The 288358-nt window shown below is 42.5% G+C and overlaps 1 protein-coding gene across 4 annotated transcripts; it reads left to right on the plus strand.

Annotated features, from left to right (window-relative positions):
• The first annotated feature begins 86962 nt into the window (after positions 1 to 86962).
• On the plus strand, positions 86963 to 206292 carry LOC132378882 (RNA-binding protein with multiple splicing 2). 4 transcript variants are annotated; one of them, XM_059946152.1, is made up of 9 exons: positions 86963 to 87084; positions 88352 to 88516; positions 125405 to 125482; positions 134290 to 134328; positions 161654 to 161716; positions 171782 to 171932; positions 177036 to 177184; positions 196750 to 196819; positions 205326 to 206290. In XM_059946152.1, the coding sequence occupies exons 2-8, from the start codon at positions 88469 to 88471 to the stop codon at positions 196810 to 196812; spliced, it is 591 nt and encodes a 196-aa protein (XP_059802135.1). In that variant the 5' UTR covers positions 86963 to 87084; positions 88352 to 88468; the 3' UTR covers positions 196813 to 196819; positions 205326 to 206290. The 4 variants fall into 4 exon arrangements, 3 of the variants coding, with proteins under 3 accessions (XP_059802135.1, XP_059802136.1, XP_059802134.1); XR_009507209.1 differs by lacking the exon at positions 86963 to 87084 and adding an exon at positions 177481 to 177544 and having other exon boundaries at positions 88015 to 88516; positions 205326 to 206292; XM_059946151.1 differs by lacking the exon at positions 86963 to 87084 and having other exon boundaries at positions 88019 to 88516.
• Positions 206293 to 288358: the final 82066 nt, after the last annotated feature.

Genomic DNA, 288358 nt, shown 5'->3' on the forward strand with positions numbered 1-288358 from the left:
CGTGGAAATATGGAGCACTTGTAACTAATACAATGCTATCTAAGAAATGTTTCAGCTCTGTATAAACAGCAGCCTTTTATGGCAATCAGGCTACACGAAGTTCAAACAAATTTCAAGAGCCTTTACTCTGCAGTGAAACAAATGTCATGGAGATAGACAGTGATAAATCTTCCAAGGATTTATTATGAACATGTTGCTTAGAAACCAGAGTCAAGAAAACCATGCCCCAAATAGAGCTGATAGACACTCGGTGGCCACTTTATTAGGTACAGGAGTGTACCTAAACCCAATAAAATGGCCACAGGGGTGGAGCCCAGAGTGATGTTCTGCTGTCCATTCTGTGCCCACAATCCACTTCAAGTATCAGGACAGATGGAACATGTTGGACCATAAGAACAAAAGATATAGGAGCAGAATTAGGCCATTTGGCCCATTGAGTCTGCTCCGCCATTCAATCATGGACTGATCCAGTTCTTCCAGTCGTCCACACTGGAAGTTGAAATGTTGGTAGATTCCTCCAGCGACATTTCAGAGCCCATTGACCTAATCTGGGGGAACTATTGCACTGTGGAGAAGCAGAGAAATTTCTGAAAGTCCACAGTCTCTCATCAGCTGCTCAGTCAAGATGAGTCAAGCTGCATCCTCAGCTTTCCGCTAATGGTGTAATTGGAATTAGTTTAGTACTGGAATAAATTGTCACATATAGGAAGATACAGTGAAAAGCTTTTGTTTGTGAACCATACAGACTGGTCATTCCCTGGAACGTAAGAGGATGAGGGGGACCTGCTGAGTTCCCCCACCATTTTGTGTGTATTGCTCAAGATTTCCAGCTTCTGTAGTATCTCTTGTGTCCCTGAAGTTGCCAAGTAAGACACGCTAATACCCTCAAACTCAGAGACAAAAGTGACCATTGACACACAAACAGCTCTTTCCACCCCAACTCTATTTGCCCTGTGCAGGGCTTTGCTCAGTCACTGATCAAAAGTGGTGTTAAGCTGAACGTCTCCTTTTAGCAATGTCAAACTACCTAAATAAAGAGTTTCTACCACATGACCCTTTATTCTGCATCTTCTTATCCGTCAGATAAGACACTTATAGGATATTTAGAGTGCTTGCCTCGGTATCTCAGCCTGACAGTGTGGGCAGGTGCTGTATCATGGGCTACCCAGTGGAAACCAGTACTGATTATCCTCTCCCGCAACAGAAACATTGCTTCCTGTTGGTTCCTGCTGAAAATAGCATTTTCCTGTTGGTGGCTCAATGAGAACTTGACAATGCTTAAAGGGATTGACAGCAAATTTAGAGACCTAAGTGTCCATGTGTGTAGCACACAAGAGGCTTCATGTTTAGTTCTGGATCAATGTCTCTGTTCAATCCCATGCTCTTACCTACGATGGACGTCATCTGACTTGCCCGTTCTAGTAAAAGAGGTTCTGGGAAACGTCTAATGTTTATATTTTCAATCATTATCTGGCCTTATTTGGTGCCATGTTGGTTATGCAAGAAGAAAGGCTTAACCCCACCCCCTTCAATCAACAACCTAGAAATGTCTGACTTAAATGCGCCCAATAACCTGGCCTCAGCAGCCCTCTGTTCAGCAAATTCTACAGATCTACCACCCTCTGGCTGAAGAAATTCCTCCTCATCTCAGTTCTAAAGGGACGTCCCTTTATTCTGAAGTTGTGCCCTTGGACCCTGCATTCTCCTACCGATGGAAACATCCTCTCCACACCTACTCTATCCAAGCCTTCCAGAGGGGGAAGAAATAGTTCCTAATCCCAGTAAAGATGTCTTTTATTTCCAAAGTATAATTTTTGCTCATTTGCTAACACATGCAGAATTAATTGGTGCTATGTCAGATGGAACACCATACAGTGTCACCGACTGAACATCCCTGTCACAGGCATTTAATCCAATCACAACCCCACCCCCACTTTCCTTTCTACACTCGCACATCCCCAGAGTGACTAAGATCGAAGAGCTGTCAGGGTAAAGTGGTTACAGTCAAAGTATAACGTTTAACAAAGTCAGCTGGGTTTATCGTTATACTGTATGCTAAGTACATGAATACAAGGGTACAATGAGAGCCCTACTTGCAGAAGCACCAAATACAGTCAAGAACGAGTTTCAATGGACTATTTCTAAATGTAGAGCAGCAAGCAGGGTCGGAATTGAAAGTAAACCAACAGTCCTGCCTACAGATCGCGAGCTTCTGGAACAGAGCAGGAGGACAAGAGGGCAGAGGTTTGTAAGCCAGCAGTCTGTCTATAGATCACAGACCCCTGGGACAGAGCAGGAGGACATGACTGACATGACATACAAGATACTGGAGGAACTCAGCATGTTAGTCAGCTTCTATGGAGGGTCTCAGCCCAAAACGTTGACTGTTTATTTCCTTCTATAGATGCCGCCTGATTTGCTGAGTTCCTCCAGCATTTTGTGTGTGTTGCTCGAGATTTTGAGCATCTGCAGAATCTCTTGTGTCTATAACATGACCAATAGGTTAATTTTTCTTATATTAGACACGATATCCCATACCATGATACATCTCATCACTTCAACAGATCTCCCGTCCGCAGCCTTCAGCCTGATAGTTCCCCAAAGTGCATACTACTTCTTTCTGTCTCCTATCCAGGACTCACAAACAAGATGGCCCATTGCTTTTGCCTGCTCTTGCCCCACTGAACTTATCTCCTCATACCTCAACCCATCTTGTCACCCACATCCATTCCTTTCTCACCTTCATCTAGGGCATCTTGCAAGCTTTGCAACATTTTAACAACTTTTAAATCCCTCTCTCACCATGCCTTATCTTCACAATGGATGTCCAGTATGTGAACATTTCCATCCCCCGTCAGAAAGGCCTTAGAACTCCCTGTTTGTTTCTACAACATAGACTCAACCAAACCCCACCACAGCTGCTCTCCTCCGCCTGAGAGAACTTCCCCTGAGAAACTTCTCTTTGGATTCTTTCCACTTTCTATAAATCAATAGTGTATCCATGGGCACTTTCAAGGGGCTCCAGTTAGCACCTGCATTGCCAATGCATCCACGGAGTAGAGTTTGTTCCAATCTTACCCCGACACTGCTCCCCAACTCTTTCTCTGCTACATTGATGACTGCTTTAATGCTGTCTCCCATACCCTTGTTGAGTTTGACAGTTTCAGTATCTACACTAACAACTTCACTTCGTCCTTCTCTGACACTCTCTCCCCTTGCTTAATCTCTCTGTTTCCATGTTGTGAGGCAAACCATCCGCTGGTGTTTACTACAAGTGCACTAACTTTCAAAGCCACCTACACTGCACCCACTCTCATCCTGTCACTTGGAAAGACCCCATACCTTCTTAGTTCTTTCCATCTCTGCCACATCTGTTCTCAAGATGAGGCCCTCCACTCCAGGACATCAGAGATGTTGTCCTTTTTTAGAAAGCAGTTGGGGAAAGAATAGTGAGGGCTAGTAACTAGTAAGTAGGGATGTGGATTGTGTTAATGTGGTAACAGGGAACCACAGACAAAGCCTAGAAGCAGAGACATGGAATGCAGCAGTGATGATGCCCAAGGTGCAGGAGTTTCATTAATTATGCTACTACCTGCTTCTATTGTTGTAACAGAAAATTGGATTTACTATTGAACCTGTAGACAATCATTTTACTCAGTAATCAGGACCTAGTCTGTTACTTAATTAAGTCTTCCTGTCGTGGCTATTCTGTTATCAAAATGTAATTTTACTAGAAATCTCATCAACTGAGAATGTAAAAGTTGGACCAAATTTTTATGTTCAGCTGAATCAGCTTTGACTGGTCTGCTGGTGTGCACCAGTTTTTAATAAATTGCCTATTCTTTCAAACACCAACTCCATGTGATTTTTCAGTTTGCTCCTACTCAGGCCCCCCCCCATTCTGTCATTAATCAAGCCCCCACCCACATCTCTTCCATTGCCCATACTTCTGCTCACACCCCACATCCCCAAGATAGAACAGAGGTAAGAATTCCCCGGAGCACACCCCTCACTCCGCCAGCCTACGCTGGTGACAACACCTCATTCTTCAAGCATTTTCACCAGCTCAGATGGGACCCCACTGCCACCCGCATCTTCCCCTCCTCACTCCTTTCTGCTTTCCACAGGGATCTCTCTCTCCATGATGCACTGGTTTGTTCATCTCTCCTCACCCATCCCTCCTGGCACTTTCCCCTGTAACCACATGGTGTGCAACACCTGTCCCTACACCTCTACTCTTACCACCATCCAGGGCTCTAAACAGCTCTTCCAGATGAGCCAGATGTTCACACTCCAAGCTCATCAGTAGCATTCTGGGCTCCTGATTTGACCCCCTTTACATCAGTGAGACCAGGAGCAAACTAGGTGAATGTTTGCATCCTGCCCACCATGGTCTTCTGGATCTCCCGGTTGTCAGCCATTTTAATTCCCCTCCATTTTCCCACACCAGCAAGCCTATCCTTGGCCTCCTCCACTGTCACTGTGAGGCTAAACGCAAACTAGAGAAACAGTACCTCAAGTTCTGCCTGTGTAGTCTACATTCTCAGCAAATTCTCCAGTTTTGGGTAACTCTGTCTGTCTTCTCCTGACCTACCCAGTTGCTCCCTTTAATCATCACCCATATACTGCTCCCAATGTGTCCCAAACCCATCGTTCCTATCTGCCCTCCCACCTCCCTCATTTGATCCCATGCTCCACCTGTGACACTTTTGTTGCCTCTACCTATCTCTTTCCCACCTCTGTCGCTATGTCCCCTCTTCCCTCCTCCATCTATCGCCAACCAGCTCTTGCAGGCTATCTGTGCTCTGCCTTTCAGTCCAGTTGAAGGGACTCAAAAATGTTGACCATCCATTTCCCTCTACAGGTGCTGCCTGGCCCATTGAATATCTCCAGCAGTTTGTGTTCTGTGCAAGAAAACGGGGCTATTTTAACTGGCCTTCAGTGAACCAGGCATCAGCTCTGAAATATTTTGCACCATTCTGACAGAGAGCAATGAAGGTTCCTCACTGTTATCTATTGCCTATCATATTGGAACATCAATAACAAGTTGGATGTATTTGAGATTCAGAGATTCAGTCCTCATAATAAGAATTCTGAGTGTCTGCTGTTCCTGTCCTCGGAAGCTTCCAGACAACTGTGTGAATGACGTTCACCCAATGCGGCAGGACAGTGTAGTGGCTAGTATAAACCTTTACGGCGCAAGCAATCCAGGTTCATTTCCCACTGCTGCCTGTAAGGAATTTGTACGTTCTCCCTTTGATGGTGTGACTTTCCTCTGGACAATCTGGTTTTCTCCCACATTTCAAAGACGTGTGGGTTAAGGTAGGGTTAGTAAGTTATGGGCATGCTATGTTGGTACCAAAAAAAATGACGACACTGACTGTGTCAGGGTTGTTGACACAAATAACATATTTTACTGTACATTTTGATGTTTTGGTGTACATGTGACAAATAACACTGATCTTTAACGTTGTTTGAATCAAATCCAGAATCAAAATCAGATTTATTATCTCAGGCATACTTTATGAATATGTTGTTTTTTGGCAGCTGTGTGTTGCAAGATGTAAAAAATGACTATAAGTTACAATAAAAATAAACAGTTGCAAAAGAGGAATAGGATTGCTCAGAAATCTGATGGCAGAAGGAAGAATAAACACAAGAAATCCTGCAGCTGCTGGAAATCCAAATCCGCACACACAGATTGCTGCAGGAACTCAGCAGGTCAGGCAGCATCTATGAAGAGGAATAGAGAGCTGATGTTTTGGGCCAAGACCCTTCGTCAGGGCTGGAAAGGAAAGGGGAAGCCAGAATGAGAAGGTGGGGGGAGGGAAATGTGTACAAGCTGGAAGGTTTTAGGTGAGGACAGGTGAGGGGGATGGCAGGAGGGTGGAGAGGGAGGGATGAAGTGAGAAGCTGTGAGTTGATAGGTGGAAAAGGGAAAGGGCTGAAAAAGAAGGAATCTGATAGGTGAGAAGAGTGGACCATGGGAAAACAGGAAGGAGGAGGGGCACCAGAGGGAGGTAATGGGCAACTGAGGAGAAGGGAAGTGGTAAGAGGGGAACTGGAATGGGGAGAAAAGGAAAGGGGATGGGATAGAAATTAACAGAAGTTGGAGAAATCGACACTCATGCCGTTAGGTTGGCAGAGGAGAGAGGCTGTTGTTAAAATGTTGAGTGTAAGTCTTCAGACTCCTGTACCAAATTTCTGATGGTAGATGTCTTGTCAATCCTGTTGTAAATATGTAAATCAATTTGTCTGCACTCAAAATATCAAGGTAAACGATGCAACTGTAATTATTGAAGTTGTTATTCATCATCTTTTATCTTTGTTCCTATGAGTACAGAAGCTCAATGTTTTCTGAGTTCAGACAGAGTCTTCTGAGATTGTCCATGGAGAATCTTGCACAAGCTCCCTTCTTGAGTGTCTGCTTGTGCTGAATAAAAACTTTATAGATCCCAGCTCCAGTCTCTATGTGGATCTTTCGCAGTCACAATATTGTCTCCCACTTGCTTTTAAATTGCATTTTTATGCAATAAAGATACCCCAAGGTAATTAGACCCAATTATATCTCTGTTGAAGTGTGGCCATTCCAGTAATGTGGGGTTGCAGCTCCCTACCCTTGCACAGCAAGATCCCACAATATGATAATGACCAGCGCAGACTCATTAGGCCATTTAAGGTTGGGGTATCTGGAAGAGAGCCCTAGGTTGGAGCTGGAGATGCCGCTCCACCTTTGCTTACAATGCAGGGCTGAGGTCTACTGAGCCCTACTTCCGCATGAGGAACCTATGACATCAACAGACAAGAGCAAGTGAAGGTAAGATGCTGAAGTGGTTTCCAGCTGTGCATTGTGCTCTCTTTGGCTATACTGATCAAATCTAGGCATCTCCTCGTGTTACCATCTTGGACGTATAGAGAACCAAGATTCCCCCAAGCACCACTGCATAATCTCAAAACTTGCTCAAGATTCTTGTACGGTAAGATGGACTCTTGCCCTCGCAATCTACATTGTTATGATCTTGTTTATCTGTACTGAACTTTCTCTGTAGCTGTTATTCTTTATTCTGCATTGTTACTGTTTTACCTTGTGTAATGACCTGGTCTGAATGAAGAGTAGGGAAGACTAGTTTTTCATCTTAGTTATCTGACAATAATAATAAATCAACCAAAACTGTCGTAACATCAGACTGGAATAATATGTGCATATGGTTTACACACACATGCACGCAGACTGACAACGTCAGACAAAACAACATGCATGCATGTGCAGCCATTTAGCAAGTCCAACACATGTTCAACACTTGTGAAAAGTTCTTAGGCACACATGTGTATATTTAGGGTGCCTAAGATTTTTGGACAGTGCTGTAATTTCAAGTATTGCACTGTACTTTCGCTGCAAAACAAAACAAATTTCATAAGATATGTGAATGATTCTGATATAAGTCTCTACTGAGAACTGAAAGTTGAAAGGGCCAGGGAGAGGGAAATTATGGTTCGGAAAAGGGAAAGGGAGAGGGGAGGGAGCAGGAAGCACCTGAGGACAATTCTGTAATTGTGATGTATGGATCTACGTTTTTTAGAGAAATTACCTCCCTGCGCCCCCCCCCCCCCCCAGAGCAATACATATTGACCTGCTGTCTGTGTGTCTGCTCTTGTCTACGCAGGCGCATTGTTTTTGTTCTCTGTCTTGCTGCAATGTGAATACACCAATTAAAGCCATCTCCCGCTTTTTTTTACTTATCCTTGTAAGCGGAACAAGTGCTACACCTGCCCTTACACTTCCTCCCTCACCACCATTCAGGGCCCCAGACAGTCCTTCCAGGTGAGGTGACACTTCACCTGTGAGTTGGCTGGTGTGGTATACTGCGTCTGGCGCTCCCAGTACGGCCTTCTATATATTGGTGAGACCCGACGCAGACTGGGAGACCGTTTCGCTGAACACCTACGCTCGGTCCGCCAGAGAAAGCATGTTCTCCCAGCGGCCACTCATTTTAATTCCACGTCCAATTCCCATTCTAATATGTCTATCCATGGCCTCCTCTACTGTCAAGATGAAGCCACATTCAGGTTGGAGGAACAACACCTTATATACCAGCTGGGTAACCTCCAACCTGATGGCATGAATATTGACTTCTCTAACTTCCGTTAATGGCCCTCCTCCCCTTCTTACCCCATCCCTGACATATTTAGTTTTTGCCCATTCTCCATCTCCCTCTGGTGCTTCCCCCCACCCCCCACTTTCTTTCTCCCAAGGCCTCCCGTCCCATGATCCTCTCCCTTCTCCAGCTCTGTATCACTTTCACCAATCACCTTTCCAGCTCTTAGCTTCATCCCACCCCCTCCGGTCTTCTCCTATCATTTCACATTTCCCCCTCCCCCCACTACTTTCAAATCTATTAGTATCTCTCCTTTCAGTTAGTCCTGATGAAGGGTCTCGGCCCGAAACGTCGACAGCGCTTCTCCCTATAGATGCTACCTGGCCTGCTGTGTTCCACCAGCATTTTGTGTGTCCCGCTTTTTTTAAGTGGATATGTAGTTGTGCAGAGACACAACAAATTGGTGACAAGTACAAACCTGAATGTCAGACTATATCACAAACTGCACTGACAGTTACTGGACAAAACAATGAGAGTTAAACAACATGAGAAAAATGAAGGACCCGTGGGTAATAGTGAAAGACGTGTTGAATTTTAAGTGAAATGAACATGCAGTCAGGAAAGCTAATGAACTTGATAGTGCTCATGAAGGCTGGGAGTCATATATCTAGAGGGTTGTTCTGTACTGTAACGCAAACAACGTGGAGGAGCAAATGAAATCCTTCACATTTCTTAGCTTAGTAGGTGCAAAGATGTACAGTCTCTTACATAGTAATATCTGCAAAGCCTGCAAGCAAGATGTTTGATGAAATTGTTATAATTTTACAAAATCGCTTGAGTCCTAAACCGCTGGCAATAGCTGAGAAATTTAGATTCTACAAAATGGACCAGTCAAAAGATGAAAGCATTTCTGAATACATTGCAGAAATGAACAAACTTTCACAGCACTGTGACTTTAGAGATGGACTTTTTGATGTATTAAAGGACAGGCTTGCATGTGGCATGCATAGACAAAGCACTCAAAAGAGGTTATTATCTAAAAGAGACCTAACCTTAAAACGGGCATTGACCATTGCAGTATCATTAGAGACAGTCGCAGAATTTTAGAGAAAGAGGTCAGAGTGGAAAATGCACAAAATGTCCCTGAATGGTGCAGAAAGCCAAAGAAGATGTTATCGATGTGGGAAATCCTCCCATGATGCAACTGACTGTTGGTTCAAAGAATGCCTGTAGAAAATGTCACAGACAAGGTCACATAGAGGCAGACAAAAAGCACAACTGAGTGAAAAGTCTCAAACACAAAACTAAGCAAATGCATAAAGTTAAACAGAATCAGACAATGTAGAGTCTGACAAGGTAAACTGTCATGCTTAGAACTACCATAGCATAACTGAGGCAGATCACAAAATCATCTGGATCACTATAGACGTGTCCTGTGTAAAACTGAGGATGGAACTGGACACAGGGTCAGCTTTGTCTATAATTTGAGAGGCTGACTACAACAGGCTGTTTTTTTAAGATACCATTACCTCAGTGAAGACCTCAGTGATGCTGAAGTCTGAGACCAGTGAAAGAGTATCTCCCAAAGGCAAACTGAACGTAAGTGTGATGTTTAGAGGCCAAACACAACAGTTAGAGCTTTACGTATTGAGAAGTGGAGGGCCAGCACTTTTCAGATGTCAATGGTTCAGAGAAATCCAACTAGACTCGTACTTAATCAAAGCTCTGTGTGATGTCAACAGTCAATGGCACCCAAATGGAAGCACCTACCAGCGACTGGCACAGCTGCTTAATGCTAATGAGAAGGGATGGGGATTGGCAAACTCAAAGGCATGAAGGATAGAATTGATCTGGATGAAGCAGCAACACCATGAAGTATCTCCAGTTTCTTACCCAGCACGTCCTAAAGTGGATGCTGAACAGCAAAGCTTGGAGGCACCTAGAATTCTCTCCAAGGTAGAGTAGAGCAATTGGGCCATGTCCATTGTCCTAGTATCAAGAAAGGGAAGGCCGGAGCCATTCGCATATGTGGGGATTTTCAAAGTGAGCATCAGCGCATTGCTGTGTACTGTGCCATATCCCCTGCCACAGATAGAAGACATTTCTGCATCTTTGGCAGGCAGGGAGAGGTTTTCAAAGATTGACTTGTCACAAGGCTATCTGCAAATAGAGATTGAGGAATCAAGCAGGAAGTTCCTCAGAACCAGCACTAACAAAAGACTGTTCCAGTATAATCATCTCATCCTTGCCAATGTATCCACTCCAGCAATGGACCAAGTGCTCCAAGATATCCCAGGACCATGTTGTGGATGTGTTATTGACAAGCATGGCTTACTTACGTCCTGAGAAGACTGAAGCAGTGCTACAGGCACCCAAACCAGAAAATGTGTCTCAAGTCAGGTCATACTTGGGCCTTGTACACTGCTACAGCAGTTTCTCCCAAGCATTGCTACAGTGCTGCCCCCTTTGAATGCAGAGTTACAGACAGGGGCAAGGTGAGAATGTGGCAATGGTAAGAAAGATGTGAACAAAGTGGTGTGATGTGTGTGAGAGTGGTATTTGACGTGTGTGTCAGATATGTTTGTGTTCATGTACTATGTGGTGTGCATTGTGTGTGTGTGTGTGCGTGTGCAAGAGAAAGAGTTTTACCTCGCCTTTACTCAGTTTCTGATTTTTATTTCTGATATCTAAAATGGAAGTATGGAAGTCCAAAATGCTACCTGCTTCCTCGACTGTGGAACAAAACAGAGAAGTTTTGTCATGTAGTCAGGCATCAGCTGGTAATGTTCATTGTCAGTGTGTTAACTTTCATTTCATTGACCTTACTACAGAGATGACAGTTCTGGGGATTTCTTGGGATTTGACACACATCTCCCAAGCACGCAACCCATCACCTTAAAGAACTCAGAAAGCAAGTAGATGGGAATGTAATCACCTCCAAACAGCTCACCAAGGTACAAACCAGCTTAGTTATTACTGTATAGATAGTCACAGGGTGAAAATCTCAGGACAGCCTCCCCACTGAACAATGGTCTTTCCCAAGTATGATCTAAAACAAGACGTGGGCTGTGTGGTCACACGAGCTAAATCAAACCGTATTCTTCCCATAATGTCATAACCTGGGTCAATCAATCGACAATGTCGTCACATTGTGCCCTTGAAAAAGTCCAATGGGGGCTCTACTTGAAAGGACTACACCTTTTCTAAACCTTCAGCTCAATATTGTGGGCACCACTCTATTACAGGTCAGGCTGTCAGATTTCTGAGTTCAGTCCTAGCGTCCTCTGTAAGGAGTTGGTATGTTCTCCCCATAGAATGCATGTGTTTCCTCTAACAGTCCAAAGATGCTCTGGGTATAGTTTAATTGGTCATTGTAAGTTGTCTCATGTTTATGGTATGGTTAAACTGGGGATTGCTGGCAGTGTGACTCGGAGGACTGGAAGGGCCTATTCCATGCTGTATCTCTAAATAAGTAAATACGGTGTTGCTGCACCAAGAATAAAATAATTTCCAAACCATTGCTTGGAGAGATAACATTTTCTGGCCCATTTTCAACCTCTTAGCAAGGCTTTCTGTGACTGCTACAACTCTGGATGTCAGACTCACAGTTTTATCAAGATTATCATCACTTGTGTAGGCTCAGCTATTGTTTGGTATTTCAGAGATTAGAGTCTTACAACTCTGAAACAAGGGAAGTGTTCTGTAATTAATTAAAATGCACCATTTGTAAAATAAAATCCTACATGTTCCCAACAGGGATACTCACACTCTGCAAAGAATGCACATAATTTCAAAGCTGATGCTGAGGGCAAATCCAGACTTCAGGCATGGTTTCAACAATAAATCCAATTATCATCCACCCTCATAATAGCTTCAAATAAGAAGTTGGGAGTGAACTTGTCTTTGGCAATAGCTCAGGATGGGTGAGTGAACTGTCATCACTTTTCTACACCATCCACAACTAATTTTATCTCTCAGTGCACCCAGTAGTGGGAGAAGCACAACTCAGACCAGTTATGAACCAGGCATAACTTAGGCAACTGCGTGTTGTTGGTCAGCCCAGTGGATAACCATGCATCCAAGGATTACCATCATGAATTGGATGCACAACGGGGTTGGCATATTCGGATACAGAGTCAGGCAGTATAGAAGCAGGCCCTTCAGCCCAAGATACCTATGACAATCATCAAGAAAGTCTCAGTAACTCATTCACATGTCCACATGCTTCAGAATCAGAACCAGAATCGGGTTTATTATAACTGACATACTGTATGTGGCAAAACTTGACATTTTGTGACATAAAAGAATTGCTATAACTTACAAAAAGAAAAAAATAAATAAACAGCCCAAAGGAGACTGTTCATGAACTGTTCATGAGCTGTGAGAATTCCTGCCTCCACCACCTTCTCGGGCACTGTGTTTGAGATTTTAACCAAGTTCTGGGTGAAAATATTTATCCTCTGATTCCCTAATCCATTCATACTTCTGTTAAGTCCTTGGAGCAAATCCTTTCTTCCACTAATTTTCCCAGAATCTATTTCTTCCAACATTCCCATCAATCCTAGCAACCACTGTCATATGGGATCAATTTACAGCGGCCAGTTAGCCACCAACCCACATTCCCTGGCAGGCTGGATGAAAGCAGAGCATCAGGGAAAACCATGGAGGAAGGTGCAAATTCCACACAGGTAACATCAGACGTCAGGATCGAATCTGGGTCACTGCAGCTGGAAGCCATGGCTCTGATAATTATGCCATCCTGAAGGGTCGCCTTGGAGTTCACTGGAAGACCAGAACAGAGGAGGAAATAAAGCAAAAACAACTCCAGTTACTTAGCACTTCCACAAAGCCCAACACCCTTTGGAGTTCAAAGTAAAGTTATTATCAAAGTACGTATATGTCACCATATACTACCTTAAGATACATTTTCTTGCAGAAATTTACAGGGAGAAGAAGAAGCTCAATAGAATTTTGCAAAAAGCTATAAACAGACAAATACTGATAAACAATCAATGTGTAAAAGAAGACAATCTGTACAAATAAAAATAATAACGAGGCCATGAGTCCTTGAAAGTGAGTCTATCAGTCGTAGAATCAGTTTCAGGTAGTGGTGAATGAAGTTATAAATTCTGGTTTGGCAGGCTAATAACTGTTCCGGAATCTACTGGTGTGAGACCTCCTGCATGATGGAGTGAGCATAGCCTAAATGGTAAGGGTCTTTGATGATAGACATTGCTTTCTTGGTGGAGCACTCCATTTAAATGTACTCAGTGGTGGTGGGGTGGGTCGTGGCTGAGGAGGGCTTTGCCTGTGATGGACTGGGCTATATCTACCACTTTCTTCACACTTCTTCATTTCTGGGCATTGGTGGTCCCATACCAGCGCGTGATACAGCTGGTTAGGACACTCTCCACCGTGCTGAATAGTGTGACACAACACCCAAACTACATTCCGCAGGATCCCACAAATAGCAATGAGTAAAGCACCTCTTTTAGTGGTATTGACAGATCGATAAACATTGGCCAAGGTGCTCCCCTCTTTGAAATAGTGGCAATGGGATCCACTTGGGGGAGCAGCTGCATCTGTTGTTTAATGCCTTCTCTGGAGGGTGCCACCTTTAACTGTAGAGCCCTCCCTTAGGACTGCATGGAAATGTCAACCAAAGCTATACACTCAGCCCTCTGAAGTTTACAGGAATTAGAGTTTGATGAGTGAAATGGGACTCGAGTAAAACATATAAGATTGTGAGAGGACCTGGTAGGGTACTTGCAAAGGGTACGTTCCTACTTCATTTCATTTATTTACTTATTTTATTTAGAGATGGAGTATGGTAACCAGTTCCACTTACACCTATGTAACCAATTAACCAACCATTGGTCTTTGGAAAGTAGGAGGAAATCGTAATACCTGGAGTAAACCCATACGGTTATGGGGAGAATATACAAACTCCTAACAGGCAGTGACAGAATTGAACCCAAGTTGCTGGCACCATAAAAGCATTATGCTAACTGTCGTCTCTCTGGTGGGACAATCTCAGGGTCATGGTTTATCTCACGGTTATAGGAAGATTGCATGAACTTTTTTGAATGAAACATTAGAGCTTTTTGTGAAAGGTCAGTGGAAGCAAAGTCTTTGAATAGTTTTCAAACAGTGGGAGATAGGTTCTTGATTAGCAAGGAGTGAAAGATTACCAAGTATAGACAATAATGTGGAGTTAGGGCAGTTACAGAATGGAATGTGTATATGTATAAAGATAACTTATTTGGGCAAAGTCTGGAATTCTGATGTACTGAGTAAAATTAGCAATTTGGATCTGCCATTAAACTGACCTTTCATCTAATTAGCAAAGCTCCATTGATTATTATAGCAAAAGGGCAATGTGCAATCTACCTAAAATTGATTTGGACAATCTCACACTGCACAGACACACACACATTGATTTCCACTGGGTCCCCTCTTCCTCCACTGTTCTCATCTGACCTTCCACCTCCTACAATTGAGTCCATGCTCAACAGACCTTTCCTATCAGATTTCATCATCTTCAGCTCTTTGTCCACCTGCATCTATCAGCTCCCAGCCTCAACCACTACTGCTAAACTTCCTTCTTGCATCTACCTATTATCCCTCATCACCTGGATCCACCTACTATTCAGTCAGTTAAATGGCCTCAGCTTGAGGCTTGAAATTGTCTATTTTCCTCCAATGAAGCAAACTGACCCACTGAGCTCCTCCAGTATCTGGTTTGTATCTCTGGATTCCAGTACCTGCAGTTTCTTGTGTGTCTGGGTAGATTGAAGAATTTGCTTTGAGTTCCTTTTCATCCTCAAGACATTGGTCACCACTGGCAAGTCTAACATGCAAAGCCCACCTTAAGTAATCTTTCAGAAAATGGTTAACAGCTGCCTGAACCCATCCCAGGCAAACTGGGGAAGATGCATGGTCTTCCAGGATGTTGATGGAGGAAAACCAATGAAGATGCGACTGAGAACTGATGAACCCCAATGGGTAGATAGTCATGGAGCCAGCCCAATGTAACATGGGCACTTTTCCAACCACCATCAAGAAGGCAACATCTATCATTAAAGGTCCACACCTTCTTGAGGCTATGATCAGGTGGGAGGTAAAGAAGCTTGAAGCCCATAGCAAACAAGTTCAAGTGAAGATACTTTCCTTCAATCATTCAGTTCTTAAACCCTCGATATAACAACACCATGACTGCTTTGCAGTAAAGTAGATATTTTTGTTCTGATTGTCTTCTTTCTTGTATAAATTGGGTGTAATTTATGTTCAATTCCTGTTTTACTTGTGAATGTTGTGTCTTTGATGCTGCTGCAAGTAAATTTTCATTGCGCCTGTCTGCATGCACTTGTGCTTATGACACTAAACGGCTTTGACTTTGACCAAGAGAAGGGAACTCAGGGTGTGATGCTTCCCTGCTCCTCACAGGTCTGGGAGTTGATATTGAAAGAAGTCTTGTCGATTTGCTGCTGTGTAGGTGATGCCCAGGCACACTGTGACCACACTGCCCCACTGATGGATGGAGCAAAGGTTTGCATTGGTAGGTGAAACCACATATGAGTGGGGGGGATCATTTATTCTGGTTGGTCAAGAGGCAGAACCTTAACTAGGGAACACCAGAGCCCAATACTCCCCCCCCCCCCACCCCTGGTGAAACTACCACTGGATAAAAAATATCTTCACCATAAAATAAAGACTTTATCGAGAGGAACAGAACCTCACACCCCATAAGCATAGAAATTCCACACTGGCACTGCGAAATAAATCCAATTTTTCTGCCTGCAGGTGCAGAGACCTCCCTGACATCCTATGCCAGATATCAATACTGAAGTTTGCAACTCACACACTGTCACTAAACAGCTGGAAAAGTACAGACGTCTTATTTGTAGTCAGCAGAATGTTGCCAGATATGGGTCAAAACTGGTGCTAAGCTGCCCGAACGTAACATTTTGTGTGTGATAACAGTGATGGATATCAAAATATGATAACAAAGAAAGCAAACAAAATTTCCTCTTTGCTTTGCAAGACTCTTGGTATGACGCAGGCTTTCAACCCGAAACATCAACATTTTCTTCTCTCCACACTCCCAGCTCAATCCACCGAGGTCCTGATTTTCTAAATTTCTCCTCTTTGCTTAGTGTGCACATGATTGTAATAACCTCCAAATGGTGTTTTCTCTGGACAAAGCTACATGATCACTTCTGGGAGAACAGAAGAGTACTCCTTCTCTTACCCCTCACCACCACCTTCTTATTCCAGCTTCTGCCTCCTCGTTTTCCAGTTCAGATGAACGTTCTTGGCCTGAAACATCAACTGTTTATTCCCCTTCATAGAGGCTGCCTGACTTGCTGAGTTCCTACAGTATTTTGTGTCTGTGTTACTTGGGATTTCTAGCATCAGCAGATTATCTTGTGCTATTGCATGACTATGCCCACTTTTTACACTAAAATTGATCTTTTTGGCCCAATTATGCTCTTCCTCGTAAAAATTGTTTTTAAGTTATTGTTAATTTATGTTTTCTTGTGAATGCTTCTCATTTGATGGTATGTATCTGTGATGCCATTTCAAGTACATTTCAATTACATTGTACCTGTGCGTACAGGTGTGCTGCATATGACAATAAACTCGACTTTGACTTTGGATTTCATGGTGGGAAGAACATTAGGGATTCACTGGGCTAAATAAGTGGATTTGCATAAATACAATGCACTTCTGTGCAATAACGATGGTTAATATCACGTTCACTGTTGCTAAATTAGATTCCTTAGAAACTGTACATAATGTACCCAATGAAATCAGGTTGAGTGAACTCAGCCTTTCATCCTTGGAGCGACAGAGGATGAGAGGTGTATAAGATGATGAAAGGCATTGATCATGTGGATAGTCAGAGGCTTTTTCCCAGGACTGAAATGGCCTCCACAAGAGGGCACAGATTTAAGGTGCTTGGAAGTAGGTACAGAGAGATATCAGGGGTAAATTTTGTACACAGAGAGTGGTGAGTGCGTGGAATGGGCTGCTGGCAACGGTGGTGGAGGAGGATATGATGGGGTCTTTTAAGAGACTTTTGGATAGGTACATGGAGCTTAGAAAAATAGAGAGCTATGGGTAACCCTAGTAATTTCTAAGGTAGGGACATGTTTGGCACAACTTTGTGGGCTGAAGGGTCTGTATTGTGCTGTAGGTTTTCTATGTTTCTATGTAAATCAGTGTGGAACGGTTCAATACCAAAAAGTACTAAAGTGGATAGAAACAGTTTTTGAAAAGTCAGCTTACTAACAAATAGTGAGCTTCTGCTCATTCTTGGAATTACTTTAAATGTGTAGTGAAATCTGTTTATGGATTGAAATAATGTAACCAGCTGAGGTAGTTGTTAAATGTGGTTGGAAAGGACGAACGAAGAGTGAGTTCTCAGAGTGAGAAAGCACCAATGAAAGGTTTCCAACACCTCTCCCAAAGTTATTCCACCTCCTACTTCCTCTCGAGCAGAAGGGAACTTAATACTAATGAATAGTCTTTGCTGTTTCCTTCTTTTCATATAGATTTAATCACCCAGGAATCACCCACACCTACTACCCTTCAAAATCCAATGTGGAGAGCTCCCCAGGTAGGCCCTGATCAGAATAAACCAAAGCAAGCAATTTTCACTCAGACATTCTGCTGCCTGTCATCAGCAAAGTTTTGGGAAGTCTCATTATTAATGATGTTATGAGACTAACTTTAATTTTCTAATCTCAAATGCCTAGTTTGGCTTTTGCTAGGACCGCAGCTCTGGAAATCATCACAAAAAGTTGACCAGGGAGCTGAACCCCAGAGGTGAGTTGAGACTGACACCTTTTCATCAAATCAGCATTTAATCCCCTCAATTAGAGAAAGAACAATATCTTCCCACTGTTCCCCCTCTCCACCTCCCTCCCTTTATTCCATTCTCCACCATCCTGTCTTACCAGATTCTCTCATCTTCAGTTCATTGTTGCCTCCACCATTCACCTCCCAACTTCTAACATCATTTCCTCTCTCCCTACTCTCTCATCTGTCAACTCCTCTCACCTGGATCCACCTGTCACCTGCCAGTTCTCACTCCACCGCTCCCATCACCTTTTTAAACTACTGCACTTTTATCGCACAAGATGCTGAAGGAACAGCAGGTCAGGCAGCTTCAATGGAAATGAATGGATAGCCGACGTTTCAGACCGAGACCGTTCTTCAGGACTGGGAACTCTTTTTTTCATTCAATCCAGATGAAGGAGCTCAACCTGAAACATTGAGTCGATTTCCCTCCACAGGTTCTACCTGACTCACTGAGTTCCTGCAGCATTTTATGTGTTGCTCTGGATTCCAGCACCTAAAGTATTCTTTCACCATTGAGGGAGAGTCACCATTTACCATTTGACAAAATGTGGAATCATGAGCCTCTTTTAGAGCCTGAATTCAATGTTTTCATATGTTGTACACATGTTAGAAGAGTTAGAGAGCACTTTGGCACAGAAACAGTCTCTTCAGCCAACCTATCCATGCCAAACTATTAATCTGCCTATGCTACTACCATCAACCTGCACCTGAACCATAGCTGTCCATACCCCTCCCATCCACGTACCAGTCCAAATTTCTCTTAAATGTTGAAATCAAACCCAAATCCGCCACTGGCAGCACGTTCTACACTCCCACCAGCCTCTGGGTGAAGGAGATCCCCCTCATGTTCCCCTTAAACATTTCACCCTTTACCTTTAACCCTTAATCTAGTCCCACCGAATCTCAAACCACAACCAATGCTGCCTGCATAAAAGTGATATCCTGGCTGTGGGGAAGTTGACCTCCAACAAACACAATCCTCTTCCCTTAAGTGTCTCCAATCTTACAGTGCCTGGCCCCTATAGTGCGATCATAAAGTATTGGAGTCGAATTAGGCCATTCTGCCCATTGAGTCTGCTCTACCATTCAATCAGAGCTGATTTTTTTCTTACACCATTCTTCCACATTACTGTAGCCTTTAACCCACTTACCAATCCAAAACCCATCTATCTCTTCTTCAAATAAAGCCAATGACTTGGCCTCCACAGACATCTGTGGCAATGAATTCCACAGATTCACCATCGTCTGGCTGAAGAAATTCCTCCCCATCTCCATTTTAAAAGAGTGTCCTTTTATTTGGAGGATGTGCTCTTGGATCTTAGACTCTCCTCCTAATGGAAACAATGGCTACCCTCTCCACAACCACTCTAGCGAGGGCTTCCAGAATCAATGGGATTACCCCTCATATGTTAGGCCTTTCATTCTTGAAATTATTCTTGTGCAGCTCCCCTGGACCCTCTCCAGGGCCAGTACATCTTTCCTTGGATAAGTGGCCCAAAATAGCTCATAATATTCCAAATGTAGACTGATCAACAGTTTCCAAGCCCTACAATACATCCTTGTTTTTATATTCTGGACATCATGAAAAGAATATTAACCTTACTCTCATTTTATCACCATTGTTTAAGAAAGGCTCTAAAAACAAGCCAGGAATTTATAGGTCGGTGAGCCTGACATCAGTAGTGGGTAACTTATTGGAAGGTATTCTAAGGGACCAGATATATAACTGTTTCGATAGGCAGGGGCTGATTAGGTATGGTCAACATGGCTTTGTGCATGGTAGATTTTGCCTAAAGAATTTTTTTGGAGTTTTTCAAAGAAATTACCAGGAAGGCTGATGAAGGCACGGCAGTGGATGTTGTCTACATGGACTTTAGCAAGGCCTTTGACAAGGTCCCGCATGGGAGGTTGGTCAAGAAGGGTCAGTCACTTGGCACTCAGATTGAAATAGTAAATTGGATTAGATATTGGCTTTGCGGGAGAACCCAGAGAGTGCTGACAAGGGGTGTTCCATAGGGATTAGTGCTGTTTCAGCTGTCCTTTGTCATCTGTATCAATGATTTGCGATAGTAATGTAGTAAACTGGATCAGCAAATTTGTGGATGACACCAAGATTGGGGGCATACTGGACAACAAGGATGACTATCAAAGCTTGCAGTGGAACCTAGACCAGCTGGAAAAATTGGCTGAAAGAAAAATGGTACATGGAAATTAATGCAGGCAACTGTCAAGTGTTACACCTGAGAGGGAAAACTAGGTTAGGGCTTAAACTGCGAACAGTCAGGCACCGAGGAGTGCGGAGTAACAGTGATCTAGGAATATTGACCTGTTATTCTTTGAAAGTGGCATCTCAGGTAGATAGACTCGTAAAGAAAGCTTTTGGTACCTTGGCCTTCATAAATCAAAGTATTGAGTACAGGAGTTGGGACATTTTACTGAAGTTGTATTAGATATTGGTGAGACCGAATATGGAGTAGTATGTGCAGTTCTATTCACTGACGTTACAGGAAAGATATCAATAAGTTTGAAAAGAGTGCAAAAAAAATTACAAGGATATTGCTAAGGCTTGAGGACTTGAGTTATAAGGAAAGGTTTAATAGGTTAGGACTGTTTCCTAGTGTGTAGGAGAATGAGGGGAGATTTGAAGAGGTATGTAAAATTTTGAGGGGTATAGATGTGTGTGTCAAAATCTCTGAGGATCTAACCTAGTTCCAACATATTGATGCAGCTATAAAGAAGGCAAGACAGTGACTATACTTCATTAGAAGTTTGAAGGGATTTGGTATGTCAACAAAAACACTCAAAAACTTCCATAGATGTACTATGAAGGGCACTCTGACAGGCTGCGTTATTATCTTATATGGAGAGACTACTACATAGGACCGAAAAAAGCTACAGAGGGTTATAAATTTAGTCAGCTCTGTCCTGGATACTTGCCTACAAAGCACTCAGAACATCTTCAAGGAATGGTGTCTCAGAAAGGCAGAGTCCATTATTAAGGACCCCCAGCACCCAAGGCATACCCTTTTCTCATTGTTACCATCAAATAGGAGGTACAGAAGCCTAAAGGCACACACTCAGCAATTCAGGAACAGCTCCTTTCCCTCAGCCATCCAATTTTAAATGGACATTGAACCCATGAATTCTACCTCACTTCTGTATATTATTTCTGTTTTTGCATAATTTTTAATCTATTCAATATACATATACCATAATTGATTGATTGATTGATTTTCTTCTATATTATGTATTGCATTGAACCACTGCTGCTAAGTTAATGCATATCATCATGCCAGTGATAATAGACCTGATTCTGATTCTGATATGGTAAATACTGATGCACCATCAATAACTCTTGGAGACGGGAGGCGAACGATAGGGTTTAATTAGCATCAAGAGACCACTACACAACATCCTGGAGACTGAGGGAGGAGCAGTGCCTCCAACTGCCTTTATACAGGGGTCCATGGGAGGAGCCACAGGAGCAGTCAGCAGGGGGCGTGTCCAGACAGGTATATGTAGTTCACCACAAATACAAGCAGCCTTTTCCACCGAGATGAGGGACTCTCCTGACAATTCTCTGTTTCTGACCAGTGCTTATAGTCGTAGTAATCTAGATGAGCTTCTGGTCACTGGCAATTGACGGTAGGATATTCAGCAAGAGCAATGCCATTGAATGTAAGAATACAGTATGCGGTTACATTTTTAGGAGATCACAAATACTTCGCACTTTTGTAGTAGGTATATTACTTGACACTTTCTGGCATGGGCTGCTTCACTTGGTGAGATTTGGTGAATGGAATTAAACATTGTACGATCATCGGTGAACATCCTGATGTCTGAACTTATAATGGAAGAAAAGCAGAGGAGGATGAATGGGTATAGGACACTGTGCTGAGGGATATGTGGAGCAATCTGTATTTTCGAGGAATCATAGAGGTTCATAGTAACCTGTCCTCCTTTATTCTTCTGAGATCTGGAGTAACTGCAATACTCATCTCAAACCACAATGAATGCTGCATCTAAAAATGTCTCCAAACCCTAAAACAGAGTAAGTGACTCAACATCCATGTCCTTTGCCAGGCCAATACCAGAGGCTGGTTACACTCCAAAAGTTCTATTGAAGAGACCACATAATTTGCACACCATGAAACCAGACTCCCAAAACCAGGTGGTCAAATCCAAGACCAGAATCTGAGTTCGGCGTGCGCTATGGAATTTATTGTTTTGTGGCAGCAGTACATTGCAAAGCATAATAATAGCAATTGTTAAATTACAGTAAGTATAAAACAAACAATTAAGTGAATAATGCAAAAAGAGAGGAAAACAAAGTGAGCTGCTGTTCATGGATTTGTTATCCATTCAGAAATCTAATGGTGGAGGTGAAGAAGTTGTTCCTGAAACATTGTGTGTGTCTGTTTGTGTGTTCTGCCTCTTGTACCTCCTCCTTAATTGTAGCAATGAGAAGATGTGTCCTGGATGACGGGGGTCCTTAATGATAGATGCTACCTTTTTGAGGTATCGCTTTTTGAAGGTATCATGGATGCTGAGGTTGCTATGGCCCATAATGGAGCTGGCTGAATTTACAACTTCCCACAGCTTTTTTATGATCCTGTGCAATAGCCCTTCCATGCCAGAGAGTGATGCATCCAGTTAGAATGCTCCCCACAGTACATCTGCAGAAATGTTTGTGTGTGATTGTATATTTTTCCTGAAATCATAACCATGTGTGCTGTTTGTGCTATGTGCTATGTGAAGTACTTTGTGTGCTGTTGATAATGCATTGTGCACCTTGGCCCCGTTGGAACACGGTTTCATTTGGCTATGTTCATGTATGCTTGATTAATAATTAAACTTAAACTTGAACTATTGGAATATAGCTGCTGTAGTGCCTTGTTTGTAATTGTTGTAATATGTTGGGCCCAGGATAGATCTTTAGAGATGCTGACACCCAGGAACCTAAAACTGCACACCCTTTCCACTGATAATCCCTCAAAAAGGTCTGCTGTATGTTCCCTCAACTTAACCTTCCTAAAGTCCATAATAAATTCCTTGATCTTACTGAGGTTGAATGAAATGTTGCTACACCACCCAGCAGCTGATCTATCGCATTCCTTTATGCCTCCTTGTCACCATCTGGAATTCTGCTAACATTGATTGTGTCATTAGCAAATTTATCAATGGTATTTGAGCTGTGCCTAGCCATACAGTCGTGGGTGTAGAGAGTAGCACAGTGGCTGAGCATGCATTCTTGACATGTGCCAGTGTTGATTGCCAGCGAGGAGGAGATGTTGTTTCTGATCCACACAGACTGAGGTTTCTTGGTGAGGAAGTCAAGGATCCAGTTACAGATAGAGGTACAGGGGCCCAGGTTTTGGAGCTTGTTGATTAGATCTGAGGACATGATTGTGTTGAACGCTGAGTTGAAATTGATAGCAGGAATTTGATTCTAACTATGAACAACTTCTCAATGCACTTCCTCACAGTGGATATGAGTACTACTGGGTAATACAAATACTATATTGTCACCAAACAATTGATACTAGAGCATACAATCATCACAGTGACCAGTAGGTTATGATTGATGTGTGCCCTAACCGATCGCTCGAAGCACTTCATAGCAATCGATGTTAGAGCCACAGGTCGGTAGTCATTCAGGCATGCCTAACTACAATAACCATGTAGTTATTCAGGGTAATATTTGCTGAGCCAGCTCACCCTACTTTTCTTGGACGCTGGTATGATTGTCACCCTTTTAAAGCAGGTGGGAACCGACAACTATGGCAGTGAGAGTCTGAAGATCTCCTTAAACAGCCACCAGTCGTGTGGCACAGGTTTTCAGTGCCCTACCAGATACAGCATCAGGACCTGACATCTTACAAGGGTTCACCTACTTGAAACAAATTCTATCATGTGATCACAGGGTCACATGATGCTGCAGGGATTCCCACTGGTGTAGTTTTATTGTCCCTTTCAAGGTGTACATAAAAGGTGTTGAGCTTATCTGGGAGTGAAGTGTCACAGCCGTTCATGATGTTAGATTTTGCTTTGTTGGAAGTAATGGCCCTGCAAACACTGCCAGAGAAGACATGCATCCATTTCTGTCTCTAACCTCATTTGAATCAGTCTTTTCGCTCTTAAAATAGACTTCAGAAGGTCATACCTGAGCTTTTGTATAGTTCTGGATCACCAGGCTTGGATGTCACAGAGACTACAAATCTCCCGGTTCATCCATGGCTTTTGGCTTGGGAATGACTGGTATGTTCTCGAAGGAACATACTCATCCATACAGGTCTTGATGAAAACTGTGACATATTCATTCAGATTCAAAGATGAATCCCTGAATATGGTTGTGTTCAGTGACTCAAAGCAGTCCTGTGAGCATTCCTCCTCTTCCCTTCATCATACCTTCTAGGTCTTCACCACTGGTTCTGCATCCTCTAGTCTCTGCCTATATGCCTGGAGTAGAAGCACAACCAGGTGATTGGACTTTGCAAAGTGTGGGTGTGGGAAGGCATGGTAAGCATTCTTGATGGTGGTATAACAGTGGTCAAATATACTGGCTTCTTTGGTTCCATGGGTGATTTGTTGGTGGTGGTTCAAAGACTTCTTCAAGCTTACCTGATTGAAATACCTTGCAATGATATGGAAGACATCAGGGTACGGTATTTCATGACTGCTGATCATGGAGCCTGTCTCCTCCAGTGCCTGCCTGATACTGGCCTGAGGTGGAATGTACACTTGCTACCAAGATGATGGTGTAAGACTCCCTTGGCAGATAAAAAGGACAACATTTGACTGCTAGATGTTTCAGGTTGGTTGAACAGGGTACAGAACTGCCACATCTGTGCTCCACGATGAGTTAATCATACACAGCAAACCCTGATGTCCCTTTGGTACAGCTTTTCAGTTTTATTTTCCAGAGACTGTACATTCAGCAGCAGGATAGTTAGGAGTGAGGGTCTAAGGCCTCAGCATTTCAATTATACCTGTGGGCCGGCACATCATCCCTGCTTCCATTTTCTTAAAGCGAAACTGCATTTGCAAACTGAGTCTGCTGTTCAAAGTTTGTTGATTTTGAGTATTGATAGATCTTTCAAGTGTCTTAAAATGATGCTGCTTACTGAAGAACCCATGGCAGTGACTGTGGACTTCAGCTGCATGCAAAGGCCTCAAGCCACGGCCTTGCCTGGTTCAGCAGTCCATGAGATGAGACACCGGAGGTTGTTTCAGTTTAAAGATGAGCACATTTAAGACAGAGCTGGAATTTCTTAGAGAACCTTAACTGCTTGGAATTCTCCATCCCAGAGAACCATGGAGGTAGGGCACCAACAATCATTCTATGGTCAAAGACACTTAGATCACGTTTCTTCCCCATTCTGATGTTTAGTCTGAACAACAGCTGAACATCTTGACCATGTCTGCAAAATCTTATTCATTGCATTGCTGCCATACGATTCACTCATTAGATATTTGTACTAACGAGCAGCTAATAAAGTGGCCACTGGGTGTATATTTATAAGTTCATTCCTGCAAAAGGCGGAACTAGCTGTTTTTTTAATCTCTCTCCACTTTTACTAAACATTCTTACTTGGTAGTCGTAGGTGCTTTTAATGCCATTCATTGCAATAATGATGAGGTACAGTTACCAATAGAATATATTTAAAGCAGAGGTCAATAAGTTCTTGATTAGTAAGGGCATCAAAGGTACAATGGGCATTTACAAAATGGAGAAGATAACAGCATCTGTTAATCATAAGCTGGAACAATTTGATTCAAACTGGGAAAATGGTTTAACTACATAATGTGTCATAGGCCTGATATTATTCTCACAAATCAATGAATATGTTGTAAAAAAAAGATCACTCTGTACTTGTACATAGTTCTTTCTTTTTGCTTGATTTTTCTTTCCACTCTTTTCTATAAATGTATACCTCAGATAAATACTCTGTGGAGATTTGTGATATATATGATTATATGGTATATATATACAATGTCTGAAATATATCTTATGGAAATGTTTGATGATGAACTTCAATAAAAAAAATAAATTACAAAAAAAAGGTTATGGAGAGAAGCAGCAGAACGTGGTTGAAAGGGATAATAAGTTAGTCATGATGGAATGGCGGAGCAGACGCAATTAGCAAAATTGGCCTAATTCTGCTCTTGTGTGATATGGTCTATATTGATTACGTTTAGTGTTTTTTCTGACTTGTCGATGAAATTTCCTTACAATCGTCTGTACAAAAGGAAGCTGTTCTTTACCTAGGATGACCTGAAAGGTGTAATGTTGAGATCAGAGCATTTCAGACAGATGTTCGGGTCCTGTGGTTGTTTACCGTGGTTTTGGATGCTGGCTCCCCATCCATGGCAGTGAGCTGTGTTTTTGAACCACTGCGGTATTTTTATTTACTTATTTTTGTTTGGAGATACACACGGTAACCGATCCTTCCGGCCCAATGAGTCCATTTGCACACGTGTGACTTATTAACCCTCTTATGTCTTTGGAAAGTGGGAGGAAACCAGAGGAAAGATACATCGTCACATGGAGAATGTACAGACAGTGGCAGATTTGAATCCCAGCCGCTGCCACTGTAATAGTGTCATGCTAAGTGCAGCACTAAGTAGTACTGAGTGACAGTACTCCCACAGTGCTATTGGTGAAAGAGGTGTGTAGTGTTTGTACTCACGTCGGGGAATAATGGAGAGAAATCTTGCAGGTTATGGTGCCAACATTGTCCGTCTTGGCAGCAAAGGTCAAGGCCAGAGTAGCCTGTTCAACTAACTGTAGTGTGGGTGGGCTCTCAGGTTCAAACGTGACTTGCATTCACTTCTGTTGGCTCTGAGTTTACTGATGAAGCAAATGTGGGAACTGCAGTCTAATTCACAGGTTGGGCTTGTTTGGTCTGAATGATAGTTGGGTGTGAAGTTGGCGAGGCGGTCTGCCTTTCCACCATTTACACTGGGCGCCAATGTACACTGTTGCAATCACTTCCATCCATAATTCTGCATCTCCATTTTGACACATGCTGGAGCTTCAAGTTCAAGTGTAATTGTCCATCAGTCATACATTGATACCCATGAATACAGCCAAATGAAATAACGTTTCTCTGGGGCCAAGGTACAGTACCAACAGTCACACACATCACAAGGCACATAGAGCACACATAAGATAGTAAGTGAACATACAGTCACAAAAATATATATATATATATATATATATATATATATCCCAACTAACACACACAAAATGCTGGTGGAACACAGCAGGCCAGGCAGCATCTATAGGAAGAAGCACAGTCAACGTTTGAAAATGTGAGGGGGAGGGGGGAATCCAAAATGATAGGAGAAGACCGGAGCAGGAGGGATGAAGCTAAGAGCTGGAAAGGTGATTGGCGAAAGTGATACAGAGCTGGAGAAGGGAAAGGATCATGGGACAGGAGGCCTAGGGAGGAAAAAAGGGGGAGGGGAGCACCAGAGGGAGATGAAGAACAGGCAAGGAGTGATTGTGAGAGGGAAAGAGAGAGAAAAAAGAGAGAAAAGAGAAAAAAGGGGGAAAATAATAAATAGATAGATAGATAGATAGATAGATAGATAGATAGATAGATAAGGGATGCGGTAAGAAGGGGAGGGGGCATTAACTCACCTACCACTCCACCAGCCTCCCGGTCCAACATATAATTCTCCGTAACTTCCGCCATCTTCAATGGGATCCCACCATCTTTCCCTCCCTCCTACTTTCTGCTTTCTACAGGGATCACTCGCTACATGACTCCCTTGTCCATTTGTCCCCCCCCCCCCCCCCCATCCCCTCCGAGCACTTATCCTTGTAAGCGGAACAAATGCTACACCTGCCCTTACACTTCCTCCCTCACTGCCATTCAGGGCCCCAGACAGTCCTTCCAGGTAAGGCGACACTTCACCTGTGAGTTGGCTGGTGTGGTATACTGCGTCCGGTGCTCCCAGTATGGCCTTTTATATATTGGTGAGACCCGACGCAGATTGGGAGACCATTTCGCTGAACACCTACCCTCTGTCCACCAGAGAAAGCTGGATCTCCCAGTGGCCACACATTTTAATTCCACGTTCCATTCCCATTCTGATATGTCTATCCATGGCCTCCTCTACTGTCAAGATGAAGCCACACTCAGGTTGGAGGAACAACACCTTATATTCTGTCTGGGTAGCCTCCAACTTGATGGCATGAACATTGATTTCTCTAACTTCCGTTAATGCCCCTCCTCCCCCCCCCTTTTTTCTCTTTTCTCTCTCATTCTTCTCTCCCTGTCCCTCTCACAATTACTCTTTGCCTGCTCTCCATCTCCGTCAGGTGCTCCCCTCCCCCTTTCTTTCTCCCTAGGCCTCCCATCCCATGATCCTCTCCCTTCGCCAGCTGTGTATCCCTTTTGTCAATCACCTTTCCAGCTCTTAGCTTCATCCCTCCCCCTCCCCCTCCCACTTTCAAATCTCTTATTATCTCTTCTTTCAGTTAGTCCTGACGAAAGGTCTCGGCCCGAAATGTCGACTGTACTTCTTCCTATAGATGCTGTGTTCCACCAGCACTTTGTGTGTGTTGCTTGAATTTCTAGCATCTGCAGATTTCCTCATATATATCCCAAGTTCCTGAATGACATGTCCTATAAATTGATGGTGCATGGGTGTTACTGGCAAGAACATGTCGTTCCCAGCTGTCCACAAATGAATGTATACAAGCACATACACATTCCAGCTTGCCATTCCACTGAATGAATACTGGATTATCTAAGAAATTCCATTTCTGTCTTAAATGTGCTTTTTTTAAACCAAAACTTTGCTTCCAGTGTTATTTGAGGAGAGGGTTTCAAACATTTGCAACACAAAGAGAAAGTCTTTCATACCATGTTGTTATAGAATTAAACAACCCTGAAAAGGCCTCATCATGTCTATACATACATCAAGTACCTTTCTGTAATAATCTCATTTGCCAGCACTTGATGTGCCTTAATGGTTCACGTGCACGTCTAGAGCAGAAGCCTCCATCAACCACTCATACAGCTGGCTCCAGATTACAACCACCTTCAATTCCCCCCAATGCTTCCTATTCCTTAATTCCCTGTGGTCTATTTTTGATGCCTCTGATATGGGGAGTTAATGTTACTGATATATGGTGGATTCCGGTTAATTGGTGCATCCACTTATTTGGGGCAACTCTTAAAGAACAAAAATTAATCGAGAACATTGCTGGGATTCCCTTTGCTTATTTGGGACTCTCTGCCACTTAATTGGGGCAGAATTCTGTTGCTAAAACTGCTCGCACTTGTGTGGTCATTAGGCATTACATCATGCTTAGAATGAGCAGTCTTTAAGTAACGTCAGTTGTGTATGTTTGTGTTCAAAAAGCAGTGATTTTTGTCACTGAAGGTTGGTGAGAAGTAAGGAAAAAATCATTCCAAGCTGTTTTTCTCATGCGGTTTCCAGCATTCAGACTTGAACATGCCAGAAATGGCTGGGAGTGAAAATGAAATTATTTCACTACTTTAACAAGTTAGGACCTATGAAGAATTAGAAAATCTTGAATGTTACAATACAAGTGAAGATTTGGAGGATGCAGTCATTGAAAGCATTGTGTTCATTATCTGTACTAGGTGTCTGCACTGATTTTGTTCATTGTGTACACTGAATGAATTCCTCTGTCGATAACTATTAAGTAGCTGCTTAACCAGACCAAAATGTAATGGTCGCAATGCATCCTGATTAACCAGAATCCACTGTATTTATTATTCCTACCCCTCATAATTTTGTACCCTATCTCTATCAGATTCACTTTCAACGTCCACAAATGAAGGTAAACCCTGCCGATCCACAATTTCCTCATAAGGGAGAAGTTCCATCTCAGGAAACATCCTTGCAAATCTCCTCTGCTCCCTCTCTAATTCATCCACATCCTTCCTACGGTGTGGCAATCAGAACTGCACACCATGCTCCAGGTGTGGCCTAACAAATACTTCCTAATGTGAGCCCGTAATCCCCGCTCTTACATTCTGTGTCCCAGGTACCAAAGGCAAGAATCCCACATTCCGTCTTTGTCACCTTATCCATCTGTGCTGATACTTTCATGGATCCTTAGACTTGTATTCCCAATGGCCTATTGTGTTCATTTCAGTCTGACAGGACGAGCTCTGACACGGCGCTCACTTATTTTTAAAGCAGTGACATTCTATTTTAGGAGACATTTTTCCTATATCTGCTCTGTCAAGATGCCCCTGGATCTTGTATTTTTCATTCCATGGAAGAAGGCAATATGGTGGGCTATGTTCCAGGTGCAGGTAGTCAGAAGACAGAGTTGGCATTGAATAGATGGGGAGATGTTGGCATTGAATAGATGTTTCTGTTCTGTAGTGTTCCATGATTCTATGACTGTGATTTTAAACTCCAACAGTCATCAGCCCATCCTGTTCAATCATTCCTCATTAGGGAACCCACCCTTTCCTGGGATCAGCCCAATGAAGCTTCTCTGAATTGTTTCAATGTATTGACCTCCTTCCTGAAATATTGCAATGCAAAGTGATCAAAGAGGTCACAGTGTTGCTGTACTGAGGTAGAGATTGTTGCTGTGCAGGTTGGTTCAAGAGCTGAACGGTTGAAGAGAAGTAGCTGTTCCTGAACCAGGTGGTGTGGGACTCCGGGCTTCTGGACCTACTGCCTAATGGAGATATAATGCATGGTCCAGATGTTGCAGATCTTTGATGATAGTGTTGCCTCCTGTAGCTGCTGCCAGTGGTGAGGAGGGATGTGCCAATGATGGGCTGGGCTGAGTCCACTACTGTCTGCGACTTCTTACGTTCTTGTGTATTCCAGACCATGGTGCAACCAGTCGTGATACTTTCCTGACAGGAATCATTCAATTTGTCCATTTGCTAATCTCTCCCAATGAGAGAACATCAGCAGAGCTGACAAAGGGTCTCAGCCCGAAACGTCGACTGCGCTTCTTCCTATAGATGCTGCCTGGTCTGCCGCATTCCACCAACATTTTGAGTGTGTTACTTGAATTTCCAGCGTCTGAAGATTTCCTCGTATCAGCAGAGCTATCTGTTTTGGAACTCTGGCATCAGCAATGCAACAGATGTGGCCAGCTCAACATTGCTGGCTCTGTGTAATGACACGGGAGGTGTCTTGCTTAGAACGTTGCTTCAGTCAGACTTCCAGTGAATTTGGAGGACTTTGTACTGACAATGTTTGCGATATTTTTCCATACTTTACCTTGCCCACTCAAGGTAGTCGAATTTTCAGAAGTACATAGGGCAAGTCACATAGAGGACATGTTCACATGACAGTAAACTTGACTTAACAATTGTGTATATGCACAGGTGTGTAACGACTGGGAAATGTTTCACTGTTAATGCAATAGTTTCTCTGTAGCGCAGTGTTCGGATTATGATGAGAGCTAACAGGGGCTTTGAAATGTGCACTGGCCAATGAGGGCAGGAGTTTTTCTTTCTTGTGTGCCCGAGAGGTTTCGTGGGCTTTTGTTCGGTGGAAGATGGAGAGAGAAGATGCCAGAGCGGGTAAGCCATAGACTGCAGGACGGAGTGGACTTGGAATGATGTCAAGAGTGGACATTGCACGGGGAAATCGATGGAGAATGAACAGACGGGAAAACTGTGAGCTCCAACATTGCTCATTAGATTGTTCCATGAGAATGGGCCCTTTTTCTGTTTCTTTACTAATCCTATACTCAAATTAAGAATTATAAAGCTCAATCATTTAATTGCATATTGTGTACTGTTTGTAATTTCATGGTACTGATTTGTAACAGGGGAACACATCATGCAGCATTCACCCAGACAAGATTTCTCAAGTTTGGCTGGGAATTTTGTGTGTGTTGCTTGAATTTCCAGCATCTGCAGATTTTCTCCTATCAGCAGAACTATCTGTTTTGGAACTTCGGTGTCTGCAATGCAAAAGACGTGGCCTGCTCAACATAGCTGGCTCTATGTAATGACATGGGAGATATCTTGCTATCATTCCCCTATATTAAGCTGCTAGCCAAACCTGAGGGTTACAATTGTGGGGGCTCGTTTGGGATTGATTTTGTTGGATGCTGTGTGATTACCCTGAGCATTGGACTAGTGGGGTAGATATTCGTACTCCTGATGAATTGTAATTCACCTGTTAAGTACTGTTAAAGTTGCAATTGTGGGCGGAGGTTTGATAAAATGGCTGACGCAGATCTCGCTCTAATGCAGACCAGCGCAGGTAAGTGGGGTGAAGATTTCAAAGATGCAGTTCTCTCATTTCTGAGGAGTGAGGGGAAGGAGTAATCGGATTTGGAATGTCTAATTAAACCCTGTCCCCCAGTGAAGAGTGAGGATTCTGAGTTTGTACCTGCTCTTACCTCTCTGGTGGATAAATGGGAAACTGCCCAGGTTCAAAGTCCCAGCTATGGTAGGCATTGCCTATTCCCTGGAATAACACCCACCCCTAAAGGGGAAGAGGACTATGAGACCTGGGCGGAGCAGACATCTCAATTGCTAGATGAGTGACAGTGCTCCGATGACGAAAAGACAGAGATTGGTTGAGAGTTTGAGTAGGCGGGCTGCTGATGTTGTGAAAGCCGCCAGGCTACGGTATCTCCTAGCAACCATGAGCAATTACATGTGAGCACTGGAAAAAGCTTTTGGTCCGACAGGAATCCCAATGGAGCTCATGGCAGGGTTTCAGAACATGTGTCAGGCGAAGGGGGAGAAGCTTTCTGCTTTTATTTTTTGGCTAGGGAGGCTGCTAAATTGCTTGCAACGCAGAGGGGTCATTCAGGCGGCTGAGGTGGATCAGTTAAGAATGGACCAGATAGCTGGGGGCACCCAGTCCCAGGAGCTGACTGCGTGGGGTCTCTGACAGTCTCGTAAGACGCACCCCCCTCCACCTTTTGTTGAGCTGATCAGAGAGACATGGGCGGAGGAGAATGCCTCGGCAGCGCACCAGGTCTCCATCAACAGGGTACATTTCTCGGTAGTGGTCCCCTATGTTGAAGTGACCACAGACAGCCTCCCCCAGGGAGCAGTAGAGGAGAATGTGGACGAGTTGAGAACTGAGATGTCTCAGCTGTATTCCCCCCCCCATATGATGGAGTTGATGGAAGGGGGGTGCAGATCCCCTAAGGTAGTGGTCGCCAACCCATCTATTGCGATTGACTGGTCTATCTTTGAGACTTTCCAAGTAGATCCCAAAAAAAAGAAAAATAAATACACAAGTACTGTTGAGAGATTGTTTCCGGGTTGCGGGGTTTTAGTTCCGTTCTTTCTGCCCAGTGCGCATGCGTGTAGCTCCCCCGCTACACACTACACAGTGTACTTCAGTGGTCCCCAACCACCGGGCCACGAGGAAACGATATGATTTGTTGATATGTCAGCTGCACCGCATTCCCTGTCACGCCCACTGTTGAACTTGAATACAAGCAAAATCATCAGTCATCTAAATGCAGTGACACCCCCGCACCAGGGATCACTGGTTGGCCTCGGGTAACCGACGAGAAGAGCCGTTGCTACTGGCCTGGAGCGCAGACAGATGGGCGCCATCATTAAACCTGTTTACCACACTGAATGTTCTTGGGGAAGCCGGTGCTAAAATATTCGCAGACAACCTAATTCGGGCTCAGGGTTTCATAAGTAGCAGAGCAGCTACCTCGCTGCGATCTACTGAAAGTCATCCCTCGAGCTAAACTTTTGTCAGCCGATAGATCCTAAAAGGGGGTGGGCACGCGTCCTGTCACACTCCTCACTCGGTCAGTCGCTTTCTCCGGACTGCAACCGCTGCAGACCGGGTACGTGGACCTCCAGCCCTTACCCCAACCCCTCACCCCACCCACGACCAGCGGCACCTGGCCAAGGTGTCTGGCAGTGGGTGGGAGGCTGTCTAATGAGGCAATGAAGCCCACAAAACTGCTTCAGCACCTGTCCAAGTACCTTGCACTTAAAGACAAACCTGTTGAGTTTTTTCAGTGGAGCAAGTGGGACAGAAGCAAGTGCTGAAAGCAAGGTAAACTAAATTACTTCCGGTCTTTTCTGCCTGGTGCGCATGCGTGTGACTAACCAATTTGGTAGGTCGATCTTGCCTTTCACTAAGGCCGAGGTAGGGGATCTTGGGTTTAAAAAACTTGGTGACCACTACACTAATAAGGGGACGACGGATAATGCGGAGGGCTGCTAGCAGCCACTGAAACACAAGAAGAACAATGAGCCCCCGGGTACCTCAGCAGGGAGAGTCATTGGGAAAACCTAGAGGAGACTCAGTGAGGGATCGACCTGGTGTCTCCGGGGGAACACATTCCCAGCTATGTACCAAGGAACCCCCGAAAGCAAAAGGCCCTATTCCTGAAGGCTTAGTGGGACCACGCTCCAGTGTGTCGCTACGGATAGAGGGTAATTATGCTAAGGCCATACTCGACACCGAGTTGTGTGGTCACATTGTTGTACCACTCATTTTACAACCGGGATCAGAAGCATTTACCCTTGACACCATTCGGGGCACTGTAGCTCTGTTCAATTCTGGTGGAGACTAACACCCCTCTTGTGAGAACGCTCATGGGGGCAGGCTGGCAGGCAGGAGCTTTCTGGGAACGTTGTCCACGCACCTGGTGCTTCGAGCTGCTTTTCAGGAAGTGGCAGCTGCTCAGCGAGATGACCCCAGCATCAGTAACATTTGGTCAGCGGTCAAGAAGGGAGATGTGGCTCAGGTGGAGAGGACAAAGCACACCGTAGTGCCCCATTACTGAGAGAATGGCCCAGTTGGAGTTGTGCAGCCAGATCCCACACCGGATCACGTCACCTCCGGACCGACCTTGGCATTCCCAGCTGGTTCTGCCGGAGAAGCATCAAAGGATGGTGTTGAAGTCACTTCCTGTTGACTCGGGACATTTGGGGGCTGAAAAAACCTACGGGTTGCTCAAAGACTGGTTTTACTGGCCTCGAATGAAGTTGGAGATTGAAAGGTACTGCAAGTTGTGCATTTGAAGCGTATAGCGGAAGACACTGCCTACGCGGCAGCTCCCTTGTCCCACCTGCAGAGTGCGGGGCCTCTGGACCTGGTGTGTATGGATTTCCTGTCAATAGAACCCGATGCCAGCAACACGGCGAATGTCCTAGTCATCACAGACCACCACACCAGATATGCCCAGGCTTTTCCTACTGAAGATCAGAGGGCGTCCACTGTTGCCAAAGTGTGATGGGAGAAGTATTTTATTTATTATGGCCTCCCCAGGCAGATACACTGTGATCGGGGATGGGACTTCAAGAGCAGGCTCATCAGTGAGTTACTGGGCATGCTTGGAGTCGAGAAGTCGAGGACCACGCCCTATCACCAGCAGGGTGATCCCCAGCCTGAGAGGTTTAATCAGACCTTGCTAGACATGCTCGGGACCCTGGAGAACAGCAAGAAGAGCAGGTGGAGTCAACATATTGGGTATCTGGTTCACTGTTAGAACTGTACATGAAATGAAGCTATTGGGTACTCGTCAAGTTATCTGATGTCTGGCCGTGAGGCGAGGTTGCCCATTGACCTTTGCTTTGGGACTGATGAGGGTGACTTACCACTGAAGACTTATCTGAAGCATGTGTCTGATATGAGAAGGGAGCTGAAAAGGGCTTATGAATTAGCTGGGGTTGCGGTCACCAAGCAGAATTGAGGAAATAAGAGGAGGTATGATCAGAAGCTGAAGTTCTCCCAACTCCAGCCGGGAGACCGAGTCCTCATAAGGAATTTGGGGCTACCTGCGAAGCATAAATTGGCTGACCGCTGGGTGGCTACGCCCTATATGGTGGAGAGTCAGATGCCAAACCTACCAGTTTTCCGGGTGAAACCAAAGGATGGGAATGGGCCTGTCAAGATTGTCCATTAGGACCACCTGCTGCCCCTGGACAAGAGGCGCAGGTAGAGCCGGAGCCTGGTCTGCAGCTTAAACCTAGTAAGAGGACTCTGCGGAAATGAGGGGTGACTACAGGGCCCACGGCAGGAGAAGTTAAGCTGGCCCCCACCCCTGAGAGGGATACTGACTTGGAGGATGAGGATCTGGATGTGTGGTATATGCTGCCTTTTGCTAATGCCCCATTAATTGAAGAAGAGACTCCCAGCCCTTCTCCCACTGAGTCAGATGAAGTGGGGGCTATCTGTGCAGAGCCTGGGTTGCAGCGGGACCCTGCAAGGGATGAAGTCGGGCTTGGACATGGGACACAGGGGTCTGAGTTGCTGATGGGCCTGAGTTAGGGCCAAGAGAGGCCTCACACGGTCAAGCCGAAGTATCCCCAGCAGTGTCAGAAAATAAAGAAGTAGATGAGGGGGTACAGAGGTCTCACAGAATCAGGAACCACCGGATAGGCTGGCCTATGTAGCACCAGGGGAACAGAGTGTGGCCCCTACCTTTTGGGGAGCCATGTCACTGCCTTTTACATCTGGGGTGGACTTTGTGTTTTGCAGGAAGGGTTGGCAAATGATCTCAAAGTCTTGAGGACATGGCTAAATTTGGTGGGTGGGGGGGGGGGGGGAGAGTGTAATGCCCTGGGAAATGTAATAATTTGGGTTATGATGAGAGGTAACGGGCACTTTGGAATGTACGCTGGCCAAGGATGGCAGGTGTTTTCTTTCTTGTGTGCCCAAGAGATGGTTTTGCAGGCTTTTACTCAGCAGAAGATGGAGAGAGAAGATACCAGAATGGGGCAGCCATAGACTGCAGGACAGAGTGGACTTGGAATGGGGTCAAGAGTTGCACGGGCAAATCGATGGAGAACGAACAGACGGGAAAACCGTGAGCTCCAACATTGCGCATTAGACTGTTCCATGAGAATGGGCACGCCTTTTGTTTTCTTTACTAACCCTGTAGTCAAATTAAGAATTGTAAAGCTCAATCAGTTAATTGTATATTGTGTATTCTGCTTGTTCTTTTGTGGTGCTGATTTATAGCAGGGAAACACATCACTCAGCATCCACCCACACAAGATTTCTCAAATTTGGCCGGGCTGGAGGCTGTCTCCCCTTAGATTAAGCTGCGAGCCAAACCTCAGGGTCACAGGTGTAAGTACAGTCTTCCTTGTAGCAGCGTTACAGTCACATACTGCAGAATTAGAGGACAACATCCAGAAGAAATACATAAATTAAATATAAATAAAACAAAGTTTACAAGACTTTTACAATAAAGAACCTAATTAGAAAAAAGAATATATTTACTGTGGTGCAAAGTGGTCAGAATAGTCGTGGTGATGCTATACTGAGGTAGAGGTTGGTTTGAGAACCAAATGGTTGAATGGAAGCAGTTGTTCTTGAACCTGGTTGTGTGGGACTTTAGGCTCCTGCACCTCCTGCCCAATGGTAGCTGCAAGAATAAAGTGTGGCTTAGATAGTGAGGATCTTTGATGACACTGCAGCATTGTTGAGACAGCATCATATGTAGATACGATGGTGGGGGTGGGTTTTGTAGTCTTGATCTTCAAATATCCTTCTCACTAATCAACCCAAAGGTTGTGCAGCTATCATCAAGGAACCACTACCCTCCCCCCCACCATCTGGGACATGTTCTCCTCTTGCTTTGCCATGGGGAAAGAGGTACAGGAGTTCAAGGTCCCACACCAGCAGGTTCAGGAACAGTTATGACCCTTCAACATCTGGCACCTACCAGCCTTCTCCTTCCCACCCTCGCCCCACCTTCTTTATAGGGCCCCTGCCCCCCTCCCTCTTCAGTCCTAACAGAGGGTCTCGTCCCGAAATGTTGACTGCTCACTTCAACGGATGCTGCCCGACCTGCTGAGTTCCTCCAGCTTGTTGTGCGTGATACTTCGACCCCAACATCTGCAGTGTACTTTGTGTTTACCCTTCAACCATCAGGCTACTGAACCAGTGTGGATAACTGCACTCACCTCAGCACTGAACTGTCTCACAACCTGTGGACTCACTTTCAACGACTCTACAATTCATGTTCTTGGTTTGTTTATTTACTTATTTTTGTATTTGCACAGTTTGGCTCATTTTGCTCAATGGTTGTTAGTCAGACTTTTTGTGCAGTTTTCCATCGATTCTGCCGTATGTCTTTGTTCTACTACGGATGCTTGCTAGGAAATTAATTTCAAGGTAGTTTATGGTGAATATACAGTCTAGTGCTAAAATCTTAGGCATATATCTAAGACCTTTGCACAGTACAGTATTTGTCAATGTGAAGCAGAGAGCAAGTTTGTAAATCTGGCGGGCGCAAACGATGTTGGGAATGGCAAGGGTGAAGCGCTGTGGGAGGGGTGTGGGACAGGTGGCAGAAAAGGAATGCCGGGGGTGGGGGGGTTGGCACGGGTGCAGATATGCCCACCCCCTAGACACGAGGCAAGGTTATTTGATTCCAAACAGATGATTTACTGATCATTACAGAATGTCTCTCTGGTGCTTCCTGCTCTGTCCCCTCTCTCTTCCCCTTTTCCCAGCCATGATTCCCCTCACCCTGTCCCTTTCCCACTTTCAGTCCACAATAATAGAGACCCATATCAGGGTCAGGTTTATCATCACTCACATATATCATGAACTTTGTTACTTTTTGTAGTAGCAGTACAGTGCAATACATAAAATTACTATGGTACTGTGCAAAATTCTTAGGCACACTAGCTAAATATATATATATATACAGTACTGTGCATACTTTGATAATGAATTTACTTGAACTTTGAACTTTGAAGAGAGCTAAAATAAAAGGTGACAGTTATAAACTCCAGAGATCGCCAGTTAGAAAGCCTGTATATGAAAGAACAGTGCATTTTGTAAAGGTGACAGCCACACCTCTAAAGGATGATTTTATATACAGTGTGTTCAAATTGTCTTTTACTATTGACTTGTGACTGCAGAAATGTTCCACTGACAGGAGGGTGAAAATTGGCGTGAAGTCATGGCTGTCTCTTGTGGGAAGCTGTCATTTAACACTTTTTCCAGTTTGTTCAGACAATGGCGAATCTGCGGGCAGATTCAATAACCTTCAGAGCAAAGCTAACCGACGGGTGATTAAACTTGGATAACAACCCTAAAACCGAACCCCTGTCCCAACCAACTGCCTCACCATAGATTTAAAAGATCTTGCAAAATTTGTTCTCAGTGAAGGCACTCAGTTATGCTGCTGAATTGTAACGAACATCATTCATCCACCATTGTATCAAAATTACTGAATGATCTGAGATTCTGTGTTGGCTTTCACATGTTGGCTAGCCCAGAGAGCTCTGTGGATGTTTTACACAATGTTTGCAGGAGCCGCTACAAGTTATTGATTACCTTCAAATGCCTCTCTCCTGCGACCTCCTGGGTATCTTGGAATGTTGGCTTTCTCAATCTTCAGTTATGTCCTTGACTTTTATCAGTGCAATAGAAGAGCCTCAAAGGGAACTATTTTCTCAGGATGAAGTTGACCGATTAACCGCCTGCCTCACGAGGCTCTGAGTAGCATAAATAAAATTTATATACACGAAACAGTATAAAATTCTTCCCATTCTTCGTGGAAATTCCTACAAAAAGTAGTGGATATAGGGTAAGGCCATCCCTTCCATTGAGCACATCAATACAGAACGCTGCTGCCATCAAGAAGGTGGTGCAGGAGCCTTAGGACCCACACCACCAGGTTCAGGGACAGAACCATCAACCATCAGGCTCTTAAACCAAAGGGGGTAACTTCACTTGCCCATCAGTGAACTGCTCCCACAACCTATGGATTCACTTTCAAGGACTCTTCATCTCACTTTCTCAATATTTATTGCTTATTTATTTGTTATTATTATTTTTCTCTCTTTTGTATTTGCGCAATTTGTTGTCTTTTGGTTGATTGTCCGCCCGTTGGGTACGGTCTTTCATTGACTCTATTATGGCTCTTGGATTTACTGAGGATGCCCACAAGTGTTGTATATGGTGACGTTCAGTATATGTAGTCTGAAAAATAAATTTACTTAGAATTTGATCTTTGAACATTCTTTGTGTCATTTGGCCGATGCATTCCGTAGTGTTTACACTTAGCTAACAGAGCATGATTACTACTCACGCATTCCATCATCCCCATTCAATGTTTGCATTCAAAGAGAGCTGGACTTTGCACATCCATACTCACATCATCCTACAAATGCTCACCGAAGAGAGCCCTAACAAAGCCGCATTACTGCTTGGGACAGATATTGTACTGTGGACAGGAAACCTCTACAATGCATAGTCAAAACTTCCCAACGTGTCACTGGCACCATCCTACCTGCTATCAAGAACATATATACAGAAAGGTACCTGAAGCAGGCCAGTAATATCTTAAAGCATCCTACACACCCTGTTCATGGACGGTTTGTCTCATTTTCATTTGGAAGGAGGCTACCTAGCATCCAGACTGGGACTACCAGACTGAAAACCAGTTATTTTCCCCAAGCAGTAAGGCTCATCAACACCTCCACCCACTAACTCCACAATTGCTTTATTATTTCCCATCAGTCACCTTATGTACAGCCTGGTGTCACTATATAATCTATGTGTATATATAGGCTATCTAATGTATTTATATTTATAGAGGCTTTTTTGGATTATAGTTCTTTATCTTTTTGGGTTTTTGTGCTATTGGATCTGGAGTAACAATTATTTTGTTGAGTTCAGGAAATGACATTAAACAATCTTGAATCTTGAAGGACTTCCCCACCCCACTCAGTCCTTTTAAGTGAGGGAGCTTGTGGTTCTTCCCCTTTGTGTTGGTTGCACCAAACTTTAGTGTGTACTCTCCCAACCCGAACGTGCCAGTTGGCAGCATTCCCTGATGGATATCTCTGTGTGGGAAGTGTCCATAGAACAGTCAACATTTCAGGCCGAGACCTTCAAAGGAAAAGTCAACCATTTATTCCTCTCCATAGATGCTGCCCGACCTGCTGAGTTCCTCCAACATTTTGTGTCTGTTACTCTGGATTTCCAGCTCCTTGTGTTTCTGTTAAAAATCACACATTCCCTTCCCCCATAAAGGAACATATTGAAAATCTTACGGGATTTTGTCAGATGATCTTGTTTGGTTGCAAGTTGAATAAGTCAAAGCTGGGTGCACATGGTGGTTGCTGTGGCAGTTCTAAGTGATGTTGCAAACTCCTATCAGTAGGATTCATAAGGAATTAGACAGGCTCAAGTTTAAAGGCAGGGGAGCAGAGTGATGGAAGCTCCCTCAATGGGGCATCACAATGTCTGGATTAAGAAGAGCAAAAAAATGAGATTTGAGACCAGAACTCTAGAAAGTACTTACAAAGATGTTGCCAAGACTCAAGAGACTGAGATGCAGTGAGAGGTAAAACAGATTAGGACCTTTTTGTTTGGAATGCAGGAGAATGAGAGGCAGCCGTATAGAGGTGTATAAGTAATGAATAGTATAGATAGGGTGATTGTACATTCTCATTTCCCCAGAGTTGATTTAAGGTGAGAGAGAAAAGGTTTAATTAGGACTTGAGGAGCATTTTCTTTAGAATCAAATTCAGAATCGGTTTAATATCTGTGGCATATGCTGTGAAATCTGTTAACTTTTGACAAAAGTACAATGCAATACATGATAATAGAGAGAAAATGAAAACTGTGAATTACAATGTGTTTTTTATATATATAAAATAGTTAAATTAAATAAGTAGTGCAAAAAAGATGGGAATAAAAAAATAGCGAGGCACTGTTCATGAGTTCAATGTCCATTCAGAAACCGGAAACTGTTCCTGAATCGCTGAGCATGAATCTTCAGGGCTCTGTATCCTTTTTCTAAATGTAGCAATGAGAAGAGGGTGCTGGAGGTCCTTGGTGATGGATGCCGCACTGAAAATGGTCAGTATATGGAACAAGCTGCCAGAGGAAGTGGCTGAGGGAGGTACAATAGCAACTTTTTGAACATGGTTGAACTGATATATGATGGGAAAGGCTTAAAGTGATATGGACCAAATGTGGGCAAATGGGATTAGCTTGGGAGGGCATCTTGTTCAGCAGGGACCAGTTGGGCTGAAGAGACTGATTTTATGCTGTATGATCTATGACTTTGTCATAACTTAGGTTCAGTTATGTTATAAAGAAGATATAACCTATGGGCACTTCAATTTGGAGCAGGAGTAGGCCACTCAGACATTTTTGATTGTCCCCCCATTTAAATAAGATCATGAGTGATACGATGGTCACCACATTCTCACACACCTGTGGTAATCTGACATCCCCTTGTTAATTCTAATTTTTATTTAAGAGATAAAACATGGCAACAGGCTTGTCCACCCCAATCTGCCCAATCACACCTGGGTGACCAATTAGCCTACTAACCCATATGTCTTTGGACTATAGGAAGAAACTGGAGCACTGGAGAAAACCCATGCAGTACAAACTCCTCACAGACAGTACTGAAAATTGAACCAGGTCACTTGTGGTGTAATAGCATTATACTAATCACTATGTTATTTATGCCAGAATAAAAACCTCATAACTCTCAGAGAGAGAGAGAGAGAGAGAGAGAGAGATAACAAAAAAACTCTCCTCATCTCCATCTTATAGGGGCAACCTATTTGCATGATATAATTTATCCCCAGTTGAGGAGCAATTGGACCCGGGCAGTAGATGCTAGTGAACAGATGCAACAAGTTGCAACAAAAGTGTTGGATGTGGCGTTTACAACATTTAAGAGATAAATACAGTACCGTGTAAAGGTCTTGGCACATATTTATAGCTAGGGAGCCTAAGATTTTTGTACAGTACTGTAGTAATTTTATGTATTTCATTGTACTGCTGCCGGAGAAACAACAAATTTCATGACTTATGTGAGTGATGATAAACTTGATTCTGATACAAGGACGAAGAATTGGAAGAGGGCAGGGAGAGGGGCAACATGGTTGGGTAAAGGGGTTGGAGTGGAAAGCACCAGAGAGGCTCTCTGCAATGATCTATAAACCAGTTGATTGGAATCAGATGATCTTGCCTGGTGTCTCATGTCTGGGTGTGTCTACACCCATGCCACCTGTCCCACACCCCTCCTGCGGTGCTCCACCTTCATTATTCCCAACATCCTTCGCTCCTGCCAGATTTACAAACTTGCTCTCTGCTCCACATTGACAAATACAGCACTGTGCAGAAGTCTTAGCTCTATATACATGTGGCTAAAACCTTTGCACAGTACTGTACATGGATGGGTGAAGCATGGAGGATCATGGTCCAGGGGCAGGTTGGTGGGACTGGGCAGAATAACAGTTCAGCATGGACTAGATGGGCCAAAGCGCCTGCTTCCATGCTGTAGTGCTCTATGACTATGAAAGAAAGTGCGTGACAGCTATTATTTTCACACAAGCAAATCGTCCTGCTACATAGCCACTAACAATGTCACGTGATTAAGACTGAATTCAGCAGAAAGTCCAAACTGATCCAACATTTGGGGAGGGCTAATCATCTCCAGATGAATGTCAGGATTAAATTTCTGAAATGGAATGCTTTTTTTCTCGGGCTTGTCTTCACCGTCCACACTCCAAAAGCAACACCAAGAAAAATAACTTACATAATTATGACACAGAAGAAGGCATTCAGCTCATTAAGTCTTCAACAGAGCAATCTCACTGGCGTCATTCCTCTTCTCAGAACATCAGAGTGTAGCTTAGGAATAGGCTCTCCAGTCCACCATCGCTGTCAAGCTCAATGCCACTGAGCTAAATCTATTCTGCCTGCATATTGACCCATATCCCTCTACTTCCAGCATATTCATGAGCCTATCTAACAGCCTCTTTAATGCTGCATTTGCATCTGTATCCACCGCCACCCCCGGTACGTTTTCCTGGCACTGACCGCTTGCTGCATAAAAAGCTTTCCACACACAGCTCGTTAAAAGCGTGAAAAAGCACTTCGGAATCCTCGTGCAGGATCCCTAAAGGTTAACTTGCAGGTTAAATCTATGGCAAGGATGGTAAATGCAATGTTAGCATTTATTTCAACAGGACTACAATATTAAAGCAAGGATATAATTTTGAGGCTTTATAAGGCAATGGTCGAACTGCGCGTGGAGTATTCTGAGCAGCTTTGAGCTCCTTATCTAAGAAAAGCTGAGCTGGCATTGGACAGAGTCCAGAGGAAGTTCAAAAGTATAATTCTGAGGATGAAAAGGTTAATACAAGAGGAGTGTTTGATGGCTCTGGGCCTGTGCTCATCGGAGTGTGGAAGAATAAGGGACGATCTCACTGAAACATCGAATAGTGAAAGGATAGAGTGGATGTGGAGAGGATGTTTCCTATAGTGGGGGAGTCTGGGCACAGCCTCAGGATAAGAGGATGTCTCTTTAGAACAGAGATAAGGAGGAATTTCTTTAGCCATAGCGCAATAAATCTGTGAAATTCATGGTTGTGGATGCCAAGACATTGGGAATATTTAATGCAGAGGTTGATAGGTTGATAAGTCAGGGTGTCAAAGGTTAAGGGGAGAAAGCAGGAGAATGGGGTTGTGGGGGAAGTGATCAGCTATGATGAAATGGTGGAACAGACTTGATGGGGTCAACTAACCAACTAACCTACAAGCGCCCCCCGAAACGCAGGAAGAAAATGGAGCTCCTGGGAAAACGCGATGTGGTCACGGGAAGGGTCCAGACTCTCCCGGGCAGCACCTGTGTCTCTGGAGTGGCAAGGCAGTAGCACCCACTGCTGAACTACTGAGTCAACCGGTTACCTTCACCTGAAATTATCTGATCCCACGGGTTAAAGTCAGCAATTTTCCACTCGGTGGTCACTATATTAGATACTGGGGTGTAACTAATAACATGACCAAAGGAGTGGAGCATGCACATCTCTCCGGTTCCACATCTCCTTCCTTTTATTCCATGACCACTATTAGATTCCTTCTTCTTCAGCCCTCTGTCCTTTCCACCTATCTTCTTCCAGTTTCTTATATCATCCTCCCCACCAACCTTCTCACTTGGTTTCACCTATCACCTGCCATCTTGTATTTGTCCCTTTCCTCCCACCTTATTATTTCAGTTTCTGCCCGTTTCCTTTCCTTTCCAGTTCTGATGAAGGGTCTCAGGTAGAAACGTTGACTGTTTACTCCCCTTTAAGGAAGCTGCCTCACTTGCTGAGTTCCTCCAGCGTTTTTGTGGCTGCACGCAACCGTTAGCTGCTGTGGACAGACATGCTGTTGAGATATTCCTGTGGAGGGAAATGGACATCAAAGTTTTCGATTAAGGCATTTCATCTGTATTGAGTTCCTCCAACGTCTCGCATTTGCTCCAGATTCCAACATCCACGGTTACTTGTGGCCCCTTCCTGTTTTAGATCCCAGTTAAAGCTGTTTTCTTGCCTGGGGGTGGAGAAGTCAAGCTCACCTCTAAACTGTTGATGAAACAGCTATCAGGCGGGTCCTGTTGCAAATGCTTCGCTCAACTTACTTCCATTCTCAAGCACCTACAGGACGTATTGAGCGAAGTGTGGCCGTAACATTGAGCCAAGAATCACAGTAGGGTTTCCTCAGATCCAGTGAGTGAAGCAGCCTGAATGTCATTGTGACCACAGTACTGGTCAGCCAAACTTCACTTACAGATTTCATTGCTAGATTAAATAGGAGATGAGATTTCTCAATTTCATCAACTTTCTTTCCACATCTTTAACCAGAATAAGAGCTCTCTGGACAACCAATACGATGACCTCAGTACATCACAGAATTGTGCAAAGTCTGCTAGACAAGGAGACTCAAACTGTTTATGAGAAGATTGAACAATAAAAGAGGCATATCTTTGTAAATACAATGGATTCCAGTTAATTGGGCTATCTGTTAATCAGTGCAGCCACTTATTTGGAACAACTCTTAAAGAACAAAAACTAAAGCGAGAAAATAGTGGGGGTTCCCTTCATTTATTTGGGACACTTTGCTACTTAATCAGGACAGGAGACTGATCCAATCAGTTTCTAATTAGCATTAGTCACATGCACTTGTGTGGCTGTTAGACACGACACCATGCTTAGAGTGAACAGTTTTTAAGAAGCGTCAGTTGTGTATGTTTGTGGTCAAAAAGCAGTGATTTTTGTCATTGATGGTGAGAAATCAGCAGTAAGACAATTCAGAGTTGGTTTGCTGGCTGTGGGTTCAAGCATTCAACAAGTTAGGAACTATTAAGAACTTGAATGGATCAGCAATTATCTTGAATATCAAAATGAAATTGAAGATTTGAATGATACAATCATTGAAAGCCATTCCATTACCAGCACTATCTATTTGCGCTGATTTTACTGTTAGTCAGTAAGTGAATTCCTCTGGCAATAACTATTAGGAACTAATATAGAATTTTATAGTACTGTAGTAGTATTGGCAGTGGTCTAATTTGTTCTGTACTTTATTTAAATTCATAAATTGTTACTCAGTTAATATGGTAGTTTGTCCATTTTTTAATACCTTTTAACTATTTCCATGAAACTTGACTAATTGAGGCAGCCACTTAATTGGGCCAAAAGGTAATAGTGCCATGTGTCCTAATTAACTGGGATCCACTGTATTTGCCTTGTAACATCTGGAAGTACAGTAGTACAGTATTGTACAAAAGTCTTGGGCACATATATATATATAGAGTTTATCATCACTCACATATATCTTGAGATTTGGTTTTTTTGTGGCAGTTGTACATAAAATTACTACAGCGCTGTGCGAAAGTTTTAGGCACCCTGACTATATCTATATATATATATGTGCCTATGACTTTTGCACAGAACTGTATATCTGTCTGCTGCATCCTATGTTCGAGGGACTGGTTGCAGGGTGTTTCTAGTGATTATGTGCAAATTATAATAAAATAAGTTTGTGAAGGAATAAAAAGCAAAAGCAGCAGTGACTAGATTGGCTTTCCTGGCTTTATTGGAAGGGTTATTGCAATATTTAATGTTAACATTTCACAACACCTGAAACTTAAGAACCAACCTGCACAATTATATGAAAATACATCCTCAAACTGATATGCCTGCCAAACTCTGAGAGTGGGCTAATACTTATCAATTCATTGTCTTGCTCCTAATTTATCTTTTGTTGTTATCCCTGTGTTAACTCAACAGTCACAACTAACGTCAGTGAGGCCCCATTGATCGCCACAAATATTCAGAAAGTCCTTTACATACAGCAATATAGGAAAATGATAAAGTAACACTATGCTAAAAGTAAGATTTAGTTTTATTGTTATTCCAAATGATAAAGTAACATTAAATTGATATGACAACATTCAACAATAAAGCAACATTTAAGAATCACAGTGATGTTGAACACTTAATGGTTCATATGCACTGGCTTTGACCAATCTATAATGATTCCCTGTTGTCACCAATCTCTCATTGACCCGTGGAAATGATTCAAAAAAATTCAATTTCATAGTCTGATGAATAACATCCATATTTACTCTCAGAATTATACATTATGCTTTAACCTGCAGCAGTGACATCACACTTGGAGCAATCTCACAAGTGTAACTTTAAGAAGCATCAAAGATAATGGGGAGAAGGCTGGGGAGTGAGGCTGAGGAGACTGAAAAAGAGGATCAGCCATGATTGAATAGCAGCACAGACTCAAAGGGCCAAATGGCCTAATTCTGCTCCGATGTCTTATGGACTAAGTGGTCCCAGTTTTTCTTTGTTGTGCGTAGTTAAGTAGCAATAAGGAAAGTCAAATACAGCTCCCAACTCCCAAAGCAACTCAAATACCAAGATTGCAAAATTGCTGAAGGTTCCCAGCTTTACTTTTTCTGAGAGAGATAAGACATGAGTGTTTTGTGACTCTGGAGATTGCCTTAGTCATAGAAGGTAAATCTCTGCCAATCGTCAAACATAAACTTAACCAAAAGTATATTAATTACTCCCAATGGCATTCTTTGAATAGGAAGCATGGCGCTAAGTGGATGTACTCAAGGCAATGAATATAGCTGAAGTCAAGAATAATCGATGGATCCTGATACTTGTGAAGGAACCCATGAACCTCGGTAACACTGAGACAAGGATCTCAATAACATCGAGCGAGTGATACCAATAACATTAAACAAATGATTCTAATGACATTACAATCAGCCGAGGATCACAGTGACGTTGCATCGAGCATCACAGTGACGTCAAGCCGAGGATCACGGTGATGTTGCGTCGAGCATCACAGGAATGTCAAGTTGAGGATCACAGTGACGTTGCGTCGAGCATCACAGCGACGTCAAGCTGAGGATCACGGTGACGTTGCGTCGAGCATCACAGCGACGTCAAGCTGAGGATCACGGTGACGTTGCGTCGAGCATCGCAGGACTGTCAAGTTGAGCAGCACAGCAACATTGAACCAAGGATAGCAGTGACGTTGAGCCAAGGGTTGCAGTGACATCAACCGAAGAATCGCAGTGATGTCAAGCAAAGGATTGCAAAAATATCAAGCCAATAACGTCTGCCAAGGTTCGTGGTGATTTTGAGCGAATAAGGGCAGTAATGGTGACCTGAGGATGGCAGAAACACTGAGTCAAGAAAGTTATTCCCACTGGTTCAAGAAACAGATGGCTGAGGGGTGGTAACTGTTTCTGAACCTGGTGGTGTGAGTCTTGAGGCTCCCATAGCTTCTTCCTGATGGCATCAGTGAGAAGAGAGCTTTGCCTCGGTGGTGGGGTCCCTGATGATGGATACTGCTTTCCTGCAACAACAAGAGCAAGTTACCTGAAATCGCAGAATTCTGCTTTCATGCTGTCAGGTTGTAGACTACCCTGGTGCAGTCCCTCTCGTTTGCATTTGCCGTCACCTAGGCAGAGGAGGAGGCCGATGACAGACAGGCCAGTGAGGGAATGGGAAAGGAGAATTTGAAAGGCTAGCAACTGAGAGCAAAGGTGATTCTGCTGCCTTGTTCCACCCTATCCTACTTGTGTTGCCCGCACATTGGGAATGATTCTATCATCCAGCCAGCACTCACACTATAGTTGAATTCCCAATGGAAAACTGGTCAAGGTGCTGAATGCTCTCTGGCTCTTGAAGTTCTGAGTGATTGTACGTTCTTATACTTAAATTGGTAATCTGGTTTATTATTGTATGCACTGAAGTACAGTGAAAAACTAGTCTTGCACATCAATTCCTTACAGAAGTGCATTGTGGTAGTACAAGGTAAAATAATAGCAGATAACAAAATAAAAAGTTACAGTTGCAGAGAAAGTGCACTGCAGGTAGACGATAAGTTGCAAGGCCATAACAAGGCAGATTGTGAGGTTAAGAGTCCATTTTATTGCACAGGGGATTGTTTTCAATAGCCTTATTACAGTGGGATAGAAGCTGTCCTTGAGCTTGGTGGTACAAACTACTGTATCAGGCTTTTGTATCTTCTGCCTGATGGAGGTGGAGAGAAGAAAGATTGTCGAGGGTGGGTGAGATCTTTGTTATGCCAAAGCAGCGAGAAGTGTAGGTGGAGTCTGTTGAGGGGTAGCTGGCTTTCATAATGAGCTGAGCTGCATCCAAGACTCTCCACAGTTTCTTGCAGCAAAGGGCAAAGCAGAGGGCATACCAAGCCCAGATACATCCAGATAGGATGCTTTGTATAGTGCATCAATTAAAATGGGCGAGAGCCAATGGGGACATGCCAAACTTCTTTAGCTTCCTGAAGAAGTACGTAGAAGCATTGGTGAGCTTTCTTGGCCACAACGTCCACATGACTGGACCAGGACAGTCAGCTGGTGATGCTCAAACCGACAAACCTGAAGCTCAGAACCCTCTTGTGCTTTGCTGACATTGGGGAAAAAGTTGTTGTCAGGATGCCGTGTCACCAAGCTCTCTACCTGTACTTTGACTCATTGTTCCTTGAGGTACCGCCCACTACAGTGGTATCAGCTTGTAGCTGAAGTCAAAGCAGAACCTTGCAATGCAGCCGTGAGTTTACTGGGATAGGGGGCTGAAGACACCGTCTTGCGCTCTGTTGGTCAGGAAGTCAAGAATACAGCTGCAAAAGGAGGTGTTGAGTCCCACCCAGCCCTAGGAATTCAGAACAGAACAAACTGGTGGTGAATCAAGAGCATTTACATGATGTAATCTAATACAAGCAAAACCTTAAAGAGGAGAAACAATTTAAAGGGGAATGTTACAAAATGTAACTTTGCAAGCAAATGCCACTTCCTGAAATAAGCATAATGTATCCACAAACAACAGAATGAAGAATGCCAGGATATTTTGTGTTGCATAGAACATGGAACATTACAGCGCTGTGTTTAGACCATGTTCTGGGCTCAGGATGCATAACAAAACATTAACTTCAGCATCTAAACACAGCCACCAATCTTCAGATCTGACTATAGACTGTACATTAAACTTAAAATGCAGCTCTAGACAAGAGCTCAAGAGCCGTGAATCGCAGTTAATTGGAAGACCAGACAATGCTGACTTAAAATTTATTTGAGTGTCTGTGGTCTGGTGTGGGTGCAAAGAAGGAAGTTTGAAGTTATATATAATTCAAAGGGAAGTATTGCAGATACATTGTAAATATAGAATTGGTCTTTAGCATATAAAATATCAGGCAAGGTCATGCAAGAGGTCTCAATGTGATGCTTGTTGTGTCTCATTTTGTTGAATAAAAATATTACTTCATATCTCTCAGCTACATGTCTCTGGTGACTTGGTTCTTGCCACAATACACAGTACAGGCCCTTTGGCCCACAATGTTGTGCCAACCTTTTTTTCTGTTTTATGATCAGTTTAATCCCCCAGTTCTCCATCATCCATGTCGCTATTTAAATTCTTAAATGCCCCAAATGTATCTAACTCTACCACTACATGAGGCAAGGTGTTTTACGCACCTACCACACTCTGTGGTTAAAAAAAAACTACCTCTAACATCCTCCCACACATTCCTCTAATCATCTTAAAATTATGTCCCCTTGTATTATTTTCCACCCTGGGAAAAGGTCTCTCACTATCTACTCTATTTATGCTTCTTATCATCTTATACATGTCTATCAAGTCACCATTCATCCTTCTTCACTCCAAAGAGAAAAGTCATAGTTCCCTCAATCTATCCTCATAAGTCATGTCCTATAATCCAGGCAGCATCCTAGTGAATCTCCTTTGCACCGTCTCAAAAGGTTGCACATCCTTTCTGTAAGGAGACAACTGGACACAATATTCCAAGTCTGGTCCAAACAGGGTCTTATAGAGCTGCAACATCACCTCGTAGCTTTTGAACTCAGTCCTGACTAGTGAAGACCAACACACCATACTCCTTCTTAAACACTCTACCAATATGCATGACAATTTTGAGGTATCTGTGAACAGTTATTTATTTATTTATTAGCATACCACACAGAAGTAGCCCCTCCAGCCCTTTGAGCCATGCTGCCAGCAACCCCCGAATTAACCCTAGCCTAATCATGGGACAATTAACAATGACCAATTAACCTGCCAACTAATATGTCTTTGACTTGTGGGAGGAAACCTGAGCACCTGGAGGAAACCCACACAGTCCCGGGGAGAACATATAAACTCTTTACAGGCAGCTGTGGGAATTGAACCCAGGTCGATGGAACTGTAAACCATTGTGCTAACCATTGCACTACCTTGACTCCTCCACATTGCTCAGAACCCTATCAATAACCCTTTATTCTTCCTTCAAATTTGATCTTCCAAAATTAATCATTTCACACTTTTCCGCATTGAACTCCATCTGTCACTTCTCAGCCCAGCTCTGCATTCTGTCAATGTCCCATTGCAATTTACATCCCTCTCAATCTATCCACAACTCCACCAACCTTTGAGTCATCTGCAAATTTACTAATCCACCCTTCCACTTCCTCATCCAAGTCATTGTTCTGCCACTGAAAAATCTTCATGAGCTGCCAAGAGGAACAACCTGCTTAAGAAATGCAAGAGATATCCACGTAATTTTTTCACAGTATAGATGATATCTCAAGACAGTGCTGCAATCCCTCAGTTCCACATTGTGGCAGCAGTCTGCAAGTCACTAGGGTAGCTCTAGAGCCTATGACGATCTAACTTGGAGGTTAGAATTCTGTTAAGTGAGCATGTCTGTAGATGTATGAGTTACTATTCCAAATGGTTTATGTCGATCACACACTTCTATTTCCAGCTCTTTGCACCTCTCCATCACACTTTCCAGGTGCTATAGTTTAATTACTATTAAAAACCAGATTGTACAGAAACGTTCCTTCAGAACAGAAAGTACTAAAGTTGGAATGTCTGCTGCTTTTTAATTGATTTCACCAGTTACTGACCCAACATTCTGAGAATGCACAGTAAAAAACAAGCTGCTCATCCCATAGTCGGTGCGGTGTTCATGAACAACACCAATCTCCTTTCATTCCAGGATTCCACAATTTGTAAGTTACAGGAGACACGAGAGAGATGGTAATTACCGGAATCTGGAGCAACACATTGGGACCCTTCACCTGGATTTAAAGAAAGAGAGAATCAATATAAAAAGATGGAGGCAAGGGGTGGAGCAGGAGCTGGCAGGTGATTGGTGGATCCAGGTAAGGGCAATTATAGGCAGATGAGGTGGTGGGAGGCTGGGGACAGTGGGAAGGATGTCAGAAGCCAGGAGGTATTAGACAGAAGTGATGAAAACTGATAAGAGAGGAAGATGGAGTGTGGAATAAATGAAGGAAGGTGGAGAGGGCAGATGGGTACAGCGGGAGAGGGCAATCAGTGTGACTGATGAGCAAATGGAGAGGTGGGGAGGAGAAGGAGGTAGGGTGATGGAGACCAGCTGGATCATGAGGACAGAGAAAAGGGAAAAGGGACAGACAGGAAGCACTTGCCTGAGGTTTAAGAGTTCTGTCATCAGGTTGGAGACTGCCCATGCATATGAGGTGTTGTTCCTTTGTTGTCCTAACCTCCCAGCTTTTGTCCCAGCTCTTCCCTTCAGCTTTTTATACTCCTTTTTATCCTTTAGTCTTGACACAAAACATTGATTATCCATTTTCCTCTGTAGGTGCTGCCTGTCCTATTGATTTCCTCCAGCTCCTTGTGTGTTGCTGTAAGTTACTGAACTGGTCGCCAGCGGATTGGCCTGTGGCGACCCATTTCCTGGCACATCCGAACCGACTCACACACCGCTAAAGGCCTACCAATACACAAACAGGAATTCAACAAACATCTAGTGACAGTAATGTAGATCATGAAATCAGGGAGGGGTTCCAGTCATCATCACCCAACCTGGTCTATAGGAGACTCCAGACCTATCAGTGTGGTCGACTCATGACTGCCAATGAAAATAGTTGGCAAATAAAAGCTGTTCTTGTCAATGACACCCACATCTTGTGAATTAAAAATGGAACAAGCTTAGATGGGCCTGTATCTGTGCTGTATGTCTCTATGACTCTGTCATAGTTAGAAGAGGAAATATTTTGCATCAGTGTCTCCTTCGATTTACCATTCTCTCATTGAGATGCCTTTGAAAGCATTTACAGTTTCCCAAAACCACTTGCTTTGGTAGCAAGTTTTACTTGCTAACAGAGTTCTCTAAGGAAATGTTTCCTCTTCTATGTTAGATTTATCAATGGCCCTCTACTATTCATGGCCCTCTATCCCACAACTAGAATCATTTCCTCCAGATCTACCACATCTAATCCATTCTTAATGTTAAAGACCACTATTAAATCACTACTATTTTTCTCAAGTTTCCTGAATAGCAAGCTAGTTCTGATGGTCCACAGATCTGAGTGAGTGCAGATGGGAGTGGAATTTGTGGATGTTATGCTGTTGTATCTCCTTCCCTAGTTATTACAACACAGAAGGTGACCATTTATTTTATCTCCTAGCAGAACAGTAATGCCATTCTCCCTCTCCTCATTACACTGTGGCTCTGTAATTACTGTCTCCCAAATGTTTATCAAACTCCCTTTTGATTCTTCTATCATGTGTCTACGTGACCATAGAATTTACAGCAATTACTTGAGGAAACAGGAACGCTTAGGGAAATCCCACATGGTCACAGGGAGTGGATCGTGAAGCAGCTGTAAGAAATATAACGTTCCAGCATCTGACAATGCTGCTTTGAAAATTCCAGATTTAGTGAATTCACTGCAGATTCAGCATCAGCATTTAATTGTGGTTATGGGTGAAATGTGCATGGAGCAGAAGAACCAGGTGTCTTGTGTATTAAATCGTCAACTAGAACAAGGAGAAAAATGGCTCAGCCTAAGCATTTGAATTAAAATTAGCACGTATTTCTTACAAAAGCTAATCTTTCACATAAAGGAAATTAAAGCTAAAAGTGAACTTCTGGACAACTTTTCTGGGATCCTTCAGTAGCACAGTTGTTAGTGAAATGTTCTAACAGCACCAGCAACCTGGGTTCAATTCCACCACTGTCTGTAAGGAGTATGTCCGATTTCCTAGTGACCAAACGGGTTTCCTCCAGGTGCTCCTCCCACATCCCAGCAGCGTCTCTACTTTCTGCGAAGACTGAGGAGAGTCTATCTCCCACCCCCCATCCTCATCACATTCTGCAGGGGTTGTATTGACAGCATCCTGAGCAGCTGCATCACTGCCTGGTTCGGAAATTGCACCATCTCAGATCGCAAGACCCTGCAGCAGATAGTGAGGTCAGCTGAGAAGATCATCGGGGTCTCTCTTCCCGCCATTATGGACATTTACACTACATGCTGCATCCACAAAGCAAACAGCATTATGAAGGATCCCATGCACCCCTCATACAAACTCTTCTCCCTCCTGCCGTCTGGGAAAAGACACCAAAGCATTCGGGCTCTCACGATCAGACTACGAAACAGTTTCTTCCCCCAAGCTATCAGACTCCTCAATACCCAGAGCCTGGACTGACACCTTGCTGCCCTATTGTCCTGTTTATTATTTATAGTAATGCCTGCACTGATTTGTGCACTTTATGCAGTCCTGGGTAGGTCTGTAGTCTAGTGTAGTTTTTTTCTGTGTTGTTTTTTATGTTGTTCAGTCTAGTTTTTGTACTGTGCCATGTAACACCATGGTCCTGAAAAACCGTTGTCTCATTTTTACTGTGTACTGTACCAGCAGTTATGGTCGAAATGATAATAAAAGTGACTTGACTTGACTTGACTTGATTTGACAGAGAGATACAGGTTAGTAGGTTAATTGGTTACATGGATGTAACTGAGCAGTGTGGGTTAATTGGGCTGGAAAGGCCTGTTACTGTGCTGTTTCCCTAAATAAAATAAAAATTAAATTAATAAAATTAAATCTATAACCACTTTACATACAATTTTGTGTCTTTTCAAATTATGTTCTTTCTTGTATAAATTGTGCATAATGTATGTTCAACATCTGGTTTTCTTGTGAATTTTGTGTAACTGATGCTCTGGTCTATCATGGTGCAGCAAGTAAGATTTTTATTGCACCTGTACATATAAAAAGTTGTCATGTCAGCGAGTGGACAGAGGGTATCGGAGTTAGAGTTCTACGTGGGCAGGAAGAACAAGTTTCAATGACCCACTGGGATTGTGAATCAGTGAGCTTGTAGTTCAAGTCTTAGTGTTTGGTGATCAGCATGTCCAGGGATCGCTGCCAAGGGTTGAATCAGAAGTCCTGAAGTCGTGGCTCGTTAGCTGAAGCTGATCCTGCGAATCTCTGTAAGCCCACTGAGATGTCAATTGCCAATGTCTGTAGTCCTGGGTCTGAATCTGCTGGAGGCCTGCCCTGGAAGTGTGCGTTCATGGGTGGGAGGGATGAATGGGATTGTTTTTGCTGCTGTTGTTTTGGTGCTTGTTGTGTTGTGTGTTGTTCTGCTAGGATTTATAGTCATGCTATATTGGTGCTATATATGGAGAGTGGGGGGGCCAATACTTGCAGGCTGCCCCCAGCACATGCTCAAGTTTGTTGTTTGTTAACATAAATGGTACATTTCACTGTAAACATGGTAGACATGACAAATAGACTTGAGCCATGAATCTTGTGCATATGACAATAAACTTTACTTAAAAACATTTGCAAAGATTATAAACATTAAAAGTCTGTTGTCCTCTAGCACTGTGATACTGAATTAATCCAGATCTATGTTGTAACTTACACTGGCCACTATGCTGATGATCATGGCAACACACTGACCGTTAATATCTGACCAGAAGCAGCCAGAGCCAGATTTGTTCCCACTACTTTCAAGAATCAATAGATTCTGGCATTGTACCAGATGACTGGACAATTGCAACTGTTACTCCGCTATTTAAGATAGGTGGGAGGCAGCAGAAAGGAAACTATAGACCTGTTAGCCTGACCTCAGTGGCTGGGAAGTTGTTGGAATTGATTGTTGAGGATGAGATTACGGAGTACCTGGAGGCACAGGACAAGATAGGCCTAAGCCAGCATGGCTTCCTGAAAAGAAAATCCTGCCTGACAAACCTACTGCAATTCTTTGAGGAAATTACGAGCAGAATAGACAAAGGAGATGCAGTAGGTGTGGTGTACTTGGATTTTCAGAAGGCCTTTGACAAAGTACCAAACATGAGGCTGCTTAGCAAGGTAAGAGCCCACAGAATTACAGGCAAGTTACCAGCATTGGTGGAGCATTGGCTGGCTTGCAGAAAACAGAGAGTGGGAATAAAGGGATCCTATTTTGGCTGGCTTCTGGTTACCAGGGGAGTTCCACAGGGGTTGGTATTGGGACCACTGCTTTTTACAATGTATGTCAATGATTTGGACTGGAGTATTAATGGATTTGTGGCTAAATTTGATGATGATACAAAGATAGGTGGAGGAGTGGGTAGTATTGAGGAAACAGAGAGCCTGCAGAGAGACTTAGATAGTTTAGGGGAATGGGCAAAGAAGTGGCAAATGAAATACAATGTTGGAAAGTGTATGGTCCTGCACTTTAATGGAAGAAATAAACAGGCAGACTATTATTTAGATGGGGAGAGAATTCAAAATGCAGAGATGCAAAGGAAATTGGGAGTCCTTGTGCAAGATACCCTAAAGGTTAACCTCCAGGTTGAGTTGGTGGTGAAGAAGGTGAATGCAATGTTGGCATTCATTTCTAGAGGTATAGAATATAAGACCAGGGATGTGATGCTGAGGCTCTATAAGACATTCCTGAGACCACATGGAGTATTGTGTACAGTTTCAGGCTCCTTATTTTAGAAAGGATATATTGACATTGGAGAAGATTCACAAGAATGATTCCAGGAATGAAAGGGTTTCCAAATGAGGAATGTCTGGCAGCTATTGGGCTGTATTCCCTGGAGTTCAGGAGAATGAGGGGGGATCTAATAGAAACATCCCAAATGGTAAGAGGCCTGAACAGATTAGATACGGCAAAGTTATTTCCCATGGTAAGGGAGTCTAGGACAAGAGGGCACAACTTCGGAATTGAAGGATATCCATTTAGAACAGAGAAGCTGAGAAATAACTTTAGTCAGATGGTGGTAAGTCTGTGGAATTTGTTGCCACGAGCATTGGGTGCATTTAAGGCAGCGATAGATATGTTCTTGATTAGCCAACGCATCAAAGGGTACGGGGAGAAGGCAGGAGAGTGGGGATGACTGGAACAATTGGACCAGCCCATGATTGAAAGGTGGAGCAGACTTGATGGGCCAAATGGCCTACTTCTGCTCCTATATCTTATGGTCTTACTGACAAATAGGATGCAAATGTTTCAACTAATTCCTGGTGTTGACAGCAGGACACAGTTCCTCTACCCCGTCCCCATCACAGCTATTTAAAGGGGCTACACATAACTGCAGGTTCTACGCTGACTGATTTCTCTCATTGCTATGACCATCATTATGCAAGTGATTGGTATTTTATTGAGCAAGAAACAAGAAGCTGAAGAAACCCAATGTGTCAGGCAGCACCTATAGAGCAAAATGGACAGCTAACATTTCAGGTCGAGACCCATTATCTGGACTTATAGTGGGAAGATAGCGAGCCTGGGGAAGAGAGTGGAGGAAGCGCTGGCAGGTGATAGGGTGGTATAACTTACAAAGGGTGGGTAATGAAGGAAGGGCTTTCAACAAGAAGACATCTCCATCCAAGGTGTTTAGGAATAAGTTACCCTTCCTGAGTATTACCAAGGAACAGTGCATAACTGTGCTTTAGTTATTGAAATATCGCACATTCTGCTCCTATAATCAAGGACAAATTGTCACCTAGCAGCATTCAGCATTATGTTCCTAACCTATGGAAGGAGGCCAGTATGCTGGAAACAGTTCAGAGTTTACTAGATTGATTCTAAAATGGGAGGTTTGGACAGCCAAGGTTTGCATTCACAGGAGTTCAGAAGACTGAGAGAGGACTTGACTAAAGAGTTTTGGCATAGTGAAGTGAAAAGGATGTTTCTTCATGTGGTATAGTCTCTAACTAGAGAACCTTTGTTTAGATGATGTTTATTTAAAACAGAAATTAGATTTGATTTTTTTCTGTTGCAAGGAGAGAAGTAATTCTAAGGAAATATGATTCACGCAGATTTAGAGAGATTATTGTTTAGTGAGGAGCAGAGGGTTAATGGGGTTAGGTGGAAATTCAAAGCTTTCAGTTTACAATCAAATCAACCATGATCATATTGAATATGCAGAAGGCTTTAAGTGTCAAGTGGCCTTCACGTGGCTCAAACAAAATGCAGAACAAACTCAGTAGACCAGGCAGGACCTATGGAAAAGCGTAAACAGTCGACATTTCGGGGTGAGACTCTGATGAAGGGTATTGACTGTTACTCTTTTCCATAGGTGCTGTCTGATCTGCTGAGTTCCTCCAGCGTTTTGCGTGTGTTACAAGTTTTGTGAAGTGTTTTCTCACTTGCGCGTCACCAATGAGAGAATCTGCCATAAACCAGCATAAGGGGTAAATCCTGAAAACAATAACTATTGCTTTATAAACACTTCTCAGTACTTATAAGAATGGTAACTTGGAGCAGTTTGATTAATGCAAATGGAAATTAACTTAACACAAAAAATATATAAATGTTAATGACAGTCATTAAAATCTTCAAGTATCCTGATTAAAAGTAATTGAAAATGGCCTTGAAAGATATACTTGTTCATTACATTGCAGTTTTGCCAAATTCTTATAAAATTGAAGGAAATACCCAAGCAATGTCCTCACTAAAAATAATATCAAATGAAGGGTCATCAGTTTAAGTGTTAACTCCCAGCTCAGACTGTTCAATCTGCTTTGTGCTTTCAGAATCTTCAGTTTCAGGTTTCCAGTATCTGCAGTATTTTGCTTTTGGGAATTTCATTCAGGAGATAGTGAGATAGGAGCACAAGCTGGAGTTTCACTGGGCAGGGCCTGCTTCTAACTCGTTTTTGTTTTAACTGACTGTAGAGGCTTACGACCACAAAACTTGCACTTTAGAAACCTTGAAAAAACGGTATTTACCAAAGGCTTTATGTTGTCTCACAATGAGTTATTGTGGTCTGAAATTCAGAGTATGAAAGTGCAATTCCAAAGCAATTTCTGAAAGCAATTATACACTTAAAAAGGAGTGTATTTTTAAGTGTTATGGGGAAAGGATTTGGAATAATGACAAGGGATATGGAAGGAACTTCCTTCCTTGTGCCATATTACCATTCTCTAACCACAGATATTTGGTACATTGCTCTTGCTGCAGAGTAATACACAAGATACCAGAGGAACTCAACAGGTCAGGCAGCATCCGTAAAGAGGAATAAACAGTTGACGTTTCAGGCTGAGACCCCTCATCAGGACTCACGGATCTCAAACCAAAATGACAACTGTTTATTCCTCTCCATACATGCTGCCAGACATGTGAGTTCGTCCAACGTTTTGTGTGTGTTATCCTGGATTTCCAGCATCTGCAGAATATCTTGTGTTTATGATCCTACTACAGAGTTCTTGACATTATCTCCTGACAGATAATCTGTTCTAGGGGCTGGTTGATGGAAATTTCAAAAGAAATTCCAGCAATAGCTATGTCAATTGCAGGGTTTCTGTACAATCATTCCAAAATGTGTAGAGGGTCCAAATAATACTTTGGATGCAACTCATTGGCTTTGAGAAATAAGATTGTACTATATCCAAACTTCACCCATGGTAGGACAATGCCCTGAAGCTACATAGAAAATTAGTACACCTTTGATGAAAAATGGTTGGAAATTATTCCAAGCAAGAACAAAACCATTTGGCAGTCTTAGATCCACAAATATAAAAGTAATATAACAAATTAATTGTGGTTTCAGACCTGAAACGTTTGTTGCTCCAAACACAAATACTGCAGTGTTTCTAACATATTCAGTTTTTACTTCAGATTTCAGTCTCTGCATTATTTTATTTTATATTTTCATTCAAGGTTTTAGTGGATTTATTAAAACATGTTTTAAATTCAATGTAATATTCAGTCCTTTAATTATCTTCAATTCCTTTGACTGAGTCTACACCAGCCCTCTGTAATCCATTTAATGCCATGCACCCACTTATTTGTGGCCCAGTAAAGCACTGCCTAGCTAATTATCTTGGAGAATTTCTCATTAACTATCTCATACCTTCTGATCATCCCCAATTGCTGCTTTTCCTCACATATCCCTTGTCCTTCATTTAAAGCCCATTCATTGAACCACAAATCCTGTAGGCTAATAGATGCAATTCAGAAGAAGGCATATCAGTGGCTATATTTCATTAGGATTTTTGTGACATATGTCACCACAGACTCTAGCAAATCTCTACAGGTGTACTGTGAAGAGAACACTAACTGGTTGCATCACCACTTGCTATGGATGGACCACTGCATAGGATTGGAAAGAGGTGCAGAGGGTTGCAAACTCAGCCAGCTCCATCATGGGCACTAAACTCCCCAGCACAGAGAACATCCACAAAAGGCAATGCCTTTACTCCCTCCTCTTCTACCAAGATTTCAACAGCAATCTTTTCCTCAGCATTGAAAATTAAGACAACCAAGAGCAAACATCTGAATAAGGATAAATGTAACTGCAAAACACTATCATATTCTCCATTCCACTAACTGAGCCAATGATTGCTTATGGTGATAATATATTGGTTCAGTAGGAATGCAGTGGAAAGACTTGAGCCCACTACTCTCGAGGGAGAGTGTTACAATTGTCAGAATCTGTTCAAATCAGAGGTAGGAGAGATCCAGTATGCGATGTGGAAGGAATGGCATTGGAGTCAAGTCTGCAAGACTGAAATTTTGGTGGGGGAATGAACATTTCTAGTGTCATTGATTGCAATAAGGTTCAAACTGATGAGTGTAAACCATTTGAACAATGATTATGTTTCATAGTGTCATCAGCAAAGCTCAACCAAATTCACATTTCTCTATTATCCTTGGTTCATGCAATTACTCTGTAACTACTCATTCTATTTTTGGTGGGGGGAAAGAAAAATTTCCATGTACATACAAAGTAAGACCATAGACCACAATCATAGGAGTAGAAGTAGGCTATATGGCACATCACATCTGTTTCATCAATCCATCATGGCTGATTTATTACCCCCCTCAACCACATTGTCTTGCCTTCTCCCCACAACCTCTGATACCCTTACTAATCAAGAACAGATCAACCTCTGCTTTAAATATACCCACTGACTTGGCCTCTGCAGCTGTCTGTGGCAATGAATTCCACAAATTCCTCCTCATCTCTGTTCTAAGGGACATCCCTCTATTTTGTGGTTATGCCCCTTGGTGTTAGACTTCCCTGCTTGGGATCATTCTCGTAAGAAATCCTCTGGATCCCCTCCAATGCTAGCACATCCCTTCTTAGGTAAGGGGCCCAAAGCTGCTCACCATATTCCAAGAGTGGTCTGACCAATGCCTTATGAAGCTTTAGCATTACATCCTTGCTTTTATAGTCTAGCCCTCTCAACATTAGTGATAACATTGCAATTGTCTTCCTTACTACTGACTCAACTTGCAAGTTAACCTTTAGGGAATCCTGCACTAGGGCTTGTAAATCCCTTTGCACCTTGAATTTTTGAATTTTCTCCCCACTTAGAAAATTGTTTACACCTTTATTCATTTATTCCATACACTTCTGCCAGTTCTTTGCCTATTCTTCTAACCCGCCCAAGAGCTTTTACATACTCCCTGCTTCCTCTAAACTATTTGCTCTTTGTATCATCCACAAACATGGCTGCAAAGCCATCAATTCTGTCATCCAGATCATTGACATATAATGTGAAAATAGGAGGTCTCAAAATCAGCCCCTGCAGAACACCATTCGTCATGGACAGCCAAACAGAAAAGACCCCTTTATTCAAACTTTTTGTCGCCTGCCAGTCAGCCAATTTTCTATCTTGTTAGTACCTTTCATGCAATGTCATTGGAGCTTATCTTATTTATCAGCCTCGTGTATGGCTCCTTGTCAAAGGCTTTCTGAAAATCCAAGTATACAATATCCACAGACTCTTCTTTGTCTATCATGTGCCTCCACGTACCCTGAAAACAGATTCTTAATAATGGACACCAACCTCTTTTCAACTACTGAAGTCAAGCTAACTGGCCTATAATTTCCTGTCTTTTGCCTCCCTCCCTTCTTAAAGAGTGGAGTGATATTTGCAATTTTCCTGCCCTCTGCTACCAATCTAGTAACTCTTGAAAGATCATTACTAATGCCTCTACAATCTCTTCAGCTACCTCTTTCAAAATCATAGTGTGCAGTCCATCGGAGCCAGGTAACTTATCTACCTCCAGAACTTTCAGCAGCCCCTTATTAATAGTGACTACACTCAATTCTGCCCCCTGACAGATCCTGGTCTGATTAGGGAGCTTAAGTAAGGAAATCCATTCCAATTTCTGGTATTCTGCTAGTGTCTTCCACAGTGAAGAGTTATTGAGTTGGTCTCCCATTTCTTTCTCCCCCATTACTACCATACGAACATCATTCTCCAGTAGCCCCATATGGTAAACTACATATACCTGTCTGGACACGCCCCTCTGCTGACTGCTCCTGTGGCTCCTCCCACAGACCCCTGTATAAAGGCGATTGGAGGCACTGCTGCTCCCTCAGTCTCCAGGATGTTGTGCGGTGGTCTCTTGATGCTAATAAAAGCCTATTGTTCACCTCCCATCTCTGAGAGTTATTGATGGTGCATCACCCCAAATCCACTCTTACCTTTCTTTTCCTTTGTACATATCTGAAAATCTTTTTGGCATCCTCTTTTATTTTATTACCTCATTTGCTTTCTTACTTAATTTTTTCTCTACTTATGGATTTTTAGTTGCCTTGTTGGTTTTAAAAAACTTAATCCTTCAGCTTCCACTACTTTTTGCAATATTATATGCACTTTCTTTTGCTTTTATGCTGTCTTTGACTCCCTTATCAGCTGTAGTCCATTTGTAATGCTTTTCTTCCCTTTGAGATGAATCTATCCTGTGTCTTCCAAATAGCTCCCAGAAGCTCCAGCTATTGCTGTTTTGCCATTGTCCCTGCTAGTGTCTCCTTCCAGTCAATTTTGACCAGCTCCTAACTCATGTCTCTGTAATTGCCATTACTCCACTGTAATACTGATACATCTGATTTTATCTTCTACCTTTCAAACTGCAAGGTGAATTCAATCATATAATGTAGAAGGATGAGGGGGGATCTCAGTGAAACCTTTCAGATGTTGAAAGGCCTAGACAGAGTAGAGGTGGAAAAGTTAGGAGAGACTAGGACAAGAGGGTACAGCCTCAGGATAGAGGGGCATCCATCCAAAACAGATGTGGAGAAATTTCTTTAGCCAGAGGGTGGTGAATCTGTGGAATTTGTTGCCACATGCAGCTGTAGAGGCTAAGTCATTGGGTGCATTTAAGGCAGAGAGTGATAGGTTCTTGATTGGACATGATTGTCATACTGGGGGCATTGAGACTGGACCCAAATGCAGGACACAGACACTGAAGTACTAGGAACAGGACAGGACAAAGCTAAAGGACAGGACAGGTCACAGACAAGGCTGGGGAAGCAGGACTGAGACAAAGGACTGGGAACAAGGAGCCTGGGGTGGACTCTGAGCTTGAGATTGGACATGGACCCAGTGCCTGGGCCTTGACTCAGGCTCAGAGTTCTTGGAGACTTGGGTAACTCAGAGACTTGGATTCCCAGAGGCTTGGAGCTCTTGGAGGAGCCTAGGGTGGGCTCCAAGCTCAAGCCTAGGCCTTGACTCAGGCTCAGACCCCCAAACTAGGCAAAGACATGACAAGGCCTGGGTTCTAGAAGTTGGAGGCTCAGAGTCCTGGGCAGGACGCAGGACACAACCCAACAGAGGCAAGGGACAGAACCAACCACAGGGTAATACCAACCACCCTGACTTACCCAACAGAAGCAAGGGACAGGAAGGGACTCAGTCTGGGGTGTCTCCAAGACTCAGGGTGGCCAGTAACCTCAGCAGGCTACAGAACAACCAAATCCATAACTCACTGAATGTACTAGCCTTCCACCAGTGAGTTGCTCCAAGAGGAAACTAACAAGACAACCCCTCAACTACATGCAATTGCACAGCCATTTATATTCCCAGCTAACAAGATGAGCATCAGGTGCAAATGCTCGAGACCAACCAAAACAAGGGACAGTCGGAAGACCCGGAGTCCGGATCCCAGGGACCGGAATGCAGAGTGCGGACCGGACCATGACAATGATATCAAAGGTTACAGGGAGAAGGCTGGGAAATGTGGTTGAGGAGGATAAAAAATAAAGGATCAGCCATAATTGAATGGTGGAGCAGACTCGATGTACTAAATGGCCTAATTTCTGCTCCTGTCTTATGGACTTATCACCGTCTCCTCAGGGTACCCTAACTTAAGCTCCCTAATCAAACCAGGTTCATCACACAAAACCCAGTCCAGAATTGCCTTTTCCCTAGAGGGCTCATCCACAAGCTGCTCTCAAAAGGCATCTTGTAAGCGTTCTACGAATTCCCTCTCTTAGGATTCAGCACCAACTTAATTTTCTCAATCTACCTGCATGTTGAAATTCTCCATGACCATTGTAACATTGCCTTTTCTGCATGCTTTTTCTATCTCCCATTGCAATTTCTATTCCTACATCCTGACTACTGTTTGGTCTGGATACAACTTCCATCAGGGTTTCTTTTCCTTGCAGTTTCTTAGCACCTCCCACAAGGATTGCACATTTCCCAATCCTGTCCCTTCTCTCTAAGGATTTGATTAAACTTTTTACCAGCAGAGCCACCCTACCCCACCTCTCTGCCCACCTGTCTGTCCTTCCAATACAATGTGTATCCTTGGATGTTAAGCTCCCAACTGTGATCTTTTTTCAGCCATGACTCAGTGAAGTCCACAATATCATCATCCCTACCAATTTCTAACTGTGCTACAAGATCATCTACTTTATTCTGCATGTAAATATAACACTTCCAGTCCTGTATTCATAGCTTTTTAAAACCTTTCCCCCACGTTGCCAGATGTTAAATTCGTATCCTTTTCTAAACTTCTTTTCTTTATTTTACTTTGGAGACTCTTGCAATTTCTCCTGTACTCTAATTCCCTTTTACTGTACCCTCATTTTTCCCGACTGTTGAACCCACTCCCCTACTAATTAGTTTAAAGCCCTATTCACAGCCCTAGTTATGTGATTTGCCAGGTCCTTGGTCCCAGCATGATTCAGGTGGAACAGCTCCCTCCTTCTCCAATGGTGCCAATGTCCAAATGAGTTCAAATCCACTTCTCCCACACCAATCTTTGAGTCATTCACTTAGCTCACTGTGCCTATTAACCCTTTGCAAATTTGCACATGACAATATTACCTTTTTGGTTCTGCATTTTAATGCAGCGTTAGTGGCTCAAATTCCTTCAGCAGCACCTCTTTACTTGTCCTTCCTACACTGTTGGTACCCACCTGCTGTGCAAGCTCAAGGGCTGAGGCTCCTCCAGCAGTACTGTGAGCTGCCCCTTGTTGCCCCTTTCACAGTCACACCCTGTTGTCTGAGGCCACAGACTGAATCTGAAGTGTTTAATCTAATGGGTCAAATGCCTCCTGAAACACAGTAACAAGATACCTTTCCCTTTCTGATGCACCGCATTGTTTAAAATATCATATTATTCCATGCAGTCCACACATTTCCTTATTTATCTGGTGCTATTTGTCCATGATGGTGCTGCAAGTAGACTTTTAGCTGCACCTGTGCATACACAAATTTGTGCAATAACAATTAACTCAGCGTTGACTTTTTGGCAAGATACAACGTTCATTATACAACAAGATCACTGGATTAAGTATTTACAGTGAATAACCTCCTAGCCATGTGTCTAAGTGATCAGTAGAAGCAATGAAATACATGTAATTCCTAATAATGCTCAACAAGAAATAACTTTTCCAGCTGCAACTCCCCTCTGCAGGGCTAATAAGTTCCTGTTTGTTTAGGCACACGGTCACCCATCCAACGGAGTTACAGACCCAGTCACCAGGAAGCAGGGACTTACTATACAATAACTATCTGAAAATATGCAACACCTCCCCGAGGGTGTTTTATAGGAATCTCACCAAACATGCCACACTATAAGATACTAGGGGAGGTAACCAGAAGGTTTCACAAAAAAAAGGAGAGTTTCACAGAAAAGGACTGTAGGGTGAAAAGATTTAAAAAGGGAATTCCAGAGGTCAGTCCTTTGGAGGTTGAAGGTAAAACTGCCCATACTGGATTGATGAAAACATAGGAGATGTATACTCATGGCCACTTTATTCCAAACCTCCTCTAAAGTGAACATTGAGTGAATACCTATGGTCTTCTGCAGCTGTAGCACATCCACTTAAACATTCAACACGTTGTGCATTCAGATATGCTCTTCTGTACGCTACTGCTGTAATTAATGTGAGGATATTTGAGCTACAGTCACCTTCCTGTCAGCTTGAACCAGTCTGGCCGTTGTCCTCTGACCGCTTTCATTTCAAGGTGTTTTTGCCCACCGAGCTGCCGCTCACTGGATTTCTTTTGCTTTTTGCACCATTCTCTGTAAACTATAGAGTCAGATGCATGGCAACTCTGGCAGGATCTGCAAGACATTACTTCCTACAAAGCAAAACCCAATATTATGAGTTGTAGTGATGCTTCACTTCCAGATGAACTTGACGCCTTCTTTGCATGATTTGAAAGGGAGAAGACAACTACGGCTGTAAATATTCCTGCTGCACCTACCTGATGACCCTGTGATCTCTGTCTCAGACACCGATGTTAGACTGTCTTTAAAGAGAGTGAACCCTCATAAGGCAGAAGGTCCAAATGGAGTACCTGGTAAGGATCTGAAAACCCGTGCCAACCAACTAGTGAGAGTATTCAAGGACATTTTCAACCTCACTGCTATGGGTGGAAGTTCCCACTTGCTTCAAAAAGGCAACAATTATACCAGTGCCTAAGAAGAATAATGTGGGCTGCCTTAATGAGAATCACTGGTAGCACTCATATCGACAGTGATGAAATGCTTTGGGAGGTTGGTTATGACTAGACCGAACTCCTGCCTCAGCAGGAACTGAACCCATTGCAAATAGGTCAATGGCAGATGCACTCTCAATGGCTCTCCACATGTCTTTAAACCACCTAGACAACACAAACACCAACGTCAGGATGCTGTTCATCGACTACAGCTCAGCATTTAATACTATCATTTCCACAATCCTGATTGAGAAGTTGCAGAACTTGGGCCTCTGTCCCTCTGCAACTAGATCCTTGATTCCTAACCAGAAGACCACAGTCTGTGCAGATTGGTGATAACATATCCTCCTCGCTGTTGATCAACACCGGTGCACCTCAGGGGTGTGTGCTTAGCCCACTGCTCTACTCTCTATATACACATGACTGTGTGGCTAGGCATTGCTCATATACTATCTATAAATTTGCTGATGATGCAACCATTGTTGGTAGAACCTCAGGTGGTGACGAGAGGGTGTACAGGAGTGAGATATGCCAACTAGTGGAGTGACGTCACAGCAACAACCTGGCACTCAACGTCAGTAAGACGAAAGAGCTGATTGTTGTGGACTTCAGGAAGGGTAAGACGAAGGAGCACATACCAATCCTCAGAGAGAGATCAGAAGTGGACAGAGTGAGCAGCTTCAAGTTCTTCGGTGTCAAGATCTCTGAGGATCTAACCTGGACCCAACATATTGATGTAGTTATAAAGAGGGCAAGACAGTGGCTATACTTCATTAGCAGTTTGAAGAGATTTGGCATGTCAACAAGTACTCAAAAACTTCTATAGTTGTCCCATGGAGAGCATTCTGACAGGCTGCATCACTGTCTGGTATGGAGGGGCTACTGCACAGGACCGAAAGAAGCTAGTAAATCTAGTCAACTCCATCTTGGCCATGAGCCTACAAAGTACCCAGGACTTCTTCAGGGAGTGGTGTCTCAGAAAAGCAGCATCCATTATTAAGGACCTCTAGCACCCAGGACATGCCCTTTTCTCACTGTTACCATCAGGTAGGAGGTACAGAAGCCTGAAGGCACACACTCAGCGATTCAGGAACAGCTTCTTCCCCTCTGCCATCTGATTCCTGAATGGAGCTTTGGAAACTACCTCACTTTTTCAAATATATACAGCATTCCTGTTTTTGCACATTTTTAAAGATCTATTCAATATATGCAATTGATGTACTTGTTTATTTATTATTATGTTTTATTTTATTTATCTTTCTCTCTGCTAGATTATGTATTGCATTGAACTGTTGCTGCTAAATTAACAAATTTCATTGCACATGCCAGTGATAATAAAGCTGATTCTGATTCTGTTGTGTGCAAAAATCCCCAGAGATCAATAGTTTCTAAGGCACTGAAACCACCCCATCCGGAACCAATAACCTTTCCATAGTCAAAGTCACTTAGATCACATTTCTTCACCATTCTGATGTTTGTTCTGACCACTGAACCTTTTGATCATGTCTACATGCTTTTATACATTGAATTGCTACCATTTGATTAACTGATTAGATATTTGCATTAACGAGCAAGTGTACAGGTCTTCCTAATAAAGTGGCCACTGAGTGCAGTGACAAGTCAAAGTAAATTTATTATCAGACAATGTATATTTCACAATATACTACCTTGAAGTTCATTTTCTTGCCGGCATTTACAGCAAAATAAAGAAATACAATAGAATTTGTTTTTTAAACTATACATAAACAATGACTAGCAAACAACCAATGAGCAAAATAAGAGAAAATGTGCAAATAAAAAGAATACTGAGAATATGAGTCCTAGAAAGTGAGTCGGGAGGGGGAGTTGGAATTGGCTCTGAGTTGAGAAAGTAAAGTTATCCACGCTGGTTCAGGAATGTGTTGCTTGCAGGCTAATAACTGTTCCTGAACCTAGTGGTCTGCAATCCTGTACCTCCTGCTCAACAGCAGCAGTGAAAGAAAGCATGGCTTTGATGATGGGTGAGGTCCTCGATAACAGATGCTGCTTTCTTGTAAATGTGCTAAATGGTGAGAGGCTTTGCCTGTGATGGGCTATGGTTGTATCCATCAGTTTCTGCAGCCTTTCCCCTTCCTAGGTATTGGCGTTTCCATACAAGCACACAGTAAGTAGTTAGGATATTCTCCATTGTGTATCTGTAGAAGCTTGTCAGTTTCAGGTGACATGCTGAATCTATACAAACTTCTTAGAAAGTAGAAATGCTGTCGTGCCTTCTTTATGATAGCATTCATGTGCTGGACACAGGACAGAATCTCTGATACGATAACGCCAAGGAATTTAAAGTTACTGACCCTCTCCACCTCTGTTCCTCTAACGGAGACTGGCTCATGGACCACCAACTTCTTCCTCCTGTAGTCAATAATCAGCTCTTTGATTTTGCTGACGTTGAGTGAGAGAGGCTGTTGTTATGGCACTGCTCAACCAGATTCTCAATCTCCCTCCTATATGTCAACCGTAACTGCAAACTTGTCTGGTTTCATTTCTCTTCTAAGACCACTTTTGGATGTTAATGTTACATCAGCACTTGTGAAACACTGGTTTGTCTGAGGTGCAGGACATGCAGGAGGTTAAAATCCTATCCTTTATGTGGGTAGGAATCTATGTGCGTTGCACTGGAGCAGCACAATTATCATGTGTTAAACTAACTGGTTATTTGCACTATCTGCTGACAATGAAAGTCCATGACAAGATCTTAGCATGAACCCACCTCTCAATGAAGGCAGATATCAGTGATAAAACACACAAGCACCTGGGGTGCATCATTACAGTCTTGGGGGGGGGGGAAATGTCATGTTTTGGGGTATCTTAGGATTTTAATATTCACCATATAAATGCCAGTCTAGAAACTTTATTGTTTAGCATAACATAAAGTATACTCAGTGACCACTTTATTAGGTAACTCGTACTTAAAAGCGGCCATTGAGTGTACGTTTGTGGACTTCAGATGTTGTGCCCATCCCCCTCAAGCTTCAACATGCTGCGCTTGCAGAGATATTCTTCACACACCACTGCCTAGTTACCTGAGTTACTGTTGCCTTCCTGTCAGATATTCTTCAACACACCACTGCCTAGTTACCTGAGTTACTGTTGCCTTCCTGTCAGATATTCTTCAACACACCACTGCCTAGTTACCTGAGTTACTGTTGCCTTCCTGTCAGATATTCTTCAACACACCACTGCCTAGTTACCTGAGTTACTGTAGCCTTCCTGTCAGATATTCTTCAACACACCACTGCCTAGTTACCTGAGTTACTGTTGCCTTCCTGTCAGATATTCTTCAACACACCACTGCCTAGTTACCTGAGTTACTGTTGCCTTCCTGTCAGATATTCTTCAACACACCACTGCCTAGTTACCTGAGTTACTGTAGCCTTCCTGTCAGATATTCTTCACACACCACTGCCTAGTTACCTGAGTTACTGTTGCCTTCCTGTCAGATATTCTTCACACACCACTACCTAGTTACCTGAGTTACTGTAGCCTTCCTGTCAGATATTCTTCAACACACCACTGCCTAGTTACCTGAGTTACTGTTGCCTTCCTGTCAGATATTCTTCAACACACCACTGCCTAGTTACCTGAGTTACTGTAGCCTTCCTGTCAGATATTCAACACACTACTGCCTAGTTACCTGAGTTACTGTTGCCTTCCTGTCAGATATTCTTCACACACCACTGCCTAGTTACCTGAGTTACTGTTGCCTTCCTGTCAGATATTCTTCACACACCACTGCCTAGTTACCTGAGTTACTGTTGCCTTCCTGTCAGATATTCTTCACACACCACTGCCTAGTTACCTGAGTTACTGTTGCCTTCCTGTCAGATATTCTTCACACACCACTGCCTGGTTACCTGAGTTACTGTTGCCTTCCTGTCAGATATTCTTCAACACACCACTGCCTAGTTACCTGAGTTACTGTTGCCTTCCTGTCAGATATTCTTCACACACCACTGCCTAGTTACCTGAGTTACTGTTGCCTTCCTGTCAGATATTCTTCACACACCACTGCCTAGTTACCTGAGTTACTGTTGCCTTCCTGTCAGATATTCTTCACACACCACTGCCTAGTTACCTGAGTTACTGTTGCCTTCCTGTCAGATATTCTTCACACACCACTGCCTAGTTACCTGAGTTACTGTTGCCTTCCTGTCAGATATTCTTCACACACCACTGCCTAGTTACCTGAGTTACTGTTGCCTTCCTGTCAGATATTCTTCACACACCACTGCCTAGTTACCTGAGTTACTGTTGCCTTCCTGTCAGATATTCTTCACACACCACTGCCTTCCTGTCAGATTGAACCAGTCAACTCCTCCTCCTCTGACCTCCCTCATTAACAAGGTGCTTTCACACACAGAACTGCTGCTCACCGGCTGTCTCTTTTGTTTTTCGCACCATTCTCGGTAAACTTTGGAGACTGTTGTGCGTGGAAATAAATAAAGCCCAACATATCACCGGCACCAGCCCAGCCACCATCGAGGGTATATGTGGAGAAAGGTGTTGGAGAAAGGCTAGCAATATCATGAAAAATTCCACCCACCCTCCTCATGGACTGTTTGTCCCACTCCCATCGGCAGAGGAGGCTACACAGCATCCACGCCAGGACTACCAGATTCAAAAACAATTACTTCCTCCAAAATACCAGGCTGACTGTTACCTCTACCCAACCCTCATACTCTCCACCACCCCTACTTTATCATTTCCTGTCAGAGTCACCGTAGGTACAGATACTCCTGTACCTAGCATCACTTGATGTAAAACAATCAGTCTATGTATATAGGCTAATCTTAAGTACTTATATTTATTGTGTTTTTAATAGTGTCTCTATACTTTTTTAATGCTGTATCGGATCTGTAGTAATAATCACTTTATTCTCCTTTATACTTGTGTACTGACAAATGACAACAATCAATTTTGAATTCACGCAGTTACATCGGTAGTCCAGAGATCCATATGAATTTGGATAGCAATCGATCAACAGATATTGAGGGAACTGAGGGATATGAGATTAGTGCAAAAATGGTGCTGTGGCAAAAATATCAGATGTGACCTTATTGAATGGCAGATCATGCACCGATAACCCTGTTTCTAGTTCTTGTGCTTTTATGCAAGTTGCGAGTGTCCCAGTGGGTGGTGGGGTGGAGATAGGTCTCTACCAAAGGAGGTGTCAGGCGCTCCTTCCCTCCTCTGTCCTCCAGGTCACCCTTGGACAAGGTGTAGCACCTGCTTTGCCCCCCAGTCAAGGTCATGAGAAGCCATGGGAGCAGATGGTGGATGGTTGTATGAGCAGCTGGTGCATATCACAAATCCTGGTTCTGCAGCAACTGACACCAGGCAGACAATCCTTGAAGAGTATTGACAATGGCTGGGGTCACTCTTCTTGTAAAGACACTGCCCAGAAGAAGGCAATGGCAATATTTTCTGTACAAGAATTTGTCAAGAACAATCATGATCTTTGATAGAGAAAAGAACAAGAGCAACAGCATAAAGGACATATTAAAGACAAATGGAAGACCGTGATCTCCCAGGTCACACGACATGACACATAATAACGATGATGAATGTCCCAGTTTATGCTGTCCAAACCTGCCGTTTGTCCTGGTTTTGCAGAAAAAAAAGAATCAGCCTTTGCCTCCACTCCAGTGTGTCAGTTTGTTTGGATATGGCCCAAGTGAGATGAGAGAGAGAGAGAGAGAGAGAGAGAGAGAGAGAGAGAGATGCTGAAGCAGGTCGATAGTTCACCCACAAGTAGTATTTTAAGGGAAAAGCAAACAATAAACATTAGACCAAACAAGGTTGCTAACAAAAACTCTCAAACGGAAAAGTAGATGCCGACGCTGCAGCTGAAGGAATATCCAAAAAGAAACAAATACTGCTAGTCCTCAATGACAGTCGACTTAACAGTCCACTATTCCCAGCTAAGGTCAAATGAAAGCAGGACGTGAAACGTTGCCGTGCTTTGCTCAAGTCTCAACTAGCGCTACAACAAAAAGAAGAGAGTTAAATACAGCCATAATGAAATAATAATCTGACTAGTGTATATTCATGAGCGCAATTGCTGAATCTGCTGTGTAGCTGAGTCCATGGTTGTGATATTGTGAATCCAAAGCCACAATCTATATCTCATAGAGTCATAGAATTATATAGGTTGGAACATCTATACCAATGATACATCTCTAACCTTGTCCCATTTGCTGTATTGGTTCATAACACCCTAAACTTTTCCTATCCATGCACCTGTATAAATGTATTTCAAACATTGCAATTGTACCCACATAAATCATTTCATTACACATCGCAGTTAGGTGGTACAAGGGAAAACAGCTGCAGAATGCAGAATAGAGTGCTACAAAAGGTGCAGTGCAGGAAGTGATATGGTATTTGGCCATAATGAGTTTGTTTGTGAGGTCAGTTGTCCATCTTATCGTATGAGAGGACCATTCAATAACCTTAAGTCCTACATGATCAACACTGCACCAGCAAATACACTTCAATGGAAGCACTTCATAGGCTCTGAAGCATGTTGGGACATTCTGAGCTCATGATGTAAATGCAAAGGGGTCAATCCTGTCAGGACTCTAGAGAGAAGGAGAATGTTGTCCAGAAGCCCAGAAGTGAAAAAGGAGCCACAGCTTGGAGGGGACACAAAGTAAAAGCCTAGTTATCCTGAGTAGTGCTAGTGGAGCTTATGCAAGATTAAGGAAAAAAGACTGCAACCTTCAGGGCCAAACAAAACCTTTGGTCTATAGAGTGGTTACCCTTCCTATATTACTCTATGGAGCTGAATCATGGACTACCTTCAGTAGATAACTGAAAGCTCTGGAACAATATCACCAAAGATCCTTGCAAAAGATTTTGAGGATCAGCTGGAAGGGCTGATGCATTATCACAAGCATATTGGAGAAGACCAACATGAACAGCATCTCTACCAAAATAAAGCAATGCCAACTCCGATGGATAGGTCAGGTCATCCATACGCCAAACTCATTTGTCTCCCCAAACAGATCCTTTACTCCCAGTTGAAGGAAGGTTAGCGAGCCCCTGGTGGGCAAAGAAAATGCTTCAAAAATAACATCAAAATCAGCTTGAAGATAGTCAACATTACATCTAAAACCTGGGAAGACATTGCAGTCAATGGACGTACCTGGAGGGGATCTGTTCAAGAGGGAAGAGACTGAACAAAAAGACCCAACCACTAACCACGCCCTCTACTTACTCTTACTCATATTGCACTGGAAATTGTGGATACCGGCCTTGGCCTTTACAGCCACCTGATGACCCACCAATAGACGAACCATTAGGGGAGCTTGGCTCAGGTGGTCGCATCACTCATTGTAGTACTACCCGGGGGGTTCTTCCTTTGTAATGTGACAATTCATCTAGCAACTAACACCAATGATGGGAAGTTAGCCCATACATCCACTCTGCCTTGTTGCACTTCCTCGAGTCACCACCTTGACCCCTCTGACAGTTTCAAGCCGCTCATTCGAATAAATGGAGAGGCAATGCTGGGATTAGGGTTCTGATTCAGGGTCTTGACCTGAAAAGCTGACCATCCTGTTTGCCTCTGCAGATGCTGCCTGACCCACTGAGTTCCTCCAGCATCGTGCCCTGTTGCTCACTGGAGTAAATCATAGGTATCAGAATCAGATTTTTTATCACTGACATATATCATGAAAGTTATTGTTAGTGTGGCAGCAATACAGTGCCAGACATAAAAAATTGCTGAATATTTGATTAACTCAGAAATCACAAGAGCTTGCCGAGGAAGAGGTGGATAATTGGGCTAATGAGAAAAAGTGAAATGTCCAATCATTAAACAAGTTAAATTTTTTTTAATTAGTTAAAAAAAGGAGCTGAAGGTTGAGCATTGCTGAGGGACACTGTATAGGGAGAGATAAAACTGAGTCACCTGTTGAAACCCACCAACCAGGACATGCTTCCTTCTCGCTGCTACAATCATGTAGAAGGTGCAAGAGCCTCAGGACTCACACCACTAGGTTCAGTAATGGTTATTACCCGCAGCCATTAGGCTCCTGAACCAGAGGGGACAACTTCACTCAACTTCACTTACCCCATTTCTGAACCGTTCCCATGACCTATGGACTCATTTTCGAGGACTCTTCATCTCAGGTTCTCAATATTTATTGCTTATTTGGTTTTCTCTTTTGTACTTGTTTCATTTGTCGGTTTGTTGTCTTTCTCTCTGCTCATAATGATCCATCTTACAATAATTATGTTCATTTTTATGTCTTGTTTGAGAAGTAACAAATAAATTTATTTGCTGAAAATATTTGTATATATACTTGGAGAGGAGGCCTCCATTGGTCTATTCCCGAGGCCTTCCCCATGAACGAGTCTTGTTTCAAGGCAGAGGAGGTGTGAGATCTGAGTTTTCCTTCTCCTAGATGAGCTGCCAACCATGGCTAATGAGCCCCATCTGCCCCAATATAATTTTATAATGTATATATTTAAAAAGTGTAACTCTAACACTACCATGTTAGGGTAACAGTTAACATACATACCTAGCAAGCTGAGTCTCAATGTGGACAAGACTAAAGAGGTGATTGTGGACTTCAGGAAGGTGCAGGTCGACCACTCTCCATTGCACATCAATGGCTCTGCTGTGGAGACAGTGAAGAGCACAAAGTTTATTGGTGTGCATATAATGGATGATCTTACCTGGACCCAACACTACTTCACTAGTCAAGGAGGCACAGCAGCGTCTACACTTTCTGACGAGATGGAGGCATGCAAGGCTCTCAGGCCCCACTCTAATAATTTTCTACAGGAACACCACTGACAGTGTCCTGGCTGGCTACGTCATTGTGTGGCACAGTGTGGCAAGGCATCAGACTGCTAGACCCTACAGTTAAAACTGCCAAGAGTATCATCAGGGTCTCCCTCCCCTCCTATCTGTGACATTTACCAGGAAGGTCCTAAAGCATTGTTGAGGTTCCCTACCACCCATTCCACAATCGCTTTAACCCACTATCATCAGGAAGGGGATACAGAAGCATCAGGACTAGGACTGCCAGACAGAGTAACAAGTTCCTCCCTCAGGCTGTGAGACTAATAAATACCCTGCCACCACCGACGTCTCATCACTATGACAGCAAGCTGTTTAATGCACTGTACTGTTTACTCTTTACCTGTGTTGCATGCATTTCCAATCATATTTTATTAAATTACTAATGGTAATATTTTGCTGTTTGGCCTGTGTGTGATATGTGTTTTGTGGGTGCACCGTGGTGCGGAGGAACCTTGTTTCATTTGATTGCATAAATGTACAGTCACAAGACAATAAACTTGAACTTGAACTGTGCATTCAAGCAAAATCAAAAATTGGTAAAATAATCAGTAGCTGCAGAGAGACAATGAGAGATATCATTTCACACTCATGACTTCTCAGTGGTTTTAGCAACAACTGAACATATGTTTCTGAGTGTTAGGAGAGAAATGATAGGTTAATGAAAAGAGTGTGGAAGCAAGGCATAAATGGATAATAAAAAAAATAAGTTATGAGCCCAGGAAAGATGTAAATTGTTCTTTAAAGAATCATCTTCCTAATATTATTGATCCTAATACGGAGGGTAAAAGTTTATCTTGTGATGTAATACTTATTTCAGACTGGAGATAGTGTCCTCAGCCCACATCAGAAATTTCTAGAATTAGTCAATTTCCTGGTGGTTTCATGAATGTGATGTTTGAAAATTTCCAGATTGTTATAACTCCTCAAAAAATTACACTGAGATATATAATCCACACTACTGCAACGAGAGAGCTGCTAATGTCTAGAGTGTTTTGATCATAGTCCAGGATTCATACTTCAAAGTGCTACAACACATTACTATTACGACACAAGCTTTTGATTTTAGTTGCAATGTTAAACTGAAGCCTATTTAGCGAACAGCAGAGGATTTTCCGAAGTGACTTAGCCAATACTAATCCGCCAACCGACATCAAAAAGGTTTTCTTTTCTTACATTTATTCACAATATGTAGGCGTCATTGGCAAGGACAGGAATCACAGCACGTCCTTGTTTGAATGGAATGGCTTACTGGACCACTTCAGAGAGTAGTTGAGGTGTAACCATGATATTGTAGTTTTGGGTTATAGAGAAAGAACAGTAGATTTCCTTTCCCAGGGGGCATCAGAATAGATGACAATCAAGTTAGGTCACTGTTGCCAGTAATAATATAAGTTTCTTTCCATTTTAGATTTGCTTAGTTATTTTTGCATTTCCATGGACTTCAACTTCAAATTATTAATTGAAGCCTGATCATAGCTTATTCAGTGATACAACACTTACTAGTATTAATGGAAACTGGCTATGTAAAAGGGGCTGCAATAATAGGTCAGGAAAGTCAAACTATGACTGTACAACATTCCAGCAAGGTCACACCTGGAACACCAAGAACAGTCTGATCCCTAATTTGAGGAAAGGTGTGTTATCAGCGGCAGCAATTCAGAGAAGGATCACTAGAGACAATCACCATGGGAAACATCATGTCCACACTGACTGTGGGCACCTGACCGTATGAATCCTATTTTCCAGTAGCTGCTCTTTAGTGTCCGATGCTTTGTCAGTTCAAGTACTCATCGGGCAATGTTGTGTCTCTGCTTCCACCACTCTCCTCCTCTGAATTGGGAAAATATGCCAGCAGTGAAACCTATCAGAACATCCAAGATGGCGGCATGTTCAGACGCGGCAACTAATTTGTCTCCAGGAGTAATAATATGTCCATGTTCTGTTTATCTTTGTTATGACTGGTAAACACTGCTGGCTATTAAATACACTGAGCACAGCAATTCCATCTTGCTAGTTTTACTTTCATAAATTACCATGTGTTATGCGTCCTTCTGTGCTTTACACCCTGGTGCAGAGAAACGTTGTCTCGTCTCTATATACATTATATGGCCATATACATTATATACATGTATATAGTAACATGACTATATCTCTCATTCTATATACCTCAATCATAGCCCTCTTCATCTCTTCTGCTTCAGACTCCCCAGTCTCTCCTCATAACTGAAATACAGAACCATACACCCTTCACAACATTCTGGTGAATCTTCTCTGCACCCTCCCCCAGTGCGATCACATCTTTCCTATACTGTGGTGACCAAAAATACAAGCAATACTCCAGCTAAGGTCTAAAAGTTTTTATTTATTTTTATTTAGAGAGCCAGCAAGGTAACAGGGCCTTCTGGCCCAACCAGCCTGCATTGCCTAATTACAGCCAACGGAGGAAACCACAGCAACTGGAGAAAACCCATGTAGTCATGGACAGAACATGCAAACTCCTGGATTGATGGTGCTGTAATAGCATTACAGTAATTGCTACACTACTGAGCCAGTCCCAAGTTTTAAGAAGTTGGGCCATAATCTCCCTGTTCTTCTACGTATTGCCATGATTTATGAAGATCAGTATCCCAAATGACTTTTTACCCATATTAGCTACCTGTCTTCCTACCTTCAAGGATACTTGGATTTGCAAAATGAAGTTCCTCTGTTCCTTGATACCTGCGAAGACCTTACCATTTATGATATATCTCCTATCCTCACTAGTTGTCATGTTCCTGACTGAGCAGCGACAAGCATTCATGTTTCGGCACTCCAGTTCCCAAAAGTATCATTAACTGCCACGGTCCCTTTAAAGTTCAGGCTGCCTTTAGTGCCTGCCACATTCCTTCATGGAAAGTCTGTTCTTTAAGTCCTCCTGCTGAGCATTCAGTGTTCAATCATAAGAGTTCCTTTCTTAGTACTGCCATTTGTAATTTTGCCTTTGGCGTTCATTTGTGTGGTCTTGTTTATTTTGAGTCTGTTCTAGAACTTACTCTGCACCAGGACTCACGGCCATCCATAGCCCTTTTGTTACACTTAGTATTTTCAAAGTTCATTGCCTCACATTTATCTGTATTACTGCCAGTTCTTGATCCACTTCACTAATGTACCCATATCACCATGTAGCTTAATAGTATCATTCCCACTTTCACCAACTCCACCAATGTTCTCGGACTATAATCCACACCAGAAGTACTCCACCAATCCTTGATTACCTTTTAGACTAACATCATCCCAGTTAAGATTCTGGACATTGATATCATCTAGGATGACCGTGGTTTTGGAGAGTTTGTAGATAATTTGAATCCATTGAGCCTGTACTCATTGAATAACCTATCTAATTGAAACATGTAAGATTCTTTGGGAATTTAACAGAATAAATACTAGGAGAATATTTCCTTTGGTGGGAGATTCTATGACTCAAGTTCATAATTTCAGAATAAGGGATCACTCACTTAAGACTGAGATGAGGAAGAGTTTCTTCAGTCAAAGAATTCAATCTTTTTCAGTACTTTGCCCAAGAATCTTGTGGAGGGCGATTCTTTGAATATAGTTAATTTTAAGGAAATGGAGTTGTTATGACCAAAATGCTTGAGGAAAATCTGATCAGTTGTGATCTTATTTAATAATAGCATAAGTCAGAGGGGCTGAATAGTCTACTTCTGTTTCTATTGATTGTGGTCTTATCTGGTGAATGGCTGACCAATGGTATAACTTCAAATGTACTTCAGTGATTAACATGCCTCATCATGTCATTATGTTGAATGGGTTTTACTGAAGTATAAGATTTTCCTTTCTGTAATAAAGTCTACCATTTACTCCTGCATTTCCTAACTCGTTGCATGAAATTTAAACTATTTTCAATTGGTTTATTGATGCTGGAATATAACTCTCGATTTCCAGCAAAATGCACCCAATGACTCTACAAGAATAAGACAATCAAAAGTTAAATTCAACAAAAAGGTAGAATCAGAATTGGGTTTGTTATCACTGATATACTATATGTCATGTAATTTTTTGTTTTGTGGTAGTAGTACATTGCAACACATAAAAATAATTACTATGTTCCAATAGGAAATAACTAAAAATAAATAAATAGTGAAAATAGAAAGCAAAAAAGTGAGGTAATGTTCATGAACAATTCCAAATTCTAATGGTGGAGGGGGAAAAGATATTCCTAAAATGTTGTTTGTGCACCCTCAGGGTCCTATATATCCTTCCTGACTGTAGTATGATGTTAAAAGGTACTTGCAAACACATGATAAAGTGGGCCAAAGTCAGCATGATTGCTTTAAGGGGAGATGTTGCCAGACAAATCTGTAGGATTCTTTGAGGAAGTAGCAGACAGGACGGACAAAGGGGAGTCAGTAGATGTTGATCACTTGGATTTTCAGAAGGCCTTTGACCAGGTGCCACACATGAAGCTGCAAAACAAGATTAGAGCCCATGGTAGTACGGGAAAGACACTAGCATGAAGAGATTGGCTTACTTGCAGGAGGCAAAGTGTGGGAATAAAGGGGGTCTTTTGTGGTTGACTACAAGTAACTAGTGGTGTTCTGCAGGTGATCACTTCTCTTTACATAATAGATCAATGATTTGGATGGGCCATTCATTGACATACTATATGATATATCAATATCTCAATTATTGGTGGCTTATTTGCCAAATTTATAAATGATACAAAGATAGGTAGAGGAACAGGTATTGTTGAGGAAGCAGGAAGTCAGCAGAGATTAGAAAAATGATCAAAGAAGTGGCAGATGGAATACCTTGTACAGTAATGTATGGTCCTGCACTTTGGTACAATGAATAAAGGTGTAGGCTATTATCTGTATGGGGAGCAAATTCAGAGTTGCAAAGGGACTTGGAAGTCTTTGTGTAGGATTCCCTAAAAGTTAACTTGCAGTTCTGAGTCAACTGTAAACAGACAGACAGACATACTTTATTGATCCCGAGGGAAATATGTCTGTCTGTCTGACTGTCTGTTTACAGTTGACTCAGACAAAGAAGGTAAAGGCAATGTTAGCATTCATTTCGGGAGGACTAGAAAATAAAAGCAAGGATGTAATGCTGAGGCTTTATAAGGCATTGTGTTTATGGTGAGCAGAGAGGATGTGCAGACATTGGAGAGGGTTCAAAGAAGGATAGTGAAAATGATTCTGGGATTGAAAGGCTTGTCATATGAGGACTGATTAATGGCTCTAGGCCTGTACTCACAGAAGAAAGAGGGTGACCTCATTGAAACCTATCGAATGTTGAAAGGCTTTGATAGACTGGATTTGGAGAGGTTGTTTCCTACAGTGGGGAAGTGTAAGATCAGAGGACACTGCCTCAGAATAGAGGGCATCCTTTTCAAACAGAGATGAGGAGGGATTTCTTTAGCCAGAGAGTGGTGAATCTGTGGAATTCATTGTCACAGGCAGCTGTGGAGGCCAAGTCATTAGGCTATTTCTAAGGCAGAGGTTGATACATTCTTGATTATTCAGGCATGGATTGATATAGAGCAAAGGCACGAGATTGGGGCCGAGAGGTAAAATGGATCAGCCTGAATGAAATGGAGTAGTAGACTCAATGAGCGAAATGACCTAACTCTGCTCCTATATCTTATGGTCTTATAGTCTTCCTCAGGTTAGGAAACCAGGCAACAAGACAGACATGGTAAACTCTGACAGGGCGCAGATGACAAATATATTTTGCTCGTTGCATATAATTATGATGAGTGTGTTTCATGGAAAACAAATCTCTCATAACACAAACTTGTTACACACCATGGGTCCATGCTACCTAACTTTATGACCCTTTCACTCTAGGAACCTCAGGGAAGTGGTCAGAGCAAGAAGGGTTTGGGAAGCCTTATCTAAGCAAGTGCATGTCTTGTTCATGGTGGCTAAGGGATCCATTAGAACCTGCAGATGGATAGATATCAAAGTTCAAGGTAAAGCTCAAAATAGGTTTATTATCAAGATATGTAAACATCACCATATGCCCAGTTTGCATACCTAAGCAGGGATATATATCCTTGGTGCAACATTTCCACCCCATCCTCCCCAATCAGGGGACATAGCTGTCTGGAGATTGACCACCAGGACTGGGTGAATCTTCATTATTAGATTGGAAGTCATTCAATGCAAATTCATTCATAGCATAAGTGCACTGAGAGATTTAAATGATTAATAATGGGCTTTGAAAATCCAATTCTGATTTTGTAATTACACACCAGCTTAGTGCACACCAACCATTTTGAGAAGATCACAAGCAATGATCTCAAAGGGAAAGTATAAAAAAATTCTACCCAGATTCAACCGAGATTCATTTCCTTGTGGGCATTCACAGTCGAACAAAGAAGTATGATTGAATCAATGAAAAACTATACACAAAGACTGACAAATAACTAATGTGCAAACAAGTCAAACTGTGCAAATACAAAACTCACAAATAATAATAAATAGTAAATAAGTGATACTGAGAACATGTGTTGTAGAGTCCCTGAAAGTGAGTCCATAGGTTTTGTTCTCGATTCAGTGTTGATGTGAGTGAAGTTATCCATGCCGGTTCAGTAGGCTTACAGTTGAAGGGTAATAACCGTTCTTGAATCCAGCGGTGTTGGAGCTAAGGCTCCTGTACCTCCTTCCTGATGGCAGCCGCGAGAAGAGTGCATGGCCTGGATGGTGGATATCGTTGATGATGGATACTGCTTTCGGGTGGCAGCACTCATTTCAAATGTGCCCAATGGTGGGAAGAGCTTCTCTTGTGATGGACAGCTGTCAGTCACAGGAATGGCTTCTACTCTTGAGATCATTTTCTGCGGAAGAACTGTGTTTACTTCAAGGCATAAATCATTTGAACCCTCGCCAGTGCTTCTGCACTCAGTAAGCTCATGACTTCTCTTCCATCTCAGAGACGTTACTCGCCCCATTTCCCTTAAGCATACCAGACTAGTTGAACACAAGAATCAACTTGAATGTAGGAAGCATTCAAGATCCACATTTGTTTAGTGACATTTCCAGAACACAAGTGTGAAGGAGAACAAATTAATTGTTACTCCGGATCCGAAGCAGCACAAAAAGAAGCAAAATAATGATTTTAAAAAACACAATAAATATAAATGCTGGTTGGATGTCAATAAAGCAATGCTGGGCACAGGAGTGTCTGTACATAAGGTGGTTGATAGGTAAAGGTAAAATAGGAGTGGGTTAGTGGCTGGAGGTGTTGATCAGTCTTACTGTCTGGGAAAAGTAACTGATTTTGAGTCTGGAGGTCCTAGCGTGGATGCTCTGTAGCCTCCTCCCTGACTGGAGTTGGACATCTTGAATGTAGTAATATCTCCCAAGTACCTTCATCACCTACAATCTGGACCAACCACATTGCAGATGTAAGATGTTTTGAAAGTGTAGAGTATTGTAGTCATAGAGCACTGCAGAACAGAAAAAGGCCCTTCAGCCCAGCTAGTCTGTGCTGACCAATTTAGAATTTTAAAAAACCTTGCTGGTGGGAAAAGAATGTGAAACTGACCCCGAGGTCAGAAATGAAAGAATTCAAAGCTTTAGGAATTTACAGATAAGGGTTCGGCAGTCGGAGCTGCAGCTTGCAATCCTACTGTACCTCGCCCGTCCCCCATGCCTCTAATGAACGGTATTTATCCCTTTTGCTTCTTATTTGGTTTCTGTCAGTGTGTTTGGAAGAACATAGTCGCTGGAGTTACAGTTTCCAGATTACAAATGGCGAACAATAGAAGTCAACTAGGGTTCCCGCGCATGCACTTCTCAGCGCAAACAGACCAAACAAAATAGATCAATAAAATTGAGATTTCTCTTCTCCGTCGGTCAAAGTGTCCTGGGCTATTCGGAGCCACCCTCTTATCTCTGAATGCAGTCGTTGTTCAATGAAAGGAAATAGTTTCGGTGACAAAATAATGGGACACGATGCAGGGCTTTTAACGAGGAGTTCATGTTCAGGATAGCTCTAGGATTCGAGATAACGGGCGGAGGCGGGGGCGGGGGCGGGAGCGGGGGCGGGGGTGGGGGGGGGGGTGTTGGGGCAGTTGATCAGACAGACACCAACCGAACTGGCGGCTTAAGCTACGACAAGAAGGGAACCTTGACTCCATTCAACAACATTAGTGTTTTATAGATGAGAAATTCAGGTTGACTTCGGCGAAGTTAATTGAGTTTAGCCCCTCGGTAGTTAATACTTCCAGCGCTGTGATCACACAATTGTTGTCAGTAAAATATTTTCCCCAGAAAGGAGGTACGGAGATGATGAAAGCCCTCCCCTCTTTGTCAATTAATTATTTATAGCTTCAAGCAGGATGGCAGTGGATTGTACCCTTGGAGAGAAAACCGGAATCATAATTCTTTGCCAACGCTATATTTGAATGATACTTTATTCGATAATTATTAAATATAACCAAAATTAATTAATTTCGTTCGGATGTTTTAGAAGTAAGATCGTAGGAGATATATCTTTTTCCGATCTTTGACTCAATAGACTTTATTTATAATATTGGTTGCAATGTTAAATTTGGAATTTTGGTTTATTTATTTACGAGGAGTAAATGCAGGATATTCAGACATTTAAAAGTGCAATGAAATGTAACTTAAAATTACTGGGAAGAAAATACTGAATTCCCTAACTCCGTTAACCTGAATTATAAACGCACCTTAGTGCCTCGATCTTTTGACTTCGTCCAAGAGATGCGGAAAAAAACTCATCTATTGTCCCTCTACAAATGGTCTGAATCCCCACATTGTCATGGACTTGTTAGAATTAAGAAGCTGTTTATAAAACGGCGTCACCACCCCCGCCCGAAACAAACTAAATGTAAACGTTACCATAGACGGCCGTGGAGGCCAGGTCATTGGGTATATTTAAAGGGAGACTGATAGGGTCTTGATTTGTCAGGGTGTCAAAAAATACGGAAGAAGGCAGAAGAATGGGTTTGAGACGGATAAGAATGCAGCCAGGATAGAAGAGCGGAACCGACTCGATGGGCTGAATGGCCTAATTCTTCTCCTATGCCTTTTTGACCTTTTGGAAACAAAATTAAACTCGTGGAACAAAAAAACACGTGTACAGTAATTAACAAGGGACAATGGTTATTGAGATTGCATTTATATATCTACGCATACATAAAATAAATCCTTTCACAGCAAGTTACAATTTGCTGAGTATCCATCGTGTTTATTTTCCTATATCCTGATCTGTACTTTCATTAAATCTTCATCTCCCGTTTCGATCTTGGAATTCGCGGGGACATTTTTGTTCGGCCTTAAAGAACAACATTTTAAAAATCATTTAAAGAGTCTGATTTCCGAATGGTTTGCAAAGGGGGTTTAAATTTAATGCAAAACTGAAGAAGCTGTTGGGAATCAGCGGGTCGGGCAGCACGCTAGCAAGTTTCGACAGATGTACCTTGGAGAGCATTCGTAATGGCATCTCCGTCTGACACGAAGGGGCCACTGCACGGAAAACAAGATGCAGAACGTTGTCATCTCAGCAAGCTCCATCGTGGGCCCCAGCGTCCCCCAGCACCGGGGACATCTTCAAAAGGCAATGCCTCGCAACTCTTCACAGTACAGGCGAGCTGGGTTCAATTCCCGCGCTGCCCGCAAGGAATTTGTCCTTTTTCCCTGTCACCGCCTGGGTTTCTTCCGGGTGCTCCGTTTGCTCCCACGGTCCAAAAACATGCCTGCTCGTAGGTTAATTGGGCATTGTAAATCGCCCAGTAATTATGCCAGGATTAAATCTGGGGGTTGTAGGGCGGTGAGGCCTGAAGGGCCTCTTCCACGTTGTATGCATGTAAATAAATAAATAAGGCGGTATCCGTCATTTCGGACCCTCGCCTCGTCACCACCATCAAGGAGGAGGTACGGGAGCCTCAATACGTACATTTGAGGGTTTAGCAACAGTTTTTCTCCTTCCGCCATCAGATTTCTGAACTGACAATGAATCCACGACATTACCTCACTACTTTTGGGTCCCTTTTCGTTATACTTTTTTTTGTATATATTAGTTATTGTAATTTATATTTTTTTAATATATTGCTGCTACAAAACAACAGATTTCACGACACAAGCCAGTGATATTAAACCTGATTCTGAGTGGACATCTTTCACCGGGACCGGAAAGAGAGGAGGTAGCCCCCCACTCTCACTTGGATCCGCCTATTATCTGCCAGCTCTTCTGCTCACCCCCCCACCCCCGCATGTTTTACAGTCCAGAAGAAGGGCCTCGACCCGAAACGTCCAGTCTGTTTCCCTCCATGGACGCTGCCTGACCTGTTGCGATCCTCCAGCACTTTTTTTTTGCATCACTCTAGATTTTCAGCGTCAGTAGCCTCGCCCGTGCCTTGAATTTAAAGGGCATGGGATAGCATCCCGAAGTTATCTAAAAATAGGTGACCCGGGAACCTTCCAGAATATTTTCCTTTTCAAGGCAAACTCCTAAGCAATTTAGGAGCGAATTCCACCTCCCATGCAAGCTAACATGTTTACCTTTGTGCATTTTACTTTTCGGTATAGCTGATGTCACCACACTGTTTACGCTACCTTGTATTTCATGTTTGTAAAAATATTTGCCATTTTTTTACCGGCTCTATCTTGCCCTCCCAAATTCCACACAAAAATGCCTAAATTTGTCTCGAGCCTCCATCTCCTGGGAGTAATCCAGGCAGGAAATAATGAGCTCTTGGAGTCGGAGGTTTAATTGCTCCTATATATGGAGTTCAAAACTGAATAAATGCTTAATCAATCACGCATTACTCCGCACACAGGCCTGAGAACCAAACTTTTTCAAAGCTTCTAATAATCCTCCTTCCGCGCACCCCCGCCAAGAAATGACACTCTAAAACAAAAATCTTAATATTTAACCGGCGGTTTTGACATTACGACGTCTTTTCTTTCTAAAATATACTGAAATGTCTCTGAAGGTCAGAAAGTGGCCGTTCCTTTGCTCGGGGTGTCCACCAATCAATAACCATTACTTGGAACTGCTTACCGTGCCTGTAAGTGACACGTTTTTTTTGTCTTCAAATATACGGATCTCCACACAGCGACAGTTTTTTTGCCCCTTGCCGGAATATTCCCGGTCCCGCACCCCATCCCTGCAGGACTCTTCATATGCGTGTTTCGGGGAAGATTTTTATTCGCTCTTAAGGTATATTTGTAGCTACAACATTGTTGTAAAGTTCCATTGATGTATAATAAACACACAGTAGCACCAGAGGTAAGAGGCTCGCATTAACTTTGTAAAACTCTCCTGCCCAGGCACGCGATTTAAAAAAAACCCTTTTCAACCGCTCTGTGTTTATATATTTACGGTAAATGGGGATTACTTAAAACTCCCAGCATGATCTCTGCACTCAACAATCTGGGGTAGTGTGGGTTCCTTACAACATTTTAATGTGTCTCCAAATACCCACTGTTGTTCCAGAGTGACATTACAGGGCTGTATTTCAAAATGAACAAATCCCAAAAATACACATTCCAAACCCTTTTGGAAAATCCCCCTTTACAAATACGGATCAGTTATGTGGGGATAATACTTGGTGAAGGCGAATCTCCGAGGTTCTCTTCACAATGCGAAAGGAAACACCGTGTCTTTGCTTCACCATTACTTTCCCAGCGGGTATAACGTGCGAGAAGGAGGGATGTTTACAAGGTGTAGAGACGAGCAATTCTCTTTGCCAGCAAACAACAAGTTAAACTCCACTCCGCCTGAAGTGATCACAATCGGTTTAATCGTTCCACCATTTAAACATCCCTCGCGCTCTTTAAACTTCCTTGCTCGATGTATATACAAGCGGCTCAATCACCAAACACATCAAAGTTAACTTTTAAAACAAGAGGGCCACGGCGCGGTCTGATTGGCGCCGGGTTTCCAATGGAGACCATGACGCAGGCGGGGTTGGATAGTCTCCCAGCTGAACTAGATTGTTACATTAAATTCCGGCCAGCTTCCTCGTTGATGATCAAATTGGAGAGGAGTTTCGCCGGGCTAGGAACTGACCGCCCGCCTGTCCTTTGACCAATTCTGCTCCTAATTGATAACAAGCACGTGAACAGCATTGATGGGAAGAAAGGGGTGGGATTAAAGGGACACTGTTTTACCTTATTCACCTTCACAGCGCACCTCCATGCACTTGGAACACCTTTAGGGTTTATTTTATTGTAGTCTATTGTGGTGTATGGTTTATCTGTTTAACCAAGCATAATCCAACCATTCTCTCTCCTCACGGCTCGCCGCTCTGCTGTCTATTACTTTGACACCAGATCTGACCTCGACCACCACAGACCCCAGTTGATATTCTTTGCTTTGGGGGAAATCATCGCTTATCGCTCCTGGAGACCACGACGGAGAACGGGCAACCTCCAGAGGAAAGTTTAAGCATGAGTACGAAAGGCGATGACCACAACAACAACAATAACGAGGAAGAGGTAAGGAGGGAGTGGGATGGGGAGAGGGGCGCGGACCCGTGTATGTGCGCGCACTTTGACTGTATCTCTCCGCTTTCACCCCCGATCTCTTGAAGAGTTCACGCAGTTTCTTTTCGTCTCTCCAGCCTGTTGGAATTCATAGTCGAGCTTGTAGGGGGAGGGGTTCTTACTTAAAACCAATGTAGTTGTAATGTACAAGTTTCGGTCTTGTAAATTCTGTGAAACATCCCTTACTCGTGTTGAGTGAAGTAACGGGGAGCTGTCTCTCAATTCGCACACCCCCACACGAATTAAAATGTAGCTTGTTGTAACATCGTTGTGTATGGGTGAAAGAAAGGCCCCTTAAAGGGGGGGGGGGGTAAAGTAGTTAGGCTGTATTAGAAACTAATTGATAACAGGGTAAGGCGGTGCGATGTTGGTAACTCAGGGTACGTGGGCGATATTGTCTACACTTCCCGCGATCTAAAATGCTTCAAGCTAGTTAGTCCAGCAGGCAGACGAGTTGTTTGTCCAATATTCGCTACTTTTGTTTTTTTTCATGAACGCCAGCAGCTCGTTGGAAATGCGGCGGGAGCTAATCTCCCGACTTGCACTGAGAATGCCTCTTTACTTCTCCGGAGGTGACGGCAGTATGTTTTTTTTTAAAAAAAAAACAAAACACATTATACTGCCGTCCAGATGTGAGGCTGAGGTTTTGGGCTTGAGTTCTGTTTCTGCCGCCGTTTGGAGTCCCTCTCCTTGTATAGGAAGTGATGCGCAATTTGATGGGCAAACGTGCCGAGCTGCGTAACCTGGGCCACGGGGTCTCGTTCCCCTTTCAGCTGGGATTGAATTTATTACTTCAATTCTGCTGGTAGGCTGAGTGCATACGTAACTATTTTATCGCTAGTTAAAATGTTTCTAAGCGCCAGGATCACGCTTTCCCGTCTGTAAGAACATCTCGCTGCCGAAGCAGCTGAACGGGTATTTGTTATGTTCCGCCTTGTCTCCCAGATAAACTAGAACCGCTAATTCCCTTCCTTGTGTGCACGTGGGGAGGGTCCGTTCCAATTTCGCATCTTTCTCTCTTCCCCCCCCCCCCCAAACTTTTGCACGAATCTTGTATCAAAAGACCACTCGGCCCATAAGACTCATTCAATCTCTGCTTGGTTTTACGTTGTTTTGCAGTTTAATTCAATTCTGCTCCTGGTTGTCCGCTTAAGCTGGTTAACTTATGCAGTTTCTCGGAAGTAGAAATATTCTCTTTATTTAGACACCATATTACCAACATTGTTAATGCCGTTATACGGCAAGCTATTCCATTGGCGATGCTCGTCGTTTCCACTTGAAATTGATAAGCCGGGGGTTGTGTTTGGATTCGGGCCCCTCCGGGTGGAGCGGGACATTGAAGAGAATGGTGGTAACGTTTTTACTTCGGCTGGTCATTTCCGTGGATACTGCCTGAGCTGCTGAATTCCTCCAGCGTTTTGTGTGTGTAACTTTTTAATAGCTTTCACTTCAATTCCGTGGGGGGCGGGGGGAGGGGTTGTAGGTTGACAGTGGATTGTCGTCCAGCCGGAGGATACCGTTTAATAGTAAAGACGACAAGCAAATGCTCAAATCTAGACTCTTTTATTGCAAAATAAAATGCCGGACCCGGAGTCCCCATTCTCGAACATATTCCACCTGAGGGGAGTTAATTGACGCACTTCGCCGCCGCGTGCATTCTTTTTGTGTTCATGACAAACTCTTTCCAATGTTCCTGACCTTGCTTGCTGACCGAGTCAAATCGGGAGTTGCAGGTTTTGAGAGCAGCGGAATCCAGTGCAATTCGTGAGAATACTCTACAATTGCTTGCAGACAAAACGTGCCTGTTTCCCAGGCAGGCAGTGAGGGCAAAAGCTGTTCGTTGTAACTTGTGCCTCTTAAAGATGTGATGTCAGCTCCTGCATCGAAACTGCAGCTGCGTTTAGGCTAATGTTGGGGCCAGAATAAAATGCCGATGGAATTGCACTCGCAAACTTGCCAGACGAGTTAATTCCTCCGGGTGCAGCTTTCGATGACAGTCTTCGCAGATGGATCAAAACATGCACAGAAAATGTTTCTGGCCCTAACCTTTTACTGTAAGTCTCAAAGTCTCAAACACTACGGTATCTCAGGAGCGTCACCCTTTTTGGCTCAAGTTATTCACCACCCACCCAAAACATCGTCTTATTGTACCGACGGGTGGCTTAATTCTACCTGTCAGGAGAAGGGGTCAGTCTGCGTTGGATAGGAGATGGGATCCTGTTTCCAACAACGCAGCGTCGCTCATCGGGTGGGATGTGCGCGCACTCGCGGAACAGCGTCGATGGGGAGCGCGCAGTTGCCGGCCTGAGGAATTTCAGGAATCTGGTTACGTTTTTAGGGGCGCTCGAGGTCTCGGAATCCCGTTTCCCTTGAATACAGGAAACAATCACGTGTCTTTTACAACACGTGTAACTCTTAAGCTGCCAGTTACAAGGAGACCACCCTCTTTCTTGAAGGAAAGGTTCGAATTTCCAACAAGTGGCCTACGGGGTAGATTCTGCTTCATTAACCCAATCTCTTCTGCCCTTTTCGAAAGGGCGGTTTTTCTCTGGGAAGTTCCAGCAGGAAACTTTGGGATTACATGAGTCATATCTATCTGAACCAGTGGGTACAATTCCGTGTGTGTGGTAAAGGAGGCCTTTCAACCCATCGAGCTCTAAGCAATCCCATTCCCCACTTCCTGCCCTGCAGCCCAGAATCTCTCAGGCCACTCGCAGCTGGTTCTTCACTCTCCAATCTATCTACACCAGGAATTTACAGTAGCCAATTAACAACATCTATTGTGGGATGTGGGAAGAAACCAGATCTGGGGAACAAGCACACACTGTACAGGCAACACAGTAGCCAAGGTTGTGATTGATGGGGGATATTGTAACTGAAGTGATAGTTTTGTACCATTAAGCACCCAGAAATCACAGTATGGATGAGTGTGCAGGACCAAGAGCCAACTAGACTAAGTTGTGTGTCAATCCTGTCTCCTTCCTCCTATTTCACTACCCATCCTTGTACATGTTATAGTCAACTGGCGCAAACAGGCCCTTCAGCCCACTATATTTCTGCTAGTATTTGTACTTGTCTGGCAGAGCATGCACAGAATGCTGGAGGAACTCTGCAAGTCGGGCAGCATCTGTGGAGAGGAAAGGCGTTGAGCCTTTTGTATCGCTCAAAACTTGCATAATCTGTTGTGATCACAAATTGTCCGAGCCACAAAGCTGAATTGGGTTCATGGGCTTCTCTGCTTTGATTCATGTATTTCTCCAGATCCTCAAGTGAGTAGTGCATTCCAGATTCCAAGCACCCTTTATGGTGGGAGAGATGTTCCTTGAGTTCCCTCTGAAAATTTTTTTTCCATAATGGAGAAAGATTTTTGCTGTCTGCCTCGTCTATCACTTAATTTTTATACGTCAGATCACTGCCTCCTGCTCCAAGGAAAAGGCCCAGCCAGTCTCATATTTTCTTAGATCTGAATTACTGTTAATAGCTGGATATCTGCTGAGCCCTGGTAGGTAGTTATGTCGCATCCGGAATTATTTCCAGGTAGCGGACAATTAATTTCCTTCCACGCCACTCTGACGTATTGAGAAATCGCATACAAGGCAAGTTACAGTGGTGGTTTGCCATTGCCTTCTGCCGGGTGAGTTTCTTAAGAGATCACCAGCTGAGCCTAATGTGTAGTTAAACTTGTGCTGACTACTGCACTCAAATCCTAAGATCTGGAGACCCATACAGCAGATGCTGGGATCTGCTGGTGGAACTTGGCTGGGTCCAACAGCAGCTGTGATGGTCAACATTTTCGGGTTGTGATGTCGGCTGTCCATTTCCCACCATGGGTGTAGCTTGCCAAACGAGAAAATCTGCAGGTGCTGAACTTCATAGCTACACACACAAAAAATGCTGGAAGAACTCAGAAGAATGCTGGAAGAACGTGCCAGGCAACATGTATGGAAATGAGTAAAGAGTTGACGTTTTGGGCTTGACCCTGAGTTTGGCTGCATTTTTTTGCTCCAATGCCAGTATCCAGCTGAAGACTTGTGCAATGCAACAAAATTATGCAACTCTAACTGCTGGAAACATGAATGAAAACTTTGATGTCTCAAAGCTCATTAAAGATTCCTGTAGGCTTAACCTTTCCAATGTTATTGGTCCCTTTGACAAGCACTACAAATACTACATGGGTGGTACAGTGTGAGCTTAAGTGTTCCACAAGGTTTCATTTGGTGCTCACTCAACCCTACCCCCCACTGTTCATATTGGATACCCTTAAATTCTCACCCAAACACAACCCATTAATTCTATATTTAAAGCTCCCTAGTCACAGAAATGTAAAGTGCCAGTAGTCTGGATGCCAATTCTCTTCCAGAAGTACAAACGTATCCATGTAATTTGTGGTGGTGGAAGTGTTGGCAAATGTGCAGCATGTGCATTTACACTCAGCCCAATTCTGGCCATTGTTGTAATTAAATATTTAAGCAGAGTTTGTAAATCCAGTTCTGGGTGCAATGTATTATAGATGTTTCCATACAACAGCTTCCCCTGTGTGGAGTAGTGTACTATTTGTTAATTGAACTTAAAAGCTTGAGTATTTCTTTTCAAAGTACGTATGTCATGTACTACATTGAGATTCATATTTTTGCTGGTGTTCACTGTAGAACAAAAATGATATAATGAAAACTGCAAAAGAAGAAAAAAACAGTGCAATTGCAAAATAATAAATAATACTGAGAACAAGTTGAAGTTCCTTAAAATGAGTGCATAGATTGTGGAATCAGATCAGAATTGAGTGAGTGCAGTTTACACTGGTTGAGGAGGCCGATGATTGCAGGGTAATAACCATTCCTGAACCTGGTGTGGGTCCTAAGGCTCCTGTACCTTTCTGTTGGCAGCAGTGAGGAGAGACCATGGCCTGGATGGTAGAGGTCCTTGATGGACACTGCTTTCTTGTACCAGCACACCTTGTGAATGTGCTGTATGATGGTGAGGGCTTTGCCTGTGTTGGACTGGGCTTACATATTCTAAAGAATTGAATAGTCGCGAGAATTAGTGATGACCAAAGTCGACAATCTTAAGACCAGCAGTTGCACTAACTGGCAGATCATGCATAGAGCCTGGCACTGTTTTGCCGAAGTTTTGCGTGTGCTTTGAGGAATCTATACATGGAGTTTAGCTGTTGAGTAGGAGCTGCTGGATTGCTGCATTTTCAAATGTGCTTGTGTATATCTACAGCATAACTGAGGTGATTTCAGTCACAACTAGACTTGTGGAGTAAAACAGGATGAAAACGCCCTTTGCCTTTGTGATCCGTGCTGATAAAGATCTCCATCTAAGCTGGTTCCATTTCACTCAACCTAGCCATGTATCCATCCAAGTACTCTTTTGAATGTTGTACCTGCCACAAGCACTTCCCCTAGGGGTTGTTCCACATGCACACCACCCTCTGAAGAAATTGCCTCTTGGGTCCCTTTCTCCTCTTACTTTAAACATATCCCCTTTATTTTTGGTCTCCTTTCCCTGAAGGGGTTGGAGGTGAATGGGTGGAGAGGACAGTGAATGCACACAATCTAAGACCTTCATGACTTTATTCATCTTTCATGTCACGTCCTCAGACTTTGCTCCAAGGAATAAATTCCTAGCTTGCCCAACCTCTCCCTTAACTCAAACCCTTGTTCTGGCAACATTCTTGTAAATCTTCACACACTTTCCAGCCTAATGATATCTTTCCTATAAACGTTAATCAGATCTGTGTGCAATACCACAAACGTGGTCTCACTAATACGTTGTACTCTGCAATATAAATGTCGTAGCTGAATGCCCTGACAGAAGGCCAGTGTGCCTTCATCGTGGTCTACTTGTGAGTGATAACCTGACAACACTGTCCAGTATAATTTTGTTTTACTATCATTGGACATTCCAATTGTGGAATTGAGCAATGTTGGTTATGGGTATTATTTTGGCCAAGCCTTAATGTTTCACAATAATGCAACTGAGTTCAACTTGTTGTGTAGTTTCAGGATTATCTTGTTTAAAACCTTATTTAAATATGATCTGGTGCCTAATAAATATTACAATATATCAATTAAAGGGGCAGTAACATTTTGAATTGAGGTAACAGTAGAATCTTTAGGAAGGAAGCAGTATGGTGTATTTTACGTTGTATGAAACTATTGGGAAGTGTCAATGCACTTGATACAAATGATCTGCTTGGAAGTGATTAGCAGGCTGATGGGGACCCCAAGTCAGTCCCTTGGTGCTTAAATCAGCAGCTAGGAGAATAGCTGGATGTAATAAACTTAAATCTGGTTTGTTTGCACAAAGGTTTAGTTTTAAGAAGGACCAATCCCAAGGGTTTTGCTCATGTGACAAGTCTGAAATTCTCTTTTCCTCTCTGATAGCTGCATTAATTTTGGATGCCAGCTGTTGTATTTAAGTGCCTATTGCACAAAATGATTTCCTTTGAAGTCTCAGTCTTTTAAAAACTATATCTGACAAGTTTTCTCCAAATGCTGTTTACCGAATGTTGACGCAGACCTCAGTGCCTTTTTAGAAGCATTCACTTGATATCCTTCATTTGAAGGATGCATGAAACTCCTAATGCATCTTCTGTTACACTTGAGCTCTGCACGGTCCTAATTGCTTATTTTGTTTGTAATTGGGCAATGTGAACAAAGCCATCTTTTATTGCACTGAGGAAGTCGGTGATGAGCTGCAGCATGGGGAGGGAGCTGGAATTTGTCTTGGTGTCAATGATGGAATGGATATATTTCAAAATTTGATCAAGTAGGAGTTGGAGGACAATAATAGTGATATTCTAAGTAACTGCTATGCCAACTCAGTGTAGTGTACATACTATAACCCCTTGGGTGCAGGAAATCACTTTCAGGATGGATGGTGTCTAGCTTGAGGTATTGTAGCTGCCCTGCAGGTAAACACTCCAGTCTTACAGAAGACAGAATGCTGTTAAGTGGTGAGGCTTCTGACTTGTACTCACAGATTGTGGCTGCTCCACTGATTCATGGAAGGTCATTGAATCAGATGAGGGTGGTTAGGCCTGTGTTTAGCAACTCCCCAAGAAATGAACAGCCTCTAACCATCTTCCTCCGGGGGAGACGAGTGAGTGTTCTTCTGAAGGAACTTGGCAGGTCAGTCAGCATCTGTGGAGTCACTATTTCAGGTCAAAACCCTTCATCTGGATGCCTATCTAGTCTGTCACTCTCAGCTAAACACTGCTGTCATGCCAAAGGAAGTTCTCAAATTGAGCTATTTGGTCTGCTTTGACCAAGCAGCTAAGGTGGAGGCTGAGTATTCGTAGTGAAACCAAAGTGGCAGTGGAGTTGGGTATTGAGTAACATGACAGCACTGTCAGTGACTCCACTTAGCTGATTTGAGAGCAGACTGTAGTAGTTGTTCAGTTTGGGATCTGTTCTGCATTTCTGAGTAAAACACAAAACTAAAAGATCAGCTTGGCCAGGGATGTGGGTAGTTTTGAAACGCAGGTCGTCGGCTATACCATGAAGATCTTGAACACAAGATTCTATCTAGATGTTGGAAGTCCTGAGAAATGTGCAGATGCTGGAGGAATTTGGCATGTCTGGCAACATGTATGGCGAAGAATAAGCAGTTGACATTTTGGGCTGAGTCCAAAGAAGATGTTGGTCACTTCTATAGTCCTTGTTCCACCCTCTGCTTTTAGCCACTTTTTTTAATGGAGCAAGACTAGCTTCTACGAGGTTATGTTGTGAAGAAGTAGAGTTAGTTGACCTACTTGGTGCTTCTAACTGAAGACAGTTGCAAATGTTTTAGCCTTGCACACTTGTATGGAGTCTCATTCCAATGTGAAGTTGTATTGTAGCATACCGGCTCCTGGTAAGCTCAAAACCCTCCTGTCTTCCAAACTTCAAGGCTTCTTGCTGCCTTGAATTTTGCACAGCCTATGTCCTTGTCTGTTCAGCTCTGAGTTTTGGACGTCATCCTCTTTTTTTTTAAAAGCCTAATTCATTCATTTATCAATTGAGCTTTTGGTTGCTTGGCTGAGTGTATTCAGTGACTCAATCTGTGAAGATGTTATAATTGTCTTGGAGAAAGTTCAAAGGAACCTTGGTCAATTTTCACCAGTCTTCAATTGATGGTTTTGCTAGTTCTGCGTAGAAGCTATTGGTTTCTGTTTTAATAGTTGTGTTTGGTCTTGTGCTCTTGCACAGTTGAAGGGAGCTGAGGGTTACATTGGAAAGATGAGTTGTTACTATAGAATAGATTTAATATATTGCCAAACATGAGAAAATATATGGATGCTGGAGATCCACGCAACACAAAATGCTGGAGAAACTCCGCAGACCAGGTGGCATCTATGGAAAAGAGTAAATAGTTGACAGTTCAGGCTGAGACCCTTCATCGGGGCTGCTTTATATTGATGTACGTTTCATCGGGCTGTTCTTTGCGGAGAATGATCTGTATTTTTGCTGAATGCTGGAGTGGATAACTGATGTTGGGCATCTAGTAGCGGAGGGACAGAACAATGCAAAACGATGAATGGCCATACTGGTGTGGAATTGCTTGAATGTCAGTGTCCCTGCTCTAAAGGCTTTCATTGCCCAGGTGCATAAGTCAAGACTAAATGTCTAGTGGAATGAAGCTTGCATTTTAGATCTAGAATTTAATGCCAGTACTACCAAAACTGGTAATGTTTTTGGATAGTTAAATCTTATCAAGCAAACCTCCTCTAATAAATGGCCTTGTATGGCTATATCCAGTGTGCATGCTCACTTGGCTATAATCAAGCTGCCCACTTACCAAGCAGGATAAGACTGCTACACATGATTCACAGGAGGTTTAAGCTAGGCTGCCAAACTGCTATTTTTGGATCAAAACTTCCATAAATTGACTTGCAAGTGTTAGCAGCTTTTTGAAATGCTGTGCCTGAGCCTTCCACACTTGTTTTCCCCCACTGGAGATCTTTTTAGAGTTATTTAATGCTTTCACGAATGATGGAGTGGCTTGGTTTCTGTGTGGTGTTAAAATGAGAAACATTTTTGTTTAACTTTCCCTGAAGGATCGAGTGTTGACATCATTAGGATGTGAGAAAAGCTGCAACTAGCTTTAACCACAACAGGAGGTAGATTCTCCAGGGTTTGATCACTCTCTGTAATGGTGGCCACAGAACGATGCTACCTTTGGCATGGTGGAGCCCATGGAATCCCATCCTTCAGGAAAGGGATTTTGCCATGTGTAACTCCTGACCTAATGTGATTGCCTTGTATCACAGCCCTCCGGTTCTGCTGAGCTGTTACTGGGGCAACATCCTATTGCTGAAGGAACCATGGTGTCCTGAGAACAGAAGTGACTTGATTTTAACATGACTTTTTGATATTTAGTATCTTTCTACATTTCATATAAATTTGCATCCAATTACTCTTCTAACACTACATGTCTGTTTTGTCAGGTCAAACTCAAGTTTATTGTCATTTCGACCATAAACTGTTGGTACAGTACACAGATAAAATGAAATGACCCTGGTGCTACATGAAACAACACAAAACTACACAAGACTGAGATGGCACAAGGCTACACTAGACTACATAAAACATAAAAATTGTACTAGATTACAGACCTGCACAGGACTACATAAAGTGCACTGAACAGTGCAGGCCAGTACAATAATTAATAAACAAGACAATAGGCACAGTAAAGGACAAATTGCAATGTCAGTCTAGACCAGGGGTGGGCAAACTTTTTGACTTGTGGGCCACAAAGGGTTCTAAAATTTGACATGGGGGCCGGACCAGGAGCAGATGGACGGAGTGTTTTGGTAATACACCTCATAAGAGAAAATAAAATATCATGGGATATGTAGAAAACGTGCTTTAATTTCAATTGAAAATGAACAAATGCATTACAACAAAATATCTGTCTTTGAAGTCCCATGGTATTTAGCTATTTATTGAAATGGCTTTTAAAACACTGAAAATTAAATGAATAAAATACAGCTTTTTTTAATAGTAACAGTTATTTTAAAGCACTGAAAATTCTGTTATCCTTCAAGATATTATCATCATCACTCTCCTCCTGACTGTCTTTATTTCAAAAACGGTAGGAGATGCAGGTCTACTTGTCCTGCTCCTTCTTACTCAATTGTCCCCTGTGCCAAAATTCAACAACGACCAGCACAAGAACAGAACAGTGACAGCGCGCCAGTATACGGAGCACGTTATTTGATCTGGAGCGCATTTTTTTTATTTTGAGAACATACGTGCACCTGTGCACTACTCATGTCCATCACTTAACAGAAATGACATGTAACATGTAAGGCTTATTGAAAAAAATATTTTCAAATGCATTTTTTACATAACACAATGAAGAAACTTATTTTTAATTTCAGTGGGAACAGTGTTGTTGGTCTCCCTTTTTAGCCTGCGCATCAAAGTCTGGATTTAGTTTTGTTGTGGCGATTCTTAGGATGGATCTGAAGTGATGGTCAGTTAACTTGGATCTGTGGCTGGCTTTGTTGATGTTCATGACGCTGAACGCCTGTTCACACAAATAGGTCGAGCCGAACAAAGAGTAAAGCGCAAATGTGGAGTAATACGCTGCACCTCAACAAAGGTCAATGTGTAGCGGTGTGCTACATGCAGCGCTAAAATTATGACAGAGTCGGTAACTGCAGTCGAAGGAAAAAAACTTTATTCAAAATCCCCAGCCTCACTTTTAAGCCTCCCTCAACCTGCCCCCCGTGGTGCAGAGGCTCCAAAGCTCTGTGCTCGCAAATCCCCGCAGGCTGTCTCCCTTAGCCGGAACGCTGGCTAATTGTGAGCCGGTTCGGACGTGCCAGCACATGGGTCGCCACAAATGTATATAGAGTGCGTCATCTATTGGGAAAACGCCAGAATTGCGGGGAAAAAATGTTAACAAGGTTTATTAATATAATTTCACCAAGTTCTGCGGGCCGGATTAAAAAGCTTAACGGGCCGCATATGGCCCGCGGGCCATAGTTTGCCCATGCCTGGTCTAGACTCTGATGGTTTGGGGGAAGAAGCTGTTGCACAGCCTGGTTGTGAGAGCCCAAATGCTTCAGTACCTTTTGCCAGATGGCAAGAGGGAGAAGAGTTTGGATGAGGGGTGCATGGGGGTCCTTCACAAAGCTGTTAGCTTTGCGGGTGCAGTGTGTGGTGTAAATGTCTAATAGCGGGTAGAGAGACCCCGATGATCTTCTCAGCTGACCTCACTATCCGCTGCAGGGTCTCGTGATCCGAGATGGTGCAATTCCCGAACCAGGCAGTGATGCAGCTGCTCAGGATGCTCTCGGTGCATCCTCTGTAGAATGTGGTTTGGCGGGGGGGGGGGGGGGGTGGGGTGAGAGATGGACTTTTCTCAGCCTTTGCAGAAAGTAGAGATGCTGCTGGGCTTTCTTGGCTGTGGAGCTGGTGTTGAGGGATCAGGTGAGATTCTCCACCAGGTGAACAGCAAGAAATTTGGTGCTCTTGATGATATCAGCAAAGGAGCCCTCAATGTTCAGTGGAGATTGATCGCTGTGTGCCCTCCTGAAGTCAACAATCATCCCTTTTATTGTTCACATTCAGAGACCAGGTTGTTGGCTCTGCACCAGTCTGTTAGCTGCTGCACCTCCTCGTTGTTCTTGCTGATGAGTTGCACCACAGTCGTGTCATCGGTGAACTTAATGTGATTCGAGCTGTGTTTTGCTGCATAGTTGTGAGTCAGCAGAGTGAACAGCAGTGGACTGAGCACACAGTCCTGAGGGGCCCCCGTGCTCAGTGTGATGGTGTTGGAAGTGCTGCTCCCGATCCGGACTGACTGAGATCTCCCAGTCAGGAAGTCTAGGATCCAGTTGCAGAGGGAGGTGTTCAGGCCCAGCAGTTTCAGCTTTCCAATCAGGTGCTGAGGAATGATTGTGTTGAATGCTGAGCTGAAGTCTATGCAGCATTTGAGCATGTATCTTTGTCCAGGTGGAGGGTGGTGGCAATGGCCTCGTCTGTTGAGTGGTTGGGGCGTTACGCGAACTGCAGGGGGTCCAGTGAGGGAGGCAGCAGGGTCTTTACGTGCCTCATGACAAGCCTCTCGAAACACTTCATGATGATGGGTGGTAGCTGTTGAGGCAGGACACTGAGGACTTCGGCACGGGGACAATGGTGGCAGCTTTGAAGCATGTTGGAATGAGAGTGTTGCTCAGAGATGGTGAAAATGTCACTGTACAGAGATCTTCTGTACAGTGGAAAAAATCTTGTGTATCATTGATACAGATCAAATCATTACAGTGCACTAAGCTAGAATAAGGTAAAGCAATCAAGCTACCAAAAAATTAGTGCAGGTAAATGATAAAGTGCAGGATCATAAATGAGAATCCATCTTGTACGAGGTCCATTTAAGAGTGTTACCGGGGGATAGGAGCTGTCCTTGAACCTGATGGTAAGTGATCCAATGGGAGAGGTGAGAAGAGGGGTCTGGGGTGGGCTGGATCTCTGATTATGCTTGCTTAACTGAGGCAGCCAAGTGCAGGGGTAAAAGTCCATGGAGGGGAGGCTGGTTGCTGTGTGCTGAGCTGCGTCCACACTCCGCAGTTGTGCAGAGCTTTTGCTGTGCTAAAACAGTATGTATCCAGTCAGAATGCTTTCTATGCTACATCAATTTTAAAAACCGGTAAATGTTGATGGGAGGCATGCTGCATTTCCATAGCCTTCGGAGGAAGAGGAGGCTTGTCTGTGACTTCAGTGTGGTTGGACCTATTGAGGGCAAAGCCTGAGTGTTTCCGAAGGGCACGTCTACCCAGATGCCAGTGCTGGTTGCAAGTGGGGGAAGCGGTCTTTTGTGGAATAAATTCCCAAGTGGGAAAAGTTTACGTTTGCTGATGTGTCAGTTTTTTTCCCCCCATCTTGACATCTGACTGGGATAAGAACTGTAACACAGGATAATATCTTTAAAATATTTTGCATTGTCTCAAAATGGGGCCCACTGTCCCCTGCTATCGAGTGTTTGTTGGTATTCATGTGCCTGCATACTTCACTCATGACAGGCCATTTGGCCCTTTGAGCCTATGATGATAGTTGGAATTTAAGTCTTTTCTGTAAACCATTCTCATCAACTCCCCACCAATTCTCCTAACTGCACGACTACTGTAAATTATCCCTAATTAGCAGCCGACCTTTGATATATGGGGAGATTGAACATGCCGGTGGAAGAGAATGTCTGTTCATAGAATGTGTGAACTCCACAATGCCGCTTGGAGTTGTCAACTACGGAGCCATGCACCCTGATTCGGAAAATGTGATTGTCATAATGGGTGTTTTATCAGGGCAGACGTGATGTGCTGAATCACTTGTTTCTTTATGATACGGCTCTCGCCTCTGCAGTAAAATAGCTCTACTCGATCTGTAAAGAGGACCAGTTGTTACTTTCCTCTGCTCAGCTAAAATTTGAACACTGGGTACAGGAATCTCCTGTCTCAGTAGCACTCAGAACGTGATGCTTCTACCGAGGTGAGTCTGTCAGGCGGTTTTCATGGCATTACTTTGCTGAATGCCAGTCGTATTATACTATAGATTATTTGGCGCATTATCTTGATGTTTGAGATGAGAGGTTTATGATGGGTGTTCCCAATCTTCATGCCATGGACCAATACCATTAAGCAAGTGGGTCTGTGGATGCCAGTTTGGGGACCCCTTTAAGAAGATGTTGCCTATTGCCGCTGGCTCAAATCGCCAATGTACCGAAAGGTCATTCACTGAATAGCCTAATTCTGTTCCTGACACATGATATTATTATTAAGGTTATCATTAATTAAAGGGAGAAGGTAAGAGAATGGGGTTGGGGGGGGTTGGGGATAATAGATCAGCAGACTCAGTGGGTCAAACGGCCTAATTCTGGCCTATTGAGTAAGCCCTGCTGTTCCTGATTTATCAACCTCCTCAATTCCATTCTCCTGGCTTTTCCTCGTAGCCTTTGACAACCTTACTAATAAGGCCTTGGGAGTAGAATTGGAGTGTCTTTGGGTCTTCCAGAGTCAAGTTTGTTGGGTTGATGTTCCTATACTGAAGGATGTCAGATGCCATCTTGGGATACAGGATGAATCCACTCTAGTCCTGTGGTGGCCCTCGAGGGAACTGGAGACAAATGGGGCAGGTGGTTTGAGGTGGTGCCTTCAATTCCAAGGACTTTATTTCAAGCAGTCACTGACCAGACGTCTCTGGGATTGACTGGGATGTTGTATCATAAGCACGCCCTTGAATCCTTGTCCAGTAACTCCCATGAAACAGATCAGTAAACAGTCCAGTAGTTATGTTACCTTTTTGAAATTGCTATACCTGCCATATTTTTAAACTCTTGAAGGTAATGGCCTCTGTTTTGCTGAGTTGCAATTGGACTTATTTCTCATACATACTGAACTGGGTGCCTTCAAGTCATTGAAGCAAATAGCATTTGGCTCAATAAGAGTCGAGGTATGCTGATGAGTCCAATCATGAGAGAAATACTTGCCTTTGGAGCGAATAATCTCTTTCCATCCTAAATCTTGGATCTCCTAACAATTGATAAGATCACAACTTGTCACTATTGTGTATTACTTAACAAATTTTAAAGTCTATTTGTTTCTAATTTAGATTCTGTGTATCCTGCTCTTGCTTAAATTCAGATGCCTTTTGATCCCGCAGAAATACTAGTTTCCGTCAGTGTAAAATACTCATTCTACTTTGGATGAGGAGGCAACTTTTCCTGAAATATGTAATCATTTCCCCTCTTCTTGGTCAGGTTTATCTTACTCCCTACAGCTTCAGTACTCTGCACATGTAAATTGTATAGATGACAAACACATCTGTCTATTCTAGCATATTGTCCTGTTTTTAATTTGTGTAATCATGACTAATTTTCCTTGAATTTTAGTAAGGCAATTGCTCAATTTGTCAGCTGAAGTTTTTTGGTTCCTGCTGTAGTAGGAGTTTATCTTGGCATACCATTGGGATCAAAGCACATGGCCTGTATTCTGAGGCCTTCCATTAGGGATAAGGAGCTACATCTCGAAGTGGAACTGACTAGATATGTACTTTAATCTAAATGCAGGTTTTTAGATTGCACAGGAACTGTGGAATGTTCATTTGCAAAGATCCAGCAGCCTATTTGGAGAATCTCAAGTGTCAGTCTAGACTGGCGATGGGTTGTAATGCAATTCAATAGCAACTCCTGCCTTGCTGAGATCGTATCAAATTGCCAGCTTTGTGGAATTAACTGCTGATGATGATCATGCCTTTTGATCCTGTGGAAATACTAGTTTGCATCAATGTAAATGCTGCTTCTGCTCTGGATGGGGATGCAACCCTCTGAAGTGTACTATATTTAAAAATGATGCATCGATTAATTGACCATGTGGGAATATCCTTCAAAGTACTATATCCAGCCAAGGTTTTCTACCACAATGAACTAGGTTTCAGAAAACCACTGCAGTTAACTTTTACAGAGGTGCTTGAGTTGATCACCTACAGAAAAGCAGCATTGATGTTCTGAAGGTGGATGTTTGAGATGGTTAAACTCGGTTGATACAATTAGAATTAATTTACCAAGCAGTAATTTGGGCTTCCCGGTGATTAGGTAATTTACTCCAGCTCTGCTACGATTTACTAACATTTGAAGAACCAACCAATATAGTTTAGAATTTGAAAAGCCAGTTAGTCCAGATCTGTAGATGAAGCTTTGAAGAAGTAAAATAAGTCATTAGATTGTGGAGAAAAATTCCTCCAGAAGTCAAATACATCGATTGATAGTGTCTAGATGGGGTGATAGTTTGAACTCTCAATACTAATGTTGGGAAGTAACAATCTTGAGTAGTAATCTACTCACTGCAGAGATTTGGATCTAAGAATCTGGGCTCATAGTTCAATCACTCAGTTAATCTAACTTGGAAAATCAATTGGTAGTGAATCGGTGATTAGATCATTCAGCTAAAAGATTGGATTCCACAGAAATATTTGGAATATTAAGTTCAAACTAAAGAATTAATCAGTTCTATGCTGTGATTTTTAAATAAATGGATTACCATTTTCCTTTCATTCTGTGGCCATCCTTTAGTCTGACCATGGAGGTAACTTCTAATCTAGATTGCTCTGAAGAAAGGTCTGATCATTTTCAGCATTTTCTGTTGTCTGTTTTCTAGAATCTGCATTTCCCCCCCCAGGTTTTCATCTACCAGACAAATTCCGTTTGTAGCTTTGACAATAAGCAAGTTAATCCCCAATTTATTTTCTAAGAGTATTAATATTCTCATTATGACCTTTACTGAAATTAGCACAAAATGGTTCTGAAGCCTCAACACTACAGGTACAGAAGCTGGTTGCTAGAGGAATGTACTAATTAATCATAACACTGGGCTGGTAGGTGCATGGCTAATGCAAATTATTTACAGACATTGCACTACAACAGTACAAGCATGAAATATCCACATGATATTTGATATGTAGCTCTATAGTACAGATTGAATTGTTTGTGTTGAGGATTAATTTGATCCTTCAGTGCTTTATTTGAATTACAGTTATAATGGAAGTTTTCTGCAGCAGAATGACAGGAAGTGGGTGGGCCTTAACCTCGGTTTGATTTTGTTGATGTGCTGTAGTAAAATTGTATGGCATTGGAAATGTGTAGTCTGCGAACTACATTTACAATCCCCAACTCTAGTCTTGTGCATTCCATGAATGCCTTTCTGGGAAAAATGCCTGTAAGTTAGTGGGAAAGGATGCTGGTCAGATTAATGTGTTTTTTGACAGATGCCTTAGTTTGGTAGTAAGGACAAAATGTAAAACCTGAAGCAAAGAGCTATGGATCACTAGATTGCAGGACGATTTCATTGGCAGAGTAAGTTTTGAGTGGTGGATTTTTTTTTTAAATGCTGTTTTGTGTTGGGCATTTCTACTGAGAAATAAGTGTACTAGAATTCGGGTTCATTTATTTATCACATGTACTTTGAAACATTGTAGATTGAAATCCGATGGCTGCAGAAAGAGCCAGCACAACCTGCAAGTGTTGCCACACATTCTGGTGTCATCGTGGCAATGTCTGGCAGCAGACCAGCCCCTTCCTTTCACCCACCTACCTACCCGTTTATACACCATGAACTCCAACCCCAGATCAGGCCTCTGGGTCTGGATTTGCAAATAATGGGCTTCCCCATTAGACTTGAGGCCCAGGGCTTCGGCCATTGGCAGACATCCCACCTCTTCCAGAAGTTCTGGGAGTCTCCCGCATATTGATAGCGGCTCCATGATGCCCGCAAATTGATATTTTTTTAGGAGAATCCTGAAAGGTCCACTTAGCACGAAGAGACCAATCAGTTTTCTTTGTGGGCAGGCTTTACAGTCGACCTCAAAGATAATGACAGTGTTGCTCGCTGCACTGTTTGCAACAGTGACTTTTCTATTGCCCATGGTGGGTTAAAATGTAAAAGACATGTTGAGGTGAGTTTCACAGGTGTCATTTGTTCATTAGCATAGCTAATGTTATTTAAACTAGCTGGCTGCTAAGGAGCTACTATATTGATGTCCTACATGATGAGGTTAAACTCACTGTAGACTTAAAGGTGTAATAGAATAAAAGAAACGACTCCATGATATAAGTACATATTAGTGTCACATTTTCTGCATGTACACAACTTGGTTTACAGATTAGACAAAATCACACAGTATTACAGACTCCCTTGGAGGTTGACCAGGGGCGGGGGTGCTGCCTCCCTGAAATGAGTTTTTGCTGGGTGGGATGTCTGCTTTGGGCTTTGACATCTGGATTTCTGACTGGACTTCAACCTTCAGTATTGACCCCAGAGTTGATCAATAATGGGGCCCTGATCCCCCAGCTCTCAAACTCTAAACTTACCAAGTTGCCTGCGTAAGGGGTCACTGGCTCTTGTGCCCCCTGCTCACACAGGCATCTGATCCTGTGACCCTCCAACCTGGGGGGGGGGGGGGGGGGCTGACTGACCTGGTGATCAGCAATAAATCCATCGGTAGGCCTTGCAGTACAACTTTCAAGTATGAAATAGATGGCATGTTGACCTTGTAATAGCAGCATAATCTTGTGCTTGTTCAGAGGGTGGCACAGTAGCATAGTGACTAGTGCAATGCTTTACCCTCGGGATATGGGCTGGGGGAATTGATTGGCGTTCTATTCCTGCTACTGTCTTTTGAGAGTTGGTACGTTCTGTCTTTGACCGCATGGATTTTGAGGTGCTCTGATTCCCTCCCACATTCCAAAGATGTATGAGTCGGGGGGAGTAAGCTTGTGGGCATGGGCATGTTACGTTGGTGCCAGAAACATGGTGACACTTGAGGGCTTCCCCCACCCACAACAATCCTCAGATGTGTCAGCTGTTGATACAAAATGATGCATTTAAGTTTTGCTGTACTTCTGACAAAGCAATCTCTTACGGCTCTGTGGTAGTTGTGATTAGAGGCTCGAGTTGCAGAGATGGGTTTGAATTGCCTCTCTATTACTGGACTGGTGTGAATGTAGTTTAATGAGACGAACATACATGCCTGATAGCTTGATGTTGAGCGTTTCTGATTAGAGCCAGCCTTCGGCCTCCTGAGCAAAGTATAAATTCCTAATTCAATAGGAGTTGTTTGTCTTTGTTCTGGGAAACACAGTTGCTACCTCTCTCTGATATGACCATTGTACTGCTTGCCTTGCTCCGACCCTGAGGTGGAAGTGTTGGTGCTTTTGTATCAGCTGACAGGATGTCACAGGTTTTCCCTGTTGGTTCATACTGGCTCTTGAGGAAGAAGTACCATTTCCCCTCTTCAATGCCCATGAATACTCATTTGATTTTGAATTGTAAAATAATAGAATCATACAGTATAGAAACCGGCCTTTTGGCCCACCTCATCCATGCTGCCCATTTCTCGGTTAATATCTCTTGCTAACATTGAGAAGGTTGCAGGAAATGGCCTCCAATCGAAGTACCTGTCCACATGCCTTTAAACATCAATGGTATCTGCCTCCCACTTCCTTTGCTAGCTCATTCCAGATGGCCACCACTCAAGATTTCCTCTGATCTCCTTTAAATTTCTCACCTTGCCTTAAACATGTGCACTCCAGTTCTGAGGTTCTACATCTCCCTGGCGAGGGAGAGAAAAGGCTCTTTGCCCTTAATTTTTCAAAACCTCGAAGGCAAATCCTGTGCTTCCAGTGAAAATCAATCTGACCCATCCATTCTCCCTGGACCTACAGTCGTCCAGGTAACGTGGGTGAATCTCTTGCTCCTTTTTGCAGTTTGGCAAACAGATCTGTACCCAGTAGTCAAAATGTGGTATGACCAATGCTTTGTACAACAGTGACATGATGTCCCAATTGTTTCATCCTATAAATGTAAGCATATCAAATGTCATTTCTGCTCTTTCCACCTGTAGCTACTATTGGGAGCCATTGATCATGTCCTAAAATCGCTAAAATGTAATTTCAAAAGTCCCTGAAAATATAATTTCAGAAGTCCTACCAATGCATGATGTCATAATGTGCTCTAACTTGTCTGAATTCCATCTGCCACCACTCGAGCTTTGCAACTGATCTAGTTGATCTTCACGGTCTGTGGCTCCAGTGTTTGTCATTAATCTGAGGGAGTAACTTATAGCTGCCAGTACACACACTGGGGAAACGAGTGTACCTGGAAGAATGGCATCTCCTGGAGAGAACATGCAAGACTGTGTACTGATGGCAGGAATGGACTGAGCTGAGATAGATACCTGTTCATGGTGCTCTGTCTTTTCAATGGAATGGCCCTGTAACAATGGAAGTGTAACAAGATGCTGAACAGACTCCCCAAGAGGGATGCAAAAGTCATTCATAACTTAGTTGTAAACTCTAACCATACCTTGAACTACATTGGATAAATGAGTGCAAAGTTTAAGCAGAGCAAATGGCATAATACTTTAATTAAACAGGCCTCATGGTTTAAATTTGCCTTTGATTAAATCTTAGACCTATCTTTAATCCAGCTTTTCTCTGAAGCAGAATTCCTCCAATACAAATACTCGGTGCTATGGCAAAGTTGCATAAACAACATTGAAGCCAGTATTGTCTAACTAGGCACAACTATGTCAGCATCTTTTTCTTGCAGGCTGAGCTCTTTCTGCTTTTTTTTGGTGGTTAATTGCTTGGGTAACTTTGTGTATTCAAGAGATTCTAGTTGCCTTTGATAAATAGTGTCAGTGCATTAAAACTATTCTAGCTTCTACCCCGTTCCTTTCCAGTGCTGATGGAGGGACTTAACCTGAAATGTCTCCATAGACACTCCACGACCTGCTGAATTTCTCTGGGGTGGGGGGGTGCCTTGTAGGTCAAATGTTGCCTGTTAAACTAAGCTGGTCGGTCACCCAGCACCCTAAACAAATATTCCTGCCTGCCACATTCCAGATTGCACGAGTCAATGCTGAGAGATGCATCAAAGCTCAGTGCAACCAGTGCAAGTGTTTCAGATCTTGCAGTCACTGAAGGAGGTACAGAAGCCTTTGGTCATGTCCCAGCCGGTTCAGGAGCAGAGAAGTTCTTGAACTGACATGGATAACCACTGCTCTGAACTGGGTCTACACACTCACTCTCGAGGACTCTACAGCTTGTGTTTTATTTGATGACAAGACTTGGGTGCAGAATTAGGCCATTCAGCCCACTGGGGTTCTTGTGTATTATCTCTACTGCTTTCTCCCTGTAACTCTTGATCCCCTGACTAACAACCTCTGCTTTGCATGTTCCCAGTGACTTGCTCTCCACAGCTGTCTGTGGCAATGAAGTCCAGAGATTCACTATCCTCTGGCTAAAGAAATTCCTCCTCATCTGTTCTAAATGGTTATCCCTCGCACAGTTTGACTTTTGCACATTAATTGTTAAACTTTGTATGGCTTTATCATAAACTCTCTTTTTCTGTAAATGACTAAGAAAATCAAGTTACATATTTACTTTGATAATTTAGTTTGAACTTTGAGCATGAAGCTTCCCAAGCGCACTATTCTGAACAGTACCTGTGATCATAGAGTAACATGGGATTCTAAAAACAGTATTGCTTCCTCCAGTCATCCTTGAGGTTTTTCCTTATTCTGGGATGACTGTAATAGGTCAGATTTCATGAAGGATGAAATGTGGTATGGAGAGGGTCGGTTTTAACGTAGTTCAATGGCAGACTTCTGTAGAGCAAATGTATTGTTTCTGACGAATGCTCCCTCTCTGCCGACAAGCTTGTTTCAAATGTGGGGGATTCCTCCTCTTTCCTGTGTACCTTTCCCCCACCATAACATAGTTTGCAGGTCCTTTCATTACTTGTGCAAACATTTCTCCCATTTCACCAAGTATACTTAGTTCCTTGTCTCTAGTATTCTCTCTTGGCAATAATACCAGTCATCTGATAATGCACACGCCATTCTCCGCACACAGTGTAACCAGCTGCTTTTGTTTGTGGGAGCGTAGAAAAATGACCCTGGTTTTACCTGTGCCAGAAGCTGTTTGGTTTTCAAATAACAGTAATCTTTCAGTTTGGACTCGTGGGGGTGGGGTAGAAAGAGCAAAGTCAAACTGAAACGAGGCTGGACAGGAGATTGCAGCAATAGGCAGAATACTGGCGAAGCATGAATCTGTGGAGAGAAAGAATGCCGTCAGGGGTCCACAGTACAATGAGCATAGATCGAATGGATAGCCAGAGACTTACTCTCTCTTTACCACCCCCCCACTCCCCCTGGACAGGAATAACTGATATGGAGGGGCCTGATTTTAAGGTTGTGGGAGGTAATGTCAGAGGCTGGTTCTTTACACAGTGGCTGCATGGAATGTCCTACCTAGAGTGGAAGTAGAGACAGGTACATGAGGGGATTTAAGAGACTCTTAAGTAGGCACATGGGTGATAGAAAAATAAAAGACAATGCAGGGGGGGGAAGGATTAGATTGATCTTGGGGCACTTTTTAAAAAGGTGGCACAACGTCATGGCCTGAAAGGCCTGTAGTGACATCTTCTAAACGGACAGTCAGAACTGTGGTTCATAACCTAATCAGAGTTTCAACACCACAATCCAACAGCTCCTTTTTCTTTCAACCCCCCACCCGTCCCCCAAGACACTTTAATCAGAGTTCCACCAGCTGATTGTTTGTTCTGAGGTGAGGTTGCCTGTTTCTAAGGTGGAACAGTCAATGTATCACGAAGGTATTTCAGAAATGTGCTTTAATTAAAAAGGATTGCTGTGACTTCTGATTTGATTTAAAGTTTTTACCAGAGCATGTTAACAGGATAGATTCTTGAGAGAAGTTTGGATGCCAAGAAGAATTGAATTTGAGGGCATGTGGTAGGAGTGTTATCTGGAATGTAAAAGTTCAACCTGCAGTTTCGGGAAAGAGGAATTAAGTTCAAATAAATTTGTTATCAAAATATATGGATATTGCCATGTGCAGCTGTGAGATTCAGTTCATTTTCTTGTGGGCAACACAGTAAACACAAACAATGGAATCAATGAAAGACCATACCTAACAGGGTGGACAAAAACAGTAATGAAAAATCAAACCTTAAGATAGTCCTTCAAAGTGAGTCTGTAGGTTGTAGAAACAACTCAGTAAATAAAATTAACCCCCGGTTGAAGAGGCTACTGATTAAGAAGGTAATAGCTGTTCTTGAACATGGAGTTGTGGGTCCTGAAGTTCTTGTACAACCTTCCTGATGACAGTGGCAAGAAGAGGGCATGGTCTGTATCCTTAATGATGGCTGCTGCTTTCCTGAAACAATGCTGTGTAAATGTGCTCAATGATGGGGAAGGTTTTGCCCATGATGGATTGGGCTGAAGCCACTACTTTTTGGAGGCATTTCTGATCGAGGGCATTGGTGTTTCTATACCAGGCCATGATGCAAACAGTCAGTATACTCCACCATAAATCTACAAAAGTTTCTCAAAGCTTGGATCTTTGGGAACTTGGAGGTGCTGCTATGCTTTCTTAATTGAACTTGCATGCTGGACCCAGGACAGATCCTCTGAAAATGAATAACTGAGGAATTTAAAGTTACTAACCCTCTCCATGTCTGATTTTCCCCTAATAAGGACTGGCTTATGGACTTAGTTTTTTTTTTCCCTCCTGATGACAATAATCATCTCCTTGGTCTTGCTGCCATTGAATGAGAGCTGTTGTTGCTCAGCAAGATTTTCAATCTCCCTCCTGTATGTTTGACTCTGTTAACAACAGTGGTGTCATCAGCAATCTTAAATCTGGCATTGTAGCTGTTCTTGGTCATAAGTGTAAAGCAAGTAGAGCAGGGAGATGAACACAGCCTTGTGGTGCACCTGTGCTGAAGGAGATTATGGAGGAGATGTTGCCAGTCTGAACTGACTTGTGTCTGCAAATAAGGAAATAAAGTACAGGTGTCCCTCTCTTTCCAAACATTCGCTTTACGACACTTTGCTTTTACAAAAGACCTACATTAGTACCTGTTTTTGCTAACCGAAAGAGGATTTTCGCTCTTACAAAAAAAGACACCTGCTTTAAACTTGTGTTTACCTCAAGACTACCATGACCAGGAAGCCTTGCACACGGGCAGTTGTGTGTGCATGCAAGTACGTGCCAATTTTTTCTCTCTACAAATCAGTTTTGGCTCAATCTTCCTGCTTCTGGTAAGTGAAACTACACTGTACATTATTTCTACTTTATATAGGCTGTGCATTTATCATATTCCTACTTTTACTATGTTATTTTAGATCTTATGTGCTATTTGGTAGGTTTTTTTGGGGTCTGGAAAGGCTTAAAAATTTTTTTCCCCATATAAATTAATGGTGATTGCTTCTTTGCTTTACACCATTTCGGCTTCCAAACAGTTACATAGGAACACATTACCTTCGGATAGCAGGGGAAACCTGTATCGAATTGCACACGATGTATTGAGGCTAGGGCTTGAAGCTTATTGGTTGGTTTTGTTGTGAGGATGATGTTGAATTCTGAGCTGTAGTCGGAGCATCCTGATCAGTGCTCTACAGTTGTCCCAGAGCCAATGAAATGCTGCCTGCTATTGACCTGTCGATGGCCAAGTTGGAGTGAATCCAAGTCGCTTCTTAGCTGGGAGTTGTGTTTCATCATTAACCTCTCAAAGCACTCCATGGTGGATACAAGTTGGGTGTTCGTACTCTGGGTTCCGTGGACCCCTTGGTTAATGATAAGGGTCCATGGCATTAGGGTTGCGAGCCCCGACATGTGCTATTGGATGATGGTAATTGAGGCAGGATACCACACTCTTGTCAGCACCAGTATAGTTAAAGCTGCTTGGGTATCAGACTGCTGAAGCATGAGGTTAAAGATATCGGTGAACACTCCAACCAGTTTATCAGCATAGCTCTTTAGTACTTGGTTAGATACCCCGTCTGGCCTGGACGCTTTGTGTGTTCATCGTCCTGAAGGATGCTCTCATGTCGGCCTCAGAGGCTGAAATTGCAGGGTCATTGGAGCTGTGGAAGCTTGTGAAGGTTCCTCCGTGTTTTGATGGTCAGAGTGAGCATTGAGCTTGTTCTGGAAGTAAATCCTTGTCACTTGTGTTGCTTGGTTTTGCTTAGGAGGAGGCGATGGCATTCAAACCTTGCACAGTTGTTGAGCATCCTTCAGAAATTGCCACTTCAAATGTGAGCTGGCTTTTGGAGAGATTGTACCTGGACCTCTTGTATTCAATGTGGTCGCCAGACCTGAATGCAGCTGATCTGGCCCTCAGCAAATTGCAGTTCACCCAGGGCTTCTGATGAGGGAAGGCTCTGAATAATTGTGGTAACATTCTCATTTATAGGTGTTTTCATAAAGTCTGACAACCACAGTATTCTTTCAGATCCACTGACTCTTCGAACGTGGTCCAGTCCACCAACTCAAAGCAATCCCATAGTAAATACTCTGCCTCCTGTGATGACCTCTGTTGCTCTGGCCTCTAGAGCTTTGGTCTTTATACTCCACCTGTATGCAGGTGGGAGGACGGCAGCCAAGTGATCCGATTTCCTGACCTAGGCATGGAATGGTAGGCATTTCCAATTGCAGTGGTTGAGTGATTTGGGTCCCTTGATAATTGGGCAGATATCTCTTCAAGTGTGCCCGAGTGAGGTCCCTAATGATTTGAAAGTCATTGGGGTAGGTTATTTGCTGATGGTGGCACTCAATGCTGTGAGTAACTACTTAACGTGGTGTACCGGTTCAGGGAATATCTAAATGTCGCACCTTCAGACCGCTGGAAGAAAGAAATGTTGGTGTGTAGCCAGGTACAACAATGTGCTCAACAGTAAAATTGTTACTTCTGAGTTTATTCATGAAGGAGACCAGTACACTGACTGGGATGATGTAACTTTGCACCTAACTCCTGTGGGTAAATTGAAAGAAATTCAATGGGTCAGGCACCATTTGTGGGGGGAAAAGGGCAGTTGTTATTTCTGGACCTTTCATCTCAGCCCAGAACATTGACTGACTGGCTGCCCATTTACTTCTGTAGATATTGCTGAACCCAGAGTTCCTTCAGGTTTTTGGTTCCAGAATCCAGCACCTCGTCTCTTGTCTGCTTGGGTTGATGGCTGGAATGCAAGTCTCTGGAAGCAGACTGCCTCATCTTGTTTCTGCTTGAAATCCTTTACCCAGATACAAACTTGAATTGGTTATACCCTTGTCTGTGAGGGACAGGAAAACCCTTCGCAAGGCTACAGTTAAAACCAAACTCTATACTTCTACCTTGAGTGGATGCCAGCAACATGCCGTTTTCCCCCCTCTGATGCTCCAGTGAGGTGAACTGTTGTATGGAAGGATGGATCTTGAAGTGTGAATTATGATGGATGTCCATCTTGATGTTGAGAATGTTGATGTAAACCAACTGCTGAAATGATTTGCAAAGTGGATTGGTTACAGTTTGGGTCACTGCTTGGGGGCAAAGTAACCAGTTGGAATGGAGAGGAAATGCAATCGACTGCACACTGATACGTATCTAGCTGGAGCTGCAATCCCATGAATTAGTGTGTTGGTAAATTGGCACCGAAAGCAGTCATTCTAATGTTACTCTGCTCTTTAGCCCATTTTAATCAACATCAACTATCAAATACCCATTTTCACTAATCCCCTTTTATTCCTGCCCATAATTCCAACACTCAGATTCTTCCATTCACCTATACAATAGAACAGGACTGCACTGGCAGGCCATTTAGACCAGGATGTCTCTGTCTTGGTGCCAATTTATACTAATTGCTGTCATCCTCCTGTGTATCATCCATAATCCTTTCAGTCTATCCAGAAGTCTCCAGCTCCACCAAACTGTCTGCTTCCACTGCTATTCCAGTAACCAAACCACTTCCCCCCCCCCCCCCCCCCCCCCCCACCACCAAACCGGCCTGCTTCCACTGCTACCCACTAACCTTTTCCAGGCACCTAATTCTGTGCGCTTATTTTTATTTAAAAATGTCCCTTGCCTGTTGACGCCTTCTCACAACCATTCAAGATCGTTCAATGTCATTTCCTGTGTGCAAGTGTAAGGAGAACTTGTTACCCTGGATCTGATGCAGCACAAAACAAATTTGAAAAGATGATGCAATAATGAAAAACATGTACTAGATATGTGGCCTATATACATTGATTTTTATGTCCATAAAGTGGCACTAGGCTGTAAGTTGACTGATGGGAAATGCAAAGTAGTGGTGGAGTTGGTGGGTGGAGATGTTGATCAGCCTTGCTGCTTGGGGAGAGTAATGGAGTTTGGTCCTGATGTAAATGCTGTGTGGGACCCATAATATTACCAGCCCTTTCCTGTCACCTTTCTGTGTACGTGGCCTTGATGGCAGGAAAGCTGGTGGCAGTGTCGGGCAGTTTCTACTACCTGTTGTGAAGCCTTCCTAACTGCCGCATTGCAGTTTCTTTACGCAGCAGCGATGCAACTTGGGCTATTCTCTAATGCGTATCTGTACTGTAGAATGATGTGAGTATGGATGTGCAAAGTCCAGTGCTTTCCAGCCGCCTCAGAAAGAAGAGGCAAAAGTGAAGCAGGCCATCTAGTATTTGGCATTCTAGCCTGGGGAAGAGATGAGGTTGACAGTCAACTGTGTCTCGTAATTTTAAAAACACTCTAGAGCCAATTAACCTATAATTAGTACATCATTAGTCTGTGAGGAAACCTACAGTCATGGGTTGAATGTCCAAACTCTACTCAGTGCCAGAGATGAAAAATGAACCTGGGTCACTGCAGAGGAGAAACAGGCTCTCGTTACCTGCACAGCTAATTGGATTCTGCTATGAAGCTCTGCCCTTGATGTTGTGCTGAGTCTGGCCGAGGACTCTGCCCTTGATGGCTACGGTGGTCACAGCGTGTTGGTGTGCTAAGGAGCTGTGTGCAGAGCCCACCTGTGGGTGGCCAGTCAACAGAGCAAACTCCATCCTTATCGGAGTGCTGGGATCTGGCGAAACTTGCACTGTGCCAACTGACATCCAGGATCCATCTGTCTTTCCTACTTCACTACACAGGCTTTCCCCTTGACGCCAGCAGGTGACTACCGACCGAAGTCTCTGCGTTAAGAAGAGCTGTGCCACTTGCCATAGCCATGACAAGTTTTACAGAAATTCACAGCTTCACAAAAATGGGCACCACACTCTCGCATTATCTTCATTTCCTAATTCTTTATCTTCATGATTTAGCAGCTTGAAAGCCTGAATATCCAAATTTTTAAAGAACTGCTTCTTCACCAGCACTACGAGACTTGAGCCAATCATTACTTTTATATCCCCTCCCCAGTGGTGCTGCCACATTCTTGGACTCTTCATTCTACACTTCTCAGTTATTGCACTATAGATTACACTGTCTTTGAATGCATTTGCACTTATTGCTGTGTTTATTGGCTTATTCACATTATTCAGCTTCATAAATCAGAGTATTGAGTACAGGAGCTGGGATGTTATATGCCAATTGTTTAAGGTGCTAGTGAGGCCAAATTTGGAGTATTGTTGGTCACCTACCTAAAGGAAAGATGTCAATAAGATTTAGTACAGAGAATATTGATGATAATGTTGGGTCTTGAGGAGCTGAGTTATAAGGAATGATTTGAATAGTTCAGGACCTATTCCCTAGAAGTATGATGGAGGTCTAAATTGAGGGGTATAGATTAAATGTAAGCAGGCTTTTTCCCACTGAGGTTGGCTGAGATGAGATCTAGAGATCATGGGTGAAGGGTGAAAGACAAAATTTAAAGGAACATGAGGGAAATTTCCCTCGGGTGGTGAGAGTATGGAACAAGTTGCAAGTGTAAGTGGTGGGTTCGGGGTCATTTTCAAAACTTAAGAGATATTTGGATAGATACGAGAGTATGGAAGGCTATGATTGGGGATGTGGAAGATTCTGTCTACTCTGTGGGGTTGGGGGGGGGGAGGAGGGGGGAAAGAGTTAGATTGATCATCGAGCCAGTCTGTTATTCTGACCTGCACCTGGACATAACCCTCTACCACTTCCAGCGATGTATTTCTCCAAACTTTAAAAAATATTGCTGCTTCTGCTACAGTGCGTTTTACACTCACCACCTGAGTGGAAAAAGTTTCCCTCCGGTTCCTCTTAAATATTTCACCTTTCACACTTAGCCCTTGAACTCAGTTAAAGTCTGCTTGCATTAACCCCATCTGTGCTCATGATTTTGTATACCTCTTTAAAATCCCCCCCACCCTTACAAAGAATGAAGTCCTAACTTGTTCAGCCATTCCTTAAATTCAGATCATCAAGTCCCAGTAATATCTTTGTAAAGCAACACACAAGATGCTGGAGGAACTACACAAGCTAGGCAGTGTCTATCACGTTCTGATGAAGGGCCTCATCCTGAAACGTTGACTCCTGATTCTTTTCTATAGCTGCTGCATGGCCGACTGAGTTGGTCCAGCATTTTGTGTGTTGCTTTTGATTTCCAGCATTTACAGATTTTCTTGTTTTTGGTCACCTATAGGAAAGAGGATTGAAACAGTACAAAAATTTGCGAGGATGTTAGAGTAGTTTAAAAGGACAGCGCAACATTGTGGGCTAAAGCTTGCCCTGTACTGAGCTCTATGTTGTAGAGGGGAGGCTTAGGATTCTACATTCAAGAGTATTACTCTAGGAAGGTGCTAAGCAAAGTGCCAGTGTATAAACAACGTTATTTGAAGTCAGCTAATGAATAATAAAATGATGCTTTGTAGACAATGAATACTGCGACTTGAAGACTGGCGGCATAGTATGTCATCTAGTCTCTTTACATTTGAACAGATGGAAAGACAATTGATCCCAATTCTAGGGCACTGCATGAGTGCTGCTTTTCATACAGAGCAGACTCCAGCTCAGTAATAGAAGTCCAGTTGAAATGAGTTCATAATATATATTTTAAAAAGTGCTTCAAGGACTACACGATATACGAGAGCAGTGTACGTGAAACTTAATCAAAATACTGTTGTATCACAGTAAGCAGGCACTAGGTAGGATCCCTATAGCTACTGGCTTAAAAGCAATGAGTATTTTTTTTTCAGCCCCTAGCATTAAGTGAATGCTGCCTGGCCTGTAACTGTACAACTGCAGGCACTCGTATCTGCTGTGAACTGCATTCACTGTGATGGTCTTAGTTTTTGCCTCTTTGTTATAAAGATTATAGATCTGGTATTGTAGCCTTAATGGAGCCCCGGGTGTTCCAGATGAATTCAAAGTTGAACAAGAGGAAATGTTGTTTCTCAATATTTTGTCTATAGTTGGGATGAATTTGTCCTTGAGTGAGCGGCTTCTCACTGTGCGGAGATTGTCTGATCTGGTCTGAGCTATTATAGCACTGTGAAAAATGACAACTTGAACAGGGAGCACTCCTCTAGGGAAATCCTCAGGTCCCTAAAGACTCTAGGTAAATGTGTTCAAGCTCTCAAAGTGTCGGGAGTCTGAACTGCTGAGTTCCACGGGGTTGGTCAGGAGTTGTGATGTCAAGTTGCATTTCTAAGACTTGTCAGGAACACTGAAGTTTTGATATTTGCAAGGGCTTTTTGAGCTGTCAAAGGCATCCCGATGGGTTTCCCTGGTTTACCATGCAGGACCCTTTGTCATCTTTGACCCCACTATGAGGCCACCATGATTTTGGTGATTTACACTCCTGATCAAGTTTCAGAAGTGTGTACTGTTCCCCACATGGCCTATCTAAGAGCTTCTTGCAAATTTTAAAAACTAAGGGGAGGGGTAGTTGTTAACACCGCACAATGCCCTGCGTAGGCTTGTCAAACTTTTTCTTGCAAACTGTGTATGCTGGCAGAAGAGCTTGCCCCACCATGTTTAACATTGTCAGCTGTGCATTGAGACTATAGTCTACCCAACAGCTTCAGAATTTCCCCTGCATCTGATCCAGCTTTGTGATTAATATGCAAATGTGCAGATCATAAGCCTCTTCTTCATTGAAGGCCTTTCAGTGAATGATGCTTAAATTTTTAGCTTGGTTACATGTCCCAGGATCCAGTGAAAATCTTGTTTTGCACATTGTCCACACAGGTCCAAATTATTACACAGTACATTGTTGTCTTGCCTTCTACAGCAATGCAGAATAAAGTGCCAAAGTTAGAGGTAGTGCAGATAAACAATGTCCCTTTAGAATATAGATGAGTAATTTCTTTCATCAGAAGGTGGTGAAACTGGAATTCAGATGGCTGAGACCAATTCATTGGGTATATTTAATGCAGAAGTTGGTAGGTTCTTAAGGGCAGGAGAATGGGTTGGGAGGGTTGATGAGTGTAATCCTGTGAATAGGCTAGAGTTAGATCAGTGGGTTTCTGGGTGGCACCATTCAGTAGGCCTGTTCTGTGCTGTGTCTCTAAATTAAAAATGCATCAACCATGTTAGGTTGGCAGAGCAGACAAAAGGTCTAATTCTGCTGCTATGCCTTGTGGTCTAAAGTGCAAGATTGTGATCGGACTCCATTCAAGAGTCTGATAACAACACGGTAGAAGTTGTCCTTGAACCTGGTGGTACATGCTTTCAGGCATGTGAGTGTGTCTGATGGGAAAGTATCGAAGAGGAAAATATTGAGAGTGTGTGAGGTCTTTGATTATATTGACTGCTTTACTGGGGGCTGCAGGAAGCCTCTCCTGAAGCAATATTTGCATATTGCAAATCCTAAAACTTCTAGTTGGAGGACAATTGAATCACAAACAAACTTTAAAGATGGGTAGTATTTTGTGAACTATTGATACTGCAATATGACTTCTGGTGTGAAACTCATTCTGTGGAAAATAAATCGCTTTCTCTGAAGCTTGGTGTTGCCATTTTTTTGGACAATGGGCTCTATCTTTCTGCATGTACAGTTGAACATTTGCCCATCTCTGCTCCCTGTTTTTTTTTATTCTCCTCTACCATTTATTTGCTTCTAGTATCATTGGCTGCAAAGAGTGGAAACATTTATTCTTCAGTTTGGTGTCTTGCCTCTTCCCAAGGAAAATACACTATTGCTGAATTGGCAGTCTTGCACTTTGGTGCTGATCATCTGCCTGATAAGATTCCCTGGAAGAATTACAATTGTTTGGCCTCCAGCCCTCTGGTTGTCTTTACACTTCAATCAATGATTCCACAGACGTTGAGTGAACCAGTGGTCACCAACTTGTCGATCGTGATCAACTGGTCGATCTGAGACTTTCCCAGTAGATCCTGGTGGGGTGGGGGGGGGAAGAAAATAAATACACGAATACTGTTGCGAGATCGTTTCCAGGTTGCAGGGTTTTAGTTCCACTCTTTCTACCCAGGGCACGTGCGTGTAGCTCCCCCGCACTACACAGTATAATTCAGTGGTCCCCGACCACCAGGCCGCGGGGAAACGATGTGAGTCAGCTGCACCTTTCCTCATTCCTGTCATGCCCACTTGTTGAACTTGAACATGCGCGAGGCCATCAGTCATCTAAACGCAGTGATACCCTCACGCCAGGGATCACCAGTTGGCTGGCGGGAAGTGCCATTGCTACTGGCCTGGAGTGCAGATGGGCGCCGCCTCTAAACTGGTTTAGCACACCGAATGTTCGTGGGGAACCCAGTGCTAAAATATTCACAGACCTCATTTAGACTCGGGGTTTTGTAATTAGAGCAGCTAACTCACTGCAATCTATGGGAAGTCGTCCCTTGAGCTAAACTTTTGTCGGCGGATAGATCCTACAAGGGGGTAGGTGCGCGCCCTGTCACACTCCTGAGCTGCACCAGGCCAAGGCATCTGACGGTGGGCAGGAGGCTGTCTAATGAGGCAATGAAGCCCTCAAAACTGCTTCGGTACCCTGAGTCCAAGCATCCCACGCTTAAAGACAAACCCGCTGAGTTTTGTGAGCAAGCAGGACAGAAGCTAAATGTTGAGAGCCACGAAAACTAAGTTGTGGAATAAACTGGACGTAAGGAACCTGCTTCGAGTATTGCTGTATTCCAGTCGTGATTAACAACTCTCCCCGTCGGCTGGTCCGCAAGAATATTGTCAATATTAAATCGGCCCGCGGTGCAAAAAAGGGTGGGTACCCATGGTGTTTATACATTATTTCTACTTCCGGGTTATGGGGTTATACTTCTGGTCTTTTCTGCCCCCAGTGTGCATGCGTGTAACTAAGCGATCCGGGGTTGATCTTGCCTTTCACTAAGGCCGAGGTAGGGGATCTTGGGCTTAAAAAGGTTGGTGACCACTAGAGTAAACAATAAAATGTTAAAAGACATGCGGTATTGTCTGTTAAATCTACTCCATTGCTTTTTCAGAGTTGGGCATTGAGTTGGTCATGACTGAATTGCAAATAATGATTGGGAATTTGAGTGGGATTTACTAAGTTTAAGTATCTATTGAATTCTTGTACACCAGGTTTGATGCCCCCTCCAAATTCTGTTTCCTAATAAGGCTGCCTTGTTCATACTGCCCTTTGCAAATGAGTGTTTACCCAATTCCCTTTTGCTCAACTAAAATGCAAAATGCTAGTAGTACTTAACAGGTAGGATTTTAAAATTGCAGCATCTGTAGTTTGATTCATTATTTTTTTTAACCCCCCCACCAACCGACCCTGCTCAACACTGCCTTGGTCCAAATGCTAACTATCTTTTAACACAGAAAACCTATAGCACAATGCAGGGCCTTTGGTCCACAAAGCTATGTTGAACATATCCTTACCTTAGAAATTACTTAGGGTTACCCATAGCCCTCTCTTTTTCTATGCTCCATGTACCTATCTAGGAATCTCTATCATATCCGCCTCCACCACCGTCACTGGCAGCCCATTCCATGCACTCACCACTTTTTATATATTAAAAAAAAATCTTTCCTCTGATATCTCCTGTACCTATTTCCAAGCAGCTTAAAACTGTGCCGCCTTGTGCTAGCCATTTCAGCCCTGGGGGGAAACCACTGACTATCCACACACTCAACGCCTCTCATCGTCTTATACACCTCTATCGGGTCACCTCTCGTCCTCCATTGCTCCAAGGGAAAAAGGCTGAGTACACTCTACCTATTCTCATAAGACGTGCTCCCCAATCCAGGCAACATCTTTGTAGACGTAAGGAAATCTGCAGTTGCTGGAAATTCAAGCAGCACACACGAAATGCTGGTGGAACGCAGCAGGCCAGGCAGCATCTATGGGAAGAAGTTCTAGTCTTGACGAAGGGTCTCTGTTTGAAACGTCGACTGTACTACTTCCCATAGTTGCTGCCTGACCTGCTGTGTTCCACCAGCAATTTTGTGTGTTTGAACGTGCTTATAGATCTCTACACCCTTTCTGTGGTTTCCACATGCTTCTTGTAGTGAGGCAACCAGAATTGAGCACAATTGACCAGGGTCCTGTATAGCTGAAACATTACCTCTCGGCTCCTAAACTCAATCCCACGATTGATGAAGGCCAATGCACCATACGCAGCGTTAACCGCGGTGTTTTTTTGGGTGTCTTGTACTAATTTTGTTCTACCTTGTTGCCTGTTTAACTAACGTTACACATTAGCACCTTGTGTGAATTGTATAGCACCTAATGCGTATTGTGAAAATGTTTCCATGTACCATTTGATATTACTCCAGTAGGGCCATAACAGTTTGAGCCTGGGCTCCAACAGCAACGTGATGCTGTATCCTTGAGGAATGTTGACTGGATCTGTTGGGTCAGGCAGAATCTGTTGAGGGAAATGGGCCAGTCTCGACACAGAATGTGAATGGTCCACTTCTCTGTGCAGAATCTTCTGGGCCCTGGTGCCTCAGCAGGTTTTGTTTCAAGCCTAGATTCAGTATCTGCAGTTGTCCCCAGCTGTGGCAATGGAAGATCAGAATCAGGCCAGGTGTATTATCACTGACGTGAGTCGTGGAATTTGTTCCATGGCAGCAGTACAGTGCAAGACATGAAATGTACTATAAATAAAATTAAATAGTGCAAAAATAGTACAGTAGTGTTTATGGGTTCATTGTCCATTCAGAGAAATGATCGTTTTGACTGTTGGTACGTTTGCTTCTCTAGTGGTGTCATAACCCTGCCGTGACCTGGCCTTCCGTCCCATTGCCCAATCTGAATCAGATTTGTGTAACTGATTCGTAACCTTCCTCCTTCGCTATCAGTCTCACTGCCCCATGTAAGAGTGGTAGAGTCCATTAGTTTTGTTCTGTCATTGTCTGAACTGTCAAACATTAATTGGCTGGCTTCAGAAGCAGGCTTTCACAGCATCTAAGGTAAACTGCCTGCTGACTAGATCCAAATCATTTGCTCTTGTGACTTCTGATGGAAGTCCTAGGCATGAGCAAGTGACTAATTAATTTGGTGGAATCCTTGTACTTTTGAGGCCTGGCTGTTTTTAATGTGTTTTCAAACATGCATCAAGCTGCTTTGGTATTTTGATGTCTGCTGGCAGATTGTACTGTTTCAGCATTGAAGTTGAAACCTCAATTACTTGTGTATTCATCCTTTGCCTGTATTTAAATGTAGTTGGATGGGAAAAGCTGCTCGGATACGACTGAGCTGTCAAAACAGTCTCAATGCCACTTCTGATTCTTTTTCTTATTCCAGTGACAGATGGGCAAGCAACTTCAAGTGCTTTGCAATGCGCACACTTCCAGTGTGCATCAATGAGCCTTTTCATTTGGATTGGACTGTTTAGTTATGACTGCCTTGTGTTGGTCTTTTCCCCCATTTGAGGGTGAAATAGTTATTGTGTAGAAACAAGTTTACTTATGTGCACTCTGGAAATGACTTTTTAAGCTTAGAAACCAGACTCTGCAAATGCTGGAAATCCACAGCAACACAAAATGCTGGAGGAACTTAGCAGGTCAGGCAGCATCTACAGAGAGCTACAAAGAGTCGATGTTTCATGCCAAGACCCTTCCTCAGATCTGAGAAGGAATGGGGGCAGGGAAGGAGCACAAGCTGGATGGAGCCTTGTGATGGGTGGCAGTGGGGGGTGAGTTGAAGCTGGGAGGTGATGGTGGTAAAGGACCGAAAGAGTGTGGACCATGGGAGAAAAGGAATGAGGAAGGGCACCAGAGGGAGATAAGGGAAAAGGGGTAAGAGGGGGGCAAGAATGGAAAGAGATAGAAGGGGAGAAATTATAAGAAGTTTAATAAATTGATGTTCACACTGTTGGGTTGGAGGCTAACCAGACGGAATGAGATGTTTAAGAATAGTTATTTAGCTATTTAAGAATATCTAGGGTAGTAATCCCTTGGAGATGGTATAAATGTGCTGGTGAAATTCCTCCTCAGTTTGCCTGAGGTGTGGATGGCTGAGGTTCTACCCAACTGCTTTTAAGGCTACCTGCCATTCTGTAACTGCACGAGCCATGTATTATTGTCGTATCTTTTGTGTCAATGACAGCAACACATTTTTTGTAAATGCCTCTTCAATTTAGGTTCTCGGTATTTGCGTTACTGTTTACTGCGTTTTGCCTTTTGCGCGTTGATTGTCAGCCTTTGCAGTTTTCCATCAATACTATTGTATTTCTGTTCTGGGAATGCCTGCAAGAAAATGAATCTCAAGGTTGTATATAGTGACGGGTATGTACTTTGAAATGCTAAGCAGGTAATACTTTTTAGCTGACAGGATCACGGCTTGGCTGGTTTTTGGGGAATTTTTGTAATGGCATTTCTGTCAGAGCAACCTGTCATGTGTGGTTACAGCTCGGGGGTTTAAATCTCCAGTCGCAGAAGTAGTCGTTGCTGTTCACTGTTTAGACATTTTTATTGTGAACCTTAAATCTCCCACTTTCCATAAATTTCATGTTACCAGTATGCTTAAGTATGTCCAAGCTGTTGCCTGTTCTAGCACAAACACCTCAGCAATAACTGTTTTGGTTCCTCAGTCTATGCTTTCCGACTGGAGGGATCTGTGCACCTGTACTTAAAATTCCTCTACTCATAACCTGTTGTCGTGTATTCTCTTGTTTATCCTCCTGCATTGCAACTTGAGCATGTTCAATCTGATAACTGTCAACAGCATAAACACGCCTTCTGTCTACCTAGACCCAGACTTGCTTTGATCTACAATATTATTCCAGTATTCTGCTGAGACTCAGTAATTGTATTTTGTAATCCTTTTTGAAACTGGAACTGTGATGCTAAAAGCATAGCTATAAAGCCAACACGCACACAAAGCTGGTGGAACCTGGTAGGTCTGATAGCATCTACAGAAAAGAGTAAGCAATCCGACATTTCGGACTGAGTCCCTTCATCAGGAGGGGGGGAAGAAAATGGGCATCTTCTTCCCCCACACTCCCTTCCCTCTCAGTCCTGATGAAATCTTTCTGCCTGAAAGATCAACTGTTTACTCTTTTTCTGTAGATGCTTCCTGACTGAGGTGTGTATGTGTGTCTCTCTCTGGATTTTCAGCATCTGCAGGTTTTCTCAAGCTTGCTCTAAAGGCCAACATTTTGACGATTTGTTCTTTCTTTGTTAGGTCCGCACACTTTTTGTCAGTGGTCTTCCTATGGATATTAAACCACGAGAGCTATACCTACTATTTCGGCCTTTCAAGGTAAGATGGAAGTGTAGATTTATGTATCAGTGCTGGTTCCTAGCCTGGGTTATCAGGATGTCCTCCCTTCCAAGGTCATTTAACCAAAGCAATCATTTAGCTCCTATAGTTTATAAATATCAAACTAACAACACCTGACAGTTATGCAATTTGATAAATATTTTTAGTATTCCAAAACTTAATGTTCCAACTGCTTTGCTGAATTTAGTCAAAGGTTGGTGTTGAGGAGCTTGCAATATTGTGCTGCACTAACTTTTACTTTGAAGCAAATTCTCAGCTCTCCAAAGAGCTGTGAATCCATTGCTTGAGCCCTGGTCAAAAGTCCTTGCAATCTTCCAGGGCCACACTGCCAATCTAACAACTACTGATCACCTTTCTATTCTTTCTCCACTCCCACCCCTCTTTCCTACTGCATGCTTGCACACTAGAGAATCTTAAAATGGTCAATAACCCTGCAGCATCTGTGTGCTTGGGATGCAGAAGCAAACCAGGAGACCCAGTGGAAGCCCACACAATCACAGGGAGCACTGCCACAACGCTAGCAACCCAGGTCCAACTAGCGTCTAGAATTGAGCAAGGAGTTCTCTCTAACCAAACGTCCTGTCTTTTATTCTATGGGTAATGCATAGTGATTGTATGTACTTTGAACTTTCAATAAGGTTGCCACTAAAGGTTCTACTTCCGTGGTCCCTTGGTCCCATTTAATATCGGAATGTATGCAGTATACAATCTGAAATTCTTACTATTTGCAGACATCCACAAAACAGAAGAACCCCTAAAATAAATCTATAATATTAGAACCCCAAAGCTCCCTCCCACTTGTTCCAGCAGAAATCATTAGCCCCTGTATCACAGACCATGCCAGCGATAAGCAGATACAGGAGCTTGAAGTTACAGTTTCTTCCCTTCTGTCATCAGTCCATGAACATTACCTCACTATTTTGCTCTTTGCACTAATTTTTATATTGTAATGCATAGTAATTTTAAAGTTTTATTTGTCACATGTACACTAAAGTGTCTTTGCATCATATCAGCAAGGATTGTGCTGGGAACTGCTACAAAACAAATTTCATGACATGTCGGTGATGATGAAACTAATTCTGATCTTTGCTGAATGACATAACTGATTTGTCATTAGTGGTGTAACTGCAATTGGTGCATAGTACCACAGTCAAGGTGCAAATTACTGTGTAGCTAGCACTACTGTAGAATATTTTTCTCTCAGGACAATCTAATGAGGGAATGGGTTTCTTCACTAGCAAAATTAGAACAGCCTGTATAAACACGTTTGGCTTTAGTTACAAGAGGAACAGAGGTGGTCTCCCTCACTACTTGTTTCTCCTTCCTCCATGGGGATGCTTGTCTTCTGAAGACTGTTAGTTTGCATGAAGAGGCCTTTGTACAAAGCTCGTCATTCCCTGGCTAATGTCTTGGACTTCATCATTTGACAGACTGGTATGCGAGTGTGTTTAATAAACTGAAAATTTAATTGGTAGATTAATCCAGCAGTGCTGACTGAGTCCTTCTGGTAGTCATAACAACAGCTGTCAATCTTGCCACAGCATTTTGGCTTGCTTTAGACCATTTTAATTGTGCAATCGAATAAACTTTAAGACTTAGCCTTGCAGAGTAGCTTTTAATTCCTGTTCCTTCCAATGCAAGGACTTAAGTTGTTTTTAAAATTGGTCATTATTGCAGTGACTGTGCTGCTTGATCAGTGCAAGCCCAGATGTGCTGAGTGGTGAGGAAGATTTTGCCAGTGAGCTGCACTGTCTGCCGCGTTTCATTGGGGGGGGGGGTGTGCATATGTGTATTGTAATGGGTCATACTTGGGTTAACATGCTGCTATCTTGAGGCTTGCACTTGAGTCAGTGACTTGTTTTAACCATGAGCTTTGCTTTGATCGAGAGCCGAAATTGTGCTTTCGATGTAAACCCAACCTGCAGAGCAAGAGGAAGCAGTTTTCAATAGCTTTTCAAACAAGTCTTTAATCCAAATGGTGAAACCAGTCATTTCAAAAGTTGCCTTGGAAATTCTGCCAAGTTCCAAATGTGAAAGTCTTATTATCAAAGTATGTATATGTCACTAGATGCTACCTTGATTCATTTTCTTGCAGGCATTCCTGACGGAACAAAGAAATACAATATAATTAAGCTCTACATGCGCAAAGACTGACAAACCAATGTGCACATACCAAAAATAATAAATATTCTTGAACATGTGTTGTAGAGTTGATTGAGTCCATAGATAGTGGAATCAGTTCAGAGTTGAGGTGAGTGAAGTTATCCATGCTGGTTCAGGAGCTTGATGGTCGATGGGTAATAACTTACTGCCATGTATACCTCCTTGCCTAATGTTAGCAGTGAGAAGAGAACTCGTGAATGTTGCTTTATTGCAACAGCGCTCTAATAGATGTGCTCAGTGGTGAGGAAGATTTTGCCAGTGAGCTGCACTGTGTCTACCACGTTTTGTTGGGATGTGTATTGTAATGCGAACGATGTGGAGGAGTAAAAGGAAGCCCCTGCAGTTCTTGGCTTAATGAGCCCAAGAATGTACAGGCTCTTATGCAATTTAGTCCCCCCTGCAAAGCCAGCAAGTCAGATATTTAAAATTGTTACAATTTCACAAAAATCATTTGAGTCCTAAACTGGCAATAGCTGAGAGATTCAGATTTTACACAAGGAACCAGTCAAAAGATGAAAGCATTTTTGAATACATAGCAGAACTGCACAAACATCCCCAGTACTGTGACTTTAGAGATGGACTTTTGGTTGCATTATGGGATAGGCCTGAATGTGGCATGCATTGTCAAAGCACTCAAAAGAGGCTGCAGTCTGAACGAGACCTAACCTTAGAACAGGCATTGACTATTGCAATATTGTTAGAGCCTGCAACAAAGGATGCAGCAGAACTACAGAAAAGGTGGACAGAATGTGAAATGCACAAAATGTCCCCGAATGGTGCAAATGCTGAAGATGTTATTGATGTGGCCAATCCTCCCATGATGCAAATGACTGGTTCAAGGAACAAGTTTTCAGTGTCACAGACAAGGTCACAGTGTGCAGTCAGACAAAAAGCACAACCAAAGAGGAAAAAGCATCCAGTGAAAAGTTTCTCTCACAGAACTAAGCAAATGCATATATAGAGTGACTGAATGGGAAACGGACAACAGTCTGAAGAAGGTGAGCTGTCGTACTAGAATTGCATAGTATTACTGAAGCAGATCACAAAATCATGTGGATCACCACGGATGTCTGGTGTAAAACTGAAAATGGAACTGGATAGAGGGTCAGCTTTGTCCGTAAATCCAGAGGCTGACTAGAACAGACTTTTCTAAGATGCCATTAGAGAAGACCTCCGTGATGCTGAAGACTTGGAGGTGAAAGTGTCTCCCAAAGGCCAAATGTGACTTATGGAAGCCAAACACAAGTTAGAGCTTTGTAAGTGGAGGGCCAGCACTTTAAGGACGTGAATGGTTGTGAAAAATCCAGCTAGACTGGCACTCAAAGAAAGCTGTGTGTGACATCTATGGGTAATGGCAGCCCAAATGTAGCACTGACCAGAGACTGATACAGCTGCTTAATGCTAATTAGAAGGTGTTTGAGGAGAATTAGTAAAATTCAAAGACATGAATCCCAGAATTGAATAGGATGAAAAAGCAACACCAAGATTCCATAAAGCGTGTCCAGTGTCTTATGTGTTATGTCTTAAAATGGATGCAGAACTGCAGAGATCTTCTCTCCAAGGCCGAGTAGAGTGATTGAGCCACATCCATTGTCCAATGATCAAGAATGGACAATCTGGAGCCATTTGCATATGTGAGGATTTCAAGGTGAGCATTATCCCAGTGCTATGTACCGTGCAGAATTCCCTTCCGTGGATAGAAGATATTTTTGTTTTGCATCTTTGGCAGGCAGGGAGAGGTTTTCAAAGATTGACTTGTCATAAGCCTATTTGCAAATGGAGATTGATGAGTCGAGCAGGAAGTTCCTCACAATCAACACTCACAAGGTACTGTTCCAGTATAATTGTCTTGTTTGGCGTCGAATCAGCTCCAGCAATTTGGCAAAGAGCAATGGGCTGAGTTCTCCAAGATATCCCAGGAGCACAATGTTACCTTGATTATATCATGACTGTCAGAAATGAAGGGCTCCTCCAGATCATGGTAAAGTGCTTACCAGGCTGAATGTGTATGGTCTATGCACAAAGATGAATGAAATCTCATTGTGGACATGTCATTGACAAGCACAGCTTACGCAAGTCAGGAAGATTGAAGCAGTGCTACAATCACTCAAACTGGAAGATGTGTCACAACTTGGGTCACACTTGGGCCTTGTAAACTACTGCCACCAGTTTCTCCCTAACGTTGCCCCAGAACTGCATGCATTAACTGCACTGTTACAGACAGGAGCAAAGTGGGAATGGTCAGAAGATTCGGGGGAGCCAAGTAACATTAGATGAACTGTTCACCCATTGTGACCCATCCCTGCACATCAGACTGGTGCGCGATGCGTCCCCTTATGCCATTGGAGGTTTTTATCAATTATTTGAGCACCCAATTATGTTTGCTTCAAGATTGGTGATGAGCGCAGAACGCAACTGCGCACAGATCATACAAGGAGTTCTTGGTCTAGTGTGCGGAATAAAGAAGTTCCACCACTACCTCTACAAACAAATGTTTACACTAGTGACAGATCTCCAGCCCCTTGTGTCCGTTTTCAATCCCTGGAAGGAAATTCCAGGGATGACTGCTACCCGGTTAGAGCACTGTTCTTTGGAGCCCACTCTTATGACAGAGTTCAAGGGTACCAAATAACACAGCAACAGTGATGGCTTGTTGCGTCTTCCACTATTGGCAACTGAAGAAGTGTCATCATTCTATGACCCAGCAGAAGTGTTCCACACCATATTGGCGGACCAGTTGCTGGTAACAAATTCCAAAATACAAAGGGGAGTGAGGAGTGGGCTGACATTGTCAAAAGGCTGTGATGTCACCATGCAAGGATATCCAGCTCATGGTAACCTTGTTTCCAGAGTTCTTGGTGAGATGACACCAAATGTCGGTGTGTGCCAAGACTGTGTGGATCTCGTTGTGGTTTCCTCTAAACTCCTGCACCAGTGTGTTAGAAAATCTGCATGAAGGATGCAATCAAAATGAAGTTCAACCTGGAGCTATGTGTGGTGGCTGGGAATAAATAAACTGGTTGAAAACTTGGCAAAATCTGTTCACAATGCAACCCCACAGGCACTGCGGTCCATTCGTGGACTCCCTATTGCTCATTCAGAGTGGCCAGAGGTTATACTAGTGAAGATGACCACCTCGGCAAAGTCCATCTGCACTCTGAGAATGATCTTCACTAGAAATGGGCTTGCCAGAATAAATTGAGTAGCAACAGACTCTGTACACATCAGAAGAATTCTGACTGTTCATGAAGAAAAGTGACGGCAGACATTTCTGGTCGGCTCCTCACAACCCGGCAACGAATGGGTTACCTGAAAGGTTTATCAAAACCTTCAAGTAGTCCACTAAACTGATGGACGAGGAGGACAGTCCTCTGCGGCACAAGGTGGACATCCGTTTTGTGTATCGGAACTCTGTTCATGGAAAGGATGGATGTATCAGACCAAAATGTCAACTGTTCATTTCTCTCCATAACTGATGCCTGATCAGCAGAGTGGATTTACAGCATGTGAAAAATCTCTTGTATCTGGGAGAGTGGTGCAAGGTTTTCAGTGGGAGAGAAGGTATTGTGTAGGGATATTAATGTTAGTCCCACCATTAACTAGTCATTAGTCAGGCGAAGTAGCTTAACGTCCAATAATTGGCTTTAGATAAAAGTCACCTGGGCTAATTTCAATCATGGACATTGTCCTGTGTTTCTCCCACTTGCATCTCAATCAGAATCATGTTTATTATCACTGACATGTCATGAAATTTGTTATTCTGCAGCTGCAGTACAGTGTAAGACATGGTGTAAATTGCAGTAAGAAATGTACAGTGGCTTTTGGTTAATCTGGCGAGCTGCTATTTTGGTACAACTCAAAAGTACAAACACTGATTCAGAAAACAGCTGGGATTTCCTTTTTTCTGATACCATGCCACTTCATTGAGAGAGCAGGCTGTTGCTGAGGTTTCAGCCGCATGCACTTGTGTGGCTGTGAGACACTACACTGTGCTTAGTGTGCAAAGTTTTTAAATAGCGTCGGGTGTGTGTGTTCAAAAGGCAATATTTTTTGTCACTGATAATTGGCAAGAAATGAGCAGTAAGATATTTCAGAACTGTTTTGCTCACTGAGATTTCAAGCATTCAGGCTTGAAGATGCCAGAAAGCGCCTGGAGCAAAAATGAAAATTTCACTAATTCAGCATGTTTGGAATTACAAAGAATTTAAGGGTATCACCTATAATCTTCAATCTTACAATAAAAATAACGATTTGGACAATATAATTGTTCAAAGAATTGTATGAAGGCAGTTCATTATCTGTCTGTTCTGATTTTGTTCATTTGTAGCCAGTCCAAAAAACATGGCAGTATCCACTGGATGAATTCCACCATCAGAATCTGTTTAATTTTACAGCATATCATGAAATTTGTTTTTGTGGCACTGGTACAATGTAATACATAACTGAATTACATGAACTGTGTATATATAATTGCAAAAAAAAGTGAGGTAGTGTTATGGGGTCAATGTCCAATCATTAAACTGCTGGCAGAGGGAATAAAGCTTTTCCTGAATCATTGTGTGTGCCTTCAGGCTCCTGTACCTCCTCCCTGATGGGAGCAATGAGAACAAGGGTTGTCCTGGGTGATGGGGGTCCTTAGTGATGGATGCTGCCTTCTTGAGGCATTGCTCCTTGATGTCCTGGATGCTATGAAGGCTCATGCTTATGCTGAAGCAGATGGAGTACATAACTTCAATCCTGTGTAGTAACCCTCTTCTCTTCCCACCCCACCCCTTGCTGTACCAGAAGGTGATGCAGCTAGTGAGAATTAGAAGCCTCTCTCCATGGTACATCTGTAGAAATTTGAGTGTCTTTGACTTTCCAGATCTCCTCAAACACCTAATGAAATGTAGCTGCTGCTGTCTTTGTAATTGCATCGTTTTGTTGTTGCCAAGATAGCTGCTCAGATGTTGACTCCCAGGAACTTGAAACTGCTCACTCTTTCCACTTTTGACAACTGTTAGAAACTAATCCAGTTTTACAGCACTATACAGCTACTAGTATTGATAGTGTTCTAATTTGTTCTGTAATTTATTTAAACACATTTGTTATTCAGTTAAACTGTTTTTATACATTAACTATTTCCATGAAACTTCAGCTGAGTTAGCTGCTTAATTAGGCCAAAATGTGTATGTCCTGATATACTCCAATTGACTGAAATCCACTATTTTAAAAACTATAGTGCAAAAAATAGTAGGTAATGATGGGAGAAAGGAAGAAACTGTTAATAAAACATTGAGTCTTTAAACTCCTGTACCATTTCCCAGCAATAATGAGTGTCCTAGGCAGTGGGGATTATTAATGGACACCAACTTTTTGAAGTATTGCCTTTTGAAGATGTCCTTTAGTCACAAACCTGAAACATTTTTTTTCTCTCAAACACATGGAGAGCCTGGAGAGCCTGGAGTAAAAAAAAATCTGTTGGAGGAATTGGGCAGGTCAAACCAGCATGTGTGTGTGACAAAGCAATCCTGATGATGGATCTCCGCCTGAAAACATCAACAGCTTGTTCTCCATAGATGCTGCCTGACTCGCTAAATTCCTCTAGCGTGTTGTCAAAGGGGGAAAAAATATTTTTTTTCCTCAGGTGCTGTCTGCTGCTGAGTTTTTTTTTCAGCATTCTGTTTTGAATTTCCAGCATTTTCCTTTTTCCCCACCAGGCTTTTAACTCTGCCATGGGACTTATGAGCACAACTTGATTGGTACCCTTTCCACAAGCATTCAATCCCTCCATTGAACAGTTGCAGCAGTGTGTACTTGTCTTCAAGATGCACTGCAACAACATACCAAAGTCCTAAGGCAGCACCTTCCAGACCCATGACCATCACCATCTAGAAGGACGAGAACAGCAGAAACTTGGGAACACCACTACTTGGAAATTCCCCTTCAAGTCACTCACCTTCCTGCCTTAGAAAGGTATCGCTGTTCCTTCATTGTCGCTGGGTCAAAATCATGGAATTCCCTCCCTAACAGCACTGTAGGTGTACCTACACCCCAGGGAGTGCAGCAGTTCAAGAAGGCAGCTCATCACCTTCTCAAAGGCAGCTGGAGGGGCAATAAATGCTGGCTTAGCTGGCGACACCCACATCCCAAAAATGAATTTAAAAAAAACCATTCTGCTAGTCTCTCAGAATGGTTTGTTGTCTCTCCCTAGCCCCTTTGCCCTACAACCCTTCAAGAATGTAGATTGGCCAGTTGTAAAAGCTGACTACAATGCTGCCTTTAGATTGTGGTGTTGGGATGTAATACTTAATCCCACTAAGCTTTTGCAATCAGACTGCTCTGAACAGGCCCCACAGATTTTTAAGGAGGCCTTGGCATTAGTTGTTCTGATTCTTTGATGCACTACTTTGTGCCCAAGTAGTTGACGTCAAGAATCCAAATAAACCAGTTGAGTAATTTGGCTGGACGATGTATAGCTATGTTATTTAAATTCAAAATATTAGATTGTAGGGTAGTTTAACCACAGTCACCTTGACCTGAGTGTTTCTCTGTCAAGTCACAAGTTTGGAAGTTCATTTCTAATCTTCACTATGTACTTTAAGCAGTAAGTTGTATTTTACTCCATTTAATTTTTCCATCAGGGGTATGAAGGGTCACTGATCAAACTCACTTCAAAACAGGTAAGCATTTTTCTTTCTACCGATATTGAATATTTTTTGATATTCTGAAAATGAGAATTTTCTGTGTTTTTATTTATATATAAAAAAAATCCTGATCTGTTGGCATCTAATCCTAGCTGCTCCTAAGCATTGGGATTATGGGGCTGATTTATTGTCATCTACATAACAAGTCTATTCTTGTTTTTTTGTTTGTGCCAATATTTTTCAGAATGTTTCTAGTTCTCTTCTCTTCCCCCCCCCCCCCACAGAGACAGCAAAGGAAGAGAGTTGACTGTCTTAAACTAATATTTTGAAGTATTGTTCATGTGTAGGTTTTTGAAATGAACTGTTCCTTATCTGGTTTTAAATCCCCAAACTGAATGGGGATAATATCCAATATTGCATCCCTGTGGGGTAAAATTTATGTTGAGAAATTATTTCTACAACTGGACTCAATATGTTAACTCAAGTATAATAACTTGTACTTAAGTAAGCTTTAACATTTTAGGGGTTTGAGTTTCAACAATTTTTCAGAATAATATTCCAAAATCATGTCAGTTCTTTGTGTGCAGTTTGTTAGGTTTTTTTCTCCCTTCAATCTGAAAACTGGTGCTGGATGAAACCCCTTGAACAATTCAGTAGTCCCATTCTTTATATACCATGATAATTTACAGCCCAATATTTTAACTGCATTCTTTGACCACCAGTTTGTAATGTAACTTTTTTGGCTGCTTGGCTTGTGGGTTTCGGGGTTTGGACAGGGGCCTGTAATGTTGTCCATGCGGTTACTGATTTTATCATGCATTTTCTCACTGTTACATTGGGAGGTTTCTTCAACACTACTTGGAGGCTTCAGGACAAGAGTTTTATGTGCACAACCTCCGCCTCACTGCTCATACCCATTTTTTCTCTCTCTCCTCCCCCCACCCCCAAGGCATTCCCAGCCCACATGCATCCTTGAACAATTCTGGCAACATCACCTGAATGCATGCCATCCGCAAAGAATTTGCCTTCCTTCCTTCAGCATTATTGTTCACTATTCAGTCCAGCTTCTGCAGATCTTTGGGGCAGGTTGTCATCCTCCCTTGTATCTGGTAGTTAGGACAAAACTGGTTGTAAAGATTGCATCTATGATGCATGCAAAGTCTAGCACCACATTTGGAACACTGGAACAGGACCTTTGGCCCACAATATTATGCCGAACTAATTAAATGTCAACTAAACTTAATTGCGTGGATAGCCAGAGTTGTTTCCCCAGGGCTGAAATGGCTAACATGAAGGAGCACAGTTTTAAGGTGCTTGGAAGTAAGTAAGAGGGTGATGTTGGGGTAAGTTTTTCTTTCCACACACTGGTGGGTGCGTGGCATACATTACTGGCGACGGGGTGGAGGTGGATACGATAGGGTCTTTAAGAGACTCATAGATACATGGAACTTAGAAAAATAGAAAATGCAGTAGGGAAATTCTATGCTGCTTCTAGAGTAGCTTACATGGTCAGCATAACATTGTGGGCTGAAGGGCCTGTCATGTGCTGTAGATTTCAATGTGAACTAATCCCTTCTGCCTACACAATACCCCTATCTTTCCATTTCCCTCACGTTCATGTGCCTGTCTTCAAGTCCTAATGTACCTGACTGTCACCACCCCAAGGAGCACATTCCAGGCACCCACCGCTCTGGTGGGGGTGGGGGGGGTGATAATCTTGCCTCTGGCAACCCCTTTTGAACTTGCTTCCTCATTTTAAATGTATGCCCTCTAGTATTAAACATCTGGGAAATGCTGAGCTGATTCTGAAACCTTCCAGTGAAAGATGTTGCCCTAGGTAGCTTTCACAACTAGTGTTAGGATGACTTGCAGTGCTTTCTTGATGCCATAGGTTAGAGCAATATCTAAGCCTTAATGTCAACAGAAAATGGTGTTCCTGATACAGGTGAGCTTTTAAAGGGCAGTTCCAAAGGCTAGTGATGAATTTAGGAGTCAAGTTTGAATCTGTATCAGGCAGAGCAATATTGGACTAGTTGTGGGAGATGGCTGCAGGTTCACAATGATTGTGGGCAAGTACATGTAAAGCTGGAATGGAGACACTGTAAAGCCCCATGAGACTCGTAGGAGATGAGCAGCATTCCCAAGAAAAACATTAGTGTTTTTATGAGAACACAATAGAACAAAGTCCATTGTAATACATAGTGGTCATACTATTGCTGCACTGATTTAGTAATTAGGATTGTGCAGGTTGGATGAAGGGAAGTAGCTGTTCTTGAACATGGTGTGGGACTTTCAGACTTGTGTACCTCCTTGCCCAATGTCACTTTCAAAGCTGGACGCTGGCCAAATTTAAAAAAAAACTACTTCCACGTGAATATTTTGCCATATCTAGCAAAACTTTTTTGATTTTGTCTTGGAGTTTCAAAATGACTAGGGTTTTTATTGCTTACTGTAGATAAGGATAGTAAATCAGCTTCAAGTTAAGTTGCACATTCCCTGGAGTCAAATCTAATTTGTTCCAAACAATGAACAGTAGGTGCCTAGAAATTCTTTCGGTTGTGATTCTTTCTGTACTACTAGGCAACATGCATGTGTTACTATATACTGTAGCCTGTGGTGCTCTGAAATTGATTTTGATTGAATGAGTCTTTCCAGTCACAATACATACTGACACCTGTGTAACACATCTAGTGTATTGTCTGGGATTCATTTTCAGACAAATGTGTCTGCTATTTTAATAGAATATTTTTGATCTCCATTTAAAGGTTATCAGAAGTTCATTTTGCAAAATGTCACATGCAGCTTTAAATGGAGAAGATCTAATTCTTGATAAATACAGTAAATATTTCACTTGCACATATATTCTTGCATCTAACTTGGCTGACACCTGCGTAAATACCAGCTAATGAACTGTAACCTTCAGGATTCTGCCATTCATTTACAGCCCTGGCAAATAGTACACCCATCTGGTTATTTAATTCTAAATCTGGAAATGATTTTTCAGGGGTTTATATTCTTTAAGTTGATTATGTGTCACTTGGTGCAGCAGTACTTGCTGAGCAAATCACTGGAAATTGGGCCCATGTGTTAATATACACTGACTTTATTGCTTTGCTACCAACTAAACCGGTCAAATGGTACATCTTGGGTATCAATCCAGTGTAGTTACTGAATTAAACATCCAACAACTTTCACAATCCCAACAGCTGTATCCTCCTAAATTTGCTGGTATTCAAATTTTTGAGAAGGCTCATAATTTGGCCAGACTTTACAGTTCTAGAGATTTACAACACAAACAGAGCCTTGGGTCATCTAGTCCATGCTGGACTATAGCCACCCTTGATCTCTTAACCCCGCTAAGCCTAAAGGAATTCCTGCTCTCTGTTCCAAAGGGACATCTTCAAATCTGAGGCTTTGCCCTTTGGTCCGAGACACCCCCACAATTGGAAACATCTCCACGTTTGCTTTGAGACCTTTTGAGTCCCATTTTAATCCAATGTCTTTTATCTTTCAAATACTTTGTCTCCAACATAAATATTTAATGATCTGGCCTCATCCATTCTTGAGATAGCAAATTCCAGAGATTTCACCATCCCCTGAGTGAATTTGAGACCTTAAAATGGCTGTCATAGTTTTTCTTTCCATGTTCCCTCATTCATCATTCTCCATTTGTGGAAATATCTCAACATCCATCTTGTGGATGTCTTGGGTTCTTGTGTTTGAATAAGGTTCCTCTGCTTTACCCACTGTTCTTCAAATCCATGATATTGGGCCATAGTTTTCCATTTTGTTGGAAGAACTGTTTAAATAGCTTTTGAAGTGTTGTCATCAATTAATAAGGGTCCATGGCATTAAAAACAGTTGGGAACCCCTGGCGATCTTGCATGGTGGAAGCACAAACTGCAGTCAGCTAAACCTGCCTCACTGTACCCTGCTTTCAGACTTCCCAAGCGCTTGACATTTAGCTTTAGGCCAAGGGTTCCCAACCTGGGGTATGTGGACTACTTGGTTAATGGCAGGGGTCCATGGTATAAAAATGGCTGGAAATCTCTGTTTAAGGCAGAATAAGATTGGATTATTCATTCCATTCGATCAGTGGACTGGATTAACACTTTACCACAAACAGAATACTGAAGGAACTTGGTGGGTCCCGCAGCCTCTGTAGAGGGGAATAAGCAGTCCATTTTCTGTCAGACCATTCATTATGTTGGATTGAGTGATATTGCGATCCAGAGTTTTAGAAGTCAAGATTGAGGCTTAAAACTTAGTTATAGCTATTTATTAGGTGGTAGAATTTTAAACTCTAATCCAGACTACTTCAGGTGCTGATGGAGAGTTTTAGTCTGAAACACCAACTGTTTATTTCCTTTCACAGTTGCTGCCTGTCCCACTGAATTCCTCTAGCATTTTATGTTTTAAGATTTACAGCATCTGCAGAATCTGTCACTTATGCAATACATAAAATGCTGGGCTTTTTAAAATCTGGATGCCAAATTTTTAAAAAAATATATATAATTGGCATATCCTATTAAGGCACTGGGTGAAACTTTGCTCATATCTCCAATCTGCTATCCATCCTGTGATATTTGAAGTGGGTTGCATAGAGCGCTTTCCAATAATCTAAGTAAAGTAACATCTTTATCAAGAGCACATGCCAAGTTTAGAACAAAGCACTTTATTCCTGCAATTGGAACTTGGTCCAGAGCTTGCTAATAATCCTGCCAGAGTTAGCAACACTTTGTATTTGATAAAGACTGGGGCATTCTCTCTACATGTGTATGCTTAATGCTCAGGATTGTGAACCCCTGCCTCTCCATTGCTGTGGCACATAAGGCCCTCCTGCCCTACTAGTGCCTCCATCAATAATTCCGTGTGGAGAGCCCACCTCAGAATGGATAGGCTTTGGAGGGGAGGGGTGCGGAGGTGTGGCTGCTCAGTTCTGAGATATGGAACTCAAGTGGGTGCGGGGTAATGACTGGGACTGCCAGTGGCTGCTCTATGATGTACTCCCTGAATACTATAGTGTCTCTCCAGCTCCTGATGGAAGTAGCTGTCTCCTCTGTCTCTCTCTTCCCCAGGACATGGATTTCTGTGGTAACACACTCAATGTGTGTGTCTAAGGAAGAAGTCATAAAACAGTGGCTGAGGCATATTAGAGAATGATGCTTGGTAAGCAGAGCCTTGCATTTAGGGTGCAGATATGAAACATGGTAACTTTCCAGTCTATTGTAAAGGAAAAAAAATGGGGAACTTACAGACCAAATGTGGGCTAGATCTAAGTAGAAGCGACTTTTCCAAAAATTTCATGGAACTGGGGTTTGAGACCAGCTTAATTTTGCAAAGGTGGACAGAGAAAAATGGGGGAAATGCACAAAAGTAATGTTGAATGAACAAACTGATCGGTAAAAGCATCCTGCAGATCTGTGTGGAGAATGTTGGTCAATTACAGTCAGAAATGGGAGTAGTGCACAGAAATGAGACCATTTGATTACATTGGGGAGTTTCTTCAAGGAAGGATCCAATATAGAGGAGACTCAGTCCAATTGGTGTTAATACTTTTCTGGGGTAAGAAACTGACTGGATTTAATCCTAAAAAGCTGCATTGTTCTGAGAAACTGGGACATTGGTTATTTTTGAAGGTTCTGGGATTATGGGGCAGTCTCTCTTTTGATCAGTCCACTCCACTGGAAATAAGATATAGACCAGTTGACCTATGAGTGATGGGGAAAATGCTGATATTGATTGCCAACTTGAGCAATCAAATGCTAAAGATATAATCTTGGATAAAGTCGAATAATTAAGTTATAGTTGGTTATTAGATGTGATGTAGTATTCTATTAACTGTAATAGAGCTGATATTGAAAACTCTATTAAAGTTCATTTAATAGAGCACTTAAGACCGATTTCAACTGCTCTATTTCCTCTAGTAGAGTATTTCAGTGTTGACTCTGTCTGATCCTGTTACCATGTATTTTGTGGCAAATCCTGCTGGACTGTTGCACTGGAAGCTTAAAGAACTGAGCCTGGGAGCATCAAAGTGTGTGCTGCATTTGGACTCTTTGAAGGTCTTATGAAATCAGTGTGTGAAATGAAGTGCATGGGATTGGGGCTAAGTAACCAACCTGGAAAATGGATCAAAAGGAAAGGCAGTAAGAATAGTTAAAGTAGCAGGCAATGACTAGTGGGGTATTTGTAGAGCAGTGTTAGGGCTTAACTGTTCAATGTATTGATGTTGCTTAAGTGAGGGGATTACATGTAATCCATCCATGGTTGTAAGTAACACAAAGCTTGATGAGAGTGAGAATGCAGAAAAGCTCTGGTGTAAAGCAGACGGTTTGGGAAGTGAGCAAATATGTGGCAAGTGCAGTAATAGAATGGATAAATGTGAGGCTGTGCATGTGTGCATAGCTACAGACCTTTCCTGTCTATTCCTTTTCCAATGGGACCTGGGTGTCCTTGTATACCGGTCAAAGTAGGGCTGGAGTTGTACCAGGTGGATGAGGATAGATGGCCTGGGAACCTTGGAGATCTCGGTTATGAGGGCTAGAGATGTCTACTGGTGAAATCATGTCTCACGTTGCGCCAGTTTTGTCTCATTTTTGAGGAGCAATGTTCTTTCTATGAAGGGAATGCAGAAAATGCTTATCAAAATTGGTTTGTTTTTTGGAATGGTAGGACTGAAGCTGGGCTGGCTTTGTATTTGAGAGTTGTGGAGAATCGAGGGAATTTCAAACCTACACCTCAAGTCTAGACAGGGTAGATGGGAGAAGGATGTTCCTGATATCTTGGGAATCCGGTGGTTCAGTACTACGTGGTTTACCCGTCATTCTTAGTAAGCCATGTAGAGCAGACATTATATCTGCTGTTGACCTGTAGACTTGCTTGCTACTTAAAGCAGTTGAAACAATCATTAAGCAGAATTCAAGTATATTTAAAGAAATTGAAGGGTATTGGAAGAAAGTGGGTACTGAAGTTGGATGATTAGCTGTGGCACTGGTAGGATGAGCTTGTCTACTTGAACGTTGAGTCAGAGGGGCATGTGGGTATATGGACGGGAGAAATGAGGCCTCCAGTTATATTCTGGGGCTATTGCTAAGTAATGTGACAGTGTAATACAATTCATGTGCTTTGAAAAATCAAGAATACTATTTTACAATACTAGCATGAAAACAATTGGGACTCTTGTAAAGTTCTTTGTCATATCCCCTGTAAATTCGTTGCATTTGCCCCAAAGCTATACTCTCTAGATTTGGACACCCGTCTATAGGGGAAGGTTCCCTAATATCATCCTTATCCATGATCTGTCCCGCTCCAGGAAGTAACAAAACCCAGCCATTGGGTACATTTCCTCTGCAACTTCATGTCCTTCCTATAATGTAACTCAAATTGTTCAGTCATCTTGCTGTGGCCTGACTGATTAAAAAATTTGTACCATAACCTTGCTCTCATTACCACATCCTAGCTAATGAAGGAAGGTATCCATATGCCTTCATCGTATTTGGCTTGCTCCCACTTCCAGTATCCTTGGCCTTGTGCACTAGGATCCTCGCTTGTACTTCCTCAGGCCCGACAGTTCATTCTGTACATTGCATCACTGCACTTAACAGTGTTAAATTCCTAATGTAATTACTGTGCCTATTTTGCTGATCAATTCTGACCATCTTCCTCACTGTCAACACCAATTTTGGTATCCTCTGTGAACCTACAATTTTCATTTCGTATCAATCAGCCTGCTTCCTATTCCCAAGTCAACTTTGGATCCAACTTCCCTTGTACTTAGGGGGACTAACCTTCTGGAGCTGATTCCTTGTAGAACCTTGTCAAAGACAAACTCTTGCCAAGTTCAAAGTTTGCCTCCTTCAGTATATGCATTAAATTTAAATTCTCCAAAATGTGTGGATAACACAAGAACCATTGTTATCATACACAATCTATCAGAAAATTATGCATACAGTACACCCTTTCTGGTATTGCATGCATTCATCTTCCTGCTGTTCACAGCTTTGATTTACTCAGTGCTTTTAGCTTGAAAGTTACCTTAAATTGTTCATCTGGTGAAGATCAAATGTATCGCTTGCTTTGATCAATACCAAATCGTTGTATACCAGAGCATTGCATGCCGCTTTTTTTTTGATGGGCAAACTATCAGATGGTTCAACACTCTTTCTGATTTCATCAAAGCTTCAGCATGGACCTTCCTAATGGACATCACGCATGGTCACCAACAGGGTAAATGTGCAAGAGGAGAAACTGTTTATTTCAATGATGTGTTGGTCAGCTTTGCCTAATCGTACAGACATATTCAACATTTGAAACAGTTAACTAAATTTGATATGGGTGGGGCTGATGTCAACTTCATTGTTCTCATTAATGAATACAAGCAGTTCAGATATACTTTTGACAAATCCCAACAGTGAAAAATTGTGCTATGGGTGGAATTGCCATTTGATTTGGAGTTTTGTTGAAGACCACTGATATTTTCAATCTGTCTTCCACTGAATTGGTCAAAAAGGCCATCTAGGCTAATGCATGACAGGTGCAAAAACCAAACTTTCTATAACCTTGGGGGTTTGTGAACCTAAATGATAGTGCTGGTTAATTTTTCTTTGATCTGATTGTAGTTCCAGCACCATTGTTTAATGGCTTCCAATAGGATCTAAAATTGGACTAAATGTTACCTTTCAGCTTGTAAGCTACTCCCATCTTTGTCTCAGTTGCACAGACCTCCACTCCAATGATAAATTGTTGTTAGACTGCAGTAATCTTTCTAGTAGAAGCCAATCTTGGTTTCAAACACAAACAAGCTTCACCTAAGCCCATATGATGTACTGCAAATGGTGCTGGTCCGGGAGATCTTGAGTATATTCATTCACTGTGAACTGCTAAAAGCCAACATCACATGAAATGGCAAACAAGGAAATTAAATGAGCAACCATTAACATTTTTAAAATTTGAGTTCTATCTGGGGTGGGATCCCTATTTGAGTAATTTGAATGCTAATTGTCACTCCATTGTGCTGTGAGTTTCGATTTCTGTGATGCAGCAAATTCAAGTTGGTTTCGGCCAAATGGACAAATTCAATGCAGACTGAGTCACATCTCTGTCCCTCCACAAGCCTTTGTAGGAGCTTTTGTTTCTACTTGGCATGAAAAGCAGAGTAGTGAAACCCAAGTCTGTCTTGGTATGTGATATGGTTTCCTTCAGATTTAAAACAACTGAGTTGATGGAGAATTTCCACCTCAGTCATTCATTGTGACCTGATGCTGGAAGTACAGTGACTTCAGTTTACCAGAACATGGTTTAAATTGTGCTTTTACTCTCAATTACTTGCCCTTTAGCTACATTGACAGCCATTTAGTAGGGGAATTCTGATTTGGTGGGCGTGTGTAGGGGAGTAGTGTTGCAACGGAAGATCCATTTCTCTCATACCATAGCAATTAGATTTTCAGAAATAACCATAAAATTTGATTAGTTTATTAGCCTTTATACTAGGCTGCAAAGGAATTTCTTCCTCATGAAACTAATTTCAACCCGTTGATTTGACTGGCAGTCATCAGTGTCGGGCATCTCCTAGCTGTCTTATCCTAGCATCACTCCAGTTGGTCTGGATAGTAAATACCCCTCTAGATCAGAGTTGAGAAGATGGTGCTTTTGTGGATGTGAACAATAACTAACAAACTTAGTGTGTTAAAGTCCAAATATTAAACCATCCAAGAGCATACATTTTGAGGAATGCTATTTCTGGTGTAAAATTTACAAGAAAAACTAATTGTACTTAGCCATCAGATTCCTAGTTTTGTGGCAGTCCAAGTTTCCATATTTAAACTACAGAAGAGGCCAAATGGGCCATTCAGTCTATGCCAACTGTATGATTCAGTTTGACCCACGGCCTGAACTTGCTGCAATTTTCTCTATCAACTTGGCTACTGTTGAATGTCTATCCAACGCTTTTAGTGCATGAAGTCCCAACTAGCAGAGATCATGGTGAGGCACTGGCAATTTTACCATTAGGGGAAACTAATTCCAAGCTGATAAAATTTGGTTCTGATGCATTCAGCTGCATCAGTCTGACAAGTCACAATTACTTCCCTGGGGAGGAGTAGCCATCCAGAAATCCACAGCTATTGTGGTAGGTGACCAACAGGGTGAGATTCGCTTCTATTAGCTAGATGTGAATCTAGGGTGGCATATCGCTGGTGCCATGATTGGGAATGGTTGTAGGTATTTGGAAGTGGAGGGGCAAACAGCCAAAGGTTGCTCATGGTGCTATTACAAGGAATTGCTTCCTTTAACATGTATATGAATAACCAGGTTATAGGTTAAAGATGGATTACTCGGGTAGTAATCTCTGATCTACTAGTGCTGGTGAGTATAGGAGGATAGGTCAGATGAATGGTGTCTAAGGGGATAGTGAGGAGGGAAGGCTTTAAGCTTTCTAGGTCGTGTGACTTCTGCAGGAAGGTATTTGCAACCTGATCTATATGTCTAGTGTCTTTGTAGGGAAGCTGGGTGGTACTGTTGGGAGAATTTAGAAAATATTGGTGGGGAAATGGAATATGGATTTCCTTATCTGTAACATCTTCCCAGTTGGACATCAAGTCTGTACAGTTAGTACCAGACTTGTGCATGCTTGCTCCGATTGAAGAGATTAGGGGCTAACTGCAAACCACAAGGGACTTGATCAACAAATGTGCATGTGATTCTGCTAGAGACAGTCGGAAGAAAAGCAAGACCTGCAACTTGGCACATTTCTGCTTAGTCTTCGGGTGTGGTTCTTTTTTGGGGGGGGGGGGTGGTTGAATTTGCAGTTAGATGTCCATGCCTGAGGGAGGATGTCGGCTTCAGATGAGGCCACGTGGGTAGAGATTGGGGACAATGTGATCACTTTGAGAGGATGTCCATCAGGAAGTAAAAGCAGAAGGGCAGATTGGAAATGCAAGAATGGTGGGCTGGGGATTTCAACTTGATGGTAATTTGGATTGCTTTAGTGTGAAAGGCTGAGTGTGTAATTGTTGTGAATGCAGGAAGACTTTTTTTTGAGGCAATGCATTGATCTTGCTAAAGGAGGCAGTTCTGAACCTGTTGGTGAATGTGGCTGCAGTAGATAAGTGGTTTAACTGTCAAAGTATTATGATGTTTACCATATGTTAAACTTCAAGGTGTTTTCTTGAAGGCTTAAAGGTGGTATGAAAATGAAGATACTGAATATGCTGGAGGTGGGGAGGGGTGGAGTGGCAGAAGTAAGACTGGAGCAAGTGGGCTGGTTCAGTATTGTAAGACAGTCGAAGTAGACTGCATCAGCCACTTCCAGGCATGCCCATGCCATGGTGGGCAAACTGAAAAGGAAGACCTTTGCAAAAGGGAAATGTTTTGGAAGGTGGAAGGACCATGAATTATCTCCTGGCAGACAAGACTGAGGAAGATACAAAATCATTTCAAATGGTAAGAGGATAACTAGAGATGGGTGGTCTTAATACTACCTTTTTGTGAATACAGATGGGAGTATTGTACTTGAAGTTTTGTAAAGGGTTGGGGGCGGAGTGACATTTTATTGCATTTTTTCTTCATTTCGAAAGGTTGTTGGCTTGGTGAGAATGCATTCCAAACTGCTGGGTCCCTGCCAGAGTCTTACAAACTTTATAGGTAAGATGCCAGAAGATGGGTAGCCTTGTTCAAGAGCAGCAGCAAAGATGCAACAGATTAAATCACAGACCTGAGTGTCTATAGTGTCAGTGGTAGACGAGCTGTTGTATTGTGATCAATCTGCATTTGGAAAAGCAGCAATTAATCAGGTGGTCAGCAAAGCTTTAGGAGATCCTGTTTGACCAAGTTGATATTTTGGAAGAGTTAACATTTGAGGAAAATGCAGATGATGTAGTCTGCATAAATTCAATAAGGCCTTGTTCCCACTTGGAGCAGTTTAAAGGATCAAAGCCTGCATGTCCAGAAACATCTAGTAAATTGGATCCAAAATTAATTTGTGGTATGAGTGCAGCATTGTTCTGTAGTTGGGGATCCTTTGGCTCTGTACTAGAATCTTTGCTGTTAAGTAAACTAGCCATGTGAATATATACTGAGAGTTCGTAGATATGAACTGGTGGTGCTGCTGATTGAGGCTGTTAGGGTGCAAACATGAGGAAATCTGCAGATGCTGGAAATTCAAACAACTGTTAGGGTGATGAGTTGGTATGATGGGCAGATTAATGAATTTAATCCTAATATGGCAGCATGGTAGTGCACTGTTTAGCACAGCGCTTTACAGTGCCAGTGACCTGCGTTCAATTCCTGTTGCTGCTTGTAAGGAATCTGTACATTCTCCCTGTGACCGTGTGTGTTTCCTCTGGGTGCTCCGGTTTCCTATCGCAGCCCAAAATCATAGGTTAATTGGTCATTAAATTGTCTCATGATTAGGCTAGAATTAAATTTGGAGTGCTGGGTGGCACAGCTCGAAGTGCTGGAAGGGTCTGTTCCACACTGCAGGTCAGTAAATGTACAAGTGGTCAACTTTGGGCAAGGGGCAGTGGGGGTGGTCTGGGTGTTGAAAGTCAATGGTGTGTCCCTAGGGGGTATGGAGTAACATGTTAGTATACAACTCTGTACATGTGGCACAGTAGCATAGTGGTTAGCATAACTACTGCAGTGCAGGCAGCCCGGGCTCAAATCTGCCACTGTCTGTAAGGAGCTCATTCTCCCTGTGACTGCATTGGATCCTTCAAGTGTTCTGCTTTTCTCCATGTTCTGAAGCTGTAAGGTTAGTAGGATAATTGGTCGAGTGGATGGAATCAAGTGGTACAGACTTGTTGAGCTGAAGAACCTATTACGGTGTTTTTAAAAAAAAAACACACCGAGTCAAAAGTGCTTAAAGACATAGGATACTTGCATAGAATATAAAGGTAGAGGTATTGTACTTGAAGTCACAGCTGGAGTATTTTGCACAGTTCTGGTTGCTGCACTATAGTTGTAAATTGTGTATGGCGAATGCTGCTTCTGCCATGCCTATGATTTTGACTTTATGATCATACTGGGGAGGGTACAGAGAAGTTGCCTTGAAATGGAGCACTTCAATTATGGCAGGCAACTAGATGGGCTGGACTTGTTCTCCAGCAATTTAGTAGAGTCGGGGGAGAGGACAGAACCTGAATGGTATACAAGATTAGGAGGTATGGAGTAAACGACAGGGAAACTTTCCCATGGCAGAACTGCTCGACATTAAAAGGTTGGTCTTCTTAAGGGCAAGTGGTTCATTCAGCCCATCCAGTTTGCTCTGCCATTTGATCATGGTTGATTTTATTACCCCCTCAAACCCCTTGCCTTCTTCCTGTAACCTTTTGATAACCTCTGCTTTAATTATACTCAATGACTTGGCTTCTGCAGCTGTTAGTGGCAATGAATTTCAGATTCCCCACCCACTGCTTAAGGACATTTCTCCTAATCTGTTCTCAAGGGACGTCCTTGGATTGAAGTTTTGCCCTCTGTTCCCAGACTCTCCCATTATCGGAAATGTCCTCTGCACACCCTTTCAATATTTGACAGGTTTCATTGAGGCCTTCAAAGGGGCTTCAATAGGTTCAGGTTAGAGCAGATCAGAGTAAGAACTTGTGGCTTGAATCTGGAGTAGGCTGCCCAATAAATAGAAGCAGGTGCTCTGCTGGGACTGGGAGATCTAGAAAGACACTTGCCAGTTACCACCACCTGGCCCAAGGCTGCCCATGCCTTGGTGATTTGGAGAGGTAGTTGATCAGAATGGACGTGGCTGGTTTCCGTGCTGTGATTTCATGTAGTGCTTTATCTCTCAAGTGCTGGTCAGGCAGCTCTCCAGTATTTTGTATATGCTGCAGCTCATTAAAGCATTCTTTGGATTCCAAATCTCTCCAAGCTAGTTTCCTATGGAAGATAACAAATGCTTCTCTTCAAATGTTTTGCTTTCTGTGCCCATGTATAGTATGGACTGTCATTTTAATTGAAGCTTAATACCCCAGTTTCCAAACATGAGTGATAAATAACCTCATTTTAACTTGTGTGTAATTGCTTTCATACTATGACAAAATTAAGAACACAAAAAAACTACAGCACTGTACAAACCCTTGGCCTACAATGTTGTGTTTACCCTTCAACATTATATTAAGATATTAATTCACTTAACAGCAAATTGGTTGCATTCCCAACTCGGTACTGAGCAAACGGGATATGAGCTGTGTAGAGAAACTAAAACTGGGCAATAGGTTGCTAAAACATAGAATATTACAGCACACTACCAGCCCTTTGGCCTACTATGTTGTGTTGATCTTTCAATCCACTAGAAGATTAATCTAACCTCCCCCGCCCCCCCAAAACATAGGAGTCCATTTTTCAACCACCTATGTGCCTAAGTTTAAGTGGCAGGATACTCCTTGCACAAACTTTTTTTAAGAAAACTAGTTTCTGACCCCCCCCCCCCCATGCTTTCTGTAATCACCTTCAAATTATACCCCCTATATTAGCCATTTCCTCCCTAGAGGGGTTGGTTTATGTTCGGCTGGAAAGGGGGTAAAATCTTGGTACTAACTGTAAAGTTGGAAATAGTGTACAACATTCCCAACAGGCAATTGACTTCTCATCTGGGAGGTTGCAAGTTTTGCTTTTCAGTGGTGGGCGTGGGACAACTGCGTGAAATCTCCAGAAACTAATTCTAATTAAACCTGTCAACTCTGCTGGCAAGAGCTGTAAGAGACCTTCAGCTCCAATGTAGGGGTGGGGGGGGAGGAAGAAAGCATTAATGAAACTAGAATGCTGTAAGGCTTCTTGTGGCAACTGCATTAGTGAAAACACCACAGTCCAAACTTAAACTGCATCCTTAATAAAGAAATCCACACTGCCCAGATCAAATAGGCTACACTATAAATACTTGATTCTGAATGGAAGTCGGTTTGTGACTTTTGAAACTGAGTGCGTCAGAAACTTGTCCCTAATTCGCCATTTAAACCGTCCGTATGGGGGAAGGTGGGTATCTTCAGATTTATTATCAAAGTACATGTGTCGCCATTTACAACCCTGAAACGTTTTCTTGTGCAGATGCACAGTTGATTCAAGAGACCACTGGAATCGGTGAAAGACCCGCACCCAACAGGACCCGCACCCAACAGGACGGATAAACGTCTGATGTGCAAGAGGCACTAAACTGTGCAAATACAAAAGAAAATTATAATAAATATTTAACCAAAAAACATGAAGTCCTTGAAAGTGAACCCATAGGTTGTGGACACAGTTCAGTAATGGGGCAGGTGAAGATACCCCCCAGTTCGAGAGATAGTAACTGCTCCTGAACTAGGTGGTGTGGGTCCAGAAGCTGTTGTCCCTTGCAGCAATGAGAAGAGCATGGCCAGGGTACTAGGGTCCTTGATAATGGTTCAAGGACCACCACCCTACCAATTCCTGTGGCTATTTTGACTATACCTCTTCCCACCCGGTCTCCTGCAAAAGCTGTTTTTTTCCTCTCTGCTCCTTCGTCTCTGCCGCATTTGTTTCCAAAATGAAGTTTTCCTTTCCAGGATACCAGAGCTGTCATCCTTCACAGGATGGGGTTTCTGCTGCCATTTCCCAGAAACCAGTGCTCACCCCATCCTTGCCTTAACTGTGAGATGTTCTTGCCTAACATCCCATGAGCCTCTGCATCCAACATGTCAAACCACCAACCCCATCTTTACCTCCTCCACCCCCCAACTCCCTGCTTCCCACAAGGATCACTCCCTCTGATTTCTCTGTCCATTCATTCTTTGCACTAACCTCCCTGCAAGTGGCCAAGTGCTACACCTGCCCATTCACCTGCTCCCTCACCTCCACTCAGAGCCCCAAACAATCCTTCCAGGTGAGGCAACACTTCAACTGCAAATATGCTGGGGTTGTCTGGTGCTCCTGATGCAACCTCCTCCACATTGGTAAGACCCATTGTAAATTAGAGGACTTTTTTTTTAGAAAAGCTCCTCCACTCTATCTGCCTAAAGTGGAAATTCCCTCTGACCTCTTGCTAATCCTCAAATTCCTATCACCTCTCCTTGGTGCCCCTCTTTCCTTTCTCCTATGATCCTCTTTTCTCTCCTATTAGTGATTCCTTCCTTTCCAGCCCTTTACCTTTCTTTCCCACCTGGCTTCACGCATCACCTAGCTATCCTCCTTCCGCTCCACCCTGCCTTTGTACTCTGGCGTCTTCCCTGTTCTCGGTGTCTCGGTCCAAAACGTTGACTGTTTGTTCATTTCCCATAGATGCTGCCTAACCTGAGATCATCCAGCATTTTGTGAGTTTTGAATTGAATTAACTTTATTTCTTACACGCTTCACCTGTATGAGGAGTAAAAATCTTTGTCTCCATCTAAATATGCAATCATAGTAATTTATAATAAATGGAACAGTCGATGTAATATAGTATACACTCAAGATCAGCATGAATTAAGCAGGCTGATGGCCTGGTAGAAGAAGCTGTCCCGGAGACAGGTCCTGGCTTTTATGCTGCGGTACCATTTTCCAGATGGTAGCAGCCAGAATAGGTGATCCTGTGGGTCCTTTTTACACACCCATCCTTGTAAGTGTCTTGAACCATGGGAAGTTCACAACTGCAGATGTGCTGGGCTGTCTGCACCACTCTGCAGACTCCTGTGATTAGGGAGGTACAGTGCCCATACCAGGCAGTGATGCAGCCAGTCAGGATGCTCTCAATTGTGCCCCTGTAGGATCTGGGGGTCTATACCAAACTTCCCCAACTGCCTGAAGTGAAAAAGGCACTGTAGCTTGTGTGTACATGCGATGGATGATGCTATCTTGAGAACACTTTGTGCAGACGTGCTCGGTGGGGGGGGGGGGGGGGGAGAGGACTTTATCAGTGATGGACTGGGATGTATCCATTACTTTATGTAGGATTTCCACACAAGGGCACTGGCATTTCCAAACCAGTTGGTAGACTCCTCTGCGCACCTATGAAAGTTTGTTTCTAGTTTCTAATTTTTTGTGAATTGCCCTCCTTTTGGCATCTCATTACACAAAAGCATCTACTGAAGTTTCTGCACTTCTGGTTTAAAACCAGTTTTTTGAATCCTAGCTTGTAAGTTATCTCGTTGAATTGCTTCCGTTGGATTCTATAAAAACAAATACTTGTACTAGCGTCAAGATGGCTCCAGTCGTTTCGTGAGTTAAAGTGCGTGTTTAATTGATCAGTATCCAAGTGGACTGCAGAACATTCTCAGTTTCTCTAGGGGAGTGGTATTGTGGCTTTGATTCTCAGCAGAGTATAAAAGTCTGGCCAAGGAGTAATATGCAGGAGTATTCTAGCAAATGTAAGCAGTGCTGCATACATTTCTGTTCTAAGTAAGCCCCAATGAGTCTAATGGGGGATGATTTGAATTTCACTTTGAATAATTGGTATGGGAGCATTACAAACTACAGGGAATTATTCTGTAGTAAATGTTTCAAATTGCTCATTCTTGGAACCAAGCTGGTTAGATTTTTGGCTGCCAGCAAGATAGATGACGGTTTTGCTTCATAGGATTATGCAGGGGCAATGAGGTGACATTTGTGGTACTTTGGGTGGGGGCTATCAATTGGGTGCCATTGCCCAACTGTTGAAGCCTTGTGCTTGCACAATGTGGCTTGTGATAAGATGTTATCCAAGCATTCTTCTGGAGAAGGTTCTTGCTGGAATTTTTATTGTACATCAGAAGATACTTTAATGACCTTAGCACTGAAATGGCTTGGGTGGAGGAGTTTGAATAGAGACCAGTGAGTCTTTTGCATGGGCTCCCAACCTTTTTTTGATGCCATGGACCAATACCATTAAGCAAGAGGTCTGTGGACCCCAGGTTGAGAGCCCCTGCTCTAGTCAGAGATCCTCAGCTTCATCTATAGCTTTCAGATTCAGAGTGGTTCTGCAAACTGAAGGGTCATAGTGATCAATAATTCCACATGTTGAGTCACTAAGCTGGTAAATAGCGACGCTTGTCCTTGTCTAGTTCGCAATGCCAGATCAAGGGCATCTACTGCTGTTCTTTGACCTGGCAATTTCTTGCCTGTTATGTGCATCTGGGTGGTAAAGTCAACTCCGAGCTATGATGGCAGAATGACATTCAGATCTGTCAGTGCTGGGGTTGTTCAGGAGGCTCCTAGCATATCATATTATGGAGTAGACATTACAGGTACTTGTTATTTTGCAATTTGGCTGGAGTGGGTAGCTATCAGGCTTGACAGTGAGGTCTTGATCCAGTGACAAGTGTGATCAATAGTAGAGAGAAGGCTACATGGGAGATGATGTGTCCATTGGCTTACTTGTGGCTGTAGTCCCAATTCCAATACCACGCCTGCCCCCGACTGAAGCCATTCATATCAGAGGTGCAGAAGATGGAGGCCAGTGATCTCCAGTGCTGGTTACTTGAAGTAAATGACTTGTGCTGGCTCAGAACTAATTGGACGAGAGCTCAAGAGCTATGAGGTAATATTATATCTGCTGAAACCCTGGTGAGACCATACTTGTAATATGGTGAATTCTGTCTGCCACATAGAAAGGAATATGGAAGCTTTAGGGAGAGTCAAGAAGTGGTTTGCCAAAATGCTGCCTGGATTGGAGAGCTAGAGGTTTACTGTGTGGAGCAAAGGAAAATGGTAGAGGTGTATAAGATGAGGGGCAGAGATCCTTTTCTTTCCTTCACTCTCTTCTTCCCCCCCCCCCCCCCAGTGGAAATGGCTAATTTGAGGGAGGTGTAATTTTAAGGTGATTAAGAGGAAAGTATAGGGAGGATGTCATAAGTAGGCCTTTTACAGAGTTGGTGGGGTGTGTGGTTTGTTCTGCCAGGGGTGATTGTAGAAGCAGATTAGGTAGATTTAAGAAACTCTTAAGCTCATGATGATTTAAGAAATGGAAGGCTTTGTAGGCAGGAAGGTTAGATTTCTCCTAGAGGTTAAAAGGCAAGCACAACATTGTGGTTCTAACTTTGGATAAGGGGCAATTACTCCACATCTGAAATGGGCTCTTGCTCTCACATCTGTGGATGTTTTGGGGTACTGGACCTCAATGTCCCATACTTCGAAAGGAATGAGGCTGCTGGTATTCCTCTTTGGGTTACTATAGAGAAAAAGTCAAAAACCTCAGATACTTGAGGTCTAAGACCTGTGGAAGTTCTCCCTTGAAGGAAACCTCCAAACCATTGGGTCCAGGTTTTAATGGATATTTAAAACAAAAGGTTTATGTAGGATTAGTGTAAACAGGTAAAGCTTTATTTGTAGTGTGTGTCAAAATGTGATGCAGTGTAAGGTTTAAAAAGGTTCCGGTGCTTTACGGCTCTTTCGGCGGGCTGCAATCAGCATAGCCGATAAAAGGGTGTAAGTGGAATGACTGTTGTTAGAGCAGGGTGTTATTGCAGTGGTCTGGTTTTGGCAAGAGCAGGCAGAGGTCCTAAGTAGGTTTCTAGCAAGTTTCTTTTTGTTGGTACTTATCACTACTGAGAATGGGTCTGGAGGTAGTGGGAGCTCTGGGAGACCTCCAGTCCCCCTGGTAACTACATCTGTACAAACTGCATCAAGCTGCAGTTCCTCGGAGACAGTTGTCAAGGAACTGGAGCTGCACCTCGATGTCCTTCGGTTTGTGGAAAAAGAGATGATAGATGGGAGCTATAGAGAGGTCATCACCTCTACTGTAGGAGGCAGGTACCTGGGTGACTGACAGGAGAGGAGAAGGGAATGGACAGCTAGAGCAGAGTTGCCCCTCTGGCTGTTCCCCTCAATATGGATACTATTGTGGGGGGGGGGGGGGGAAACCAGGTCTCTGGCACTGAGTCTGGCTCTGTAACTCAGAAGGAAATGGGGTAGAGGAGGAGTGATGGGGAATTCCATAACTAGAGGAGCAGATAAGAGCTTCTGTGGATGTGGAAGAGACATGCGGATTGTATGTTGCCTCCCAGATGTCAGTGTCGGGGATATCTCAGGTTAAATCCACAGCTTTTTTAGATGGGGACGGTGAGCCAACAACATAGGAAGGGAAAAGGAAGAGATCTTGAAGAGGGGATATAGGGAGTTGGGCAGAAAGCGGAAAAGCAGGACCTCCAGGGTAGCAATCTCAGGATCGCTGCCTGTGACACATGCCAGTGAAGATGAGAAATAGGATGATTTGGCATGATAGGGCATGGTGTTGCTGAAGAACTGGTGCAGAGGGCAGAGTTTCAGGTGTCTGGATCATTGGACTCTCCTCCGGGGAAGGTAGGATCTGTACAGCTGATCCCAAGGGGACACCCATATCCAGGATGTACCCTCTGGGGAGGGTTTAAACTAATTTGACAGGGGTATGAGAACCAGAGTGATAAGCCTGAGGATTGGGCAGCTGGTATAAAACTAGATGCAATGGATAGTGAAACTGAGGAAGGACAGACAGATGATGGGACAAAATTGCAGTCAGGGAAATGATTTGAAGTACAATGGCCAAAATCAAAGGATGGTAGATACGGGACTGAAGGTGTTGGATTTGAATGTATGCATTAGATGGAATAAGGCAAATCTTGTAGCGCAGTTGGAGATTGGCAGGTGTAGCGTTGTGGGCTCTGAGTCATGGCTGAAAGAAGATCATAGTTGGGAGCTTGATATCCAAGAATGCACAGTGTATCAAAATGACAAGAAGGTAGGCAGAGGGAATGGAGTGCTTGTATAGGTTTTAAAAAAAAGTGTCTGTGTATATACTCAGAAAGTGGGGACAAAAGATTGGAAAATGTAGAATCCTTGTGGGTAGTAGTTAAGAAACTGCAAGGGTGAAAAAGACCCTAATAGGAGTTGTATACAGGCCTGTAAACAGTAGCCAGGATGAGAGCTACAACTTGCCGCAAGATATAGAAAAGACATGTGTTTTTTTTAATGTTTTGATAATTATGGAGGATTTCAACATGTAGGTAGATTAGGGAAAATGAGGTTGGAGCTGGATCCCAAGAGGAAGTTTATAGAAGCCCACAAGATAGCTGCTTAGAGCAACTTGTGGTTGAGCCCACAAGGGGAATTGCAGTTTGGGATTGGGTATTATATAATGGCTAAGATTTGATTAGGAAGCTTAAGGTAAAGAAACCTTTTAGGAAGCAGTGTTCATAATATGATAGAATTCACCCTTCTGTTTAAGAAACTAAAATGTGATTTCTCAGTTTTACATTGGAGTAAAGGGAATTAGAGGCGTGAGAGGTGCTGGCCAAAGTTGATTTCAAAGGGGATGCCAACAGGGATTATGGCAGACAGCAACGACTGGTGTTTCTGGGGGAAATCTGGAAGATGCAAGAATGATGTGTCTCAGATGAAGTATTCTAAAGGAGGTTGAGACAACTGTGGCTAATAATTGCAGTCAAAGGCAGCATAAAAGCTCAGGTGAGGGCATGTAATGTAGGAAAAATTAGTGGGAAGGTAGAGGATTGGGAAGCTTTTTTAAAATCAACAGAAGGCAATTAAAGCCATAGAGAAGATGAAATAGGAAAACAAAAGTATTTTGTCAGTCTTCATCGTAGAAGAGACTAGCAGAAGTTAATGTCATTGCTTTACTAATGAGTTGCTTGGTAAGGTGAGAAGGCTGAAGGTAGATAAGCCAACTGTACAAGGGTTCTGAAAGAGGTAGCTGAAGAGATTGTGGAGGTTTTGGTAATGATCTTACAGGAATCACTGGATTCTGGAATAGCTCTAGACGACTGGAAATTGTAAATGTCACTAAGAAGGGAAGGTGGCAAAAGAAAGGTAATTGTAGGCCAATTGGCCTGACTTCAGTGGTTGGGATGATGTTGGGATCCTATTGAGGGTAAGGGATCGGGGTACTAGGAGACCCATTTAAAAAAAAATGAAAAATTTAAAAAAAAATTGTCCGAAGTCAGCATGGTTTAAGGCAGGGGTGGCCAACCTTTTGCGTTCCATGCATCAATTTTTTTTCACGCATGAGTTCCATTGCACCATACAACTCTTGTACCCCCACAATTCTGGTTTTTAAAAAAATGTTAATATAGAACTCGTGTGTGGGGAAAAAAATCGCATCTGAACTCGTGCGTAGAAAAAATTGATGTGTAGAATGTAAAAGGTTGGCCACCCTTGGTTTAAGGGATAAACTTGCCTGACAAATCTGTTGGAATTCTTTGAGGCAGGATAGATGAAGGAGAATCAGTGGATGTTTACTTGAATTTTCAGAAGCTCCTTGACAAGATTTGCATATGAGGCTGCTTAACAAGCTAAGTGCCCAAGGTACTAGTAAGGATAGAAGATTAACTGACAGGAGGCAAAGCGTGGGAATAAGGGGCCTTTCTGGTTGGCTGCCAGTGACAGGCTGCAGGGGATCTGAATTGGGATCATTTTTCATAATATATGAACAACTTGAATGCCAGGTTGTCACTACCTCCTCCCATAGATGCTGTCTGGCCTGCTGAGTTCTGCCAGCATTTTGTGTTTTTATTTATTTCTGGCATCTGCAGATTCACTCGTGATGCCTTTGAATGCCAGAATTGATGACTGTGATCAAGTTTGCAAATGATACAAAGATGGGTGGGAGGAGTAGTTAGTGTTGAGGAAACAGGGAGTCTGCAGAAGAACTTGGGCAGATTAGGAGAGTGTGGAAAGAAGTGACAGATGGAATATAGTGGCAATTGTATGGTCATGCACTTTGGCAGAAGGAATAAAGGTGTTTGACTGTTTTGAAAATTCAAAACGGAGGTACAAAGACTTGGGAGTCCTCATGCAGGTTTCACTAAAAGTTGAATCAGTGAGGAAGGCAAATGAAATGTTAATATTAATTTTGAGAAGACTAGAATAGAAAAGCAAAGATGTAATGCTGAGGCTTCAAGTCATTGGTTAGAGTATTGAGTAGTTTTGGACCATTTATCTAAGATGTGCTGCCATTGGAGAGGGTCCAGAGGAGGTTCATGAGAATGATCCCAGGAATGGAAGTGTTGACACGTAAGGAGTATTGGTTGGCTCTGGCCCTGTATTCCCTGGTGTTTAGAAGAATCGGGGGTGGATGTTTCTTCTACTGAGAGACTGTAGGGCCAGATGGCACAGCATCAGAATTGAGGGATGTCAATTTGGAACAGATAACTTTCCTTAGCCGGAGGTTGGTGAATCTGGAATTTATTACCACAGATGGGTCTGCAGGCCAAGTCGTTATGCATATTTATTGTAGAGGTTGATGGGTTCTTGTTTAATCAGGGTGTCAAAGGTTATGGGGCAAAGGCAGGGCAATGAGATTGAGAGGGATAACGTGCCACAGTAAGGTAGTGGTTAGTGCATTACTATTGCAGCCCAGAGCATCGGAGTTCGATCCTGGTGTCCTTTGTAAGGAACAACACACACAAAGTGCTGGTGGAACACAGCAGGCCAGGCAGCATCTATAGGGAGAAGCGCTGTCGATGAAGGGTCTCGGCCTGAAACGTCGACAGCGCTTCTCCCTATAGATGCTGCCTGGCCTGCTGTGTTCCACCAGCATTTTGTGTGTTGTTGTTTGAATTTCCAGCATCTGCAGATTTCCTCGTGTTTGTCCTTTGTAAGGAGATTGTTTATTCTCTCTGTGGAATGCCTGGGTTATCTCTGTGTGCTCCAGTTTCCTCCCACAGTCCAAAGACATGCTGGTTAGCAGGTTATTTGGTCATTGTACATTGCCCCTTGATTAGGTTAAGGTTAAAATCGGGGTTGCTGGGCAGCACGGTTCAAAGGGCACTATCTCTAAATGAAGAAATCAGCCATGATGGAATGGTGGAGTATACTCTGGCTGAATGGCCTAATTCTGCTCCTATGTCTTGTGGTCATAAAACAATACATTACACTGTTTTTCAGGTTGATGTGCCTGTGACAAAGCTCTGCATTGATTCAGTGGACCAAAGTGTCTGTTTCTGTGCTGTATCATCCAAATTTGTTGAGAAAGCAGTGCTATTCTCTATAAACCAATGTCAGCTTGATTTGGGTGTAGGCTGTGTTGACATTCTGTGAACCATACATAAGGAAAGTGGTCTAGGAAGTCCAAATGAACAGGAGATATCAGGCAAAGAGCCTTTTTATCTGGACTAAAGGATTGGCTTTGAGGGTACTTCTGCGACTGGCTCTTTTGTGGCAGCTGAAAAAACTGTTTTAAGTTTCCTTGTGATCTGCTTGGGTGGTTTTGCCTTTGACAGAAAAGGAAGTATTGCATTGGCATTGGAAACTAATGATGCTCGGGGATGAACTTGAGGAATTGTCGGCAATCTAGCTGAACGTGAGTAGGAAGATTCGTTTGACGGGAATTCGAAGGAGGATGAGGACCCAGAGCACCAATTACTGGAAATTAGAATCTGTTATGTGATAACATCACTTTGCAAAGAAGTCGCTGTTTATGAAGGGGAAGCATTTAGCAAAATTGGAGGATGTAATTAGTAGGGTAGATGAAAGCAAGCCAGTGAATGTAGTGTGCATGGATTTTCAAAAGGCATTTAGTTAAGGTACTAAAAAGTTGTAGAACAAGATGCAGGTCAGAGGGTCAATGGACGAGCAAGGATCTATAAAGTTAGCAAGGGGTTGTTGGGGATTAATGCAGTGTGTTTGACTAGTTACGATATCCTTAAAGCAGCAGAATTTGTTGATTTTTTTTTCCCCACCCCCACCAAGGCGAGGGCATGGAAAGTGTGAATTATCAGCCTGGTGAAGGGTTTTGGCCTGAAACATCCAGCAATTCCTTTCCAGCCATCCCCACAGATGCTTCTTGGTGTGCTGAATCCCTCTAACAGGTTGCTGGCATATGGGAAGGTCAAAATGCAGCAGGTTGGGCAGTATCCGTGGAGGGGAATAAGCAGTCGATGTTTCATCAGTGCTCAAAAGGTCTCTGCCTGAAACGTTGACTGCTTATTCCCCTCCACAGATGATGCTGATCTGCTGTTTCTCCAGCATTTTGTGCTACACAAGATTTCCATCATTTTTGGAATCTTGTGTCCTGATATGTAAAGCAGAGTGAATTGGAATGGCAAAAAGATGCTGGGTGAAAGTGTTACTTGGGCCACCCATATAGGAATGGTGTTTCAAGGTTGTGATTTTAGTACTTCAAGTTCTTGTCCTTGTCACATGGTGACAGCAGGGCTAGACCATTCAGCCCCTCATCAGCCATACAGCATGAAAGCAAGCCCTTCAGACCAATTCAGACCAAGGTTCACATGTAATCTAGTCCCATTTGTCCCATGCCCTGCTAAACCTTTCTTAGCCATGTACTTGTCAAAGTACCTTTTTAAATATTCCTGCCTCAATCACTCCTGGAAGAAGTTGCCCCTCGGGTTTCTATTAAAGCTCTTTCTCTCCCTCTCTCCCCCCTCCCCCACCAAAAAACCTATGCCCTCTAGTTTTTAATTCTACTCTATAAACTAACATTGTAACTTTCTTGCCTCTACCCCCTAACCAACTTCATGCCTCTTGATTCCCTTAAATCCTTTGCCCTGAATATACTCAGCAACTGAGCCTCCACAGCTCTTGGTCTCTAATTGCAGGAATTGAGCCTCAAATTCAGAAACTGACTTTTATTTTAAGCTCAAGAACCTGACTGTGAAGTAGTTGAAACAGATCTTTAATAAGCATGGTTTAAAGTATGTTTACTTTCTATAAACTTGATGTGTCTCCTTGCAGGCAGCTACAAAGAAACCCAAAAAGAACCCATTTCAAAAATTCATACCCCCAATCTGCAGAAAGAAAAACAAACAAATCATGCAAACAATAGAAGTAAGCAAATAGCATTTGGAACAAAAGTGAGTCCTCAGGCTTGAAGCCGGGTGCAGGCCTCAGCCTCAGTTCAGTGCAGAGCTGACTAAATGTCGCAGAGCAAAACTGGCCCGACCCTAGCCTCTTGTTCAGACACCCTGCCCTCTCAACCCATCTGGCCTGGTGTTTAAATTGTTCAAACACCTGATTGTTTCTCACAAGAGGACTAGGATGATTGTGTGAAGCATAAACATCATGGACAGCTGGCCAGGTGGATGACTGGTCTGTTGTGCTCAGGATGCTAAAATGCAAGTCAATAAAAAAATTTCCAAGCAATAGCAGGAGGCAGGGAAGGGCCTGACAGGCTCCTAGCAGTTCTTGGTTCTAAAAGTGGCATCTCAAACAATGCAGACTTCCAAAATTGGGCAACATTCAGTATTTAATCAACTTCTGAACAGTTTAAGGTTTTATTTTTACCCATTTAAACACTTGGCCAGGATGGGTAAAATTGCCAAGTAGGCAACAGAGCTTGGTTTTGACAAGGACTTCAGTTTGTGTACTCCTACCACTTTGTGACATTGCTGCTTGACATCTGCCAGGAACTTCCCCAGGGTCTTGTTTAATAATTTCTCAAGACACCAGGATGTGGCATTTCAGCCCAATGAGATGCCATTCGCCATCTGATGCCTGCTTACTGAGTAATGCAAGTCCCTCCCACAACTCCTTCAGATATTCTGGATCCTTGACCTTTGTCATTAGGTATATGAAAATATCTTATTTAACAATACATCTTGGAAACAACACTTTCTGGTTTAAAGATCTCATGCTGCCTAATTGCATCCATGCAACCCATTAACCTACGAATCTGTATGTCTTTGGAATGTGGGAGGAAATTGGAGCACCTTGCTGAGATGGAGAAAACATCCAAACTCCTTACAGTAGTTGAATTGAACCTGGGTCACCATCACTGGAGCTGACTGCTAGGCATGTGTGCAGCCCTGATTAGTGATGATATTAAGTGATCTTGGAACCAAAGAATAAGGAATGATCACTAACTCGGAACACTGAGTCATTGACTCTGCCTGTCCAGAGTGTTTCCAGACTTGCTTTCATTCAACCCCCATGGCTCTCTCCTAGATGGGGGCTGGGGGGGAGGTGTTGGAAACTCCCTGGAAAGGAATGGAAGTCCGATATCCTAACAGGAGCCTATTCACATGCACTTAAAAGTAATTATGTGGATGGACCTAACCTTCAATAGGAGCTCTATATTTTCAGTCTTGTTTCACAAGAAGCTGTTCCAGATGCTTAATCCTAAAGCATTCCATTTATCAAATGTTCTTCCTGTCCAGCTGTCAACTGTAAGCACTTTGTCCTAAGGTTAACCTAATGTATATTCCTTCCATATGTATCTCCTCATTTGCTATCTTGTATTTCAGCACCTCGCAATATGAAAATGGAACTTATACATTTTAGTCATAACAAGTGATGGTTTACCAGAACTTTTCAATGAAAGTGGATATCACCAGAGGATTCCAGTGAGGTGGTTTCGCACCATGTGATGTCGATTTAAATTAATTGACTATTTCCAGCTTCTTAGCAGCTGACAAGTGATATTTTGCCTTAATATGAGGGTATTTGATTAAATAATTTAATGCCACATATTTAAATTCTAATCGCTTCCCTATTTCTTTTCTAGCCAGTTGGTTTTGTAACATTTGACAGCCGATCTGGAGCTGAAGCAGCAAAGAATGCATTAAATGTAAGTAACAGTCTGTTTGATGTATCCTGAACCATTTGAATAATAAAAAGGGCTTTTCATATTATATTAAATTCCTATTGTGTTCTTGTTGTGAAGATGACCACAATTAGACATGTCCCATCACTGGATTGTGTGAACTTTCTTCAACCACTTTCAATTACTGTGTACACCAACCCAGTGTCCACACAGACTTTTTTTTAGTGAAAATGAGACCATGTGCGTTCCCAGTTTTGCAGAATGCTTTTTGCACGTTGAACTTGCCAAATCTACTGTCCAGGTTGGAGGCGATGAATACTTTAATCTTATTAGGTTAGGACAAAGTTGAATCATGTCTTCATTCTTGGAATATCAGATGTGCTGGTAAAGTCTTGAGCTGTTGTGGAAATATTCTAGATGGGCTCCATGATATAAAATCCATCATTGGGCAATTATTTTGGTACTAGGTCTACTGGCCCAAAGTTGGAATAATCCTAATCTTGGCCTGTACACCATGGAATTCAAAGCTGAAATGTGGTACCAATGAAGATAATGGTGGTCATAAAACAGATGGTTAGTGAAATAGACGAATCCTGAAGATCATTTGGACTAATGTCTTTTAGGTGGCCATACTTTTGTATTATTTCCTTTAACACTTGACGTTGTAGGTTCGATAGCTGAGAAACCAAACCAATCCATCCACTGCCACTTACAGTGTAAGGCGTGATTTAATGACCCACGTTTTCCTGCAGCCCATCTGCACTGGGGTGGTTTCCAGTAGCCAGTAAGCCAGTTCCTTGGGATGTGGGAGGAAATTGGAGCCTCCAGATAAAACAGACAGGAGATCAGGATCAATCCCATATCTGTGGAACTGAGGAGGCAGCAGTACCACTCATCCCATCCTTTTGAATTTTGGAGATGGAACTGTTGTTGCCAATCGGTGTTCCAGAATTCTGACTGCTACAAATTCGGTCACAAATAATGATTAATCCTTGAAAGGATCCTGTGGTCCAGCAAACCATTTGGTACAAGGGTAATGAGGGAGGAGTATTAAATGTACTGACATTGGAGAAGGTTCAAAGGTGGTTTACGAAAATGTTCCTGGGATTGAAAGGCTTTTATAAGCAGTATTTGATGGTTCTGGCCTGTACACACTAGAATTTAGAAGAGTGGGGGGCGGCATGAGATCTCATTGAATCCTATCAAATGTTGAAAACCCTTTATAGGAAACATACTCTGTATTGTGGGGAAATCTTAGGATTAGAGAGCACAACATCAGAACAGACAGATCTCCATTTAGAATAGAGATAAGGAATTTCTTTGGCCAGAAGGTGGTGGAATTTGACACAGGTGGCTGTGGAGGCCAGCTCTTTGGGTATACTTGAGGTGGAGATTGATAGGTTCTTGATTGGTTGGTGTGTGAAAGGTTACAGGGAGAAGGCAGGGGAATGGAGTTGAGAGGGAAATGGATCAGCCATGATCAAATGGCGGAGCAGACTCAAGCCAAGTATCCTGATTCTGCTCCTGTGTCTGGTTTGGTGAAAGTCTAGTTGACTTCTTCATCCGTTCCCTCTGACCCTCTGATTCAATTAACCAAGCTTCTAAGTGGATGGCTGAGGCAAAACAGGATATGTCAGATGATGTTCAATCCTGTAGCATAGATCATAGACAGACCTACATTATCAATCCCGAGGGAAATTGGGTTAATAGAAATATAATAAGAATAGGTTAATAGGAATTGAGAGAATAGGAAGCACACAGATGAAATTGGTAAATTGAAAAGGTATGAGAAAATACTGGTACAAAGCGTTAAGAGTGGGGCACATTGGAAACTGAGTATTGGTAGGGTTGAAAGGAATTTGCAGCTGTCTTCATGGGGGCAATGCTGCACTGTACTGACATTGGGAAGGTGAACTACTATATGAATCACTGTTTGGCATAACACCAGAGGAAATGAAGTGGATTAGTACCTTTTTGAAAGTAGATGATTTACCTTCATCTGGTGTTATAACAAGCTACTAAAATGAAAACTCGATGGTAGACCATTTAGAAATGATTCATGATAGAGATGGACATACTTTATTGATCCCGAGGGAAATTGGGTTTTGTTACAGTCGCACCAACCAGGAATAGTGCAAAAATATAGCAATATAAAAACCATAAATAAATAATTAGTAAATAATGCCAAGTGGGAATTGGTCCAGGACCAGCCTATTGGCTCAGGGTGTCTGACACTCCAAGGGAGGAGTTGTAAAGTTTGATGGCCACAGACAGGAATGACTTCCTGTGACACTGTTGCACAAGAGCAGTATCAAAAGTTTGGCTAATATTGTTATAACGTGAAACTAATGGCAGGCCAGTAACTTTAGGGGTGGGCAAATTATTAATAGTACTGTAAAAATTAGATATCGGTTTGTCAAGAGCAATTGTCATGGTTTAAAATTAGTAATTAACTTTTTAAGATTCTGAAATAGTTTAGATGGTTAGATTTTCACAATGTCCTGTTTAAGTGGGACAGTTATTTTTTATTTATATAAAAATAAAATATAAGGATAATTGTTGGAAGATTTTGCAGCAAGTTTTCCAGTGCAGTTTCATGGGTAGCATAGCTGGTGCCTGGCTGTTTCTATTATTTAAAATTTTGTCTGCTGACATTTCCCAGGACAAAAGCTGACAGTGATTGACATTTGACAGCAGGAAATGCATGGACTAGTCAGTGACTAGAGAAAAGGACAATGGAAGTAATGAATTTTGGATGTGCAAAAAATGGAAGGGACATGGGAGATGAGGGAGAAATGTGAGATGCAAACAAAGTATGTGTAGGCCACTTGAAGTTTTGATCCTACTTTGCAGTTCAAAAAGATCATTGCAGATCAACCTTTCAGAGTTCCTGCCTGAACTTGGAAAAACTTTAAAGACTTGGTGGGGGGGGGGGCCCCCATTTTTTTTCTTCTGTCTTAAATAATGTTTTTTGAATCAAATCTCCTTCCACACTTCTAAACTCCAACAGCTACAAGCCTAGCTTGTCCAACTGGGTAAAGAATTCATCCATTCCAACTGTTCAACCACTTTAAAGATTCCATGCAGTATTTAGTACTAAGATATTAGATTGCCAGTGCTTTATATAATTGAAGCATAACCTCCTTTGTATACATTCCATGGTAATAAAAACTAATGCTTTTAATTGTTTGCATATGATACTGCTGGGCACCAAAGTAGTGTAGCAGTTAGCGCAACACTGTTACAGCTCAGGGTGTTTTGGAGTTCAGTTCCATCGCCATTTGTAAGGAGTTTCTATGAATCCTCCCTGTAGAATGCATGATTTTTTTCCCCCAGGTCCTTTGTTTTTCTCCCACTGTCCAAAGCCATACTGGGAAGGTTAACTGGTCATTGCAAATTGGCCTGTGATTAGGTTTGGAGGGGGTGCTGGGGTAGTGTCTACTCCTCGCTGTTCCAATCACTCAATCTTTATCACTTTGTAGCCTGTATTCTCTTTACAGTTTTCCTAACTTGTCATCAGAAATATTAGCAGCAATGCATCGTGCTTTGCAAATCATTATTTGTATATAAATTAAGATTAGAGCCTGCCCCACCAATCCTTGGGTTATACTCCCTTTCATCTTGATAACAAAGGGTCACTTGTCTAATCATCAACGTTATATTCCCGATCCTCTGTGCATGGTACTATATTGCCTCCATATTGGGTTGTTATTGTTTGCAATCTTTTGTGGCACCTTGAATCCCTTCTGGAAATGCAAGTATACTGCATCCACTGGTTGCTTTGATCCACAACATGTTACTATCTAAACTCCAACAGGATGTTTTTCTGGCTCTTAAAGATGAACACTAGCGTTATTTGTCACACACATTGAAAAATATAGTGAAATGCAGCATTTATGTCAATTTGGTGAGGATTGTGCTAGAGGCAGTCTGCAAGTGTCTTGGCTATTCTGGTGCTAGCATAACATATGGCCAATGAACACTAACTGCACATCTTTGGAATGTGGGAGGAAACGCACATAAGTATGAGGAGATGTACAAATTCCTTACAAACAGCAGGACTCTAACCCCAATCAGTGGTAATAGTGCTGAAAAGTGAGTGCACAAATTGCCGTGCTACCACACCACCCAATTCAGCCAACAATTAAACTCCGAAAGAACTTTCCTAAGATACAAAAGTCAGTATTAAAGGACTTGCATTGAAGGTGAAGGGTGGGAGGTTGAAGTTTTTCTTGCATGGAGGTTGATAGGTGGCTGGAATAGACTTCCTGGGGGAATACTGGAAACAGATACAACAGTGACCTTTTGGAGGATGTGAGGTAGACCCATGAAAATTCAGGGATGGTAGACCATGGATCATGTAAATTCAGAAGAGCATTGGTTTAATGCAACGTCATGGTTAGCATAGACATTGTGGGCTGATTGGCCTGTTGCTGTCTTGTACTGTTCTAATAAATTGACTGACGTGTCACTTCAAAGACAATGTTGATGCTGCCAGACTATCTTATTATAGCTTCTAATATTGAGTTTTTTCTTTTTTTTTGAATGAAAGAATTACATTTGCACTTTTGTAATCAAATTTCATAAGTTCAGGACAATTTGAACCTAATTCATCAGCTATCTCTGTTGCAGCCACTTTTAAGAAGTCCATCAGGATTTGGAGGCTTGTCAGCCCACATCTCCAAGCTGTTCAGTACCACATGTTAATGAATTCATTTTCCTTCCAATTCCTGATTAATTAGTTCTGAGATGTTAGTTATATTCTCTAGTGAAGACTAATGCAAAATATTTGTTTAATGCATCTGGTGTTTCATTTTTCATTAGCTCCCCAGGTTTACTTTCTAGAAGACACATGCTTATTTAACTCTGAACATAATCTTTCTGTATTTCTTCTAACCTAGCTTTGTCTTCTGCATTCTTAGTGAGCTTTTTCTGTGGATAATTGTGCAAAGGCAGGTGATACTGGAAAACTGTACAGTCTCTTAACTTGATGCAATTGTTAATTTTTGATTCAACAATTAATGTTGAGTTATCCACTTGAATTTTTCTTGGAATGTTTCCATTCCACCCAATCTCATTGACTGGTCAGGATGAGTCCAGGTGATTATAAGGATTATTGTTAGATGCTTTTTCAGGTGGGATACAGAATAGTAAGAGTGACATCTGTGCTAGAACTGTATACAACACTTGCTTGGCCATGACTTCAGGAATGAGAAGTAATGAGAACTTGCGGAATCTCTGGGGGAAAAGCAGCTCATCCTCTTCTGTCCTGAATCTATTTTTCCCAAATCGGAGGCTTTGTCCCCTAATTCTAAACTCACTTACAGTGGAGACGACTTGCATGCCTTTCATCTAATCCTTTCATGTGTTTCTATAAAATCTACTAGAAGACTGTTTCTATCCTGCTGTTACCAGACTCTTGAATAGACCTTTTTAGGGAAAAAAAAAGAACTCTTGTTCTCCCGATATAACTTGCACCTTATTTATCTATCTTAACTATAATACTATTATGCATTGTTTTCCTGTTGACTACCTTAATGCTTCCATATGGAATGGTCTGTTATAGATTCAATCTGGATTGCATGTAAACAAAGGTTTTCACTATCTTGGCATGTAACAATAATATTCCGGTTTCAAGATCTAATTACATTAGAAATCTCCTGGGGGATGCTTCAATGTTGCCAGGAATGGATACTTTAGTTAAGGGAAAATTGGATGGCTCTTCAGAACAGTAGGCTAATTTTTGCTGTATAAAATTAAGGCACCTATATCACCAAAGGCTTTTGCCCCATTCTTTAATGCAACTATGGGAAATTAGTTTTAAGTAATAGGATTAGAAGAAACTTTCTTTAACCCACCCAAAGGTTGGTGGTGGCAAAAACATTCATCAAATCTTAAATACTTAGTACTGGACGTTACATGCAGGGGTGTAGATCCGATGCAGAAAGATGGGATTAGGCTGAGTAGTTTAACTAGCATAACTATGGTATAAGACCATTCAACTTCATCAGTTCCTCCATCTTTGACCATCTTCAAAGACTTTCAGACTTTCATGTTGTGCTTGGAATTAAGTACAATCCCAAGTTTTAAGATTTGGTGTCTGAGCATTGAAATTTCCCTATTGGTTTCTGGTTGCTTCATTGCAGATGTTGCTTTTGACTTGTGGCCTGTTCTACACTCGTTATCTATTCTTGCATCAATTCTTGGATGGGCCCATTAATGGGTCAGTTGACTTCCACCTAAAAGGGAAACTTCCAATCCACTGCAGAGACATGTTAGTTTGACAAAACCTCCAATGAAATGCCTTTTCTTTTATCTTTAATGCAGTTAGCTGCATGCATGAAAAATTTGGCTCGTTGCTACCAGGGATGCTTAACTTGTGACTTCTAGCTTAGATCAAATGAAATAAGGCAAGAAGTTGTGAATTGTGTACATTCTGGAGAATTGAACTTAAAGTTTTCTAGGTTTTGGATCTTGGTAAATTTGCTAATGCCAGACATGAACACTAATTTCTGTCAGTCACTTTAAATTGTTGGTACTGGGATATTCCTGGCATGGTGCTCATGATTGATCTTTGACTTATAAAACCTTGTTGTGACATAATTAAACTTGCTCTGAAAAGTCTGTCCTTTGATCTCTAATTAGCATAAAGTATCTCATTTAGCCTTTCTCTTATGACTGCCACTTCTCCATTGAAGCTTTTTACTGGGATTGATCTTTGCATGATTGAAATACTAGTTTAAAATGCCCACATCTTGGTAGCAAACATGAAGTGATTTATTGTTCTGTAATGGTTATGAGGAGTTTAACAAGCATGTGGATATTCTGAATGAACACAGGTGAATTGTTGGCACTGTTGTGGCTTATGATAGTGACGTTTTGGATTGTTTTGGGTGCTTTCCCAACCCTAAATGCATTTGGGTTACGATTTGGATGACAATGCCTTCCAACAACTTCACCCCTACTGTTTAAGATTCCTCCAATGTGATCTGCAGACAAAAAAATTGGTTATGATGTTAATATTCTTAGTTTTTTTTTGCTAATGTTTATTGTCCAATATTGTCCCATCCAGATTTAGGGATCCTTGACTGAATGGAAGTTGAGTTTTGTAGTGACAGTACTCATTTGAGTGAGTGGGCTTAAAAAAAAATCCAAACCTGCCCATAGTGAAAACTGAAGGCAAGTACCCAGGTGTTCATAGGAGACTGGTGTAGATGTGTATCTTAATATTGTCAAATCTATGCCTTTTCTAATACCTACAGCTCCAAAAATATATCTCCCAAAATCTCTTGGATCTTACTGCCTTTTGGTATCTCATATTAAACCAGCTTTTATGTGAAGTGCCTGAAGATAGCTTCCAAAGTGTAATGTCAGTGCTTTAATGGACCCCCTAACACGCTGTTCTGAAGCTTGTCTGCCACTTCACCTGTACTTCCCTGCTTCTATAATGCGGCCCTTTACCTCCTTGGATCTCAGCGAGGAAGTACAAAAGTGGAAATTCATCTGATGCATCACTGACATTGAAATATTTTGTTAGGTTCAATTTTCAATGTTTTTTTGCATCTGGTTTCACTAGAGGTTGCATCAAAAACTTGGAGCTTGGTTTGGGAGTTTTCATTCGATGTTACTTGACTTCATAACTGGTGCTTCCAAATTTGTATCTTAACTGAGCTTATAGGAGTATCTATATCTTTTTCTCTATGGAATTGGTAATATTTTGTGACACTACAGAATGAAAGATTTGCTTATTGAGTCACAGCATGGAACTGTCCCTGCCAGCCAGGCTGTGCAGCAGCCAACCTGGTTAACCTGAGCCTAATCGGCGGACAATTTACAATGACCAGTTAATCTACCAACCAGTATGTCTTTGGACTGTGAGGAAACCGGAGGAAACGCGCGTGATCATGGGGAGAATGTAGAAGCGTCTTGCAGACAGTGGCAGGAGTTGAACCTGGGTCACTGGTACTGTAAAGCATTGTGCTGACTGCTACATTGCTGGGCCAGCCCATATTCATTGAATTGCGTCAAAGCTTCTAAACACAGTGAAGTGCGTCATTTGTGTCGATTCAAATCGGAGCAGCCTGCAAGCGTTGGCACTATTCTGGTGGCAACATAGCATGCCCACAGCTCACTAACACTAACAGCAAGTCTTTGGAACATAGAAGAAAACCAGAGCAGCTGAGAGCTTGTAGTCAAGGGGAGAATATGCACCTTCTTGCAGACAATGGCAGGTATTGATCACGGGTCCTGCAAAGCATTTGCAGTCACCGCTACACTTACAGTAGGTTGTCAGCCCAGATGTAACTAAATATAATCAGGCCGCAATTGATCTTGGCCTGAAAACATCTATTGAACATTGTTGGTCTTCATACTCTCATGCCATAATAGCCTCCAAGCACAGACAAACTGTTTTGTCCCTTGTTCCCTTTGTTGTGCCATAGCCCCATCCATCTGTCGGCAAGAGCCAAGATCCAACTTGCTCTTCCACTCCCTTTCAACTTGAACTTGGCAGCTAAATACCCTGAACTTGGTTATCCCATCCATGCCCTGCTAGTGTCTACCGGCATCACTGATGTAACGCAAACTCCTACAGTCCAAAGCCCCTCTATCCCATCTGTAAATTCCTTGAGCTCTTAATGCAGAACTGGATCACTTCTGAAGTATTGAACAATGTTGGTGTGTCCTTAATCTTTGGGTTGGTGGATTCAGTCTAATCCTGCAATATGATTAGGTCCTGTAGGGTAACCAGACTGGCTTATTTACCAAACAATCTCTACAGCAGGGTATGAGGATTGTTGCTTATGAACATTGGTTCCTGGGGTTGGATTCAATGCAATTAATACCATCCTAGTGCTGTATAAAATAGCTGTGCATTCAGCAGAACTGCCCCGTCTGCTAAACATCTGTCCAATGTTTCTTGTGTGGAGAGTATACAAGTAATCCACTCTTGGTGGGGATTGACTGATTTCAAACCTTTTCCCAAGCCTGTCCATCCTGCAGACTTTGGTAAGCACCTCCTGTCCTTGTGTGCGGATTGAATTGCTGTAGTTGTTGGACGGTTCCCAAGTGTGTACGTCTCCATAATGTAATCAAATTGGTTTATTGATGTGTGTGCTGAGGTACAGTTAAACTCTTCGCATGCCATCCAGACAGATCACCTCATCACACTGCACTGAGGTAGTACATCGGAGTGAACAACAACAGCACGTACAAAAGTTTCGGAGAAAGTTCAGGTAGATAATGATGTCGATTGAGGTCAAAAACATTTTACCACACTCAGACTGTTCAATAGTCTTAACAGTGAGATACAAGCTATTATTGAGCTAAGGGGTGTGTGTTCTCAGGCTTTTGTATTGTCCCCTCAATGGGAGTGTGTCATCTGGGGTCTTTGGTGTACTTTAGAGACGATATACAAAAAGTCTACAGTAGGGCTGCTGGTTTCTGTCGAGTGCTGAGCTGTGTCCACAATTCTGCTTCTTTGTCAATCGACTATCTCAAGCACACTCCAAATAGAGGGCCAATTGGTCAAAATACAAGGCGTTATAAGGAAATGGAGTTCATCTTCCTGTGTGTATGTAAGGGAGGGGAATATTCCAAGACAAGACTGTTCATGCGCCCATTGTTGCTTGGCTGAATGCCAGTTGTCATTTGCCAAGAACCCAGATACAAACAAAATCTCCAGTTGTAGTGTGAAGTGGGATGATGTATTGTGGGGAAAAATCTGTTGGAATCCTTGACTGTAATGAATGAAGAATAAGTGACAAAAGAAACTGCTTGATTCCTGGGCTACGTATAGTATCTCTAACATAATGGATTGTATCCTCAAAAGTGCAAATAACCCCTTTATCAAGCAATGGGGTATCTCTAACTCAAAACTGCATTTTTTTTTTATCAACTTTTAATTTTTTTGCTTGTATTATTCCAATTGATTTTTGTGTATGTTCCATAATAAGGCTATATGGTGAGCCTTTGTAAGCATGTGTCAAATGAAACTTGAGTGGTCCTGAGTTGAATCTAGCATGTATCTCAATGTCTTTGAAATTGTTCTTTTGGACTTGTTGGTTGAAATTTACTTCTTTTAAAAAATAGGGTATTCGATTTGATCCTGAAAATCCTCAAACTCTCAGGTTGGAATTTGCGAAGGCAAACACGAAGATGGCCAAAAGCAAGCTAATGGCTACACCCAATCCCACAAACATGCACCCTGCCTTGGGAGCACACTTCATTGCACGGGACCCCTGTAAGTTACTTGAGTTTAACCTTCTGCAATTATGATATTCTTTTAATGTGTGTCTAGCGTTCCAATATAGGCCATGCATCATGACAGCAGCCTTGCCAATTCCAGTTAAGGAGATGGAGTGCCACGTGCATGGCATTGGCTGAATAATGAATTTTGTTATTGGGTGGCATGGTAGACTAGTGGTTAGCACAACGCTTTGCAGTACAGAAGACCAGAGTTTAATTCCCGTGCTGCCTGTAAAGAACTTGTCCATTCTCCCTGTCACCATGTGGGTTTCCTCCGGGTGCTCTGGTTTCCTCCCACAGTCAGACTGTCTGTAGGTTGAGCAGTTTGCTGTATAAACAGCTAGCAGTTGGTAGGTTAATTGGTCATTAGATTAGGCTAAGATTACATTGGGGGCGATTGCTGAGCAGCGTGACTCAAAAGTCCAGAAGGACTTCTAATGTGCTGTACCTCAATGAACAAATCAATGGGAAAAGTATGAACTTAAGGAAGAGCCTTTTTTTCTAGCTATAGCTCCCCACTGCTTTCTCTAGCGTGTTGAGTTGGGATGCTGATTACAGATTACTTATGTCAAGATGAGGCACAGTAACAGGCCCTTCGGCCCAACATGCCCACACTGCCTCATTACACCTGTGTGACACTGATCTGTGCATCTTTGAAATGTGGGAGGAAACTGGGGAGAACCCGCATCGTCACAGGGAGAACCTACAACCTCCTTACTGACATCAGCAGAATTGAGTGTGGGTTGCTGGCACCGCAAGTGTTATGCCGGCTGCTACACTACTGCTCTAGCTTATTTCTCCAGGGTTAGTCAGCTGCACCCTACACATGGCTGAAAGGTGCACTTCAGTTGTGGTGGACTGATGGTCTATCTTGAGGTACTGTCATAGCACCTCACCCCCAACACCTGTCCCAAGATGTACCACTTAACACAACCAGACTGCTATCCGGCAGATGGTGTGCATGCGGGACTTCTCGCTTTTTGCGGGCACGGTCTCCAACATTCACTCATTGAAGTGATTTCAGGCTAAAAGCAGCAAACTCGGGTTTCAAGATCTAAGGCATCATCACTTCCAAAGCTACATACAGCGTTTAGAACTCATTTCATTTTGTCCATCTCATGAAGCACCGATCTTGCCGAATGGACTTTGGCTGTCAAGTTCCCTTTTGACCAAGAGGCCACTTTACCTAAATATTGGAAACAATGATGGGCCAGTTTTTTTTTCATTACCTGGTGTTAGTGCCAGTAATTCTGCAGAGTAATTAGGAAGTGTTTATCACCCTTCCACCCCACCCCTTTTCCTAGCCTCATAGAATAAGAATGGAAGCTAGGAGCAGATTAGGTTATTATTAACTTGGAATTGTCTTGAATATTATTGGAATAGAGCACCTGGTTTGACTAAGTTGATAATTATTGTGTTAAATACAGAATTCACTGCACCTTAATTAGTATGAAGGAGGACAGTGCAATTGTAGGCAGCTTCAAGGTTCATGGATAATTAAGGAAATCTACAAACTGAAGTTTCCAGTTGTAATTATCTTCAATTGAGCAATTTTCAATGATTGCATGTTATTTCCTTCAGTGAATGTTATCACAATTGAGCTGATTATGGTCTGCAGGTTTAGTCTCCAGTTGCAACAAAGAATTTTCCCTGCCCATCACCCCTTTCAACCAATCCTGCGGAGTATTGGATCCCAGTCAAAATAAGCCTGGCTAATATCTTTGCAGTTGCTGATAGTATTTTGCTCAGAATAGCCAAGGGTTGGTTCTGGTTAGAATGGAATGGGGGGAGGGGTGGTATCTTCAACTTTTACATTTAGATTGTGTGTAATCAATGTCTATTTCATCCTATTGATGAAACTGTTTAGGATCGAGTGATGTGATCTATAGTGAGCACTTGTCAATTACCAATTGCTATGTGACGCTCAAATTGTCATGTTTAAATCTTCAGACACTTATTATAACTTGAATAGAGATGTTTAAAGAAATAATTTCAGAATGGAAGCAATCAGGTGAAGGTGCAAAGATAGATTTTTGACTCTGCTTGCAACTGTGTGAGCTCCAGGAGTAATCTCATTCCACCTTGTGCTCATCGGTTTTCCTGATTCTCCTACCAGCCACATGAGAGTTAATTTGTGGGAGTGGGATAACCTAGCACATCGTGGGAGGAAACTGGAGCACTTGGAGAAACCCTACAGGCTATAGGGAATATCTGAAGCATGCAGAACGCCAGGAGTAGGAATTGAACCTGGTTGGAGTTATGCCTCTTTAAGCTTGACTGTCAAGAGAGAACTTACTATCCCTTAGCCAATTTCTTGGCTTAAATATCTCCAAGTGCATGTTGTAAAAAGAGAACTGTTTTCTACTTCCCAAAGGAAGATCCATTGAGCTGACCATTTAAACCCTTCCAATTAATTGACAAGATTAAGCCTCTTAACTGAGGGTGTGATTTTCCTTTCATTTGAAAATTGTGATTGGGGAAACCAGTAGAAAGATTGGTCAGGCCCTGTAAGATATTACATTTATCATTTCTTTCAAAAGCAAAGGAATGTTTCTGGTCAGAGCTAAATAATCTACATTTATTAGTTGGAGCCCAATCTTGATGAAGGATTTTGATTTTTAAGGAACACTTGGTTAATGCAACTAGACCTTAATTGGTCTACATAATACTTAAGTTTGATTTGGATCATAAATCTGCAGGTTGAATTGAAAGCATAGGCGGACTGCAATTAAATTGAACAGTTTAATATTTAAAACTGGAACTTGCACTCTTAAAGTGAGTGATTGGTCTAAAGCTGAGGCTTTAAATCATTGGTCAGGCTGCACTTAGAGCATTATAGGCAGTTTTGGGTCAAAGGATGTGCTGGTATTGGAGAGTCCAGAGGAGGGTCACATGAATGAATGGGTTAATATGAGGAGCTTTTGATGACTCTGGGCCTATACTTGCTGTAGTTTAGAAGAATGAGGGCGCTGGTTCTCATTGAAACCTATAAAATTAATTGGATGTGTTGAGGATATTTCCTATAGCGGAGTAGTCTAGGGCCAGAAGGTGGTGAATCTGTGGAATTAGTTACCACAGATGACTGAAAGCAGGGTCATTGGTATATTTGAAGCAGAGGTTGGTAGGTTCTTGATTAGTAAGGGTGTCAAATGTAATGGGAGGAAGGCAGAAGAATGGGCTTGAAATGGAATGGCAGAGCAGACTTTGGGCCAACTGGCCTGATTCTGTCCTATGTTTTATGGACGTGCTCTTGTGATGCTTTTATTAGATTGCCCTGCGTTCTGCAGGCAGATTTGCATATGCTAGTTTAAAAATATGTGCCAACTTTTTTTTTAATAATAAACTGCATTCTTTGACATGTAGGTCCTGAGATCAAATTATTAGGATACAAGGTGTACATTTAATACAAGGTTAGCATTAACATCAGTAGAATGAATCTTAGATCAAATGTATTCATGAATGGGTGCGAGTTTCACTTTTGATATTGACAATATTCTGGAGGATTCTTTTGTTTCTGAAGCTCCAAGTTTCATGTTAGTAGAATTAGGTGGAAATTTATCCAAAGAACAATGTATTGCATTTTGCTGCAAGTTTTGGGAACCATTTTAGCAGGGAACTGGCAACCAAAAGAATTAAAAAGCTACATAACAGTGAGCTGATTCATTCTTGGCATAGAGTCAAGAACTTGAAACCTAATCTTGCTTTTCTCTGTACCTGCTCTGGTACTGAAAGCAACAGATAAAGAGCAACTTTTGTATAACTTTTTGAATTGGGCTTAATTAGCCAGTAAGCTAAACATTTCTTGACATCTGAAACCCTGCAAAATGTTTGCCATTTCCTTCAGGCAGTACTGTCAGCAATGATTTTATACCAATGAGCTGCTGTGAGAATGTTTCAGGTCAAGGTATGGATATATCTTATTGCTTGACACACAGCAGTGGGTCACAATTTACTACACAAGAAATAGTGAGGTTAGGGCAGGTGCTTAATGTTCAATATCTAGTTTTAGAATTGGCCTTCAGTGAAAGATTCCATAAAATTCCTTTTCAACAAGATTTATTCTGAATTGTAATAATTTGGCTAACAAACAAGGGCTTAAATTTGGCTGTTTAATTGTGTGCAGTTTTGTTCAGCTGACAAATTCTAAAACTCCATGCTGGGTGCCAACTTGGCTTAAGCCTGAAGGTTTCAGTCTCAGTGCAAGCCATGGTCATGTCAGAACTCACATTCCCAGAAACCAAGTCAATTCTTTTTTGAAGGAGTGGCTTCTAAATGAGTCAACAGTACATTCTGGTATGTGATTTAAAGCATTCTGGGGGCAGCACTGAGATGCATCATTGCTGTGGTGACTCGGGCATTAACACACATCCAGAACTGCTGCTTCATTGCTCCGATTCAATCCCAATCTCTCGTGCTGCCTGTGTGAATCCCTGTGACAGTGCAGCTCCCCCACCAACACACAACTAACAAGTTAATAAATCGCAAACAAGAGGAAAATCTGCAGATGCTGGAAGTCCAAGTAATACTTTTCCAGCATCTGTAGATTTTCTTTTTTCCATAGATGGCTTCCTGTCCTGCTGTGTTCCTCCAACGCTTTGTGTGTAAGTTAGTAACTTGTCCCAGTTGTGTCGGTGAGCTCCAGAATCTGGTTGATGGGAGGAAGATGTGGCCAGAATATGCTGTACATTTTGTTTGAGTAATCTTGTATATATTTGATTAAGTACTGTTTAAATAATTATGGGTTGATTGCACTTGTTACGCTACCATGTGACACGCATGTCTCGCTTAAAATTAAACTTGAAGTTAAGCCTGTCTTCCCAGATTCTGTCTTTGAATTAGTTTAACAACAACAGAATGGGATAGAATTATTGAAAATGGCTTGGTGGTTGGCGTGCACTTGACCTGTTTGGACATTGACCTAAAACATTGGCCCGTCCTCCTTCAATGAAGCTGCCTAACACTTCTACGTTTTGTTTATTGTTCTGACTTCTAATTGTCCAGGGGCGGGGGTGGGCGTCGGAGTTGGTTGCGGTGTAAATCTTGCATTGATTTTTTGACGTGACTAAAAATCTTTTTTTTTAAATGTTCCATGTTTCAGATGACCTTGCAGGAACAGCACTCATCCCTGCATCTCCAGAGGCCTGGGCTCCCTATCCACTGTACACAACAGAACTGACCCCTGCCATCCCACATGCTGCGTTCACCTACCCTGCTGCTGCTGCTGCAGCTGCTGCACTTCACGCTCAGGTAACTAATGGTAGCTGTGTCAGCAACCCAGCACCTCCAACACCACTCTGCACAGGTCCTGGTTTATTTCTTTTAGTCTGATCACTGTGCAACTTTAAAAAAAAAATTTCTGTACCTAATCAATCACAGTTTTCTTACTAATACACACAGGCCCAGTCCAATCGACTGCATCAATGCCAAACCCCTACTGCATTGTCAGATTTGCATGGATCACCTTTACTTTGATCTAGTGATGGGGTGGGACATGAAAGGTGCTGTCACAGGTCTAGAATGAGCTAGACACGCCTTATTTTCAGGGGTCAGAGGCTTGTGGTTGTGCAGGATAAACTTCAAGCAAGAATGGATTATTAAAAGAAATCAGTAAGTAAATCCAGATTTTTATAAAATTTCAAACTGTATTTTTTTTGCATTTTGCTCATAGGGAGTTCCTTGCAGGCGAATTTCTTAAACTCTCAGTTAATGATTTGGTGGGGCAAAGAGACATTAGTAAACTTGCAAAGTGTTTAAGGTCTCTATGGGAGCTGGTTGCCAAGGTTCTCAATCACAAACCAAATGTGAAAAGGTGCACATTGTACTGACTGGGAATGGATAGTATTGCTGGGATACATAGCAACCAAGGTAGGTGTTTCCTCCTGTGGTGACTTGGATTGTGCTTGTATGCTTCAAACAAATATATCCTGTATTATAGTATATGAACATATTTCCCTCAATTGTGTTCCATTGAAGCCAGTGATTTGCATTTACTGTATAAATATACTAAATTTCCACCTAATTGAAAGTGCAGGCCTTGAAGCATTCTGACAACCCTCGCAGTGTGATTTGGCCTCCGTAAGGAAGTAAGGTCTGGAGGCTGTGCTCAGGAGAATGTCCAACTTGAAATTTGTACCAGTAAATACAGAAATGCTCAGAAAGGAACTTCCTTTCTCAGGGGGTCCAAGACAGATTTGGAGAGCAGTCATTTAAAATTTTGCATACGAGTTAACTGCAAGGAAACTGCCACTAATTTGCCAATGGAAATTTTGGGGGAATTTCAATACCAATCAGGTTATCAATGTTTTCAGTTGGATGTTATCTCCAGGCACACATTGCTGGGTAGAGGGTGGGGGTGTACTAAGAGATATGGGCAAATGTCTTTGGGTCTCTTCAACTGGGATGATTGTCTTTTTTTTAATTATTGGACCCTAGTGGAATGGAGAAGCTCTGGAAATCCACTTTGGAGATGTGTTGAAAAGCATGTGTACTGCTGAGCATTTTTGACCAACCGTTTCTCCTTGAGCATTCGATTGTTCAGATAACATCATTCTTAGGATATTGCTGTGCAAAATATTTTCCCATGTGTGATAGTATTCCATTGGCTGAAAGTACTGCCCTGAGTCAACCTTTGAGGGATAGATTGTTGTTGAGACACCAGTTGGTTGTATGAATTTTCATTGGTTAAAGTGATCTCCACATCTGAAGTATCACCTGTAGACCAGATATCTAGAGATTTGGCTAATTATTCTGAACACTAGAGTGTTTCAGGTTTTAACTTGGTATCTGGACTTATTTTGGGCAAATTCTTGGATAGACCCCAAATGCATCTTCTCATACAACCTATCACTACTTGCTGGCCTAATCCCATCATTGGAGCATGTTTGCTCTCCAACTTTACCCAGGATTAGTGACATTTTTAAACATTTGACTACAAATTCTTGGAGAAAGAGTGGTAGCAGGCCCTTTTGGCCAAATAAGCTTGTGCTGCCCAATTACATCCATGTGACCTACCAACCAGAAGCCTTTGGAATGTAGGAGGAAACAGGAGGAAATGTATAAACTCCTTACAGGCTGTGTCAGGAAATGAACCTGGGTCACTGATCCTGTACCAAAAGCTGAATGTCTCTGAGCCCACGTCTCCCATGGTCCTTCATAGCACCCACACTCAATGTATTGTCAGAGTATGTGTATGTTGCCATATCGTACTTTGAGGTTCATTTTCTTGCAGGCATTGAAAGGAAATTTAGAAACTATGGAATTTATGAAATCTATACACAAGATTTCCTTGGAGGGTGGAGTTCCTTGCTTTTAATTTCAAAGTTCAAAGTATATATGTCACCATATACCCTGAGATTCATTTTCATGTGGGCATTCACAGTAAATGCAAAGACACAACAGAATCTATGAAAAGTGCACAATGAAAGTGGACAAACAACCAGTGTGCAAAAGATCTTCAAATACAAGAAGAGATTCAATAATAATAAGCAAAAAATGCTGGGAGCGAGTGTTGTGTGTATACTCCTGTTCTATCTCTCATGGCGGCAGTGACGAGAGCATGGCCTGGATGCCGGGGTTCTTGAATACTGTGTTCCACACCCACCCCCCCACCCCCAAGACCATGCTTCTTGTAGATATGCTCAGCGGTGGGGAGGGCTTTACCCATGGGCTGCATCCACTACTTTCAGTAGGATTTTCTGTTCTTGGGCATTGCTCTTTCCATGTCAGGCTATACAGCTCAGAATAGGCCCTGCGCTGCTCCACCTAGCAATTCTCTCTCTTCCCCCCCCCCAATTTAATGCTAGCATTTTACAATGATCGATCAACCTACCTACCAGTACATCTTTGGATTGTGGGGTGGGAATGGAACCATATCACCCAGAGGAAACGCGCACAGTCATGGGGCAAACGTACATCTCCTTGCGGTGGTGGTAATTGAACCCAGGTCACCTGTACTGTAAAGCGTTGCGCTAATCACTACGCTATGCAACCAGTCAGAATACTCTTCTCTGCATATCTATAGAAATTTGTTTCTAGTTCCTAATTTTTGTGAATTGCCTTCCTTTGGCACAAAAGCATTCATTGAAGTTTCTGCATCTCTGGTGTGAATTTTTTTTGAAATTGAGGGCTCAAAAGAAAAATTTTTAAAGCAATTTATTCCTGGCCAGACTTTGTGCCCCCTGCTAGCCAGAGGCACTGCTTTGTAAGAAGGAACTGAAATTCTTGAAGTAGTTTTCTTGTGATAAAAGATTAATGAGATCCCTTAGTGAAATAAAAGATGCAAAGTAGGAGGCTTGATGGACTGTTTGAGAATGACTTCCCTCAGTGGGAGTTGGGGCTGGACTGGAACTAAGTGATGATGCGTATTCCATCAACCTAACATTAAAGATTGAGGAATTCAGAAGGTTATGAATCTTGTTTATTTCATCTCTGGATGGAGAAGTGTTTGTTTGAAGCTGTGATCTCTGTCTTGTTTGGAGTTAATGGGTAGAAAATCTATTTCAGACTAACATTTGGGTAAGTTATCAAATGAATTAGAATGTCTGAGTATTTTTGTCCTTGTTCACTGAGTTATAACTTGGTGTGCTCCACCCACTCTCTGCATTGAGAGTTGCCCTCGTTTCAAGTTAGTGTGAATGGCATTTTTTGCAATGAAATCCTAAATGGCTTTATCCCAAATGCTGATAAATAGGGAAGTTATTTTGGAATGGGAATGGTCTGTTTGCTACTTCATGTGTACTGAGGATTTCAACTTTGTCTAGAAATAGATAAATAAGTTATTCAATTTAGAAGTTGCCCAAATCCCTGTGCATGTGGAAATTATTTTCACTTGATCTGCAGTGACATTGACCAAGCTGGAAGGGGAAATACCAAAGACAACTTTGTCTTCCTTAACGCAATGCTGGAGGAACAGTGTGTCAGGCTGCATCTATGGAAAGGACTAGAGTTGACATTTTGGGTTAAGACCCTTATCAGGACTGAAAGGTCCTTAAGTTATTGGATCTTGTATAGGAAGGTGGGCCTAGCTGATGCAATCAGTCATCGGCAGTGCCATTTTGTTACTTTCTCGAGACTTGGCTATTTAGGCAATTGTAATGACCAACTTGAACACTCCAGTAATTGTTTGCACTACTTGTCTCGTTCAGCTTAAAATAACTTTTTCAAGTCTAAAGAATAGACATGGAGTTTCCTGATAAGGGCCTGGATTCCTTCTACAGATATTGCATATAAACTGCTCTGTAAAGGAGGATTAGCATATGTTCTGCAAGATTGGGGTGGTACTGTTCAGAAGGAAATAAGCTCATTCCTGTTTTTATCATTAATTAATAGATTAATGAGGCCAATTAGTCACTGGCCACTTCCTTTTGCAGCTTATTCCATCTAACTGGTGAAGTGTTTCCCCATGTGTTCCTATTAAATTTCCCCTAACCCTAAACTTGCACATTTAGTTCTTGATTTTTTTTTTCCTTGCCCCAAGACTCTTAAATTTTTTTTACCTTTTTATAAGATCATCCTTCGTTCTCCTGTATTCAGGAATAAAGTCCCAACCTGCTCTTCTCTCCATAACTCAGTGCCTCAAGTCCCAGCAACACCCTGTAAAACTCCTCTGCACTCGTTCCAGCTTTGAATATCTCCCACAGATTGGAAACTAGCAATTTTAGCCATGAATAAGAGGAAAATTAGAATTAACCATTGTAATATGCAAAATGCTATAATCTGTTCAGTGGTAACTTCATTAAAATAGAATTGGCTAGAGTTAATGATGGTCAAATGGCCTCCTGAGCTAAAGTCAAAATTGACTTCCAACAGAACAATCCTATCCTATTACCCCATAACCCCTCTCCACACTGTGATACATCTGCTCTTTAATGCGATTATCTAATCAGCTAATGGTGTGGCAGCAACTCAATGCATAAAAGCATAGTCGAGGTTCTGAGCAAACAGAATGGGGGAGAAATGTGATCAAAGTGAATGACATTATTCAAACGAGAGGACATGATTTGAGAGTTAGGGGGCAGAAGTTTAAGGGAAACACGAGGGGGTATTTCTTTACTCAGAGTGATAGCTGTGTGGAATGAGCTTCCTGTAGAAGTAGTAGAGGCCAGTTCAGTTGTGTCATTTAAGGTAAAATTGGATAGATATATGGACAGGAAAGGAGTGGAGGGTCATGGGCTGAGTGTGGGTAGGTGGGACTAGGTGAGATTAAGAGTTTGGCACGGACTAGGAGGGCCGACATGGCCTGTTTCCATGCTGTGATTGTTATATGGTTATATGTTATATGACATGGTATGATTGGTGCCAGATGTGGAGGTTTATCTCAAACTGCTGATCTCTTGAGATTTTCACGCCCAAGTTTACAGAGAACTGTGGTGGGGGGGGGGGGGGCAGGGGAGAACAAAACACAAATCCACTTAGCAGCTGCTCTGTGGGCAAAAATGCCTTGAAAATGAGAGGGGGTCAGAGGAGAATGGCTGGACTGATTCAGCTGACAGGAAGGCGGCAGTAACAGAACTAGCCATGAGTTGCAGTAGTGGTGTGCAGAAGAGCATCTCTGAAAACACAACACAATGGTCCTTGAAGTGGATGGGCTACAGCAGCAGACTGCAAACATGCACCTAGTGGCCATTTTATTTTGTAGGAAGTACCTATAAGTTGCCATTTGAGTGTATGTTCCCTCTTGCTGACTAACCATTTTAGTTTTTGCCACTTGGACTAAACTTGTGACCAAAGGGTAATTTGCAGCAGCCAGTGAACCTATGAACATGTATTTGGGTTATGGGAGGAAACCAGAGTATCTGAATAATGCCTTTATTTGTCAGGAGAACATTCAGCATCCGAGACTACAGTTGAACCTGCCTGTCTGGAGCCGAGGTATGGTACTAACTATCCTCCTCCTGAAACTAGCTGAGCTCATTACTGGTGGACTTGGGTTTCCAGGAGGTCCTAAAGGATCCCCACACGAGCCAATTAAATGACTGGATTAGGACAAGAAGGCAAATGGGATTTGAAAATCAACTGCAGACTGAAGATGCAGCAGGAAATGGTGTTGGGTCCAGTCTACGCCAATCATTTGAGTGACAGTATAAATCGTAATATTCGGGTTTGCTAATATAAATTTAGGTGGCAATGTGGACTGAGTGGTTTGCAGGGCAAATTTAAACGTCTAGATAGGGTAGATAGATGGGCAAGGAGATGTGGTTGAAAAAATTATTTCAAATAGTGAGGGATGAAATTTGAGGACCTGGTTGTCCTTGTCCACCAATCTGGTTATACCAGCACAAGGAGTAAAATTTATTTTATTGAGACACAGCATGGAATGGGCCCTTCAAGCCATGCCACCCAGCAATCCCCCATTAAATCCTAGCCTAATCAAGGGACAATTTACATTGATTTACCTACCAGCTGGTACGTCTTTAGATGGTGGGAGGAAAGAGGAGCCCTCGGTGGAAACCCATGTGGTCAAGTCAAAGAGAATGTACAAACTCCTTACAGGCAGCGATAGGAACTTGAACCTGGGATGTCTGTACTGTAAAGCCAGTGATGCTGTGTGGTGGTTTTGGGTTTGAGTGCAGAGAATAAGATTGCATTATCCAGTTACATGCAGCCTGGGTGAGACTTCAGATTGGGTGTTGTGTACAGAATCTGGCCTCCTAACCTGATCAACAATTTGTTTGTAATGGAAAAGCGATGAAGTTTCAAGATTGACTCTTGGGTGGTGAGTGTGCGTGAGGTTTAGCAGAACAAGTCCATGTACCCAAGCTTAGAAAAATGAAGGAAGATCTCAGAAATATCAAGCCCTACAAGAATTTTGCACAGGGCAAATGTGGAATGCTTTGTCTGGCTGAATGAACCGGGGATTCTAGTTCCAGTCATTCAATGCTGAGACAAAGAAACTTTGGAGGGTGGGTGTATTTTTAATTCTCTAGCCAAAAGAGTAAGACTTTGATTTTTTTTAATGAATGGGAAATGGGATTATAGGTTAGTGCAGGGGTCAGCAACCTTTACCACTGAAAGAGCCACTTGGACCCGTTTCCCACAGAAAAGAAAACACTGGGAGCCGCAAAACCCATTTGACATTTAAAATGAAATAACACTGCATACAATGTTTTTTTTTTGTCTTTATGCTATGTATAAACAAACTATAATGTGTTGCATTTATGAAATTGATGAACTCCTGCAGAGAAAATGAAATTACATTTCTATATGCAACAAAAACATTTTGAATTCCGAAAAAAAGACGTTGGGTTGAAGGTTACTTTTAAGTAAAATACTCAATGTCTATTTGAGTCCTTCTTGTATTTATGAAAAACGCCAAACTTAAATTTGCCGCCAGCAGCAAACCAAAAATAACGTCAGCCAGCTGTCAACCTGAAAAATAAAAGGACTATTTCACTGAACAATGAAAAAATATGAATATACGTAAAATAAAATAGGCAATTAAAATATTTATCATACTTGGTCAGGTTGACTCACACCTGCCAATGCAGTCGTATTCAGTAGGGATGGATCGATGCTTAGGGGAGTGACCGGGAAGGATAATGTGTTTTTTTCCTCTCTGAACTCACAGAAGCGTTTCCCAAATGATGTTTGCATTGTGATGATTGCCGAATGTAAATACTCCGAATTTATCATGTCGTGACCTTGTTTGAACTCTCTCAAATTGGGGAAGTGAGACAAGGTGCCTTTCTGTAAATCTCTGGCAAGCACTGTCAACTTGCGCTCGAATGCCAAAACATCCTCCAACATGTGCAGGGCTGTACGTCCTTTCCCCTGAAGAGCTGTGTTCAGCGTGTTCAGGTGGGCTGTCATGTCTACCATGAATTGTAGCTTTTCCAGCCACTCTGGCTGTTCCAGCTCAGGAAAGGTGAGCCCTTTGCTGCCCAGGAATGTTTTCACTTCTTCCAGACACACGACAAAGCGTTTCAGCACCTCCCCTCTGGACAGCCAGCGATAAAAACACGTTGTAGCGGTGTGCTACACGCAGTCAGTAAACTGTAGTCAAAGATAGGTTTATTCGAACTAAACAGCCTTGGTTTTAAGCCTCCCTCAACCCGCCCCCCCCCCCCCCCCATGGGCGCGGATGCTGCAAAAGACACGTACTCACAAACCCCCGTAGGCTATCTCCCTTAGCCTGAACGCTGGCTAATTGTGAGCCGGTTCCAATGTGCCAGGAAATGGGTCGCCACAATGTCTTATTTAGATTGTACAAGATCACCATAATCTTCAAATTTAGAATTACATTTCAAAAACTAACAAACTAACATAAAATACATTTTAATTAAATACTGACCAATTATTTCCCAAAGCAACAGGGAGCCGCAGCACAGAGGTAAAAGAGTCGCATGCGACTCTGGAGCCGCGGGTTGCCGACCCCTGGGTTAGTGCAAGCAAGTGGGCTACCCACCATGACTGGTAGAACAGGCATGAGGGGCTATGTGGCCAGTTAGTAAACTAATTTTGCATGCAGTGCTAATCAGCTTTAATGGAGCCAGGTCCTTCTGTTTCATTTAAATCATAAGCTTAAATTGTTGGAGCTTCTTAAATACCTTTTGCCTTTTTCATTCAATACCTCTCAAGTGTGGAAATGCTCTCAAATGTCCTGGATATCAATCCTGGTATTGATTAGTTGCTGTTTTTTCTAACTTGCTGTGCTAATTTTGTTTGTGTCTACTTCAGAGCAATCTGTCTGATGCTGTTAGGAATTAAAAGTAGGGATCTTTGCAGGGTATGTCAAGGTTCATGAGATGGAGTGAAATTCCAGGTAATTTATGATGTAATATACCTATTTGTTAAATTTAGTGTCTAGTAGTGAACATCACACACTCCTGGATGTTAAATATGCCAGAGTAGTGGTGCCATTTCTTGCCAATATCAAGTTCCAAACTTACCATGGAGAGGTTGGAAAGGCAGAATGAAGAAATAGTTATTGGAGACAAGGCAGATACTAGAAATCTTGCAGTACAATGCTGGAAGAACTCAGCAGGTCAGGCTATGGAGGGGAAATAGACAGTCAACGTTTTGGGCTGATGCCCTTCATCAGGACTCACTGAATTATTGGAAAATGGACAATGGAATGTTTGCTTTTAAAAGCAAAGTGTAATCACTGCCTGATGAATTGGATCTGGGATCTGCTTCAGCACAATTACTTTTGCCAGGGTTCCCTTGGTCTTAATGCAACGGCATGTCCATGCACAGAACTTTGTACATGAGAATGAGTTTTATTCCATGTAAACTAAAAACAAAACACACAATGCTGGAGGAACTCAGTTCAGGCAGCATCTATGGAGAGGAGTAAACAGTTAATGTTTTGGGCAGAGGCACTCCCATAAGGAGTTTAACGAAATGGACAGAAGGCAATGAGTTGTGGGGATGGGTTCCTTTTCACTCCTAATGAAGGGTCTTGGCACAAAACCAACTATATAGATGCTGCATGACCTGCTGAATTCCTCCAGAACTCCAGTATCCGCAGAATCTCATGTTTAAATGAAAAATTAAATGCTTTTCATTCAGGCAGTGGCTGTGGAGTTTATTAACCTAATGCATCAACTGCTCCTCTACCACAGACACTACCTTCTGAGGAATTTGGGCATCTTTTGCTATTTCAGATTCTCAGCTTCTGCAGGACCACTGGAACTTATCTGTTTTGCTTAAACCAACTTCAAAAATCTTGCTGAATGCATAACTGGAATTGAATCAACAGGAATCGGAGGGGCTCGCCACTTGATGTGGTGGGTTTGGTATATTCTGAAGTTTAAGGAAAAAAATTGTGCTGATAACTCTTGAGTCTGAGCTGGGGAAAGCTGTCCTGTTTTCTGTCAGACGTCGTGTAGGGCTCAGAAGTGAGGCAAAGGGACGCAGAATTAAGTTTAACTTTTCTTAGGGTGGGGATGGAATTGCTTTAAATGCCTGAGAGATGTGAACAAACTCTGAATGGTACTGACTACCTGTAAAGGAAGGGATACCTTGGAGATGTTGTTTGGGCTAGTGAAGTGAGCCCTCTGTATCTCAGCAAGGGGCAAGTGACCACAAGGAGAGGGAATGTTGGGGTGGGTGGGAATGGGGAGAACCATGTTCCCTATCTTGAAACCTGGGAAGGAGATTGAAGAAACGCTGGCTCTACGATGTACACAAAACCAGGGAGCAAAATAAAAACCTGGAGCAACACAGTGGGTCAAGCAGCCTCTGTGGAGGGAAATACAGTCGACGTTTCATCTGGAATGGACCTCTACCTGAAAGGTTGACCATTTCCCTCCACAGGTGCTGCTTGCCTGGCTGAGTTCCACCAACATCTCGATTCTTTTCAGACATCAGAAATGACAGATGCTGGAATTTGGATCGTGACTTGCTTCAGCAGTAGAACTTCCGCAGGACACGCTTCACTACTTTTGCGTGCAGACACCTAGGTGAACCTACCTACTCAGGTCGTGAAGCAAATTGCATTCTTGAATCTTAAACTAAACACATTCTTAGTTATCCAAGTTTCATTGAAGCCTCAGTGAGGTTTAGTTGAATAATAGTGAACATAAAACTTTCTGCTTCAATCAGTTCAAATTGTTCTGATATCCTGAGATTTTTGATAGGGCTTGGCTTTCCTGTTTTATTATGAGCTCTACACTATGAACTGGGAGTGCATTGATTTTCTAGAAAGCTTCAGACAGGAGCCTCAGTCATCTTGGCATTGGAGACCATTAAAAGGACTTGCGGAATTGGTTCCAAATCAGCTGGTTTTGATTTGAAGAAGTTCACCTGATCTACTGGCGGTGATTAGTTCCCTTGAGCTTTGGATTTGATGTAGGTTTTATTGGGGAGGGGGGTAGAGATGGGAATGTGGTGGGGATCCCAAAGTTTGGTCTCTTTGTTTCATGTCATGATTTGTGTAAATAAGATTCAACAAATACTTTCATACTATCTCTCTCCCCCCCCCCCCCCCCACAGTAGTTAATGCTCCTAAAAATTGGTAAATTCTGTTTTGATGAGAAATTGATCAGGACACCTGCCTTCTAACCCTTTTTATGGGTCTCCTGAAACTCCTTCCAGGAAACTGACATCTTCTCATCTGGTGCAATTGTTTGTCAACTACTAAGGTGATAACAAACGTGGACTAACACTAATGTTGGTTAGTGAGCAAGAGCCTGTTTGAGATGCCAAAGTGTTGGAATGGACAGTACTCTTTGGGCCTGAGGTCATAGTCTCTTGGAGTTTTGCTATTGCTTGTGTGGTGGGGTTTGATGGTTTTGCTGCTGCTTGTGAATATAAGGGAGGTTTTGGGGTTCTAATGTCATTCTTTGTGCTTTTGCTATTTCATGAATGTCTCTGAAAAGTAAGGATTTCAGGTTGCAGACGAAATACATTCTCTGATATTAAACTGAACTATTGAAATGTTGTCCTTTAAGGACTGTTAGAATGGCCTTCTGAATATGCTTGAGGTAGCAAGGATAATTTAATAACCTTGAGCTTTGTCACTTGCTCCCTTTTGCTCTTTGGGCCTTGCTAATTGGTTTGTGACAATGAAGTTCATGTTGAACCATTGTTAATGTCCATCCCTCTTGCTGTCTCTCTTCCGCTGTTGGATGTACCATACATATTTACTCTTGCGGTTCTGCACAACTGCTCGTAGGCACTAATTATTTAACTACATGTGCTAAAATGGGTCATTCCTACCATCTTGAACTGCACGGTTACTTGTAATTAAAATGTATGAACTAAATTAGATTATGCTCAGTTTTAATTCCAACTGAAATTATTTCTCATACACTGTTGCTATGCTTAATTATGTTCTTGCATACTCATGGTTGGCTGGCTTCAAAAGCAAATCCTAAATGAGCCTTTTTAGAATTTTGAACATCTTTGCCAAGTTTTATCACTTTAAATGCAGTCTGTCACATGCATTTTTCTTTAATCACGGCTGTAAGGTTTGCTTGTATTTTTAGGAAGCTTCCCCGCTCTTGGGTCCCATCTCCTGCTTGCTTTGTGCTGCATTCATATTTTAAAAATTAGAAAATGGGGAATGTTTCCTTTCTGGATATTTCATTTTGGAGATCAGCAAAGCAGAAAAAGACACACTGTGCAGTGCCAGAAGTTGTACCAGGACATGGCCATGTCCAACTCTCTCTTCAGCTGAAGGCCCACCTAATACTTGTGCTTCATAACTGCTTTGAATTTTCACCGCGACTGCTGGATGCTCGCTTTTTCTTTAAATTGCTGTGCTGTTTTACAATGTGCTTTTAAGCATGCAGGGTGTGAGTCATTCCCAACACATCTGCAGGAAGAATACCAATGAGTCTTTATCATTCACTGGTGACTTGCAACCCAGCTTTGTATTTCTGAGATTTAGATGGTCAGTCAAACTGAATTGACCTAGAATTGGAGCCCATCACTCTTGATGCAAGTGCTTCAAACAACTTTGCCTGAAAAGCCTTTACTTTTTTTAAAAAGCCTGAATTTTGCATTTGGGTTTGTTCCACAGACTTTTTTGCCATTGTCCTAATGGATCTCTGCCTGAAACAGTGACTGTTCACTCCCTCCATTTGCCTGACCTGATTTCCTCCAGCATTTTGTGTTGCTGAAGATTTCCAGCATCTGCGGTATCTTTTGTGTCTGGTCACAGAAATGGGTCCTTTTTCTCTCATGCTGACTTCTCCCCATCTGCACCTATCAGATTTTGTCCATATTAGATCTGTATCTTGGACAGAATATTTGTATGTGATTTCCTCCACCCCTGGCAGTGTATTCTAGATGTCACCTATTGTATGTATATCTTGCTCTTCACCTTTAGAACTCATTCCCCTCCTTTCTGACAAAACTCAAATTTTTGTGGAAGAAAATTATTTCCCCATCTGTGCCTCTTATCTGTATTGCCATCAGGTCAAAGGTTTTGTATTCATCCTCAATTCCATTTGAGTGCTACCTTTAGCTCTCAGGTCGTTCCTACGATTGAGAGCTTGTCGACTGTGTCAAAATGATTCATTACAATGTGGGAATCTAATACTGATAGAACTCCTTTGCCAGAAATCTAGTGTAAATTCTTGCCATCTGGTATTTGCCTGCAGCTGAGAGGCTAGCTGAGACTTGAGCTAATCAGCACTGAGATGTGCTGAAAGCTGCATCCTGATTGGCTTGATGAGTGTGGGCCTTTACATAGAGACTGGCAGCTCCCCATGTTGGCAGCCTACCTGGATCCTGTGGTCTCCTTCATCACCCCATGATGAGAGTGATGAAAGCTGCTATCTTCCTCTCTGCGCAGTGTTCTAGGCATCCCTACGGTTATTCCCTCAACAGCTATCAGTCGCAGTTCAAAACGCGTCCACCAGAATTAAGAGAGACATCTGGTGGCCTGTCTATCGATGGAATTGATCCAGTCCCGGGCAATAACCTGCAAGAGGTGCAACCCCTCGCCCTATAATCTCAGTGCTAATTGATTAAACTGTCCCTTGTAGATCACAATAAGCTATTTGCAATTCTTTTGCTTTGAGATGTTCTTGCCTGGTTCCTGACACAATAGTGAACAGCTTCAGCAAGTATCTTAACTTTGGAGGCACCTGCTTGTCACTGTTAGGAGTCCTGGACCAAGCACACAATAACAGATTGGTACTTGGGAATAAGTTGGGTACTGGGCTATGATCAATCTTCTCCCCCTACACCCTGTGAATTCCAGGGAATTAAATTGTGTTCTCACTCACTGCAACTGGTCTTTGAAACGTCAAGAGATTACAAGATGGATATGTAGACCTCAGAGTCCAATACTGCAGGTGTGACCTAATCATAGTATTCACTCCATGATCAGCATTCCATTAACCTTGCGTTCATATGTATCGTTTCATATTTAATGAGGCTATTTTGCTGCTTGGAATCTATAATGGTTCCTTGGAGTAAATCCATTTCCCTTCATGTATTCCAGTAATAGTTCTTTCACATGCTCATCAACTTCCTTATCATTTTGCCACTAACCTGTACTTAAAGGTAATTTACAGTAGCTAACCCACATCTCTGGAACGTGGGAGGAAATCCGTCTTGTAGAGACTATACTATCCATACAGAACTGCAGAGGCAAGGATTGAACCTGCAAATGAGGCAAGTGCACTAACTGCTGCACCATTGTCACCCAACTGCCACATTTTGGTCCGACTTTTAACAATCATTGATATTTATTGGAATTATTAGAGCTCGCTATGTCACAGACTTTGGCTTGCCAATGAACAGAACTCGGAGCCAAACATACATTGTGGGTATGATGTAAGGGTGTATCTTGAGGAGCAAATCATGATGGCCCCCTCCCATTCCATCCTTCCCCTTCCCCCTCTTCCCACACCCCGACACATTAGAGTTCACACAGTGGCATAGCAAGTAAAGCTCCAGAGGTCTCTGCTCAAACCTCACCTCAAATGCTGTCTCTGTAGAATTTGCCTGTTCCTCCCTGTGGCATTTCCCGAGCTGCTCCGGTTTCCTCCTGCATCCTAAAGGCCTGCTGATAGCAGTGATAGCAGGATAATCTCCTTGGTGTATGGCCGAGTGGTGGAATCAAGGGGTCAATAAAACGAGATTAATGTAAGTGGGTGCGGTGCTTAAGGTGGCCTGATTGTACTGAGAGCCTTTTTCTCTGTGCTGTCAGACCTCTCTGTACGCCATTCAGAGGTCAAAATGTGAAGCAATGCTAAAATATCTCCCAAGTGCTTGGAAGCTTGATCAGAATTATCACTCTTCAGTCTCATCTGTTGAATTGGCATGTCATCTACAAATATTCTCCTGCAGCACCTCCCAATCCTACAACCTCTACCGCCAAGCAGGGTGAGGGAGTTTGTGTACAGGGACATCACCTGCACAGTCCCTTGTAGGATGCAGGAGGAAACTTGCTTCTGTGGAAACACCATTCTGAGGCAGTCATTGTTATTCCTGCACCAGACCCATGCCCTAGAATTTTTAAAGTAATATCAGGAAGGGAATGTGTGGGTTAAGGCAGCAGCTGATAATATTTGCTAAACCATTTGTGTATGAGCAGTAAACCCGGGCCTTTAACCACAATTTATGCAGATTTTTTTTTGGGGGGGTGGGTTTGGATAAACTGTGGTTCAAAGATTTTTGGCATACCATGTCTACTGACTCATTTTTACATTGTCTAATATTGAAGTTTTGTCTAACCATCTGTCATTATGTGGAGTAATTTTCTGACTGGTCTCTGAACCTCATGCTCCGTCTATGCAGTGTTTTGTGTACTTTCTGTAAACCCATTTGACCCATTCACTCGCATTTTATTGCCCAGGATGTGTTGGCCTTTGGAATGCTTGCAATGTGGAGATTGGATTGGTCTTTACTAAAGACACAATGTGAGAACTTTGTTCAGTAATGCCATTTTGTTCCTTGCTCTGTATAAAGGCTTGTGGGCCAGATTTGATTATGAAGTTTCCACTGAAGCCTCTGCTGTGAATCCTTTCACATCAGTCTAGCCAGGTCCAGTCTTGCTTGAACTCAAACTGACTCATACTTTTGAAATCAAAAGTGAGTCTCCCATAAGACTTTTCGTCTCCCCTTTGTGGATCAGCACTTCATTTGCCAGCTACAAGTGTGAAACAAGACTTGTGAAATGTTCATTTTTTTTTAATATAAAATTGGTTTTGGCTGTTCAGTGGGTTGGATTTTGATTTGGAATTGTAGTCACAGAAAGTAGATTAGTCTGAATATATTGACTTCCTTTCCCACAACCTTCAGGGCTTTTGTGCTTGGAATTTGATCATTTGCACCTGACCTCCATTAATGGTGATTGAAAGCAAGATTAGAGTCTCACTTGCCCAGCTGTTAATTTCAATCCAAAGCAGAAATGAAAGAATTTTCCCTCCTTTAATAAACTAGTTTCCTGCTGGTTTGGGGGGCAGGATTGGGGGAAGGTTTTACTGTTTCATATCTGGTCATATCACATTGAGAAAATAAGCTTTTCCTACCTTTGAACTCTACAAATCCATGCAGTACCCATATTTTTAAAAAGTTGACTAAATGTGGACTTGAGATTGGTGATGACATGTTGCAGAGGCAGGCATTCCTAGAGAATACACATCTCAAAGTGGAATTTTGTAACCTTGTTACAGATGCTAATACTCCCAATGCCATTTTTCCCTGAGTTATTTGGATAACTGACTACATCCTCATCCAGAACATGATACTCAACCCGCTTTTATAGGTTTTCTTCACTTCAAGATAAGCATCTTCGACAAAGCCAGCACATTTGAACCACCTTAATGTGCAAGTATTTAATTTACAAGTACAAGTCCAATATGAAAGTTTTATTTTTCAAACTTTAGAAATTTGACTGTGTACCTTGTACTTGGCTTTCAGGTTTTAGTTTTCAAACATAAACTTGTTTTGGAGATTAAACAATAAAATGTAACATTTAGATGGACAATTTAAATTTGGAATGCAACTAGCAATGTCAGTTTGTCCCTGAACTGAGGCAGTTGGGGGTCAACATTGGATCTGATAGTCACACAAGCCAGGCTGCAGGACTACAAACTTGTTTTCACTTTAAAATCCACAGTGGGAATGATGACAAAACAGGCAATAAATATGATTTGTTGCAATTACTCATTAGCAGATTAGTTTTAGCTGCTGTTCTCCAAACCAGTTTATCCTTTCAATGACAAACAAGAGAAAATCTGCAGATGCTGGAATCCAAGCAATACACACAAAATGCTGGAGGAACTCAGCAGGCCAGGCAGCATCTATGGAAAATAATAAACAGTCGATGTTTCTGGCCGAGCCCCTTCACTGGTCCTAATGAAATATTGGCCAGAAACGTCGACTACACATTCCATAGATGCTGCCTGGCCTGATGAGTTTCTCCAGCATTTTGTGTGTGTCCTTTCAATGAGGTTTGATTGTTTTTAAATCTAGATGAGATGACCATAGCAGATCGGGGTTGCTATGTTGTAAGTACCTCACTCGTTCAGGCAGCATCAGAGAGACAATCTTGTGTGTCTGGGGCACTCCTCATAATGGAGAGAAGGTTTTGGGAGCAGAGGATTTATTCAGTGAGGGTGGAGTGCAAGACCAGGTGAGTAAGTGTACATTTATGGAGCAGAGTGATTGACTAAAGCTGAGCCACATGGAAGCTGTAACTGGGAAATATAACTCGGGCTACATCCACACTACACCGGATAAATCTGTAACCAAACCTTTTTCTCTTTGTTTTTACCCTCCGTCCACACTAAAACGGCGCTTTTGTTCCCCAAAACCGGAGATTTTCAGAAATGCTCTCAAGAGTGTGATTTTGAAAACGCAGCTTGGCCAGAGCAGTGTGGACAGGGTAACCAGAGAGTTCTGGAAACACTGTCATGATGTGCTGAAATAAATGCTGACGGCAGTGCGCCACTTCATTTTTTATTATCTTGAACGCACCCTAACAATTTCAGAACAGATGGCAACGAGACTGAAGCCAGAAGAGTTACAAGTGTACTCACCAAATACTTTGACCCATAACTTACTGAATAAATAAGTATACTCACTTTGTCCTGTTCTCTGTCCTTGCTTGTATGAGGGTGGTTTACCTATTTATGCAAGTACTTCTCTGACAATAGATGTAACAGCCAATGTAACATTGTATGGAAATACGAGATAATACTGATGCAGACATGTTTTACACATTCAACAAGGGGCTTTATTAAAGCAACAGAATTGGTCAGTTTTTCAATGTTCGTCATCAGGCAGGTCATCCTGTATGTGAACTCCCTGTCGGTTGCCTCCATACGTTCCAGTATGTTTTTGTTTAGTTTTAAGTCCTCCTGCGTGAGAGCCAACAGCTGTCCGTCATTTTAAGTTTTTCTAGTCTGTAACTGAACAAATGCGCACCATCTTTCACAGCGAGATTCGACACCAAACATGTCGCTTGTTTTCGGTAGATGTGTCCTGCGCATGTGCAGTAGGAGGAGGTTCACCGAAATCTCTGTTTCATTGTGGACGGGGATATTTTTTAAAAACACATAGGTAAAAACGCCTATCGTTTTTACGCGAAACTGGTGTTTTCAGAATTATCCGGTCCGGTGTGGATGTAGCCTCAGTAAATCCCCAGGAGCATCTAAGAAAATCTTAAACTTCTGACCTGTGTTCAATACTACTTCAACATGGAGAAATCATTATCTGCAGTTCATTTGCTGTAATTGTACTTTTTGAATGTTGTCATGTAAATTTAGAATTGCATATTTACAATGGTAGCACACACCAGCGAGCAGAACCACTTTGAATATTCAATGCTGGTGTCTGTTCCAAAAGCCTTGGCATACAAGTGCCAGACACCCAAAATAGATCCCTTTTGTTACGATGTTGAAGGATGGCTCCATAAATATAGAACTAACAAAGATTAAGTGACACAGCAGATCTGTCCTGAACCATGCCTTAAGTTGCAGGGATACCTTTAACAATGTGCTAATAGGAGCAGTTATCCATTGTCTTCCCTGTGCATTTTCAGTGGGGCTGAATCAGAATGTGGTAACACTAGTCCTGATGTCTTGATGAAGGGTCTCTGCCTGAAACATCAACTGTTCACTCTTTTCCATAGATGCTGAATTCCTCCAGCATTTTATGTGTTGCTTGGATTCCAGCATCTGCAGATTTTCTCCCCCTTGTTTGTACCGGTGGAAGTTAAATTGTGTACAAGTTTAATTGCCTAAAGACTGGGTTGTCATTTCAGTTAATCCATAATTACTATTTATAAATGTAACCAAAGAATGATTCCTAACAACCAGATAATTTGGTATAATATGATGCTAATGGCAAGAATATGGGACATGCCCTACACATGAGAAAATACAAGTAAAGAACAATGAGACTGAATACTGGGGAGAAAAGTCAGTTCTGATACCTGCAGAAAGAGCCATCTAACTGAAGCTGGAGGTGCAGTATCAAGTCAGGAAGGTGATGGTGTGCCCAGATGGAAGATATGATTGATGTCTGCATTGGGCCTTTAACAGTACGTGAGGGCAGAGATGAAGGATCTCTGAATTAGTGGCAGGCAACTGGAAGCTTGGTCACTCCTGCAGGCAAAATGTAGGCACTCTGTAATCACCTGGTTTGCATTTGGTGGAGGGAACACAGTGCAATACAGAAAATTGGGGGAAAAAGTGCGAGGGAATTGATGCTTCACTCAAAGCAATGTTTGAGCCCTGTGGGTAGGAAGAGAAGAGGCAAAATGACTAAGTTTATGTTTCGCTGAATTGCATGGAAAAAGTGACAAATGGAGAGTGGTTTATGGGGACAGTTGTCAAAGGAGCAAGCCTTTATGATGGGGAGGAGGCATGCCTACTGGTGGAAGTTGTGAGCGGTGATCTGCTAAATGAAGAGGCTAGTTGGTGGCATTTGAAGTGGCGGGAATTTCTTTTTGCCTTCTCCAGAAAATTACCTGCAGTGCAGTCATGGGCCTTTTCAAGAATACTACTGTTGTCTCGACTATTTTGGAAAGCCCGTTTTATTCTTAAATTCTATTCAAAATCATTTTTTATCCATGAGTAACATTTCAGTCCCAGTTATGGTTTGGACCACTTCTCAAACCTAGGGCAATTTCAGTTTGCCCAGGATACTTTGAGTTGATATACAGTAGTAAATTCACTAGCCAATGGAAAGGGTATGGTTTTCTGGTGGCTGATAGTTTTGGCTGCTGTAATTAAAACATTGAACTGACAAGGAAATGTATTTAGTGGAGTTCTAGATTAGTGCCATAAGCAGCCCATAATGCCCAGGATGCAAGTCTGCAAACAAAGTCAAAACCTTGATGTTCTGTGCAGATGTCCCAGAGTTGGTGGTTTTGAAAGTATAATGAAGTGATTTATTTGTTTCAGATGCGCTGGTATCCTCCGTCTGAAGCTTCTCCGCAAGGATGGAAGTCCCGTCAGTTTTGCTAAGTATTTAGTAAGTATCCTGATAGTATTTATCATAAATGCTTGCGCTGTTCACTTTCACCTCCCTCAGCCTTTTCCCTCTTTCTTTTCCTCTCTGCACCCCCCCCCCCCCCCCAAACCTGCCAGTGTGTTCCACTTTTACTCCAACCTCTAACAGTCAAGGAAGTAAACACAAGGTTCTGTTCTAGACACTGGAAATCCAGAGTAATGCACAAAAAATTGCTGCAGAATCTTGGGTCAGGCAGCATCACTGGAAAGGAATAGATGTTTTAGACTGAGATCCTTCCACTTGGCCAAAAATACACATTCCTTATTCCTCTCCAGAGCTGCTGCTTTACCTGCTTGAGTTCCTTTGGAACCTTGTGTTAGTTTAGTTTAACCCTATATTCTTGATCTACAATGGGCTGAAATTAATCAAGATTAGACGGTGCTAATTTTGCTTTAACAGCCCTGGGAAGTCCCTCTAATGAAGAGCTTTCTGTGTGTTAAATCTGCTCAAAATTACTTGTCCTGAGTAATAGTTTGCTTCCAATTTGTGGGATGGAGCATTTTTTTCTAACGTGTGATTTGCTGCGCTAAGCATGCAGCTCCCTCCCTTTTCCTGTGACCATATAATGGTTTTGTCTCAAACACCTTTACCCAAAATTTTTGGTTTATTCAGAGTTGGTGAATCTGCTTTCTGTAGTCGTATTGCTTCTGGTTCTTGCCCGGATTCCAGTTGCCCTTCAGCTCGTGGGAAAAGACCTTCAGAGCCCTAAATGTTCCCTCTTGACAAAAGTTGTTTAGAAATACAGCAGGCCCTTCTGGGCTAGTGAGTCCCTGTTACACCCAGGTGACCAACTAAAACCTACTAATCCATACTCTGGAATGTGGGAGAAAACCGGTGTACCTGGAGGAAATCCATGTCATGGGGAGCGTAAACTCCTTGTGGACAGTGGCAGAACTGAACACGGGTCTCTGCTATCCCAAAACTTGAGAATTTTGTACCAATTTCTCCATTTTAGTTGCAATTCATAAATCTGTGGCTCTGTTGCTACATCTCTTGTATTTTCTTAGACCTTGTATCCTTAGAATGTGAGAACAGGAAATGGTGATGCACTGTGCTTAATACTCTACCAATGATTCATTAAGTTTCTTCCTTATAACTTGCTGTATCTTGTGTTACAGGCCTGCTCTCTTGGCCTTTCCCTTATTGCGTGGGCGAACACTGAAAATGGATACTAAGCTATCAAAAACAAATACTACTTTATAAGATTTGGAAGGGTGTGGAGATCAGTTGTTTCTTGGGACCTTGTTGCAATATTAATCAGCAACTGGTCCTAAATGCCCTTGTTGTCGACAGACTAATATTACATTATATTAATGGGTTAAGTTTCCTTGAATGAAAATTCAATTGTCACTCATGTGTTTTGCCATGCAAGCTGGTATAAGTGGATGGTAGTACACACCGTGGATCTGCCTTGTGCCCAAGGTCTAGTTGGCATGATGTGAGCAAAGTTTGAGAGTTGTACAGAAAATAAACTACTTTTCAGCCCAATGAGTCCATGTCCACACTTTCTGGAGGTCTGTGGTCTTGCCTTTCCACACATGATGGCCAGAAAATAATCTATATAAGTACCCCTTCACTCCCAAGTGACCTTTTCTAGCTTAGAAGTGATCATCACTCAGTTTATCTCCCTTGAAGAGTGTTTTGAGAACTAGTCCAATGTTACAGTTCCAGTTGCTCCAGGCACTACATGGTTTCAGAACTGGCTGGAAAAACTAGAAATGTGTCCTTGATGGGTTCAGCTCAGCAGATTGACCTCATGCAAGCCTTTTTCCTGAATTACAAGAAATCCTTTAACCCAATAACTTTCAGATCTCAAAAGCAATGATCTGTGGCAGTGACGGTGAATCTTTCAGAGCGTGTGCCCAAGTTAGTGATAATCTAAAACAAATGTCTCTCATGCCATAGTAATTTAGAGTAGATTTTTCATTGCTAAATGAACTAGTAACAATAATTCTGGACTGTTACAGAGAAAGGGTGAGTCCTGCTGCTTGCGTATTATTTCAATGAATTATTATGTATAATAATTGATCTTAATTCTGGCAGGATTTGAAGAATCAAGGGGTGACACTGCATGCTACATGCCAACAATTTTTTTTACATCTGGTATCTTGGGCTTGCATGCTGTAGGCTTGTTACTGGTGATTATGGCTTTGAATTTACAAATACACATTAGGCTAATTGGCCTGCTCTGCTATTTAATAAGTTTAACTGATCTGATTGTAATTATTGCATGCCTTCTTACCCATAGTGACCTTCCTATCCTACCCCTTTTCTTACAAATATTTGTTTATCTTTATCCAAAGGCCCTGTCGTTCTTCATGACAAAAACTTGTAACCTTTGCTGGATTTTGCATTCCTCTTAACAAGGTGACCGCATGTTTTAAAACTGAACCACCCCCACCCACTTTTTTTTAGATCCTAGTACAAGAGGAAGCATCCCCTCTGCATGTAATAAAGCTCCCTTGCTTTTTGAAACTCCAGATACAGGCCTGCCTGTCTATTCTTGCCTTATTGCGCATTTCAGTAAAGGTTCCCTGAATTGCTTTCAGTGCATTTCCATCTTAAACTGGACTCTGACACCATAAGACCATAAAATACAGGAGCGGAATTGGGCTATTTGGCTCAAGTCTCTGCCATTTCATCATGGCTGATCCAATTTTCCCCTTTGCCCCATTTTCCTGTCATTTAATTTGCCCCTCCCCCAGTATCCCTTCATGTCCTGACCAATCAAGAATCTATCAACTTCTGCCTTAAATATACATAAAGGCATGGCCCCCACAGCTGCCTATGGCAATGAAATCCACAGATTCAGTGCTCTGGGTAAAGAAATTCCTCTTCATCTCTGTTCCAAAGGACACCCCTCTAAGACCAGAGGATACAGCCTCAGAATAGACTGTCCCACCACAGGAAGCATCCTCTCCCTATCCATTCTATCAAGGCTTTTCGCCATTCGATAGATTTCAATTAGGTCATTCTTCTGAATTCCAGTGAATAGAGGCCAAAAGCCATCAAATGCTCTTATGTCAAGCCACTCAACCATGGAATCAATTCTCATTAATCTTCTTTGAACCCCCTCTAATTTCAGCACATCCTTTCTAAAATGAGGGGCCCAAAACTGCTCAAAATACTCCAAATTGGGCCTGGCCAGTGCTTTATAAAATCTCAGCATTACATCCTTACTTTTATATTCTTGTGTCTTGAAATGAATGCTAAAATTACATTTGCCTTCCTCGCCACAGACTCATCTGCAAATTAACTTTGAGGAAATCCTGCGCAAGGTCTCCCTAATCTCCTTCCACCTCAGTTTTTTTGTATTTTTTCTCAATTTAGGAAATAGTAAACCCTTTCTTTTGCCAAAATACATGCCAACACTGTTTCATCTGCTACTACCTGCTCCTCCACCTATCTTCGTATCATCTGCAAACTTAGCAACAAAGTTTCCAATTCCATCATCCATACAAATTGTTGACATAGAATGTAAAAGGAATTGATCTTGGAGACGTCTGAAACACCACTAGTCACCAGCAGCCAACTGGAAAAGGGTACCTGTATTCTTCATTCTTTCCCTCCTGACAATCAACCATTGCTTTATCCATGCCAGAATCTTTCCTGTAATACCATGGGCTTGTAGCTTGTTAAGCAACCTTGTGTGGCACTTTGGCAAAGGTCTTATGAAAATCCAAGTATTTATCAACTGATTCTCCTTTGTCTATCCTGCTGGTTTTATTTCTTCAAAGAATTCCAACATATTTCTCAAGCGAGGTTTTCCCTTGAAATCTTACTGACCATGGCCTATTTTATCAAAGTTTCACAAAACCAAATCCTTAACAATCAACTCCAACATCTTCCCAACCACTGAGGTCAGACTAACAGGCCTATAATTTCCTTTCTTCTGCCTGTCTCTCTTGAAGAGTGGAGTAACATCTGCAGTTTTCCAGTATTCCAGAACCATACCAAAAACTAGTAATTCTTGAGGTCATTACTAATGCCTCCGCAATCTCTTCAGCTACCTCTTTCAGAACCCTGGGGTGTACACCATCTGGTCCTAGTGAGTTATTGACCTTCAGACTTCAGTTTCCCAAGAATCTTCTCTCTAGCTATGGTAACTTCTCACTTCATGACCCTTGACACCCTGAACTACTTGTATACTGCTAGAGTCTTCCACGGTGAAGACCGATGCAAATACTTCAGTTCATCCACCATTTTGTTGTCTCCCATTACTACTTCGAGGTCCAATATCCACTCTCTCCTCTTTTACACTTTTGGATCTGAAGAAACTTTTGGTATCGTCTTTAATATTATTGGCTACTCTATATTTGTGTTCCATCTTTAATTTAATGTCAGTATTTAGTTTCCTTCTGTTGGTATTTAAAAGCTTCCCACTTCTCTATCTTCCCAGTAAATTTTGCTCTGTGGCCAAGTGGATGTGGTGTCGGTCTAGTGATTTGAAGGTTGCTAGTTCGAGCCTTAGCTGAGGCAGTGTGTTGTCCTTGAGCAAGGCACAACCACACATTGCTCTGCAACGACACTGGTGTATGACACAACAACACAAGTTGTATGAGTCTTAATGCCTTCGCTTAGACAACATCAGTGGTGTGGAAAGGGGAGACTTGCAGCATGGGTCTTCCATACAACTGACTGAGGCCCAGGCCTCAGTCATCATCGAAAATCGATGGACAGGCGAAGAGAAATTTTGCTCTATATGCCCTCTCTTCAGCTTTTATATTGGCTTTAACTTGTTAACCACAGTTGTGTAGTCTTCAATGTTTTTTTTTCTCTTTGGGATACATATATCTTGTGCCTTCCAAATTGCTTCCAGAAATTCCAACCATTGGTCCTCTGCCATCATTCCTACCAGTGTTCTTTTCCCATCAATTCTGGCCAACTCATCTCTACCTCCTGTAACTCCCTTTACTAATAGAACACAAAATGTTGGAGGAATTCAACAGCTCCTCCAGCATTTTGTGTTCAGATTTCCAGCATTTGCAGATTTTTTTTTCTTATTTGTAATATGATACATCTGACTTTAGCTTCACTTTCTCAAATTTCAGGGTGAATTCGATCATATTGTGATTATTTGCTCCAATGGTTCTTTTACCTTACACTCTAATCAATTCTGGTTCATTGCACAACAACCAATCCAGAATAGCTGATCCCCTAGTGGGTTTAACCATGAGCTGCTCTTAAAAGCCAGCTTGTAGGCATTCTGGAAACTCCCCCTCTTGAAATCCAGCACCAACCTGATTCCCGCCCCCCCCCCCCCCCAATCTACCTGCGTATTGAAATCCCCCACGACTATTGTAACATTGCCCTTTTGGCATGCATTTTCTATCTCCCATTGTACTTTGTAGACCAGATCCTTATTACTGTTTGGGGGTCTGTATATAACTCCCATCAAGGTCTGTTTCCCCTTGCAGTTCCTTAACTCTCTCCATAACGATTCAACACCTTCTGACCCTATGCCACCTCTTACTATTGATTTCATTTCATTTTTCTTTTACCAGCAGAGCAATGCCACCCCCTCTTCAATACAATGTGTGTCCTTGGTCATTGGGGTCCCAGTTGTAATCTTTTAGCCATGACTCGCCTACAGCATCATACATGCTAACCTGTAACTGTGCTGACACATTCCACATTCACATTTTTTTTGAACAGGAGAATTTTCAGTGACAAGCTCTTGGCTGTGTATGGAACATTTCTATATCTACTAGAGCCAAGCACATCCCATCAGATGACCCTCCTGCAACACCAGTTTCAAGGCCCTTGTAGTCTATCTGCAGTGTTGTCTCGAGAGTTCAGCGTAAATTTATCAAAGTACCCGTGTCACCATTTGCAACCTGAGATTCGTTTTCTTGTGGGCAATCACAATAAATAGCAGAAACAATAGTCAATAAAAGGCTGCAGGAATATTGCAGCCTTGTATACTACATTTATTAGCCACTGTTGGGTATAGGAGTGGAACCAGTGTTGTCTTCTGCTGCTGTAGCCCATCCATTTCAAGGTTTGATGTGTTGTGTGTTCAGAGATGCACTTCACTGTTGTAATGCATGATTATTTGAGTTACTGTTGCCGCATTCCTGTCAGCTTGAACCAGTCTGGTCATTTTCCTCTGACCCCTCCAATTTAAAAAGGCATTTTCTCCCACAGAATGGCTGCTCACTGGGTTTTTATTTCTGTTTTGGTGGTTTGTGTTTTTTTTTGCACCATTTCTATTTAAACTCTAGAGACGCCTGTTAATGAAAATCCATGAAATCAGCTGTTTGAGATGCTCAAACCACCCAGTCTGGCACCTATAGTCAAAGTCATTTATTCAAATTTCTTACAACACACAAAATGTTGGTGGAACGCAGCAGGTCAGGCAGCATCTATAGGGAGAAGTGCTATCGATGTTTCGAGCTGAGACGTTGACAGCGCTTCTCCCTAAAGAAGAGAAGCTACCTGACCTGCTGCGTTCCACCAGCATTTTGTCTGTGTGTTGCTTGAATTTCCAGCATCTGCAGATTTCCTCGTGTTTTGCCTATTCATATTTCTTCCCCATTCTGATTGCTCTGAACAGAACCTCTGCATGCTTTTGTGCATGCCACATGATTGGCTGAGATATTTACATTAATGACCACGTAACTTATGGTGGCTACTGAGTGTAGTTTCTGCTAATATCAATTATTGTCAGACATTGCCCATCCCTACCTTCGGGCTCGGTCTCTGGATTGCTCACCAGTTTTGAAGGAGTTGCTCATCAAACATTTCAGTTTTTGATATTTATAGCCTTTTCAAAAGATTTTCCTTTATGGTTATACCATTCCAGTAATGGTCAACTGTTGTCTTTCTGGGTGGAGTGAAATCTGCTTGAGTTGCATCAGTATATTCTCCAAGGATTTTGAGGGTTGTCTGGTCTAATTCTTTCCTCTTATAACTGATCAAATACAATTTTCTTATCTGTTTTATTTTCATGTAGCTGACTCAACGAACTTGTCCTTTTCATTCTCTTTTGACAATTACTCACTCGGGAATCCAATGGTATGGCAGCTGTTCTATCAATGCTCCCTTCGTGGAACTGCACAGCTCTCTGCCCCTTATCAGTGGCCCAAGTGCTGTTGCAGATGGAAGGGGTCAAGTCCAACTTCTATGATTTGAATTTAGACATTTCCACCAACTGGTGCTTCTTCTGTACCTTGGGGAATTGAGACCCTGACACTGGAAATGGTCAGTAAGTTGAACTGTTAGCTAGAATACACGAAATAGTGTGGAGCCAGCTGGCATTTTTTTTAAACTTTCTTTCCAACAGCCTCCTAGAACTTGCAGGCACCCCTCCCTGTTTTGACTTTTTATTGAAATTCCTTAGAGGTGATACAATTTAAAGGAAGAGTTATTATCCCCAGACTAATAGCACATGATGCTGGTTACAATTCCTGAACCTTCACATCTTGTTGTTTAATCTCTTGAAGACCTGCACATCCATTCTAATGTGACTTTCAGAAGTGGACGGGGTATTTTCCACTTTAGCTCAACTAACTTGTTTGTGCAGTCGGCCTTCCTTATCCGCAGGGGATTGGTTCCAGGACCCCCCACGGATACCAAAATTCGCGGATGCTCAAGTCCCTTATTTAATATGTATCAGTGCGGTGGTCTTTAGGACCCAGCGGAACCCTGGACTTTGTTTAACCTGTCTCCGTGCAGTGGACGTTAGGACCCAGCGGCGCAGCTCTGAATCTGCAGTGTTTCTGTACACGAAAATAATCACAATCGCGATTGAAAATAAGGTGGAAGTAATAAAGCGATCGGAAAGAGGTGAAATGCCTTTGGAAAAACGCAAGGCTACAGTCAGTCAATGATCGGAACAATTTTAATGGAGAATGTGAAAGGCCCTGCTCCAATGAAAGCTACAATTATTACTAAACAACGCAGTGGTTAAATTATTGAAATACATATGTTTCTTAAGTGTTTTATATGCATAGAAAGGTAAAATACTTACTATATACTAAGAAAAATGTTTGACTAACTGACGCTAAATAATACCCGATGTACCTCTTCCAACTTAAAGACGGACTCGGGAACGGAACTCATTTATAACCCAGGGGCTGCCTGTACTTTTAAGTCGTATCTAGGTTAATTATAATAATTAATACAATGTAAATAGTTGTTGCACTGTTTAGGGAATAGTGACAAGAAAAAATAGTCTGTACATGCTCAAGCAACGAGCGCTGGAGAGAGAACTTCCGGGTTTTCCCAATCTGTGGTTGGTTGAATCCGTGCATACGGAATCTGTGGATAAGGAGGGCCGGCTGTATTTGATATTTGATCACTGACTTTAGACTTTTGCAAAATGCAACTGTGTCAAATGTTTGATAGTTTAGTATGCTTTATTGCTCTGTCACCATATACTGCTCACAAGAAAATGAATCTCTGGGTAGTCTATGGTGACTTAGACATAAGTTGATAATAAATTTATTTTAAACTTGTTCCACAGACTACTCCAATTCAACGATTAGCATTTCTCCGTGGAGCAATAGTCAAGGACAGACTGGATTTTGTTTTGAGGGTCATTGGTTGAAGGAGATGTTGAACAACTGCTTCATTTTCCTCTGCACTGGAGCAGTCACTGGCCTGTGGATTAAAGAACTTTTGGTGAACTTTCAGGTGGGAGAACCTGTAAGCTGTCAGTCTGATCAATCCATCTGGTGCAAGGACCAACTACAAAAAGGCACCACTGCTGTGAAATTTCAGAATTTAAGGTTGACATTGATGGAACTGAATTACAAAGACCAATGTGGAATGCTGGTGGTCGTCTTGTAAAATTTTCGTTTTGTAAATGTCTCCATCTAGTTTCGCCCACATCCCCATTCTTGTCCTTTCTCCCTCACCTGTCCACATTCCTATTGATCATGTGTATCCAACATGTGAAGATGGTTCTGCAAAGCGCAATTACTCTCCCAATTTGTAACATTCTTCAGTGAAGGGGCCTCCTCGACACTGCTGTTGGAAGGCTTGGTTTATTTTTAGGATGTCCACCTGTATATTGAAGTTCTCGCAGTCTCTGTTCCATTGCCCTGGCTAGTTACTGTGCCTCCTGGAGAACCAATCTTGCCAAATATCAGCTGTTCCTGTTAAAAGTATTTTGAACAATATTGAGTACAAGTATTTTTGTACTGGTGTAATGAAGAATATTTATGCATCAAGGATTTTTTGTGCAATTAAAATTGTAATCTGTATTATAACTTAATGTTAGTTCAGTTGAGATTGGAAATGCTGAATATAGCTCAATGGTAGTTTAAAAGTGCAATTGTATTGTGTTTTTTGCTTACTTTTGCTGTTAAGTACTTAAAGTATTAGAAGTGTGATTGCAAAGCTTGTACAAGGACTGCAAGATTTTGAGATGCAATTTGCTGTTCCTTCTAGAATGTGAAACTCAATTATAAAAGATGATGATAAAAAACTTCTGGTGTAGTGTATGATTCGAAGCTGTTCTCAAAGTGCAGATCAAACACGGCACATACAAACTACTGAAATAAGGAAGTTAACTAGCTATGCTGTTACCATCTTTCCTTTCGGTTAGTCCTGACGAAGGGTCTCGGCCCAAAACATCGACAGTGCTTCTCCCTATAGATGCTGCCTGGCCTGCTGTGTTCCACCAGCATTTTGTGTGTGTTGTAGCTATGCTGTTGTAAGTTTTTGTATGGGAGAAATGACCATGTCATTCTCTCGTGTTTTCACTAAGTGTGAGTAGGTTATTGGGTTTTTAGAAGATTCTGGCTAATCTTCCACCTATACTGCAAGAACAGCACTGTAATGCCTTGATTTTTAAAGTATCCATAAGTCTTTGCCCGGGATGTATTTATCTGGAGATCCCTCACTTCCTGGGAATCTGGATGGTTGGTCCGAAAATGGCCAACAATTTAAACTTGGCAGTTTTTATCCCATCTTGAATTAATGTATTAAATCCCTTCATGTTAATTTGGTCGCAGTACCCTCAAGGAATTTGCATAATGTACCAGCTCCTAACTGAGCCCTGCCATCTCTTTACACTGCCTCCTGAATTGTTGTGGGTTCCCCTCCCCAATCTTTTACTGTGTAATAGGGCAGTGATGGCCTTTGCTTTTTTTAAAAATAAACTATTTTTAGTTCGGGTTTTATCAAACACTATTTTGTCTATTCCAGCATAATCTCCTGATCTGATTTGGTTGTCATTCACCAACAATAATACCCAAACTATATAATGCTTTTGAAGCTGGTGCTGAACTGTTGCAGTTCTGGTGATGGTGGGGAGGGGATGTAAGAATCTGGATAAATTCCTTGATCATCAGCATTGGATCCATTTCCAGGTCAGAATACTGAGACACCGGAGATGGTGACATTCTGATGTTTTTGTTGCCCTGGACTGTCCAAATCCTTCCTAATGATGAACAATTTTTCTCTTTAATGTGGAAATTTGCTCTTATTCTCCTATGTTTTTGTACGTTGTTGCCCATATCTTTGTGCTTTGATTTCTTTGCACAGTTTTGTAGATTTGCAGATTTTGTATTGGTATGTAGTAATGCAACCTTTTGTCAAGAACATTCTCTTAAAGGATTGTCTGTTAGTGGGTCCTCAGGTAGCTGTAGGGATCGATCAGTCCAGCAGGTTGATGGATTCACTAAAGGGAAATCTTCAGCCATTTCCTATACCCAGTCTTCTCCAAGGGTGACGATCCTTGGAAAGGACTAGTATAGGAAATGGCTGAAGATTTGTTTCTTTGCATGGAACAGGCCCCTCGGCTCAGACCCCTGCACCAGTTTAGCACTAGCCTAATCACAGAACAATTTACAATGATCAAGTAACCTACTAACTTCAGACCGTAGGAGGAAACGAGAGCATCTGGAGGAAACCTGCACACTCGCATCCTAACTCCTTACAGCCAGTGACAAATTTAATTCTGAATTCCTGAATGCCCCATACTGTAATGGCATCACGGTAACTGCTAAACTAGTGGCATCCCAACAGTTGGGTATTGCTGCCCATGCAAGAAGAAGCAGGAGTTGACTATTCAGCTGCTTCATTGACAGTCATTACCAGTAACCTTTTTCCTCGATCACTTTCCAGTATGAACCTTTGGTCGCCAGAATTTGTCTTGAAACTACAAGGAGACTTCCAATTGACCACATGGGTACACAGTGTACTGTCTAGCTGGCAAGAGATGATAGGAAGGAATCCACGTTAATAAACTACTCCATTCTCATGAATACAACCTTAAGAGTGATGATTATCTTGGAAGCCTACATTTTGGCTGATCTTGCTCTGTCCTCCTGCTGGCTCTCAAAATTGAATCCAATGGGGGAATTTCCAAGTGGCTTTAGACAAAATATCAGAATGTGGAGCATGTCTCCACAGGAGTGGCTGAGATGAAAAACACAAATTCAAATAAGGGCTAGGCAAACATACAAAGAAGTTTGTGCTGATAGATGAGGAAAGTTGTGTAAACTCCAAACTGGATAACCTGTCCCATATCCTATGAATGGTGATTTTTCTGCATGTGTATACTCCGATTCTCACAAGTTCCACACTTGTATCATTTTGCCTAATTTAAAGCTGGCACTGCAATATTTTTTCCCTTTATCACAGTGGAGAATACCTAAATGTAGCAAATAATATCCAACTCTAGTATTCCAGGAGGTTAAAGCCAAAGCTTTCATCACCCTTCACTCAATTTCCCAACTCACATTACATTTGCACTGATTTTATATTCTATGGAAACATAAAATGAAGGTATGCAAAGTGATTTACCTTTTTCTCCTAATCTAAACTTTTTACCTGTCAAGGATCTTTTAATCTCCAAGCTTTTATATTCTAGTTCTCTCTAGCTGATTTGATCTATCAATATGAGTATCACAAATTTCTTAATCTAATGTTAACTTCAGACCCTGCTACTTTATTCCTATGACGTGTGCTTTCTGTGTTTGCCATCCTTGCCTTTTTTGGATTTCCTCCCCCCAAAATGCTATTTTGGTCAGATTGTAATCCCAATCAGTTTGTAAGTTGCTTTGGTCAAGGTGATACGATGGAACCAGGCTTTCTCCAACATCACCTTACAATGTTCCTCAGAATAATACAATTTTTTTTGCAAAACTTCAAAAGTTTATTTATACTAACATACACAACATCAAGAATTTACAAGATGAACAAATTCATATTAAGATATTACTGTTTATAAGTCAATTCTTTGGGGTGGGCACCATTCCTAGAAATCCCCCACTATATCCAAATTACTTAATTTCCTTAATGCTCAAGTAGCATTTGAGTTCTTGTTTCTACCCTATTTGTCCCTGCTGACCAAGGTGCCTGACTAAGCTTATCCCATATCCCATTTAAACTCCTGTCCATGTCATTATTGTACCTCCCCCTGCCAGCTCATTCCATTTACTCACCACCTTCTGCGTGAAGAACTTGCTCCTCGATCCTTTGCTGTAGAAAATATTAATAACTTTGTCCTACCTGCATTGCATGGATAAATATATGAATAAACTGGCATAATTTATAGTCATTGTATAGAACCAAAGCTTTGCAGTTTTGGTTCATGCTAACCAAATGCCTATTTACACCAGTCCCAATTTATATACATGTTTCATGCACACTAATTTTAAAAAAATTAAACATGATTGTCCTGATAACTCTCTAATTAGTTCTGTAGTTTTCTGTACTCAATTACTTGTAGTATTCACTATTAAAAGCAGGAATTAGCACAACTACATTTAATCTTGCATTTTTTCTGTTGCCTGCTTTCGGCCTGGAGTCCTTGGCATTTGCCATTCTGTGGTGCCCCACCTCATGCTCCTGTTCAATTATAAGCTTACCAGAAGGTTTTAAATACATTCTGAAAGATGTGTGTTTAACGGTTTCCAACAAGGGGCTTCTATTTCTTAAAAGATTTTAAAATGTTTCACTTCAGTCAGTGTTACTAATTTAAAACTTCTTAAATGGGCTGTAATTTGAAACCACCTCCAAGCCTATCATGAAAGTTGACTCCTCCGATGAAATATTTAATACATCTGGATGTTTTTGAAAGTAGATATCAAGTGGTTATTTGTTTAAATTTGCCTGCACGGTTTAATTTCCTGGTCAAGGCAATGACAAAATATTGCAAGTTGCTGATTGCACCTAATGGGAATTTGGGTTTTTAATCGGCATGTCATGTTGCCAGATGAGTAATAAATGCCAGTACAATGACAATCTGACATTGGGACAAATGATTAGACATAAAAATAGCCATGTATTTCAATTTTGCATTGCAATTTTTCAAAGACAGAACTTGCAGAAGTACTTAGTTGGCTATTAATCTCCCAGTCTCTCACTTTTTCTTTAAGCCACATATCTGACCAGAATGAAGGATAAAGGACTAACTGCAAAGCTTTGGTTCTATACAATGACTACACAGCCATATTCTGAATTGGGATTACTGTAGATCCGAATGTAGTTCATTCTTACTGCAACCTATTGTAGCCTCTTATTTAATGCTCAGTCTTGTGAGACTAGACTATTTTGTGTTGCGTATTAGTCTTTCCTAATTACCTTGAATGTAATGTAAGGGTTTGGGTGTAGTTAGTGGTCCTGGCCGATAATGCTCAATCAAATCTGTTGGTTTCTGTCACTTCCTCAATGTATTTGAGAGCTCTGAAACATCCTGAGTATGATGCAGATCATTGTTTGAATACCAATGATAAATTTGTTTATTATTGGCACATTACTTGGGTACAGTGCAAAACTGTTTTCTATGCCATCCATTCAGATCATCTCATTACGTCTGTGTATTAAGGTATTACGGGGAAAGCTAAACTACAGAGTACAGTTAGAGGAGTTTAAAGGAAACTATCAAGATGTGTATGTGTGTATATAATATATATATCTCTATATATATCATCCTGTATTACTTTGAGATTCATTCTCTTACAGGCATTCACAGTGGAACACAATTACAATATAATCATTGAAAAACTACACGTAAAGGCTGACACACAACCAATGTCCAAAAGACAAACTGCAAATGCAAAAATAATATTTAAGTACTACAGAGAACATGAATTGTAGATTCCTTCAAAACTCATCTGTAGGTTTGTGGAATCAGTTCCAAGTTGTGGCTGTTCTTTCTGGTTAAGAAAATGGATGCATACAGTAAAATGCAAAAACATGCCAAGGTAAATTGAGGTCAAGTGACCGACATGGGAGCAATTCAATAATCTTGCAACAGCAGGGTAGAAACTCCTTGAAACTAATATGAGCTTTCAGGCTTTGTGTATCCTCTGCCTCAGGGGAGGGGTGTAGAGGGAATGACTGGGGTGGGTGGAATCTAATTGTGTTGGCTGCTTTCCCGAGACGGTCTGCGGAGGGGAAGGCTGGTTTCTATGATGAGCTGAGCTCATGAACTGACCACAAGAATCAGCAAAGAATTCATTACCTCAGTTCTAGTAATTACAGCAGAATTCATTAACACTGTTCTAGAAAAGTACATTAATTATGTGGAGTCTGTTCTGTAGCACTGAAATGGGCTTTTTGTCTCTCCAATCCACAGTAATGTTCACATTTACTCCTGTTCTTCACATCTTCCTATCAGATCACCCCAGATTCTTCATTCACCTACTAATTTACAATTGCCACTTAACCTACTAACCAGCATGTCCTTGAGAGGTAGGTGACTGAAGTATCCTGAGGAGACCCATGTGGTCACAAGGTCCATACTTCACATAGATCCCGTTTCAGTCCTTGCACCAGCTGTCATTTGGTAGCTCTACCGGCTACGTCCCCCAACACTATTCTAGTTTGATGCATATAGGAGTTCCCAAGCAATCAAATACACTCATTATTTTATTCGACTAAATCCTGTACTTCAAAGTACATGTAGGTCACCATTTACAACCCTGAGATTCATTTTCTTGTGGGCATACTCAATAAGTCCATAGAATAATGCCCATAACAGAATTAATGAAAGACAGAACCAACTTGTTTATAGAATGGAAAGTGAAATAAAATTGTGCATTTCTTCTTTGATCAGGAGCTTAAATTGCACTAACTTTGCACTTTTAGCTACACTTTCCTCCTCTGGAAACTTGGTTGGTGTGGGGGGTGGGGGGAGGGCTGGTGTTGTAACAAGGGAAGTTATCCAGGGGTGATCTTTCCAGAGCCTCTGATTCCATGCCCATTACTGCTTTCAGATGATCATTTACAGCTGATAGCTTCCTGAAGTAGCAAAATAATTGTAAATCTTTGTAAATGGCAGAGGGCTACTCTCAAGAACAGATTATACTTCTAATATATCTCCGGAGAAATATGATTCCATTATAAACCTTGCAAAAAAAATTGAGATTCTGAGGCTGTCCAAAATGTTTGACTGTCCATTTTGCACGGCAGATGATAGACAATGAGCAATTTGCCTCAGCATGTTTTCCATCAGGAGCTCAATGGGTCTCAGATTAGTCTTCCCAGCCTGTTTTATCCTATGGATCCCTATCATTAACTGAGGGGGGGGAGGTCTGTGGACCACAGATTGGGAACCCCTGGAGTAGGACCAAGTTATTCCACATACCGTGCCCTCTCTTAAGTTGGTAACAGAAGCTATAACCAGCCCACGGTGGTTCTTAGGAGGTGATGCTTAATCAGCAAATCAAACGTTCCTGAAAGACCGATTGCCTGTTATTGAAGGTGTCTGGTGCATTGGCTTGTTGATACTCTGCAATGGATAACTCTCAGTGGAGATGTCCTTGATTGTTCAAGCTGTACCTAACCTTGATAGGGTGTGTGTGGAAAGGGCTGAGTCCTGCAAATAAAATGTTGGATTTCAGACTTTCAGCCAACTAATCCCACTGTATACAATGGTGTAAAAGAACTGAGAGATGTTCTTCAGATATGAGAATGAGAGGGAAGAGGTTTTATAGAATCTGAGGGGCCACTTTCTTCTGCTCAGAAGGTGGTCAGTATGTGGCAGGAGTAGCAAAACAAGTGGTCAAAGTGGGTACATTAATGGCATTTAGGCAGGTACGTGTTTAGGAAAGTAGTGTTCCACTGACCAATACTATTAAGCAGGGGGTCTGTGGACCCCAGGTTGGGAATTCCTGGTTTAGAGGGATGTGAGTCAAATGAGACCAGATTGGATGGGAATCTTGGCCAGCATGGAACAATTGGGTTAAAAGACTTGTTTCAGTGCACTTCACCTCACTGACTCTGCCAATTTGGAGTATATTTTGATGATGTAACACTCAATAAACCTCTCTTGGGTGATTTGCTTCTATTTGGGTAACGATGATGCTGCAATCGAACATGCTAGTGGAGCCATTTACAACACGAGAGATTCACTGCAGTCCATCTTCATCCTCCTTTGGATATAAGCACAACAATGACTGCACGCAAATATACGTGACAATAACAATATCCAGCAAAGAAGATCAATCTATTTTGGATAGTTTCCAATTCTCTTTCAGGTCCTCTGAAAGCTGTTTCTTCCTATGTACATCAAAGGTATGTGTCAAGTTGGGATTCAGGATGCCTGTTCCCAAATCCCTTTGAACACTGCATTTACATAAACTGATGTATTTATTTACTTCAAAGATGCTCTGCTGTTTAAATCTTCCTGGTTAAACTATTCTCATTCATTTGAAGCAGATACTGTAACTGTTAATTCACTGTGCTATGCAAGAAAGCAGTAGCATAGGTGAATAAAATCATGAGGGTCATCACTTGTGTGCTTTCACTCTGTCTTCCCCACATCCCTAGAGAGAGGGAACCAAAACTAGAGGGCAGAGGTTTTAAGATGAGAGGGGAAAGATTTAAGAGCAATCCAACAGCAAATTTCTTCACAAAGATGGTGGTGTGCATGTGGAACAATTGCCCAAGGAAGTGGTTGAGTCGGGTACAACATTTAAAAGGCTACTTGCATAAGAAAGGTTTAGAATGAGATGGAACCAAATTGAGATACAGGGCCTGTGTTGCCTTTATGGCATTTGTTTAGTTTATAATATTTTCGCTTTAGTAATTCGTTTGTTAGCATTTTCTAGTTAAAGTTAAGAATGGTTAAAGTAAATTCGTCGTCTGTGATATATCGCAGCATGCGATGACGTCACACCCGGTTTTGCCGCGTCTTGTGGGAAAATAGCGGTTTGGAGAAACGGGAAGGAGGGGGCTCACATGTGCAGGATCAGCGCAAGAAAAGTTTTCTTTCTACGCACTAGAAACATAGTGAAGCAACACCGTAAATTCATGAGATAATCGATGTGTTGAATTAAAAATGTTAACGCTGATTCTGTTAAAAGTAATGACGGTTGATAAGGTTTATGTTTTCGTTAGTTAAAGAGTTGCGGATAGTTTGTGTTGAAGTGTATTTAAAGCAGTCAACGGCGTAGGTAGATTCTGACTGTATGCTGCACTTTATTGTAATGTAGTTGTTGTAGTTTTACTTTTGCAAGTATTTACGATGTAACTGTGATATCAAGAAGGAAACAAATACTGTATACTTTTTGTATTGTTTTATCAACAGTTTTCACCATACGTTAATGTGGAAGAGTGAACAGTAAACGGTTAATCTTACTGCGATCCTGTTTTCATTGACTACGGTTTACCTCAGTGTTTAGTTCAGAGTTCTATTACACCTGAGTGAGAACACTACAGGACCTGTTTCTGTCCTACTTTACTCCACGTGTCTAGTTGTGACTGGCATCACCTTAATTATGCTGCAGATGTACACAATCTGGACGACCCTCGTGGAGGCCCCATGTGCCACCTAGGCACTAAGAGTTCAGACGACGATGATGTACACAATCACAAGTTTGAAAAGGCAGCAATCCATCAACTCCAGCCCCACAGCCAAACTCCGCATCTAGATTCCTCAAAGCGCATGCAAAACACAGTGCCAGGTATGGTCTGTTGGTCAGTGCATATGGTGGTCTAAGATTAGAGTCAGCTTTGGTCATCAATAATTCTAGAATAAAAGCAATTCTTTAGATTATGCAGGCCCAGCCCATCACTGGCAATGCTACCATTGAGCACGTTCTCAAGGAGCGCTGCTACAAGAAACCAGCATCCATCATAAGACCATAAGATATAGGAGCAGAAGTCGGCCATTTGGCCATCGAGTCAGCCATTCAATCATGGGTTGATCCAATTCTTCCACTCCCCAGCCTTCTCCCCATACCCTTTGATGCCCTGGCTAATCAAGAACCTATCTATCACTGCCTTAAGCAAGCCCCACCATCTAGAGCAGGGGTGGGCAAACTTTTTGAGGGTTCTAAAATTTGACAGGGGGGCCGGACCAGGAGCGGATGGACGGAGTGTTTTCGTAATACACCTCATAAGAGAAAATAAAATATCATGGGATATGTAGAAAACATGTGCTTTAATTTCAATTGAAAATGAACAAATGCATTACAACAAAATATCTGTCTTTGAAGTCCCATGGTATTTAGCTATTTATTGAAATGACTTTTAAAACACTGAAAATTAATTGAATAAAATACAGCTTTTTTTAATAGTTACAGTTATTATTTTAAAGCACTGAAAATTCTGTTATTCTTCAAAATATTATCATCATCACTCTCCTCCTGACTGTCTTTATTTCAAAAACGGTAGGAGATGCAGGTCTACTTGTCCTGCTCCTTCTTATTCAATTGTCCCCTGTGCCAAAACTCAACAACGACCCGCACAATGACAGAACAGTGAGAGCGCGCCAGTATGCGGAGCTCTGTGCTCGCAAATCCCCGCAGGCTATCTCTCTTAGCCGGAACGCTGGCTAATTGTGAGCCGGTTCGGATGTGCCAGGAAATGGGTCGCCACAAGGTCACAAAGTAAAGCGCAAATGTGGAGTAATTCGCTGCACCTCAACAAAGGTCAATGTATATAGAGTGCGTCATCTATTGGGAAAATGCCAGAATTGCGGAGAAAAAACGTTAACAAGGTTTATTAATATAATTTCATCAAGTTCTGTGGGCCGGATTAAAAAGCTTAACGGGCCGCATATGGCCCGCGGGCCGTAGTTTGCCCATGCCTGATCTAGGTCATGCTCTCTTCTCACTGCTGCTGCTTAGATGGAAATAAAAGAGCTTTAGCTCCCACACCACCAGATTCAGGACAATTATTACCCTTCAACCATCAGGCTCCTGAACCAGTGTGGATAACTTCACTCACCTCAACACTGAACTGATTCCACAACCTTTAGACTTGTTTTCAAGGACTCTACAATTCTTGTTCTCAATTTTATTTATTTATTATTATGTTTTTGTATTTGCAATTTGTCTTTTGCACTTTGGCCTATCTTTTGTGTGTAGTTTTTCATTGATTCTTTTGTGTTTCCTTGTATATACTGTGAATTGCACGCAAGAAAATTAATCTTGGTACGACAAAGTGACATATGAACAGTTTGAAAGACACTGAAGGTCATAGTAGTTCAGACTAGTAGTAACTGAAGTTATCCATGCCAGTTCAGGTGACTGATGATTGTATAGTAATAACTATTCTTGAACCTGGTGGTATGGACCTAAGACTTCCGTAACTCCTTTCCAGTGGTGGTAGTGAGAAGATGACATGGCCTGGATGGTGGGAGTCTTTGATGGATTTCGTTTGCTTGTGACAGTGCTCCTTGGAAACGTGCTGAGTGATGGAGAGGGTTTGCCAGTGATGCACTATGTGGTATCCATCAGTTTCTATAGCCGTTTCCATTCCTGGGGATTGGTGTTTCTGTACTAGGCTGTGCTGCAACCAGTTAAGAATACGCTCCACTGTGCGCCTATAGAAGTTTGTCAAAGTTTTAGTGACATAACTTTGAGCCCAGTCCTTGCATTCCCTTTCATTCACCAGGGTCTGTCTCCCTACTCTCTCTGGGCCTTGGGTTCCTGAACTTGATTTCTAGTCATCAGAGCCCCGGCTCCCACATTCCATTGTCGTATTTACAAGTACACTCTGGGGCCACTTTCAGGTAAACCTATGCACCTGCTCATTAATGCCAATGATGTGGCAGAAACTCAGTGCATAAAAACATACAGAGATGGTCAAGAGGTTCAACTGTTGTTTACGCCAGACATCAGATTAGGGAAGAAATGTGATCTAACTGACTTTTGATTGTTGGTGACAGATGGAGTGGTTTGAGTATCTCAGAAACTGCTGACTTGGCATTCTCACGCACAACGGTCTTACGGGGAATGGTGTGGAAAGTGAAGGACTGAGTTCAGGAGCCTGGGGCCCAGAGAGTGGCTGGCGAGCAGGGGTAAAGGGACTCTGGTGAGAGAAAGGGGAATGCATGAACCAGGCGCAAAATTGATGTCATCGTGCGAGTCGCAGTTCTGTGGGTAAAAACACCTTCTTAATGAGACAGGTCAGAGGAGAATGGCCAGACTGGTTCAAGCAGGTGGTAACTCAAATCATCACGCATTTCAGCATTGATGTGCAGAAGGGGATCTCAGAATGTACAACACATCAAACCTTGAAGTGGACAGGCTACAGAATCAGAATTGAGTTTAATATCACTAGCATATGTCCTGAAATTTGTTAACATAGCAATAGCAGTACAACATCATACATAATAATAGAGGGGAAAAAAACAAATTACAGTTGAATAAGCAGTGCTAAAAGTAGTGAGGTTTTGTTCATGGGTTGATGTCTATTCAGAAATTGGATGGCAGAGGGGATGAAGTTGTTCCTGAATTTTTGAGTGTCTGCCTTTAGGCTTCTGTACCTTCTTCCTGACGGCAGCAATGAGGACAACCACACTAGATTCCACACCTATAATAAATAAAGTGACTGCTGAGTATACATGCATGTGTAGTGCTATGGAAAACCTACTCGCAGCAGCAACACAACAGAAACAGCAACGTGTTCATGGGAGAAACAAAATGATACAAAATTAAAGCAAAATAAAGGCATTGTTATATGTTGTGGTCACACTGTTGCTGTACTGAGGGTAGAGATTAGTGTGTGCCAGCGTGGTTCAAGATCTGAATGGCTGAAGGGAAGCAGCTGTTTCTGACCTGGGACCTCACCTGGTTCAGTTGGTTATCCTCCCTCAGTTTATTGTGCTTCCCCTGTCTGATGCACTGGAATGTTAGAGTGGCATCTTTTACCACAGTGGATGAAAAGTGTCTTGGAGTATTTGTTATATAATGAATGATTGACTGGAAAATCTGCTGGTTTGGTGGCACCAAATTCTTAAGGCTTCAGATTAACAGAGCTTTAATATTAAGCTCATCTCAAGCAATGACAGTTTTACTCTATTCAGAAAAGTCTATTAACTACAGCACAGCAAGTTAATAATTAACCAGGTGTCTGCTTCAGAGGAATTTGAGATAAATGTGCAGTGGTGCATATTGGGAAGTCAAACCAGGATTGGTTGCTGCTCAAAGGATTTTTGACTTGTGGTTCATAACCCTCCAATATGTCCAACATCATTACATTCTACTGCTGAGTAAACACAGTGAGCATTCAGATCTAGGGTTAGTGAGAACAGGAGTTCAAATTAATGGGCAACCTCTATGGTGCAGCAAGTAGGATGGTTGTCTCTCAGAACCAGTCAATCAGGTTCAATCCTGACTTTCAGTGTGTCTGTGGAATCCATGTGCTGTTGGCTGACAAGAGAAGTCAAAGTCAGCATAAAAGCAAAGGAGAGGGCATATAATATAGCAAAGATTAGTAGGAAGTTAGGGGTCTGGGAAGTTTTTAAAAATGGCCAGAAGGGAACTAAAAAGGCATGAGGAGAGAAAAAATGAAATATGAAGGTAAGCTAGCCACTAATATAAAAGAGGATACCAATTTTGTTTCAGATATATAGAGTAAAAGAGAGGCAGAAGTGGATGTTGGACCGCTGGAAAATGACCCTGGAGAGGTATTAATGGAGGGATTGGGGAAGAAATAGCAGGTGAACTGAATACGTATTTTGCATCAATTTTTACTGTGAAAGACGCTAACAGTATGCCAGAAATGCAAGTGTCAGGGGGCAGAAGTGAGTGTAGTTGCTATTGCTAAGGAGAAGGTGCAGGGGAAGTTGAAAGAAAGGTCTGCAGGCAGCTAAGTCACCTGGATCTGATGGACTACACCCCAGGGTCCTGAAACAGAGAGCTGAGGAGGCTGGAAGAATTAGAACCATAGAACATTACAGCACAGAAACTGGTCTTTTGGCCCTTCTTGGCTGTGCCGAACCATTTTTCTGCCTAGTCCCACTGATCTGCACCTGGGCCATATCCCTCCAAACCCCTCTAAACCCCTCTCATCCATATACCTGTCCAAGTCTTTCTTAAATGTTAAAAGTGAGCCCACGTTCACCACTTCATCTGTCAGCTCATTGACAGATGTGTCCCAGCACTCTGCGTGAAGAAGCCCCCCCCCCATGTTCCCTTTAAACCTCCCCTTCACCCTTAACCCATGACCTCTGGGGTTTTTTCTCCTCTAGCCTCAGTGGAAAAAGCCTGCTTGCATTCACTCTATCTATACCCATCATAATTTTATATAACTCTATCAAATTCTCCCTCATTCTCCTATGCTCCAGGGAATAAAGTCCTAACCTATTCAACCTTTCTCTGTAACTCAGTTTCTCAAGTCCCAGCAACATCCTTGTAAATCTTCTCTGCACTCTTTCAACCTTATTAATATCTTTTCTGTATTAGGTGACCAAAACTGCACACAATACTCCAAATTTGGTCTCACCAATGTCTTACACAACCTCACCATGACATTCCAACTCTTATACTCAATACTTTGATTTATAAAGGCCTTTACTTTGATTTTATAAATTAGTAGTGATCTTTCAAGAATCACTAGACTCTGGAATGGTGCTGGAGCACTGGAAAATTGCAAATGTTGCTCCAACCTTTAGGAAACGAGACGGGCAAAAAAATGAAAAGTTAGGTCAGTTAGCCTGACTTCAGTGGTTGGGAAGATATTGAAGTCCATTATTAAGCATGAGGTTTCAGGGTATTTGGAGGCACATGATAAAATTAGACAATAGACAATAGGTGCAGAAGTAGGCCATTCGGCCCTTCGAGCCTGCACCACCATTTTGAGATCATGGCTGATCAATTACTATCAATACCCGATTCCTGCCTTGTCCCCATATCCCTTGATTCTCCTATCCATAAGAAACCTATCTAGCTCCTTCTTGAAAGCATCCAGAGAATTGGCCTCCACTACCTTCTGAGGCAGTGCATTCCAGACCCCCACAACTCTCTGGGAGAAGAAGTTTTTCCTTAACTCTGTCCTAAATGACCTACCCCTTATTCTCAAACCATGCCCTCTGGTACTGGACTCTCCCAGCATCTGGAATATATTTCCTGCCTCAATCTTGTCCAATCCCTTAATAATCTTATATGTTTCAATCAGATCCCCTCTCAATCTCCTTAATTCCAGCGTGTACAAGCCCAGTCTCTCTAACCTCTCTGCGTAAGACAGTCCAGACATCCCAGGAATTAACCTCGTGAATCTACACTGCACTTCCTCTATAGCCAGGATGTCCTTCCTTAACCCTGGAGACCAAAACTGTACACAATACTCCAGGTATGGTCTTACCAGGGCTCTGTACAAATGCAAGAGGATTTCCTTGCTCTTGTACTCAATTCCTTTTGTAATAAAGGCCAACATTCCATTAGCCTTCTTCACTGCCTGCTGCACTTGCTCATTCTCCTTCAGTGACTGATGAACAAGGACTCCTAGATCTCTTTGTATTTCTGCCTTACCCAACTCTACACCATTCAGTTAATAATTTTCCTTCCTGTTCTTACTCCCAAAGTGGATAACCTCACACTTATTCACATTAAACGCCATCTGCCAAGTATCTGCCCATTCAAGTCACCCTGAATTCTCCTAACATCCTCATCACATGTCACACTGCCGCCCAGCTTAGTATCATCAGCAAATTTGCTGATGTTATTTTTTATGCCTTCATCCAAATCGTTAACATAAATGGTAAACAGCTGTGGTCCCAATACCGAGCCCTGTGGCACCCCACTAGTCACCCCCTGCCATTCCGAGATTCCATTCACCGCTACCCTTTGCTTTTTATCTGCCAACCAGTTTTCTATCCATGTCAATGCCTTCCCCCCCCGATGCCCTGAGCTTTGATTTTACCCACCAATCTTCTATGTGGGACCTTATCAAATGCCTTCTGAAAATCCAGGTGCACTACATCCACTGGATCTCCCCCTTCTAACTTCCTGGTTACATCCTTGAAAAACTCCAACAGATTAGTCAAGCATGATTTACCCTTGGTAAATCCATGCTGGTTCGGCCCAATCCTATCACTGCTATCTAGATATGCCACTATTTCATCCTTAACAATGGACTCTAGCATCTTTCCCACCACCGATGTCAGGCTGACAGGTCGATAGTTCTCTGTTTTCTCCCTCCCTCCTTTTTTAAAAAGTGGGATAATATTAGCCAATCCTCAGGAACTGATCCTGAATCTAAGGAACATTGGAAAATGATTACCAATGCATCTGCAATTTCCAGGGTCATCTCCTTTAGTACCCTAGGGTGCAGACCATCTGGACCTGGGGATTTGTCAGCCTTCAGTCCCATCAGTCTTCTCATCACCATTTCCTTCCAAATGTCAATCTGTTTCATTTCCTCTGTTACCCTATGTCCTTGGCCCATCCATACATCTGGGAGATTGCTTGTGTCTTCCTTAGTGAAAACAGATCTAAAGTACTCATTAAGTTCTTCTGCCATTTCTCTGTTTCCCATAATAATTTCTCCCAATTCATTCTTCAAGGGCCCAACATTGTTCTTAACTATCTTCTTTCTCTTCACATACCTAAAAAAGCTTTTGCTATCTTCCTTTATATCCCTGGCTAGCTTGCGTTCGTACCTCATTTTTTCTCCCCGTATTGTCTTTTTAGTTAAGTTCTGCTGTTCCTTAAAAACTTCCCAATTATCTGTCCTCCCACTCACCTTAGCTCTATCATATTTCCTTTTTTTTAATGCTATGCAATTTCTGACTTCCCTTGTCAAACACTGTGGCCCCTTTCCTCCCTTTGAATCCTTCCTTCTCTGGGGGATGAACTGATTCTGCACCTTGTGCATTATTCCCAAGAATACCTGCCATTGCTGTTCCACTGTCTTTTCTGCTAGATTATCAATCCAGTCAACTTTGGCCAGCTCCTCCCTCATGGCTCCATAGTTTCCCCTGTTCATCTGCAACACTGACACCTCCAAGCTGCCCTTATCCTTCTCAAATTGAAGAATTGCAAAGCTTATCATATTGTGATCACTACCTCCTAATGGCTCCTTTACTGCGAGATTGCTTATCAAATCCTGTTCATTACATTAAACACTAAATCCAGAATAGTCTTGTCCCTGGTCGGCTCTCGTACAAGCTGTTCCAAGAATGCATCCCGTAGGCACTCTACAAACTCCCTATCCTGTGGTCCAGCACCAACCTGATTCTCCCAGTTCAGCTGAGTGTTGAAATCCCCCATAACTAATGCGACATTACCTTTGCCACATGCCAATGTTAACTCCCTATTCAACTTGCACCCAATATCCATGCTACTGTTTGGTGGCCTGTAGACAACACCCATTTGGGTCCTTTTGCCCTTACTGTTCCTCAGTTCTATCCACACAGACTCTACTTCTCCTGACCCTATGTCCCCCCTTGCAAAGGACTGAATCTCATTCCTCACCAGCAGGGCCACCCCACCCCCTTTGCCCACAGTTCTGTCCCTATGACAGCACGTATACCCTTATACATTCATTTCCCAGGTCTGATCTCCCTGCAGCCATGTCTCCGTTATCCCAACAACATCATAGTTACCCATTCGCACCTGGGCTTCAAGCTCATCTGCCTTATTTCTGACACTTCGTGCATTCAGATATAGAATGTTTAACCCATTTTTAACCCATTTGACCAAAATTGGTCAAAATCAGCATGAATATGAAATATTGAAAGGCCTAGATGGAGTGAATGTGGAAAAGATGTTTCCTGTAGCGGAGGAGCCTCAAAATAGAAAAAAATACCCCTTTAGAACACAGGTGAGGGGGACTTTCTTTAGTCAGAGGATGACGAAGCTGAGGAATTCATTGCTGCAGACTGTTGTGGAGCCAAGTCGTTGAGTATACTTAAAGCAGAGATTGACAGGTTCTTGATTAGCCAGGGTCGCAAAGGTTATGGGGAGAAATCAGGAGAATGGAGTTGAGAGGGATAATAAATCAGCCATGATGGAATGGCGGAGAGGACTCGATGTGCCAAATAGCACAATTCTGCTATGATGTCTTACGGTCTTCTCCTTGTGACAACGGGTGTTTCCCCGCGTCCCCAGGAGAGCTGTGTGGTAAGTTAATCAATCACTGTGGAAGGCCATCTGCACACGGGCGACTGGTAGAACCTGGGGAGAGTAGAAGGGAATGAAAGCAAGGGATAGAGATGAAAGACATTCTGCAAATGCTGGAAATCTTGAACAAATCACACAAAATGCTGGAGGAACTCAACAAGTCAGGCACATCTATGGAAGGGAATAAGCCCATTATTTAGACTGAAACCCTTCATTAGGACAGAGGAGGAAGCAGGGGCAAGAAGCCAGAATCAGATGGTGGAGGGCGAGGAAGGGGATTGGTGAGTCCAGGTGAGGGGGATGTTGTGAGAAACTGGGAGGGGACAGGTGGAATAGGAAAAATGCTGAAGAGGAAGCAGGTAGGAGAGATCAGTGGTCCATGGAGTAAACAAGCATGACATGATCAGCAGCTTCCTCTGGTTCTCCAGCTCCCCTTTATTCCATAGTTCACTGTCCTCTATCATTGCTTCAGCCTTTTACCTCTTCCACTGATCACATACCAGCTTCACACATCAACCCCACTCCACACCCACCTTCTCCCTCACCTATCACCTGCCAGGCTGTGCACCTCCCCTGCTCCCCTAATTTATATGGCTTTTTCCCTCTCCCTTTCTGGCCCTGATGCGAGGTCTCAGCCTGAAACATCTCAGTCCCAGTCATCTCCACAGAAGGGATTGGTGTGGGGTTAGCAGAGAAGGATGGTTGATGGCAAGTACTCAATAGGCCAAAGGTCAGTTTTCCACGCTGTATCCATAACTCTCAATGATCATCAGTCAAGCACAGGTGTGATGGGCCAAATGGCCACCCATTGTGCTTTAATTCAGAGGGACGATCTCCTTCTGTTAAAGAAGCTCCTCCAGCTGCCTCTTTAACGCTTCTGTGGGTTGTTGTAACTTGCGGAATGTTGGCAAGGGTCCCATATGATTGCACACAGTTCTTACATGCAAGAGTTCATGCTGAAAGTGGACAGTGGACGGAGTAAGTTGGGGAGATCATGGTAAATGGGTCATCAAGAATGATGTAACACCCCAACTTTACACTACTCCAGTTGTTTAACCACCAATAAAAACGTCTTTAAGTTGCCAATATTGAAAACAAAGAATTGTCTACTAATTTTGCATATTTTTTTTGTGTTTCACTTTAATTTACAACCCGTCCTTAAATGCATATTTTTATTGTTGATTTTTGGATAGTGTGTCATGAGCCATTCTAAATTTATTGCTTCTGTCCTTAGATTTAAGTTCAGCTGTAATTCTTTTGCTGTATTTGGTTTTCAATTGCTCTTTCCTTAACATATTTATGATCAAAATCCATGCCATAATTATGCACCAGGAACAAAATGTTTTGAGAACTAACCTCTCTGGGAACTCACTCCTACGTCCCAAAAATACGCGTTGTGCCCCATAACTTTTCCCTTTATCTGATTCAGTCCTGTGTTCTATGCTAGAGTGCTGCCACAATTGATTTACTTCGACATAATAAATGCGAAGCTGTCTTGAATCTCAAAGAAATTAGAGGGAATGTGGAATTTTGTCCAAAAGCGACATGAATTTTATTAAGTCAGTCCTTTTAAGTATGCGCAAAGGATTCTGAAGGTGGCTCCCACCACCTGCATGTGAGTTTATGTGAAATATTAAATACATGAAATGTCACCATACGAGCTTAATGAAAAGTGGATGGTAAGGGTATTCAAAAGGTTATAGAATAAATTTGATCAAAGAGGTTGCATCTTAGCATGGGACAGAGAAAGTTGGGAAGGTTCTGGAACTTGGAGCCTTGACATCTCTTTGTGCTGCAGCTACTGGGTGGAACGATGATACTGGAAAGTCACGTTCACATTCACAAGAGAGGCTGTCGATGCTGGAAATCTTGAGTAACACATACAACATTCTGGAGGGGCTCTGCAGCTCAGGCAGCATCTATGCTGGGAAGCAAACAAATTGATGATGTGTCTTGGCCCGAAATGTTGACTGTTTGCACCCTCCATAGACGTTATCTCCTCCGAGAGGTCTACAATCTTGTTGTGGTTTGGAGACTTGCGTGCCTCAATGACCCGGAGAGCTGTGTTGGCTGGAGTCAGTGCCTTGTGCTTTGGCTCTTGGTAGGGTCACTCATGCCAAATAGGTCAAAGGATAGGGACCAGACTAAGAGTTGTCCACCAGTCCTCCAGCATTGGGTGTTCAGATCAGGGAGAAAACAACCCTGACCGGCAAAATAGAATTATTATGGAAACAGCATGTAGAATCCTTCTATATGTGAATGCAACGGTATTCCTGAGTCTCCACCCGGGTTTTGCATGACCGACAGTAGTGAAAACAGAGAGGAAGCTACTGCCACGATGAAGGAAGCCCTGAACAGCGCAGGAAATGGAAGACCTTCATTGCTGCCCTAAGTGGCAGTGGCATAGCGGATAGTAAATAAATAGATGTTATCTGCCTTGCTGAAGTTAACTTTATCTTTGTCATTGGCATACATACAGGGTAGAAATGCCATGAAAATTAATTTTGCGCTGTAGCAGCATAGTACAAAACAAATTTATAAACTTATACAAATTTGCGATATGTGGCTCAAGTTGTAGGCAGAGAGTCACACAAGATTATAAGTAGAGAGAGCAATGCTGGGCTGGTGGAGAGCAGTTGTGTATGGGGCTCATCATCAGTGGCCAAGAGCTCAACATTGAGAAGTCTGGCCTCGAGCTGAATGAACAAACCAAATGCTGTACGTCAAGGCATCATCAGTGCGGTGAAATGCACATTCCCCCTTTCAAGTGAAGACCTTTGCTCATTCCAAATCCCATCTCCTCGCTTGCCAACTTGTGCAGCTGGTGTTTGAATGTCCTTTGTGCTGCGCCCTACACCTCACTACCACGGTGCTGCTGGACCCTTCCACTTTCACAAAGCGACGACGGGGTGGCAAACACTCCATCACAGAACCCAGCCCAGAATCTGCCTCTACCTGAAACTCCAACAGCCCATTTCCCTGTAGGGATGCCACCTCATCTGCTGACTTCCTCCAGCGTTTCATTTGTCGCTCCTGAGCTAGATGAATTTTCAAAAAATCTTTCATGGCAGTCAAAGTCAGTGAATACAGAAGAGCTGTATTCTGTGGCTGCTCTGCACACTGAGACTGTCTCTCTCTCCCCCTCATAATCTTCCTCTCTTCCTCACAATCTCTCATGATCTCTCTCTCTCTCTCTCTCATGATCTTTCACTCCCACAAATTTCGGACAGATTGCTTATCAATCATGGTTTGTATTTGTCAGTCATGGGTTGACCAAACCCTTGCACATGGTTGTTACAAGCCAGAGAATCACAGAAAGAAACAAGCCCTTCTGCCCACAGAATCTGTACTAACCATTAACTGTCCATTTACACTCATTTTACATTAATCCCAGTTGTTTTATTTAATTTTGAGATACACCATAGTAACAGGCCCTTCCGTTCCAGTGAGCCCACAGTGATTGAAATGACCAATCTGTGATCCACAGTGTTGGCAGGTGTTACCACCAAGCCTCAGGCTGCTGGAGGAGCTGAAACCATTAAGGGTGATGGTGGTCTCATTTCTAACTGCTCCTTCCCAATTTCCACCTCTCCTCTTCCCAAAGCATGCAAGTGATGTTAGAGTGCCCCTCTTATTTTACCCCACACTTTCTCCCACCACCACAGTGCCTTTGAGTCTTTCAGAAAGAAAGTACCACAGTAATTGCCAGAAATCTTGAGCAGCACACACAAAATGCTGACAGAACTCAGAAGGTCAGGCAGCATCTATGGAGGGAAATAAAACACATAGACCTTTTGACATCACGTCATTCTCTGCGACTTCTGCATCTCCACTGAGGTTGCACCACCAGACACATCTTCCCACCTCCCTCAAATCCCCAGGGGTCACTCTCTCTGTGATACCCTTGCCCTCTCACCCCACCCCACCAATCTCCCTTCCAGCACTTATCCTTGCAACTGTGATAAGTGTTAGAAATTGCCCTACACCTCCTCCCTCGCTACCATTCAGGGCTCCAAACAATCCTTCCAGGTGAGGCTGTGAGTCTCTCGGGGTCATCTACAGTATCCAGTGCTCCTCGTGTGGCCTCCTCTACATCGACGAGACCTGATGGATGTAGATTGGATGACCACTTCATCAAGTATCTTCTCCTCTGTCCACCTCAAAAGCCAAAGTTTCCTGGTGGCCACCCATTTCAACTTCACTTCCCATTTTCACGTCTGTCCATGGCCGCCAGAAAGCCTCAATGAGGCCAAATGCAGGTTGGAGGAGCAGGACTTGATATTCTATTTGGTTGGTGTTCAAACTGATAGCATGAACATTGATTTCTCTAACCTTGAGTAACCACTCCCCTCTGTTTTCCTCCCCCCTCTCTTTGTTTCCATTCATTCTGGGGAACTCACACTCCTCCTTCCTGAAGACCTGCCCATCACCTCCGTCTAGTTCCTCATCTCAATTCTTTCCATTTCATTGTCTACAGTCCTCTCCTATCAGATTCCTTCTTCTTCAAACCTTTCCCTCTTCCACCTATCACCTCCCGGCTTCACACATCTCCCCTTCCCCATCCACCCACCCCCCCCCCCCCTCACCTGATCTCACCTATCACCTGTCAACTTGGAGTCCTCCACCTTTCCCACCTGCTTATTCTGGCTTCTCCAGTCTATGGTTCGGCCACACTTAGACCCCTCCAGTTCACCTATCAGCCCCGACTAGGAGCTGAGGATGCCATCGTCTACCTGCTGAACCATGTCTACGCCCACCTGGACAAGCCGGTGAGCACTGTGAGGGTCATGTTTTTTGACTTCTCCAGTGCATTCAACACCATCCGCCCTGCTCTGCTGGGTGAGAAGCTGACAGTGATGCAGGTGGATGCTTCCCTGGTGTCATGGATTATTGATTACCTGATTGGCAGACCACAGTATGTGTGCTTGCAACACTGTGTGTCAGACAGAGTGGTCAGCAGCACCGGGGCTCCACAGGGGACTGTCCTGTCTCCCTTTCTCTTCACCATCTACACCTCAGACTTCAACTACTGTACAGAGTCTTGCCATCTTCAGAAGTTTTCTGATGACTCTGTCATAGTTGGATGAATCAGCAAGGGAGATGAGGCTGAGTACAGGGCTACGGTGGGAAGCTTTGTCACATGGTGACAAAGCAGAATCATCTGCAGCTTAACGTGAAAAAGACTAAGGAGCTGGTGGTGGATCTGAGGAGGGTTAAGGCACTGGTGACCCCTATTTCCATCCAAGGGGTCAGTGTGGACATGTTGGAGGATTACAAATACCTGGGGATATGAATTGTCAATAAACTGGACTGGACAAAGAACACTGAGGCTGTCTACAAGAAGGGTCAGAGCCGTCTCTATTTCCTGAGGAGACTGAGGTCCTTTAACATCTGCCGGACGATGCTGAGGATGTTCTACGAGTCTGTGGTGGCCAGTGCTTTCATGTTGGCTGTTGTGTGCTGGGGCAGCAGGCTGAGGGTAACAGACACCAACAGAATCAACAAACTCATTCATAAGGCCAGAGATGTTGTGAGGGTGGAACTGGACTCTCTGATGGTGGTGTCTGAAAAGAGGATGCTGTCCAAGTTGCATGCCATCTTGGACAATGACTCCCATCCACTCCATAATGTACTGGTTAGGCACAGGAGTACATTCAGCCAGAGACTCATTCCACCGAGATGCAACACTGGGCATCATAGGAAGTCATTCCTACCTGTGGCCATCAAACTTTACAACTCCTCCCTCGGAGTGACAGACACCCTGAGCCAATAGGCTGGTCCTGGACTTATTTCCACTTGGCATGAATAACTTATTATTATTTAATTATTTATGGTTTTGTATTGCTATATTTCTACACTATTCTTGGTTGGTGCGGCTGTAACGAAACCCAATTTCCCTCAGGATCAATAAAGTATGTCTGTCTGTCTATCTATCTGTTCTGCCCCTTTCCCTTCTAGTCCTAATGAAGGGTCTTGGCCTGAAACACCAAATATTTATTCCCTTCCATAGATGCTGTCTGAGATCCTCCAGTATTTTATACGTGTTGCTCTTTCAGAAAACCAAGAAGGAGTTGGGGTGCAGGAATCAGTGAAGATGGGGTTACATCATAGAACGCAGCTCAAAATCTCTCTCTGCGTAACTTGGATCCTTTGGTTTATTATTGTCACATGAACCAAGATACAGTGAAAAGCTTTTGTTTCTGTGCCATCTAGACAGATCATACCACACACATGTAGATGAAGGAAGTACTAAAAAAAACAGAATACAGAATATGGTGTCACATTTACCGAGAAGGTGCAATGCTGGCAGACAAGAAGGTGCAAGGGTCATGATGAGGTCAACTGAGAGGTCAAGGCTCATTCTCATCATATATGAATCATGTAGTCAAACAGCATGGAAACAGGCCCTTTAACCCAACTAAGCCATGCCAGCCAAGATTCTCATCTGAGCTAGTTTCTTTTTCCTGAATTTGACCCATACCTCTCTGAATTAGCCTTTCTCAACCTTTTTGCCCTGGGGGAGCCCTAGAAATAGTTTTGAGGTCTCAAGGAACCCCTGCATAAAAATTATTATATCTACAGCACATGGTACGTTAGCATGATCAACGAATGGTAGAAATAATAATCCAAAAATAACTTTAATACTCTTTTGAGTAGAGAATGAATTTTTAGCGAACCTTTCTTGAAAACAAAATAGATAGTTAAGCTTTCTTGAGTTTACTCTTTCTTTCTCTTTCACTAATTTTAAAAACGCATAAGGCAAACATAATACGTTTCTCAATTCTGAGTCAATCTTGAGATAAGCACATCCGGATTTCACCTTCAACTGAAATAAGACGATTTCTGCCCTTGCTCTTGATGCTTGCTGAACAGAAAAGCTTGCTCACACATGTAAGAAGTTGAAAACTGCAGCAAAATGTTCAGTGCTTTCCTATGAATGGCAGGATGCTCTTCAGTCACAGAAATCCAGACCTTGTCCAGGGGTAGGTCAGTAAATCTCATCTTGAGTGCAGCTCACAAAGTTCTCCCTCTTCTCTCAAAGTCAAGTTCTCAGACTGAGCAGAAGATTCAGAGAAAGGGTCCCTCACCTAGTCATATGCATGTGTCGGAAGGGAGGAAAAATACTGTTCAATTTTGTTCTCTAGTTCTTCCCGGCAGTATCCTTCCTCACTCTCAAGCCCAAGCAGTGGAAACATTTCAAGATTTCCTTTCGTAAAATGATTTTTCCAAAGATTCAGCTTCCTTTTAAATCCAAGAATTTTGTCACTTGAAGTCAAAACATTTTCTCCAGGGGCTTGCAGAGACTTGTTCAACTGGTTCATATGATGAAAAATGTCTAGTTTCTGCAACCATTCTTCATCTTCAAAGAACTCACCAAAATCTGGCCTACTATTTTCTTGAAAGTACTCTTGCAATTCACCTTTCAGCTCAAACACCCTGTTGAGAATTTTTCCTCTGCTAAGCCTCCAGATTTCTGTCTATAGCAGGAGATTAATGTGCTCTTTGTCCAGATTTTCATACAGTGTTTTAAACATTCTCAAGTAAACTGGTCTTAAAGCTACTAAATAAATTTCTTCCTGAGGCTTTTTACTGACTGCGACTTTATTTTCAAAAGCTTGAATCTGTTTGTTTTGACGTGCAATAGTCATTTAAAATAATCATTTTTACGTGTCATATGGGTGTGATTTGTAGTTAAGTGTCTTTTTAATTTTTCTAGAGCCATTGCTACATTTGTAAGTTATCAGCCTACCGCCCTACCTCTATGCAATATACAATGCTCTCCAGTTATCAATGGTCCTATCTTGCGTCAAAAACTGAGAATGGACTCAACCAAATAAACACGGTGCACCGCCATACTGGGCTGAGAGACCTCTAACAGGGTTACTTGTTCATTGCGCACCACTGTGACCACAAAGTTTGAAAAACCATGTTTATTTTTTTCCAATCACAATCTTTCATGGAACCCCAGTTGAGAAATCCTGCTCTAAAGCTTCTTTATCCATGATCTGGTGTAGGTTCTTTGTAAATGTTTTTAATGAGAGATCTGTTGAAGTGCCTTATAGCCAAGATTGGGTGTAAATAATGCTGCCTGCCATAAAATGGCTGAACTTGGAAGCAAATCATCTAACACAGTCCACAGAAACTTGGCTCCATGGGTAGTACTAGTCAAACCTCATGGTGTACTTGATGGTACTGAACACAAGACTGTGATTTGTGTTGAAACTGGCACATGGATTGTCGGAAACACCATTAATCCTCTTGAATCTGCAAGTTTGCTTTAGACTACTTCTCTTCAATAGGAAAGGAAGTAGACATCTGCCTTCCTGAAAGCGGCCCAGTGCAGAACTGCAGTGACTAGGTAGGTACTGATGTTGCAACACTTGCCCTGCTCCAAGCCTTGGTAATGGAGCGGGTGGCAGATTTCCTACACTGGCACAAAAGGTTCTGCAGATGATGGAAATCCAGAGCAGTGCACAAAATGCTGGAGGAACTGAGCAGTTTGGGCACCAATAGTTCATGTTTTGAGCTGAAACTCTTCTTCAGAACTGAAAAGAAAGGGGAAAGAAACCAGAATAAGAAGGTGGAGGAAGAGGAGAAGAAGGAATAGGTACCACCTTGCACTCCTTCTCCAAGGAGAAAAGGCCGAGTTCACTCAACCTGTTCTCATAAGACATGCTCCCCAATCCAGGCAATATCCTTGTAAACCTCCTCTGCACCCTTTCTATAGTTTCCACATCCTTCTTGTAGTGAGGTGACCAGAACTGAGCACAGTACTCTAAGTGAGGTCTGACCAGGGTCCGATACAGCTGTAACATTGCACCTCGGCTCTTTAACTCAGTCCCGTGCTTGATGAGGGCCAATACACTGTATGCCTTCTTAACCACACAGTCAACCTGCGCAACAGATTTGAGTGTCCTCGAACTCCAAGGTCGCTCTGATCCTTCACGCTGCCAAGAGTCTTATCATTAATACTATATTCTGCCATCATATTTGACCTACCAAAATGAACCACCTCACACTTATCTGGGTTGAACTCCTTCTGCCACTTCTCAGCCCAGTTTTGCTTCCTATCAAAGTCCTGCTGTAACCTCTGACAGCCCTCCACACTATCCACAACACCCCCATAGTAACATTCATCATCAAAGACCCCCACCATTCAAGACATGCTCCCTTCTCACTGCTGCAATCAGGGAGGAGGTAAGGAGACTTAGGTACCACCACATTCATGGACATTTATTACCCTTCATCCATCAGGTTCTTAAACCAGTGCGGATAACTTCATTTACTTCAAATCTGAACTGATTCCATGACCTATGTATTCATTCACTATGCAACTTAAGTTCTCAGTATTATTTATTTACTATTGTTCTATTATTATTATTATTATTTGTTATTTGTACAGAAGACACCTGATAAAGAAGCCATTTGGTGTATTTCTGTATGTTCATGATCTTCTGCTTCTGTAGTCTATCAACTTCAAGGTTCAACATGTTGCATGTTCAGAGACGTTCTTCTGCATACTACTGTTGTAATGCATGGTTATTTGAGTTACTGTTGCCTTGTTGTCAGCTTGAGTAGGTCTGGCCGTTCTACTCTGACCTCTCTCATGGTGTTCTCACCCGTAGAACTGCTGATCACTGGAAGTCGTTTGTTTCTTGCACCATTCTCTATAAACTCTCGTGATCATTGTGTGTGAAAATCCCTGGAGATCAGCAATTCCTGAGATACTCAGGCCAGCCCGTCTGACACCAACAATTGCTCCACGGTCTTAGAGCACCTTTCTTCCCCATTCTGATATTTAGGCTGAACAACAGCAAAACCTCTTGACCAGCAATGAGTTGCTTCCACATGATAGGTTGAATAGATAAAAAAATTTACGAGCACCTATACAGGTGTACCTAAAAAAGTGGTCACTGAGTGTACTTTCTTATTGATTATTAATATCCTAATTATTATTTGTATTTGCACAGAGAGTCTTCTGCACATTGTTTCCTGTCAGTCTTTATATGTAGTTGTTCACTTATTCTATAGGATTTCTTTGCTTTATTGTGAATGCCTGCAAGAAAATGAATATCGGGGTTGTATCTGGTGGCATATACATAGCTTGACAATAAATTTACCTTGAACTTTTGAAAGTTGAAATGCTGTAGTATCATTGTAGGCTCCAGTCAAAGGCTGGTGGGCTGAAGAACCTGTCTCCCTGATCTGAGACTGTAAATCAAAGGCTGTTCTGTAAACAGCGAGTGATCCCTTTACACGGTGTGGATAGGCAATGCTAGAATGTTGAACTTCATAAATCAGACTGCTGCGTTGTAATAGACATTGCAATGGAATGGCATTTTCCTCCGTCATGGTTCCAGGGATTTGGGATTGATCCCAGCTTTGAGCCCTGTCAATCTGGAACTTGCGTGTTCCCTGTGTATGTTTCTAGTAGCTGCTTCAGTGCCCTTCCACAGCCTAAAGATGTGCTGCTAGGTTAAAGGCTACTGTAAGCTTCCCCAAATGTGGGTAAATTGCAAAAGTATCAGTCCTTTTGGCAAAGGGCTGACCTTATAAAGATTTATACAATTATGAGGGGCACAGATATGGTGATTGGTCACAGTCTTTTTCCATGGTAGGAGAGTCTAAATCTAGAAGGAATATGGTTAAGGTGGGAGGAGAAAGATTTGACGGGGATCTGATGGGCAACTTTTTCATGAAAAGCATGGTAGATATGAAGGAGCTGCTAAAGTGGTAGAAATGGATTCAGTGTTGATGTTTCTAAGACATTTAGATGTGACGAGGAGGTGTACAGGAGAGAGATAGATCAGAGTTGTGTCGCAACAACAACCTCACATTCAATGTGGGCATGATGAAGAAACTGATTGTGGGCTTCAGGAAGGGGAAATCGGGAGAACACACGACAGTCCTCATTGAACATTCAGCAGCTTCAGGTTCGTCGGTGTCAATATTTCAGAGGATCTATCTTGGGACCATGACATTGATACGATCACAAAGAGGATACAGTGGTATCTTAACCTCATTTGAAGTTTGAGGAGATTTGGTATGCCAACAAAGACATCAAATGTCTACAGATGTATGGCAGAAAGAATTCTGACTGGTTACATTACCACTTGGTGTGAAGGCTCCAATGTTCAGGATCACAAGAGGGTGCAGAGGGTGGAGACTCAGCAAGTTCTATCATAGACCCTACCCTTCCCACCATGGAGGACATCTTCAAGAGAAGGTGCATCACGATGGTGGCATCAATAGCTGGGACTCCCTCGTCTCATTACTATCTTCGGGGACGAGGTACAGGAGCACTAGGATCCGCATTCAATGTTTTAGAAGCAGCTTCTTCCTGTCTGCCATCAGTTTTCTGAATTGTCCATGAAACCCTTTTGTAGGGTTGAACACTACTATCTCAAGATTCCTCTTCTGCATTCTTCGGTTTTTGTAACTTACAGTAATATTTTATGTCGTTTACTTTATTGCTGCCACAAAACAACAAATTTCACAATGTGCAGTATGTCAGTGATGTAAACCTGATCCAGATTCTGATTTTGGCATCTTAGAACCAACATGCCAACTATGTTTCCCAACAAGTCTTGCAATGGAAGTGCATTTTAAATCTTTTTGTTTTCTCTAAGAAGTTATTCTTTAGAGCAGTGTTTGTAATTGTTTATGGTGGACTATATTTCAACATCCGGCAGGATTTGAATCATGGATCATGATATGTGATGTAATTGTTGGCTTAGTCTGTCCTGCAGGAATGTGACACTCACAACTATACCACTGGCAGTGTCCACATACCGAACAGAGTACTTCTGCTGTAATACAGAGTCTTCCAAAATCTCCAGACATCCCCAACTGCATAACAACCAAAGAAATATTTCTAGCACTATCTAATCACTGTTGTATTGCAGAAACATTTATTTCCTGTCCTGGGTAACCTGGCACAAATTAAACTTTAGTTTATTAAATTTTTGGGACTGTGCTTTGCTGACAAAGCCAAAGTATGTCCATGAACCCAGTTCTCATCCGAGGATCAGAGATGGAGAGGCTTAGCAACTTTAAATTGCTCCGTGTTGTCATTTCAAAGTGTTACAGTTAGTTAACTTCAAAACAGTAAACTACTATAATTCAAAGGAAGACATGGGGGTCCAAAATGTGAATTTAACTTTGTTCTTTATTTTAAGCGAGGCACATACTTATCACATATGATGACATTTATCTTTACATATAACCTTTAATGAATTATTCAAATAAATAATAATACTTAATCAAATAATATACTCTATATACAGGGTGACTCAAAAACTATTGAAATATTAAATACACAACTCTCTTGCCTGCTTAGCTATAGACTCCAACTCAATAGAGAATGCATCTCAACTATATAATGCAACTATTACACAGATATCCACAGCATAATAGATTTCAAATTGGCCCATTCAGGCCTAAAGATTTAATTGGTGTGAAGGATTTCTTACTCTTGTGGGATAATGTCTTTCCTGACAAAGGGGATCACTCTGCTTGGCAGGTGGGACTCGTGGCTCTAGGACCTTCCCCGTGGTGCTTGTCGGAGTTGACTCTGAGACTCCGGGAATTGGCTCTGACATCGGTAGCCACCCTTATTCTTCTTCCTTTTTCTCTTCTAGTTTGTGCTTTGTGATTTTGGGAAGGAGCATTTAGATCACTGGAGTATTCGCTAATTAATCATTCTATTGCTCCCTTTACCATCTGATCTCTGCTCTTGGTTTCCTCATCCACGACATCAAATGATTTTCCTGACGAAGGGTCTCGGCCCAAAACGTCGACAGCACTTCTCCCTGTAGATGCTGCCTGACCTGTTGTGTTCCACCAGCATTATGTGTATGTTGCTTGAATTTCCAGCATCTGCAGATTTCCTCGTGTTTGTCTTTTAAATTGATTTTTCTTCTGTTTTTATATCTCCATTGACCTCCTTTCTTTTTGGCCTTCCATTCTCCCATTTGGGCTTTAGTTTTTGTATCTACTTTTACAAGCTGTTTTTTTCTCTCTTACATGAAGTTCATGCAATAACCTTAAAACACGTGGAGTAGAATATAGTTGCTTATACTCACAAAAGCCGAATAATTGCAATTTTCTCCTTGAACTCTCTTCCAACTGAAAGCCAAGCCACATTTCACAAGTGACAGCCTGATTAACATATCAGAAGTTTCCTCAGATATGTTGTCTACAAAAACTGTTGCAGTCGAACAACTGCTTTTTCACTGAGCAGCATGGTCCTTCCTTGGTCCAATACGCTTTCCAACAAGAGGCACAGAGGTTGTCACCAGTACCTGTTAGCCCTCTGTTTGGCCACGGTTCATGGTGTACAGCATGGTTATGGTTTTGGCATCATCCAGTACCTTTCTTAATTCACTTTCAATTGACTCTATTGAGTGATGTGGCATGCAAATGGTGGATGAATCTCCAGTCAAGTTGTTGTTGTCTCAGCCAATCACACTCCCATAATTCTGGTCCTCCTGTTCTTACCACATACAAGCTTAATGTGGCTTGTTGGTTGTTGTATTTCATTCTTACAGATGTCATTCCCACAGGCATTATCTTTTCTCCAGGATAAGTTCTTAGTTGGATATTTACAGGCTTCAGTTTAGTATAATTGAAATGCCATTAAAACTAATTTTGTAGAATGACTGAATCAGTTGAACCAGTGACCAATTCCATTTTAATTCTTTTGCTATTCACTTCTGGTGTAAGTCATGTTGCTTTTCTCTTACTAGTTTTCAAAATGTAAATCTCAAGGCTCGCCAGTCCTGTGTCACTCCCAATATTATCAGATTTTTCAATAACACCATGTAAATTAGTGCCCTTTTTGAATCTGAAACTTGACTCTTTAGCTTTTGCTCTTCTCTGGTGCATTCCATTTATTTTTGTCTGCTCAAAATGCTCCTTGTATGTGTCATATTTTGTTGCATTTTCTGCATATTTTTCTATTAAATCTGCATTGATCTGGTTATTTGAATCCTTGCCACAACAGTGACACAATTTGTTCAGTCAGGCTAGTTTAGACAACTGTTCAGACATTGCAATTTTTTTCACGCTCACTGACTGCTGCTCAAATTCATTTCTGTCTGCTGTTTCTATGTATACAGTTATTTCAACTGTTCTTTTAAATGTCAGCTGTGCTTCAGCTAGAGTATTTTTTAAATGCTTTCTTGTAAGACTCCTCAAACTAAATAATCTCTCAGTGTATCATTAAGCTTATCAATGAATTGGCAATGCTCAGACAATCTCTTCTGTTCAGCCACTAAATGCCGAAATGGACTCCATTTCTGTTTGATCCTACTTATGAAAACAAAACTTTTCTGCAGTCAGCAATGGCTTCAGTTCTAGATGTTCCTGCATCACTTTCACAATATGATCAAAGCTTGTTTCTGCTGCTTTGGTTGGAGCAGTCAAAATTTGAAGCAAACTGTATCTGTAAGCCTTTAAACCCAATGCACTAAGCAAAATTGGTACTTATTTCTCATTAGCTACTTCGATTGCTTCAAAATACTGTTCAATTTGCTCAGCATACATGTGTCAGTTATTTCTTATGGAATCAAACATGCCAATATTTCTGATGTAGCCAGACATTTCTGCTCTTTTTTATGATTATTATCACCCTGTACTCATTCTTTATGAACCATTTTTTCATTTTCATATTTCCATTCTTCCATTTTTGGACTTCATTTTTAACACAAGATCATGCCTTCCCTTTCAAAGAAACTTGACTGTCTCTGCACCTGCTGGTCTGCGTTTTTTTTAGTTCTAACATCGTGCTGCACATCAACAAGTCGATAGCTATCTCAGGTTCATTTTTAAAACATCTTGTTGTCATTGTTATGTTTCATAACTTTAAAATATTAAACTGATTCAAAGGAAGACCCAAGAGTCAAAATGTCACTCCTGATGAAGGGTTTCAACCCGAAACGTCGTCACTACCTCCTCTCATAGATGCTGTCTGGTCTGCTGAGTTCTGCCAGCATTTTGTGTTTTTATTAACTTCTTTCTTTACTTTAAGCAAGGTATGAATTTATCAAGGGTTAGCATGAAGACTTATGTAATTCACATGACTATACATATAGCCCATAACGAATTATTCAAACAAACAAGAATGTTTAATCAAAAAATATATATACAAGTTAGTTAAATACTACTGAAATATTAAATACAAAATACAAAGGACCTATCCTAGGCCCAGCTCATAACTGCAATTATGAAGAAAGCACAGCAGTGCCTCTACTTCCTTAGAAGTTTGCAAAGATTTGGCATGACATCTAAAACTTCAACAACTTCTATAGATGTGTGCTGAAGAGTATATTGACTGGCTGCATCACAGCCTGGTATGGAAACACCAATGCCCTTAAATGGAAAATCCAGCAAAAAGTAATGAAAATGTCCCAGTCCTCCTCACCATTGAGCATATCTACATGAAATGCTGTCACAGTAAAGCAGCATCTATCATCAGGGATCATCATCCACCAGGCCATGCCCCCTTTTTGCTGCTGCCATCAGAAGGATGGTACAGGAGCCTCAGGACTCACACCACCAGGGTCAGGAACAATGATCAAGCTCTTGAACCAAAGGGGATAACTTCACTCAACTTCACTTGCCCCATCATTGAAATGTCCTCACAACCTATGGACTCACTTTCAGGGACTCTTCATCTCACGTTCTTGATACTTATTTTATTATTATTATTATTATTATTATTATTATTATTTCTTTCTTTTTGTATATGTGCAGTTTGTTGTCTTTTGCACACTGGTTGAATGCCCAAGTTGATGTGATCTTTCATTGAATCTATTATGGTTATTATTCTATTATGGATTTATTGAATATGCATATATACAGTGACATATATGTACTTTGATAATAGATTTACTTTGAACTTTGAACTTTTGAACTATGTTGATCATCCCTGTGTGCTCTTGAGAATGCACTAGTTAGCTCTAGTCTTTAACCACTGTTGAATTACTCCCACTGTACTGTTGGAAAGAGAGTTCCAAGATTAAGATCTGGCAGCATGGGTGATGTAGCAGTTAGCATAATGTTTTTCAGTGCCAGTAACTGGGGTTCAATTCTCACTGTCTATAAGGAGTTTCTATACTCTCCCCATGACTGTGTGAGTTTCCTGCCGATACTCCGGTTTCCTCCCACGTTCCAAAGGTGTACAGGTCAGGGTTAGCAAGTTTTGGGCATGTTATGTTGGTGCTGCCACCTGCAGAATACCCACAGAACATCCTCAGCCTGTGTTGGTCATTGACGTATCTCACTGTGTGTTTGATGTACATGCGACAAATGAAGCCAATGTTTGAAAAAGGATCAGCAACGTATTTCCAAATGAAAATGGTGTGCAACGTGGAGGGGAATCTGAAGGTGATTCATTGCTCCTGAGGTCAGTATGCGAGGCTCATCATTAAATACCCTTACACTGAACAGGGCATTTCATGCGGCAATGAAAAGTCAGCCTCAATACTCAGTAAATCAGGACTCACAAGCAGACCACATGATGACAACACATTTTCTTCTCAAAATGATGTTATAGAGTCATAGATTAATACAGCACAGAAACAGGCCCTTCAGTACAACTTGTCCATATGGCTTCCCAACCCTTTTTTATGTCAGGGAGCATTACCGTTAACTGAGGGGTCAGTGGATCTTAGGCTGGGAATGTTTAAACCCTCTTATATATGTGCTTCTCCAAGTATTAGTGAACCAATTGCTTTTTTTATGTAGGGTTCTCTGTAATATTAACTGTTAACTGCTAATAATAAAATGACTTCTTTGAAGTGTTATAATGAAATGGCTTCTCTGTGATGTTAACTATGAGGTAATGTTCTCTGTAGCTGAAATGTTTGAGTTATAACTACTGGTAACGGAGGGGACTAACCAATGGAAGTCTTGTTATTCTATCTGTATGTGTGGGAACAGGGGTTGGTGTGCGGGAAGTTCAACAAGGAGAAGTGAAGAGGGAGGATGTGCAGGAAGTGCTCTGGTAGACCACTGTGATTAGTCCCAGTCCAAGGGTTGTGGAGTTCGGAGGAAATCGAATGGTGGACCGAGGATATTGTGTGAACTCCAATGTGTGCACGAACTGTATAATCTATATTCTTGGCAACTTTTTATTTTATATTTTTGTTTCTCTACTAACCCCAAAGTCACAGTAAAATTTATAAAGTGTAATTGTTTAAATGTACATTGTGTACTGACTGATATTTTACGCTGTGGGTTTGTGTCGGGGTGCATACACAGCACCTGTGCAAACGTGAGGCACAGTTTGGCGGGCAGATGGTGGGTTCCCCTAAACGAGCGTGGGTTGATAGAGCTAAGTACTACATTTACAAAAGTTTGGTTGCTTGATGGTCAACATCATCAACATTAACTTTATAATTGCAGACTTTATTTAACTATCTGTAATTAAATTTCCCAGCAGCAGTGATGGGATTTGAACTCAAGTTTCTCAATAGTCCAGCCCTTTGATTGCTAACCCAATCACTTATCACCTGTCATTGAGTCATACAGTTATACAATGCAGAAACAAGCCCATCAGCCCAGTATTTCATTGCTGACTATCAAGTACCTTTCAATTATGATCCCATTTACCAGCAGCCATCACCCACCAGATTTTGCCCCACTCTTTCCCCCACCTTTTTATACTGGCTATCTCCCCTCTTTCTTTCCCGTCCTGATGAAGGGTCTTGGATGAAATATCGACTGTCCTTTTCCCTCCGTAGATGCTTCCTGACCTCCAGCATTTTGTGTGTTGCCCCATTTACCGGCACTTGTTCTGTACCCTTCCATGCCATGGGCAATTAAGTATTCATCTGAATACTCCTTTAGAGTACCTGCCTCTCAACCACAAACCACAGCCACCGCTCATATATCACCAGGATATATGGATCCCAAGTCAGTCTCCACAGCCACCTGAGGACCTACCAATCAGCTACCCCTCAGGAAATCAGCATACGCAACTCGAGTGATTGTACTACTACTACTCGACAGCACATTCCAGATTCTAGCGATGCTCTTGGTGGAAAAAGTTCCTAGGATTCTTACTTATCCGTTATCCTAAATTTAACCCCTTTCATTTCAGATAAATCTGTCTTGGGGGAAAATTTCTTGCTGTTTACCCTAACTATGCCCGTCATCACTTTGTATAATTCTATCTGACCTCCCTTCAACCTGTCCCGTCCAAAACAAAACTAACCTAACCTCTCAGGTCTTCACTAATAACAGAAACACTGCACCCCGGGCAGTACCGTGGTGAATATTCTCTGTACCCTTACATGTCCTCACATAACATCCTTACATGTCTGGTTGGCAGATGTCGAAGACTGTGGCTAATGTCAGTTATATGTTTCCCATTTGCAAATCATCTGGGAAAGTAGAATTGTAGAGTTATGTTTATTTTAGGGAAAGAAGGGCATGTTTGTGGTTAGTTGGCTGTTCAAAAACAATGTCAAATGGTTGGAAATGTTGTTATCAATCTTATTGAGTAAACTTTTATATAGTTATTTAACCCATCTATTATTTGATGATATTTACCATTGACAAACAGTTGTCTGGGCCAGATTTTATTTGTGTATTCCAGAGACCCCATTGAACAGCAAGATGAGATGGAAGATGTAGAGTGGATTCCCAGTCCAAGCTTGGAAACAACTCAATGCACAAAAGCCTTTTCCCAGGATGCAGCTCTGCATGATGTCCTTCTCCTTTAAAGAATGAGAATTTCCTCCTTCTACTATGATGCTGCCATCACCCACATCTCCCCCATTTCCTGTACATCTGTGCTCAACTCAACTTCCCTCCGCCATAATAGTGATGGAGTCCCCCTTGTCCTTACCTACCACTCCATCAGCCTCCACATCCAACTCGTTATCCTCTGCAATGTCCAACACCTCCAAAGGGATCCTACCACCAAACATATCTTTACCTTCCCCCCCACTCTCTGCTTTCTGCTGGGATCATTCTGTTCGCGATTCCCATGTCCATTTGTACCTCCCCGCTAATCTCCATCGTGGCACTTATCCCTGCAATCTGCCCATACACCTCCCCCCTCTCCTCCATTCAGGGCCCCAAACAGTCATTCTAGGTGAGGCAATAATTCACTTGCAAACTGGTTAGGGTCGTCTGTTGTATCTGGTGCTCAATGCCGTCTACAATGGTGAGGCCAATCATAAATTGGGGGACCGCTTCATCGAGCACCTCCACAACACCTGCCACAAGCAGGACTTCCCGTTGGACAAACACTTTAGTCCCAATTCCCATTCCCATTTTGACATATTGATCTATGATCTCCTCTTGCGCCAAGTTGAGGAGCAACACCTTATACTCCGCCTGTGTACCCCACAAACCGATGGCATGAATATCGATTTCTCCTTCTGGTAACAAACTTGCCTACACCATTCCCCAGTCTGACCATTCGCTTCTTCTCAACGGCCTTTTACTTCCTCCTGAGTTCATTCCTCCTTTTTTTCCTCCTATTGTCTACTCTACTCTCCTATCAGATTCTTTCTCCTTCAGCCTTTGACCTTTTCCACTTAGCTAGCTTTACCTATTGCCTTCCAGGAAACTTCTTTCCTCTCCCCCCACCTTCTTTTTATTCTGGGATCTTCCCCTTTCCTTATCAGTCCTGTAGAGGGTCTCAGCCCAAAACATCAACTGTTGAATCTTTTCCATCGATGCTGCCTGACCTGCTAAGCTCTTCCAGCATTCTGTGTGTGTTGCTTTGAATTTCCAGCATACACAGACTTGCTTGTGTTTGAAAGTTTAAAAGTTTTATAAAAGTTATATGACAGTAATTATAACAGGCACTGATGATGCTGTCCTTAACTTGCTCTATGGCTGCAATTGTGGCTAAGTTTCAGAGAGGAAATCTCATCTGCTCTGCTTTGTACCATTTTCTGTTGATGTTTGGTGTGTCTGGAACTAGAGATCATAAGTTAAGGGTGAAAGGTGAAACGTTTAAGGGGAATCTGAAGGGGAGCTTTCCCACTCAGAAGGTGGTAAGAGTGTGGAACCAGCTGCCAGCTGAACGGGTAGATGCACGTATGATTACAACATTTAAAAGAAGGTTGATTGAGTACATTAATGGGAGGTGTATGGAGGTCTATGGCCCAGATGTAGGGCAATAAGACTAGGCACAACAGTTCAGCAAAGTATAGATGGGCTGAAAGACCTGTTCTGTGCTATAGTGCTTCTTGTTGAAAACCCATCTCCCCCACCCCACACATCTTCTTTTCTTCTATCTTCCCACTTTGGCTCTGAGTCCCCTCTGCTGATTGTTCCAGTCACTCTGCAATCCATATGGAAGATCTGTGCCTCCAAGGAACGGATGGTTAATCAATTTAACCTTACACATCTCGGTCTTCTTTACATCACTGCTATTATATGTTGTGTGCAATGCAAATATTAGCAATGTTCTCTTCGCACTACTCCACAAAGAGATGTTTAAAATCACTAAAAATCTTTCACATCCAAATATTGGATGTTTTCTTCTGGGGACAAGAGTCTTTCAATTCCTAGCTAGTCCAAATGATCAACTCTAAGACTGGGGTTTTACTATATCTAAGACAAAATAACCAAACATTTAGAAAAGTGATGATGAATTTCTTTAGCCAGAGGGTAGTGAATTGGTGGAATTCATTACCACAGCCAAGCCATTAGGTATATATAAAGCAAAGGTTGACAGGCTGTTGATTAGTATGGGTGTTAAAGGTTACAGGGAGAAGGCAGGAGAATGGGGTTGAGAGGAATAATAAACCAGTCATGATGGAATGACGGAGCAGACTCGATGGGCCATCTAAACTAATTCTCCTCTTAAGTAGAATTGTATTATGGTTTTCTGCACACATTGCAATAAAATCCCACTGAATTTAAAATATGCTTGGGAATGTGCCTGAAGAATCGTGGCCTGCAGATCTACAGAGCCATTGCTGGGAAGATGGGATTAAATTGAGGAGAAGCTCTAGAGAACTTTTTCAACTTGAACAGGGCCCGTTTAATGGCCTTTATCCATTCTTTATATTTTTTATGATGCAACCGTTTTCTGGAATCGGTGAATCCAGATTTTTGGAGGGGCACTTCAAATGTGAGACCTGAAACAACTCCCTTGATTCTTCAGCCAGACTTCGAGATCAACATGAACTAATTCAGGAAGCACTCCATATAATGCAAAGATTAAAATAAAGTTCTACAACACATTGCAGTTGTTCCAGTTAGAAGATAGTAGACGATAATTGTAGCAACAAAATGCTGTTGATAACATGAGAATGATTTTAACCTGCATTGAAATACAATTACACTGTAGTGCCAGACAGTGGGAAACTGCAAGTGATAAGCCCTCTAATTGTAGTACAGGGCTCATTAATTCCAAAGTGCAGTCAGTAAATATTAATTCCCTTACCTGTCACTGTCAATTGTTGAAACAAGTCTTGACTGGACTGTTTGTTCCTTGGTAAATGATTGCATACTTCCTTCATTCACACATTTGATTGGGGAAGAATTAAAAAAAGTTGGAAACATCTGTTTACTGGAATGGGAATATTTAATTTGGGTGCTTGCGTTGGGGGGTGTAGCAGACTGAATCAGAAGAACCGAAATCTGGAAATTATGAGCTAATTAATTTGTATTTTGTTGTCAACTGTACATAGTTGAACAATCAGGAATTGGCAACAATGATAGCGATCACTGATTAGCTGTTGTGGGAATAGGGAAAGCCGATCCCAGGGGCAACTGGATCAGAGCCAGTTGGGAAAGGGAAGTTGGTTCAACAGTCGTATGGAAGGATGGAATTAATTTAAAGGCAGAAGGGGGTGATGGACCTTGAAGGAATGTGATAGCCAGAACCTCCCAGGAACCAGAGAATACAAGAGGGTCCACTCTTTAGTGACAATTGTTCCAGAATTAATGGAGGAACAGATTAGGAAATCAGGGAAGTTATTTTAAATGATTGACGACATGTTGATTCAGATTTGGATTTATTTACAGCATAATATGCAATGAGTTGTGTCGTTTACGTTTACAGCCAACACGTCTAAGGATGTGCTGGGGGCAGTCCACCAGTGTCTCCACACATTTCAGCAGCAACATAGCATGCCCACAATGCATGGCAGAGCAAGATGGCATCCAACAGAACATCACAGAATGACGACAGCAAAGCAAGCCCCTTTCTTCTCTTCCCTACCCCCCCAACAACCTACACATGTGGACAGTCTTCTAACTCCAGGACAAGTCTCCAGGCTTCCAGTCTGCTGTCTCCTGGTGTCAACGTCTGGCCGTCCAATTGATCTTTGAACTCCAAATTTTGGCATTGATCCCTGGACTAGTCAATGGTGGGTCCCGTACTCAAGGTGCACTGATTCTCCGCCTGGCTCCCATGCCCTCTCTTGCCTCCTGCTCACAGGAGACATCAACCCAGTGGTACTGTAGCATCAATGAGTTTCTGCCATGTTGGCACTTGGAGCTAGAAGTCAAACAAGACGAAGCTACCAGATATTTTGAAGGCACAAAATACATAGGAGCTGGAATCAGCAGTGAGAAGCAAGCTGCTCGATGAATTCAGTGGGTCATGCAGCAGATGTGGAGGCAGAGGGATGGTCAGCACTTCAGGTCTAGACTCTGCTTTAAAAGTGAATGTAGGTGAGAGATGGCCAGTGCAAAAAGGCGAGAGGGAGGGGTGAGGCTGAGCTGCCAGGCGATAGGTGGATCTGAGTGATGAGGGGGATGATGATGAGCTCTTGGGGCAAGGTAGATGGGATGGGAAGGTGGAGGTAGTTACACAGTCAGGAAGGTGATAAGTGGGCACACAAGAGGCTGCAGATGCTAGAGTTTGATAAGTCCAGAGGTGTTAAGTGGAATTAGATAACATAAGGTAAGAAGAAATGAGATGAACTAAAATAAAGTAAGAAATAAGATAGGAGGGTTATGGAGGGCTATGGGCCAGATGGAGGTCGATGGTTTGGCATAGATTAGAAGGGTCAAAGGGCCTGTTTTTGTGCTGTAGTGTTCTTTCCCTTTATAAGATTAGACTAAATTAGCATTGTCTGTCACATGTACTTGGAAGCATACAGTGAAATGTATCATTTGCATCAAATGAAATCAGCAGGCATTGTGTTGGGCAGCCTGCAAGTGTCACCATGCTTCTGGCGCCAACCTAGCATGCCCACAACTCACTAACCCTTACCTGTACGTCTTTGGAATGTGGGAGGAAACCAGAGCACCTGGAGGAAACACACACGGTCACAAAGAGAATGTACAAGCTCCTTACAGGCAGCAGCGGGAATTGAGCTGTGACCACTGATCGCTGTAAAGCAATGTGCCAACTTCTATCCAGGGAGTGGTGGTGGGTAGATGGGCCAATGAGGGGAAGAGATCAGAGACCCAGTGGGTCAACAGTAGCCATTCTCACACTAAACAGCAATGTCTTGTGCAATAGTATATCACATTCATACAACATGTTACAACTTACAGGTGCTGCCATACTTAGGTACTTTACTCATACGAGTACTACATACACATAGGCAATGAGTCAGAATCAGCTTTATTATCAATGACAAATCTCCTGAAATTTGTTGCTTTGCAGCAGCAGTACAGTACAATACGTAAACTATACTATCAATTACAATGAAAAATGTGTTTATTATAAAATCAAATTTTACAGATAATGCAAAAAGAATGAGTTAATAATCGTGGCTAGGTTCATTGTCAGTTCAGACTCCTGATGGCAGAGCGGAAGAAATTGTTCTTAAAGCACTGAGCAGCTGTTTTCAGTCTCCGGGACCTCCTCCCTGATGGAAGTAACATGAAGAGAGCACGTCCTGGGCGATGGGATCCTTAATGACAGATGCCACCTTTATGAGGCATCGGTTTTGAAGGTGACCTCGATGGTGGGGAGCCGAGTGTGCTCACGCTCAATCCTGGCTGAGTTTTAAACTCTCTGCAGCTTTTTCCGATCCTGTGCAGTGGCCCCTCCATTCCAGACAGTGATGCAACCAGTTAGAACGCTCTCCTAAATACGCAGCAGGAATTTTCTAGAATTGTCTATGTGTATTAATGATACCATTATGTAATTATTTGCTGCTATGAAAAGCTTACTTAACAGATCAAATGGATCAGTCTTGTTCTCCAAATAAAATAAATTCCTTCACTATAAGCTGTACTTAACAACTCTGAATTGTCTATTTCAGGCACGAGTGATTCCAATAAACCAGTCTTTTGTTTAGGTCTTATAAGTTCAAGTCCTGGCATTCTTCTCTATAATTGTCTCATTAATGTAGTTATATCCATAACTTTAAGGACAATGTATGCAGAAACACTTTTTACATAAACCTTCCAGTAACTCTGACAACCACAGCAAACACATTTCTATATATAATAAACTCAGTATCTGGCCCATCAAACTGCCCTGCCATTTAATATAGGCACCTGTGCTCAGTCGGCAGGAGTGATTCTGAGTTTTCAAATTCAGTTTCAGAATTCAAAGTACATTTATCATCAAAGTATGTAAACACCCCAGAGAATTGTCTCCCCAAGGACAGGCACAAAATGAAGAAAAACCACGGAACCCATCCAAAGACCTGGTAAGATGGCAGTGTGTGTAGATGTAGCGGCCTCCCAGGGGCCATTTTATCGTAAGGCTACACAGGGTTCCAATAACTACAAGTACAGCAGCTCTACTGCATCAGTGAGCTGCTCGTTGGACAGAGTAGGCGGCCGGAGTGTCGTAGGGACTGGCTGGTCATTGGGAGAGTCAGGCCACCAGGCTGTGGGAGGGGCTGGACTGGGTTTGGAGGTGCTGACCTGGGTGCAGGCCGTGCATCTACCGGCTACTCAAAGGCACCGGAATTGGTGTGTGAAGGCGGCATGCAGAGAAGCCAAGAGTGACTGTCTTGGATGTTCTTTTGCAACCGCAAGAGCCTGTTGGACATTGATTGCCACAGGTCTGTTTCCCTTGTTTGGTGGAGCGACAGGAAGTGAGGCAGCAGTGTCACCTCTATTGTAGTGAGGTCTAGGCCTCAGATTGTGGTCCAGGTGAGGAGGAGATGCTGGAGGCAGTGTAGTGTGGCATCTGTGTTCAGTTGAGGGGGGGGGGGGTGGTGGTGGTGGTGGTGGTAGCCTCTCCTGTCAGTGCTGCCCTCCAGTGTTGGATCATTGGAATTACAGGCTGGACTAACCTGAGCCATCAATTTGCTGGACTTATCACTCAGGGTCTTGGACTGAAAATATGTCTTCTTGAGTGACTATGTTCTTCTTTCTCTCTCTCTCTCTCTCTCACTATTTTTGAATGTGCATGTACATTTTTGCACCTTGGCCCCGCAGCAATGCGGTCTCATTTGGCTGTATCTATGTATGGTTTGAATGACAATTAAACCTGGTTTGATTTTATTTTTGAACATCAAACCCCCCCCCCCCCAACGCGGAACAAAAAGGAACAAATTGTGCAAACAGCAAAAATTGAGAGAAACATCAAACCACAAAGTCATCGAGCAGTCCAGGAACGTTCAGTTTAGTTCGGTACAGTTCAATTCAGTGCTGTGTTGCTCATTTACTGAAGGCTGCAGAGCCAGTTTGCCCTGATCAAAGTCACACAAAATAGCAACAATGAAAGAGCAACCAGAAAGCAGAAACACATCACAACATGAACTCTGGAGTCTAATCTACAACCTGGTTACCTGCCACATTAATTCAACATCCCACTCCCATTCTGACCGCTCTGTCTGTATCCTCCGGCACGGTTACAGTCAAGCCCAATGCAGTCTTGCTGAACAGTCTGCTCATCTTTCATCGGGGCAGACAGCAGCCTCAACGTTGAATTCTCCAGCTCTAGTCACCCTTTCCTCCTGCTTGAGTGCAGTTCTTGTCAGCCCACTACAGGGGGGCCAGGGAGGCTTTGGAAAGGGTGCAGGAAATGTTCACAGTGATACTGCCTGAAATAGAGAGCATGCGCTATACTCTTCCGAACTCTTCCAGCTCTTCTGAATTACAGGAATCCCTGAAGAATGGGAAAATGAGACCCATCGTTTTTGGGAATACAGGTCAGTAAGACTCACATTACAAGGAGACAAGGAATGTGTTCACTCAACATTCCACTGCCAGAAAGTTTAGTGGCGGCATTAACCTGTTTATAACGAGTGGGGTGGCAGCTTCATTAAAAGGCAGAGCAAGGAAATATGGTATGGAGGCGTTACCTGCTATTATAACATGAAGGAATTTCCAGTCAGTGGTGAATGCCAGATGCCTGGAGTGTTGTCAACAGCTGATTGATATGACCTTATAATGAAATGTTTTGGGAACTCTGGGCCTTTACAGTAACATACATAAGAAGCGATTTATAAGTGATATCCCAGCATTGGTTACAAACTGACTGTGACTCCTTCACCCTGTCAGTTCATTCACATGGGTCCTTTCAATGAAGATATTGGCCTTTTTGGATAGATCTAAAATATCCTTCAGCCCTAACTTTAAAGAAGTATGGAACAACTAACCCTCGAGTGCAGGCCAATATCCAGATCCTTTATCAATTTCACAACACCGCTTATCATGACATATTGTTCACATGATCTTGCTGTGTGCAAATTACCTACCACATTTCCTTAACACGTACTTGACTACACTTACAAAGGTCTTAATCAGCTGCAATTAACTGATATAAACTGCAGGCCAGGCAGCAACTGCCGTGAAACAGTCGATGCTTCAAATTCTGGAACTTTAAGGTACTGCTGTGTCGCGATCCTGCAAAAGGCAGGACCTGCCAGTGGCTCCACATATCATTTTGACTTCCCATTCCCATTCTGACATGTCTGTCCATGGCCTCCTCTACTGCTTCGATGACACCACGTTCAGGATGGAGGAGCAACACCTCATATTCTGTCCAAGTAGCCTTCAACCTGATGGCATGAACATTGATCTCTCTAATTTCTGTTCATGTTTGTCCCCTCCCTCCTCTTTTTGTCATTTCCCATTCTGGTTATCCTCTCACCCCTTCTCTTCTCTTCAGATGTTCATCACCTCTCTTTGGTTCCCCTTTTCTCCTTCCCTTTCATCTATGGTCCAATCCTAATAGATTCCTTCTTCTTAAGCTTTTTACCTCTTCCACCTATCACCTCCCAGCTTCTTACTTCACCATCCTCCCGACTCACCCATCTTCCCCCTCACCTGCTCTCACCTATTAACTGCATCATGTACTCCTCTCTCTCTCCTGCCTCACCCTCCAAAATTCTTACTCTGGCTCCTGCACCTTCATCTCTAGACCTGATGAAGGGCCTCGGCCTGAAATATTGACTGCTTTCTCCCCGCAGCCTGACTTGCTGAGATCCCCCAGCATTCCGTGTGTGTGACGTCACTCAAGGTTTCCAGCACCTGCAGAAACTCTTCTGTTTACCTCAATGATCAATTTAGGATAGTGTCCGACTTGGAGGGGAATCGCTAGGCAGTGGTAGCCCCATGTAATGGCTGCCCTTGTCCTTACTGGTAGAGGTCATGGATTGGGAAACTGTTGGCAAAGCAGCGCAAATACTTTGGGAATGGTACACACTGTAGCCACTGCAGTGTCTCACTGTAAATATTATGGTGAGTTGGCATGGTAACGTAGCAGTTAGAACAACACTTTATGGCGTCAGCGATCAGGATTGAATTCCCACTGTTATCTTCTGCCCCCGTGACTGTGTGGGTTTCCTCCAGATGCACAGGTTTCCTCCCATAATCCAAACACGTGTGGGTCAGTAAGTTGCAGACACGCTATGCTGCCGCTGTAACCATAGTGACACTTAGGAGCACGTCCTCAGACTGTGTTGGTCACTGATGCAAACGATGCATTTCACTGCATGTTTTGTTGCTTCCATGCACGTGTGACAAATGAAGCTAATCTTTAAACTTTTAACCTCTATTGATCTGTTCCATATCGAAAAGGATGTCGATTGCCCAAGGTAGAAGGAAATGCCACATTTCTAGTCTTCTGTTGGGTTGGCTCTACTGTTCCCATGCAGGCTCGCGTATGTAATTTACACTTCACCAACTCAATCCATCACCCATTAGTACTTTAAATTTACCGGTGAAACAGCTACATCACTGAATTAAAAGTATATGAGAAATTGAGTAATTGTCACAATCGCCCAAAAGGAAACAAGCTTCATTTCCTACTTAACCTTTACTCTGTCAGCTGACTGAAAATTAGTGCTCGGGCATTTGTTTAAAGAACTATTGACGTACAGAATGGCTTGGTAACATGTGTCGCAGGTATTAATCACTTAACAGCAAATAGGTTGCACTCCCAACTCAGTGTTGAGAAAAAGGGAAAGGAACTGTGTAGGAGAAACTAAAACTGGGTTACATAGAACACAGAATGTTACAGCACAGAGCCCTTCAGCCCACAATATTGTCCTGACCTTTCAACCTACTCTAACATTAATCTAATCTGTCTCTCCTACATCGTCCTTCATTTTTCTATCATTCATGTGCCTATCTGAGAGCTTCTGAAATGGCCCTAATGTATCTGACTCTACCACCAACCTTGGTAGTCCATTCCACGTACCCACTACTCTCTGTGTACAAAATGTAACTTTGACATTCCCCCACCCTATACTTCCCTCCAATCATCTTCAAATGATGTCCCCTGGTATTAGCCATTTCCACCCTGGGAGGAAGCCTCTGGCTGTCCACTCTATCTATGCCTCTTATCATCTTGTACACTTCTATCAAGTCGCCTCTCATTCTCCTTTGCTCCAAAGAGAAACACCCTAGCTCGTTAAATCTGTCCTCATAAGACATGTTCTCTTGTCCAGGCAGCATCCTGGTAAATCTCCTCTGCATCCTCTCTAAAGCTTCTACATCCTTCCCATAATGAGGTGACCAGAACTGAACACAATATGATCTCACCAGAGGTTCAGAGCTGCAGCATTATTTCATGGCTCTTGATCTCAATCCTCGACTGACGAAGGCCAACATGCCATATGACTTCTTAGCAACCCTATCCGTGTTCTGCAGTAAGCCTTCAAGATTCAAGACTTCATTCTTCAGTGCATGAGTGTAAACTAGTCATTGATTATGACCAATGAACCAACCAGAGAAACCCATGGTGATAGACTGCAAATTTGACGACTCATGTTAGCACAGGTGACAAGGCAGGTTTTAACAAGTGCCTTAAAGCTGGTGAGTGGAGGTACCTCTCTCCCAAAGGAGGTGTGAGGCACACCTTCCCTCGACTAGACAGCTGGTCACCGTTGGGCAAGGTGTGGCACCTGCTTAGCCCCCTGATCACATAAAGCCATGGGAGAAGGTGGTGGGTGGTCGTATAAGCAGCTGGTGCATATCATAAGTAATACACACAAATTGCTAGAGGAAGTTAGCAGGTTAGGCAGCATCTACGGAAAACAGTAAAGACTTTTCGGGCCAAGACCGTTCATCAGGACTGCTGAGTTCCTTCAGTATTTTGTGTGTGTTGCTTTGGATTCCCTGCATCTGCAGATTTTTTCATATTTGGCATATCACAAATGCTGGTTATGCTCCTACTGACACCAGGCAGAAAATCTCCAGAGAGTATTGATAACAGCTGAGTTTACCTGTCTTGTACAGGTACTCCCCAGAAGGCAATGGCACACCTGGCCTGTAGAAAAATTTGCCTAGAACACTAGAACACTACAGCACAGTACAGGCCCTTCAGCCCTCGATGTTGTGCCGACCCATATATTCCTTTAAAAAAAAGTACTAAACCCACACTACCCCGTAACCCTCTATTTTTCTCTCACCTATGTGCCTGGTCCAAGAGGCTCTTTAATACCCCTAATGTTTTAACCTCCACCACCAACCCTGGCAAGTCATTCCAGGCACTCACAACCCTCTCTGTACAAAACTTGCCCCTGATGTCTCCCCTAAACTTCCCTCCCTTAACTTTGTACATATACCCTCTGGTGTCTGCTGTTGGTGCCCTGGGAAACAGGTACTGACTATCCACCCTATGTATGCCTCTCATAATCTTGTAGATCTCTATCAAGTCCCCTCTCATCCTTCTACGCTCCAAAGAGAAAAGTCCCAGCTCTGCTAAACTTGCCTCATAAGACTTGTTTTCCAGTCCAGGCAACATCCTGGTAAATCTCCTCTGCACCCTCTCCATTGCTTCCACATCCTTCCCATAATGAGGTGACCAGAACTGAACACAATTCTCTAAGTGCGGTCTCACCAGAGATTTGTAGAGTTGCAACATGGACTCTCTACTCTTGAACTCAATCCCCCTATTAATGAAGCCCAGCATCCCATAGGCCTTCTTAAGTATCCTATCAACCTGTGCAGTGACCTTGAGGGATGTATGGATTTGAACCCCAAGGTCCCTCTGTTCATCCACACTCTTAAGTCAACGACCATTAACCCTGTACTCAGCCTTCTGGTTTGTCCTTCAAAAATGCATCACCTCACACTTGTCCAGATTGAACTCCATCTGCCACTTTTCTGCCCAACTCTGCATCCTGTCTATATCCTCTTGTAACCTTCGACAACCTACAGCTCCATCCACAACTCCTCCAATCTTCGTGTCATCTGCAAACTTACTCACCCATCCTTCCACCTCTTCATCCAGGTCATTTATAAAAATCACATAGAGCGGGAGTCCCAGGACAGATCCTTGCGGCAATCCACTAGTCCACCGCCCTCCAGTCAGAATACTTTCCTTCTACTACTACCCTCTGCTTTCTTCCTGTAAGCCAATTTTTTACCCAAACAGCCAAGGTTCCACTTATCCCATGCCTCGTGACTTTCTGGAAGAGTATCTCGTGGGGAACCTTGTCAAGTGCTTTGCTAAAATCCATGTAGACCACATCTACTGCCCTACCCTCATCAATTTCTTTTGTTGCCTCTTTAAAAAGCCCAATTATGCTCGTGAGGCACGACCTTCCCTTCACAAAGCCACATTGACTATCCTTGAGTAGATGCTCACAGATCCTATCCTTAAGAATCCTTTTCAATAGTTTGCAGACCACCAACGTAAGACTCACCAGTCTATAGTTCCTAGGATTCTCCCTATTACCTTTTTTATCTCCCTATTACCTTTTTTAAACAAGGGAACTACATTTTCTATTCTCCAATCCTCTGGCACCTCCCCTGCAGCCAAAGGGGATTCAAAGATCATAGCTACTGCTCCAGCGCTCTCTTCTCTCACTTCCCACAGCAACCTGGGGTATATCACGTCCAGCCATGGGGACTTACCAATCTTGATGTTTTTAAGAAGATCCAACACTTCTTCCTTAATCTCCACATTGTCCAGCACACATGCCTGTTCCATTTCGACCTCACCCTGATCAAGGCCCCTTTTCACTTGTGAATACTGAAGCAAAGTATCCATTTAGGACCTCCCCAACCTCCTCCACCTCCAGTCACATGTTGCCTTCTTTATCCTTTATATACCTTTATATATCTATATCCTTTATCCCCAGCTTCATTCTTATCATCCTTCTGTTCTTCACATATGCATAGAATGCCTTGGGGTTCTCCTTAATCCTACATGCCAAGGCCTTCTCATGCCCCCTTCAGGCTCTCCTAAATCCTTTCTTAAGCTCCTTCCTGGTTACCCTATATTTCTCATGAGCTGCTTCTGCTTCCTGCTTCTTATATCTAACATATGCTTCCTTCTTCCTCTTGATGAGTTGCCTCACGTGTTTTGTCATCCATGGTTCCCTTTTCCTACCATTTTTCCTTGTCTCAGTGGGACAAACTTATCCTGAACCCAGCACAATTGGTCTCTAAACTTCCTCCACATTACGTCTGTGCTTTAGCCTTGAACATCTGTTTCCAATTTACTCTTGCTAGTTCCTGCCTCATCCCTTCATAGTTAGCCCTTCCCCAGTTAAGCACTTTCCCATTTTGTCTGTTTTTATATAGCTTTTCCATAGCTATGTTGAAGCTAAGGGAGTTGTGGTCACTCTCACCAAAATGCTCCCCCACCATGAGGTCTGTCACCTGACCAGGTTCATTACCCAGAACTAGATCCAGTATGGACTCTCCTCTTGTCGGCCGGTCCACATACTGTGTCAGGAATCCTTCTTGAACAGACCTGTCAAATCATGGAAAAGACCTTGATGGCTACGTCATATGACACAGCACATGATGAATGAGTGAATTAAAGGTGAGACAGAGGCAGAGAGAGTAAGAAATTCAGGAAGGCAATTTGATCACTAATTCTTTATCTTAGATGGATCCAAATTCTAGACCTCCACTGGCCTCCACTGTAGAGCATTTACATCTTGAACCACCAACAGGAGTATGGGTTCAAGACAACAGCTCAATGCCACATTTTCTGAAGTATTGGGATAGGCAATAAATGCTGGTCAAATTCAAAGTGGAGGCTGAGTTGAGATTGTCATCTGTATAAGTACATACTGTATGAACACAGGTGCAATGAAAAATCTACTTGCAGTAGCGTATAACAGATACATAGCAACAAATGGGCAGTACTCACAAGAAAACATGAATTATATAGAATTATACACAAGAAAGAACAGATTCAGAACAAAAAACACAAAGTATATTTTAGTATAAAGTCATCAAAAGTGATCACGTGTTGCTATGCTGAGGTAGCAATTAGAGGTTGTGCAGGTTGGTTCAAGAACTGAATGCTTGAAGGGAAGCAGACGTTCTTGAAGGTAGTGGTGTAGGACCTCAGGCTTCTATGCTACCTGGCCTGACAGCATATTCCAGGTACCTACCACTCTGTGTTACCACCAAACGTGCCTTGCAAATCTCCCTTAAACTTCTCCCTTCTCACCATACAATCTATGTCCTCCAGTATATGAAATCTTCACTTGGAGGCAAAGGACTCTGACCATCTATGACTCTGATAGTTTTATTAACTTCTGTCAAGGTGCTACCCCCTCAGCATCTGATGCTTCAGGGAAAACAATCTGAGTCTGTGCAACCTCCACTGATATCTAATTCCCTCTAATCCAAGCCTCTTCTGAACTTTCTCCAAAGTTCCTTACTGTAATGCGGCGACCAGAACTGCACCCAACCTAACCGAAGTGCAGCACAGTTTCATAGAGGTATATAGTATGGAACAAGACCATTCAATCCAACTCATTCCTGCCAATCCATTTGTCTACCTGAGCTAGTCCCATTTGCCTGCACTTAGTTCATATGTTTCTCAAAATTTCCTATCCATGTACCTGCCTAAATGTCCCTTAAATGTTGTAATGTACCTCCCTCTATCACTTCCTCTGGTAACTCATTTCATATGCCCAGCACTGTCTGTGTGGAGAAGATCCCTCTCATGTTCTCTTTAAATTGCCCTCTTCTCATCTGAAACCTATGCCCTCTAGTTTTTGTTTTTCTTTCTTTGGTAAAAAAAAGATTGAATGTACCCTGTCTATGCCTTTCATTTTTCTTAGGTCAGAGAGAAGAGAAATCTCTTAGAGAAGAAAAGGTTATTGAATAACTTAATTACTGCAAAATGGGGGGGGGGGGGAAAGATGTCTATCAGCCTATCCAGTCCATGCTAAGCAAACCCATCAGTCTCATTTCCCTCCCTCCTTACCACTCTGTAAACTTGCTAATTATTCTCTCCTCGTATTCTTCACACATGCCCGTCTATTCCCCTTTCCATCTTTCCATTCTTTTTGCTTGTATGTGTGGAGCGAGACTACAACAGAGCAATGGGATTAAATGTTTTTACTGAGTCATCTTAGCTACTGTACATGCTGGGCAATTTGCAGAGTGAGAGCTATGAACCAGGCCCACTGAGACGAAAATGTTGTAGTGTGGGCAATGTCACTGGAGACACACAGAAGGTGGGGGATATAGAAGGCTTTATTCTAGCAAAACCAGTATACAGACATCATTTTCTGGTTTATTTGGGAAAACGGCCATGCCCAACCCAATATTACCTGATATTTTCATATGCCAAACATCAAAGGTAACAGCAGGACAATTCAATAGTCATAATATATCTACAATGCTTCCTTTGAATTACATATAGTTTACAAACACCCCCTTCTTCACTCCCACTGTCTAGACACCCACAATGAATGTTACTCCCCACTGATTCTAAGCTGTATTCATGCATATGCAGGGACCTGAGATGTAAGTGGAGTGTTTCTTTCTTTGCAATTGAGTCCGACCTTTTGCTTCCAAAAAGCCTTTTGTTCTGAGCTGTGTTTTAAATTCTCTCTGCCATATACATTCTAACCTGAAGACTGGCTATCCTAATGGGGTGGGGGTAGGGGGTGACTTATTCAGTTTGTCAAAAGTCACTTCCATCATGATTGGTTAGTTTAGAAACTGCAGTTACTTTTTCCATTGGTGAGCTGCCGGGTGTATAGTTTCAAAAATCCTGGGTATGTAGAGAGCATGTGTGGCAGGTTCTTTCTCAGTTCCTTTGTTTAAGGCAAGCGGTGCACATAGCCATCAGGAAGGTATGCTCTGCGCATGCTTTTAACTAAGTATGTTTATTTAATATTCATCTTTGTAGATCCTGTAACTTGGGGAACATGAATGTCTGGCCAAACTTTTAGCGTTTGTAAATAAATGATTAATATACTTATTCACAGTCAGTGTTCTCCGTCTTGATTGCCAGACCCACAAACCTGATTCAACATTACACTTTGGCGCTGCAAGCACAATATGGCTTTTTGAGCAGAAATGCGTTTCTTATGGAATACCAGTAGATTGGTCAGACCAGATGTCACCAAACTTGAAATGGGACATCACATTGTTCCCAAATTTAAATTTCTGGGTTTGCCCAGGAGGAAAGATAGCCGAGAGGATACTGTCTGGCTGTTCACAGTGATTTGAAAGAGATCAGAATAAAACGATAGCGAGAGTTAAGAATGAATTGCAAAATCTGTCAGCGCTGTATTACTTGAGAGAATCATGGCTGCAAAGGGCTGCAAAGTCGAAGGGTAAGAATATAGAAATAGCTTGTCAGTTAATGAAGCTACAGCACTTCGATGCTGAGCTGGTTGGCAGCCCAACCCTGTTAAAGTTCGAGCCATGAGGTGGCGGAGGGATAATCCTACGATGGGCCTGGGGGCTGGGGATGACTGGCTGGATGATGAAAATGAGGAAGAGAGGGTAGCTGGGACCCCTCGGTTTAATCTTCAAAATGATCGCCCTCTCCCTTGCGTACCCGAAACCGTACAGGCCAGGCTAGTGATCACACATTCCCATACCCGCTGTGGGGGCTTCCTCCTCTCAGGGAGGGGAGGAGAAGGAGGATGCTCAGGAATGTGTGGGAGATGGTGTAATGGGCCTCCTTGAGACAACAGAGATCACAGAATTCGCCACTAAGGAATGAACAAGTTTACGGGATAGGAGTGTGGTTATTGAGGATATGGGATTCAGGGGGGAGGATACCGGATTGATCATATCTAGCAGAAAGATGGGTGCTTCAGCAAGCCTTATCATCCCAACACACAATCAGTAATGCCCTGAGAATGCTGCTTGCTTCCCCAGAGCATAATGCATCACCATGCAGCAGCAGTTAAACTTAAGTATCAGACTTTTAGTGAATGGAATTTAAAACCCCAAGCGGAATGGAGCACAGTATAAGAGGGTGCTAAAGTTTCAGGCCAGAATTATACCATGATAGTGCTATCCAGCCAAAGTATATTGAATTAACTTCTGGAATGATAGGACATTTAGTTATGGCAGTGGCTTTTCCAATAAAACCGATAGTGTTGTCTTTAATAACAATAGCTGTTGGTCATCCTATTAATACAGCAATTAAATTATTACAGGATTTAGAGTATGTAGAAGAGGGTGCGTGTTGCCAGGTATGGAAGTTAGATAAGCAGATGGAGAGTGGGGGATCTTGTGTGTCCCGTAAAGACTTGTTCAAAGATGGAGTCCCAGAGAAGCAGGTAAATAGGTTTCCTTTCCCCATCCTCAGAGCAATGTGGAGAAAGTACTGTCTGGGGAAGCAAAAGAAGGAGATTGTTGAGGGGAAAGGGTCATTTTTCAAGCCCTCTGCAGATAAGAGTTCCTTTTGTCCTCTACCAGACGCCTCGCATTCCATTCACGATTCCCTATGTCCTGCATTACAAATGGCTATGCCTGGCCTTCACCAGTGGTGGGAATTGGAAGGGGGAAGGTGACTAGCACATTCGTGGCTCATTGTTGTAGGGAGGAGGTCATTTGACTTCAAGTCAAATCAAGTCAAGTCAACTTTTATTGACATTTCAACCATAACTGCTGGTACAGTGCATAGTAAAAATGAGACAACGTTTTTCAGGACCATGGTTTACATGACACAGTACAAAAAACTAGACTGAACTACGTAATAAAAAAACACAGAGAAAGCTATACTAGACTACAGACCTACACTGGACTGCATAAAGTGCACAAAAACAGTGCAGGCATTACAATAAATAATAAACAGGACAGTAGGGCAAGGTGTCAGTCCAGGCTTGTACCACTCTTCCCCATTAATACAGTGTGAATGATTTGAATATGGAGAAATATGTGAGATGTGACCATATGCATCAGTTTGTTTGTGGATGTGGACTTCGCCTTTAAAAGAGTGAATGTTTTGGGCCCTGCCCGGCTGATTTTCCTTCTTACTTGTTCTCTAATAAGTGTGCTATTTCTCTGTAAGAAATTAACTTAAAAGAGGAGTACAGCTTTTGTGTTTTCTGTTCTAATCTGCTACTTTGTCTCTTGTGTTTTTTAAGTCAGTTAATTTTTTTGTTTTTTTAAAAAGCTGTTATGTGTTTCTGTTTCTTTGTTGCTTGTTTCCCCATGCAATTGGTTTTAGGGATATCTAATTTTATACTGGCCATATGAACGTTAAGTTGACACGGTAGAAATTTGGGCAACTTTATTCCAGATATGAGATGACCACATTTCAGAGGGACATATGCATTCGAGGTGCAATTCCAATAGGATGGTTGTTATGTGTTTTCTAAATACCCAGTGACTAATCTGGAGCAAGTGCATTTACATCTCCCGGCATTGCAGAATGGCAAAATGGTGGATGCTGATTTGCGGTGGGAGATCCTGTGATACATTCCTGGGGATGGCATTTGAACTTGCACTCCAGGCCAACGGGTCAGATTACTGAATTTGTATGAGAACTCTTAACACGTCGTGGAAGGGATGCCACTGATATTGATTCCTTTGACATGGAAAAGACTTTGGGGGGGAAATTACTTGACTTCTTGGGTTTTAGCATTCTGTTGTGGGGTAGCTAGAAGGTGCTAGTCTATTCCACCTAAACTCAACCCAGAGTAAGGGTAGCAGCCTTAAGGGACTTGAGCCTTAATAGTCCTGGAGGAGTATGTACTTAAGGGCTGGTATTTCCCTGCAGTAGGCACAATTTGTACAATTGTAAAGTTTTGACTCCTAAAGTAATTTCTTCACCCGACAGGGTGTTGGTGTAGATGGTATGCTGAGAACAAGTTGCAAGGGGGATGGTAAATGTGGGCAGGAACGGTATCCTGGGACAGATGTGTCTATGCCAAATGGTGTTGTGCCCAATTTGTTGGATACTTACCGGATGTGCAGTTCCTAGGCCTACCTGTGGTTCCCATAGGGTGCTGCAGTTGATGTTTGGTGCTGTATGCATGCCACCCCGATGCCCTGACTGATCACCTTGCCCATGCTGGTTGGTAAGAGTGTTATTACAAAGGAAGGAAAATTTTGAATGATAGTCTTTCTCAGTACGGTACAGCCATAGTGTCCTGGAAACTGATTTTGATGGTCTTTAGATTACTGCCGACGAAGAAAGTTGGCACTTGTACTGACATTGGTCAAGAATGCTGCACCTACGTTCCTGACAGGTTAGGTAACATCACTCACCTGGTCGATCGAATCTGAGAGGATTAAGTGGGGATCAGCTCATCACCTAGGGGCAGAGCTGGTGGTTTTTTAGGGCACAGGGAGGCTGGTGGACTGTTGTAGTATACTGGGAGGAGACTATTACGTTTTCGGTACTGGGTACTGTACTTTTCTGTCTTATATGTGACTGAGGGAGTTTGTGAGAGTCAAACTAGTCCGAGGGTTGGATCATCACGTTCACAGCTTTCGAGGGGTGAAGTGCCCTGTGGGGGCTGTGGCTTATTCTGTTTGTTGAAAGTCACTTCCATTGTGATTGGTTAATTTAGCAACTGCAGCTGCTTTTCCCATTGGTTAGCTGCCGGGTGTGCTCTTTCAAATATCCTGGGTATGTAGAGAGCATGTGTGGGTTCTTTCTCAGTTCCTTTGTTTAAGGCAAGCAGTGCACATATCCATCGGGAAGGAATGCTCTGCGTATGGTTCTAACTAAGTATGTTTGTTGAATATTCAACTTTGTAGTTTCTGTAACTTGGGGAATATGAATGTCTGGTTGAATTTTTGCTGTTTGTAAATAAATAATTAATATACTTACAGTCAGTGGTTTCTGCCCCACTTCCCAGATCCACTAACCCAATGCAACATTACACTGGTGAAATTAATATTTACTACACTGTGTCCTCTAACTTCAGAATATGCTCTAACAGAAAGCATGAGCCTGTAAAAGCCCATGACCAAAGGAGAGTGCCTGCTACACATTGGAGGCCCAATCGATGCTCCGCGCAATTGACCGGCTTCTTTATAGTCATCAGCTAATCTACCAGCATACCTTCGGGTTGCGGGAGGAAGCTAGTTATCGTTTCCTCCCACAAACGAGAGCACATCAGCTTCACACGTCGAGCACCGAGGCCAGCTAAAAGGAAATTGAGAAATGTATTGAAAATCAGTGGGGATAGGCAAGTGCGGTGAGATTTTCCAGGGATCAAGTGAGAAGGATGAGGACCGCATCAAGAACCAGAGAATATACTGTAAAGGTTATTGATAAAAGAAGCAAGAGTGGTATGAGGCAAACCTAGTTCGTGCAGAGTAAACTTGTTCCATAATGAAAGAACAGTGGAGTGGATTCTGTGAGGGCTTCTAAAAATAAATTGGGTAAGTGCATGAAGGAATTTTAGGGTGACGGAAAAAAAGCCAAAGGATAGAATTCTCTGGATTGCTTTTACAAAATGCTAAAACATCTGCTTAATAATTGAATGATCCTTTGTGGCGTAGCAATTGTATGATTCTTTGATTCTTCAAAATGGTTTGTGGATTTCATGCTGTGAAATTCCCTATCTATTTCCATACATTTTCCTTTCAAGATTCTCTCTTTACTCAAGTTTAGATCAACAATATATATTGTGTGTTTTGATTTATATATAACTCCATTCAATTAAAGATACATTAGCTCAGCCCAAATCCATTTTGATCAAATTCTCCACAAAACTAATAATCACAGTTCATATTTAACCTGGGTTGACTGGTTCTTTTGGTCACCTCTTTAACAGATATGAGGTTCACAAGCATCTTTCCAGGAATGAAAGGGTTATCATACGAGGAACGTTTGATGGCTCTGGGTCTGTACTCGCTGGAATTCAGAAGGATGAGGGGGATCTCACTGAAACCTTTCGAATGCTGAAAGGCCTAGACAGAGAAGACCTGGAAAGGATGTTTCCCATGGTAGGGGAGTCTAGGACAAGAAGGCACAACCTCAGGACAGAGGGGTGCCCTTTCAAAACAAAGATGCGGAGAAGTTTTCATTAGCCAAAGGGTGGTGAATTTGTGGAATTTGTTGCCACATGCAGCAGTGGAGCGTTTCCACCGTCACCTGAAGTCAGCCCTCATGGCCCGCCTGCGTGGAGCCAACTGGGCGAACGAGCTTCCCTGGGTCCTACTCGGCATCCGCACAGCGCCCAAGGACAACCTGCACGCCTCGTCGGCCGAGTTGGTATACGGCGCGCCCCTGGTCGTCCCCGGGGAGTTCCTACCAGCCCCACGGGGGCAAGAGGAAGATCCCGCAGCAGTCCTGGGCAGACTACGTGAGAAGCTCGGTAACCTGGCCCCCATACCCACTTCACAGCACGGGAGGAATCCGACCTGCGTACCCAAAGACCTGCAGAACTGTAAGTTTGTGTTTGTACGAAGGGGCGGGCATCGGCCACCGCTGCAGCGGCCATACGAGGGGCCGTTTATGGTGCTCCGGAACAACGGGTCCACGTTCGTGCTGGACATTGGGGGGAAAGAGGAGGTTTTCACGGTGGACCGCCTCAAACCGGCCCATGTGGACCTGGCACAACCGGCCGAGTTTCCGGCACCTCGGCGCAGAGGCCGACCTCCCAAGCAGGTTCTGGCCCAGACTATGGACATTGGGGGGTGTATCACCGGTTCTTGGGGGGGGGGGGTTATGTGGCGACCCATTTCCTGGCACATCCGAACCGGCTCACAATTAGATAGCCTACGGGGGTTTGCGAGCACAGAGCTTTGGAGCCTCTGCGCCACGGGGGGCAGGTTGAGGGAGGCTTAAAAGTGAGGCTGAGGATTTCGAATCAAGTTTTTTTCTTCGAATGCAGTTACCGACTCCGTGTCATAATTTTAGCGCTGCGTGTAGCACACCGCTACAAGCGTGCCAAAACCGTACACTACAGTGAAACGCCTGATACAGCTCCTGTCTGTTTCTCGTTAATGGTTCCCTCTGTGTCTATTCACATTTGGTTCTTTGCACAGACGTCTTTGTAGTTTCAAGACCGAGTGTTAATTTGGAAGTAGTTTGATTCTTACTTACATTAATGGTTATTATTCCTTATACAGTCTCTCTGTGGCTCACTATTACCAGAGCCATTACCCTCAAGAGCAAAGAAACAAAGAAATGGCAGGCAGTAAAAAGCAATGTGTTATTTCCTAGGCTGATTTAGAACATGATTTTATGAATCCCTTTACATGGGAAATGCATTATCAGATCATATTGTGTGAGATATAATTCAGCAAACCATTTCTTATTAATGAAATAATTTTTCACTTCAAGTTCATCAAATCATTATTATGAGCATTTTGATTAATTTCATATCTCAGAGTTCCCTTTATTTAAAATGTAGCGATGCTGAATCTATTATGCAAGACTGTTTATTTAAATATTTATTAATTTCAGGCTTACGGCCATTACAGAATGCGAAAAATCTTGGACATTTTTCTCATTTAATATTGCTGGACCTTTAAAGTTCTACTTGTAATCCTAAACTTTGATGTTGAGATTTCCTGTGATCCGGCTGATATAAATTCTCTCACAAGATCGTGGGATTTTGGAATTTTATTCCACAAAGTGCTCTTCCACGAATGATTCAGGCAGAGTTAAATACATTCTTGAGAAGCAGTGGAAGTCTGAGAGTTGAGGTTACAATCAGATTAACTGTGATGGTGGTCTGAACTGGGAACAGGAAGTGGTTGCAGCACAACACAATACTGGCATTGTTTTCTATTGGTATTGGCTTTTCCCAGAGAGTAGTGAATCTGTGGACACAAGGGATTCTCCAAATGCTGCAAATCCAGAGAGAAACACACACAAAATGCTGGAGGAACTCAGCAGGTCAGCCAGCGTCTATGGAATAGAACAAAAAGTGTTGACACTTTGGGCCAAGAACTTTCATTAGCACCATTCATCAGGTCAAATACGTTGACCATTTATTCCTTTTCATAGATGTTGCCTGACTTGTTGATTTCCTCCAGCGTTTTGTGAGTGAATCTGTAGAGTTCTTTGCCTAGGGAAGAAATCCAAGCTACCTCATTAAATATATTTGAATCACAGTTAGATAGATTTTTGTATAGTAGGGTAATTAAGGGTTATGGTGAAAGGGCAGGTAAGTGGGAAGAGTCCATGGCCTGAATAGCCATGATCTAATTGAATAGAAGGGCAGACTCAACAGGCCACATGGCCCAAATCCTGCTCCAGTTTATTACTATTGTCACTTATGTTAAGATACAGTAAAAAACATGTAATGCATACTGTTCATACAGATCAGGTCATTACACAGTACATTGTGGTAGTAAAGAATATGTGTAAAAGCTACAGAGAAAGTGCAGAGCAGGCGAACAAAGCACAAAATAATAACGAGGTAGATTGTGAGGTGTGGAAATTCTTAGGCACATATACAATGCCTATAAAAGGTATTCACCTCCCTGGAAGCTTTCATGCTTTATTGTTTTACAACATCTAATCTCAGATGGTTTAATTTGGCTTTTTTGACACTGATCAACAGAAAATACTCAAAAATAAAAAATCGCGTCAAAGTGAAAACAAATCTCTACAAAGTGATCTAATTAAATGAGTTACAAATATAAAATGCAAAATAAGTGTTCACCTCCTTCAAACAGTATTTAGTAGATGCACCTTTGGAAGCAATTACAGCTTTGAGTCTGTGTGGATAGGTCTCCATCAGCTTTGCACATCTGGACACTACAATTTTTCCCCAGTCTTTACAAAATTGCTCAGGCTCTGTCAGATTGCATGGGGATCATGAGTGAACAGCCCTTTTCAAGTCCAGCCACAAATTCTCAGTTAGATTGAGGTCTGGGCTCTGACTTGGCCACTCCAGGACATGAACTTTGCTGTTCTTAAGCCATTCCTGTGTAGCTTTGTCATTGTCTTGCTCAAGTCACAGTCCTCTTGCAGACTGCATCATGTTTTCCTCCAGGATTCCCCTGTATTTTGCTGCATTCATTTAACCCTCTACCTTCACAAGCCTTTCAGGGCCTGCTGCAGTGAACCATTCCCACAACATGATGCAGCCACCACCGTGCATCATGGTAGTGAAGGTGTGTTTTTGATGATGTCTGGTGTTAGGTTTACGCTCAACATAGTGTTTAGTCCGATAGCCAAAAATTTCAATTTTAGTTTCATCAGACCATAAAAGCTTCTTCCAGCTGACCCACATGCCTTCTGGGAAACACTAGCTGAGATTTCATGTGGGTTTTTTTCAACAGTGGCTTTCTCTTTGCCACTCTCCTATAAGCTGTGGCTGGTAAAGCACCCGGGCAACAGTTGTTGTATGCGCAGTCTCTCCCATCTCAGCCTCTGAAGCTTGTAACCCCTCCAGAGTTGTCATAGGTCTCTTGGTGGCCTCCCTCACTAGTCCCCTCCTTGCACGGTCACTCAGTTTTTGAGGACGGCCTGGTCTAGGCAGCTGTATAGCTGTGCCATATTCTTTTCATTTCTTGATGATTGACTTAACTGTACTCTAAGGGATATTCAGTGACTTGGAAATTCTCTTGTGTTCATCTCCTGACTTTTACTTTTCAATAACCTTTTTTGTAAAGTTGCTTGGAGTGTTCTTTTGTCTTCATGGTGTAGTTTATGCCAGGATACTGACTCACAGGCAGTTGGACTTTCCAGATACAAATGTATTTTTTCTACAATCAATTGAAACACCTTGACTGTACACAGGTCTTCAAAAACAGATCTCCATTTAGCTAATTACGTGACTTCTAAAACCAATTGGCTGCACCATGATTTATGTGTGTTTTATTAAAGGGCGGTGAACACTCATGCAATAGATTATTTTGTGTTTGCTATTTGTAATTAATTTAGATCACTTTGTAGGCGCCTGTTTTCACCTTGACACAAAAGAATCTTTATTTCTGTAGATCAATGTCAAAAAAGCCAAATTAAATTCACTGTGATTCAATGTTGTAAGACAATAAACCATGAAAACTTCCAGGAGGGATGTATATATTTTTATAGGCACTGTATATAGCTAGGCTGCCCAAGACTTCTGCACAGTACTGTATTTGTCAACGTGAAGCAGTCAGTGAGTTTGTAAGCCTGGAGAGAGCAAAGGATTTTGGAAGTGGTGAGGGTGAGGGGTGTGAGAGGACTGGCAGAGAAGAAGTGCCGGGACAAGGGGTGACACGGGTGTAGATGCACCCAGCCCTGGGACACCAGGCAAGGTCCTTTGATTCCAAACAACTGGTTTAGTAATCATCACAGAATGTCTCTCTGGAGCTTCCTACTTCCTGTCCTCTCCCTTCCCCTTTTCCCAAGCATGATTCTCCTCTCCCTGTCCCCTTCCCACTCTCAGTCCACAATAGAGAGAATATTAGAATTAGAATTATCATCACTCACATGTGTCTTGAAGCTTGTTCTTTTTTTTGTGGCTGCAGTTGCAGTGTGATGCGTAAAATATATATATGCCAAAGACTTATACACAGTAATATAAGTCTGATAACAGTGAGATAGATAGAAGCTGCCCTTGAGCCTGGTGATAAATACTTTCAGGCATTTGTGTCTTCTAGTTGATGGCAGATAGGAGAAGAGAAATCATTCAGACCATAAGATAGAGGAGCAGAATTAGCCATTTGGCCCATTGAGTCTGCTCTGCCTTTTCATTATGGCTGATATATTTAAGACAAGGTTGGATAGATTTTTGCTTAGTAAGGGAACTAAGGGTTATGGGCAAAAGGCAGGTGGGTGGAGATGAGCCCATGGTCAGGTCAGCCATGATCTTACTAATTGGTGGAGCTGGCTGAATGACCAGTTGGTCTACTCCTGCTCCTATTTCTTATGTTCTTATGATCCAATTTTCCTCAGCCCCAGTCTCCTGCCTTCTCCCCATGTCCATTCATGCCCTGACCAATCAAGAATCTATCAACATCTGCCTTAAATATGCATAAAAATTTGGCCTTCACGGCTGCCTGTGGCAAAGAATTCCACAGATTCACCACTCTCTGGCTAAAGGAGTTCCTCCTCGGATCCATTCAAAAAGCACACACCTTTATTTCTGAGGCTGTGTCCTCTGGTCTTAGACTCTCCCACCATAGGAAACATCCTCTCCACATCCATTCTATCAAGGCCTTTGCTCTCCACAGAAAACAGTCAATCCTTTCATTTCTACAAAAGTGCAAAACCATACACTTCCCGTCACTGTATTCCATCTGCCAATGCTTTGCCCGTTGTCCTTAATCTGTCTGTGTCTTTCTGTAGTTTCTCTGCTTTTCTCAAAACTGCCTGCCCCTCCACCTGTCTTCATACCGTCTGCAAACATTGCAACAGAACCATCAATTCCATTATCCAAATAATAACTTCTAATTAAAGGAAAATTGAATGATAAAAAATTGAATGGGTGAATAGATTGGAAAGATTCTAAATGGTCTCTTGGTCAACATGGATGAGAGGACCTGTTTTTGTGTGGGAAAGCTATCACTCAATGATCAGCTTAAGTAACAGGACAGGTCGAGGAGCTGAGCGGCTACTCCTGCTCCTAATTCATATTGTCACTCGGTACAGATCTTTCATATGTACATATATTCCCATCAATGTGTGATGGGGAAATATAATGAAGAAGGAAAATTAGACTTGAATTTCTACAACACTTTTCTCATCCCCTTCAGCAACTCTGCAAATATTTTACGACAGGCACTTAATCATGAATAGAAAATGGCAAGAGAGGTTGCTTAAATGATGTTGAAATAATAAAGATTCTCCTTTTAATAGTAGAGAGAAATAATATTTAGTATAACCAGGGAAATAATGAACATAGGGATCTGGCACAGAAGAAACACAGACCTGTGGTTGATCAGTTATGATTAGATTGACTAGCAGAGTAGTCTTGAGGTTTCAAGAGACCTACTCTTGCTATTTTCATGCTTTTACATGCTTTTCTTTGAGATAGTACTGTGTCAATCCGCAAGAGAGCACTAATTGTGGAACTACCGGGCCACCACTTTTGTTCCAAGGTGGACTCAGTATAGAAAAAAAGTGTTATGATGCTTCTTTTCGTGCACAAGATTCAAAAATTTATTGCCTATCCTAAATAGACCCTGACACCAACAGATTTCCTTCTCTAATGAATGAATCATATTTTTTTAATTTTTTTGTACCTAAAGTCAAAGTTGAGTTTATTGTCATGTGCATCAGTCCACGTATGCACAGGTGCAATTAAAAACTTCTAGTAGATTCACAGGTACGTAGCAATGTATAAGGAATTTCCACAAGGAAAAATGAATTAAGCATAAATTAAGAATAAGTGTTAAAAGAAAGAATAAAGTCAGAACTATGCCACCACCTAGCTTATTAATGTAGACGCTCAACCAGATTATTATTAGTGCATTCATGTGTAATTACTGTAGGGCAAAGAGCAAAGAAACTCTAGTGATAAAAAATAGAATATGTACCTTGATAATAAAAAAAAATACTATAACCCTCTATTTTTCTAAGCTCCAGGTAGCTATCCTGGAATCTCTTAAAAGACCCTATCGTTTTCTCCTCCACCACCATCACTGGCAGCCCACTCCATGCACTCACCACTCTCTGTGTAAAATACTTACCCCTGACATCATCTCTGTACCTACTTCCAAGCACCTTAAAACTGTGCACATTCATGTTATTCTCTCATGTCTTAATCTCTTGCTCTTCACATACTTGTAGAATGCTTTGGGGTTTTCCTTAATTCTGCTCACCAAGGCCTTCTCATGGCCCCTTCTGGCTCTCCCAATTTCATTCTTAATCTCCTTCCTGCTAGCCTTATAATCTTTTAGATCTCTATCATCACTTTGTTTTAAATCTTTCATAAGCTTTTCTTTTCTTCTTGACTAGATTTTCAACAGTCTTTGTACACCATGGTTCCTGTACCCTACCATCCTTTCCTTGTCTCATTGGAACATACCTATGCAGAACACCGTGCAATTACTCCCTGAACATTTGCCGCATTTCTGCCATACTTTTCCCTGAGAACATCTCTTCCCAATTTATGCTTCCCAGTTCCTGCTTGATAGCTTCATATTTCCCCTACTCCAATTAAATGCTTTCCTAACTAGTCTGTTCCTATCTCTCTCCAATGCTATGGTAAAGGATATAGAATTGTGATCACTATCTCCAAAATGCTCTCCCACTGAGAGACCTGACACCTGACCAGGTTCATTTCCCAATACCAGATCAAGTACAGCCTCTCCTCTTGTAGGCTTATCTACATATTGTGTCAGAAAACCTTCCTGAACACACCTAACAAACTCCACCCCATTTGAACCCCTTGCTCTGGGGAGATGCCAATCAATATTTGGGAAATTAAAATCTCCCACCATGATAACCCTGTTATTATTACACCTTTCCAGGATCTGTCTCCTTATCTGCTCCTCAATGTCCCTGTTACTATTGGGTGGTCTATAAAAGTCACCCAGTAGAATTATTGACCCCTTCCTGTTTCTAACTTCCACCCACAGAGCCTCAGTAGACAATCCCTCCATGACTTCCTCTTTTTCTGCAGCCGTGACACTATCTCTGATCAGCAGTGCCATGCCCCACCTCTTTTGCCTCCCTCCCTGTCCTTTCTGAAACATCTACTGCCTGGCACTTTAAGTAACTATTCCTGCCCCTGAGCCATCCAAGTCTCTGTAATGTCCTGTAAAGAATTTTTTAGGACATTTCTTCAGTGCTAGTTATTTAATTGTAGTTTTTGAATGGTAGTTATTTTGCTTTATATCGTGAATATGGATGTCAAATTTTATGAGGAGTGACGTACTGTACCTGCTAATAAAATTGTGGAAGAAACCAGTGGGTCAGGCAGTGTCTATGGAAGGAAAAGGACAGTATGGACAGTTGACTTTTTGGGTTGAGACCCTTCATCTGGACTCTCTAGATGACGGGTCTAAACCCCAAATTTTTTTAGTATTTAAAAGTATAACGCAGGAACAGGTCCTTCTGACCCAGTGAGCCTGTGTCGCACATTGACACCCATGTGTCCAATTAATCTACTAATCCATACACTTTTGGAGTGTGGAGGAAACTGGAGTGCATGGAGAAAGCACACGTGATTCATGAGGAGAATGTACCAACTCCTTACAGATAGTGGTGGGATTTGAACCCACCACTGGTGCTGTAATAGTATTACAGTACTAACTGCTACAGTACCATGCCACTCCCAAGATATTGCCTGTCCATTTTCCTCCACAGGTACTGCCTGACCTGTGGAGATTCTGTAGCATTTTGTTGCTCCAGATTGTAGCATCTGTAGCCTCTTATGCCTCCAAAGTGCCACACCTGCTGAAAAACTGAATTAAAAACCAAAGAATGCTAGAAATATTCAGCAGGTCAAACTACTTTTGGGGCAAGAAGGAAAGAATTAATGTTTCAGGGTGGTGATTCTCATCAGAACTGGGAAATTAGAAATGAAAAGCTTTACATAGCAGAGAAAGAGGGAGGGATGTAGAGGGTGAAACTGGAGGTATGAATTAGGGTTGAGGCAGGAAGACATGGAGAGGTGCATATGCTGGAGAGTGATAAAGGTGTGTCAGGCAGAGTCATGAGAAGGAGACGACGACTGAAATCAGAAATTTCAGAAGACAAAAGAAACATAGAAACATGGAAAACCTACAGCACAAGCCCTTTGGCCCACAAAACTGTGCCAAACATGTACTTACTTTAGAAATTACCTACAGTTACCCATAGCCCTCTATTTTTCTAAGCTCCATGTACCTATCCAGGAGTCTCTTAAAAGATCCTATCATATCTGCCTCCACCCCTGTCACTGGCAGCCCATTCCATGCACTCACCACTCTCTGCATAAAATAACTTACCCCTGACATCTCCTCTATACCTGTTTCCAAGCACCTTAAAACTGTGCCCTCTCGTGCTAGCCATTTCAACCCTGGGAAGGAGATCTGAATGCACGATATATGAGAAACAAAACTAGAATGGCTAACTATCTGACACTGCTTTGTAGTGTTGAGTCCAGAAGTAGTAAAGGGCCAAGTTAGAAGTTGATGTGTTGTTCCTTATATCGAGCTTCAATAGAACTATATTAGAGGCCAAAAACAAACAGTCAGGCTGGAAGTGCAATGGTGAATTAATGTGAAAATCAAATGGAATATTGCCTGTCCTGTGGGTTGAGGGATACATGTTGGCCAGAATTATTTTCCTTCAAATTATGTTTACTGTTGATCTGTAAAAATAGACAGGGTACAACCATAATATTTCCCCTAATAATTCAACCTCTGACAGTCATCCCCTTGCTACACTTCATTGAAATACACAAGCAGATGACTGTCAGAGGTTGGAGCAAGGATTAACCCAAAGTACAATAGATAAATTATCTGGAGATCTGGGAAAGAACACATAATAATAATTACAGGAAGCAAGCTGCAAAAAAGAACAACATTGCAGTTCGATGTATGATGAAATGGATGATGAATAGCAGCAGGAACCAAAGATGAGTTGAGTTTCCAAATATTTATTCTGTATTGTTTAAGCAGTTAATGAATAATAGAATGATAGAACAATATTATTAGATTCCCATGATGCAAAGCTTTGTGGTCAGGTATCTAAGAAACTTGGACACAATAAATAGATGAGTAAAGAATTGTGCAATAATCTTACTGTGGGAAGCCATGCATTAAACAGTAGTGACAGTAACAGCTCTGATTATGGGCAGAGAACAATGGGTATATTTAAAGTAATGCTCTGGTAACTTGGCATGCTCAGGGTTTTGGAGGTTAATTTTCAGGACTATTGGATGTTATTCCTGTTAATACCTCCAACATAGTTGTAATTCATTATTTTTACAATCTTACACAGATTTATAATAAATTTCCTGTGAATTAGATAGGTTTAAAGAGAATGTAGAAACAGGGGTCCTGATGAGTGGGAAGGTAATGTGAACCAGATGCTGAACCCTCAGAATTTCTGAATCAATTAGTAAATTAATTTCTTATTGTCATGCACTGAGGTAGAGTGAAAAATGTTGTTTTGCATGCTATCTGTACAGATAACCTCATTACATCAGTGCGCTGGGTAGTACAAGGGAAAAGCAATAACTGAATGCACAATAACATGTATTTAAAAGAGTACAATGATAAGAATTAGGTTTTTTATCACTGCTATCAGGATGAAGATACAAGAGCCTCAGGACTCACACCACCAGGTTCAGGAAATTCCTTAGAGTTTGCAAACATTCAGCATGACATCTAAAACTTTGACAAACTCAAAGCAACACACCTTTTGGCAAACTTCTATAGTTGATTGTTGGAGAGTTTTTGGCTGGCTTCATTGCAGCCTGGTGTGGAAACACCAGTGCTCTTGAATGGAAAAATCCTACAAAAAGTAATGGGTACAGCCCAGTCCATCATGAATAAAGCCCAATTGAGCATATCTACACGGTGTCGCTGCAGGAAAGTGGCACCCATCACCAGGGGCCACCACCACCCAGGCCTCTGTTCTCACTGCTGCCATCAGGAAGAAGGTAGAACAGCCTCAGGACTCACACCACTAGGTTCAAGAACAGTTATTACCCCACAATCATTAGGCTCTTGAAAGTAAGGGGATAATCTCACTCAACTTCACTTGCCCATCATTGAAATAGTCCCACAACCTATGGACTCACTTTCTTTATATCTGCTCGGCTAGGACAGTAGAGATGACAGGCAGGAGAGTGAAATGCTCCTTTTGTGGGATATGGGAAGGCAGGGAGACCTCCAGCATCTCTGACGACTACGACTGCAATAAGTGCATTCAGCTGCAGCTTCTAACGAACCGCATTAAGGAGTTGGAGCTGGAGCTGGATGAACTCTGGCTCATTTGTGAGGCTGAAGGGATGATAGGTAAGACATATAGTGAGGTAGTTACACCCAAGGTGCAGGGCACAGGAAACTGGGTGACAGTCAGGAGGGAAAAGGGATTAAGGGGCTAGTGCAGAGTATGCCTGTAGCCATCCCCCTCACTTTGAATATTGTTGAGGGGATGGACCTAACAGAGGAAAGTCACAGAGTTCTAGTCCCTTGCACTGATTCCGCCTCTGGGACTCAGAAGGGAAAGGAGAGAAAAGGCGCACTGGGGTGATAGGGGATTTGTTGGTTAGGGGAATGGTCAGGAGGTTCTGTGGGAGAGAACGAGATTCCTGGATGATATGTTGCCTCCCAAGTGCCAGGGTTCAGGATATCTCAGATCGATTTCACAGTCTTCTTAAGTTGGAGGGTGAACAACCAGAAGCCGTGGTCTATGTGGACACCAACGGCATGAGTAGGATGAGTGATGAGGTTTTGCATAGGCAGTTCAGGGCGTTAGATGCTAAGTTAAAGGCAAGGACCTCCGAGGTTTTGATCTCAGGATTGTTACCAGTGCCACGTGCTACTGAGGCCAGAACTAGGAAGGTTATAGAGGTTAATACGTGACGAAGGAGCTGATGTTGGGAGGTGGGGGCTGGGAGGCATAAGATTTTTGGATTATTGGGCTCTCATCCAGGGAAGTTGGGACCTGTACAGAAGTGACAGTTTGCACCTGAACTGGAAGGGACTAATATACTGGCAGGAAGGTTTGTTACTGCTGCACTGTGGAGTTTAAACCAGAGTTGCAGGGAGATGGGAACCAAAGTGCCCAAACAGTTAGTGGAGAGGTTGTAGAGGCAGATGTTGGTAAGATCTCAGACAATGTTGGGGATTAAAAGGTTGTGCATGGAGTGACTAATGTCCTGAGCTGCCTATATATTTCAATGCATGAAGTATCATAGGAAAGGTGGACAATAGTGCTGAAGATGAGGTTGCTGGTTTACAAACAGAGGCAACGTGTAGTGAGGCGAGGTTGTTGATAGGGCAATATTGCAGTCAACAGAATGACTTGCAACATAAAAGGTGGGCAAAATCAAAAAGGGTGAATACAAGACTGAAGATATTGTATCTGAATGTGCACAGTTTATGGAATAAGGTAGAAGGTAGATGAACTTGCAGCTCAGTTGCGGATTGGCAGGTAGGATGTTGTAAGCATCACTGACGATGCTGGAGAGGTAGTAATGGGGAACAATGAATTCGAAAATGAACTGAATAAGTATTTTACATCAGTCTTCACCGTGGAAGACACTAGCAGTATGGTGGAAGTTTCAGGTGACAGGGGGCATGAAGTGTGTGAAGTTTCCATAGCTAGGGAGAAGGTTCTTGCGAAAGCGAAACATCTAAAGATGGATAAATCACCAGGACCAGATAGTGTACACTCCAGAGTTTTGAAAATGGTGGCTAAAGAGATTGAGGAGGCATTAGTAATGATCTATCAAGAATCACTAGATTCTGGCATGGTTCAGGAAGACTGGAAAATTGCAAATGTCACTCCACTCTTCAAGAAGGGAGAGAGGCAGAAGAAAGGAAATTATAGGTCAGTTAGTCTGACCTCAGCGGTTGGGAAGATGTTGGAGCTGATTATTAAGGATGAGGTCTTAGGGTAACTTGGAGGCATAGGCCATAGTCATAGTTTCCTCAAGGGAAAACCCTGCCTAACAAATCTGTTGGAATTCTTTGAAGAAATGGCAAGCAGGATAGACAAAGGAGAATTAGTTGATGTTGTGTATATGGATTTTCAGAAGGCCTTTGTCAAGCTGCCATACGTGATGCTGCTTAACAAGCTGTTAACAAGCCCATGGTATTACAGGAAAGATTCTAGCATGAAAGCAGTGGCTGACTGGCAGAAGACAAAGAGTGTTAATAAAGGGAACCTTTTCTGACTGGCTGCCAGTGACTAGTCGTGTTCCACATTGGTCTGTGTTGCAACCAATTCTTTTTATGTTATATATCAACGATTTGGATGATGGAATTGATGGTTTTGTTGTAAAGTCTGCAGGCGATATGAAAGTATGTGGAGGGGCAGGTAGTTTTGAGGAAGTGGAGAGGTTACAGAAGGACTTAAATATATTATGAAAATGGGCAAAGAATTAGCAGATGGAATACAGGGTTGGGAAGTGTATGGTGTTGCACCTTGGTAGAAGAAATGAAAAGGTTAACTATTTTCAACATGGGGAGAAAATACAAAGAAAAACTGAGGTACAAAGGGAATTGGGAGTCCTTGTGCAGGATTCCCTCAAGGTTAATTTGCGGATTGAATCTGAAGTGAGGAAGACAAATGCAATCTTAGCATTCATTTCAAGAGGTAGAGAATAGAAAAGCAAGGATGGAATGCTGAGACTTTAAAAGGCACAGGTAAGGCCTCACCTGGAGTATGACGAGCAAGTTTGAGCCCCTTATCTTAGAAAGCGTGTGCTGAAACCGGAGACGGTTCAAAGGAAGTTTACGAAAATTAGATCTTTTCGTCAGCAGATTGATAGATGACATTTGAGCTTTACCTAGCCACACAGCCATAGGTATAGAGGGAGTAGAGCAGAGGGCTAAGCACACATCCCGGAAGTGCGCTAGTGTTGAGCGTCAGCGAGGAGGATTTATTAATAGCAATTCGCACAGGTTGTTGTCTTCCGATTAGGAAGTCAAGAATCCAATTGCAGAGGGAGGTACTGAGGGTCTGTAGCTTATCAACCAGGGCTGTGGAGTCAGATGCAATGTGTGTTCTTTTATTTCTGTTGTATTTTTCCCTGTAATTGCCTACAAGAGAATGAATCTCGAGATAGTGCATGGCTGCATATACATGCTTTGATAATACAGTAATTTTAATTTGAACTTTAAATTTGTTCATACAGATCAGATCATTAAACATTGCATTTGAGATAGAAAATAGACAATAATGTAGAATAAAGTCTGACAGCTACAGAGAAAGTTCAGTGCAGACACTGGAATCTGGAGCAGCATATAAAGCACTTGAGAAATTCAGTGGTTCAGGCAACATCATTTCAGAGAAATAGACATTTGATATCTTGGGTCAAGATCCTTCATCTGGACTCAGTTGCCGGCAGACTTCTTCTATTCTTGCTCACACGATTGTTGTGATTCATGATCTGGAAATCACGGCAAGAAAAACTGGGAGAAGCGGATTCAGGAGTAACTGTATGAAGCCTATTTGGTTGAAAGGGAAACCAAGGCAGGACATGGGACAAATTGGATTGCTTCTGGAAAATATTATCACAGAGAATGATCTTCTAACTTATGTTTGTCAATTCTCCTATTCCTCAGCCAATACTTGAGCAACAACTAAATTCACTGATTGCAGATTAACAGGTATTTTATAGATTTGATATGGAATAGCATGATAGCAAGAAACATCAATTAACCAATTGCAGAGAATTCGTGACCAGATTAAAAAACAGGAATGATTATCCTGTAGCCCTGAGCAGCCGAGATGTTGTACAATTAATTAGAGCAGCCCATTCTCATTAATTGTAGGTTCTTTGCACATTTTAAGAAACTCGAACTTTGTGAATGAGTAGAGGTAAGAACTACCTCGTGCTGTATGTTTATGGTGAGAGATTAATACAATCACATTAGGATGTTTAACTGCATTGTACACTTCTTGAAATAAATCACAGATGTTTCTTTTGTTGCCAAGTGCAGTGTAATACACAACCAAAGCAAAATCAAAACGGAATTGGGAGGACATACTCATGATGAAGTCAATGGTGCCCATGAGAATAGAACTTCCTTAATTGACTGAACTGATTCCACAACCTATGGACTCACTTTGAAGGACATGTTCTCAGTATTACTAGTTACCTGTTATTATTATTATTTGTTTTTTTTTTAAATTTGCACAATTTGTCTTCTCTTGCACATTGTTGGTCAGACTTCATGTGTAGATTTTCGTTGATTCTGGTGAATTTCTTTGTTCTACTGTGAATGCCTGCAAGAAAATGACTCTCAGTGTAGTATGTGATGACATACACTATAAATACTTTGATAATCAATTTATTTTGAACTTTGAAAACTGTATTCTGCACTCTGCTATTGTTTTCCCCTTTGTGTTACCTGCATGTAGTTACGTGTGAAAAGATCTCACATGCAGACAAAAGCTTCTCCCTCTATCTCAGTGCATGTGACAATAACTGAACAATTAACAAATTAACAAAAGGTTTTCACTGTATTTCGGTACATGAAAACAATAAACCAAATTCCCAATAACCAGGTTTGGGGAGAGGTCCAGATTGTACAATCCCATCATAAATGCAACAAACAACAATGTTGCACTCAACATCAGTAAGACCAAGGAATTGATTGTGGACTTCAGGAATAGGGAATTGGGAAAAAAACATACCAGTCCTCATTGAGGGGGTTCCGTGGTAGAAAGGATGAGTAGCTTCAGGTTCCTGGACATTGACATCTTGAAGGATCTATCCTGGGTTCAACACTTCGATGCAGTCATGAAGGAGGCATGTCAGCAGCTACACTTCATCAGAAGTTTGAAGAGATTTGGTATGTTACCAAAGACTCTTACAAATTTCTAATGATGCATGGTGGAGAGCATTCTAACTGGTTGCATCTCTTCCTGGTATGGAGGCTCCAATGCTCAGGACTGAAGGAGGTTCCAATGCACAGGCTTGAAGGAGGCTGCAAAGTATTGTAGACTCATTCAGCTCCATCATGGGTACAAGCCTCCCCACCATCAAAGACCTCTTTAAAAGATGATGCCTCGAGAAGGCGGCATCCATCATTAAGGATCTTCACCATCTGGGACATGCCCTCTTCTCATTACTGCCATCAGGGAGGAGATGGAGCAGCCTGAAGACACTCTATGTTTTAGATACAGATTCTTCTCCTCCGCCAGCTGATTTCTGGATGACCCACGAATCCATGAACACCACCTGGCTATTCCTCTTTTGCACCAAGCTTCTCACATCCCTGTCAGATCCTCCTTCACCATTTTGAATATTCACTGGCCAGGATTCCAACAGTAATGCAAGTGATTCTGCAGATGCTGGGACTCAAGAGTAACATGCACAAAATGCTCAAGGAGCTCAGCAGGTCATGCAACATCTGTACAGAGGAATAAAGAGTGAACATTTTGGGTTGAAACCCTTAATCAGGACTGGAAAGGAAAAGGAAGATTCCAGAATAAGAAGGTGGGTGGAGGGGAAAGAGTACATCCTAGAAGATGATAAGTGAAACCATTTGAGGGGGAAGATAGGAGGTTGGGAAAGGCAGAGGGTGAAGTAAGAAGCTGAAAAATGATAGGTGGAAATGGTAAAGGGCTGAAGATGAAGGAATTTGATTGGAGAGGAGAGTGGACCATGGGAGAAAGGGAAGGAGGCGGTGACACTTTCCATATGAGGGAGGTGATGGGTAAGTGAGGAGATGAGAAGGGGTAAGGGGGGAGTCAGAATGGGAAATGGAAAGAGTGGAGGATGACGGGGGGGGGGGGGGGGGAAATTACCAGGTTAGAGTCACTGTTCACATCAATTACAGCAGGTCTGTGAATTCCTTGCTTAATGGTATTGGTCCATGGCACAAAAGAGCTTGGGAACTCCTGATCTGGAGGAATAAGGATGAAATATGTGGAAATAGGATAAGTTTAATGGGAATGTTGGTCGGCATGAATGAGTTGAGCTGAAGGGTCTGTGTCCATGCTGTACAGACTGGTTTTTGATGTGAATTTGGTAGAGCAAAGTGATGTAATTCTACTACAGAATTTAGAGGAATGGAACAGTCTGCATCATCCACTTGTCCCATTACTGAAATGTTCCCACAACCTATGGACTCACTTTCAAGGACTTTTCATCTCATGTTCTCAATATTTTTTGATTATTTACTTTTTTCTTCTGTTTGCATTTGCACAGTTTGTTGTCTTTTGCACATTGGTTGAACCAAGTTGATGAGGTCTTACATTGATTCTATTACAGTTATTATTCTACAATGTATTTACTGAGTATGCCCACAAGAAAATGAAACTCAGGATTGTATATGGTGACATATGAACTTTGTTAATAAATTTACTTTGAACTTTTGACTTCACCAAATCTGTGAAGTATTGAGCGACACACATAAAATAGAGAGAAACTCAGCAAGTCAGGCAACATCTATGGAAGGGAATGAACATTCAGCTTGTTTATTCCCCTCCACAGGTGCTGCCTGCCTTGCTGCATTCCTGCAGCATTTTGTGTTATCTGTTGCTCACCCACTGCAGTATCTCTTCTGTTTATGATTTGTGAATTTAAATTATGAGATTTCTTTCCTGTCATCCCTGTGTTAATCTTGACTGTAAGAGTGTTTGTGAATAAAAAGTACCTTCCCAAAGTTTATACTTGGATTGGAAACAACTTCCTTGGTCCTGGATTTTCTGTCTATGCCCTTTCTGCCTTTTAGAAGAGCTGGCAATGGGTGACAAAGATCCTCCTTCCTGAGCCAGACCCCAGGGGGATCAAAGATTCCAGTCGGCCTAGTCAATTTACGCAGCCTAGTTACATAAAAACACAATTACACCCTTGTCTGATTGCATTTGTTCAAGAAAATGAATGCTATCTCTCAGTCCAGGAAATATTAGCTGCAAATATGTAACCAATTTCCAATGACACACAAGATAGACTTGCTTTATAGCTGAATCTACGATGTGGAATTTCCACATAGTGTTTCTTTCTCATCCACTGATTTCTTTCTAAGTTTCCTTTCTTTTTAACATGTAGACAAATTTTCTTCGGCACTCTAGCCCAACCACTAGGCTGCTGAGTGGCCTGGTGATCTAAAGGAAAGCCTATTCACACGAACGTGTGAGTGCCTCTTGCTGATCGTGCGTGCTCCTGGGGGGGCGGGGGCAGATTGAGAGTTGTTTTATTTGTTTGTGAGTCTCTCCTCACCCACCACCACTTTCAGGGTGAGGCCAAATGCAAACACCTCACAGTCTGCATGGCATGAAGACTGAATTCCCCGACTTCAGATAACCTGCTACCCCTCTGTCCCATTCTCACTCCTTCTAGTCTACCCACATCCCCCACTCCCACCAGATCCTGCTCACACTGTTCCTTTCTTCTCTTCACTCACGCCTCCCATTTCCCCTCCGCTGTTCCCGTCTGCTCTCCCCGCCTCCCGTACTTGATTCCATGTTGCATGTTCACCTTCCTTTCCTATCAGATTCCATTATCTGCAGCCCTTTGTTTTCTCCATCTATCACCTCCCAGCCTCTGCAACTAATCCCACCCATCTCTCCTCCTTCACCTGGACCCACCCATCACCTGCCGACTCCCGTTTTATCCCTTCATCTCACCAGTTTACACTGGCTCTCTCTACTCGCCCTCAATTTCAGTCCAAGTGAAGTCCCGTGTCCCAAAACTTCAACTGTGAATTTCCCTACCGTGATGCTGCCTGACCCTGACCACCTCCATCAACTTGGTTTTATGCTTCAGGTTCCAGCATCTGAAACAGTGTGGATTGGGACCTACCAGCTCTTCGAGCCACATTGCCCTGCAGTCCCCCGCTTTAACCTGAGCCGAGTCACGAGACAATTTACGATGACCAATTAACCTAGCAACCGGTACATCTTTGGACAGTGGGAGGAAACCGGAGCACCCGAAGGAAACCCAAGCAGTCATGGCGAGAATGTGCAAACCCCTTTCGGGCAGCACCAGGAGTTGAACCCTGGTCGCCTGCACCGGAAAGTGTTGAGCTAGCCGCTACAGCACCGTAGCATTGTACTCTGATCTGCTACATTCCTTAAAACCAACAGGACTGTTGTCACTCATGGGGAGTGGTGTGAAGTGATGCCACAGGAAAGCAGTATCTTGCCAAGGATCCCCACTATCCAGGCCATGCTCTCTTCTGTCTGCTGACATTGAGAGGAAGTACAGGAGTCTTAAGTCCCACCAGGTTTAGGAACCATTCAACCAACAGGGTCCTGATCTGGAGTGGTTAACTCCACTCACCTCAACAATGATTCCACAGCATGTTAACAATATTATTTATTGCTTACTTATCAATTATCATTGTTATTTGCTTTTCATTTTGTATGTGCACAGTTTGTCATCTTTTGCACATTGGTTGTTTGTCCACCTTTGTTTGTGTGTAGTTCTTCATTGATTCTATTGTGCTTCTTTGTATCAACTGCGAATGCCTGCAAGAAAATGAATCTCAAGGTAGTATATGGTGACATGTATTTACTTCAACAATACATTTACTTTGAACTTTGAACGTTGCTAATGATGGAAAGGGTGGGAACGGAATTACCAAGCTTATGATGACAGAGTCCTTCCACTTTTGTCAGCACTAAGCTAATGAGTTCTGTCTATCTTGCCAAATTTCCCATCACACATACTGTAAATTTGAAACTGTTGACATTTCCTCTCCATCTTACTGCTCACCTGCACTGAGCTGGTACAATTTATACTGCACGGTTGTTGTACCTTGTTCCTACCTCAATGCACTGTGTAACGCATAGTACGCAAGACATACTTTTCACTCTTTTTTTGGTACATGTGACAATGGTAAACCAATTTCCAATCCAATTCCATCCCTGGACAATGAATAGGTTCTGTGTTTAGAATCAGATATATTTTGACACTGACATAAGTTGTGAGATGGCAACAGTATAATGCAAGACATAACAAATGCTATAGGTTATAATAAGCAAATAAATGAATAAATGATGTGAAAGAGGAATAACAAGGTAGTGTTCATGGGTTTATGAGCCATCCAGAGACTTGATGGAAGAAGGGAGGAAGCTGTTTCTAAAGTATTAAGCGTGGGCCTTCAGGCTCCTGTACCTCCTCCCGATGGTAGTAATGAGAAGGGGGCATGGTGATGGTCCTTAACGATGAATGCCGCCTTTTTGAGGCTTTGCCATTTGAAGGTGTCCTCGAGGGTGAGGAGTCTTGTATCCGCCATGGAATTGCTGAGTCTACAACCCTCTGTAGCTTCTTGTGATCCTGTGCATCTCAGGCATCCTTAAGTCAATTTTGCCCATTAAGTCAAAGCTCAAATTTCACTTTATTATCAAAGTATGCATACTTTTTACAACCCTGAGATTCGTCTCCTCACAAGCAGTTGTGAAACAAAGAAACCCCAACAGAACCCATTAAAAACAAAAGACCATCCAAACACCCAGTGTGCAGAGAGAAAACAGAAACATGTTGTGCAAACATTAAAAGCGAACAAACAGCATTCAGAACTAAAGTTCACAAACTGATGCACCATCAATAACTCACTCTGAGACGTGAAGTCGAGATATCGGCTTTTATTGACTGGAAGAAGGAACAAGCAGTGAGTGACCACCATACTACATCCTGGAGACTGAGAGACCGGGCTCAAGCCTCAATTGCCTTTATACAGGGGTCTGTGGGAGGAGCCACAGGAGCGGTCAGCAGGGGGCGTGTCCAGACAGGTATATGTAGTTCACCACACAAACACTATAAAATGGTAACTATACCTCCACAGAATTGTAATGAATAGCATCAAAAGTAGATAAAACTAGAAATAATGAATGACCAAGAGCAGAGAGAGAGGAAACTAGTTCTCCTCTTTGTGAGAGCTGGTATAGGTATGTACGTCAGCCTTTTGAAATTAATAATGTTATGGGACCTCACTCATACACGTTGTGCCTATAAATCAGGTGTTCTTAACCTGAGAAGGTCTGTAAGTACAATTCGCCGTGACTATGAGAGTAGAAGAAGTGAGGTGCTCTACAGTTACTATGTGTACAACCCCACTGACTCCTGTGAACTTCTGGCCCATGCTCACTCGGAACAGAGCATTTGGGAAGGAATTTAAGAGGTCATGTGAAAACATCGGACGCCACTAATGTCTACTTGCATTGGGCACTTGTCATCTTACCTGAGGAAGGGTCAGTGGTTCCCACATTGGCCTCTTCAACCAGTTCAGAACCCATGGAACTGGAGTAGAGCAGGAGGCAGTCAACAGTTCAGGCAGCATCTGTTGTGGCATTCCTTGGTAGTACGTTTCCCATTGGAGGGTCTCCTCCATCAGTATATGTATCTACTTGTTATAAATTCCTTCACCAGAGGTATATTCAGCGCCTTGGCAATGTGTTCCTCATTGGAACATACACCACCTGTACATTTATCCATTGAACAGAGGTGTAGCTCTCAGAACTGCTTTCTGCAATTTAGGCCGTCCCCAGAGATGCATTTCTGAACAGTGCAATCCCCAGCAATGCATGAGTTTCCTAGGGCTGCATGCCTGACTTGAATCAGATTCAGGTTTATTATCACTCGTATGTCATGAAATTTGCTGTTCTGTGGCAGCGGTAGAGTGAAATACATGAAATTACTATGAATTGCAATAAGAATATATATAAAAAATGAATAAATAGTGCAACAAGCGAGCAAAATTGTGAGGTAGCGTTCGTGGGCTCATGCACCTTTCAGAAATCTGACGGCAGAGGGGAAGAAGCTGTTCCTAAATGTTGAGTGTGTGTCTTCATCTCCTGTGCTCCACATTGATGGTAGTAGTGAAAAGAGGGCAGATCCTGGCTGGTGAGAATGATGAATGCCACCTTCTTGAAGCATCGCTTTTTGAAAGTGTCCTCGATGCTGGGGAGGCTAGAGCCTATGATGGAGCTGGCTGTTTAGAACCCTCTGCAGCTCCTGTGCGAGAGTTTTCCTGAGGTGCCTTCCCCGGGAATATAATGTTGGAGCCCCAACATGTTTGTTTGACTCCACATGGTGTCTGAGGATAGAGAGGGATGAGAGATGCAGATGCAATGGTCCCCTTGGAACCACTGGCCACAACCTATTGGATCCAGGTAGCTGGATCTCCTCCTCTCTCTCTCCTCTCCTCTGGCTGTCCTGGTTTCAGTGGAGTTGGTAGTACCTTTTGCTAAAACATTTAGGTTTGTAACAAAAACCTCTCTGTAAAGTGGCGACTACATTGGCTGTTATCCTCCTTTGTCTAAATAAGTAGCCTTTCTCTTTCATCCCATTACAGACAGTCCCTCTGTTCAGCCTATCACCATCTCACACCGGCTCTGCTCTCTGGACTACCCTGCTTTACACTCAGTTTCTCTCACATCCCTTTCTCCAACCCTTCCCCAGTCCCCGTTACCCAATTTCATTAACCCTCCTGCATCTGCCCCTCATCTCTCTCTTATCTGCTTCCACTTCTCACCCTCCTTATTTGCCACATTCCAGCATCTGCAGCCTGTAGAGTCTCCACATCACTTTTCAGCCTTCCTCCACTCATCTGGCTCCACCTGCCACGTTTTTGTCTCTCCTTTTCCCTCTCTACCTATCACCCATCAGCCAGTGTCTCCCACTCCGCCCCTGACCCCACACCGCCTGGATCTACCTGCCCATTATCCTGCTCACCTGAATTCACCTATCACCTGCCTGCAACTGTTTCGCCCCTCCCTCTCGGCTTTCTACTGGCTATCTCCTCCGTACCTTCTCAGACCTGATGCAAGGTCTCAGCTCAAACTCTCAGCCACCACTTTCCCCTCCCAGATGATGCTTTCCTTCCTGAGTTCCTCCAGCATTTTGTTTTGAGCTTCAGATTCCAGCATCTTGAGTTTCTAATTTGCTTTCACTCTTTCTCAGTTCTGATGAAGGATCTTTGAGCCACTAACTATGCCTCCTTCCATGCATGCTGTCTGAGCTCTAGAGTGTTTGCAACACTTTCCATCATTTTTTATAATTAATTCAGTGTGCCATTGGAAATCTTCCTTTCCACTTCACCTCAAGAGCCTCAACTTGGGTTTGGATCAGGTATGGTTATAAAGTCATTGGCGCAACCTTGTCTCTGGAGGGATGAGGTGACATTTCTCAAAAATGCTGAGGGAGATCTGTGGCAACAGCTGGTGAAGTACAGGCCACCAGAAAATAAAGCCCCTGGTCATAAGAACAATTCGCACTATCAACTGAAATAATGCAACAAGTTAACAGGTCCAATCTGCAAGAAAGGAGACACTGTACTCTATAAAGTGACTGTTGTGATAGGCTCAGGTCCTCCTCTTCATTTTGGTTGAATGAGCAAAGTAATCCATTGCAACACAAGTGCATTTGAAGTGTACACAATACACTTGTGTACACATAGACATATAGTATTGTGTACAATACTTGTGTACACATAGAGACAAGTCACTGCGGATGCTGGGATCTGGAGCACCACACGGGATGCTGGAGGAACTCAGCACATCAGGCATCATCTGTGGAGGGAAATGAACAGTCGATGTTTCAGACCCTTCATCTGGACTGGCTTTATCCAGAATCATGTTTGTAATTTTAATCTGAGAAACTTGCTTTCATCGATCCATTTTAAAAGTGCTGGCTTTCAGGTTGCGTGGAATGTTGCCCTTTAGCCCCTGAATGAATTTCCCTGTGAAAAGGCAAATTTGTCAGGAGTTTTATGAATGCGTCCCTTAAACCTGCTTTTATTTTTTTCCCATGCAGTCCTCAAGTTGAAGTTTGTCATAAGCTACATACTCTGGATATAAATGCCATGAAAATTAACTTCCTGCAGCAGCACATTACAATACAAATATGGCAAATATAAAACACAAGTAAATAATATTAATATAAATTATACAAAATTTAGCTGACAAAATAAACTTAACACGAGCGTAAGTTGAAAGAGAGAGGTAGTGAGGGCTTTTTCAGATTGGTTCAAGAACTTGATCGTAGCAGGGAAGACGTCTTCAAGTGTTGGTCTTCCTACCTCCTGCCTTGTGGCAGAATTGAGGAGAAAGCACAGCTGTGATGGTGGGGTCCCTGATGATGGATGTCGCCTTCCTGAGAAATCACCTCCTGAGGATGTTTCTTGATGGTGAGAGAGCTGTGTGTGCCCATGTTGGAAATGGTTGAGTCCTCTATTACCTGTGTCAGCTGACTTGAACTGAGTTCTGTCCTGAAGGAAGTAAAAGAATACACATCTTTACTGTCAAACCTTTTTCTTTTGGCTCCTCACACTTTCCCCAAACTAAAGGTATAGCCCTGGGCACTGCATGGGCCTCAGCTATGCTTGCCTCAGCTACATAGAACAATACATGCTCCATGCCTATGCTGGTAACGCTTGCCCAGCCTTTCCACTGCTACATCGACGACTGCATTGGAACCGCTTTCTCCACCCATACTGAGCTTGACATTTTTAGCAACTTTGCCTCCAACTTCCACCCTGCCCTCAAATATACTTGGTCCATCTCTGACGACAGAAGATCCACTAACATATTTTATAAACCTATTGACTCTCGGAGTTATCTTGATTATATCTCTTCCCACACTGTCATAGAGTTATAGAAAAGTACAGAAACAGGCCTTTTAGCCCATCTAGTCTATGCCAAACTATTTAATCTGCCTTCTCCATCTGCACCAGAACCTTGGCCCTGCATACCTCTACCCTCCATGCACCTATCCAAACTTCTCTTCAATGTTAAAATCAAGCTTAAATGCACCATTTGTACGGGCACCCATTCTCATGACCTCTGAGTGAAGAAGTTGCCCCTCATGTTCCCTAAAACATTTCATCTTTCACCCTTAACCCATGTAGTCCCACCTCACCTTGGTGGAAAAAGTCTACTTGCATTTACCATATCTATACCCCTCTTAATTTTGTTTACCTCTATTAAATCTCCTCTCAATCTTCTACATTTCAAGGAATAAGGTCCTAAGCTATTCAATCTTTCCTTATAACTCAGGTCCTCCAGATCCAGCAACATCCTTGTAAATTTTCTCTATACTCTTTCAACTTTATTTACGTCTTTCCTGTAGCTAGGTGACCAAAACTGCACACAATACTCCAGATTAGTCCTTACCAATGTCTTACAACTTCAACATAACATCCCATCTCCTGTACTCAATATTTTGATTTATGAAGGCCAATATGCCAAAAACTTCCTTTATGACTCTATCTACCTGTGACGCCACTGTCAATGAATTATGGACCAGTATTCCCAGAACCTTTTGCTCCACTGCACTCCTCAGTGCCCTACTGCTCACTGGGTAAGACCTACCCTGGTTGGCCCTACTGAACTGCAACACCTCGTGCTTGTCTGCATTAAATTCTTCGCCTAAATTCTTCTGTCTCCACCACATTTGTTCTTAGGATGAGGGTTTCCTTTCCAGAACATCTGAGATGTCCTTTTTCTCAATGAATACCGTTTCTCTTCCACCAGCATCGATGCTGCCCTCACCCAAATCGCCTCCATTTCTCACACATCTGTTCTCACCCCTTCCTCCCACTGTCATAACAGGGATAGTGTTCGCCTTGTCCTTATTTACCATCCCACAAACTTCATATCCACCACATCATTCCTCATAACATGTGGATATACCCAAGGCGCTCCCTTCCTGTACCCCCATGTATGTGAATATCTTCTGCCGCTACTTAATCCCTGGTTTTAGAGTCATGGATCGTACAACATGAAACAGGCCCTTTGGCTCATTGAGTCCGCACTCTCCTCCCACCATTCATCTCTTCGCCAATTCTACACTAATTTCATTTTATTCTCCCCACTCCCTGTCAGCGATCCAGGAGTTATAGAATTATATGGGTATCACAGCATTCTTTCAAACAAAAACGGTCTTCAGAAAAACTGGTCTAATGTAAACTGCAAGCAATAATCAGTTTCAAATTAATAGGACAGCTCACTAGACAAAGGTGCCATCCACAAAACATTAGGCCCCATCAGGAGGCTGGTCAAGAGCAGCTCGCAAACTGATATGACCATGAGATGTTGTCAGTTGCATCAGTCAACCAGAAGACAACAGGGTATATTAATTGGCCTACATCAAACCAGGTATTGGACACAGGCTAATTTTGTCACTTTGGCATCAAACGAGGTCCTGGGCATCTCTGTTCTATCAATTTCTGGGATATTTTTATACCCAGTGAGTCTACCCTC

Source organism: Hypanus sabinus, chromosome 21, assembly GCF_030144855.1.
Source record: "Hypanus sabinus isolate sHypSab1 chromosome 21, sHypSab1.hap1, whole genome shotgun sequence".
NCBI classification, from domain to species: domain Eukaryota; kingdom Metazoa; phylum Chordata; class Chondrichthyes; order Myliobatiformes; family Dasyatidae; genus Hypanus; species Hypanus sabinus.

Coding starts and splice junctions, on each gene's coding strand:
- LOC132378882 (XM_059946152.1), top strand. CDS start 88,469: ATGAGTACGAAAGGCGATGACCACAACAACAACAATAACGAGGAAGAG. Junction 88,517..125,404: donor ACAACAATAACGAGGAAGAG/GTAAGGAGGGAG, acceptor TTTCTTTGTTAG/GTCCGCACACTTTTTGTCAG. Junction 177,185..196,749: donor CTGCTGCACTTCACGCTCAG/GTAACTAATGGT, acceptor TATTTGTTTCAG/ATGCGCTGGTATCCTCCGTC.